Here is a 288,358-nt window from a genome sequence, read left to right as displayed (position 1 = left end):
TCGTGCAAATATGCTCGCACGGTTTTATGCACTGCGGGAAGAAGTCAGACACTTCATGGAGATGAAGGGGAAACCTGTCGTGGAGCTCAGTGATGGCAAGTTCCTCAGTGATCTGGCCTTCATGATGGACATCACCAAGCACCTGTCAGATCTAAACATCAAGCTGCAAGGTCCCAACCAGCTCGTCAACTCTCTGCTTTCCAATGTGAAATCATGTGAAGTGCTGTGGCAAGGACAACTGGAAAGGGGAAACACTGTGCACTTTCCCACCCTGCAAGAACAAAAGCCTGATGTTAGGACTGTATATGCTGGTGAGTGTGCAAAACTCATTCAGGCATTTGATGAGAGGTTTCATGATGTGAAAAATATACAAAAGGAACTGGACATGTTTGCTACGCCATTTAATGTACAACCATCTGATGTGCCAGACAACCTCCAAATGGAAATACTTGAGCTGCAAAACAACAACGAGCTCAAAGCTAAGTACAACAACCTTTCTCTGCTGTATTTTGACAAACTGTACGTACGTGCTGAGGATTTTCCCATCCTGAGGAGACATGCCCTGAAGTTTGCATCCCTGTTTGGGACAACGTTCCGCTGTGAACAGTTCTTTTCAAAAATGACTCTTGCAAAGGCTCACTGAAAAGCCAGCTTGGAGTAGCATCATCATCACTGCCAGCTGACATCAGACACCTCGCCAAAGAGAAACAGTTCCAGCCCTCATATTAGGTGAGTCTGACATGCGTAGAAATGCAGCAATCATGAGGCTTAGTAACACAGTGGTTATAGACTTTTTTTTCATCTTTTTTTGAATCCCTAGGTATGTGTTCATAATAGTATAGCAGGGCTCCATCTGATTGACCTAATATATTGACAGGCAGAGAGTGAAGGCATGGGCGCATGAAACACCATTTATTTGCTGTCTTTTGAGATACGTCTATCACGCATGTTGATATCGCGATGAAGATCGTGCTCACATAACGAGGGCTTAAAAGTACAGTGTGTAGATTTTTGTGATATCAAGTGTTGAAATTGAATATTGCAGCTGAACACCCCTCACCCTCCCCTTCCAAACATGAAAGAGAACCTGTGGTAACCTTCAGTTGTCATAAAAACTCAAAAGGTGTTTAGTTTGTCCAGTCTGGAATAATAATAAAGGGCCTTTTCTAGGGTAAAGAAAACTGCAATTCATAAAATTTAGATGAAACAAACTAGTGAAAACATCATGAGGATTATTCTACATTAAATTTCTGCCAACCGTTCCCTTTCACCTAAATCTTACACACTGGACCTTTAAAATGTATCCTTAACAAAAAATTTCCTGTACGGGCCTTTCGGTATCTGTAAGCATGTATACCAAACAAATGCAGCTTGTTTACATGCATTTGTGTGCATTTTAAATTCCGAGGGACAATTTTAGCGACAGGATGTGTTCTCTTGGTCATGGTGACAGTAGACAAACAGGAGTGCAAAGACCCTCCCTCATCATTTAAGTCTGCTGTGTGGGAACACTAAGGTTTACAGTGATTATAATGATGATGGACAAAGACAAGTGGATCGTATAGAAACCAACATTGCCCAACTGCTATTAGATATTTAGCCAGTAGCACATTGAACATGCCGACTTGTTTGAAATGGCCTTACCACAGTGATTTCCACTAACATTGGAAATAACAAAAACATTAGTGGGACAAGGAAAAAGCGAGTTCCCTGCAAACCCAGCTCCCTGTGGCATTAAAGCAGCTACTTGCAAATAATTCAGACTGTGTCAAAGCAATTACCAGCGTCATAGCTGGTTCTCTAGTAGCAGACAAGCAACCGTTCTCTGTTGTTGACAAAGCAGGGTTCAAACACACACTGAATGTAATCAAGCCCCGTTGTGAAGTTCCCTCTTGTCGGCATTTCAGCCAGCAAGTCACACCAGCCCTTAATAAACCTCTGTCCCTAGAGAGTGTTCTCCACAATGGAGACATTGTTAGTATAGGGCCACCCTCTCTGCAGACAATGTGGTGGTGGTTAATTATTTTGAATTTTAAAAAATGACAATACATATATTTAATAATATAATAATAATACAATACAATAACAGTCCAGTTTAAGGAAAGTACATTTTTTAGATGGTGCACCTTAATGGATATTTATTTTACTTGACTCTTTATTAGTAAAATTTAATTAGTTAAGACACAGCCATAGTTAACCAAGGTATAAAATATAAAAAGTAGTTTTCTTTTCCTTTTTTCTACTGTACCGTAAACGTACAGAACCATGATTTTTGTATACAGTTACACCCCTACTAATCAGACATAAATGGAAGGTTGTGGTCAGACGAAAGGGAAATGTGGATCAGAGAGGGAGAGAATTAAAAAGAGAAAATGTTCACCAAAAAGGGACCAGGTCAGTCAAGTGACACTGTACAGCAGTACAGGACTGCGTTCAAACCAACCTCTGCTTAGAAACACAGGGTCAAACTACTCCATTAATTTCACAGTGCACATTGTTTCTAAGCAAGTTACGAGCATGTTAGAGTGATTTCAAAATTAAAGCAACCTTCCTGTAAATGGGACATCACATATGTCCAGTCTGTGAATGCATGATTTAATGAGGTAACAAATTAGTTAATTGATTAAAATACAGACATTAATACCAGGGGTTCCCACAGCGCTTTATAGTTAAGGCGACAACAACGGCCCCCCGCCTTGACTACGTCCCCCCGAAAATAAATAAATAAATAAATATTCCGCATCCCTGCATGCAGTAGGTTAAGGCCGCATCGCAATGAGGCGGAATAGCGGCATCTGTAGGTTAAATATGTTAAGCCATCTATCATCTGCTGTAACTGCGTGGCAAGGCCAACATTTCTTTTTTATCGGGAAAGAAGCTAAATCCGACAACCGGATAGCATGCCTGTCGTTGTCGTGGGAACTGCAGTGCCACACCCCCTCCACCCCCGATCCAACAGGCACCGGAGCCATGGCAACTTATGGCACTTGGCACTTGACAAAGATGACATCATTGAAAAGATGGCAGAGTGCAGTGGGTTACTGCGCTGCCTACTTGTTTTATGGTCTGGTAACCGTTACATCAACATATAGGGTTAGCCTACAAAATGTGAAAAGGGTGGCCTGGAAAGGAATAGAATTCCCGGCCTGAATTATTTTCCCAGTCCGCCACTGCATGGAAGGACCCACATAAACTTGGTCAATTTGCAAAAGAGACTGGACTTAAAAAGTGTGCAAGCAGCGAGGGCTGTACGCTTAGGAGATGGAAAGCAGGGGTTGGGTGCCAGGCAACAGTGAGAAGGGGCAGGGGGCAAAGTGAGGCTGTGCTCTCATCTGTCATATAATGCTCAAGAAACAATTGTATTGAATTTGAGTGAGAAAACCACCATAAAAAGGTGCTTAACTGCCTTTAAGTGCACTACAGCCCCGATTCTCACATATTGGACTCATGATTACATGAAATGTCTGAACTTCAGTGCATTATGTTACCTCCTTCCACCAAAGGAAAAGAAATCTATACAAAATAATTATTGATTTCTAAAATTAAATTCTCTCTTTATTGAATTGTTTTTATAGAGAAATTTCTCATGGTCCAAAGATTTAAATTACAATTTCTATTAGGGTTCAAAAGCCCTTTTTTCTGTATTTTCTATATTATACATACAACCAAATTGTTGCAAACTGAATTAAAACATAATAAAGATTCAGTCCTCGACCGACAAAATATACGACTATTCAGGTATTAAAATTATTATTATTATTATTATTATTTTTCTGACACTATAACATGTTGAGTTGCTTGAGGTGCCTGGGATTTAAGATTTTCATTGCCAACTTGTACGCTGTATCTGTTGTGCAGATGACAAATAAACCTTTGAACCTTTATTCCGCCTTTTCCACTCTCTTGTTGGTTTTATTTATATCCTCAAAAATTCCCTTCAGTTGCTTACTGTTGACTTTCCTGAAATTCCTCAGTTTGTGTGGTATAAGGTCCAGGCTTGCATGATAAGCTTGTACCCCTGCATCTGTTGGCCCCTCGATGCCCTCCATGGCACTGCTAGGAGGTCTGGTCGTCACTGCATCACTTGTACCACGTCTTGGCATTTTGATGCCCACAATCTTCAATCAAGTTTCCTCCAAATTCAAGTTGTACTGGGCTATTTTAATTTGAATGTCGGAGAGCTCCTTTGCCTGTGCTGCCATCTCAAAGACGCTGTTAAAGCTTCAGTCCCCGCCCAATGAATTTTTAAGGTTGAAATTTGGCTTTGAGAGCAACAAATCTGTTTGTAAAGCAGTTTTCACAATCTGGAGAATTGTGACCAGACTTTTTCCAGAGTTTGCCTTTCATGCATGAACAATGCAGTGGGAGATGCTCAGCTCAGATGCATTAACAACAGTAAGAAATCCTCTATATACTGTATTTGGGGTGAGGGGTGGTGCAGCAGGACATAACTTATTTATTCCTCTGTGGAGATAACATTTCTCTTCATAGCACATCAATACCGGCAATGGTTCTTATTACCACAAATTCTTTTGAATACATGTACATGCACTTTTTCACCCAGATATAGCTGTTTTTGTTTTTCATTTTTAGTCTTTTGCATTTTTAGACATGACATGTCCGGACCCAATTCTCTGGAGAGACATTTGGACATACAATATCACATGACAACTGGGAGCTTTGAAATAATAAGTGAACCATTGCTCTATGACCTACATTAATTAATGGGGTTAAGTGTACTAGAGGCTGCCTTAGTTCATTTTCGTCTGTCCACTTTATTCTTTTTTCAAATTAATTATATCTGCATATCTAATGCTGATTTGACATCCAATGGTAAAACTATCAATTGACTTTCAGTGTTCCAAACTGAATATGTAATGTTATAAATAATTATTGCTGCTTTTCAACTATTTTCTCTTTCTCTAGAAACGATATACACACAGTGAAAACTTATACAGTCTAATAGTAAAGTTTATGAATGATATGCTACAGTGATTTCAAATCCACAACCGGCAAATCTAAAATGTCAAACACAATGGTAAATAACATGTAGACAACGCGTGTCCCCAGAGTAACGTTATAAATAGTTTGTGAATCGTACTAAGTGAGAAACTACTAGCAGCTCAGCTACCAGCTGCAACACGTGACACAATCTGAACACATTTAGTTAGCAGGATCTTTCATGTTTAACTCAATGTATATGAAATTTTACTAATGGTAACTCTACATGGCCACTTACGTAGTCTCGTCAACAACAGCTTGAAGTGAATTCACAATCGGCCAAGCGGCTGTAACTTTACACCCCCACTGCTCCAACACGCACACACAAGGCGGTGACTTTACCAGCCGCTGTTAAACATTCAGTACACAGTCTTTCTGAGCTGCAACTTCTCCTCAAGCCTTGCACTAACCTTCTCAGGAAGTTTGTAGACATTACGCTCCGGATTCCACGGGCTCTTCGTTATAGGCAGTATAAGTTTGAGAAAGACTAAGCTTTAGCAAAGACAAAGCACTGCTGACGGTTCAATAAGTGAGAAAGGTATAGAAAGTACTCTTACAGTTGAAGTCAGAGGGACATGGAGGTAGTTTGGCCCAACTGCTCTCCCACAGACGCCCTGTCAAATCAAGGATCAAGTTACTAAGAAAGCCGCTGGTCCTTCGTAGCCCTACGTGGCAGGGGAAGAGCTGCTGGGAAACAACTGGCAAGTGTACTTTAACGCCACAAAACAGAGTCTTCCGGCCGTCCCCTCCAAAATAAAACCAACCATAACGTCTCTGCAGCCCAACTCTGCAACACCTCAACAACAATAATAATAATTAAGCTGTAAGATGTAGTTTCAAATGTAAACGCTACTACTGGGTTCATAGCATGTCTCAAAGCACCTATCAAAGTTTATCCCCCACCAATATCTGGGTTTGAAAGCCCTGTACTTCCCTTTCCATTTCTTTCCATTTAGACTCATAGTCAGGTCTACACCAACAGGCCAGATGTCTAAGTTGAGCTGCATAAAAATATTCTGTAAGGTTAGGCAAAGCCACCCCCCCTTGCTTTTAGGTAGTTGAAGTGTCGTAAATTTTATTAATTGACACCAGTTTTATATTATTATATGGCATTTAAATGATCAAATCCCGTGTTACATTCTTTAGCCTCCAGACAACTTAAAACTGCACAGACCTGAACATTTGGACAACGTGTGCTAACTGAAAAAGACAAAGAAAAAACATTTAACTCCCAAGTTAGGGTGATTCTTCGACACCCTGAGTCCCCGTTGGTAGGCAGAGGGGAGATCCTCCTCCAGAAGGGCCCCTCAGTAGAGGTGAAACACGCCATTCCACACATCCTAGCACTACAACGTCATCCGATAGCATGTATTTTCTATTCCAAATGAAGTCTTTTGCATTCGTCTGATTTATTTTGGCCCCTTATACCAGCGTAGAAGAAAAAAAAAAAAAAAAAAACTCGTGTTGATTGTCTGTTACTACTCATAATATGAGTGAAATAATCAAATATTAAAGAATGACATGAAGATTTTTTTTTTTTTTTTTTGCCATATATAACAGTATAATTAACTTCTCACCGCTGGTTTAATTAAGGGGCCAAACAAGTTTCACATACCGTGACAAGGTAGAGAATAGAGATTAGTTGCAGGTAATCCGCTCAAACTCCTGTAATCTTTCCTTGCGTGCGCCTTGTCTGTGCCCGAAGAAGCTGCTCCATCTCCCGGCTCGGATCCGTGGCGCTGCTGCTTGGTATTTCCACTGAGTAACCTCTCTTCTTCAGCTCCTGAGCTGCGACTTGTGCGCTCTCGTAGGTACATGTTCCAGAGTCCCAGTGAATGCGCGGAGTCTGGAAACAAATTCCTTTCTCTTTCAGGAGCCTCTTTATCCCCATGTATGCCTTGCACTTCTGGATAACATCTGTGGCATAATTGTGGTCAAACGACAGGCGTCGACCTTCAATCATTATTTTCTTTCCCCAGGCTTTTTTCAATACTGCTTCTTTGGTATTAAACTCCAGAAAATTTACCACTATAGACCTGGGTGGCTGGTTCCGCTCTGGTTTACGAGCTAAAGCTCTGTGTGCGCGCTGAATCCGCAGGCTAATGTCCACTGTCAGTGCAAGTTCACTTTTCAGAAGTTGCTCCACAAAGTCAGGCATGGAGTTGCCTTCTTTCCCTTCGGGTATGCCGTAAATGCGAATGTTATTCCGCCTAGACCGCCACTCCATATCTGTCAACTTTTCCTGCATTGTTTTCTGTCTTTTCATGGACTTAATGAGCGCCTCCTTCATAGCCATGTTAGTCGACTCGGTCTCATTGATCCGTGCTTCTGCTTCCTTCAGCCTGGTTACCAAGTTTCTGGTAGATTTCCTGTTTGAGATCTTTGAGCTCATTTTTCATGTCTTCCTTAAGTTCTTCTTTGAGAGTGTGTAGATCTGCCTTATGCTCAGTCCTGAAGTTGCGTATTTCCGTACTGATACTTTGATACACCAAGCACATGTTTTCCGCAGGGTTGTCGTTAGCACACTGAGTGTCATCCATCTCCGGTGTAGTCTTTCCTTCTTGAATGTCACGTTTCGTTTGACTTCTAGTTGTTACTCCCCTATTCATTCCAAAGTAGAATTGCCATGAATTGCTCAGCAATAGTGAATTTAGGGGGGCTAATCCTGACTTGCTCTCGGGAGCTCAAGCTCATGCAGCCATCTTGTCATCTTGCTCCACCGGAAGTCACAGAAAAATAATCTTGAATTTCACGATATATATATATATACTGTATATAAATATATATATAGTGTTCATATTGGTGTATGTGTGTAGGCATATACAGCTGTTTTAGATTTATGTTTATTATGGAAGCATATGGCTGTTTTATCTTAATAATTGTTTATGCTCTGAGATCGTTGTTCTTGTATCACTGATGCTACAAGAAAATTTGTCCGATTCGACGTCTGTGTCTTCTTACTCCCCCGCTGCAGAAGCCGGAGACTGGATCAGAGGACGAAGTCAGACACAGAACCGAATCCAAATCGAATGCACTTTTCACTTTCGCCACTGGCTGAGCGTGGTGACGTAAGTGGATGTCACTGCAGTACAGCAAGTCTCTGACTCTTCGTAGTGCATAATCTCACTCTGAGTAGCTCATGATTCGTTCCCATGTTGAATCCTGTTCTCATCTCAGCTTTTTGATGATTGATAGTTTGATGTTCTAATATGTACACCTATCTGCTAGCTCCAAACTGTTACCTTCATCACCACTGTCTTCTTTACAGCTCCTGGCACATGGCGAGCCGATTCTGCATTAAAAGGATTTAATTTTGTTTTCATCCTGGATGGATTAGTGAATGTGCGCCACAGTCACATCGCTGTACTGTAGACTGATCCCAGAAACTCCACCCCAGCCCCGGGACAACAACGTTATTTAGGGCCTGGAAATTAGCCCTTCATGTAGAGAAGCTGACAGGAGAAGGTCTCACTTTGGAAGAATAGATGATTTCCAAACCTACCTTAGTTCCAATGGTGGGAAGAGCAACGTGTGTCAAACATAGGCAGATGAATGTGCTGCTGCCTCCTCCCATGTGACGGGCTTTAAATCACACATTGCTAGCAGGAGGGGGTGTCCACCTCATGACGAACATCCAGGGCCACTGACTTTTCTGATAAGGGTGCGGGATATTTTCCATTGAGTCTTTTGATCTATTTATTTATTTACAACAAATGCGGTCTGATTGAGCTGCTCTTTACTGAAGTTATGTGCTCATGATTGGCTCATCGTCATTAGCCTGAGCCCCAATGCTGTTGCATCCAGAAAAATTATTTAGAGCAAGTGGGTCACATGTTTGTTGATTATTATGATAAAGAAGCACATATTCAATATTAAGTGGCTGATCTTGGAATATTTAGACCTCAGATCATTTTTCTATATGTTGTGACAAAGTTTAATTAGTCACAGTGTTGAACCAGGTGTCCATTTGCATTGCTTTCAGAAGCAGACTCTGTGAATGGCTCTTTGCAGCACAGCGGCTACAAATGTTCCAAACTCGATCGCTGCTTACAACGGTGGCTCCTCAGCAGTAGCTGCCCATCACACGCACCACCACCGTCATCACCTGCAGCACCCGGGCTCTGCTGCTGCCAAACACAAGGTCCAGCAACACACATCCACGGTTGCCGCAGTGATGCTCAACAGTAGCCAACCACAGCCCTACTTCCTTTCTCCCGCACCTGGACAAGCGCCTGGGCCAGTGGTGGCCGTCGCCCCTGCCCATGTTCAAGCCACAGCTATTGTCAAAACCCACCACCAACTGCAACAGCAGTTAGACATCGAGCCAGACAGGCCCATCGGCTATGGAGCGTTTGGGGTGGTCTGGTAAGTAGACTGCTCTGCTTTTCCCATGTAGCAAAGCAGATGAGTATTCTTACAGATTTTATTCTGTTTGTTTGGCTACAAATCATGAATACCTCTGCTATATTGTCTTAGCTTTGGACAGAAAAACAATGTTTAATTATATTTCAGAGTATACACTTAAAACTGCTGCTTTGCCTTGTGATGATGTTTACAGATTATTAATTATTATTAATACATTATTATTAATTTAGCCTGATTGAACAGTCCACAGTAATTTACAGGTGATGTTTACTATTGACTGTTTTCATTGTTGGATGGCTCAGGTTAAACCCTTTGAAAAACAAAAATATTCAGAGAATGAAGAACTTGAACCTTCTAACCATCTAAATTTAGAATCTGAAAACAAACACAACTAAATGAATCTTGGAAAATGAGAATTACATAAAGTGCAGCCACCATTTCTAAAAACAAAAAATGTAATACATCACAGCAACAGTGTAAAACAGTGCAACAGCAACTCAAAGCTAAATGAATCTAGGAATAAATAACAATTATTTTTAAAGAAAACTTAACAAAACCATTAATATGCACATCCACAGTTTAATTAAATAAAATACCTTTATTCTGTATCTTTCACAGCAACAATATAAAACAACAGCAAGTTCAAGACACATTTAGGAATACATAACAATTCCTTTATAAACCGTGTGTGCAGCCCCTATTTAGAAAAAGACAACTCTTGCATAGCACAGAAACAGTCTACAAAAGTAGTGTGATATAAACTCGACTCTAACAATTTAACTGTATAAGGATCAGCAGATTAAACAATTAGACCACATGTTGCAATAGCTACTTAGTATTGCTCTCAATTTCAAAGGGAATGTCAGTTTTTTTTTTATGAAGATGAGCATTTGTGCTCTCTGTCCTATGAACCTTTTTCTCGTTCGCTCCACTGAACAGTCTCTCCCCAAAAAGTTATATGTTCTGTATCACTTTGTATTGTGTCTGTTTCCTTTTGCTCTTGAGAAGATGAGGTCATACAAAATAGTATGACCTCAAAATAGTTAACTAACAACTAAAACCCAAGCATTTTTGAGGCTGACATTAATGGCGTAAGCAAAGAGATGCAGGTACCACCTCTTGGACTTCATGGGGGTGCGGTAGAGGTGTGCCAGCATGTCACTTTTTTCAATGCCGCCCATGTTTGCATTATAAGGCTTGATGACAGCTGGACAGCTGGTCTAACAGCTGTACCTGAAGACTGAGGACATCGGCTCCACCCCCATGTCTGTTGACAGCAGGGTGACTGTTTTGTTGTCCTTCAACCTGACAGCCAGTATCCCATCATCACTGGAGACGTAGTCACATGTACCATGAGGGACAGCCCTTTTCTCCATCTCCTTGATGGACTTGAGTGGATTGGCCTGGCTGCTGACTTACTGGGTTTGCTGGGCCTCTTGGCTTGTGGTGCTGGCTGCTCATTATCATCATCATGATCATCATTAATGTAACTGTCGCTGTCACTGTCACTGTCGCTTGGGCCTGGAATGTCCACGTTGTGGTCGGGTGGGACACAGGGTCTGCCACATCGTCATCTTCATCCTCGTCATCATTGCTGATGGCAGGGTGGGCTGGCGTGACAACATTCTCCCTTCTCTTGCCGTAAAACATCTTAGAAGAAATCTAAAACATAAACACATGCAATACAACAACTGTTTTTAAGGTGGGTTAAAATTCTCTCTGAATCACTGTATAGTGTTATAAAAACCTTAGGCAACATTAAAACATACTGTCCTAAGTTGTATTGCCTTATTTGTAAAGAAAATGCGCTAAGTATGGCTTGTTAGATGCATAGGGCATATTTCCAAAACCGGACAGACCAAACTACCTCCAGTTTTTACCAGAAGAGGGCCTATGAACAAATATGGCGGCCGCATTTTTCATGCCGTAATTTCACTAAGATCTCCACAAACAACACTTATGTCATGACTTAGTGCAACTATTCAACCATAAAATGTGTGAGTACCATAGTTAGTTTTGATGTTACGATCGTAAATGTACCGTGAGCTGAGCTGAAAAAGCGTATTTTTCCAACTCCAGAAAAAAGAGGAAGTTGGATGTGTTCCAGGTCTCTGCTGATTGGTCAATGGCCACAATGACATATAGTGTGACATAGAGTGATCTTTGCTGATTGGCTGGGTGAAGACCACGTTTCTGATCTCACTGAGGGGTAGCACAGGGTAAGTGTAACATGTGCGGAAATGACCAAAAACAGTCACTTGCCCTACCATTATTTTTCAAAATGATCTTGGAAATCCTCCTCGATTTCGAAAACGTCCACTGTATGAATACTGCGTTGATTAAATTCATCCCTAAACAAAACAATGATTCAAAGCACTCCCCCATATCTTCTCAATCAACATTGGTGTTAAAATCTAAATCAGAGCGTTATCATCTAGACTGGAATGTGTAATCACATCTCTTGTGCACCCAGATCAGAATAGGGAGATATTCCTCAGAAAACATCAAAACAGGTACAAAGATCCGGCCATTATTCTAATCCTGGGTGAGGAAAAGGGTAGGATAGCCATTTCTATTCACCCCCTTAAATAATTTGATTTCGGCACAAACTGATCTGTAATCACTAATGGAGACATAGAGCAGTGGTTGTCAAACCTTTTACACCATGTACCACCTCAGAAAGGATTAGACTCTCCAAGTACCACTGTTATGACCAACATTAAAATACAGCAGTGTAGGCCTAACCTATTCAGCTACAGACAGCTCACGTAAGAGGAAGGTTTAGTCCCAATAAGAAAATGATTTATTTTTGACTGTTGTCAGACACGCTGTACAAAGGTGTAGAACTAGAACTGGCACTTAAACACTGGTGTATAGATACAGATGCGGCTCTGTCAAATCTTGCAATGCCTCCTCCAACTAAACTCTAGTGTGGAAACTCTACTGTGCCCAGTTTAATTCATCATTATGAACAGTTGATTATATAAAAGAATTGTGAAGCTTATCAATGATCCCAGAACCTGAGGGAAAAGTAACAGCGCACACACCTCGGCGCTGCTCTCTCAGCTGAAGTCTTTGACTCACTACAGTTTAAAAATCGATTTGTTTGTTTCCACAATATCAACACTGATCATCACATAATGATCAATATTGTTATTCATGAGTTATATCTTTATTCAGAGCAGCGCATTCATCAACCACTCACTTGCTCTTTTCCTGTCTCTCTCTCTCTCTCTTCCTTGTTCTCTCTTTCTCACACACACACACACAGAGTGTGATCGGACACGTGTATAAATTCAGTCTGAGTAAAAACAACAGACTTTCTAAACTTAGTAAATGTATGTCAAGCTTGAGGAGATGGTGGCGCTCTCCGTTTGGTTTGACGCAGTGCACAGCATGAATGACAGAAGAGACACGAGAGGATCTAAATTACTGAATGTTTTATTCTTGTTAAATAAGCTTATCTAAAATGCATTTAATAATTGGATTTTATGTTTATTGTATGTAAATTATTTAATAATCTTTTCTAAATTAAATATATAAATTACAAACCAGTTATTTATGAGTTATACATAGTTAATAAAATCCATTGCAAAGTAGGTTCTGGTTAACAAATTATTTATTTCAACATTTATACATGTAAAGAGTTACATATGCACCCATGTGAGTTAAGTTCACAAGAGAAATGGGAAACAGACACAATACAAAGTGATATAGAAAATGTAACTATCTGTTGCAATGCGCAATATTTGAGACAGAAAAAGGTTATCTATTCAACAGATGATCAAACAACACAAGGAATCTATTTAATGACACCACACAAACATGTCTCTTCAAGCTTTTATACTGAAATAAGAAAAAAGATAAACAACCCCTCCACCCAAACTACCTGATCTTTCATGCACTTACTAAGTGTAAAGCATTCACCTGACATTTTGAATCACAAGAGGTTTGTATTACAAAGGCCTACAAATAGCCAGGAGTTTCCTGACTGTTAGTTCATTTTCAGCTTTTGATAGAGTTTGACCTGATGGGGAGTGTGAGTCACTGCTCCCACCTGTGTTTAAAGCACAGTGTCAACAAGTTGAATTTATTTTTAAACTATTCGTATAATAAAATCTTCCTTGGATTTATTTCAGCTTCTGAGAAGTAGACTAGTGTTTTATTAGTTCTTAGCAGGTTGTATAATGTATAGGGTAGTAGTTAAGTAGTTTCTAATCAAATCAAAACTCAGTATTGAATCTGGGGATTGCATCTAAAAGCCTTTAAAATCTTGACTTGAGTTGGGGTTTGCCTTTCATCATTCCTAAGTTGCAAGTTAAACACAACAGTTGAGTGTCGTGGTTCAATAACAGATATGTTAGTTATTCTTGATCCATACAAATGGAGAATGAAATCTAAAATGAAACTGACTCATTTATTTCTCTACTGATTCTTGAGACATGGGACAAAACACGTCCAGCAGTTGAAACTGCTAATGGGTTAAAAATTTGTAGCTGTTATGAGGGATTAATGATAGAATGTAATCAACACAATTATCCCATGCAATAAAATTTAATAATTATTATATCAAATCTATGACACTTAATGTCTTCAAAAACAGCATGTCCACAAAGAAGGGTTCAATCATTAATGTGCAATTAAATTGATACAAATATTTTTGATGATTAAAATGAACTTGTTTTGTAAAAAGACTAATTTTATAATGTAATCTCATATTAGAGCAAAGTTGATTTTATATGGTTACAAAGTTGTGTCACAATTTTCTGTCAACACCGTCTTCCAATTATTTCTGAGGAAATTGTTTGGAATGTTTAGATCATTTTATTCTCCTAAATTAAGTTCTGTTAGCATCTAGGATCAAGGTGAAAAGAAAATGGCTGCTACATGAACTCCATTTGTTTTGTGAGCAAAAAATACCTAATACCTATGTCAACTACTTCAGATTTTCTGTATGATGGTGGTGACTGGCGAATTACGTTTGAGTTGAATTTCAATTGAAAGGCATTATTTTTGTGTCATTTGAGTAAAATAAAATAGATTATTACTTTGTCTAAGAATATATATAAAAACTAAATATATGGCATTTTTTAAATTGCCCTTGTGAATTGATAATCATCAACTCTATCAGGGTTTAGTTGAGGAAAAATTGTGGTACACACACATAATGGTGAAGGTACATAGACACGCTCCTTCTCTAGTACAGGAAAATATGATTAATAATATTGAGAGTGTTCTTTTTTTGTGTTTTAGTCCAGCATGGCGAGGCAACATCTGTTACTGGAGGGACATAGGAGGAGTATAAAAAAGTGGACAGAGGAAATCCAAACACAGCCAGAATTAAAAGAAGAATTTCTAAGAAAGGAGGGACAGATATGTAAACAAAAAGTAAGTGAAGAAAAAATAAAGCAAATAAAGGATTTGACTGAAAGAGAAAAAGATGAAAAGGAGAAAGAATTGGAAGCATAGCCAAAGAAAATAAAGACAGAGGAAAAGAAAGGGGGTCAAAACAAGATATTCTAGAGAAAGGAAAAATATAAAGAGCAAACTCAGAAATAACCAAATTAAGAAAGCAGATATAAAACGGAAACCCAGATGAGCACACCATGTGAATCACCAAGAACCCCCACAGAGTGTTCCAGCTCTTCGTCATTTCAGAAAATATTTCAGTTCCAAAATGTTCGAATGAAAGAATTCAGAGAAGGAAAACATTAGAAAATGCCGGCTGCTAAACAAAATTAGGCAATTTGGTCTGACATATAAAACGCTGAGGCTAAAGGAATCCAAAGTCAAAAGGCCCTCCTACCTTCAAAACAACGTCCAAAACCTCTTTTGTAATTCTTCACGTATGATCAGTGACAAGCTTGAAAGAAGAAAAAATGTGAATAAGATGTTTCTAAACACATTTTTGGGTTGGTTGGTTTGTTTTAATGCTGTAATTGATTGATTCAATGCATTGGAGAGCTAAAATGACTACAAATTCAAGTTTTTTTCATCACCATGACCCACATCACCAGATGTGGCTCAACTCTGTCTGGTCTATGTCACATCTGTCAAATTAAATATTTTGATAATATTTCAGTAAATTTAATATTTTGGGAGAAAGAAAAGAGAAAAGTTGGGAGGTTGTATCAAAGCATAGCTCAGTAGCTTAGTACATGGTTGATTCATACATGTAGTTTAATTTGTCTGAGCTATAGGTTTTATTTTTTCAATATTGGATCCTGTTTAGTCCCACTTCTCAAGAAGCCTTCCTAGGTCAACAAAGTCCTCTGAGGACCTTCATATACAGTGTGTTCAGATAGGTCAATATACTGCAGTCACAGAAAACATGATAGTAACTCCACAAAGCATTTAGAAAAAGAAACGTCACAAGGCAAACTGCCAGTCAAATACAAAACAGCAGTACAATCACAAGTTATTCAATTTGCAATAACATAAAGCCATATTCACATTGTTGCAGAAAAACAGCTTTTGCATCCATCTCAATTGTGCTATTGTGTATATGTTGTGTTGTTTCCAGAGCTATTTAGTTTAGTTGAACTTTGAACCTCAGCTGCAACTTTAAATGCAGTTAATGTGTGAAGGCTGCTGATTTGTGTACAGATGGTGTCTCTCACATAACTCATGATCAAAACCAAACTGAAAATGATTGCTGGATGAAATCCGAACCTTCACGTTCAACCAGTTTCTTTGTCACCTGTCTTCACAAACAATTAATGTGTTAATGTACTTAATTTTCTTGTGCTATATGTGTATATTCAAAATGTTCAATATGTTTTCCTTATTATTAGTGTTAAAGGAATAGTTCACCCAAAAATGAAAATCATGCAGATGGAGGGTTGGGTGAAGTGTTGTCACTTTGGGAGTTTCAGGGGTAAATAGCATTGCAACCAAATTCAATACAATTGAAGTAAATGGCAACCACTTCTTCAAACGTAAAAAATTAACCCTATAAAATACCTCCATACTGCTCCTGTGGTGAGCCCAGACATTCAGACTAGACTCGAAACGGCATCATTTACACCATGTTTTTAGCCTTAATGTTTGCTGTTTCACGTTTGCGCACACACCAAAGTGATAGCTGCAGTTACTGCGTGATTTTGTCTCTCGCCTCTTTATTTAGGCTTGAAACATTGTGTAAATGACACCACAGTAGTTGTATGGAGGCATTTAATTATTTTTTTCAGTTTTGTTTTTTTACGTTTGAAGAAGTGTTTGCCATTTACTGCAATTGTATTGGACTTGGCTGTAATGCTATTTTCCCCTGAGGCTCTTAGTTTGATTTCTGTCATGTATTAGTCTCATGTGAGATCATCACTCTCAGCGACACTAAGTGACACTATTTGGACCATCTCTTAATAAGCACTCCAATGAAGGAGATAACAGAAATGTTTCAGAACCAAAATTTTATATTTCTTAGGAATTAACAAATCTATTAGTGGTAAACACTGTCAGTATCCCTCCACATCACCTCCATCGACTCTTTGTGTACATATATTTGCTTCATATGTTTTATTTTGTGTTGGAATTAAGTACTTGATATTTTACTAATTTTGGAATGTTGCAAAGTAACAACTGACAAAGTTTTGTGTTAGTGACCAACAACAACTCAACAACTACTGGATTATTTGGATTCATATACTTTCCTTATACCATGTTTGTATATTTGATGTTTTAATCATATGCATTGGAATTTGAATAAATGTTTCAGTATATAAAGTACATAAATGTATCTATTGAACTCTGCATTAATGGACTGTAAATCAAAGCTAATGACTAGGTATCAGACAGTTGTCATTTTAGAAAGTGCGAGGCCCAAAATGCTCTTGATGAAAACATTAAATAGGACATTTAAAGAATACCAAACTTTGTCGTCCATATTTTTCTGTCATGATGCAAAAATTAAAGATAACTTCACACAGTACTGCTACAATTCATGAAAACCTCAATTACATTGCTAATAATCCAATAATCATTAAATGATTGAATTAATTGATTTAACCAGACACAGGTACATGTTACAGCTGATCAGATAACAGAGGCCATTAGAAACAATGATTATATATGTTAGACTTCATATATAGAGATGATTTTAAGGTCTTGACATTCTATGTAAAGTGCCTTGAGATAATGTATATTATGATTTGGTGCTATACAAATAAAATTGAATTGAATTGAATATATGTATAAAATAATTTCGCATACAGATTTTCACACAAAATAGTAGTGGTTGTTTATAATTGACTAAAAAAATCTTACTAATGCCTAACCTTGAAGTGCCTAAACATGCCTGAATATGCAATGGTGATTTGTGGCCAACAGCAACTTCTCCTCCTAGTGTCTTGTCTCAGTCTGATGTAAAAGTAGTTTCCTTAAACATGAGATCTCCTTATCTTCCTCTGTCAACTGATGGATTGTCTTATTTGTGTTCTGTTCGTTCCCCTTACAAGAAAGCATCACTTGTTCTCTTTGATGGCTGAAAAACACAAAACAGATAAGTCACAATAACCATCAGTCATGTTGTTCTTGCAGTTGTTGAGGTGCATCAGGGCATTACATTTTGGGAAACAGGATACATCTTACCTGCTATGCTGTACCTGTGTCGTTGATTTTGAGCATAGGTATAAATTATGCATTTATGATTGAAGCTACATTCACATGTCTAAATCGATTTTTACCTCCACAAATTTTTCATACTTGCATACTTGTTGTTTTTCATGCTACTTCTAAATAGCCCTGTATGCTTGGCCTCTGCTGGTTGCAGCTTTCTTTCTGAAACTGCTAAAGTGGCCTGCATTCATTTAGCCACTGCAAGTAAAGGAGTCAGTCCACAGAATCCTTTAGCCGTTGTTGCACAAAAAGCTGTTGACCTGTTCGAAGTTTGGTGACGCTTGACTCAGGACGTACAGCTGAAGACCCAAACTGGAGAATTAGTTGTCGTTGCCATTGTTTTGAATGCGGTGTTGTCATGATCGTCAAACACTCACTTTATTATTCCTTGTCAATAAAAAGTTATCCTCAATCAGTTCTACTATATACAGTCATTTTCTATTGTTTGTGAGCTGGAAGTTGTTTGCACAACTTTTGATAAATAGTCTATGTTGCACAGTGAAAATTAGAAAACTTTGCGTACATCCTACCTGGTTTATCTGCCATTGTGTATTCATGACTTACCAGATTGGATACATTTCACAGTCAATATTGAATGTTGAGTCAATGTTATAGTCAAAAAGACTAATATTGAACCTATCGCACCAAATCAATACTGCACTACCTTGGGCCATTAACAATAGATAGAATAATTTCTAGAATTAGTAGATAGAATGACACAAAAGACATTTGCATCTTACATACACATACTAGGTGTGATATCACAGTATTACAGAGCCCCTGAGAGGACATAGAGGAGAAAAAATAAATTGGTGGTTCCAAAAAAAGTTTTTCATTTATGTCAATGTAATTCCGGGTCAGTTCAGCAACCAACAGATGCTACTCAAGCTAATCATAGATCTCTGGACCGTGAAGTGAAATGCAAGAGCCATGGAGGAGGACTTGGAAACGTTTCTTCATTCGAGGGAGATCCTACAAGTAGACATCATGAAAATGAAAAGAGAAAGTGACTGGAAAGTGATGGAGCCAGCGTTACATTACATGTGCATTAACATTAGCTATTGTAATTGATATATTTATCATGAATTTTTGTGACCAACTTTACTAATATGTCTTTACGCAAATTATTTATCGGTGACTCACCTACTAAAAAGAAATGAATGTACATTGTGACATAAGTAGACATAGCTAAAAGAGCTGACACAGATCTTGGAATATAGCAACGCAACTCTTGCCATATCATATAGGCTACATTATGATTTTAAGGTCTTGACTTTCTATGTAAAGTGCCTTAAGATAATATATATTATGATTTGGCGCTATATAAATTGAATTGAATTGAATTGAATTATGAGCAGTGAACAGAAACTTTAACACAATTCAGTCTCCCCATTTGCAGATTATTTGATTAATGACCTAATGTTTGTAATGCAGAATAAATGAATGTGCAGTCATTTCCAGGGCTGTTCATTTATTATTAAACTGGAAACTACATGGGGCGGCTGTGGCTGAGGGGTAGAGCGGTCATCCTCCAACCAGAAGGTCGGCAGCTCAATCCCCAGTCTTTACATCTGCATGCGGAAGTGTCCTTTGGCAAGATGCTGAACCCCAAATTGCCCCTCATAGAACAAAAAAAGTGCTGCTAATAGATGCACTGTATGAATGTGTGTGTGAATGGCAAACTGTAGTGTAAAGTGCTTTGAGTGGTCATTAAGACTAGAAAAGCACTGTATAAATACAAACCATTTACCATTTACATCTGATTAATTAAAACAAAACCAGATTTCTAAAGAACAGAAATGGATAATATGTACTTTTGTGTACTGTCACACCATTAGCTGGGGATGGCTACCACTGAAACACCCAAAATGTTTTTAAAAAAAAGGAAAGAGTTGGCTTTGAATCTTTGTATGTGTGAACCATTCAAGTTGAAAACAACCATTTAAAGTATTTCTTTATATACTTTATGTTTGCAGGTTGACAAGGCAGTGCTTTCCATCATGACTGATGAACAAATGGCAAAATACATCACTTCATATGGTGACTGAGTAGCTGTCCTTTTTGACAAACCAAAAAGTGCAGCACAGATAAAGAGACTCTTGCACAGAGATTAAGAGCGAAAATAGGAACAAGGAAAATTAAATCAAAGACTAGAGGAAGGCTGTGTGGTGCATCAGGTGTGTTCCAAACGAATGGTGAAGGGATGGCCAGACAAGGAAATAGTGTAGCAGAAAAGACTTCCAGGAAGATTGAAATTGGATGGCTTAATTTTTGCGGTAAGGAATACCATCAAGTAAGGACCAGAAATGGAGGAGGAACAAGACGTGGAAAAAACAACTGCTCGGATTTTGGAAATGGGGAGGAGCTATTTTTCCCAGATGGCCACTCAAAAGAGTTGAAGAATTTACCTTCAGTGTATGTGATTTTAAAAGAAAGCAAATTCACCTTGATTACACTATAGGCTGACTATAGGCTGAGCATACTAAACTGAAGATCCTAAGATTTTACATTTGCACAAAAGAAGCACCTTCAACAAATCAACCTTCAGCTGTGGATAACAATTTTCAAATAACAAATTATAATATTCAACTAATGAAATGGCTCCTACAGGTACGTTTGCGGTAAGGTAGAAATACAATTGCAGCTGTCAACAAAAATAGAGAAAGGTATTACTACTGAAGTTCTATGGAATACATACTGTAGAGTTGGTTAGATATTAATAATCAGTAAGGTTGATTCTATGAATTCAAAAAGTCAAATATGCATTCCTACTTCCTACTGTGGGCAAGCCTATGAAATAACCTGTGCAATGAAACACTTCCTGTTATCTTATTTACCTACCCACTTACTACTTAGTTTACCCCTTCTTTATGTAAAGCTTAATTTTATTGCAGCAATAATTGATTAACATTCAATTACTTATGCTGATTTAGAACCCTCTAATTGCAATAACTCAAACAAGAGCTGATGAAAGTGGAATGTGGTTAATATATCGGATGGCTTTCACAACTTCAAAATTATCCATGTTTATATGTAATTTCTAGAAAACATTTTACCTGAACTATCATTTCTAATGTATTGTGGTTTAGCAAAGTTATGCATGAGTTATATTGAAAATAAATACAAATAGCGTAGCCTAGTATAGCAAGCTACAGAAGTAGTGGAAGTCAGTGGAGTCAAACTCCTATTGACTAGATTTCTGGGATTGTGTAGCAGTTTTAATTACAGTTAAGTTTGACTTTCATGAGTATTCCTGATTTTAAATGGAAGATAGGCTGAGAAGATTCTTGCCGACTATAATTATTAATTAGTCTGTAATCACATCTTAGACTTTAAGGGTCAAAGTGTTTGCAGCAGTGTGCAAACTGGACTGGCATCTTTGCAACACACCCTGAACACAACCTTTAAACCACTATATGATTTTGCATACCGAAATTGTATAGGCTATGGAGGAGCTCTGTGGTGACTATTTTTGTGTGTTTTGTTCTTCTAGCAGGACATTGGACAGAATTGTTTACCAAAAGATTTGCCTTCAAACTCAACCAGCCAACTTTCCCTATCAGCCTCAGCTGCCAGCTCAGTAAATCCAGAGAACATAGGACGTGCATCAATTCACAGGATAAAGGTTGTTGAAGATCTTTAACTATATTTATGGACAGTATAGTCAATTTTACTCTAAAGATGGACTTTGTCAGTGAAAAAGCTATTGATGATGGAGTATCAAGAGAGGTTTACACTGCATCCTTGGAGCAATTTCTTGAACAGTGTGAAGGGGAAACAGAGCGAGTACTATATCATGGTGAAAGCCAGTGAGGCTTTCAAAGGCTTCCATTTTATCCTGCATCCTTGGAATTGACTCAGTTTATGGAGACATCGTGACAACATCGTTTCTCAACTTCCTCCCTCCTGTTGAGAGATCAGCTGTTGAGAAGGCTCTCCAAGGCACAATAGAGGAAAGTGATGAAGAGGACTTGCTCGACCTTTTTACAAGGATGGGTTCCTATTTCCTACCTACAAATGAAAACATGCAGCCTGCCATCAAAACAATGGCTCATAACGCCATTCTCCAAGAGCCAAAGTACATAGTTGATTGATTCTCTACAACATGGCACTTGCACAGCCGAATGTGTCAGACAAAGAAAGTGTGTTATCTCTGTACGAGTCAAAGAAGGCCACTGGGAAAAGAGTGTTGCAACTGTTGGAAACCACAAAGGTGGTGCTGTGTCAGAGAGAACAGACAAACTTTAACTATTTCCAATGTTATGTGAAAAATGCTGACCAAACTGCTTCTTCCATCATATGTGTTGACAAAATTATGGTAAGCTTTTATGCTGAAAATGGACTCACGAGGAGGCCTGTTGCTCATACCTGTGGAGCTACCCTTGAAGTACCATATACTTACAGTTCTTATTCTGAATTTCACACGGAATTTGACAGCATCTTGTCCAGCAACTACTTTGAAATAGACATCCTTTAAACTTGAGGGCAGTCCTTGTTAGGCATAATTCGGACAGGTGTAATTCTTTTAAGGAATATTATATTCAATTTAATATTTGTTTATTTATTTTTATTACTTACATTTTTGTTATTGTTTGTTTTTCCATTGAAACATCTGAGGCACTGAGCCATGTGATGAGCAGTCTGCATTTCTATTTTCTGTTTGTGCAATAATACATCACTATAGATACGCAAGGAAATTACATTTTTTTAGTATCATTTGAAAATGACTGCAGCTTTCACTTCTGTCAGTTTGACATGAACCCAGCTTCGAGGCTAGTGTTAATATTGTGTTGTTGCTAATCGAAAGATTAGAGTTGTTCATCACTGGTAGAATTGTTGATGTTAAGGTTTTAGTTATACTTTTATTTAGGGAATTGATGTTGAAGACACCTATGGGAAATACTGTTTACATTAGAACTAATGTGCCTGAAAAGACTTGCCTCTATCTGTAAGCCATAATATGGTCAATTGGCCTATAGAATGTCATATAAAATATAGAATATTTCCAAAAATATCATTTTCTTAATTGGCCTAACTTAATTGGCAAATTTTGCATTGGTAGATTCAGGGATGCAGGCCTGGATTTCACACACAAATACAGAATACAGAATACTTGTGTGGTTATTTTTTCTCCTTTACATTGCAGGTTTTTTTTAATGCAGACATCTTTACTGTTTACATGTCACTTGATGTTTGCACTACTTGTTTTTGGTAGTGAAGTCCTACTAATTGTCATTTTGTTTCCCAGTTCTTAAGCACACACCATCACATGGTCACAAAAAGGAGAAGGGATGTCGACAATGTATTATTTGAGTAATCTTACGGTTTATAACATCTTAAGGGGACTGGTGCTTACAGAAACTGGTTGGTGGGTATAGAATACAGTACAGTACATTAACAGTACATCGTAATATTATTCAAAGAAAACTTTCAAATGGATGATGATGATGGAAAATATTTTGTGGAAAAAGCTCTTCTCACTGGACACAACTATACATGGGTCCTGATTTACTGGACACTGTACTTTAGATTTAGAGAGATGCACTGATAGCCCCCCTTGGGTGCATATACAAGTTCACAGCCTAATAGGGATCTGTTGGTGGAGTCAGATCGTTTATAAACGTCTTGATGGCATGGTATGGTCTGTCGAAAGACACATTCATTTTGCATGTTCATCTTCAACAGGGGAAAGGAAGTCTCTTGTCTGGTAAAGTTCCAGTAATGCATACATTACATTGGGCCGACCACTGAGGACATTCAGGTTTCTTGATAGCCTGTATGCTGTATGTGTTCCAAACCTGTGCAGTGTCATCCAACTCATCCCGTTAAAAATAATTTACACTTATTTATAGCTGTCACACATTACTACCTCCCTCCTCCCTCCCTCTTCTCTCCATCTCCCTGTCTCTCTCCTCCATCTTTTGTTTGTACCACTCCTCTCTCACGTACACATACACACATACTAAAATATTATAATTCATCGACTAACCTGGATTAGTCTCATGCGACAAAACTGAAGGAGACTTTTGTCCAGAAATCCACCATCAAAGAACTCGTTGTCTCTGAGGTCTGCAAACAAGGATAAGCAGAACTCCGCACATTGTCTCAGAAGAAAACCACCAATATTCAATTCTTTGATTGGCAGTACTGGCTCCCCCCAAGTAACTATCAAGGGTGCCGTCTTGGTTAGTGGGGACAAGGAAATGCTGAAAGCCTCGAACATGGCCATTTTCGGTTTCAAGATCGCCTCTCACAACTCTAGGGCAGCCCCCTAATCACTGCACTGCTTCTATGTAATACCCTCCAATCAACTTTGGGTCACTACTTGTTGTGTATGCATTAAGCCAGACTATTTTCCTTGAAAAACCATTGATACTGCCATTGACACAAATGTCATATGGCTTTAGTTTGTCGTATGAGTCGAGGTGCCAGATGAAGTTTGGTCCTCTGGAAAAGTATGTCCTTCGTCTGAGACATCCTACTTGCCTGCTTGAAATTCCTCCTTTAAAATCAGTCGAACATCCTCGTATACATCCACCCATGAAGCTGCCCAGCTACCCGCCAATTGTAAGTAGTCTTTGTGACGATTATGTCCCCTTGCAAGAAGTACTCTCTTCAGATCCCTCTCACTTATCTCAAAACCATGCTTACTGCCCAGAATTGATCTAATATCATTGTATGTAAGACCAATCTCAAAATAAAAATCTATTAATCTCTCCCACGGGTGTGAACGCTCCATTGTTGTGTTTTCAATTTGCCGACCTGACCCGGAAGTAGATTGACCTAATTATCTGATGTCTTGCAAAAAAAAACACCAATCTATGTCCCTTCCCTGGCTCCGTACAGTATTGACACAACAAAAAATATTTAAAAAATACATTTTATTTATTTATATGGTATTACTAATATGGGCACAGAAAGACTAAAATGTGAATGGGATTCATATAAGTCGAGGACCTTTTTGATTTAGAAAGACATTTTTTAGTCCTTTAAATCTTATCCTTTTTCATGGCATTGCTTTGCTCAGATGGTGTGGTTGACGTCAAGTATCATTCATATTTTGTTTCAGTTCCCAGTGTTATATTTTAGCCTGCTGATTTCGGACAGCAGGCCTTGAAGCTTGGCACTATGAGAGTCTGTTTTTTTACAATTTAGAAATTTAGTAACATTTTGGGATTGCAACCTGTTTGCAAACAAAGCATAACAAGTCTGCCTGTTATGGGTTATATGTGGAAATTTAGGGTAGTAAAGGAATAAAGCTGTTGATTTTCTATTGGCCTTGCTTTGAACACATCCCATGGAAAGACTAAACCAATAATGAATATCTTCTACTAACAAGTTTTGTCTGTGTTCCTCAATCTGGTATCTCTCATTCTTCTGAATTACAGTTGACAAAACAGACAATTCTCCTTTGCCATGGAATAATTTGGATTAACTTAGAAGTACATCTAAATTACCAGCTGTATAAATTTGATGGCTTTCCATATTTTTCTTTGTGTGTTCACTGAGTTTTAGACTTGGATCAGTTATATGTACCTATTTATATATACATAAGTGATGAGGTCTTAATGAACAGCAGGATTATACCTTTGTAGTTACAAGTCTTGAGTGATCTGGCACACAGCCTTTCTCCTCTCTGGTTTGAGCAAGCACTGTGGAATGTGCCAGTTGTCCATTTGTCAGAGGATAATCCCTTTGGTTCTTAGCACAGAGGGAGACAGTCTGCTGCTTTTCATCCTGAAGTGTAGGCCTACATACTTCATGGAACAGAAGTGGAGAAATGCCTAACTGCAGGAGACAGACAGCAGTTAAAGAAAAGTCATAAGACACTATGTGTATGAATCTGTCATGTGTACTTACCTTTCGGTAAAAGTCTCTTCCTTGTATGGATATAGAGGTGAGGTTGACTTCATCACCGCTTTTTCTAATCTTTTGGACAATTTCCTCATGCTCCATAGATTCAACAGGTTCCCCATTTACAGCTAGCAACAGGTTTCCATCCTCCATCCCTGCTTCCTCAGCTGGGCTTCCCACATCTACCTCCCTCAAAACATGAACTGGGTCAAAGCAGATTTGGATAGGAAGGACCACAAGTTACACTAACCTGATTATTACTGAGAGAAAAGTCCATTCATTTTTTAATTTACATGGGTTATTGTGTGTTTCAGCATTTGACTTATTTACTGTGGTTGCTTTCATGCTAGTACCAATTTTATTTATAAAGCACACCTGGTTGACCAAAGTGCTTCATAAAGTAAAACGTACAACAAGAAAATAGCCACACACAATACATCAAAATACCAATAGTAAAAACAAAAAAAAATGTGCTGGGATAAAAAAGTTCTGAACTCGAAAAGAAGGCCAAAGAGAAGAGATATCAAATCAAATCAAATCAAATCAAAGTTTATTGTCACATGCACCAAATAACTTAGCGTCATCAGAGCAGTGAAATTCTTGTGACCTGGCAGGCAACATCTACGCAGTAGACGGGAAATACAAGATAAAATAAAAATTAAAAATTAAAAAAATATATATATAATAACATATGACATATAACATAGTAACATATAACATTTAACATAACACATTTAACATAACATTTAACATTAACCTAGTAAATAACATTTAACATAACATTTAACATATAACCTAGTGACATATAACATTTAACATAACATTTAACATTTAACATACAACATAGTAACAACATATAACTTGTAACATATAACATAGTACAACAGTTTAAATTTGAATTTAAATGAAGGGATAGCAGCAGTTTACAGGGTGAAGGAGTGCGGGATATTAAATTAAGTATAAAATTAAATAATATATGTGTAGTAAGTGTAGTTGTATGAATGAGGGAGCAGAATGTACATGCTGATGCGACTGTTCAGTGGGTCAGTGTTGCTGGTTCAGAAGCCTTACGGCCTGGGGGAAAAAGCTGTTTGTGAGTCTGGTAGTCCGTGCTCGGATGCTCCGGTAACGTCTTCCAGACGGCAGCAGTGTGAGGATTCCATAGCCTGGGTGGCTGTGGTCCTTTATGATGTTCCGTGCTTTTCTCAGGCATCTTGTGTTGTAGATGCCTTGCACGGAAGGGAGATGGCAGCCGATGATACGCTCCGCTGTCTTCACCACCCTCTGCAGGGCCTTACGATCAGCAGCGGAGCAGCTACCATACCAGGCAGTAATGCAGCCTGAGAGGATGCTCTCAATGGTGCATCTGTAGAAGTTTGTTAAAGTTTTGGCAGACATGCCAAACTTCTTGAGTCTCCTCAGGAAGTACAGGCGTTTTTGGGAAGTTTTGACCGCCGAGTCCGCTTGTCTGGACCAGGTAAGGTCTTCCTTGATGAACACACCGAGGAATTTGAAGTCGGAGACTCTCTCCACTACAGCTCCCTCGATGTGTATGGGATCGTGACACCCCCTCTGCAGCTTCCTGAAGTCCACGATCATCTCCTTGGTCTTGCAGACGTTGAGAGACAGGTTGTTGTCTTGGCACCATGTTACCAAGCCCCTTACCTCATCTCTATAAGCGCTCTCATCGTTGTTAGAGATGAGACCCAGGATGGTAGTGTCGTCCGCAAATTTCAGGATGATGTTAGAACTGTGTGTTGCTACACAGTCCTGCGTGTACAGGGAGTACAAGAGGGGACTGAGTACGCAGCCCTGAGGGGCCCCGGTACTCAGGGTCAGTGAAGAGGAGGTGTGGTTGCCCATTCTCACCACCTGGGGTCTGCTCGTCAGGAAGTCCAGGATCCAGTTACACAGGGGGGTTTTAAGACCCAGGCTCCTGAGCTTGGGGACGAGCTTGGCAGGCACAATCGTGTTGAACGCTGAGCTGTAATCCACAAACAGCATCCTCACATAAGTGTTCGCCTTTTCCAGGTGGGAGAGGGTGGTGTGTGTTGTGAGGGCGATAGCATCATCCGTGGACCTGTTTGTACGGTATGCAAACTGCAGGGGGTCAAGGGTGTTCGGAAGGGTCGAGCAGATGTGGGTTTTGACCAGCCGCTCGAAGCACTTCATGATGGTGGAGGTCAGTGCTACAGGGCGATAGTCATTTAAACAGGTGATGGATGGTTTCTTGGGTATGGGGATGATGGTGGCCTGCTTGAAGCAGGTGGGGACTGTTGATAGTTGAAGGGAGAGGTTGAATATGGAGGTGAAGACCTCTGCTAGCTGGTCGGCGCACCCCCTGAGGAAACGGCCTGGAACTCCATCGGGCCCAGTTGATTTACGAGGCTTCACTCTTTGAAGCTCTCGCCTCACGTCAGCCACGGTCAGGGACAGAGTGCAGTCATCGTCTCGGTCCTCGGCCAGTCTCGCGGATGGAAGGATGTCGGTTGTCTCAAACCGTGCGTAGAAGGTGTTGAGGTCATCAGGTAGAGAGGCGGCGGGCTGATCATCACTGCTATTTCTCCCTTTATAGCCTGTGATGTGTCGCAGGCCACCCCACAAGCGTCGGGGGTCAGAGCTGAGGTAGTTGGATTCCAGCTTGTCCCTGTAATCTCTTTTTCCATCTCTGATAGCCCTCCGCAGGTCCCATCTGGACTTCCTCAAGGCCTCGGGGTCACCGGAGTTAAAGGCAGAGGACCATGCTCTGAGCTTAGCACGGACATTACCATTTACCCAGGGCTTTTGGTTAGGGAAAGTCCTGACACTGACCCTAGGGACGACATCATCGATGCATTTGGAGATATATGAAGAGACAGTGTCTGTGTATTCGTTGATGTCCCCATCCGCTGCAACACAGAACATCTGCCAGTCTGTTGTTTCAAAGCAGTCCTGGAGAGTGCTAATGGATTCAGCACTCCAGCGTTGAACTGCCCGAAAAACCGGTTTTTCCTGTTTTAGGCGCTGTCTGTAGGTTGAGATTAGCATAATGGAGGTGTGATCCGACTTTCCAAAAGCGGGGCGGGGGAGGGGTTTGTGGCTGTTCCGTATTTGTGTGTAACAATGGTCAAGAGTCTGGTCACCCCGGGTGGGAAAGTTAATGTGCTGATGATATTTTGGCAAAACTTTCCTCATGTTAGCCCTATTGAAGTCACCAACAACAATAGAGGCTGCCTCAGGGTGTGCATCCTCAAGTCCATTGATAACTCCATATAGATCGTCTAACGCGCACGTTTTGTCCGCCTGCGGAGGAATGTAAACAGCTGTGATGATGACGGAGCTGAATTCACGGGGCAGGTAGAAGGGGCACACTTTTATCGCCAGCAGCTCCAGGTCTGGCGAGCAGCGTGTAGAAAGCACAACAACATCCGAGCCCCAGCGAGAGTTCACCATGAAGCATACCCCTCCACCTCTGCTCTTACCCGACTCGGGGTTCTGTCCTGCCGGTAGATGGAAAAACCGGCCGGAGTAACGGCCGCGTCAGGCACCATGGGATCCAGCCAGGTCTCCATGAGCGCCAGCACACAGCAGTTTGCGATGTCCCGCTGAAAGTTAATCCGTGCGTGTAGTTCGTCCATTTTATTGTCCAGGGATTGAACATTTGCGAGCAGAATGCTCGGCAGCGGGGGATTGCAGCATCTCGTCCGAGATCTGCAGAGGATACCGGCGCGCTTCCCTCTCTTCTTTCTTCTCCGTCGGCGTATTGGTAAACATAGCGGCGGTAGAACAAAGGGGCCGCAGCAAGCACTCCGGTAAGTTGAGAAAAACTCCGTATTTAGCGAAGAGCGTATATCCAAAAGTGCGAGTCGATCATACTGTATGAGCGACAGTGCAGTGTGTACAAAAAAACAAACAAGAGCGAAATAAACATAAAACTGCGTAGTGCGTGCAGAGCCATTGTCAGTGCGACCTTTCTCTACGGCGCACCGAAGATTATGTATGTATTTAATAATTATATGAAGAGAGGGGGCAGATCTAATATAGAGTGGTCAGCTGTTCCAGATGTTTGGAGTGGCTACTGCAAAGGCTCGATCGCCTCTGGTTATGAGTCTAGTTTTAGGCAAGTCCAGGAGCAGCTCAATGGCTGACCTCAGCTCTCTAACTGGAGTGTGAACATGAAGGACTTCAGCCAGGCAAGGCAGTGCCAGTCCATTAAGGGATTTAAAAGTTAACAAGAAAGTTTTACATTGATCCTATGATGAACAGAAGGCCATGTGAATTTAGTCCGGAAGTAGACATTATGTTGTCTCTAAGACCTCTATTTATTATACTAGTGTGATGGTAATCAAAACCCATCTGTTTATCCAAAAATTTAATTATGTCCCATATTGTGTAGCGATATAAAACATTCCCAAGGTTTAGGATTCCCTAAACCAAGATTCCCAACTGAAGCAGAAATGACAGAAAAAGTGATTGGATTTATATTGTGATATATATTGATATCAACTGATGTGAAAAAATGTTTTTTCTTTCCATATCACCCAGCCTTAGCCCTAGTGATTGTGTGTATGTCATGTTTTCATCAGTATCCATCAGTCTTACCTGTCAAATGCATGGCTACAAGCTTTTCTTGTCTCAGCAGGAAGCCATATCCATTGGGTCCTTTAGCTAGGTACATGGTTTTGGCATAGTGGGGGAGGCAATTGCATTTTGCCACTACAGGCAGGATGGGCATCCTCCTCCTCACATAGCAGGCTTCACTCAAACTGTCAGTGACCAGCACTGTCACTGAGTCTCCACTCTTCCTCACCTGAGAACCAAAAACACTGCTGAAGTCACATACCTGTTCAGGCTAAGAGGTAGTAGACAGGGTAGATGTGATTGTAGAGACCCATACAGTTTTGCTGAGAGAGGAGTATGTAAGCGTTGACACAAGGACTCCGTTGATCCAGATCAGTCTGTCTCCAGTGCAGACACCAGCTTTCTCTGCTGGACCATCAGTCATTGTGCTCACAGTGTACTGGCCTTTCTGACCTGGTGGCAAGACCAAACTGTCATGATTATCATGATTATCATCATCATTAGCTGTATGGGGTGGCATTCCATTCTTGTTCTTCATAGCAAGATAAACCAGAGATAACCTAGAATGTGGCTCTTAGCTGTAGTTCAACATTTTGGAAATGACTACTTCTTTCATTCTGAGCGAGATGAGCAGATGGATAACAATCTCTGGGCAGCTTGTTTGTTACTGAGCTGGTCAATACCTCATTAGCCTTGCTAAGCATACAGCTTGGTACTGACTGCAGTTCAAAAAACTCACTAATCAATATCTGTAAAGCTCAGTCATTAACATGCAGTATCTCTTTTGTTTAATCCATAAACGAAAAGAGAAATGGAAACACAACAGTTAGAACTATTAGGAATCTAGGCAACCTGTGCTATAGCTATATAAACAGAAGTGCAAGTCAGATAAAATGTGGTTTGGTACAGTGTGGTCATCAATAACTTCAGCTTCAGGCAGAACACAGTATCAACCTTTGAATCCATATATTTTTATGCTGGGTGTGTCTATTAAAGGGATAGTTCACCAAAAAACCTTGGGCAATAGTGTATGCCATTTGTCCTTGAGAATATGAACGTGCCTCCAAGGAGGACATTAGAGGACATTTAGGCTTAAAACACAGTGTAAATGACGCAGTTTCGATTATATTTTCTTTCTTTAGTTGTATTCGATTAAGCTGCAAATGCTGTTTACTCCTGAGACTTCAGAAGTGTTTAAAGACTCAAACGATTCACCCACCCCTCCATCATCATAGTGGTGAGTAAATAATGAGTGAATTAAAACATTTTGGCGAAATATCCCTTTAGGCAAAGAAATGAGTGCAGGGTTGTGAATTATTATTGGTCAGTGGGTCATCACATCTGCTGGTATAACAACTGATTTGCCAATTTGTAAAATTACACAAACTCACAGATTAGGCGTAAATGAGTAGTCAACACTTTATCTAACAATAACAACAGTGTGTCTGTACCTTCCAGAGGGTTGATGGTCATCCCCAGGCCATACTCTGGATGTCTCCAAATGTGACATAGTCTGGGTCTGGACCAGTGGTCACCTTTGAAGTACTTGGCCAGCATCTTCAGGTCCACACTCATAGATACTGCCTGGAAAAGAGATGCATCATCAGTTATAACAGTGGTGTCAAACTCAATCACAGAGAGGGCCAAAATTAAAAACTGTGACTATGTTGAGGGCCAATCAGGATCAACATTTATAAACAGGATAGACAGGATAATGGATTAAGTGCAAAAAGAAAAAAATTAGGTAGACTAGATTCTTCTTTAATGTACATATGCCAGAGCCAGATGTTTGGTATCTTTTCTTGGCTGCCAATTCATGAAAGTTTGGGGTCAGGTTCTGTGCAGTGGAAACCCTCAAGATGGGTGCATCAGTGAGGGTTTCTCTCAGTAGCGGTCGGTCAATAGAGGGTGCTAGGGCGCCGCCCTCCCTTGTGGAGAGTGTTTTATTTTTTTTATAGAAAAATCTAACATTAGCTATGATAAATTTGTATTTATGTGTTTAAATTTCACAATAATATGTGTTGTATAACATATAAATAAATATGTTCAGAGACGAATAGCCAATAACGGACTGTTGCTGGGTAAGATATGTGTACGGCATAGTACTTTTGGCCAATCAACATCGTCAAGAATAATGCCCGAAGGGCAATTCTGATAGCTGATTTTCTGATTTTCCCGTCACTGGTACAGCAGAAAGGCTTGGCTAGCAGGATGTATAGAGTATGAGTCATAAGATATTGTAACGACCTCAGACACAAATGCTGGTGGACTCAAATGCACGACTCAAAAGAAGGTAGTCTAAAAGTGCACAAACAAAAAGCGCTCTCTTGGAGGATCAAAAAAGTAACAGAACAAAACACTTGCAAAAAATGCGAGTCAAACAAAAGATCATAAACTTGAAAAGGCAAACAAACTTGGCTTGGCGGCGAAACTCTCATAAACTCTCATGGAACGAACAAGACGAACTGGCATAGGACAAAGGGAGACGAGGACTATTTATACATGATGAAGGGGAAAACAGGTGAAACCAATCAGGGGCGGGGAAGACGATCACCAAGGGGGGAAATTCACACAAATGGAGGAAGTCAGGGTCTGAAACGAGAGGGAAAAGGTGAGTACAAAATAAAACAGGAAGTGCGTGACGAGACTAGACATGAGAGAAGTTTAAACTAAACATAGAGTGCTCAAAACACACATAACTAAACATGAACTAAACACAGGCATGACATAACTTTAAACATGAACATGAATAACTTAACATAATTGATGAGACATAACAGATATCCAGCAGCATATGTCACCTCCTTTTATTTTGTCTTAATGGTGTTTGTTAATAGCACTGTATATGTTTCAGGAATGTGTACTTAGTAACCAGGCTCAGTCTGTAGTCTAATGATGCATACTATACTTACTATATGAGCACAAGAGCAACAACTATTAATAATTTACATTATTTATCAATCAGCTAATTATTATTTTTGTATATATAATTTTGATTTAGTTTAGTTCAGTTTAGTTTTTTAAGTTTGTTTGTGCAGTATGCAGTAAACTGTTAGCTATCTGTTTTTGTGTAAAAATGACATGACATGATTATTATTGTTTATTGATTAAATAATTACCTACGATTTCACAAAGAACTGGTATGAGGAACTGGTGAGATGGTTACTGAAAACTGAGTATGGCCGGGCACAGCCCCACCAAGAATACTTTTCAGCAGCCACCAATGCTTTCTGTTCATCTTCATCACAGAGAAAAGCGTGTGGGTGTACTTGACGGGGCAGGCACCGGGATCTCTGGAATACTAGAAAAAGTAATTTAATAACACCAAATACTCGGCAGGTGAGTGGAGAGGAGTGCCCGCTCCATGTGCGTCTTGCCGACATTGCGCACTGTGGGTCAGCCTATGGAGATTTTTTTTCACATAAAAAAAGTGTGCCTCCTTTTTACCAGCGGGCCAGTTAAGCTAGACATATGATATTTTATCACGGGCCAGATATAATTGTACGATAGGCCGGAATTGTCTTGAGTTTGACATGTCTGAGTTATAATAACACACATTTCTGTGCGTAGACAGCGCCCCCTACATCAGAGGGTAAAGACATGAGTCCTTTTCAGGGTTAGTGATGGAAACAATCGATTCATGATAAGACTTCATCTATTAATCACTAAATAATTGTTATCAATAGTTTAAGTGAAGTGCGACAGGCACAAGTAGAGAAACACACACACACATACACACACACACACACACACACACACACACACACACACACAGTGTGTTCTTCCAGCAGATTATGTGTTTAAACTTGTTGCAGAAGATGTGATGTCCCGTTTATTCAGCAACATGAATATGAATTTAGAAGGTTTTTATAAGGGACCAGTTCTAAGTGTGAGTGAAAAGCAGAGGAGAGTCACCTGTTGACTGACAAAGTAATTTGCCAAGTGATGCGCCCCATGGGGGGTTATAAAATAATCATTAATTAATTCAATCGAGTTAAGAGTTTGAAATAATAATGTTATCGATTTGAAGTCATATTGCCCTAGTTTGCCTGTAGTGTCTTTTTCATCCTCATACATACCTGTTCATACTCTGTTCTCCTCAACACTAGCAGAAACAGGTGTAAGCCACATGACTGGATCTTCCTCACCAACTAGTAGGTAACCACATAGAGAGACACAAATGATTCAGATAATGCACACTCTTTCGTCACTAATGCCTATAAGGCCCTGTTCCTTTAATATCAGGTCCATCCCAAATGAAACAAGAATTTTTTTTCATCCATAGGGTTAAACTCAGGTTAAGATGAAGGGAACATGATACATTAATGCCTGCCAAAACCTTTAGAATAGTTAAGAAGAGATTATGACCTTTAGATAAGTTTCATGACATGTTAGCAGATTGAAACTGTTAACGAAACCAGTGAATAGTGGTGGGTAAAGCCTGTTTCTGACCACATAGATTGCATTGATCTTTTAACCTCCATTAAAATGGTAATGGTCTATATTCATACAGGGTATTTCTAATCTTGATTACCACTCACTGCCATTCACAGAGCATATCTATGTGCAGCACTTTCTCTATCACACATCTCTCAGACACTACCACCACAGCTGTCAGGGGTTCATCTGAACACTGAATGGGGGAGAATGGGATTGAACCCCTAACCTTCTGTTTAGTGGATGATGCCCATACAAAATATCATTGTATTACTTCAGTAATGTGTAGTGTTAATCACTGACAACTGAGGTAACTACAAGAAGAGGTCAGAATAATACTGACATATTTCTGTAGTAACATTGGTGCTCTGAGCGTGATTATTGTTTTTTCTTTCTCTCAACATGATCTTTTTATTTCACATCTCATAGACTCTTGACAGTGAGAGGAGGGGAAAAAAGCTGCAACCAAGACACAGTCATTTCCAACAATCTGTTCTGCAGACTGAAGAAATATTTACATCCTACTGGATCAGATCCTTACCCAATGAGATCAGATCAAAACACAGCAAGGAAGCATGTTTGCTTCCTGGCTCATCTAAATAGAACCAAAGTCCATATACTAATCTACAGAGCTTAGTAAAAAAGTGGAGAGTCGAAATTATATAGGAAATTGTTAAATGCCCCAAAATAATATTAAAAATAAAAAATGAATTTTTTAAATGTAACTTTTTATTTCCCATCATGAACCTGATGGCCAGCAAGTGCCTTTCTTTACAGAATTTTTGAGCGTGTTAGCTGCACTTCCAATTATTATGTTTATTGTGGCCCAGAGGAGAAATTGCCATGATGAAGCCTGATGAAAGGTTAGTTTATGTGATGTTAATTCAACTTATCTTGTGGCCATGAAAATGCACAACATATTTTACTCTACATTACTGTGCACAGCAGATAATCAACTGGACACTGACCTTGTACAAGTCCATGTTGCCCACATATTCATCGTTGACCTCCAGCACTCTGTCTCTGTTTTTGAGGCCACTGCACTCTGCAGGACTCCATGGCTCCACATCTCTGATTTCAAATCCACAGTTGCTCCGGTCCATCCGCAGGTAGAAGCCAAAGCTCTGTCCCTCTAGACGCTTCAGCTGGCACAGTCTGGGCACCACATTCTGATCCGCTTCTGCTCACAGGGTTAGATAAAGATTATCAACACTTGAAGGGACACTATTGTCCATGTAAAGGCATGTTACCTGGATCATCAGTGATCACTAGAGCTGGATTATCAATTCCTTCCTTTGGATTGAAAGTAAACCTGAGGGAAGGAGAAATGAGAAATGGACAGAGTCAGTGTGGCAGTGTGTCATAGGCCAACAACTAATGTCTGTCTAAAACTTTTTAAGGACAGCTGGTTCAAAGGTTGTTTTAAATTACTAAACAATGCTGGTATATGTGAATATTTTGACATAGTGACTCTCACTGATACAGTTGGTCATAAGTAATGTAATACAAATCAGTCATACGTAATTCAGCAGTTTACCACTGAGCTTCAGTGCACTCACCGGAGACAGGAAGTGACACATTAACTCAGCTATGGAGATCAAGTGATCATGTTTACAGCACCCCTACAATAATGTCGGCTCTTATCACCATAAACTCTCTCGACATCTTCATCTCTTATGTTCTCTGTTTTTCTTGGTAAGACTTTATAATAGTGTTCAGTCATAATAATTATGAAAGAGTAATTTATAAGCCTTTAGTTAATGATGAACTAATCATTTACAAAACATTAATATACATTTCTAGATGTTTAATACGTGCTATGTTCACGTAATTGCATGTAATTTACAAACTCTTAGTAAATTGTGAAATGATCATGAACAAATTGTTAGTAAATGATTGATAAGTAATGGTTTGACATATTGTGATCACTTGTAAGTCATGTAAAGATTTAGAAATATGCAAGTATCCGTTTCTGGTTGCTCTTTATAATAACTACACACTATTTAGTTAAGTATTAGTAAGTAATGAATTCATCATTTATAAAGCATCGTTACTATATTAACAGACATGTTGTTTGAGACAGAAAAATTTAATATACTGAACAGATGATCACAAGGAATCTATTTAATGACACCACACAAACAGCTTTCTCCCATAGAAAGACTCATACACTGGTTGCAGTTTGTACTTTCTTGTAATGTCATGAATTAATCTATTGCAATTAATATTTGTATATTCTTTATTACTCTTGCAGATTATGTGTTAAGTGTATAATAATAATAATATAATAATATCTGTATTTGTAAAGCACTTATCCAAACAAAGTAACAAAGTGCTTCACTAGATAAATAATTAAAATCCATGGCTAGAAGAAGAAGAAATTATAAAAAAAGGTATTCAATTCAGTTACAATTTTTCGTCCACGGAGCAGTTTAACAATCACATTTGAGCTCTGTAAGATTGGTTGTTGTATTGATCTTCAATTGTACGTTGGTGTCATCAAGGGTTTCAACCTTTTAAATGCAATAATTTTGAGAGAGGCTAAAGGTAAATCTTACTGGCTGTAATGTAATATTTCTGTCTTAATTATTGTGTATTGCAATAAATTGTTATATGTTCTGTTTCACTTTGTATTGTGTCTGTTTCCTTTTGCTCTTGAGAAGATGAGGTCATACAAAATAGTTAACTAACAACTAGTAACCACCTGACTTAATAATAAAAAAACATCTATTAATAAACTCACTAACCTTGGTGCATGTCTAACTTGGTACATATATAAATGCATGTACAAATGTAGAAGTAAATAGTTTGTTAACAATGTACTTATACTTTCTAAAGGATCTTATTAACCATTTACAGCTCCTAAATAACTGGTTTGTAATTGATATTGATATATTTGATTTAGAAAATGTGATTAAACCATAAACAAATTAAGAAATGCATTTTAGATTTAGAATAAAACATTCCCTACTGTGTTAATGAATTACTTACTCATGTCTAATAATGTAGAAACAATGCTTTCTAAATGATGTATTTGTGGCCCTCACAGGTTTTCCACAGAGTTTTGAATAAAGTTCTAGCTTTTTGACAGGCTGTTTAGATTAGCATTGAAGACACTGACACAAAATGCCTCATGTAAACATTCCACCCCCATTTTAAAACCCTAATCACTTAAACAACATGATTATATGTCAATTGATTCCTGTGGCAGTTAGTCAAAACTAAGTTGGTGCAATTGCAGTATGATGGCCACATGAGGGCGCGGGCGCTCTCGAGTGTAGCATCATACAGGTAGTGACTGTTTTTCGGGCACAGAAGAAGTCAGAGGTGAGAGGTTATGACAACCAGTGTGTCGCGAAAGTACTGAACCGTCACTGATATTGTATCTGTATTTCTGCACAGGTATGTATTGTCGGATGAAAGAGTCAATAAGTTGGCTAAAACAGTGTTGTGATGTGAGAGAAAGGGGAAATATTAATGTATGGGGGCGGAGGGAATGAAAGATCGGGGAATGAAAGATCGGCGCTAATGTTAGCATGCTAGCTGCTAACGTCCGCGACTTTAAATGGCCTTCTGTGTAATTGTTGTGCAGTGCTGAGTGCTGGTGTTGAACTCTAGCAGTCTGTGGGGATGTTTTTTGGAGATTCAGTGTGTTATGAAATGAAATGAATGAAAGACACAATACATCGGGTCGGTCAGACAGCCAAGGGAGACCTGTAGTGTTATGTAGATGGTAGGTTTCTGTTGGATTAGGAGGAAATGTTATCTCAGGTCCGTCTATGTTATGTTGTGTGTCATATTCCAGTATTTGAAACACAAGAAGATAGAGGTCAGAGGTTATGACAACCAGTGTGTCGCGAAAGTACTGAACGGTCACTAATGTTGTATCTGTATTTCTGCACAGGATGTCATATGAAGAAACACAATAAATGTGCTGCACCTTGAAGGCGTTGTTCTTTTAAGAAGTGTAACATATTCACTAGTTACTTATACTTAACTAATGCTCATAGTGTGTAGTTATTATAAAGTGCTACCCAGTTTCTCTGTACACATTGGTTAATCATGAACAAATGATTAGTAAATGATCAGTATAGCATTTGTTGATGATTGATCACTTGTAAGTGTGGTACACAACATGGTGCAAAGAATGGGCAATCACATTTGTGTTATTTAATTGTTTGAGCTGAACATTACTTTTTTCAATTTTTTTTTGGGGGGGGGTAGGTCTTTTTCTAACACTTAATAACTTGGGGGACTGTTGTGTAATTTTATTGTTTATGTGTTATGCAAAGGAGCATGGTCATATAAAGCGGCATTCAGATGGAACTTTTGTCACAGGAACAGTTGTGCCTGGTAGGTAGGAAATACTATTATTGTCAAATTTTTCTCTGAAATGATTTGTATTTCTCTGAGTGAATGTTATATTTGAATTAAGTGTGTAAGTACACAGTCTCATCAGACTGAAAGTTTTAAAAATACAGTTGACTATTGCTGTAATTTTCACTTTATTGCTAGAGTGGCCTTGATTCACTTTGTGTAAAAGAGCGTACTAAAATGCTGTGCACTAGAATTTAAATTGTTGGATAAATAGACTTTGGATGCACACAAGTCACAAGCATGGAATGAAACTGGTGCAGGGAAATGTTATGTTTTTTTATGTTGTTGTGAATTAAATGACACGCAACCTGGATTATAAACCTTGTGTCCTCATATAGGTCCCACAACATAAATTAGCCTATTACACTTTAGATTCGGGAATGCAGAAAGGTTTGTAAATGACTTGTATACACTTACACATAATTCATAACAGGTAAGGAAGATCTACAAATGATATATGTAACATAGTTACAGGTAATTAATAGTTTACACTTTAGATTAGGGGATGCAGAAAGGTTTATAAATGATTTTTCCATATGTTTACACATTATTTATAACAGGTGAGGAACACTTTGTGGTTTGTTCTGCAGTGCTTCTATGTGTTGGCTGCTTCTGCATCCTTGGGGAGTGTATAGACAGCTGTCTTCTCTGACACATGGAGCCTTCTAGTCACTTGCAGGAGCAAGATACAGCGTTACAGAGGGAAGACACGCCAACGGACACAGCCCAAGGCTCAATAGATGAAGACAATGACGAAAAAAAGGTCAGAGGAATTCAGTGTTGTGGAGGTATTTGGCTATTAAAGTCCGACAAGATTGATAGTTAACAATCTATTACTATTAGAAAGTAACAAAGTAAATACCAAACAAAAATATTTAAATGTTGAAGTAACATCATTACATAAAATTCATATTCAATAGGGAGCGCTCAACCATTACAATAATAAATGAGCGAAGAGCCAGAAAAAGAAGTTTATACTGTCCCGTCATTGATACTGACCTTTTTATACATTGGTTAAGTAGAGTGTCTTTCACAATGTAGGGGATTTAGTGAAACAACACTGATACATACATGTATAAGGATAGATACATAGCATTTTCTTATGAAGATGATATTGTTGAAAAGAATTTCAATATGAAAGTTGTTTGGATAAAAAGAAATGGTCAAAAAACAGGTGCTCCTTTGCAAATGTCCCCATTGTGGTACTAATAAAGGACTTGTTATTCTTATTCAGATGCAGTAGATTGTGTTTATTAAAGGGTATTAGTCGTAAAGCACTGTGTCTACAGCTGAACTTACTGTTTTAATTCCATGGTAAATCCTTGCAGCCTGTGGGACGACAGAGACACAGTGAAATAAAAAATGAAATGAATCCTTCATGCAGCTGCAGACAGCTGGAGCCTTGCTCTGCTATCATGACTGAGGGAGATCCTCAATCAAAATATGATGATGATTTTTCAGTCAATGACAATGATCAAAGATGAGAATTAACCTTTCAAAAACAGAAAAGTCAGCACCTCTTGTCTCTATAGGAAGAATGGCTGCTGTTTCATGGGCACCCCATAGTCACATTAATTTAAAATGTTTGCATGGTGCTATCCTTATACACCAGTAATCACAAAATAAATAGTCAAGGTCTGGGGTAAACTCTTTATGCCCACATCTACAATGGACCTACAACCAGAAATGGGCACTATTTATGATATTTAAAATACAAATTTGAAATACAAAATAGTGTGTTGTAATTTGTATTTCATGAAAATGGATTCATATTTTGTATCAAAATGCTGAAGCGTTTTGTAGTTTATAAAATAGTGTAAAATACTTTCTCTGAAATGTCTAAGTAATGACATCATAAACTGAAAATCGATGCATGCAGCCTTCGATTGGTGTCTACTCAGCAAGCACAAGATGAGAAATATGTTGGTTGCCAGCTTTCCATAAATTTTTTATATAAATTGCTACAATTCTTTACAGTTCCTGGTTTTGGTGGGGTTTTCTGTCATTAAACACATGTACCCCACATCCCCTCCCAACTTCAAACCTAAGTGCAATGCCTGAGGGAATATCACATTCTTGGAATGGTATAGTAAGGTGCCCCCCCACACTGACTCTTTCTCTTCTCTCCCCTCTTTTCCACCCATCTCTCCTCTCCTCCCCTTTTTCTTTTTGCTCACCCCAACTTGTCAAGGCACATGACCGCCCACATTGAGCCTGGCTCTGCTAGAGGTTTCTCCCTGTTAATGAGGGAGTTTTTCCTCCACAGTCGCCAAAGTGCTGCTCATTGTGGGAACTTTTGGGTTTCTCTATATTAATATGATCTTAAGGTCTTGAGCTTCTATGTAAAGTGCCTTGAGATAGTGTATATTATTGTTTGGCGCTGTACAAATGAAATTGAATTGTAAATTGAATTGAATTGGTTCAGTGTCATTACAAACAGATATATACATTAGAGAGAGAAGCTAAAACTACAAAAGACATTCAATTAGAGAATAATTCGTTCATAAAAATGTATAGTACTAGCAGAGGACAACTAAGGGACCAATGATACACAAAACAAAACCCAAAACAGACTTTAAAGTCGACCTGGAGAGGTCGACGTAGTGCAGAAAACTGCGACCAGAGGGTTAGGGTCCACAATAAGCTCAAGCATTAAAGAAAGAGTTTGGAAAAAAAGACCCTCCAATATTTTCCTTGACTAGGACAAGGGCTTTGGACATGTGGGCCCTGTCTACCTCCTTAAACTGTAGTAGACAGTGACAGCACAGTGGGATGTTGAATTAACCAATTTGAAGCTTGTGTCCCACACATTCTATTGAAGAATTAAGGTCCCATTCTTCTCCCAGGCGGTTTTATTTTGTTGAGAGGAACACTTGTTACGTTTTTCAGCTTGTCGTAAATAACTGAAATATGACCTCTGTGCAATGGGATTAACCTGAGCCACACCTCAGTGGAGTTTGATTTAGGAGCCTCTGGGAAAATTGGTATCTCAGTGTCGAGAAAATGTCTGGTCTGCAGATATCTGAAGAAGTTAGTGTTTGGAGGGCCACATTTTTCAGAAAGTTGCTCGAATGAAGCAAATCTGTTATTAATAAAAAGATAAAAACATGTAATACTTCCTCTACAACAAATTCAACTCCATCTTCACCAAGGATGGGCAGTCAGAAGAATATTTATCTTAATAGAATTAATTCAGCCCACCAAGGTTGTAGATAGGGGCGACCACTACACCAGGCATTGTTTCACGTGGTGTAATAGGGAATGAAAATCTTCCCTAAAAAAACTCTGTTTTCTTGTCACCATAATGCCAAGGTAAGTAAAGCCTTTCTCTGCAATCTTAAAGGGAAGGGTGGTGTAGTCCAATGCAAGAGCCTCTTCATTCACAGGGAAAAGTTAACTTTTGTGCCGATTTAGTTTATATCCTTAAAACTGGCAAAATTTGGGGAGTATTGACAGCATGGTGGTAAATAGGGAACTGGGCTAGATGTGAAAAAAGATTGTCTGCATAGATGGACACTTAATGTTCGACTCCACTCCTCTAAATCCCTGAAATGTCTTAGTTACTGCGGAATGCGATTGCTAGTGGCTCTATGACCAAATGGAAAAGTATGGGCTTTAGGGGCAGCCCTGACGAGTGCCGTGCTAGAGGTTGAAAGGCTGTGACTGATGAGAGTTTGTCAGGATTAAAGCCTTAGGGCTAAGATATAATAGTTCTATCCAGGTGATGAAATTAGAGCCAAAGTTGAAACGACTGAAAACAAGTCTTCTACACCACACGGTCATCCAGGGAGATGACACACTCAGGAATTGCATCAGAGGTTGAGTACAGTACAATATCAAACAGGCAGCATGTATTAAAGTATGAGTAGCAGTTTTTGACATAGCCAGTTTGATCTTCTGATACAATTAATGGTACTACGTTCTCCAATCTGCGAGCCAAAACTTTAGCCAATACCTTGGTATCAACATTTAACAAGGATATGGGCCTATAAGAGGAGCACTCAGTTGGGCCTTTGCCTTTCTTTACAATGAGAATAATAATTGCTTTGTTAAATGATGGTGGAAGTTTACCTTGTTTTAATGGATCTGACAGAATTAACTTAGTTGGAGGGGAAATCACGGAAGAAATAATTTTAAGAATTCTACAGGAAATCCATCGGATTCCTGGGATTTTCCAGATTGCAATGAAGAGATAGCTGCAGCTATTTCACTTTGGGATAAAGGGATAGATAAAATAGGCTGATATATATGGTTTCCAATGTGATTTTCATGCTCATTCGGAAAGGTAATTTTTAGTATGTTCAAAATAAAAAAACAGTAGTTTATTTTGATACATGGCGTGGCTGCTGCTTATTTGATACACTTACAATTAGGGTATTCTGGATTTTGTTTTGAAATAATTTGGATGAATCTTTGCTCATCCCTGCCTACAACTCCAGAGACCATAACCAGAGACAGGAAATGAATGTATGACCTCACTTTAATTAGTCAAAGTGCAACTGAATTTCAAACAGCTCTTCTCCATTTGACCATTAAGACACAGAAATAATCAGATAAGGGTCCTGTGTAAGGGTGCTCTCCTGCCATACCAGCTCTCCCTTCTATGCTTTTTCTATTAGATATTCCATTTGATTTGTCAACAATGTTCATCACCATCTTTATCAAACAAATGGGCAGAAATGGTGTATTTCTTGGGGACATTTTTCAATGGTGGATTAACCTTGATTTGTGGCAGGTGTAGCTCAAGAGATAGTGGGTTATCCAACCCATGTTGGTGGTTGGATCTTACAATCATCCAGTCCTTGGGGAAGTCAAATTGCTCCTGATGGTTAAACCATCTGTGATGAGGGTAAATCATAAGCCATTTTCAGACATGACCTTCGGATGATGTCTGCAGAATAGGGATATCGGGATTAACCGGTTTTACGATAACTGCAGCTTCATAACATCGTAATTAATAAATACTGAAAGCTAATAATCAGGACATGAAGAATGTGGCTTGATCCAGGACGTGTTTAGTTTTTCAAAACTAGTCAAGACTTTGCTCCCATAACAGAACAACTTCCATTGCTGACCCTTCAAAATCAAACTCCCATACAGATACACTGCTTATGACAGGAAGCACAAATTTACTGACCAGCCTTCCACAATAAGGCAACTAAATAAAATAGCCTACATAAATTACTTTTAAATAGATAAACATTACATATAAATCTAACTGGATACAATTGATGATAATAACACATATTTTAGTTCATAAGCTATATTATTAACTATCTATTAGCTATATATTGCTTGTTGTGAGTCTTTTTACCTCTATAGGATTGATAATCGTGAAAACCATGAATCCCTGACAATAATCGTTGCACCAATATTTCATATTGTGACATCCCTACTGCAGAATTTAGTCCAGACTTTCTCCAGAATTTCCTTTTCAGCACAGAAATCTCTGGAGCATTCAGGTTAGGGGTGACGCAACAGGATGAGGCAGGATGTAACACTAATTTTGCTCAGAAAATGAATCAACAACCTCACTCACACATGGTGAATCCTGCAGAGGATCTCTTGCCAATTTCTCACATTGGCACCTTTAGACATTCTGCAGATTATATATTGGGGGCTGGCCAGAGAAACTCTGCAGAAAATCTGGACATTCTCAATCAGACTGTTGCATTCACACATACAGCCTAAATAAACTAAAGTGTGTGGCAAAGGAACATGTAGCCCAGTGCAACAGTGCTACTCGCTAATGTTTTTGGATCACAATGGAGCCATTGGAGACAGCCAAGAAGCTAAATTTCAAAAATAACCACATTCTTTAAATCAAAACGGACTAAATGAACACCACTGGCAGCCCTAATAAGTAGTTCATGTCAGGGTAAATGACATTCTTTGATACCAGTATATGTCTCTTGTAGAGCAAGGATGAGAACAGACAGACAGAACAAAGTCCAAGCGGAATGACTATAACCTCTGCGTCTCAGGCTTCAGTTTTAATTTTTCTATTATAGTTTTTGGAGGAAATAGACTTCCAGAGCCAACAGCTTTTCTGTGAACATTTGCACAAGAATTTTCAAATCAACAAAGGAAGAAACAGAATAAACGAGTTAACTGAGCTCAAGGCTGTTTGTTCTGTGTGAGAGGACAGAGCTCTGCCATGTCTCCACAGGTCTCCACAAGGAACAGGAAATATCCAGTCAAGGACTGTGCTTAACCATTAAGGAAACAAGTAGACTCCATTTGTTTTAAATCCAAAGTATTCATGTTGAGCATGTATAGTATACAACAAACAGTGCAGGAGAGACTCTACCTTCAAACAGAGCAAAAAGATAACAGTGACTTACCACTACAGCAAAGACAACTCCACCACAGGTGACTTAACATTAAACAAGGAATTTACATTTGAATAGTCAAATGACGGAATGTCATGTGTTTGTGAAGCAGGAACTGAAAGAGAGAGCCTACCTGTGAATGATCTCATGGACTCATGGAGTGTGTGATACACTCTGTGGACAAGGTTCACAGCACATAGTCTGTCAGTCAGCAGGTGAGAAAGTAACTCCTTTCTCCACAGCCATCTGGGTTAAACATTTACTCTCTGCGGGAGAGAGGCTGTGTGCTGAGTGTGACACTCGCACAGAGTGTGAGAGAAGACAATACCATCACAATGTACCTTCTAAAGCAGGGGTGGCAAATCATTTTACTCTAAAGGGCAATTAAAAATTTTAAACATCCTTCAAGGGCATACTAAAAATATAAATGCATGTATAACATGAGGGCTCCAGACTAAATTTTAAATTCTGCCGCAGACTAAAGAAACACATCTCTTCCGACTGCACCTTGGTTAAGAAGATGATTTCTAATAAACCACCATCAATGCTGGTGTTTATATTTAAAATAAATAATAAATTCAGTTTAATTGCACTTATATGACACTTACATGTAGCATTTGGATTTTTGATACACTTTATTTTTGTCATCATGAAACCATTTTTCACTGATATACTGATCATGTAATAGCATAATTATGCAAATACACCCTGTTAAACAGCAATGAACTTCATATTTAAGAATATTCAGACTGACATTTGAATTAGAACAAAAAATATTAAAATATCTTAAATAAAAAAAACATCAATAAAATAACCACACACAACTGTACTGTTAAGGGCTTTGAGTGATCATCAAGACTAGAAAGGCATTATATACAGTGAAGATCCCTTGCCAATTTTGCAAGTTTGCCCACTGACAAAGAAATGAACGGTCTATAATTGTAATGGTAGAGAGGCAGTGAATGAATTTCAAAAAAACATCACATTATATGAAAGTTATAAATTGATTTGCATTTGATTGAGTAAAATAAGTATTTGATCCCCTACCAACAAGCATGAATTCTGGCTCCCAGAGACCGGTTTCATTAGTCCTCTCACTCCGACTCTCAACTTGTTATCTGTATAAAAGACATCTGTCCACAGAATAAATCAATCAGATTCCAACCTCTCTACCATGGGCAAGACAAAAGAGCTGCCTAAGGATGTCAGAGACAAGATTGTAGCCCTGCACAAGGCTGGAATGGGCTACAAGACCATCGGCAAGCAGCTTGGTGAGAAGGTGACCACTGTTGGTGTTTTTATTCAGAAATGGAAGAAACACAAAATGGCCATCAATCGCCCTTGGTCTGGGGCTCCACGCAAGATCTCCCCTTGTGGGGTAACGATGATCATGAGAAAGGTGAGGGATCATCCCAGAACTACACGGGAAGAACTTGTTAATGATCTCAGGACAGCTGGGACCACAGTCACCAAGAAAACCATTGGTAACACACTACGCCGTAATGGATTAAAATCCTGCTGTGCCTGCAAGGCATCTGAAATGTGCCAATGAACACATGAATGATTCAGAGACGGCTTGGGAGAAGGTGATGTGGTCAGATGAGACCAAAATTGAGCTCTTTGGCATAAACTCAACTCGCTGTGTTTGGAGGAAGAGAAATGCTGACTATAACCCCAAGAACACCATCGCCACCGTCAAGCATGTACGTGGAAACATTGTGCTCTCGGGATGTTTCTCTGCTAAGGGGACAGGACTACTTCACTGCATCGAGGGTAGGATTGACACGGCCATGTACCATGAAATCTTGGGCAACAACCTCCTTCCCTCAGCCACACTGAAAATGGGTCATTAATGGGTCTTCCAGCACAATGACAATGACCCAAAACATACGGCCAAGGCAACAAAGGAGTGGCTCAAAAAGAAGCACATTAAGGTCATGGATAGGCCTAGCCAGCCTCTGGACCTTAATGCCACAGAAAATCTGTGGAGGGAGCTGAAGCTTCGTAGTACTAAGTACTAAGTCATGTTTTTAAATGGGATCAAATACTTATTTCACACAATCAAATGCAAATCAACTTATAACTTTTATATGATGTGATTTTCTGGATTGTTTTAATATATATTCTGTCTCTCACTGTTACAATAAACCTACCATTACAGTTATAGACCGTTTATTTCTTTGTCAGTGGGCAAACTTACAAAATCGACAAGGGATCCAATAATTATTTCCTTCACTGTATATACAAACCATTTACCAAACCTTTACAACCAAAACAATAAATAAAATTGACTCTCTGGCTGTGTGCTGCTCTTGAATAAAGAGTAAATAACATATAATACAGGATATATTTTACCAGCTTACCAGGTAATCAGGATGGGAGGGTTATGATTTACATGAGCAGGTTTGATTTGTATTAGGTTAGTATTCCAGCATTTCGTCTAGGATTGTGCTTGTGTACGTGTCCCATGAACTCTTGAACGAGCACAAAGTAAACTTCAGTACTGCTCTGGTCCTGATTCTGTAACTTGTGATAAGTGTTGGTGTTAACTGTTAAACAGTAAAGTGAGCGCAGGTCAGCAGGAGCGTGGAGACAGGAGACTCAGACACAGTACAAACCAACTGCTTCTTTTGCTCTGATCCTGAAGCAGCAGCATAAATAATGTATCATTGGCAGTAATTGGAAACCCTGTATTAACACTTTTTGTTGCCACTGTTCTTAAACCAGTTCGACATACTGTATACCACCATTACTGAGCTCTCCTCTCTCATTTCCGCTTCACTGTATGTTGCTGTGTATCAATTCAGGGGCCGTATCCTTCAAAGGACCCAGTCCACTCAGACAACGGCAGCTGCATCCTCCATCAGCTGTGTAGACCGGGTCCTCCAAACTAAATTCAGATGGTCTGGTCTTTTTTATTGGGTGACCAGCTTGTCTTTCCCTGGCAGCCATCGCCTAGCAACAGACCTGCCAAAAAGAAAGTTTGTAGGTTGATTAAAAAGCTGAAACAATGGAGCCAGAGGTTATACTTTTCTTCATTTTATGGTGTAGGAGGAGCTAGAGAGACTACACAGACAGCATCGGCATGTTGTATACCTTAGGCTGAGAGAGAACCATGTGCAGGTAAAATAAACTGTTTAATCAGCAAACCCTGTACATTTAGCCTAGAATAATGCTATAACTTTAACTAGTAAAATACTGTTATTTATTGTGGGGTTAAAATTATTTAAACAACTTCATGTTTAAAATAATAAATGGTGGAATGTATTTAAATACATTCACTCATGTACTATACTAAATATATTAAATATTCAAGTTACTTCTACATTAGTATTTTCCATTTCAATCAACTTTATACTTCTCCTCCATACATCTCAGATACAAATGTTCCTACTCTGCAGCTGAAACGACTTGTTACTTTTCAGATGAAAATTATAAAGACCGACACCGTGTTTACTGAAAACCACATCTTAATAAATGTAACAATTTGATGATGATCTTATAGAATACAATGAATTGATGAAGGTTAAACTACCCAACAGAATATACTGTACTTAAAATTAGCTCAACTTAAAACATCTACAGTAGCAAATTGTAACATTCACATTCATCGGGCCGGTTGTGGCTGAGACTAGAAAAGTGCTATGTAAATACAGATAATTTACATGAACACAGAAGTAATATTAATTATAAAAAAACATATATGATTAAACAATGACAGGAACCATTTTAATACAAAATAAGTACTTTTACTTTTCATATTAGGTACATTTTTCTGATAATACTTTAATTAATTGAATTTGATGCAGAACTTTAACTTGCAGTGGAGGTTTTTACAGTGTAGTGTAAGTTTTACTTAGGCAAAGGGTGTGAATTTGTTTTCCACCACTGAAAACAACCCTTATCTTACTTTGTCATCTGTCGTCTGTTGTTGTCATTAATAAGACATCAATTCTGATAAGATCTCTACAGTTTTTCTTCCCCTTCACTTTCTAAACCAGCACTACAAGGTTAACCTCAGCATGCCTGTGCTGGACAAGTTCTTTAACCAGCAGGATACAGGACCGAATTTTGGACTGAGCAGGGAGGCCCCGTTCTGCTGGACCTTCTTAACCAAGATCGGTGGAATGGATGGGGTGCCACAATTGAGACCTTGGTGTTCTTTTCGTGGCAGGTGAGTGGGGCATGATACAGGGTGGTTTCAAGAGTGTTTGGGATGCCTCACTCCACTGGTCACCACATTGTCCACTGAGTCACTGAGGAGGTGGTGACCATTCAACACAATGTCATCTACAAAGACCCCAGAAGACCTGGATGCACTTCCTTGTATCACTCCCTACAAGAGGCCAGTTCAAGGAGCTGGAGCCCAGCGCTTCAATAATTATAATTCCAGGACACGCGCAATGATAGTGCACGCTTTTGTAATGATGAAAACCAGGTTTCGGTCCATCTTCCTGCAAGTGCTGGAGGTGCACCACACCTTTGTACCTCATGTAAATGTAAAGGAAAAGTAATTTTTAAATATTTTAAAACCAACTGAGTCTATTAATGAATTAAATGTTGAACTAAGACTGTCATTGGCAAAATCTACATGAATGTTGAAATCATATAATGACTGTTCAGAGAATTCTGATACAAATTCTGAGTAAGGGGCAGGTGGACGATACAGTATATGATGGCTGTAACCCCCCTGCTTCTGCCTGTGCTTAGAATAATATGAGATTAAATATGGGTGGGAGGTGTCACCTCATTTAAACCTACATAATTATCTTTTTGCACCCTGTAATAACTGTGGAAACTGAGAGCAATATATACATGTCCACTAGGGGGCAATGATTAGAAGAGTTACCTGTTGGGAATGTTACAGATGTGAAGAAGAAAATAAGTGCTGTGTACTACGAGAGATGATGTGATTGAGACTACACTGTGTTCGTCAGTCTCCCGTGAGTTACCGCAACCCAGGTTTCAGTTAGACACAGTATATCAAACTGATGGTCAGTAATCAGATCATTAATGATCGTTCTAGCAGAAACTGCTATCACATCACTAAGAAAGGCCAGAGAGACTCTTAGTGATGGGTTGTTCATTGCCATGATATTAAAAGGTTTGCCGAAGTCATTTATGCCATTTGCCATCCACATAATGCAAGGCTATGAAAAGATAACTTTTGCAGAGTTCAAAACAAATTTGAAGAGCTACAATAGCATAAAGAAGTTTAATGCCGACTTGAGTGATGATAATGCGATGAAGGCAAATGCAAGTGGCTAAATGAAGAGAGTAAAAAATTGCCCTCCGGGTGAGCCAAAAAGGCCATATAGCACAGGACTGTAGGCCTGCCAGCGAGTGAAGACAGTGGTGTAGTTTGTGAAAAAACTCTTTACACAAAGACGCAAACTGCTGGCAACAAAGAAAAGACAATGTGAAGCTAGGAACTGATCCTGAAGACCACATGGTTGCATTAAATATTAGTGAATGCCAGGACCATAGATTGAAACTGAAGGGGCTGATGTTTGGCACAGAAGCAACGTCACACAAAATTACAGACATTAACAAGTTTCAGAACTTTCATGTGACTTTTTCAACCGAAAGGACATTTTGTTGAGTTGCCTCAAGGAAGAAGGACGAGTTGTGACAGATTGAGATAGACAACAAATATGCAATTGCATTTACTGATGATTACTCTGAACTAATGTTTTTGTATTCCCTTAAAGCAAAAACTGATAATGTCAAAGCTACAGAAAAGTTAATTGCTGACGTCACACTTTATGGGAAAATTAAACACATGAGGTCAGATAATGGTAAAGAGTTCACAACACATAACTTACTTGCTCTGTAAGAATGTGGAGTTACAACAACTTCATTTTAATGTTGATAAGTCAGTGGCGCTATGACCCTGAGTTAATATTGACACATGGAGCTGTTCAGACTGGGACTTTGATCATAGGTCATTGGTGCCGATTGGAAGACGCATAGTGCAGTTATGTCAACTTTGTGTTATTATTATTATCTAATTATAAAAATATAATTATAAATTGGTACAGCAACCGCAACAGAAATTAATTCAGCTTGACAAACAGAAATTTAGGTTCTAAGGATGGAAAGTATAATAAAATGAGTGTTGGATGGGGGGCAAGAATTCAGAAAAAAGGAAAAGGTCAGCGAGGACTGAACTCAAATAAAAGATCATTCGACTGAAGAGAAATTAAGGTCCAAGATCAAATAATATAAAATGCCAACAGAAACTATAAAATTGGTACAGTGACCGCAACAGAAATTAAGTCATCTTGACAAACAAAAAATTAAGGTCTTTAGGACTGAAAGTAAAATACCTTGTGCAACACATACGTTGCAAAGCCTGTATAAGGGTCCAAAGACCATGCAACATCACAAAGACCATGTATACAATAAGTGAGGGGAGTCAGGTGTGAAGTTCAGAAGAAAGTGCATGTTTAAATGAGAGGTTACTTACATTGCTAGCACCACTTTTATACTTTATTTCAAATCCACCACCAGTTATACGCATGACTTACAGAGATAAGGGTTGTAGAGATTTTTGATTCAAAAGGACGGTGTTTCTATCATTATCAGAGTATTGTAATGCCTGGGCATGTGACACGCTGTCATAATAAAAACAACTTTATTGTCTTGTCAAAACCCACAGATGGGGTGGCATCTGTGAATAACTGCAGAGTATCAGAGGAATGCACAATCTTTTTAGAAGAAAGTGATACCATTACAGCATCGAGCCATCGGGACAAGAAACAGGTCGGATCAGCACCCGCAATAAATGATCATGTAAATTTGGGATGGAAGATGCCATGTCCAATAGACGAGACTTGAAGAAGCGCCCTTGAAGGATGATGAGCATAATGAGTTAAGCTGACCTAAGAGGGAGAGCAGCTGACGCTCTTTTGATCGCGAGGGGTGCTTTCATTTCCATGGGGTCCAGTGTGATGCTGAAAATTTCCAGACACGTGTCTGGGCCTATTGTTTTTTCATCTGACAGAGGTACGCCGAGGGATTGAAATCATAGTTTAACTTTGGAGAGGAAAGTGCCTGAGATGTGTTAAGGGGAACCTATCAGGAGGAAATCATCTCAGAATTCAGGCTTACTTGTCTTCCATGAAGTTTCTAAAAGTAGAGTAGGAGCCAGAGCTTTCAGCTATCAAAAGGCTCAATCAAGAAGTTTCTAACATGACATTGCTTACACATACTACTTACCAATATTTTCCACGGCAGAAGCATATCAGAAAAATATCTCAGCAACACTATGAATTTGTAACTGTATATCTTGTCTGAGCTTAACTAGAGAAATATGGAGCTAGCTGAAGAAACAGAGCTGAAGGAACAGGGAAGATGCGCACGGGGATAGAGCAGTGAGAGCAATCACTCTGATGCTATTTCTGAAGACTAAAAAGAGTACAGAGTACTCACACTGATGCCGTTTTCATGCACTAACAGAGAACAGAGCACTTACTTTTTTTTTTACTTCTTAACACACTTTTTAACTAGTCTCTGAAAGTCTCTGAAAGAAGGACTACAATCTTTGAGACTGGCCTTAGAAACACCTTGGCTGTCCCATCCTTCACAATCCACACATCCACCTTGCGGACGTTCTTGTCACTGCTTGACAAAGCCTTAACGACCAGTCCCATTGGCCATTCATTTCTGTGGGCCTGGTTGTCTTTCAGTAGGACAACATTTCCTTCTTTGATATTCGGCTTGGCATTTGTCCACTTCCTGCGGCTCTGTAGAGTAGACAAGTACTCCCACTCCATCTCTTCCGAAATGTGAACCTGCTTTCTGTACAACTGAGCCATGCCAAAGTTTCCAGAAGGGGCTACAACAGCACTAATTTTTTGACTAAGGAGCATTGCTGAGATGAGTATTGCAGGATTATCAGTGTCAGAGTCAGTGGATATGGACATGAGGGACTTCATGTGTGAGACGTTTTGGTCCTGTCTGAAGCAGCATTACATCTAGAAGCATCTTGCGACTCCGATGAGCCTCTCCCAGGATCCACCCATGTGGGAAGCATGAGGAGGATTGAACACCCAAAAGCATCCCTTCTCCTGGAGATACTTCCTGACCGTTGTGTCATCTGTGTTCATATCCAACTCCTTACAATCCCCCACAAAGTTTGTCCCTCTGTCTGACGGCTGAAGTTTTGCTGGACCACGAATAGAGAAAAACCTCCTCAGAGCATTGATAAAACTGTCAGTTGACATGGTTTCGATCAGTTCAATATGCACAGCTCTAGTTAACATGCATGTAAAGAGCACAGCCCAGCGTTTGCTCTACGCACTTCCTCCTCTTGTGTGACGTTTCATAATAGACCATGGTCCAAAGATGTCAAGGCTAACGTTGGTAAACAAAGGTTCAGGAGTAAGTCTGTCTAGCTGACTGGCAGTTCCAGAGCCCCCCTGTGACAAGGTGTTGGGTGTGTGTGGAATGAGTGGGATAGATAAGAGAGGAAAGGTTGCGGTAATGTTGTGAGCGGGTGCCATGCCTATAGTATCTACGGGGAGATATACAGAAAGTATACACATATTGAAATGATACAGGTAACAGAGCACTTTTATACTCAGCCTCCCTTGAAGAGTTCAACGAAAGACTCCTTTGTCTCTATCCTCCGAGTCTTCATCTGACGAGTCTTCACTGACGCTGAAGCTAACGCTTCAAACAAATCCTGGTGTTTAAACACCAGAGTCAATGATGGTTGACTACAGCTGTGCTGAACACACCTGGTAATGGCTGATGGCCCAGCAATAGAAACTCAGCAGAGCTCAACAGCCACAAGGCACTTCTCACCTTATTCAGTGAAAAAGTGAGTTTAACAAAATCTCATAATTCACCAAAAATGGATTAATGACAAAGTCCATTTACCTCACTGGTAGAAATTAAAATAGAACTTAGCCCTTGACAGAACTGAGATAAAATAAAAGCAATTTAACTCTAGCTGGTTCTCTTCAACTCTCAGACACTTGAGTGAAAACAAAATCCTAGCTCATACAATTCAAGGTAAGACAAAACAGTACAAACAAGCAATCTAGTTAACCTAAGACAGTAGATACAGTAGTATTCTCACAGAGAAGCTTATTTAAAGAATATACTCAGCCTAAATCCAAGCAGTTTAGTATTATGAAACCCCCAGAAGTCCAATGCACACTGCATTGATCATGATGTCGGAATGCAGATCCTGTTGGCATCTGATCGTGGAAAGCGGTGGTGGATCAAGATCCAGGTGGCAGCTGATAGTGGATTCTGATTGTGGTGACAGTTGATCATGGACTATTCATTTTAACAAGACTGCTTGACAAACTGTATGCCTACTCTACCATTACTCACAATAGCCCCTTGGATGGAAAGGCTTCTGAAATAAAAAGATCTGAGAATAATAGTCTTTTAAGTGTAATTTATTCATTGCAAGGAAGGTCAGACAATCATACAGTATGCGAAAGCAAGCATTCTGCATAGGTATTCGCTGGTGTGTTCTTTTATGCAGCCTTAGTGATCCTAGCATTCGAAGAGAGTGAAAGGTGAAATCCCAGGATATAAGAAACAGACTGAGGTTCTCTTCAAGGTCTTTGTGGAGGAGACAAGCTCAGTGAGTTCCAGATCTGGTGTTCTGATGTCAGGGACCTTTCAGAGACAGATCCCTGGTGGATCTGCTGTAAGGCAGGTCATCAAGGGTCATCTTGGCAGTTAAAAAGGCAGAAATAGTTAACATGAGCAGAGATAATATATAAAGTAAACTTAATCACAGTACTTGTTGGTTTTTTGGTTCAGGTAAGATTGGTATGAGTGGTGATTGGTTAGTAAGGATAAGTATATCAGAGTAAGTCAATCATAGGCAGTATAGAGTGGGTTATGTCTGTGTTTGTCTTCCTGGGAAAAAATGTCCTCCTTTTTTGGTAGTTTTCCCTTACTCTTGTTGAGGGTTAAGGGCAGAGGATGTCACATCTTGTTAAAGCCCTATGAAACACATTGTGATTTGTGATAATATATGTAATATATGTATAGCCATACAAATAAAATGTGCTTGTTTGAATATGAATGTCAAGGCTTGCAGTCAGTTTGTACATAGGCCTAAATGTAAAATGCTGCTGAGGATTTGTATTGCTCTTTCTTTAAATTATTTTTTGGGTTGAGGTTGAGTGTCCTTCTCTAGCATCTGCAGAGTTTTTCGGACCCCCATCTCCACCCTACGGAAGTGCAACCTCTTCCAGAAGTTCTGCTGCTGCTGACGCCCCCACTCCAGATCCCTGAGGAAGACCTGCACAAAGAGAGACAGGGTACTACCTCACATCAATCAATCAATCAAATCTTATATATTTTATTGTCCCAATGAGGAAATTTTTCTTGGGCCAAAGTGCTACAGCAGTTGCAGAACAGAACATTGTACAACAACAAAAAAACAGTACACATCGACATATTGTGTAAGACCCAGAATAATAATGCAGAATAAAAGTGAGTAGAATATTACACCTGCCCTTAAAAATACCTAAAACAGTAAAAGGATAGAACGTATAAAATGTGAAAATTAAAAATGGCATTGAAACCTAAAAACCAGAGTCTAAAATGTGCCAGACAAAGTGCAAAGGTTATTGAGATACATAGCATTGACATGTTTCATTATTGAGTAGTGTGATGGACGTTTGGATGAATGACAGCTCAAGGCTGTTGTTCTTACACTATCAGGCTCAGTAACTTCTGCCTGAAGGTAACCAGTCAAATTCAGAGAACATAATGTGTGACAGGTCGATAACAATCCTTTGTGCTAGTCTGACCACTGAACCTTAATATGTGGTCTGAAGGAAGGATATTCCTTTTTGCCCATCACCTTCATAGCTGTTTTTACCATGTTCTCCATTTTAGATTTTAGCTGAACGATGAGTGCACAACCACATTTATATAGTGCTTCAGTCTTGATGACCACTCAAAGCACTTTAATTCAATTTTATTTGTATAGCACCAAATCATAATATACATTATCTCAAGACACTTTACAGGACCTTAAAATCGTATTAAATATAGAGAAACCCAACAGTTCCCACAATGAGCAAGCACTTTGGCGACTGTGGAGAGGAAAAACTCCCTCACTAACAGGGAGAAAACTCTAGCAGAACCAGGCTCAATGTGGGCGATCATCTGCCTCGACCGGTTGGGGTGAGCAAAGAAAACGGGGGAAGGAGTTTCCCCGTTTTATATTCACCTATTCACAAACACATTCATACAGTGCATCTATTGGCAACACTTTTTCTAGGGGGCCATTCAGGGCTCAGTATCTGGCCCAAGGACACTTCAGCATGCAGATGGGGAAGACTGGGAATAAATCCACCGACCTTCTGGTTAGAGGATGTTTGAGAAGTGTCTTATTCTGCATGCTTTACAGTTAACACTGTTCTTAATTATGATTTTGTCTGTGGTTGGGCAACACTTTTTCTGACATGTGTTTTTTCTGTTGTGTTACTCTGAACTGGTTTTGCCTAACTGCAGTGTCCAAAACATTATTTTGCATGGGGACACGAAGTACATCTTGATTTCAATATTAAAGGAGGTCATTTAGATTCACAGACGGTCCTACACAATTCTATCACACAGACACAAATAGGACAAAAGTACAAGAGGCTCAACTGGACACAAAAAGACAGTCCAAGTAATCAGGCATAGTTATACATAAAGAAAAAGAGATTATAACTAAAAAGAAAATATATTAAGGAACAAGTTAAAAACATAACACTGTACAGTGCAAAAACACAGAATACTGTCAGGGCTGGAGGTGTGGGGAGGGAATGAACGTGGTAGGAAAAAAGGGAAGGGAAGGACCAAAACGAGAACTAAATATTGTTTAACAAAAAGTGTCTTTTATTTAAATGGTAAAAGTAACAAAAGAAATCTTCAAGAAACAAAAGTCGCACTCAACAAATAGGAGTGGAACAAGTAAGGACAGGAATCTACTTACGGGGAAACGTGACGAGAGGTGACACATGAACATGACTAGAATAGACCACGAACAGGACATGACAAGAATTGCCGAACCAACCATCACATGGGGGGAACACAAAGACTTAAATACACACTTGAACTAATGAGTAACTGGGGACAGGTGGCACAAAACAAACAGGTGAACCTGATGAGGGCAGGAAGTCAAAGGGTGAAAACACACAGGGAGCAAGGACTACAAAATAAAACAGGAAACACTGAACAAACTTAACAACGAGAACAAAATACAATAGCCAAGACAGGGATGAACACGGGAGAGGCACAGGGTGAAACATAGCGAGGGACAAGAAGGGGAACACAGAGAACAACACAGGAGAATCACAGGGTGGAGCACAGAGGAAGGCAGAAGGGAACATGAGAGGAACACAGGAGGGAACATTAGAGGAACGTAGAAAAATACATAACCGTGACAAAATACATAACCGTGACAAAATACACCATAACGTGACAGAATACAATACCAGTGACAGAAAACACCATAACCATGACCAAATAAAACCATAACCGTGACAAATACAGAATATAGTTCACTTAGAAGTAAATTTTTCACTAATAAATTCTTAGTTTTTCAACAGAAAAAGAGTGCCAGGTGCAGTATGAGTTATTACAAGTGGGGGAGAAGTGACTGTACAGAGATTCTTTGTATCTATAAAAATTTAAAAAAATTAATTAATACAGATTCGAACCCCTGGTCACAAAAACAAACACTACTGAATATCTGATATCAAAGGTGAGCTATATGGGGGCGGCATATAGCTCAGCTGGTAGAGCTGCTGCCCCAACGAGGCAGTGCCTCAACCCACAGAGGCCATGGTACAGTTCAGACCCATGGCTATTTGTGCACTGTCCTCCCCCACTCTCTCTCTGACTCCCTTTCACAGTTTGCTCTCCGCCTATCAATTAAAGGCAATAAAAATCCCCAAAAGTCTACTTAAAAAAGGTGAGTTATATGTTATACAGTATAAGTTATACAATTAAGTTAAAGTTCCAGATTTGCAGGTATTCCTTCTAACCAGCAGGTCTGTGCTTCGATCCCAGTCTTCCCCAACTGCATACCGAAGTGTCCTTGGGCAAGATACTGAACCCCAAATTGCCCATAGATGCGCTGTATGAATGTGTGCGTGAACGAGTGAATATCAATTTTTTTTTAACTGTAAAGTGCTTTTAGTGGTCATCAAGACTACCTTTTACAAAGGTAAAACACAATCCTCTCAGTCTCTCCTCTCCAACCCCTACACTAATTGCTCTGAAGCTATTACTCAATTCTGTGTGTTGGTTCAGATTACACAGGGCTGCAGTCTGGAGTTGTGATTGGATTATTGAATGATTGTAGTTGTGACTGTGGAGAACATGAATACATTCTCTGATATTTGGGTGGTGACGTGATCCAACACTGGTCGCTACAGGTGTGATGTGCAATATTTGCCAACTTTAAATACAATAATTAATAACTTTTGTGCCATTCACAGTTTCATGTGTTATAGTGTTGTTTGTGAAAAGAAAAATACATTTTATTACATTAGTAACGTAACGAGAGCTAAACAGGCTGCACTTGCTGCTTTGGCAGTGTGTGGGGTTTTGTAGGAAGAAGTATCACGATTCCAGAAGACGGAACTGTGGTCATTTGGACCGCGATTTTGGTCTAGGGTTGACAATTGTTACAGCCCTATTAAGGGGTTTGATGGGTTCTGTTTGTTACTATGAATGAGTACCTGGAGCTGCTGCTTGACACGTTGGCGGTCCCAGGATGAGGTGTTCTTTCGTATGACGCTGAGGATGGGGTGCCAGTCCTCGGAAATATCCGAGCCTTCAGTGACTGAAGCCAGGACCTTGACTCTCCGGCTACTGCCGCTGTGACTTGGAACACCTCTGACATACAAGGACTGCTTCCCCACATCACTGAGGGAGTTCAGATACACACTACAAAGACAAAGACAAGCATCACATGTGTGATGGCTAATATGCATCGTGAACATTGCAGTCTGTCTTTTAAACAGTATTATTATTAATTATCCATGTGTTGGATTGCCATTGCTAACTGATAACTGTTAAAATTCTATGGGTGACGTCCAGGCTCATAGAAGCCCTGCTCCTAACTATGTTTAGAAAAAACTATGTTTAATATTTGTCTAATATACTGTATATATTATAGCAAAGTTTAATGTTAGCTGCATATACACACAAACTACATTAACATTTACAAAATACATGAATTAATCTAATGTTTATACAAAATGTATCCAAATATAGGATAACAAAGTACAAAGGAGAAAATATGAGGAATTTATGTTCATTTTCACCTGCTTATTAGATTTACTTCTGCAGACATTCCTGCAGGAAAGGCAGTTATACACTCAGATCTACATTTAACTGCAATGTCATAACATTTATCCATCCATCCATCCATGCATGGATGTGGGAGGAAGCTTTTGTACCCAGAAAAAAAAAAACATGCATAAGGGGAGAACATGCACACTCCATCCAGAAAACCTGGCAGAATGAAAGGATGTAAACATATTCAGTGATGTTGTATATTGACAAATCATTCTACAGTCTACCCGGCTGGGAAATGACCAAATATGAGCTAGCAGTACATAGTTCTTGGACTACATATTTTAGTTTTTGTACTAAATATCAAGACTACACCTCTAGACATTGAGAACTGCCTTCAGTAATGTTGGGACAATTCATTTCTATATTGTTAATGCACTGAAAATTTGATTTCTTTTTCTTTGAATACTTGTAATGTCCCAAAATTGTCCTCTGTCTGGGGCACTGCCTTATCAGATAGACAAAGACAACAATATTATGTATTATGTGTATGAAGGGGCATTCACACAAGGGCATTTCATTGAACTTATTAGGTTCATAATGTGAACTTGCTTCCTCTCATTGAACAACCTTCAGAATGTGGTGACATTGACGTTAAGAGCAAGAGACCATGAGTTTGTTTGAGTGAAATGAAATGAATATATACAACTGTGGATTGAGTAAAGAGCTGCTCACTGTAAAGTGTGAATGCTGGGGTGTTCCCTGCAGGCATCAACCAGAGCCAGAGCAGCACTGTCTCCAATGTTGTTATAGGCTACATTTAGCTCCTGGAGCCCCTTATGCTCCTGGAGCCTCTCAGCCAGCTCTAGGGCCCCCTGGTCCCCCAGCCCAGTATGCATCAAGGAAAGGTGTATCAGGGACTGGTTCACTGGTAGGGCCTTCAGCAGAATGCAGGCTCCAGACTCCAGCAGAGGATTGTCACACAGTCTGAAAAAAACATTGTAATAATGAGACATTCCTAGTCAGAACACAGTGTGCATGCCAGTGATGACGTCAAGCTAGGGCCTGATAACACAAACAGACTGGTAGAATTCAAACAAATACTCAGAAAATAGTAGGAATAGGACACTCAGTATTCTGCAATACTGTAAAGTACATACAGCATGCTGAACCTAGGGCAACCTGACCATGGCCGCTTCATAAACTTTGCTAATGTCTAGCAGTCTATGGACACAGACATGTCTGGCATATTTGACTGTTGTGGTTCTAAGAGGTTTTTAAAAGTTTCAGAAAATGTCAATAATGAGAAACCTTGAAGATGTTGAGTGTTGAAAAATGGACAGTAAGGACAGTGATCTTAGCTTACGGAAATTAAATCCCAGAAAAGTGTAAAGGATATAATTTAAGATAAATAAAGGCCTCTAAAAAATATGCTATATGATTTATTAGCTTTGAATTTGTTTGGTTTGATACATACAAGGTGGCTAGTACAGAGAGCAGAGTTGTTGGTTGTAGCTCGCTTGCGAACATTGCTGTGTTGTTTTCTCACTTCAAACAGCTGTAGAGCAACTTTACCCAAAAACTGTGTAGAAATATGGTGATCAATCTCAAAATATTGAGCAGTGGTAAAGTGTGGAGGTGAATGTATGAGTGTCTTTGATTGATAATCTGAAATGTTAAAGTCGGTCGTACTTCAAGTAGGCCTCTGTTTACTCTGCTAGCATCTGCCTCATTGCCAGCTAGCTGATGAGGTAACATACAAAATAAAGTTTTGACAGTGTGACCATGCTGTACATCATTAGAACGGGAAGAAGCTATAGGCTAACCAGACTGGAGCAAAGGACGCTGCTTAAACTAGGCTGGCTGTTTACATACATACACAAGACTGGTTAGCCATGTTAGTAGGGTTGTGTTTGGACATTTTTACAGGCTATTCAGTATCACATTACATAGCGGCTAAAGACATGTTTCTACAATATGGGATGCCATGCAGACCCTCCACAAACCATCTCATCATACAGGCTACCATATCTGCAAAGATGGTATCATGGCACATGGCTGAGAAGCAAAGGTACAATATATTATGTGTATTTGTATTTGACATGCAGTACCTGAAGATGTTTTACAGCACTGAGACTACTACACCAAATAATGTTTTTGACATTTTCTTAAAAACAGCTCACACTTTGAAAAGCTTTTGACTGTAATATAGGGTTTGAGCTGAATTAAAGATGAATAAAAAGTACCTAATATCACTTCATGTATCTTTTGTTATGATGCTAAATAATAATTGATGTAAAAACTGTTGTAATGGGCTCCTTTTCTATTTGTAATGTTTGTCAAGGTTGAATGGCACTGTGCAGAGTACAGAAGTACAGAGTTCAGAACGCCCTGAACATGAAGATAGTCCTCAAGGGTGTTGAGAAGCTGAGCCACCATCAAACAAGAAAAAAAGAGACTCCACATACAGTAAGCTGTACACTTTTTAATTGTTGCTTTTACATACAACATATTCAAATAAATTATTTTGATCATTAGACCCCATATTCCAAAAAAGATAAAGACATGAATTAAAGTGTACTCTTACTGTAGGGATCTAATAGAGCTCTTTGGATCTTGTAGCAGATCTCTCAGAAGGATGCAGGATTCAGGACCCAGGCTGTTAAACTGCAGACTGAGGACAACAGGGACAAGCAGTCACAACACAAAGCATTTTCTTTTCAATGTGCATTGCCGCCATCTACTGTGTCTTCATCTTCTTCTCTGCTCGGCCCACTGGCGGGTTAATACATATACCGCATCTTCCTTCTTTTTCATTTAGTTTATTGGCAGGTGGCAAACTAAGTCAAGGTGCATTACCACCATCCACTGTGTGTTTCAATATCCTACTTCCTCTTCCCCATTCGGTACTGTATCTCTTATTACCCTTGAAATTTGATAGCTTCTCCTTTTTCATTGTTCAGTCTGGTGGTGGATGGCAACCTACTGTGTTGGAGAGTAAATCAGAGTCATCTCGGCCACATTAATTTCTTTTGTCCAATTCTCCCTCGGCTAAGGAGCATACTCCCTATTCCAATGGTAAATACTATTTCCGATGTAAGTTCTTCAACTCCATCCTTTGCAATTTCTCTCTTTAGCTTTTCTACTTCTCTAACATACTGTGCATCTATGGGCAGCACTTTTTTTATGAGGGGCAGAATCATTCTGATCATTTTCATTATAATAACCAGTCTGACAGAGCTTAAATATGATGGTTACACAATTGTTCCTGGTCTCTCTAGCTGTGTCTTAATTTTTGGACTGTATCCTTTGGATGCCATTTGAAGACAGATTCCGTCAGAGCAGCGTGACTAGACTGTGCAAATTTGAAGGCTCTTTGAAACACATCCCACAAATGCATCCTTCCTCCCCTGAGCAACAGAGGCTCCAACTGGATGATCCTTCCTGGCCCAACACATCATGATTCATTGTGCTTCTGTAACAAACACTTTTTCAAAGAGGTAAGAAGCAGCAGCAAGTAAGGCGAAAACATCAGAATTAATTATTAATTAGTATTCAACTGAACAGTAAAACAGAACACATGTTAAAAAATTAAAAAAATTCAGCGATTATAATCAATCAAATAACTTTTTTGTCCATATATCTGTTGCTACGTGACGGCTGTAAGGGCAGCACAAGCTGGTGAAGCAATTAAAGCAACACCCCTTCTCATTTTGGTTGGATAATGAGTGAATTTTTGGTAAACCATCCCTTAAGGCTCAGTGTGTAAGATTTAGGTGAAAAAGATCTATTGGCAGAAATTGAATATATAAAGAGCCTAATGATGGTTAAACTCATTTAAATAAACAAATTACAATTGTCAAAATGAAAATACTCCCACACATTAATCTCCTTTTCTCAATGCTGCCCATCGCACCGACAGATAAATGGTTCAAATCTATTAACCCTCTCATTTCACATTCCTATTGGAAAAATCCAAAATCTGGTTGGAGGATGACCACTCTACCCCTCAGCCACAGCCACCCAACTACAATACCTCACTAAATTGATCAATCAAGGCACAACTGTTCGGCTTTAAAAATACTTCCATCTTAACAACTCTGACAGCCTGGTGGAAAGTCATCAAGATATTTAACTCCACCCCAAAACCATGTAAATACACTTCTATTTGGCACAACCCAGACTTTAAACTCTGCACCACTCCTCTTTACTATCACACATTGGGCCCAAAAAGGCATTACACATCACCATCTTTTCCATAACAAGACCTTACACAGGACTTGGCAGACACCAATTTTTGGAATACGTATATCTGAAATCTATAATTGAAACAAAAATAAATGTATAAACGTATAACCCGCTTGAACATTCAAAAATAATAAATTACATAATTCAATTTACGAATCTATATAAACTAACATCAAAAATATATAGACTATTACTAACCTTAGACAACGTAAAAACATGATGAATGCCACTTGTGCATATTAGAGCAAGCATGGACAAGGGTAGCACATTATTACAACCCAAATAACACTAAATAAGGCTTCGCTTCCTTCATAAAAATTAAATCAAAGATGAAAAAAGCTTAAGGATTCTTAAGGATTTAAGAGGCAGTATACAGCATGAAACCCATTGTGCGAATGCTTGTCTTGTCTGCTTGTTGACCAGAGGTCTCATGTTCAAAATTCTATCCACCACCTACAACACCCTCAACAACCTTGCTCCCCCTACCTCTCCGACCTCCTCCACCAGCACACCCCCATCTGATGCCTCGGATCTGCTGATGCTACCTCCTTCTGGACCCGAGAACCAAGCACTGAACCTGGGGTGACAGGGCGATTTCAGTCGCCACACCCTCTCTGTGGAACTCATTACCACGCCACATCAAAAATGCACCCACACTGCAATCATTCCAAAAAGGCCCTGAAAACCAACCTCTTCATACTTTCCTTCCCCAGCTTAACCCCCCCACCCCATGTTTTTAATCTGTTTTTATTTTCTTATTATACCTTACTAACTTAGTCTTTGAGAACTTTAAAAATATACCGTAAATCACCAAATAATAGCCGGGCCGTTTATTTGTTTCAATCACTTAACAGACCAGGCGTTTATTTCATCTCTGCTGTCACTCAAGGTGGCGTACATTTGTTTAGCCATCGCCCTGATCATTTTGCGGGACACTCTCTCATGGCGTGCCCGTTTGCTGATAACCCATTCCCGCATGTTTATCTAAAGCTCCTCGCTAGCCTTCTTCCTACCTCCACCAGGCACCCTGGCCCTTTTGCTGTCCTCCTCGGACAGACGCTGAAGCTCATTTTTATTTTTTCGCCAATCTCTCACTCTCTTGGGGTCGACAGAGAAACATCTAGCGGCTGCTTCTCCAGAGTTTTCCCCTGCATATTTTACGACAGAAAGTTCCTCGTAGTTTTTATTTTTTTGCTGCACCGGAGCCATGGCGATCATCAGAAAGCAAGCACAATATGTGAAAAAGGCGAAGAAGAAAAACATGCAGTGTCGGTGGTCACGTCTTCTTCTTTGATTTTTAAAAAAATTAATTAGACCCGGCATTTATTTGGAACCAGCAGTTATTTATCAAAATATACACCTGCACCCCGCGTTTAAAGGGGACCCTGCGGTTAATTGAAACCCGGCTGTTATTTGGTAATTTACGGTAAATGCAATGTATTATTATGAGGCAGAGGGTTTAGGCATTACATCAATCCCCTGCATTTTATGGAAATTATCTGAAAATAGCTTACATGGCAGCCATTAACAATTGACAAGTCCAGGCAGCCATCTCTGTGCATGCCTTGTGCAAGACGCATTTTGATTGCACTACTTTCCAACACAAAGGAGTTTTTTGCTCCCTTGGCTATGGCAACATTTAGCAGGTGTGCTAATAAATTTAAAATGATAATTTGAATCGTACAGTTAAACAGAGTAATGGCAACATATTTATGAGTAATGCTTTATACGTGTATTTATAATTGCTTTAAAAATTCAGTGTGTAGAATTTAGTGACATCTAGAGGTGAAGTTGCATGTTGCAGCTGAATACTCCTCATCTCACCCTCCCCTTCCAAACATGAAAGAGAACCTGTGATGAACTTCAGTTGTCATGAAAACTCAAAATGTTTTTAGTTTGTCAAGTTTGGACGACAGTAAAAAACATGGCCGCCTCCACAGAGAGGACCCCCCTCCATATAAATATAATGTTTTTAAATATAAAGGGCCCATTCTATGATTAAGAAAACAACAATTTAGATGAAAACCACGAGTGAAAACATCACTAGGATTATTTTATATTCAATTTCTGCCAAAATTCCCTTTCACCTAAATCTTGCACACTGGATCTTTAAGTAATGAAACATTCAATCCATCAGTAAAAAAGTAAATGCCAGCAAACTAATTTCACATGACTCCTAAAACAGGTCTGGACAACCTGTTAAAACTCAAAATATAAGAAAATTGGCGAAAGTGGAAAGCTCTTAAATTTCTTGCATGCACAACTTAAGAACCAACCTTTTAGTATAAAATGTGATGGGATATTTAAAACATTGAACTTCATATTTGATCAGAGGCAATACATGTGCAATGTTCAGCATATGACATGCTCCTTCATCATTCTAGGAGTAAAGTAAAGCAGTTTTTGTCTCACTTGAGATTGTGTGTGTGTCTGAAGGCAGGCCACAGCATCTGAAGCATGTCTTGAGTCAGTAGACAGGAGGACAGGTCCAGCTCTTCAAGGTGATAACTACAAGAGGACAGCATGACAGGTCTGCTGTAAGACTTTACATACCCATTCCTTGCTTTTCACATACATAGACACTAACCAACTCAAAACTTGCAATAAACAAGTTACAACTACATCATACAATCTCATGTCAATGTTATATGTAGGTGCTGTATGATTGATGAATAATTCATGATAAATTTCAGTTCATTATGGAGAATTTATTTGGATTTCATGGCGGTTTAATAATTTGATTGCATTCAAAAATAAGTTAATTGAAGTCATGATTATTATTATTTAGTTATTATTTGCACATAAACACTCGTAATTCATTGTTTAATGTCATTATTAGTTTCAGTGAAGCAGATAAAAATAAGCACCTGTACCTTTAAGAAAGTAGCTGTTCAACACATAGTGTTTAGGAACAAGTGTGTGGATCACAGGAGAATGACAGGAGCACAGGGTTTTTCTGACCGTGTTGATATTTGTGTTGAAAATCGTGGAAGACGTTGTTTTGGAGTGTGCCTGGACATTTATCATTAGTTACATTGCTCGTGAAGATTTTATGCTTTTTATTTTTTGTACTTTGGCGAATAAACCTGTAAAATCAACCATCGTGGAGGACACACTTTTTGCTTTGTTTTGTTTTGGACACGCGTCAGCCATATGCTCTGGTGGAAACTGATATGTTTGTTGGAAAACCTACATTATATTTTGAAATTCTGACAGCATGCCTACCTAATACTGCCTACTTTTCTTACCCTACCTCAGCCCAAATGCAAACATATATGTATAAAAATCCATGCTTCGTCATTAATAGAAAAATATATATTGGTAAAAAATAATTTACAGACAGATGCTGAATACAAAGAAGTGCTTTTGTGATCGATGTACAGATACAAAGCAAAATGTGGTATATAAAAGTTCCCAAACTGTGTGCAACACTCGCGTTACAGGTGGGGTGGTAATTTAGTACCTGCCATAAAATATCGGTACATATACCTCAAATGCATTCATTTTAAAACTTTAAAACCAATCTGAGCACAGGTGGTTCCATTCCATCCAGGGTCGCAGAAGAGCCTGCACCTTCATCAGGTCTAGTGCAAGAATAAGTGTTTGATCATCAGTGTTTGTCTGTTTGTCAGTTAGCATGATTAAGCAAAAACTATTGAACCAATTTCCATCAATTTTTGTTGTGGGACATGGGGCAATAAAGAACCCATTAAATTAAGGAGTGGATGTTTTTTCCTCATTTTGTTTGCAGTGTTTCCCGCATAATTAATTCAATCTGACTGAGGTCAGATGTTCCTGATGAGTGTTACAAATATTCTCTCAATCTGTATATTTCTAAAGGTAATGTCTTAGTTAGAACTTGTAAAAGTCTTGGGCTGGTAGATTAAATTCCTGCCTAAATTGTTCGAATTACTTCATGGTTTTTCCATCAAACACGTCTGCAATAAATATTAATCCACTGTTTGTCCAATTATTCATGGAGGGTAAAAAATGCTATAATTGTTAGAGCTCCAGCTTCTATCTTATTCCTTGATGCAATGACAGAAATGGTCCAATCTGGTCTGTTCTCGAGACTTCCTGTGTCAGATTCAGATTCTTTTTGCACTTTTTTTTAACATTGCGAGCCATTTTTCAACATTTCCATGATCAGAAATAAATTCATGTATCGTGATGAGAAAATCAGGCATGTTTAGGGGACATGTATTTGTGTGTGCAATTCCCAGAGCTGAATAAAATCAGGATGTAGTGAATGTAAATGTATTTTCATAAGGGGACAGTTGGGCCTTGTTGGAAAAACAAATTCTATTGATTGCAATTCTTGGTTAACCATGCAATACCTGTTAATATCAGTCATCCATCTACTATATCTTTCCAAACCTAAGGCAAGACTGAATATAATGGAACCACCTCCCATCTGAGAAGTATCTATTTGATAGTATTTGACAGTGACAATTGGTTGATTTACAAATCAATTACAAATCGAATTACATATTTCTTATTCCAGAACAGTTAATGTTTACATCATCACTCTGCTGTGGTGGTTGCAGCCTAATTCCAATTTAGCTGATCTAGTTCACAGCTTAATTTTTCACATACATACATTACCTTGCAGGGGTGCATGACATGACAGAGCTCAGTATGAAGCATTTGAGTGATGTCATACGAATGTTGGCGAGGCAGATGGTTCTGATTGAGGCCAGAACCTCTGCTGTCAGTCTGGGGTTTTGAAACTCATACAAAAGAATGAGCAGATCCATCAACTCCTCTGGTGGCTGTGGTTTGCTGAGCGCTGGCATTAAATAAGAAAGAAAGTATAGAACAGCATGTAAATAAGTGCACCCAAAAAACTGAAATTAATTTTTTTTTGATTTGATCTCAAGCAAATAACAAATATCCTGTACAGTCTTGAAGTAATAACTTGTCCTTTAATTGAATATTTATTGGTGACATTATCCTGCAATGGCTAACTACATGACTTTAACATGCTGGGTCTAAATCGATTGAAAGTCTATGAGGTTCCAGCTAATCTAAAGAGTATTTCGAGAAACTTTATGTTTGAAATGCACTCGACTTAAGAGTACAGTACTTAAAATCAAAGCACTATTCTATTCTTAAAAAACAAAAAACAACGCATAGCATAAAATAAAGAGTGAAAAGAACATATATGTTACCCCTCACAAGGTGCTTCCTAAGGGCATTTGTGATTTGGACCACAGTGGTGCTCTGGATACTGCAGCCAAGTTGTTGGAGAAGGACACGGTTACCATAATGCAAAAGTCCACCCATGAAGATGGGGTAGAGTTCAAAAGGCTGGCCTTCACTGTGGTGCTGTGGCTGAGGGCCATGGACTCCTAAAAGACTTTGCTCCATCTGATCCAGGACATCCTCATTGTAGCTATCCTCTGTGCGGAACATCTCAGCTGCCATGGTTCTGGCTATGCTGCCTTTGTTGTGGCTGCTGATTTTCTTGTAAAACTCTGGAAAAAGCTTGAGCAGGTTGAACACAGCAAATAGTCGAAGAGGAATGAATTTAGAAATGATGTTAAAGAGGGTGCTGACATCCTCGCTTGCCTGACCAATGGTCAGAGACATCTGCCTGGTCAGCCTCTCTAGAGCTGATTTGTTTTCTCCTAAAACGACGTAGAGAGCGGCCAGGTACTCCTGCATGGCTGGGACAGCAAATACATACCATTTCTGATCATCTTCACGTAGAGCTTCTGGTAAATGCTTACATCTTTTTATACAAGGAGCCAATAAGAAGTCAAGCACATCAGTACGGAACATGGCCAACTGATGTAGCTCCTCATCCGTCTTGGTCTTCCCTCCTATCCACTGCTCCAGTTCATTCTCTGAGAATGATGTTCGTCTGTACTTCACGCCATCAAATGCCATTTTACCAACGGTACGGACAACATACAACATCAAAGAGATGTGGTGTTCCTGACTGGTCACATTTGTCTTTGTTCCTGTGCCCAGCACCTCACCCCCAAAGATGAGTCTGAGGAAACTGGTGTATATGCCTGTCAGAGTGCGGATTGGTGCTTTGGCGTCTGTAAAATGGAGGAAGTGCAAGGTAGCGCATGTAAGCCAGCAATAGGAGGGCAAGAAGCAGGCTGCAGCCAACTGGCTCTCTCTCTGGAGGTTGAGGTAAAGCAGCTCTATAAGAGCATGGGCCTCATGGACACGTACAGTCTCCCCACTCTGCTGCAGTAGGCGGCTGGTGAAGTATGCCAGCTGACGGTCTGGGTCACTGAAGCCACAAATCTGTGCATACCGACTCACATACTTCTGAGGGATACGGTCCAGGGCAGACAGTCTGGTGGTAGCCAATATGCTGGCCTAGGAAACATAAAACAGACAAGTTCCTAACCACTTATGACAAATATCAAACGCAACACAATTTAAAAACAAACATTGGGCCTTGTGCAAGAACATTTTAATATTCATATCCTAAATTTCGCTTCCAGCTTCAGAAAAGTGTGTAAATGAACTGCATGCTACCTGTGAGTATTTGACCATATATGCACAAGGACAGCAAATTAGCATATATAGCACATTAATGCCTTAATAATAACATATAAGGCTGCACTTCCTGCCCCATATGTCAGAAGTGTTCATTCATGAAAATGGCTTCAAAGAGTAAAAAGGACTTGACTGAAGTCCTGCTTATAGAGATCCATTGCCCACAGGCAATGGGACACCTCTATTCATTGTAATATGCATCAAGCTAAAATAATTGAATTTATAATTATAATAATTACAATTCAAATTGCAAAGTTTAACACAATAATGTCAATATAATTGTGATGTGTAATTGTTCTGACATATGGCATAGACATTGAAAATGTAATAATATTTCCCCAAAACTCTCTTCTGTCTCGAATTTACAATTATTGACTACACTGATTCTGGACAGAAATTATATTATAGTTGGTGTTTATCTAATAATATTATAAACAAATTTAAAGAATTGATTCATCTGACATTAACCTCACAGCCATGTGTCAGTACAATACAGGAAAGTTATCAACTCCCACACTAGTCGATGACTTTGTTAATAGTACAGCAGCCTCATTACAAACAACCCTTGACACTGTCGCCCCACTAAAAAAGAAAAAGAAATTCAGAGAGAGATTAGCTCCATGGTATTAAACACGTGTTCCTCCAACTCTGAGGAGCAATGATTTCATGAGTTTCTTTACAAACAAAATTATAACCATCAGGGATAAAATCCACCACCTCCTCCCAATGAATAGCACAGATACAATGTCTAAAGCAGAAACCATAGAACCATCTGTAGCACCAGATTTATATTTGCACCACTTTTCTTCTATTGATGTTCCTGAACTGACTTTATTAGTTTCATCATCTAAATCAACAACTTGTCTATTAGACTCTGTCCCAACTGGACTTTTTAAGGATGATTTTCCTCTGATTGACAGTTCCATATTAAATCAGATTAATATGTCTTTGTTAACTGGCTACGTACCACAAGCTTTTAAGGTAGCTGTAATTAAACCTCTGCTTAAAAAGCCACTCTTGACCCAGATGTCTTATATCAAACCTCCCAATCACATTTTAAAAAATCCTTGAAAAAGCTGTTGCTAACGAGCTATGTGATAATTTAGATAGTAATGTTTTTTTTGGAAGACTTTCAATCAGGATTTAGAATCCATCACAGCACAGAAACAGCACTATTAAAAGTCACTAATGACCTTTTCATGGCATCAGATGATGGACTTGTCTCTGTACTTGTTCTGTTGGATCTTAGTGCAGCATTTGACACCATAGATCATAAGATCCTGTTACAGAGACTGGGACAACATGTAGGGATCAAAGGAACGGCATTAGACTGGTTTAAATCATATTTATCAGATAAACTTCAATTTGTCAACAATGACGCAAGTTAGTCATGGAGTTCCACAAGGTTCTATCCTTGGACCGATACTATTCACCTTATACAGTATATGCTCCCCTTAAGCAACATCATCAGAAAGCACCACATACTACATTGTTAGGCAGACGACACCCAGCTGTACATTTCTATGAAGAAGATGAATCTAATCACTTAGTTCAACTTCAGGAATGTCTCAAGACATTGTGTTTCCTGTCATAAACTGTGTATCTGTATGGGAGTGTTATTTTGAAGTCGTTCTGTTATGGGAGCGACATTTTGACTAGTTTTAAAAAACTAAACGTGTCCTGGTTTAAGCCACATTCTTCATGTCCTGATTATACTATTAGCTTTCAGTATAGGTGAATTAAATTCTCGGCTACATTTATAATGGTTATTAGGAAGAGAGAGAGAGGGTGTGTGTGTGTGTGTCAAACGCTCCTGATACACACACACAATCTTGCAAGAGATTTAACAACACGGCACATACATAAATTACGTGACTTGCAAGAGGCATGACACCATTGTTAGATATAGTAGTTTTATAAATGTTTACAGTTATGAAATTCTGACGTTATCAAACCGCAGCTATCATTAAACAGGTTAATCCCGACATCCCTACTCCATTGTCTTTTGAATTTCATGTACTGTACTGAAAGCTGTACATTCCTATGAAGCCTGATGACTTTGTTCAACTTCAGGAATGTCTCAAGTACACCAAGGCCTGGATGACCCAAAACTTCTTACCTCTAAACTCAGACAAAACTGAGGTTGTTGTAATTGGCCCTAAACATTTCAGAGAAACACTGTCTGACCAGATAGTCACCTTGGATGGTGTCAGTTTGGCCTCCAGCTCCACTGTGAGGAACCTTGGAGTTATTTTTGACCAGGACATGTCATTTGACCAACATATAAGACAAGTCTCTAGAACAGCTTTCTTCCCACTGTGCAATATTATGAAAATTAGAAGCATCCTATCTCAGAAGGATGCTGAGAAACTAGTCCACACATTTGTTACCTCTAGACTAGATTACTGTAATTCTTTATTATCAGGATGTCACAGAAAGTCTGTGAAAAGCCTCTAGTTGGTCCAAAATACTGCAGCACAATCATATTACTCCTGTCTTAGCTTCTCTACATTAGCTCCCTGTAAAATTTTGAATATAATTTAAAAAAAATTCATATATCAAATAACTCATAACACTGTTTTGCCCCAATAGATCACTTTGTAACAATTCACCTTATTTAAGACAACTCTAAGGGAAGTACAATACGCTAATTTCAAGGAGCGACGGACCAGACTCCAGTTGCTTCCAAATAACTTATCGGGCAACACAAAATGATCAATAACGCTCGAAGAACGCTGAAAACATCCGCGTTAGACACGCATTTACTAAAAAACAAAACAAACATCTACAAAGTGAAAGGTCCGCTGAAAGTTTGTCCAAATTAAGGATAAATAATATTAACAGGGGAAAACAATGGCGGTCCACCCGCTGTTGGAAAACTGCACGGTCTCACCACAGTCCCTTCGTCATCCAGGCTTCGCGATCTGGTAATCCGATGAGAGTTTATTCCAAAACGGTTATAATCTGCCGCCGAATGCAGGATTCCTTCAACGTAGTCTCTCTTTGAAACCCACAGCGACCCCCAAACAAAAGACTGCCTCTTCCCTGTCTCGTTGCGCCTCGCTCGCTTCCTGTTACTTCTTCCCTTACCTTTTTATAACATTTAGTTTGATAAGAAATACCAATACAAAACACATAGTTCGTGTTACACCTCTGGCCGTGTGATGTTATTTCTCAGATATCCTTTTGTACGTTCTTCAAATGCAAAAAAAACAATAACACAAACAATATGATTATTGTAACATTTGTGGTACATTAGGAAAGGCAAGTGATCATTACAACTTTGTTCCCAAAATACAGGCTCTCTTTAGGTTCCAAAAATCTGTAAGGGTAGAACAGGAGGTAGAGCTTTCAGCTACATCTCCTGCGGAACCAGCTCTCACTTTGGGTTCGGGAGGCAGACACCATCTCTACATTTAAAGTTAAACATTAAACGTTCCTTTTTGATAAAGCCTATATTTGGGCTGGATCAGGTGAGTCCTGAACCATCCCTTAGTTATGTTGCTATAGGTCTAGACTGCTAGGAGAACTCTCATCATGCACTGAGCACTTTTCCCCTTCTTTCTGTCTCTTTTCCCCACATTTATTTATTTTACTAAATTTCACTAACTTTGTGTTTTTTCCTTCCCATAGTGTGTGTCTGTGTTTCTGTCTCTCTGGTATCTCCAGAGCTGCTGACAACTATTATTATTACTATTATATGAATTGTTGCTGCTGTCATTAATAACATCTTTACACACTTAATGTTTTCATTATAACTAGTCAGAGCTGAAACCTGATGGTGCACAACTATTCCTGCCCCCCCCCATCTCTCTCTTCTCTCCCCTCTTTTGCACCCATCTGTCAATGTTTTCTCTGTGTGTGGCATTGCTTTTTCATCCTGAGATATGTTTTCTTTTTGTAATTTCTGCACTATTCACGTGTTAGAAACGCCATCAATACTCATCCTCATAATGAATCCTGCAGAGGATTTCCGTTTTGTTGTCTCACATAGGCTCCTCCATACTCTCTGCAGACTTTATCATAATAGTGGGCCAGTGGGAGAAGCCCCGGGAGAAAGTTTCGAGGCTCTTGAATTTAGATCTTGCACCACATCAGACTAAGTATCATAACTAATATTTCGTTTTTTAATTGATGAACATGGGCCCTACCACTGACACAAAACAAATGAATGTGAAACATAAAGTGGTGCTGGTGGGCAAGTTATGTAATTGGTGTGTGCTTGCTACCCTTCCATTATTTATTTTCCTCTTGAACATTTTTTTGTTTTATTGGACTACCAATCTAAATCTGAATTGCCATATTAACAGTTTTGATATTACTATAACTGAGCAACAAATGACAGTCTGCATTGACAGTGTACAAATGACTTTCCCTGACCTCAGGTAGGAGGTACTTCCGCAGTAGGTTCACCACCACTACAGCTGGAGACAGCACCTCATTAGGATCACTGCAGAGCTCTGTGGATCCAATCCGGAAGTCCAAGTTCATCTTCTCTATCCCATTGAAGAGGAAGAGCACATCCTTGGCTTGATTTCCCTCCCCACTAAGCAGGGGGTGTTTTCTCAGGTGGAGGTACTTCCTGCTCACCAAATCCCTTAAGGAAGCAACCCTGAATGGGAGGGGGGTTGTGTGTAATTATTAGGCAAATTAATTATACTCTGAATACAACAAAATACTAATGCCTACCTACCTACCTGCAGAAAAATTATGATCTTGGGGATCAAATGTGGAATCAACTGTCATTTGGAACAAAGGTAACAATTCAGGGTCTTACAATGAACTTATACTGTAGTTATATTTGAAATAATGGGGATCAGTTCTATTATTACAGGGTATGGATATTTCAGGGAAGATAGCTATATTAACATTTTGAAAGTATTTTGTATGGATCATGGCTGAGACTTTTAATTACAAGGATCAGTTTTAGTATTTCTGCTGTGTTACTGATGTGTTGTCAGTATGTGTTTTTGTATTTATATAGTGCTTTTCTAGTCTTGATGCCCACACAAAAGTGCTTTACAGTACAGTTTTTTTTGCCATTAATCCATTCACACACATTCATACAGTGCATCTATGGGCAGTACTTTTTCTAGAATCAGAATCAGAAATACCTTATTAATCCACGGAGGGAAATTCAAACAATGAATGAACTATGAGAATAGAACAGCCATCAGGGGCAATTCGTGGATCAGTATCTTGCCCAAGGACACTTCTGAATTTAAGTGGGGACCGCCGACCTTCTGGTAAGAGGACAACTGCTACCCACTCAGCCACAGCCACCCTATTAATATGATGTACTTTCGTATATTGGTCTATATCTCAAATTTTTCCAGTCTGCTGAAAGTATTCTTGCACAAATTTGACACACAAATGAAAGATGACAGCTCGAAAACTGTGTACACTAAACTTTTTCCCTTGAACAAAATATTTCTACTCGGGCAAAAAATGAAGTGCACTGCAGGAGATGTACAGTTAAAAGTTGTGAAATTATTTGTGAACATCATTTCTCGAACCCTTTTATGATCCCACAGATTTAAGCCTCATAAACCTTAATGAAGAAAAAAGATTAAGACATAAACAAAGAAATAGAGCATCCAAAAGAGTGTGGCACTTAGAATCTACAATTTAAGGGAGAACCAAAGTTACTTGTTGACAATATCACCCAAATGACACTAATGAAGGAAAACTCATAGCTTAAAGGTCCAGTGTGTAAGATTTGGGTGAAAATGATCTATTGGCAGAAACTGAATATAAAATAATCTTAGAGATGTTTTTATTAGTGTGTTTCTTCTAAATTGTACAAATTGTTGTTTTCTTTACCCTAGAATTTTTTATATTTAAATACTTTATATTTACATTGAGGGGACCCTCTCTACAGAGGCCGCCATGTTTTCTACATTAGTCCAGACTAGACCAACTAAACACCTTTTGAGTTTTTATGATGTTTGGAAGGAGAGGGTGAGGTGAGGGGCGTTCAGCTGCAACATGAAATTTCAACACTAGATATAACTAAATTCTACACACTGTACCTTTAATGTAGATATAAAGCATTTTGAGTGTTCATTAGGACTAGAAAAGCACTATATAAATACAAACCATTTACCATAATACACCTGGATCATACCGGCTTTATCAATGGTAGAAATTCTAGCAGTAACTCATGCAGGCTTTTAAATGCAACCTTAGATGCAGAAAAAGCCTTTTCTATTAACACACCAGGATTAGTATTAAACCCAGATTTTCTCTCTCTCTCTCTTTATATTATATTGAATAATTCTCTTCAGGATTATTATTATCTATATTATAAATTTTTTTGTATAACTAATGTTGTAATGATGAGATTAATGTTGTAATGATGAGATTAATGTTGTAATGATAAGATTAATATCATAGTGGACACATTATAAAATTAATAATGAGACCTATTGTTGATATTATTTGTTATTATTATTCTTAGTTATAATTATTATTCTTTATTATTCTTAATAATAATGTTATAATTTATTAAGTGTAATGTTCCATATCTGTATATATATAAATTTACCCACAAAATAACTAATTATTATATCTTACCTTGACAGTTGGCTGAGGTCCTCACAAGAGAAAGGCACCAGTAGTTTGAAGTGGGTTAGGGTAGTCCCTGAGCACCAGTCCAGAACCAGCTTTCGGATCACTGTACTTTTACCTGTTCCCACAGCCCCGTATAGTAGCACGTTGACCCCATTACCATCACTCCAAGCATCAGTGGGCTCAAATAGCTGTTCCACAGTCACAGAGTGACTAGCGATGGTCAGGGTTTGGGGAGGGGAGTTTAGTAGTCCTGCCCTCTCCTCAGCTTTTCTTTCCAGGATCAGTGGATCAACATGCATGGTCTCTGGACTGAAGTACCCTCCAAATTGTTTTTCCTCCTGAGGAAGATGGCTAAACCACAGGAAGAGTTTCCTCTTGTGGATCTGGATGGGGTCTTTGTTAAAAGAGAAAAAAGGAGGCACAGTTACACTATAGTTGTCACAATAAAATATTTTCACGTAATGATTATAGTGGCCAAAACAATTCACAATAGTGATATTATGACTATATCTTTAGAAATCTTGAAACACTCTTTAAACAGTCTTTAACTTTGTTTGTTTTGTATTTTATCTAATACTTCAAAATACTAACAAACTACTGTGGCTCAGGTTGTAGAGCGGGTTGTTGACTAACCAGAGAGTCTGCCTTTCAATCAAAGTGTCCTTGGGCAAGATATAAAACCCCAAATTGTCCCTAACTGCTGTGCCTGCGGTGTTTGTGTGATAGAGAAAGTGCTGCATACTGATCCACTGTGTGAATCTGTGAATGTCAACACTGTACTGTGAAGTGCTTTGAGTGGTCATAAAGAAAAGTAAAGAACAATACACACCATATACTGTTTTTGCCATGAACATGTACAGGGTCCACTCTAAGCATGCCTGTTTGAAACAGGCTTTTTGCTTGCCTGTGGTAATGCAAATAAGATTTGCACTTGTTATGATCTTTCTTTTTTTGGTAATTTAGAAGTCATGACTGGAAAGGATGTGGGGAGTTTCTTTTAAAAAAGGCCTTCTACAGTTTATTAACAGAGCACAGAATTGGGACCAAATTAGTGTTAAAAGCCTTCATCTTTCAGTTTTTTATTCATTTCATTGCCTGGCCAATCTCAAACACAAATATTGGCTCTTCTACAGTGGTTTTATCCTCATCACTTATAGTGCGAAAGTCCATATTTTCAAGAAACCCATAATCGTAAGAGTGTATGGGGGAGAATAAAATGCTTAAATAGATCATTGATAACTGGTAACTGGTGAGAGATAGAGGTGTGGACTCAATTATTAGATGCATCGCGATGCTGACTTGGACGACTCTGCATCAATGCAGCGACAGAACATAGTCGATTACATTCATTGTCTGCTTCCTCCTCACTCCTCTAACCTGCACTCACACTTTAACAATAAACCCCATCACTGATCACAAGCTATTAGGACACGTACAGGACTGACCTGTTTGTTTGAGTCGCTCTAGAGTTAATGAGACACATGTTTAAACAGGCAGATGCGTTCCCCTGCTACACACAACACGAGACGTAGGGTGATGCACAAAGTCAGCGGAACGATCCAGAAACATAATCCAACATCATGGATTAATAACTAAACAGTGAAGAGTAACAAAGACGAGCAGATTGAATGTGTGAACACACACACACACACACACACACACACACACACACACACACACACACACACACACACTGCAGACAGAAGTTGTACCTGCAGATTATGACATGGTGTTTTAACTTCATTGTTGCAGAAGAAGTGATGCCCCGTTTATCCAGGGACATAAATATGAATCCAGAAGGTTTTTATAAATATCAGTTCAAAGTGTGAGTGATTATAAAACAGCTGAGAAGCAGAATCACTTGTTGAGCAGAGTAATGCGCCTTAGGTGCAGCAAGTGTAAACTGAGTGAATGTCAAATCAGTGTTAATTGATGAAAAAGCAGCCATGTGCAGTGATATAGAGAATTGCGGATGTGATACATTGACTTTTTGAATCGTTGACTGCTGAATCTTAATTGAAACAAATAGTGAGGCTAGTGAGGATGCAAACCTCTAGGAAGAGAGCAGCCTACCCACGATCCCTGTGTTCGTAGTGTGTGTCTTAATTTAAAGAACATCTCTGCTTGTCTGAAGATCAAAAACTCAGTCTGCAGTGTGATCATTTTTTGTAGAGGTCCACTGATAGGGAGGCAGTGTCACTTGGTTAGTTCAGCAAGGTGTTTTGATCTGCTCGTATTGAGAAGTTGGATTTTTTAATTTCCATGGGTCTAGATTTAGAGATGGAGTCTGATGGGATTTTGGAACAGTCTAGGGAGGGCATACATAGATGTTAACAACAACAACCAGGTTGTTGTTGTTAAATTAAGATAAAAGCAAAGAAGAGAGAGCTATAGTGAATACTATAATACAATACATATACAGAATATAATACAATACAATGCTAAAAACGATATACATCCAAAGGTGCAGTGTAACATTCGAGGATGCAAATGTAGTGACAACTTTCAACTGTATGGAATATGAATGTAAAGGTTAGTGCATATTTTTCCAGGTGAGTGAAGGAAAAAAAAACTTTTGATTCTCCCAGTTTCAGTTCGGGAGGCAGACACTCTCTCTACATTTAAGAGTAGGCTTAAAACCTTACTTTATGATAAAGCTTATAGTTAGAGTTGGTCCGGGCTTACTTCTGGCACCAGCGCGAGCAGGACGCCTATCCAGTAGCTCCGTACGTGTTGTGTCGTTTTTAGCGTTTAAAGTGTGTTTTTTTCAACTTTTTTTTTAACTACACTTGCTGTGTAGTTTTTATATATCCTATAGATACAATGTCTTTTTATCTGCAACACAGCGGTGGACAACTTGTTTATTCAAGGGAGAAGCTGCTTGCACTCCAAACAATGTGATGAGCCCGGCATTGTTCACCCCATACCTGAGGACTAGGCCGCAGAGCTGGGGCGAAGGTGAAGGCTAGGCTAGCGGCTAAGCGGTGGAAGTACGAGACCTCGGTTCCTTCAATAATCATGGGAAATGGTAACTGTCTGACCAACAAGACGAGCTGGCTGCCCTTGTGAGGACCGACAGGACATTCAGGGAGTGCAGTTTACTGTGTTTAGCTGAAACTTGGCTCACCCAAAACACACCGGACACTAATGTGGATTTACCTGGATTCACGACGGTGAGAGCGGGCTGGGGCTGCAGACGCAGCAGCAAATGCAAAGGTGGGGGACTCGCACTGTTTATTAACATCAGATGGTGCAACCCGGGGCATGTTACGGTGAAGGAGACTGAGTGCAACAGAGACATCGAGTTGCTGGCGGTAGGACTCAGACCGTATTACATGCCCAGAGAGTTTTCCCATGCCATTGTTGTTTGTGTTTACATCCCTCCACGTGCACATGCCGAGACCGAGTGACGTCATCCACTCCACTGTATTAGGGCTACAAACACAGCACCCGCACACCTTCATCGCCATCTCTCAGGCATGAAAACGGGTCAGGGGTGCAAAAGGTAAGAAGGATGCAGCCCCTCTAGGGGGGTCCAGGGGAATGGTCCCCCGTAAGAAAATTTTGGACATTTTATATTTAAAACCATCAAGGTGGTGCAAGGAGGTGCACTTTGAGATAAAAATCAAGCAGAGTTACAGGACAGTATGAATGTATTATAAAGTATCTATACATATTCACATTATGCGTTATAAGAAATAAGGCCGACAACTATGCTGTATAAGAAACGAGACTAGCAACTTCTCCAAAGAAATGTGCTACAGCACAGTTTTAATTCAGGGTACAGTGGCGAAACAAGATAAACAATTAAGATAGTACTCAATGTAATTTCTTCCTCTTTGCCTGGACCTGTGTCTCCATGGCCCGCTTTCTCTGTTTTGCCACATGTCTCAGCCTTGCCCTCTTCTCTTCTTCAGCTGTCTGGCATTTAGTCTGCTGAGCACTGCCAGATACTTGGGAGCCATGCTAGCAGTATCCCCCCCCCCTTGCGCTATTTCGATGCTGTAGCGCAGTGGTCAACAACCTTTTAAAGCACAAGATCACTTTTTAATTCAAAACGTGAGCCGAGATCTACCACCCCGCTATATTGATAAAAAAACACTTCAGGGTCATATTTATAATTCAGTATGAATTCATGCATCTTCAGCTCCTGCAAAAATTTCACAATAAAAAACTCTTGAAACAAAAGAATGGATTTGGTCAACAGAAACGCTGGAGTGCTTTTCTTTTGTGTTTGTGACATAAATTCAACAGATAAACATTCAAACTCAGGTGAAAGATCATTGTATTCTGCAGTGAAACACAAAGTTGATCTGTCTATGTCACAAACATATTTACAACACTTCTTGAACCCGTTTCAAAGTAAATGGACTCCAGCATTTCACTTCTGAATCCATTCATTTGTTCCAACAGGGCTTTGTTGTCGACAGACCAGAAGATGCAGGACTTCATACCGACGGTGAAGACTGTCGAGATTGACCGGTCGATCGTGATCAGCGGGTTGGAGACCACTGCTGCAGCGCTAGTAGGGGAATGTCTTGTTGGATTCAAGGCCCCCTTCAGGCAAGCGCACACGTTCACAGCTCACTATGGCTCCGCGCCGCTCTCGTGTATAAAACCAAAGTCCTAATAAAACTATTTCTGGTATAACTCCATGTCCGATTTTTTTAATCGGATCTACACGATTCACATAGGTCACCTATTTTGGATTCAAAACGGCGAATTTCGCCGAAAGGTGAGTGATTTTCATGCCTGATCTCTGGGGATTTTAACCACGTCACAATGGACTCCACACTACCAGACTTTCAAAAGTTTGTAAGCTGCCCCACCAGGAAGAACAGGACTTTAGACCTCCTGTAAGCCAACGTGAAGGAAGCTTACACTGCCACTCCTCTGCCCCCACTGGGAAAGTCTGACCATAACCTGGTCCTGCTCACACCACACTACAAGGCAAAGATCCAGAGCCAGTCCACAACCACACGCTCCTTCAGGAAATGGCAGTGGAGGCTCTTAGGGACTGCTTTGAATCTACTGACTGGAATGTCCTGCAGGACCCACATGGTGAGGACATCGAGAGCGTCACCCACTGCACTACGGACTACCTGAACTTCTGTATGGATGTTGTGGTCCCCATTTAAACTGTACGCTGCTTCCCTAACAAGCCCTGGATCACCAGTCAAATGCCCGGACAAAGTGTGTCCAAGGATGCTCAAGGTCTACTCTGCTGAACTGGTGGAGCCACTTCAGCATGTCTTCAACCTGAGCCTGCAGCTGGGGAGGGTCCCCTTGTCTCTGGAAGACTTCAAGTCTCATCCCAGTTCCGAAAAACAAAACACCCCAGGGAGCTGGACGACTTCAGACCAGTGGCACTAACATCTCACATCATGAAGACTTTCGAACGGCTGCTGCTCCATCTCCTCAGACCCCAGGTCCACCACGCACAGGACCCACTGCAGTTTGGATACCAGGAGAAGGTGGGCATGGAGGATGCCATCCTCTATCTGTTACACAGGGCTTACTCTCATATGGACAAGGAGAACGGTGCTGTGAGAATCATGTTCTTTGATTTTTCCAGCACCTTCAACACCATCCAGCCCATCCTGCTAAGAGAGAAGCTGACAGAGATGAAGGTGGACTCACACCTGGTGAGATGGATTACAGACTACCTCACAGAGAGACCACAGTACGTTAGACTGAAGGACTGCACGTCAGACACTGTGGTTAGCAGCACCGGAGCACCACAGGGGACCGTGCTCTCTCCTGTCCTCTTCACCTTGTACACATCTGACTTACAGTACAACTCTGGGCTCTGCCACATGCAGAAATACTCAGATGACACTGCGATAGTTGGCTGTATCAAGGATGGACAGGAGGGGGAGTACAGGAGCATAATTAAGAACTTTGTGGGGTGGTGCAGGTCCAACCACCTGCAGCTGAACACCTCCAAGACCAAGAAAATGGTGGTGGACTTCAGAAGGAAGAAACCACATCTCCAACCAGTGTCCATCGAGGGGGGTTAATGTGGAGGTGGTCAGGACTTATAAATATCTGGGGCTGCAGCTGGATGACAGGTCTCTGGTGACAGTGGCAGAGAGAAGGACCCTGGACAAACTGCTGTCCATACTGGACAACGCCCACCACCCTCTGCACAACACCTTCATCAGGCAGAGGAGTGTGTTCAGTGGCAGACTGCTGTCTCAATCCTGCTCCACAAACAGACTTAAGAACTCTTTCATCCCCCTGACCATCATACTGTACAACAGCTCTTAGTGATGGCAGGAAGCACAATAGACAATGGACTAATCTCTTTGCACAACTTCCTGGACTCTCTGTCATTGCCATGTCTGACCACCTCTGCTACATGCTGTGACTGTGACTTTCATTCATTCATTCATTTCATTCATCTGTTTACAGTCCTTTATCCCCATTTCTCCCAATCTTCTACGGTCACTTTATATTTTTAATATAGTTTATAGTTGTATAAAACATTTTTATTTCTACAGTTACCTTCTAGTTTTTACATCATTTTTGTATAGACGATTAGCACACGTTAACTTAACACAGTTCTATATTTATTTTCTATGCACATTTTCTGCAAATGTTTAACTTTAATTCCTCTGTATATATTTAAATCCTATGCAAACTTTACATTTCTCTGTAAAAGTTTAATTTTGCTTCAATTGTTTAATTTAATTTCCTTAATTCCTCTGTACACATTTAAATTTACATTAATCTCAGGCCAATTTCTATGTATGGTTACTGTGTTATAAGCTAACTCCAATGTATATTACTGCCACTGGATGCTTGAATTTCCTTCGGGATCAATAAAGTATCTATCTATCTATCTATCTATCTATCTATCTATCTAGTTATGCTGCTATAGGTTTAGAATGTTGAGGGACACATGACACATGGAGCTTCTCTTTCATCTTCTCCCTCCTTATCACATCAAATAACTTAATGTCATATCAACACACGTTATTGACTTGACTTCTTCCCCTGAGCCCCCTGTGCTTTATTGTTTGCAGATCCAGGGCTGCGGGTGTGGCCACGTCGTGGATTATGATGGTGGATCATGAATCAGAGATCGTGATCATAATGGCAGATCCGGTATCATGCTGGCATCTGATCGTAGTGGTGGATCATGATTAAGGTGGCAGCTGATGGTGGATCATGATGGCTGCAGTGGATCATGATGATAGCCTATAATGGTATCCTGATTGTGGACTATGACTACAACAACCTCCTACAACACAGAGCAATTTTTCTGGGTCCCTGTTTGCCCTCCCCTGTGGTCGCATCAGGTCCAGAGCTCGAGAGCTAGGGCCTGCACAGTGCTGCTCAGATATACTGGATATATTTCATAGGTGCAAGTAGCAGGATATAATGATCTCATTAACGCATGTGTTTTAAAATTCAGTGGGGGAATTGAACGTGACACCTAGATTTTTTGTTGTTGTGTTAATATTGGTGGCCACGAGACCGAGAAATTGAAGTAAATTGCCTGCTAGCTGATCAGGACTGAAGACTATTATTTATGTATTGACTGAATTTAACTGAAGGAAGTTAAAATGGGTGTCATCGGCATAACAATGATAGGATATTCCATTAAGATAACTGATATTTTCTAATGACCGCATGTACAGGGAAAATGAGATGGGACCAAGAATAGAAACTTGTAGCACCCTGCACATCAGTGGAGACAAAGATGAAACATTATTTTCCTAAGGGAACCGAAATGTCTGTCTGAGAGTTGAACCATCCAAGGGCAATTCCGGATAAACCGGCACACTCTGTTAGTCTATTGATGAGAATGTTATGATCAATGGTGTCAAATGCAGCACTGAGGTCAAGGAGCAGTAAGCAATCACCAGCATTGGCACACATAAATAAATCATTTGTTATCTTGGGGAGAGCGGTTTCTGTATGGTGTAGTTTGTGAAAATCATACTGGAATTTATCAAAAATGTATCATTGTCACCTTAGTACCACCTTTTCAAGAATTTTGGTAATAAAATAAAGTGTTTTGAAATGGCCCTAAACTTCTGCGGAAGTAATTGATCAAGATTTGACTTTTTCAGTAAAGGCTTAATTCTGGATTTCTTAAAATAATCAGGGACACAGCCAGAAGAAAGGGAGCAATTCATAATTCGGGTAATTTTTCCCAATTTTTTTTTGTATACATGTAGTGGATGTCAGATCTGAAAGCACTCTCAAAATTGATAACTTGCAGACTTATTCTTATTCTCCTACCCTTCCATCATACTCACTCTGGATTTGAGGTGTCTGTTCTAAAACTAGAAAAACAAAATAGAATTACCGCACTGTGTCAGGAAAGGAGGGGGGGGGGGGAGTGGGACACAGGTGCAGACCCAGGGGTTTCTCTAAGCTATCCCAGGGGGATAACCACAAAAATCGCAATAGCGATAGATTGGAAATGGGGGAAAAACAAAATACCGAAATTGTATAGAGCCACTACAGGCTTCCTTAAAGAAACAATGCACCACAAATGATTAACAAAACCACCACTGCCAAGCAGCTGACTAAAACCTAAAATTGTCCAGGAGACCCAGAAAACTCTAAATGAAAGGCAAAGGCTAGAGTCACAGCAAACTCTTCAGCACCAACTTATTCAGTGGGAAAACTACAGGCAAAATTCTTAGTGGTGTGTTTTCAGACACACTGACAACAGGGAGAACCTCTCACTGCCTCTGAAGGTGAGACAATGAGTCAGCACAGGGCACTGGAGACTCAGGGTATATGAAGGCTCCCCACAACTGGGCTTAATCACAGCCGATCAGTGCCACACACACCTGATTGCAGTGAGTTGATTCTCTCGTCACTCTCAGAGCAAGATTGAGTGACCTCACACACTGGGGTTGTATGCCATCGCCAATCAGTGCAGTTTCTGTGTAAACTTTTACCCTTGACCACTGACATGTAACCACTTCATCTTAAAGTGACAACTGATCAAAAGCTAAACATGTTTTTTGAGGCCAGCGTGACCTTGGCCTTAGACTTTTGACCACCAAATTCCAATCAGGACATGAGTCAAAGTGAACTGTGCCAGATGTAAAGGAATTCCTGACCGGGAGCCTGATATATCACATTCACAGGAATGTGAGGTCACTGTGACCTTAACCTTTGACCTTCAGGTCAGTTCATCTTTAAGTCCAATTGAGCCTTTTTTCACCAAATTTGCTACCAAATCTCTGATCTTATGATATAATGTTCAATAAATGATTCTGTGCTTGTTATGGTTTTGTTGTATGTTTTTGTGTTCTCTTTCCCCCTCCCCTTTCTGTTCTTTCTCCTGCAGGGTACGTGTGTGGCAGGGGCGTGGCTAGCTTCTCTTTCTCTGCAGCAGACAAGTCCAGACCTGCTCTCACTCAACTCATCAACTTCCCCATAAAAGCCTGGTTGTGACTCCACTACTCTGTCAGATAACTCCGTCTAGCTCGGAAGTTGCTCTGCATGTCTGTTCCTTGTGAAATCTTCGGTGTACATTTTTTGTAGAACCTTGCCATTGTTTTTTCTCCCTTTTACTCTGGTTATCCTGTGCCTTGCCGTTGCCTTCACTGTGTCTGCAGTGCTGAGATTTTTACTTCCATGTGCTCTGCACTCATGCTGTCCTTGGGATCCAGCCAGCCTGCTCTCTGCCTCCACTGTCTGCTCTTTGTTGCTTCTTTTTGAGCGAAAAACTATTTTTTATCTACACCTGCATTTCAGTCTCTACTTTGGGGTCCGAACTAAATCAAGACATCACAAGTAAAATGTTAACATACTTTGCGATGCCACCATGACCTTGACCTGTGACCTTTGGCTACAAAAATGTAATTCAAGTTCAAGTAAATATTTGTGCCAAGACGTTCCAGAGATATTGCATTCATAGGGGCTAAAATGGCTTTGTGAGGTCACTCTGCAACACAGACTGTATGTGAAACGCTGTGCACAAAACATCCAGCACACAAACAACAACAAAACTGACAGTAAGTTGTATGACTGTTTGAGGAGGATTCACTAATGACAAGGAATAATTCTGAAGTAGCTAAAGAGAGTTGACATAGGTGAAGAAAGCAGAACATTACAAACAGACAGGTTTAGAACAGACACTGACCTAGTTCAACCAAATACAATTCAATTACATTACTTTTAAAGGTCCAGTGTGTAAGATTTAGGTGAAAGGGAACTATTGGCAGAAATTTAATGTAGAATAATCCTCAAGATGTTTTCACTAGTTTTGTTTCATCTAAATTGTATGAATTGTAGTTTTCTTTACCCCAGAAAAGGCTCTTTATATTTAAATACTTTATATTTACATCGAGGGGACCCTCTCTACGGAGCCCGTCATGTTTTTTACATTAGTCCAGACTGGACCAACTAAACACCTTTTGAGTTTTTATGAGAACTACAGGCTACCACAGTTTATTTTTCATGTTTGGAAGGGGAGGGTGAGGTGAGGGTAGTTCAGCTGCAACATGCAATTTCAACACTAGATATCACAAAATTCTACACACTGTAACTTTAATTGGTTGATTTAGAAACTGAGTCAGCAGAAACTAGTTTACATTGGGCCAAGTAGATTTGGATAGCTTATCTGTTCAATAAATGAAATCATCAAATCGTCATTTTTTATTTTGTTGGGATATCTTTGTCTAATACTAAAAAGACAGTTGACAGTTGGAATTGTATTTAAGAAAGCAGAAAGTTTATGGTGATTGTCAAACAGCTCTAACTTCAAACCAAGCTGTGTACCTGGTTCTGAAGTGGTTGAGCAGAAGGTCCTGAAGTGAAACATAGGGACTGGGCAGAGAGAAAGATCCACCCTCCTTCTCCAGCGCCATACTGCCACCAGCTGACTCAGTTGTCTGGAAGACAGCACATAACACAAACTGGTTCAGTTAGCATTGTTTAGTAAATGGACGCAGTCACATAGTTGTGAGTGACCATTTTGTCACCAACCTGCGTAGTGAGCTCATTGTTTGGTTCTGCTCCGTCAGTCAGGGGCACTCTGTGAAGAACAGTTAGCAAACAGAGTCAAGCAACTAGTACAAACGGGATCTTAAGAGTTGGTTTCAGCATTGGGTCTCTGTTTTGTTTTTGTCTTACGGTTGTATGGGCATGTGTAAGAACACATGGTGAGATAATGCACATGCCATCTAGGGATGTCACGATATGAAATTTTGGTACCATGGTTATTGTCAGTGGAAATATCACGGTTTCACGATATTCTACGACATATTGTTGATACTGTAGAAGGAAAAAGACACACAACTAGGGATGTCACGATATGAAATTTTGGTGCCATGATTGTCCGAGGAAATATCACAGCTTCACAGTTTTCATGATTACCGATACTATAGAAGAAAAAAGACTCCCAACAAGCAATATATAGCTAATTGATAGCTAATAATATAGCTTCTGAACTAAAATATTTATATCATCAACTTTATCCAGTTAGTTTTTTATAGTGTAACGTTTATCTATCTAAGTAATTTATGTAAGCTATTTTATTTAGTTGCCTTATTGTGTTGGTCACTAAATTTGTGTTTCCTGTCATAAGCTTTGTATCTGTATGGGAGTGTTATTTTGAAGGGTCAGCAACAGAAGTTGTTCTGTTATGGGAGCGACATTTTTAATAGTTTTTAAAAACTAAACGTGTCCTGGTTCAAGCCACATTCTTCATATGCTGATTATACTATATGCTTTCGGTACAGGTGAATTAAATACTCAGCTACATTTATAAAAATGGCTTAAAAAACTAGGTTATTGGAAGAGAGAGAGTGTGTGTGTCAGCTGCTCCTGACACACACACACGGTGGGTCACACACACACGATGGGTCACCCACCTGCTCAGAAACCAAAAGTAAACAAGGATTTCTCCTCTCCCTGTGAACTCCTCCGATGGAGTTTTCTGTCCAGCGTTGGTGGCTCACACACACAAAACAGGACTTGCGAGAAATTTCACTGCACGGCGCACGTGACAAGGTTATGCATTGTGAGGAGGTATAACACATCTACGATCTAATGAGTAAGTGTTTGACATTCTCTCCCAATAAAGACTTTAAAACCACAACCCTCAGTCAGCTATACAGAAAAAAACAGTCTTCAAACTTGAAGGGAGCGCACAATGTAAGTCAAAGGTTATATGATTTGCATTTTTATTTGGAATGGGATTTCACTGATATGGAGCTAAAACGGGTGTGTGGGCAGACATTGTTTTAGTTTTGAAATGCCATTTTAAACAAAGTTGTTTAAATCATCAATTAGTTAGAATGTGAATTTTTCCATTTATGTTGATTTTATGTCATTTGTAACATTTGTTTTAGTTTTTACAAAAGGTAAGAATGTAAGCACCTGGAAATGGCAAGTGGTGTAACCACAAAAGTATGATATATAAATATATTTTATACACCTGGAATAAATGTAAATGTACTCCTAAAAATAATCAACATTAAAGGTTTAGTGTGCAGAATTTAGTGACATCTCCTGGTGAAGTGGCATGTTGGATCTGAGTATCTGAGTATTGTGAGTGGTTTTCTTCATCTTTTTAAAACAGGACATGTCTGATATATATATATATATTTTTTTTTTCTGCATCTTTTTAAAACAGGACATGTCTGATATATATTAAAAATTACAACACTACACAGTTAAAGTACTTCATAATATTTCTACAAGTAGTTTAAGGTGTTGAAGTATAAATAAGTAAGATGTAGACAAATCGGCTGAATTTTCTTTGATGATTACTCGAAAACTACACAGTAAAAGTACTTTATACTCTTTGTATACAAGTATAGTTTAAAATATATTAATTTAAAAAATACAAGGTTTTTAAAGTACCCATGGAAGAAAGGGTACTATCAGAGTAGATAATATCAGACTTTTCAAAAGGTCTAGTGAGAGTTTTATTTTATATGACGGGTTTTCTTGGAAAACCGGAAGTAGTCCTTTGCTTATTTTCGCTTCAAATTCGATAAATAGTTCATTGAAATCACGTCGTTTGTGTTCGGGGATCGTAAAGATTACATATCAAGTAGATCTCTGGTCGTGAATCAGATGTCTTTAGAGAGTGAGAAAATGACCTCCACGGTCAGCTGCTCTGAGCCGCGTGTACCATAAAGCTCTGAATATGGGGGCACACCAAATTCAGAGGCGGCTGGTTTGGCCGCAGTTTTCACAAATCACGAGTCGATGTTCATGCAGCGTGTACCAGTGTCAGTATAAACTTAGTGAAAATGTCTTACCTTGCTTTGTCCCCGTGTTAGTCAGGTCCCATGTGTGCTGTCAGCGCTACAGGTCCTAATGTTCTTGGGGAATCCACTGTGAGCGTACCGTGCAGCAGTCAGCCTACTCTTCTGTTATTCTCGCCTGTGCAGAGGAAGGAAACGAAAAGGGGGCGAGGCTTTTAGAATAAAAACGTTTTAAGACATGTCCTAAGAATAGACTGTAGGTCCTGACCATAGACGGACCCTATTTTCCGGACCTTAGTCGGACTTTGCTTTTCACACATGCACAACAACAGCGGGAGGTTCTCTGCACAGACGCGTTCACAACAGCAACAGTGGTGCAACCGACTGCATCGGACCCATACAGGAAGTAACGTAGTCGTCATTCCGCTACAGATATTTTTTTTATCACCTTCTCATTTTCTGTTTCCTGTTTCCCTTATCACTTATCAGCAGGGTTTTGTACAAAGTGATTTTAACTCAGATAATCATATAGTGTCTTGTTCCACTTTATGCCGGACTGTTTCAACCCGTAAAGTGACTTCTCTAGTTTATACACCAAGTTTCTGTTTATGCTTCATTTCACCTCATATCCCTCTGGTTGTCTATTGGGGCGTGTAGGTAAGCAGTTGTGACATCCATCTGATGCAAAATCAGGCTTTTTGCATTAAAGAGCCCATATTGTACACCTTTCTGGGATTTCATTTGAGGTATTGGTACCCCCAAGATGATGGTTTAAAGTCAAAAAAACTGCTGCAGTGTGTATTTCCATGTCCTCTCTTCTGCCTCTCTCTGGTGCTGCAGACAGAACAGGCTGTTTTTGCATGCCTCATGATCCCCTCTTCTGATTGGCTGACTGCACTTGACATGTGACACAGGACCAGTTCCTAATAATGTTCAGTTTGAAAACAAAAGGCTTATTTAGGCTGAGGGGTAGAGCAGTTGTCCTCCAACCAGAAGGTCAGAAGTTCAATTCCCAGTGTTCCCATCTGCATGCTAAAGTGATCTTGGGCAAGGTGCTAAACCCCAAATTGCCCCTCATAGAACAACAATAAAAAAGTGCTCCTCTAGATGCACTGTGTGAATGAATGTCCGGTGAATGGGTGAATGGCAAACTGTAGTGTAAAGCACTTTGAGTGGTCTTCAAGACTAGAAAAGCGCTATATAAATACAGCCATTTACCATTTATATAAGGTTGAAAACATCCCCTCTTCTGATTGGCTGACTGCACTTGACATGTGACACAGGATTTAATTGTGTATAATCATGTGGTTATGTAATTAGCGTTTCAGTAAGTTTTCATGCAGTTATTTCACTAGTAATGTCGCTTTTTCCTCTAAAACTGCTGCAGTGTGTATTTCCATGTCCTCTCTTCTGCCTCTGTCTGGTGCTGCAGACAGAACAGGCTGTTTTGCCTGCCTCATTATCCCCTCTTCTGATTGGCTGACTGCACTTGACACGTGACCAGTTCCTAATAATGTTCGGTTTGAAAACAAAAGGCTTATTTAGAAAACACTGTATTTGATATGATACTAGTTGCTATATAAGATTGAAAACATAAGGCAGATTTCATTGTGTATAATCGTGTATAATCAAGTATTCATGCAGTTATTTCACTAGTAATGTCGCTTTTTCCTCTACAGGTGCAGCTGTGGTAATGGTGCCATGATGATGTGTCAGTACAATACAGGAAAGTTATCAAAACTTTACCCCCACATTAGTTGATAACTTAGATAATAGTACAGCAGCTTCATTAAAAACAATCCTTGATGCTGTCACCCCTTTAAAAAAAAAGAAGAAGGCAAATCAGAGGAGATCAGCTCCGTGGTATAATTCTCAAACACGTGTTCTAAAACAGACATCGCGGAAACTAGAGAGGAAGTGGCGTTCCACCAATAATCATGACTTTCACCTAGCCTGGAAGGATAGCTTGATATGTTACAAGAAAGCACTTAGAAATGCCAGAACTTATTATTATTAATTTTTAATAGAAGAAAATAAGAACAACCCCAGGTTCCTCTTCAGCACTGTAGCCAGGCTGACAGAAAGTCACACCTCTACTGACCCATCTATTCCTCTAACTCTGAGAAGCAATGATTTCATGAGCTTCTTTACAAATAAAATTATAACCATCAGGGATAAAATCCACCACCTCCTTCCGATGAATATCACATACATAGAAACATTGCCTGGTCCTGAAACCTTAGAACCAGATTTATGTTTGAACCAATTTTATTCTATTGACCTTCCTGAACTGACCTCATTAGTTTCATCATGTAAACCAACAACTTGTCAATTAGACTCGGTCCCAACTGGACTTTTTAAGGACATTTTCCCCCTGATTGACAGTTCCATATTAAATCAGATTAACATGTCTTTGTTAACAGGCTATGTACCACAAGCTTTTAAGGTAGCTGTTATTAAACCTCTGCTGAAAAAGCCTACACTTGATCCAGAGGTTTTAGCTAATTATAGACCCATATCTAACCTGCCCTTCATTTCAAAAATCTTAGAAAAAGCAGTTGCTAACCAGCTGTGTGATTACTTAGATAGTAACGGTTTGCTGGACAAATTTCAGTCAGGATTTAGAATCCATCACAGCACAGAAACAGCACTATTGAAAGTCACTAATGACCTTTTCATGGCCTCAGATGATGGACTTGTCTCTGTACTCGTCCTGTTGGATCTTAGTGAGGCATTTGACACCATAGATCACAAGATCCTGTTACAGAGACTAGAACAACATATAGGGATCAAAGGAACTGCACTAGACTGGTTTAAATCATATTTATCAGATAGATTTCAATTTGTTAACGTCAACAATGACCCCTCCATGCACATGCAAGTTAATCATGGAGTTCCACAAGGTTCTGTCCTTGGACCGATACTCTTCACCTTATACATGCTCCCCTTAGGCAACATCATGAGAGAGCACCACATACACTACCATTGTTATACAGTTGACACCCAGCTGTACATTTCTCTGAAGCATGATGAATCTAATCACTTAGTTCAACTTCAGGAATGGCTCCAGAACATCAAGGCCTGGATGACCTAAAACTTCCTACTTCTAAATTCAGACAAAACTGAGGCCGTTGTAATCGGCCCTAAACATCTTAGAGAATCACTGTCTGAACAGATACAGTTACATTGGATGGTGTCAGCTTGGCCTCCAGCTCAACTGTGAGGAACTTTGGAGTTATGTTCGACCAGGACATGTCATTTAACAAACACATAAAACAAGTCTCCAGGACAGCTTTCTTCCACCTGCGCAATATTAACAAAATTAGAAACATCCTGTCTAAGAAGGATGCTGAAAAAGTAGTCCACGCATTCGTTACCTCTAGATTAGATTATTGTAATTCCTTATTATCAGGATGCCCCAGGAAATCGGTAAAAAATCTCCAGTTGGTCCAAAATGCCGCAGCACGAGTGCTGACAGGAACTAGAAGGAGAGATCATATCACTCCTGTCTTAGCTTCTCTACATTGGCTCCCTGTAAAATTCAGAATAGATTTCAAAATCCTGCTCCTCACATATAAAGTCCTTAACAATCAAGCACCTTCATATATCAAAAAGCTGATAACACCATATTATCCAAATAGATCACTTCGTTCACAAAACACAGGCTCTCTTGTGGTTCCAAGAGTCTGTAAGATTAGAACAGGAGGTTGAACATTCAGCTACCAGGCCCCTCTTCTGTGGAACCAACTCCCACTCTGGGTTCGGGAGGCAGACACCATCTCAGCATTTAAAGTTAAACTTAAAACGTTCCTTTTTGATAAAGCCTATAGTTAGTTCTTGATCAGGTGAGTCCTGAACCATCACTTAGTTATGCTGCTATAGGTCTAGACTGTTGGGGGGAACTCCCATCATCCACTGAGCACCTCTCCACTTCTCTCTGTCCCCCCACATTCACTCATTTATTTATTTTAATACATGTCAATGACTATTTCACTTTGTACTCTGATAGTCTCTCTCTCTCTTTTTTCTCTCTCATTTCAGATATCTCTGACCCCGAAACCTCAGGACAACAACTTCTCCTATTACTAATTACAATATCGCAGTAATTCATTATGATATCAAATGTGTCTGTCATCCACAGTAATTAATAGTCTTTACACTGTTGTTCCATTTTTAACTAGTCAGATCTGATACCTGATGGCGCTCAAGTGTCCCCGGTCTTTCTCTCACCTACTTCCCCCTCCCCACTATCCCTCTCTCTTCTCTCCCCTCTTTTCCACCCCTCTCTCATCTCCTTCCCCCGTTTTCTTTGCTCACCCCAACCGGTCGAGGCAGATGATCGCCCACATTGAGCTTGGTTCTGCTAGAGGTTTCTCCCTGTTAATGAAGGAGTTTTTCCTCTCCAAAGTCGCCAAAGTGCTTGCTCATTGTGGAAACGGTTGGGTTTCTTTATATTTTGATTTTAAGGTCCTGACCTTCTATGTAAAGTGCCTTGAGATAATGTATATTATGATTTGGTGCTATACAAATAAAATTGAATTGAATTGAATGACAACAGAGAATGTGCTGCAGGGAAACACACAAGGTAGATTATCACATAATCTTCACTGTAGCCAAAGTCTGTACGTTGTGGTACCAAAGAGTCATTTTTTTCTGCTCATCATATTCTTAGGAGAATGAAGCAACTTCAGTCCACCACAAACTGCATGACAGAGCATCCTGGCCTAAACTGTGTGCTTGACTGTCCTCTCTCTTCAAAATGCATATTTATTGGGCTGACTATGGGCCTTTGAGACTCAGACTATATCAGTAAACTAGTAATGATTTCATAGATAATAATACAACTTAATTTGTATAGAAATTGAAATGCATATTTACAATGAATACATCAACTGGTTATTAGATATGTTTACCTCAATTTATGAAATGAAACATTTGAGGCACTTGTGTTCAGTAGAAAATTACTATTACAGAAAAGAAACTGTAACAGAGCAACTTGCAACAATCACACATCAAAGTTCAAAGGTTCAAAGGTTTTATTTGTCATCTGCACAACAGATATAGCGCACATGTTGGCAATGAAAATCTTAAATCCCAGGCACCTCAAGCAACTCACCATGTAATAGTGTCAGAAAAATAATAAAAATAAGAGTAACTAAAAATACAAATACCAATACACTAGTTCAAATAAACAATAGAGTACAAATGTCATTAACTAGTGCAAAAAATATGATAAAACATTATAAGGTGCCAATAAACATTATAATAAAACATTATAAAGTGCTAATGCTGGTTAACATTTGTGTTGCGGCAGGTCAGTTTGTCCACACTACCAGCCACTGTGGCAGATAATAAACCACCACTTCAAGATCTCGTCCAGTTAGTTGGCAGGGAAAATACTTGAAAGGGAATCTCTGAGAGCAGCAGTCACTTTGGCATTAACACAGCTTCCTGCCTTGTCTGTCACTTTTCGTGCAGATATGAATTATTGCACTCATTATATTTGTATGTAAGCTTAGAAATATGATGAATAGAAAGATGTAACAGAATGAGAATTATTATAAACTAAATAAATAAATATAGTTCTTTGTGTGTATGAATACTATGAACATTGTGCTGTTTAGAAAAGAATATGATCTAAATGTAGAAAATTTTAAGTAATTCACTAAAAAAATTAAAGTGACAAGTCTCTGTGGTCCAGATTTTCAGTCAATACAGTGCTACAACCCTCCTGGTTTTTCAGGTGCACTGGAGCTTCTTCAGCTGCTGCTGGGGCCATCTTGGGAGAAAGGTGAGGTTTGTAATTCCCTCATGTGAAGTCCTTCCCATACGTGAGTAGTTCCCTGATATAGCGGCAGTTACGTTGACTTCAGACTGCCCCTTGACTGAAACGCCTCACACAGCCAGCGATGACCTTTTCTTTTGGTAATCTCTCATACTGAGAGGAAAGCAGCTATTTTATTTATGTACATTTTTATTTACTTTCTAATAAAAATAATTTTTTGTAATCGAAACATTTTGTGTATCTTGCCATATGTTGGCCATGTTTTCACTGGTTAGCTGTGCAGTGCCCCTTCTTTGCCTTCTGATATTTGATTTCATAGATCAGCTTCCCTGAAGAGCTGGTTGCTTTAGGGGATCAGCATTTTCACTGAAGTGCACTGCAGGCAAGTATAACCTGAAAAACAAAGAAATCTGTGTGAATTACCCAAATGAGACTTTGCACATTAGTTCAACCAAACACAGGGCACATGCAGAGCAAATCAACTAATGACAAACAGAATAGGATCTTGCACCTTGTGAATGAAAGGGAAGATGACATTCTTTGAGGCAAACATTGGACAACACTGTGGAATGCCGGGCTCCACTTCTCCACATTCTTCAGGACCCTCTACTTTGAAGTGATGTTGAACCTGATTTTTCAGACAACAAAAGAACAGAACATGATGTTGTTATGAGACAACAGAGAATCGATGACACACATTATGTGTTTTTATTTTATGATGCACAGTTGTGACCCCTATATACTATAGATCCCCCTATACTGATGTAACACAAATATAGTTGGAGCAATGTGAAATATTTACAGTACACACCTGGCTGCAACCACTGTTGGTTTCAGTGGATGTTCTTCATGAGTGTGGACATCTTGGAGGTGGTTCACAAGAGATCAAAGGTGATGTCCCCTGCAGATAAAAAGAAATGTAAGGGACCAGGTGAGGACCATCTTATGTCAACAATGTTAAAGTGGAAAGTTAGAAGGCATGGATTTTTTCTTTATAATATACTGTGAATGTATAAGTGTTTGTATAAGTATTTCCAGCCAGAGAAGAATATACATTTTACCTGAGTAGTTTGAATTGTTGAACAAGATCCTCGTCCAATCTGGCCGAGTGCCAGTCCAGAGGCCAAAAACGGAATCCAAACCAGTATTGGCCAAAGGATGCCAGGCCAGGTCCATATTAAAGATCTGGCCCAGGATTTACGGAGACTCTGGGCCAAAACCAGTACAGAACTGATCCAGATCTGGCCCACCTTTGGGCCAGATGACTAAATATAATCCTCATTCGTTTCACCCTGCAGTGTTTCTTCAGTATCGGAGGCTGGACTGGTACCGTCTGGGTGGGGCTGAGAGACGAGTGCAGAAGTAGCTGACGTCATTCTACCATGGAAGTTTTAAACAAGCCGTTTCAAAGACATATTTCTTGGAAAGGAGTGAAGTAATTTGACAGATATTGCAATTGCAATATGATTCACTATTAGTGGGATGAATAATCTTTGTATTACAATTTTCTTTTTCACTGATAATACTGATATTAAAATCACGCAATTTTGATATTGCACCTGAGCCATGTAAGATTAAGATTAAGATTCCTCTTTATGGTCCAACACACAGCATGCAGCATGCAGAAATGGGGAAATTTGACCTCTGTATTTAACTCATCTGTGTGACCGGAGCACACACGGAACACAATCCACACAGTGCCCACATACGGAACAGTGGGCAGCCATGAAAGTGCCCGGGGAGCAATTGGGGGGTTTGGTGCCTTGCTCAAGGGCACCTCGGCAGTGCCCAGGAGGTGAACTGGCACCTCTCCAACTTCCGTCCATGCTGGACTTGAATAGGCCACCCTCCAGTTCCCAAGCCAAGTCGCTATCGACTGAGCTACTGCCTCCGCAATGTAGCAATTTTGCTTATATTTCCATTAATTATTCAGCCCTATAGAAACAGTCTTTTTTTTCTCCAGTCAAAATGTTTTTGTGTATTTGGCAAATAAACCCTGATTTTCACACTTGGTTTGAAGGTCCTCTCCTTGCTTGTCAGCTACTACCATGATGACTGGTAGTAGGAAGGTGGTGGTTTAGTATCTGGAATCCGTGGAGATCATGAAAGTGACTGCCGCCATCTTGGAGCGAGTGCTCTGCACATTCCTGGACCAAAATTAAATACCTCAAGATGATAATCCAAAAAAGCACTGTCCAACCCAACTAAAATTTACATCGATGGAGATGTTCTCACAGACTCAAGGCGGCAAGCCGTTTAATTGCTAGCTAGCAGCTGTTTAATGATCTGCAAATGGACCAGTGGTGCCAAGATCAGGTAAAAATAAATGAAATGAATGTAAATTTTTCACAAATCTGTTTAATTTCTGTGCAGTTCTACCTTTAAGGTCCAAACCATAATCTGCAAATGGCACCCTCTTTGTTAAATTGTGCTCCTATAGGTATAATTTAGAGCAGTCAGAGAGCATTCAAAAACAGTCATCAATGTTGGGGGTAATGCATTACAAAGTAACACGTTACTGTAGTTCCACAACCTTTGACAGTAACAACACACATAACCATTTATAAGTTAATAATGCAGTTACAATAACTGAAATTTAAATTGTCTCTTCACCTGTTAATTTTGTCATACCTGAAACTGCAATGGAAATGCTGCCTATTTCCAGCTCTATGATCTCTAAGTTCTACGACCGTTCCACATAAAGTTATTTATTAATTACTGTGGTAATGCTCTTTCAACATACTCAGCTTGTCTTCTACTAAATCCTTCTTTTTAAACCATAGACAATAAAGCATAGCTTACAGGCAGGAGCAGTTGTTGCTGCCCTCTGGTGGTCATGAATATTAACTAAACCCAGTCAGAGATCATGGGTACAATGATACATAAAATATGACAGTTGTCACTAAAATAATATAGCTACACTAACATTATATAGCTACAATTTAAAAGTAATGCAAAAGTTACTTTTCCTATTACTTTAATATGCAGTAATTGGTAAAGTAGTACAATTATGTGAGCGATAAATAACTAGTAACTGCTAAATAACTAACTAGTAATTACTAAATTTCACTAACTTTCTAACACTGTCTGTCACACATTTCTCATAAGCATTTTGTGGAGAGTACATGGACTGATACACTGCTCAAAAATTACTTAAGGGAACCAATCAATTTAGAAATTTAGGAAGCACAATTGATAATGAATCTGTTTCACCTGATTTGTTGCAAATTAAAGTGACAACAGGTGCAATGAATAAGCAAAATCAAGACAACCCCCAAACAGGGAATTTTGCATGTGCTGGCCACAGACCACTGCTCTTTATCCTTCCTGACTAATTATTCTTTGGTTTTGTGTTTTGCTAGTATCTTTGTCACTACTGGTAGCATGAGGCGGTATCTGCAGCCCGATCAGGTTGCAAAGGTAGTCCAGCTCCTCCAGGAAGGCACATCCATACGTGCGGTTGCAAGAAGGTTTGTGGTGTGTCCCAGCACAGTCTGAAGAGCATGGAGGAGATACCAGGAGACCGGTAGTTACACAAGGAGAGCTGGACAGGGCAGTAGAAGGGCATCAACCCAGCAGCAGGTCCGGTATCTGCTCCTTTGTGCGAGATGGAAATTACCTGAGCCCTATAAAATCCCCTCCAGCAGGCTAGTGTTGTGCATTTTTCTGACCAAACTGTCAGACACAGACTCCATGAGGGTGGCATGGCCAAACATCCTCTTGTGGGACCTGTGCTCACTACCCAGCACCGAGCAGCTTGATTGGCATTCACCAGAGAACACCAGAATTGGCAGGTCTACCACTGGTAGATAATGAATGAAGCTCTTGGAAAACAGTCATTACTCTGGAGCAATTAAATATCTCAGGAACATTTCACTGGAAATGTCAAAGGTGTGGCAGAAGGAAGAGTGGATTTGGGAGAGATTTGGGACCAATGTGATTATGTCTGATTTTTCACAGTTGGGTTTGAGGAAAATGTTTTGCTCTATGATTCTGTGTAATTCTCACATTGATAATGATATTTTCCACCAGCCTCTCACTGGTATGTACAGTGTCACATATACCATGCATTTTTAATCATATTTGTTAATAAAGACAATCTATTTTTCAAATGCATTAACATTGATTGATGTCAAATTGAAGTCAAATTCATTCGGGAATGAGGAAACTGTCCCTGGTCACCTCTGGGTTTTTTTTAACAGTATGTCAATTGCTTTATCGTAGCGTGTTTAGCAAATGTAGAGCGAGAAATATGGAGTCTCCGGCAGGCTGCGCTGTGGCCGCGCACCCCTGCTCGCGACCCGCTACCGTCATGAGCGCGCAGGAGCTCCAGTAACAGCAGTAGTAGAGCCGAGCCCGCGTAACGCACGGTCCGTCATCAGTGAGCGGTCAGTCCGTGTCTGTGGCGGCTCTGCTGGTGTGGATGGTACTGAGCGGGACGGACCTTTTCACGGGGATATTCAACAGCAGGATCGCGTGAGTCCCGATGGAGAAACGTGCACGAAGTTAGTGCTGCGCAGCAAAACGTGCGGTGTCGACAGTTCCCACAGTCGGTAATGCGTTTTCGTTTTTCCTCCGCAAGACACCGTGGGACAAGGTGGGTGACTTGAGCCATGTAATGTGTGCTGTAATAATCTGCTACAGCGGTCGGTACGCAGCAGCCGCGGGGCTCTGTGCAGTTCTAACCGGGCGGTAGAGAAGAGTGTGGTGTGCAGATGAACAGCGGGCTGTGGGTCTCGAGATTAAGCTGCATGGGACACACGAGACCCCGGTCCCCGCTGCAGCCATTCAACCTGATAGCTGTGCAGTTGACATTGCTTTCTCCTTGCATTGTAAACGATATGCTTCAATATAATCTGGGTCCAGTCAGATGTGCATAAGGAACGTTGTGCTAAATCCACGCAGGCTAGTATATTCTCTATGGAAGCAGGTGTATCTCTGTTATCCTTTACGCACGAGATACAACAACTTTAGTATGTTCTTCTGAGCAAAGAAGGCCTTCCCTGCGCCTTTATGTGAACACTGAAACCTACAGTGCGGCACATTCACTGCCGGAATGCAATGGAAGTGAATGGAAGACATCACAATGAGTGTGTCATTTGATCAGCTGCAGGCCTGGTAACAGTGAAAAAATTCTGCAGAATGTGATGGCAGTGCTAACATGTTAGAGTTAAAAGGTGCATGTATGTTGGACAGACAGTCCAAAGCAAAAATGCGAGCTGGTCTGAAGTGTCCCATGGGTATTCAGTGAATCTCTCTCCCTTTGTGATTGTGTGTGTGTGTGTTCATAGGGAGGCTGCATCATGAAGGTTACTAGCAGTCAGTGAAGGGCTGCTCTGACAGGGTGGAGCTCCATGAACTGACATTTTATAGGAAGGCTTTTGTAACCATCAGCTTGCAGAAGACAGGGATTTTACATTAGACTGAAGAGAACGTTCAGTCTGCGTGCTTTGCTGTGTGTACCACAAGCTTCGAACATGCACATACATCTTCTCTTGTCTATCTGTCTATCTGTGTGTGTGTGTGTGTGTGTGTGTGTGTCTATGCTTCCTCTTCTCACCTTTCAGCTGGCATACGGCCACACAGCCACACAGCTGTCTGTTCACTTGCTGTGCTGGCCTGTGTTACAGGTCCTCTTTCTCCTCCTCACCTCACTCCAACAACTCCTCTTAGTCCTCCTCATCACCTCTCTTCCCTTCATCTCTTTCTCTTCCACCTGTTTTTTACTGGTTGGCCCTATATCCACTGCTGTTTTAGTGTGAATTATGGTGAGTAGCAGCATGGGTTTTTCTTGTGCTGCTCATAGATGCACTGTATGAATGTGTGTGTGAATGGGAAACTGTTCTGAGAAGTGCTTTGAGTTGTCATCAAGACTAGAAAAGCGCTATAAAAATACAAACCAAACCAATAATGCCTGAACTCCAGTAGCCTATTATTAGAGAGATACCAAAGAAAATTAATTTTCAGAAAACAACCATTTAGCCTGTCCTCCTAAATGTTTGCCCTCTAAATTGATAAAAGGGATAGTTTACCCAAAAATGAAAATTCATTCATTATCTGCTCACCACTATGCTGATGGAGGGGTGGGTGAACTGTTTTAAACAGCATTGCCATTCCACTCCTTCAAATGTAAAAAAGTGAGAAAAAAAAACACAAAATGCCCCCATACTGCCCCTGTTGTCCGTAAGCATTAACATTCAAAGTGCACTCGAAAACAGTGTCATTCACACATGTCTTTTTGCCTAAATGTCTAGATATGCGCAGCTAAGTGGGGAAAATGTTCACATAGGCCTGTTGTAATTCTGTGTTGAGACATTGGGATTTTGGCATTTACTAATTGACACTATTTACCATTCATGCTATTTCTACACATAGCTAGAGGCTAACCATCTAGGAATAATTTATAAAATACCTCCAAGGTAGAATAACGCCAGGGACACACCGGAGGCAGAAGTGCTGCAAAGCGCCATGAAATGTTGTCCGCTTCCTTTCAGCACCGCGGCCTGCTCGCGATCTGCAGCGATTTCGGTGTAGCTGCGAGCGATTCGGAAAAACACACTGTAAAATGGATTGTAAATGATATAAATGACTGGCCTAACAGGAGGTTTTCTGTAGGAGTTTTTCATGGTTGGCTTTTTCATATTACTAAAGTTTACTAGAGTTACTAAAATTCCTGTGCTGGACACAGTAGTTTACCTCTCGTCTGACTCAGGGTCACACGACAGACAAATTGGTGAATGTTATTTGTCTTTAAAAGAATGTCATATCAACTTATTCAAGCACTTTCTTTAGGCTTTATGAGGTTGGCACTCAGTGAAATAAACGTTACACAATTTTGGACAATTGTGTTTCCCTTCTCTTGACAAACACATTGCTTTTGGATGAATTTGCTGAGATTTACTGATACAGCTGATACATCTTTGGCTGCACAATATAAGAACCTTGTGTGTTTGCGTTTGTCTGGAGGTAACAGTAAATGACTGTTCACCTTCTTGCCTTTGCAATTAGTCTAGTTGAATTCTGACTGCATCGCTGCAGATAATATGTGCATGAGATTTTGCAGAGGAGCTGCTGCCTGCAGTGGCTGACCTCCTGAGAACACTGACCTCCACATGGAAAAGAAAGGGGTTGAGGGGTTTGAAGCCCTCCCTCTCTTCATTTTGTTCTCCTTCTCCCTGAGTGCCTTGCTCCACAGGCTGCCAGCATGGAAATAAATGGCTTTGTTGCAATCTCTCTTTCTCCTCCTCCACCCTCCCCCTCATCCTTAGGGTCCCAAGGGCTTTGTGAGCGTGTGTTTGTGCCAAATGCCAGCCCTATGCATTCCCCCTCTTTCCTTCTCTCACTGGTTATGAGAGAAAGACGGAGAGAGTAGGGGGATTTCTTTGGTTCCCCTTTTCATTCTGGCTGGGGGTTGCCTGTTGTGTACTAATGTCTCATCCTGACTGTGTTCAAAAATGTGTGTGTGTGTGTGTGTGTGTGTGTGTGTGTGTGTGTGTGTGTGTGTGTGTGCTATTGTTCGCAGTAACTGCTGAAAAACTTTTTGAATGGTGGTGTAGACACTGGTGCCCAGTAGCATTGTCTTTTCATTTGTACAGTTCATTTTTTGCTCACATGTATCGGACAGCCTGGTCTCACTGTCTGCATGTGGACTAGTCAGAACTGTGTTTGTTTGTAAGAAATTTCAAGGTGCTGTATCAGTTAACCATAAATAAATAATTTCAACATTCAATCACAAGATGATTTTCTTGAACAGTGCTGCCAGTGGCCATGGCTTTATTTTTATATGTGCCAACAGTAGCAATACATACTGGTATGCATGTATGTAAAAAAGATTTGAGATGGTTTGCTTATGAACCAGATTTTCTACCTAGATCAGATGCAAGGCTGAAAGGTTCAGTGTGTAGAATTTAGTGACATCTAGAGGTGAAGTTGCATGTTGCAGCTGAATACTCCTCACCTCACCCTCTTCTTCCAAACATGAGAGAGAACCTTTGGTGAACTTCAGTTGTCATAAAAACTCAAAAGGTTTTAGTTTGTCCAGTTTGGACAACAGTAAAAACCATGGCAGCCTCCATGTAAATATAAAGTGCCCATTCTATGGTAAAGAAAACAACAATTCATACAATTTAGATGAAAGACACTAGTGAAAACATTACTAGGATTAATTTATATTCAATTTCTGCCAAAAATCCCTTTCACCTAAATCTTACACACTGAACCTTTAAGGTGACACAAGGTTTGACAGCTTATTTTCTTCATTTGGGATCTATGATGAGTTTTCAAGACCTGAAGATGCAGTATGGCTTGAGTTATAATATTTTTTTTTACAGATTTCTAGTTCAGCATAGGGGTGGGTGATATAGCCTCAAAATTATTTCACGACATTTCGAGGAAATTTGCGATAACGATATGTATGAATGATACTGAACAATGTTTTATCGGTGACTGCAGCTTGCAGGCAGCAGCATTTATTAGACCACTTGACCATCCTTGTGTGTCCGCTGCCGCCTTAAGCAGTGAATGAAGGAAGCCATAATCATTTTTACAACTCGCACTGCTCTGTCAATCCTGGGTCCTTGACACTCCTCTCTGAAGATAAAGAAATATAGTTAGTCTCTCTCTCCCTCTCTCACACACACACACACAGATACATACACACATACACCCCTCTTTCTCTGTCCCTCCCCCTCTTTCACACTCACACACACACACACACACACACATACCAGGGTGACCAGAGGATCTTTTAAGATCTCTTTAGCAGATCAGATTGTCATAAAGCTATAGGTTCTTACAAACACATTTTTAAGATATTCTATCCTTTCACAGTGGTGGCTGCACTTTCAATCATCAGGTTTAAAAAAGGTTAAATCAACAATCTATTATCTACAATAGTCTAATCTGTGCAATAGATCAATGAAAGCACATCAATAACACTCTGTTTTACAAAAAGGAAAGGAAGATTTTTATTTACTAAAGGCAATAGGGCCCATCAACACAATTGTTTTTGGACTGTCGTCTGTTACGAATAGGCATGGGAGTGGGGGTTATAATGGAGAGGATTATGATCTTTGGATCTGTTCTTACCTGATTTATCATAAAAATTGATTAAATTATTAGATTATTTTTTTTAATGCTAAATGAAATTTACCAATAGCAATGTGGTGACAATGGCCAAAGCATGACAGGGTTCCATGGTGTAATGCTAGCACTCTGGACTCTGAATCCAGTGATCCGAGTTCAAATCTCAGTGGGACCTCCTGTTAAAGATGTATCACAGGATGCTGACTTCTCTACGTAGTCAAGGTCAGCACCTGAAAAACACTGTCTCAACATGAACACATTTGCAGCTGTGGTTGAGGGTAGAGCAGTTGTACTTCAACCACAAGGTCAGCGGTTCAGTCTTCCCCATGCCTGCATGCCGAAGTGTCTTTGGGATGTCTAAGATACTGAATCCCTAGCTGGCCCCTCATAGATGTTGAATGCACTGAAAGCATCCGCCAAATGACATGTAATGTAATGACATGGTGGTCCATTTATTGAGGGTAATGACTTTGAAAATATTGGCCCCACTGTCCGTTGTCACACGTTTGTCCTCTTCAGAGTTAAGATACTCCCTTAAACCACTCCCAATATTTCGTCCACTGACGATAGTGTAAATGCTAGTTTGTGGTGGGATGCTTAATACATCATAGGCAAGGATATGTAACCGCATCGGTACTTTCCATCCACTGTTCACTCTTCCTATCATATGGACAGCAACTGGCGTGATAGAACACTTTTTTATCATGTAAAAATGTATACCAGCATTATCATGGACAGTATGATATGGTACAGCTATTATAAAGGAAACCCAACAATTTATTGAGCAATTAATTAAATTGAATAAATAAATTACTATAATGGCATAATAATGGCATATCTTTTGAAATCAATCAAAAATACATCCTTATACTTTATAGGGACTTAAAACAAGCACACTCTAACTAATTGTTTGAGAAACATAAATGGGACCATGAAGGAAACCTGGAAAAAAAAGAGGAATGGGAATTTATGTAGGCTGCAATGGAAAGTTTCAAATTCATCTATAGTGAGTTTTGGTGGAAAACCCTCATTGGGTTCTTAATTACACTACAAAAGACACATTATATAGAGACATTATATATAGTAGGCTAGTTACTCGATGTAGTTTCCTACCATAGCATTCCATAACATACCATTACATTAGCAAGCACCAAGCAAATAAAATGTTTTATGGTGAAATATATTTATTACCTTTTCATTCTTTTTTCATATATCAAAGCCAGTAGAGAGGAAGACATCCATTTTGATTGGTTATTAAATAATGGACAAAAAATAAAAAGTAAAAGCTACTACATTATGTAATAATTTGTTACAAAATGGGGAGAAATTTGTTAAATATTGTGTTCATGCTGTTTATTACAAAATGTGTTAGATTATTACATAATGCGGGTGTAATTACATTATGAAGTGAAAATGTATTACATTTTTAAGTTTTATTACACAATGTGGTGTTACAAGGCTTGATATAGGCCAGTAATTCTCGAAAACCCTTGCCACAGACCACGCTGATGGGTAAAATATCTTTCTCCACCATCAAACAGATTCTTTGCTTTATCTCCTCAGTCCATTGCACATCACATCTTGGTGCATGTGGGTGTTTAGTCTGCAAGTACTATTGCATTCTGCTTGTGCTGCTGCTATTTATCAACACCACACTGTATAATTTACACAAGTATGGTTGTGCACTGTAGTTCGCTGTAGGTGTTGACGTGATTAGTATGTAGCCTATAGCCTTTTTTCTAACTCTATAACCGTTAGCATTAAATAGGTCATAATTATTATTGACAGATAATGGCCGTAACGGTTTTGGTCTTGATATCAGAATAATTACCCCTGTACAATTTCACATTTGTGACCCAAAGTATTTGGATCATCTAGTTCTTGAAAAATAAGGAATATTAAATTAGTGAGGTGTAGCTGTTATTTTCATTTGCCAGATATCAATACTGTAAGATTTTTTGTTAAAGACCCAGTGTGTAAAAAGCTGGTAAAATTGTATCAAACTCGGTGCTCCTCACTCCCCCCTCCCTTCCTGAGCGTGAGGAGAGCTACGGTGGCCCTCATGCGTCAAAACCCCGGATGACCTCACTGAGCGGACTTCTCTGCAGTGATGAGGAGGAGTCTATAGATCAACATATATCTATGTTACCTGGTATGTAAACAGTAGTTAATAATTAACATGAAGAAAATATGTTACCACGCTGTGGTAGTGCTTTATTACTGACGTTAGGTAGATGAATTAGTTGAATGCGGGCTAACAATGCTAATACGGGCTAACATTAGCACACAGACTCATATAGCCTGATAACAGGGAGACAGCAGGAGACATGTGTCTTCTCCGTTTAAACACTGAAACAGCTGAGAGCTGTACTGAGGTGAGCAAGAAAAGAGGGGGAGATCCTGGAGCTGCAGCAGTGAGGAGGAGGAGAGACTCAACCACTGGGAGCAGAATGAAGCTACAGGTTTGTGTTTTTATTATATTACTACATGGTCTGCTTGATATCAACAAGAACAACACAAAGCGTTTTTATACCACAGCTCTGTGTTCACATCTTACTGAGTAATGTTACTGTAACATTAGCTGTGCAGTGCATGTCAGTCACTGACTGTAAAACCTCAGAGACACCACTGAACAATTATTATATGAATACTGTATGTTACAGGAATATTTTTTGTTATTTACATATGTGGGATAAAAAACATTACAGCCTACAACCCCTGATAACTGACATTATCATATAACCAACATAATATGGAGCTAATAATCAAGCCTTATCTGAGTTTCTCCTTTGTTTATGTTTTCAGACACCTACTGAAGAGATGAGTGTGGAGCAGCACAGGAGCTGACAGCTGCAGACATGGTGACCCACCTTCTGCTGTAGTGTCATGGTGTTCCTATGAACTGTATGGACTAGGGATGGGCATGATTGATCGACGAATCGACCCATAAGAATTTCGTCTTTCACGTTATTTTTTAATCGATAAAATGCTCGAATAATGCGCGGAGGTACCTATGCACCCCGGCAACATCAGTCCCCTCAGAGCGGGTGTTTTCGGCGGCTGGACTGATGGTCACCAGGCTGCGGTCGCGTCTCAGGTTGTGTGAGTTTATTAACAGCTTCCTGAGAGCTCGCTCTATGAACTGGAGGTGACTCGACCAGAAAACGTCCCCTGTAATAACTGGTGCTCCCTCAGTGATGTTTAACCAAGAACAAGCCTTTTTGTCACACAGTGCCTGGAAGTCATGAGGATTCTTAAGGTGTGTATGTTACATGTTTTTTCTAATTGAGTATTTTTTAAACCACAGTATCAAATCAGACAGTAAATATAAATGATTTGGGAAAGTGACGCCAGTACAGAAGCTCCTGAAAAGTTATTTCCTCCTCCTGACTTCATAGACTTCATCATCTGCAGCATTTACTCTGTGTCAATAAACTATCGAATAATGCGAATAATGTGCGGAGGTACCTCTGCACCCCGGCAGCGTGAGTCTGAGTGGGTGTTTTCGGCGGCTAGACTGACGGTCACCAGGCTGCGGTCGCGTCTGACCCCTTATTGTTTAACAAGATGTTTTTTTAATTATTATTGTTTTGGAACAAACGAGGGTCAATTGTGTTTAAGAGCGCCGGCTCGCAGCTGCAGGCTCCTCTGCTTTAGAGCACCGCAGCACACATCTTCAAGTCTAACCATTGAATGTCACTTTAACTGCCACAAGAGTTGTTCTTCTTGTAATAAAGATCTCATCCAGGAAAAACGCGCTGTATTTTGTATTTTCATTGCATTTTTAATATATAAAAAGTTAAATAATGTATTTTAATTGATTCCTTTTTTTTTTTTTTTTTACAATTAATCGATAATTGATCGTTAATTCTCCCAACGATCGATTAAGAAAATATAATCGAATGCCCACCCCTAGTAGGGACACACCTTTCAGACAGCCAGAGGAAATGCTGTGGTCAGGATCCTGAAAACTGTGAGTCTACCACCATACTTCTCCCAGTGCTGCCTAGTTTTTTACATATTCACAGGCTGTACCAGGAGGATGTTACAGTGTTAGACAATATTAGAGAGCATGGGGATGACAACACTGTTACCGCAGCATATCAACATTTTATTTATTGGCAACATGGCTCTTTGGGCCAGGAAACCCATCTTGTCATCCCCAGAAGCTTTATTTGTCCCTGTGAAGGCTTCATACAGTACCACACACCTGTATATAGGTGCATAAGGATATAATTAGGGTTATTATTAATACTTCTGTTGTATCTTTTTAATTTAATTGTTTTTCTTGATCTATTTTCACACATTTGCTTTGAAACAGTTTTTTAATGAATGTATTCATATTTCCCACTATAAATATTTGTTCAATTGAGTTTACACTGTAATGAAAAGTGCAATAATAAAAGGGACATTAAACAGATTTGCTGTATTTATTTTGAATACATATTATCTACATAAACTGATTTTTTTATACAGGTTGGTGTGCCTGAAAGGCACCATGATTCAGCTTTGCTTTTCAAGGACAGCTGGTGACCTCCCATCTGGATCAGCCCTGTTGAAAACAGTCATAATACTTATTAATATAATATTTGACATTTATATCTAGTTTTACAAAAGCAATGCTAATATGAGTATGACTTACATGGTTTGTATTCCAAAAGAATGATGCCAAAACAAATACAGAGTGCATATTTTATGCATATAAATGCCTTTTTATATTAAAAAAATATATTTTTATAGTCTTCTGAAGCTGAAATCCTACTTCTCAACCATTCAATATCTGATATACATGTTAACAACTTTGAACATTGACTGTGCATGTGAGTGATCAATTTCAGACACAAGCTGTGAAAACAAACAAATAATATTATAATACTAAAGCATTTCAAACTGTTTTAATTGATATAGTAAAATGGCAGCCAGAATCTAGGATGACTCAACAAGTACTACAATGATCTTAGGCAGGAGTAATTCACAATATGAATCTATCTGTAACAATGTAAATGTCGGTATAACAGCATCAGTTTGAATATACAAAAAAACCTAATCTATCGAACAACTGATTGACATAATATTGATGTTAAAGTCTTTGTCTCTCTGTAGTTTTCCATCCTGGAGACAACAGAGTTAATCCCCGGTTCTGTCTCAGGTCCAACATGGCAATGCTGCTTCTGTGTTTGACCCTCGCCATGGAGATATTACGAATTTATAAGGCTTATTCTATTGAAATACAAACGCTACAATTTTTATTTTAGGCTCACTACAGAGTAAATACAACTTAGATATGAGGATTATATCCGTTTTTTTGCAAAGAGAGCCTTAGAAAACCTCAGACATTTTACACTCTGCTACTTTAAGTCTTGATTTTTCTTCGGACCCCAAAGCCGGGACTGATTAGATAAATAAGAGTTTATTGCTCAAAAAAATCAACAAAGAGCAGGCAGTGGAGACAGAGAGCAGGGTGGCTTGTAGAGCCCCAGGGACAGCACGAGTGTCGAGCACATGGAAGAAAAACTCTGCACTGAAGACACAATGTAGGTGAACAGCAAGGCACACAGGTTTACCTGAGTAAACAGAAAAAAAACCCTGGTGAGATACTTACAAAGATTCATAAGGAGCAAAGGAGCTGCACTATCGAACGAGACAGACTCATCTGGCAGAGTAGTGGAGTGACACACAAAAACACAGTGACACACCACAGAACATAGCGGGAAACCCCACATTTGGAAAATAATTAACCGAATTAACCAACATGAGCAAAATTAGGACAGTTAGAGGTAGGGCTGCACCCATCGATAATCGGTTAATCAAACAATTATTTATTTATCACTCAATTAATATAATAATTAATTTATCTAAGATAAAAACTAATGTCACTTGTATTTATTTAATCATCTCTTAAATAATAATAATAAAATAAATATGATGAAAAAAAAAAAGTTTTCCACAACATAAAAAGAACCCAGTCTGAACTGCTAATCTCCCTTTTATAGTCCCATACACAAAATATCTCCAAAATAAAGTGAAAGCTTGTTCTATTTAAGTAAAAGGAATATATCAATCTACATTAAGTTGTCCAACAACAAAATAAATGAAAATCTGTCTCTGACTAAAAACTACCACACTTTAGATCAGGGGTACTCAATTAAAATTCAAAGAATTTCCTCAAGCAAAGGTCAGTAATCGTATTACGTTGGCACATTGCACCAGCCCTTGTTAGACATTATAAATGTCGGATTCAATATATTTTCGGTTAATTGCCCAACCCTAATACACACACTGAACATTCAGTACAAAACTAAACATGCTGCATGTGGCAAACATTTGTGACCCCTGCCTGCACAAACAACACTTACTGTGGCTCATTTTCTCTCACTTCATTTTCACTTTAATGTTTACTACAGACTCAGCTGTTTGTTAACAAGTGTGAACACATGACAGCATGAGTGACAAATAAATCCATCCACTTACAACACTCACTGACTAGTCACACAATAATGTTTTCACACAGTTAGCTGTACAGTTAGTGTGCAACACTGTGGTGTTGTCCCTGTTCACTACCAATACCTTAATTTATGTCTCATTGATCCATGCTTTTATTGTTTTATGTTGCACATATTTTCACAAGCTGTAGTTTTATAGAATGTAAGAGTAATGCATGCTTCCTTGGTGTTTTAGTGATTCACTTCACAGATTTTGTGCACCTGCAGTATTATCAGTCAACAGAAATAATTGACAGAGAGCTCTGTCATATAAAATCATGTCCCTTGCTGTTCATATGTGTCAAATTTAGCTGACACAGTGCTAGTGCAAGGACTTCCTTTTACATCCATATGCACTGAAAGAAAAATTAACTTGCCAGTGTGTGCTTTACCCAAAGCCACAGTGGCTGCTGTCATTATTGTTGAATTATTGTACTTCTGCTAATATAACTGAAGAATCTTAATTTAGGCAGGCATATGTTTGTAGACTGTTAGGTACCGGCTCTTACAACCAGTTGTATTCTCTTACATGTGGGGTGAGCATACTCCAGTTTCTGTGTTTTTTTGCTAGCTCACTATGCATGTGCAAGAGGGCAGTTGAGAGATTGTGTAACTGGCCTGGGGGTGTTTTATTGGGCTGAGAAGCCAGGTCCAAGTCATGAACGAGCAGGAATGTGAGCAGGAAACTCCACATTTATACAGTATAAAGACAGAGGGGTTCATACTATCACATGCCCATATTGTTCAATAAAATTCAATCATTGCTATTTTCACTTAGACAGACTGCATGCAGCATTTGTCAGTGTGTCCATGGACAGTGCCCCTACACGTTCCTTCATACCTGTTAAATGTGCAGATATTCAGTGCTGCCAGTGGCGATGGTTCTGATCCCGTGTGTGGAGTGTTAGTGTTGGCATGCCTGCTAGATCTGCAGGCGAGAGGTGTCAGTCAGAAACCCTACCCTGTCTTGGGATTTCTACAGAGGGGTACATGTGGTCTCTTGCAGACTATATTTACATTTCTGTAATCCTTGCAGAGATGCAGATCCGGAAAGTAGAAATTTAGCTTCAGGGTGGAATACTGAACCGCAGTACTGTTTTATTCAGAAATGTGTCTAAGTATTGAAATATCATTTAAAGGGATAGTTTACCAAGAAATAAAAATTCACTCATTATGTATTCACCACTATGCTGGTGGAGGGGTGGGGGAAGTGTTTGAGTCCACAGCAGAGGTTGCGCTAGACTTTTTCATTGTCCGTCATTTGGACTGACAGACTGTGCGGCTCCAGTAGCTACATATGAACAGTTCACCTGTGGCCTAAACGCACAGTCTCACACCTTTCTCCTGGTCCGCATGGACTTGAATCATGTGCCCGCTTGCGCGTAATCAAATGTCTCAAGTAGGACTGCTGCAGAGGCTATTGTCATGAGGTTTTGGACTTTTTCCTCGGACAGACGACTTCTCATGGCTGTTTTGATGTTGTCCTGGAGACTGAATCCGCGCTCTGCTGCCACACCGGAAGCTGGAGTTACAAGGGCCACTTCAGCCAAAGTTTTGAAATCAGGTAACATTTCTCCAAGTGAAGTGATCAGAAGTCGGCAAGACTCTCTGAACGAGGGGTTTCCTGATCCTGCAAGCATCCGCTTTAGCGGTAGGAAATCCCGCAGCATGTGCTCCTTCTGCACCAGTGGATCAGCTGCACCGGTCTGTGACCCGTAGTGGTTAACGCGCTGAGGACACACGCTGATGCTCAGATGACGAAAAATATTCGGTTAACGCGACCCCTGGGCCACAGAACACTTTAGGAGTCTCAGGGGTAAACAGTGTTAGAGCAGAATCCAATAGAATTCATGAAATTAGTGACCAAAGCTTCAAATGTAATATAACTGCAGAAAACACACAACATAAATACTCAATACTGATTGTGTGGTGTCATCCAAGTGTCCACAAGCCCCAAAATTTAAAACAACATTAAAAAAAACTTCAAAGGTTTTGTGGGAGAAACAATGCTTTCCGTAAGTTTTGATTATTCTATCAAACCGTATTGTGGTCTTTCACAATAAGGTTGTGCCGTTTATTGTTAAAATCATTGTCGGACAGGCTCTCACCTGAAATACCAAGAGTGTGAAGTGGCCCTGCCCCCACTCACTCACACAGCGACACACAGTCAGATACGAGGAGCAGGAGCAGCTTGTGTACGTTAAGTGGCCGGTAAGTGACTTCGTTGAAGAACAGTGGGAACAAACAGTGAAAACAGAGTTTCTCTCCGGTCCACAGCTGCTCAATGATCAGAAGGTCGGTTTGTTTCGAGCTGGAGTTTTTGTGTCCTCCACTCTAACCTGTTCTCACTATAACTAATAAACACTCATCACTAGTTATCAGGACCTGGTCAGTACATGAAGTAACTCAGTGTCTGTTTGATTGCCGAGTTTATGAAGCTTCATTTAAACATCATGAAAAATGACTCATCAACATTTTGTGCTCAGTACAACATGTGATGAGACACTCACAGACTGGAGCGACATGCAAACATGATCTGACATCATTGAGTAATAACTAACACATGATTACAAGTTTGTCATCTAAATTATCCCAATAAAAAATTAACTATGAACGTGAACTACTTCATTTTCATCTCCATGCACTGAACTTTGATCTCATTCTATTTAAGTGTGTACTGGCCTACCTTAATATTTTTAATAACACACCAAGTTAGAGGTTTCCTTTCACAGTTTACAGCTTTAGTTCTCTGAGAATTTCTTTAATCAAGCAAAATATCCCTAACTGAACCAATATTGAATAGAATCGAGACCCTGTGAATCGTAATCAAATCACTTTGGGAAATGTACTTAAAGTAAAAGTGCAGAATAGCCTAATGTATGACAGGATTCTCGGCACAGAAGAGAACTAAATCTGATGTCAGAGGGTACCGGTATGTGGACACAGTAGAGGACCTAATTAGAATAAATCTTGAGGGAACTAGCTTGAAGGAGGGTGATGCCATAGAGGCTGTACAGATGAGGTTCAGTCAGGGCAAAAGAGCTAGAAGGCCCAACTACAAGGGTTGGCCTTCAGAGGTGCCAGGCCCTAGTGGTCCTCAGGGGGATGTGCTTTAAAGGGAGAGGAGAGGTATTCTGTAAGAGGAAGTTTCTTGTTTACCTGTTTTGTTGTGGTTGTTATTTTGTAAATTATATTTTAATTACCAAAACTTTTACCAGCTAAATATTTAAGACTGGAAAATTAGGAATGTGTTGCGTTGTATGTTGTAAGGGGTATGCCTACATTTTGTGCTAGTGCCCCTAAAACCACTGCTACTAGTGCAAAAAGTCTGGAGTACTGACATTATAATTTCTGTAAGTTGTCTATTTATGGGGATGATGTGAATAGTTGAGTTGCAGATCAATATAAGGTGCGCCCCTAAATTTTCTGGTTGCTAACATTTTCAGTAAGGGGCTACAGTGCTCCTAGTAAAAAAGTTAGTCTGGAGCCCTACAGGAGATTGTCGACTTTATAAAATCACCTGTTTAACTTTTGAAACAGTGTAGTTACATCCCTTTGGCCTAATAGCTTATTGTTATGGAAAAGTTTGAATGATAGCTGCCTGTCTATGTCTAAGTGATGATGTTAGTTTGTCATGAATTTGGTTAAATTTAAAACCTTTTTCCTATCTGAGACAAACAACTCTCCCACAGTGGTACTTAGAGATGGTGAATCACAGCAGCAGGAGAGGGAAGAAGAAAGAGGACAGATACAGACTTATGTCTGTTGTCGCTATCAATATGTTTCTCTGTATAATGCATTTTACATTTGTGGCTCATTTCGTGTCAAATCATGACACTTTTGGGCCAACTGTCACAGTTAATGAAATGTTTGTGCTGATTTGATCACATGAGAAAACTATGGAACCGAAAACAAATTCTATGCGTCTTGGATCCTAATCAATGCAGATATGGGACAACCAAGTTTGAACTTTTTTTGGTGGCTGTGACTTTAACTTCACATATATCCTCTGATATAGGTCATAGAGGAATGATTCGCATAGTGTTTTAAAGCCTCTTACCAGATGAACAGTACATGGCTGTCCATATATATATAGATATTAGGGGTGGAACGGTTCACAAAATCCACGGTTCGGTTTTGTGGTCACAGTTTTCGGTTCGGTATATGTTGATTGTTAGGAAAATCAATTATGTCTTGTATAGTCAGGTTAAAACTGAAAGAATGAAGCAGTCTGACATTTGATACATCATTGTGACAGTCTTAGGTTAAACGTAGGTGAATCTGGCACTGCAAGACAGGAGACATTGCTAGTTCCAACATGTGCTTCATTTATTTGGCAAAAACTCAGTTTTTTCCTCCTGAACTTAAAGTGCAGTGTTTGACATACAATCAAAGAAATAAGGCTGGATTTCTTTTCAAACTTAAAGAGTCACTGTGTTAAATAAAAATAAATTAAAAATAACAAAATATATAATCCAGTAAATAATCATCAATATAAAATGTAGCATAAACCAAACTAAAAAATACTGCTCTGCTCATTCTATTCTCATGTTTTTCTGCAAGAAGATCAGTTTGTCAATATTCTCTGCCTACGGATGTACCTAGGACTGCAAGGTAACGTCGAGCCAATTTAGCAATATGAGTATACTTATGCTCGTTGCTTCTCTTGTCCTGTCAACTCTCTCCGTCTCCTCCTTGCGCTGCCAATTGTCTCACTGGGATGATGTCTCCGCAGGTGAGCTGACATGTTGGTCGTGTTGCTGTTAGCGTAAACAACACGTGTTGAACAATGCTTGCACACTGTCGCACTTTTGTCAACAACTTTTTTACCGCCGTCATCGTAGGTCACTCTAAATGCAAAGTGGTCCCATACAGCAGACCTATAAAGTGCTGCTGGCGCATCTTCTAACTCTGGCTCTTTCCCACTCGCCATACCCACACAATTCTCCACAACAACTGACCCAATACTCTATTTCTATCTGCTACACCCGGCTACGCTGCTTCGCTTCTTCTTGTTGATTACTACTGGTGGTTGACTTTGGGCGCAGTACCGCCACCTTCTGCTCTGGAGTATACATGCTTCGCCTATGAAAAAAAGGAGCAGCGCATAAACCGAACGCAACACACGCGAATTGAACCAAGACAGTCGAACAGAATGGTTCGGACGGTTTTCATAAACCGTTCCATCCCTTATAGATATCTCTCTCTCTCTCTCTCTCTCTCTATATATATATATATATATATATATATATATATAGTTATGGTTTGGTTTATGGAATGCCAAGTGAGAAAGAAATGACACAAAATGGTTTGCAATATTTTTTATATTTTATTTGTCAGGAGAGGATTTAATTGGTTTGTGAGGCCAACAGTAGTGTGCCTGCTAATCCTTGGTTTGAGCCTTATCACAATGAATTGCATAACGAACAGTCTTTTCTTTTTTCTTTGTATTCGTGCATCTAGCCTATGTTTAATTGGGATTATTGTATAGATCAAGATCATAATGTGTTATTATAGATGAACGTGACAGCTGCTGCAGTAAGAGAAATAAGACCCGCCTTAGAGGGGAGGCAAAGCGTTGCACGCATAGGAAATATACAGCTCTTATTTAAACACTCTCAGGCCTGGAGCACACCAACTGCGGTACAGCTGCTGTTCAGTCCTGCTTTTCTCACTGCCTAACAATTCCTGTCCCTTTTCAAAATAAAAGCATTCCTGCGTTTCTGTTGACTGAATACATTCATCTGTTCATCAAATTAGTTTTTTTGTGAAATATTTGCAGGCTTCATACTGTACAGCACTGTTATTTATTTGAGTACACAGAACTACTTTTAAACAAGGAAATACTGTGATTATACCAGAAACTTCAGAAAGGCTGTAGTTATTAAAAGTTAACGCAAGGAACTTTAGGTGATGGGCAGTAGTCTCTCTCTCTCTCTCTCTCTGCAGTGTCCCCGGCATCATTCAATATGGTATAGGTACTAATAGTCAGAGCTGAAACCTGATGGTACACAACTGTTCCTGGTCTCTCTCTCTCTCTTCCCCCATCTCTTTTCTACCCGTCTCTCCTCCCCTCTTTCTTTGCTCACCCCAACCGGTCGAGGCAGATGACCACCCACATTGAGTCGGGTTCTAGAGGTTCTCCCTGTTAATGAGGGAATTTTTCCTCTCCACAGTCGCCAAAGTGCTGCTCATTGTGGGAACTGTTGGGTTTCTCCACGATTTTAAGGTCTTGACCTTCTATGTAAGGTTCCTTGAGATAATTTATATTATGATTAGGTGCTTTTCAAATAAAATGTTATTGAATTTAATCAATACAATATTGTAATGTCACTATTAGGGATAGACCGATGAAGAGAACAAGGAGTTTGCTATCACTAGCAGTGGGATTAACGAAGGAATTTACTTACTTACTTAGAGAGTCGTTCTACTTGCAAATAGACATGGTCAATACAACGTCGATAGAAATCAATTCATCCATGTTTCGACAGACAACACAAACATAATCGATTCATATCTTCATACATTATTTTTGCGGTTTCCCCCCGCTGAATAATTGTAACCCCCACTGCTCCAGGACAGACGAACATTAAAGGTCCGGTCGTCCGTTGTCTCTGTCGGAGTCGGCTTCCTCCTCACCTCTCTGACCTGTGCTCACTTTACACTTTAACAATAAACACCATCACTGATCACAAGTTATTAGGACACGTACAGGACTGATGTTTTCTTTGTTTTTGTTTGATTCGCTCTGGAGTTTTTGAGACACACATTTAAACCTGCTAAACAACACAAGACGTAACGTGACACGCAGAGTCAGGACATCAGAGTGACCGGAGCAATCCAGAGTCTCAATCCGACATCATCGATTAATAACTAAATCAGTTTGTGTGTGAAGAGGGGCAGACACACACACACAGACAGACAGAAGACAAATTCTTCCCACAGATTACGACACTACACAGTGTTTTAACTTCATTGTTGCAGAAGAAGTGACACCCCTGAATTCAGCAGGTTTTTGTAAAGATCAGCTCTAAGTGTGAGTGATTAGAAAATATCAGAGGAGCAGAGTCTCTTGTTGACCTGTGCAGACTAATGCACCTCAGTCCAGTGGCACTGATTTGATTTTGATTTGATATATATCGATATTGACTGATATATTTTTCTATATATCCCAGCCCCACATGCAAAATGGTTTAGGGATTCACACACTAGTCAAGCTATTGCAGTTGTGTTTGATGACAATCTTCACATGTGCAGCATTCCCAAAATTTCTGTTCACGTTGTGCTCTGGGATAACACAAAACATTTGATTAAAACTATGAATGATTCTAGACTCCAGAGTCTGTGCCCCCACACACATGGGCTGTTGCTAAGGGTAGCTCTGAGAAGTATGCAGTGGCAGTTGAACATAAATTAGTTGGACATTTTAAACATTCTGCCTTGGCCTACTCCCGAAGACATTAAGGTGCAGCTCAACTAGCCTACAAAAACATGTAAACAGGACATGCAGACTTGCTGGAACAGCAGGTACTACATGCTACAGTCTCTCATCAAACAGAAACTGCTTCTGGTAATATTTGAATCAGAATATGAGCTCACAGACAATCTCACCACTCTGGACACTTCTGGAAAAGACTTTGTTCTGGCTCAGTTTGAGGTGTTACATAGTTATACATTGCAGGCCAAACTGTTTGACTTGACGCGAACTGATTTTTTTCCTGAGCAGAGCTAGTGGTCCGCGAGCACCACTTTCTACCTTGTTTTAAAAGGTGTTCACCAATATGCCAATCTCTGCAGTGACCAGCTCCCTTCCTGCCTTTGATAGATGTTGTTAAGAGCAAGAGACCTTGTTGGCAGGAAATTGCTGCATTTTGTGTTTAAAGCAGAGAATGGTGGTGTTTTGGGGATTGATAGCTCGTTAGGAGAGCGTTTGTTAAGCTCTGGTGTAGAATGAGGTTCTTTTATTAACTCAGATATTAACTGTGCTGCTCCCTTTGTCTTCACTTCTTCACAAAATTTAGACGGGCATTAATGAAGTGTATGTTTTCTCTTCACCACTGGTATCTAAGTAAGATGACTGGAATTGTATGTTGCTAAATGCTGTGTGTGTTTCTGTATGTGTGCGCGTGTCTGTGTGTGAAGGGCAAGCAACACATGCAACCAATGGCATGCTCAGACCAAATTATAGAAATAAAAATTGCAAAGGCAGCTAATTTAAGTGAGTATTGAGCTTGTTGTGTGTGTGTGTCAGGTAAAGAAAGATTTCTCTGTGAGTATGTGAAGGGTAGTTGGTCTTCTCAGCTCTTGATTGCTACTTTCTGACCAAATGCTCTCAAGGCAACTGGTAGTTAGGTTCCCTGGTCATTAAACTCACGGTCTAAATTTCACTTAAATTTCTACTACTTAGAACACAAAAATAATTCACTGACTGATAGAGATGAAAAAAGAAATGCCTTGGTTTGTAATTTTTGCATATGAGACAAACCTCAAAATACCACACTTGTTTTGTGACTGTTCACTGTTGTTGTGACTGTTGTCTTGTGAAGTGTTCGTAAGCCTAGATATTCAAATTCAACTCAAAACTGCATCCTTTACACCATGCTTTAATGTCTACAGTTACTGCTGCATTAACTGCAGCTATCGCAAGCTCTTGTGATACTCATGAGTTCTCTGCAGTAGTAGTCTGACTTTCTGAGACTAAGCCTTGAGGGATTTTATTCAACTTTTGACTAGTTTCACTTGTTCTCAAAGATTGAATGAATAGATTTTAAGTTCATGGAAAGCTTATATGAATATGGAAATAAAATGCATGTAGAAACTACACAGGTGGAGGCATACAACCACTGTGAGGTTTTTTTTTTTCTTTCATTTAGTTAACTAATTTCTCTTGGCAATATAGACTAGACTTATGGCTAGACAGTTATAATTGGTCCTAGCATCAATAATCATCCTGATAGTTCTCCTGTCATCCATAGGAAACTGTTAATTTGGAACAGGGAGTACGTTTCCTGGCAAACTGACGATGCTCTTATTTTTTATCAACATCCGTATTACTATACAGTAAAAGTGTGGAGTTCCCTGACTGTATGTGAATGTGTGGGTCGTCGTGATACCAGAATTTCAAACTCGATACCGATACCCAGGAAAATACTGAATACCGTTTTCGAAACCGTGGGTGGAAAAAAGGTTAATGTTTATAATAACTGTTTAGTACGGGAGGTTTATTGACTTCTCACAATTCTTCATAGAGACCAGGGTGTCAGTCTTTATGATGCTTCCCCAAGTTTGTTGTGCTACTGGACATTGTCGCCACTACTTTATTGCATTGTTTGCAATGTTGCTGATCAACATCCTTAGCCTTTCCCTGGTTGTTTGCCATGTATGCAAAATATGTCCAAACGACATTCAAGCCTTTTTCATGTTTAACTAAAACTGATCGCGAAGGCCCTTGAGCAGAAGCACTTGCCATGTTACATTAGTTTTAAGCTGGAGACACCAGCTCAGTGTTATTAATGTCAACTAGCATTCATGTGTAAGCTGCTAGTGAGGGGAGGGGCTGTGTGCCTGCCTGTATGCAGGGGTGCTGTGTGAAGTTTTGCGTCAACTGGATGAGGCGAAGATGCACTGTTGGAATCGTTGCAAATGAGTATCTAATCCAATAGCAATCTTTAGGATCGATTAGAATCTGAGGATTTTTTTGACAACCCTAGTGTAGTGGGAATAAATCCTCTCTGAATGCTAATCTCTCCACAATGTCTCTGTTGATGCAGATGATCACAGTCAAATGATGACAAAAAGGCATTAGTAAGTAGTTGAATAGAACATGCAGACATGTACTTGCACATTGTCAGGGACCAAGCAGGCAGACCAGAGAGCCACAGGTAGTTTCTTTTCGAAAATGTATTTTATTTTTACTTTTAGTAACAAAAATGCAAATAAATGTACAAACAAATTTGGGCCAATAAAATGTCAACTAACAAAACTAACCTTAGGTAACGACTGAAGACATGTTAACAGCACCAAAAAACTCCCCTCAACTGACACACAGGGGAAACATATATAGTGGCTGATCAAGCCACTCACACCAAAAGGGGGATAGACTAGGATGTACTGATTTTGAAAAAAAACTAAAGTAACCGCAAAACACACCAGTATAAGGCCATATATTATTAATGAAGGAAAAATAATAAAACATAACTATCAAACAGTAGTCAAGATTAACAACAGAAACAATGTCCCTCCACATAATTACAGGGAACATGGTGCAGTCCAATTAGTGATTAAGGCCATTTAAGGTTGCAGCTGGACTTCAGCAGCAACCACCCAGGAACTGGTAACTAATTAAATAATTCTCACAAAAAAAGATATAAATAAATTGAAGTAAATTGAAAAATCTATGTGCCCAGTTATTTATCTATGATGTGTGTGTGTGTGTGTGTGTGTGTGTGTGTGTGTGTGTGTGTGTGTGTGTGTGTGTGTGTGTGCCTGTGTGTGTGTGTGTGTGTGTGTGTGTGTGTTTGGTCTTGTTTGCTGGTGGCTGGTGTGGCCGTCAAACACAGACACACTTTAACACAGAGATTCAAATGCATCAATTTACGTGCAGAAATGGAAGTAAAAAGTGCTTGATGTCAAATGGCCACAATTACTCAGTGGCCCATCAGTGTTGTGTCATCTTCTCTCTCTGTTTCTCTGCTCAAATGAAGCTGCTTCTTCTCAAGTAACAATGCTGCACTCTCTTCCTCGTCTCTCAGTAATTTGCCCCACTCCTCTTCCAACTTAACGCATATTCACACTCCCCGTGTTTTGTTCAGACTCCTCTCCTGTTTTTCCAACTGGTCAATCTTTTCCCCCCTTGATTGATTGATTTTTATTTATGGATTAGCAGACAAGAACAGAAAAAAAATCCTTAGGATAACATGTTGAAGGTCCCGTGTCTAAGATTTAGGTGAAAGGGATCTACTGGCAGAAATTGAATATAAAATAATCCTATTTAGCTCGGGAGCAGGTCCTCTCTATGGAGGCCAACATGTTTTTTACAGTAGCCCAGACTGGACAAACTATACTCCTTTTGTCTTATATGCCAATTGAAGGCTATCACTCTGTGTGACATGAAACTTCAACAATATATGTCACTAAATTCTACACACTGAACCTTTAAAGTAAAAAAACACTTATTTCCAACATGGTCCCAGGATGTCAAGACAAAAACAAATGTAAAAAAGACACACTAACATTTAACAACTATTTTAAAATCCTAATAGGAACCATTAAATCCTAGAAGAAAAAAGGCCGGAGTAAAGGCCGAAATAAAAATGTGATGCATATTACAACAGATTTTAAACAATAGATAAAATAACAAGCTGTTAAAGCATGTTAAAGACTAAAGCAGTGGTTTTGAAAGAATGTTCGCCTCTGAAAAATAAATTTTGTTATTTCAAATGTAAAAAGCTTTTTCCCTCTGAAGTTTTCAAATGCTTTAGTGATCCAGTACCTCACCACAAATTAAAAAAACAAGCTCTATATCTAACAAATAATAAATAACTGTTTATAATGTATTTTACTGTAGCTTCACTTGCTGTTTACACAGCTGATCTAATGATGTCATAAGGCTTGATAAAATAATTGAATAATTGGTCAAACGAGTACTTTTACTTATTAAACTAGCCTGTATATGACGGTGTTACATTTAAATATTTCAGCTTAGGAAGATCAGAAAAATGGTATAAAAGTATTGGGAGATTAAATGTGTTCCCTAAAGCATTAATCATGTGACCAGCTACACACACTGGACCAACATCACAAACTTTGGTTCTTTCTGTAAGATAAGAAGTAAAACAATTCACAATTCCGTGATTACACTAGACCTTACGCTGGCACTATAAATTCAGCTGGAATAAGATCCAAGCTTCATCAACCCTTCATCCTCATCTCTACCCGCAACTCTTCATCCTCTTCCCCTTTCATTCAAGTCAATGCATACTAGGGCTGCGTGATATAACGAAAATATATTGTCATCACAATATCAACATGGATGATATACATATCATGTATTCCATGTGCCATGCCTTCACACTCTTGATGTCGATATATTTGGAGCCCTACTGTCCTAGATCAGTGTGGGATTTAGTGAATGGTCTTAATTTATAGTGCGTATTTCTGGTCTTGATGACCACTCAAAGCACTTTATAGTACAGTTTTGCCATCCACCCATTCACACACATGCATAGAGTGCATCTATGGGCAGCACTTTTTTGTATGAGGGGCCATTCTGGGTTCAGTATCTTGCCCAAGGACACTTCCGCATACAGATGAGGAAGACTGGGATCGAACTTCCGACCTGAATGTAATCAGTGATACAATTTACAGGGTACATTTGATCTTGCCAACATTATATGTCTGTCAAGCTCATTCAATATAATCTGTTGGAATGGAAAGAGCAGCACCACTGTACAGTTTACTTAGAAGAAGTCTCTCTGCTGACACCAAATCACTGTGCTTCATATAAATCATATCAGCTGTGTCACTGCGTGACAAAGTCCCAAACATGTGTCCTCCCAAATTACTGGCAAACTCAGCACCATATTCACATGTCTATGGCATAGTAAACTGTTGACTCTGTTGAAATTGCCCTATAATTTGGACTTCAATTGTCCTATTGTTATTAAACTTTCTCAGTATTCCATTAAAAATGCTCAAATGAAAAACATCATTTTACATGACATTTTATTTCTTTTATCCAAATCGACTTACAATAAGTGCTTTAACTATGAGGGTACAAACCCAGAACAGCAAGAATCATGAAAGTACATTATCTTAAAGAATAAACTGCTCCTCAGTCACATACTCTGATAAGAATCTACAGCATTCCTCATCAACCAAAAGTGTAGTGAGCTCTCCCGTTCTTTATGCTGAAACAATTGCCACCAATAATACGATCTTAAGAGAATGCCATTTCAGCTCCACTGATTCCATGGGCTCCAATGGCTCATGCTATAAGGCTGACACCACCTCTGAATCTCATGGGGGACAGCTGGCCTTCTGTTGTAGGGATTAACCCTATGGGCACCCTTAAGAAACTGGGAGATGAGGTTGTAACAATTGTCTGCCAGGTTGCCTTTATGGCTGCCACCATTCCCCAAAGTTGAGGGAAACTTGCCCACCGCCAACGTTTCCTGAAGGAACTGGAGAATATCCTGTGAGTGAGCACAACCCAGTTGTCCAGATGATTGAGGATGCAAGGACATTCCCGAGGCAAGGGTCCCAGGACTGCGTCCATGCAGCTTCGAAATGTGCAAGGGGCCTGTAATATGCCAAACACAGAACTCCAAGGCTCTACCATTGAAAGCTAACCTGAGGTAACATCTGTTTCCCTCCCATATTAAGAACTGAAAATATGCATCCATGCTGGCCTGTTGAATCCTTGGCACAGTCAACATCTTGCAATTTAGGTGTCTCAAGAACTTGTTAAGCCCTCTCAAATCCATTTTTTTTAGTAATGAGGACTTAAATAGAACCCAGCTTCTGATGCTGATCATTCTGCATCACCTCTCTGATGGACTTTTTGTCCAGGAGAGTGTGTGTCTCTGCCGCCAGAACCCCCCTGCGCTGAGGCTCTGCCACCACTGACCAGTCAGTCTGCTGAGCATAGCATCCATCATCTGAGCGCAAGTCCGCTTCCTAAGACTGACTTGTTGGGGGACAGCAGGGCCCTCTCCTGACCCAGTGATGTTGCTAGGTACACGCCCTGTGTCCCTGATGCATTACAATCTGAAATGACGCAGTAAACTCACTATCCATGTGTCCCAGGGATGCACCTCACTTTTCTCATGAAGAACAATACATTCTGAACAAAATTTGATTGATTCTTTAAGTGGCTAAGAACTCATGTAGTTACAGATGTTTAAAATTGTGTTCAATATGTCTGTGGGAGTTGCTGAGTTCTCTCCAGCAGCTGTTGTTAATACTGTCTCGTACCTTTGACTTCTTACAAAGAAGCAGAGTGTGGCCATCAAAGAGCAGGAATGTTCATTCTAATGAAGTTCATGTCCAAATGCTGGAAATCCTCAAAACAAAAATGTATACTACTGATTGCTGTACGAGCCACTACACTTCACTTGGTCATTATTATAAGAGTGACTGGGTGATGAACTGATTTTTCTGTCAAAATTATCTCTAAAAGATTGCAATGTGTAGTGTTAGCAAATATATGCCCTGCCTTTGTTGTGGTTACTTTTTCTGTTGGTACTGTTCCTATAAAAGACAAGGGGGCAAGACATAAAAGTGAATGAACCTGAAGCAGCCTTCCATAGGGGGATTCTCAAAGACATAGAGCTCACAAACCAACAATGAGGAACAATTTCATAGGTGAACACTACATCTGGCATAACAAAATGTAATTGCAAGAAGGGTTAGGGTTAGTTAAAGTCTGAGACCAGAGGAGAAATTAGAGAGCACATGTTTAATGCACGCACTGCAGTAGCATGGGCTCGAGAAGTGCTGAAGCTGGAGCACAAAAAAAATGCAGGTGCAAGCAAGTGCAATTTGAGTGCAAGTGCAGGGTTTTGCATGAAATGATGGCAAAATCTGAGCATGAAATCATTTAGTCCTACTCTCAAACTAAAAGACCACGCTATGGAATAAATATAGCATGTGTTTTTTTTTGTTGTACATGTAAGAAGTGCATACACACACAGCACTGAGCTGCGGGGTCATCTGTGTCCATTTATATTCAAATTTTTGTGTTTGACCCCTGAAGTTCCTACAGATCAACCCCACTTCCCACACCCTTCTCTCCATCTTTGTCTGAATTAATTCATGAGGCTGGAAGCCATTTGTTGACATCCCACTGCCCTTATTAACATTTCACTGCTCCCCTCTCTCTCCCTCCCGTTTCTTTTAGCAAAAGTACACACAGTCTGACGGAAATGGGCTCTGTTGCAGATGCAAAAAGGAAGGAATGCAGGTTGACTTTTGTCTTTGTTATTTATGACAATAATAAGACAATTTGAGGAACTAAATATATTAAAGACATAAAAGGACATAGTGATGAAGGACAACTTAACTGAAGTGATTTGTGGTTTATTCACTGAGTGCTTTGAAGAAACTAAATTTAAGGTTCCAAAGGGAAATGTAGTCTATAGGTCATCTACAACAAATGAAAATAGATATCAAGTCTAACAAGTACGTCACCAGGAATAACATGAAAATGGAGGGCCATTTTAAGCAAAAAACAGTTTTTATTCTTTTGGAAGGTCTAACATGTAGAATAGAATCACACTGTGCGTTGATTTGTGCCTACTTTGTCAGTACTGACAAATGCATTTTCCAGTTCACTCACAAATACCAGACAATATTAATATGTAAAACTAATTTACAATTGCACACATCACATCCCCAAGGCTTTTCATAAGGATATTCAGTTCAGTTCAATATAATTTTAATTGGAGAGTTCCAAATCACAACATACATTATGTCAAGGCACTTTACATTGTGGGTCAATACCTTAAAATAAAATAAAGGAACCCAACAGTCTTGTGGGACTGAACGAAGAGGGAATATCCCCTATGAAATCATGAAGTTATTATCATAGAACATCTGAACATTATCAGTGCCACATTTTATTCTCAAAGAGTGAAGCAGAGCAAAGTAAGAGAGGTTTTAGTATGGGCTGAGAAAAGAAGAATAACAGTGGGGGGCAGTATGCACCTTGCAGTTGTTTCAAAGTGACAGAGATATTGGATTGGCAGCTTTTCCGCCGTTAAGGACTAAAACAAATCTTACAGTGATAAAACATCAGAGGTGAAACATAACTTATGTATGTCACTCTTTGATGTGAACTTCGACAACTAGTTCGGTGGGTGTGGTAGAAAGATAAGAAAGATACTGAATCTTTGGCGTCTTAGCTTGTGTTGATAGAAGTATCATGATTGTTAGAAACTGACCTTGTGGATATGTATATTCTGTGTATTTTGTCAACATGCTGATTTACTGTAGTTGCCTGGTGTGAGTTGTGTTTGGTTTAGGTTAAAATGTTGTTATGGTCATCTAGCTAAGCTTCTACACGATCTATCAGGTATATTATGGCCATATTATGGAGGGGAGGCAGTAGCTCAGTAGGGGAGGCACTAGCTCAGTCCATAGAGACTTGGCTTGGGAACCGGAGGGTGGCCAGTTCAAGTCCAGCATGGACTGAAGTTGGAGAGGTGCCCTTGAGCAAGGCACTGAACCCCCCAATTGCTCCCCGGCTGGCATGGCTGCCCACTGTTCTGTGTGGTCACTGTGTGGATTGTGTTCCATGTGTTCCGTGTGTGCTGTGTTCACACGGATGGGGTCAAATTTGCCCATGTTTGCATGTTGCGTGCTGTGTGTGGGACTATAAAGAGGAATCTCAATCTTATTGACAAAATGATGTCAGCAAGGTTTCAAGACCCTGAAGAAGCAAAAACTTGTACATAAATTGTGAACTATGAACATGAACTCCGTAATTTTAATCTTAATTAACTGAACTTTGTGGTAGATTTTTTAAGTGTGAACTTGCACAACACTGATATTAAAGGTACAGTGTGTAGAATTTAGTGACCATAAGAGGTGAAGTTGCATGTTGCAGCTGGATACCCCTCATCTCACCCTCCCTTTCCAAACATGGAAAAGAACCTGTGGTTAACTTCAGTTGTCAGAAAAACTCAAAAGGTTTTAGTTTGTCCAGTTTGGACGACAGTAAAAAAAACATGGCGGCCTCCACAGAGAGGACCCCCCTCCATGTAAATATATAAGTTTTTTAAATATTAAGAGCCCATTCTATGGTAAAGAAAACAACAATTCATACAATTTAGACAAAACATACCAGTGAAAACATTATTACGATTATTTTATATACACACACATATATATATGTGTGTGTAAAAGATTTCAGGGGGCAGAGGTTCTGCCCCCTGAAAGTTGATGATACAAAATAAGCAGTTCAATACCCCTTAGTTGACTGATATTACTCAAGTCAAGCATTATTTGGTTTGTATTTTGATTTACCCTTTGTCGGCCCAATTGGTTGAAGTAAATACCTTAACCTGACTGAAATTAGTGAGAAACATCATGACAAATCTCTCTTAACAATTATCAATTATCAAACTTGGCGTGTGGTAATGTACATCATCAGTGAGTCATCCGCAAACAGTTCCACAATATACTGTAACTTCTTTTTTGTTTGTGTGCTGGAAGTTGTGTAAAGAGGTTTGTAAATACAGCCATGGTGCAGAATGAAACAAACAGCAAGTGATTCCGTTAAATGTTGCTGTCATGACAAAAGGCAGCACCCACTGCACCCCTGACTGTCTTTGTCTGTTTCAGTCTGATATGGTGACACACACTGACTGCTACAGAGTGCTGGTCAGTCATTTTTTTTAAAATATTGAATGTATCGTGTGCCCAAATCACACCAACTCAGCGTTGCACTTCCCATTACCACTGATAATAGACATGCTAAGTGTCAAGTCGTTTAGATGACGGGTTCGCCAGATCTATCTATCTATCTCTCCATCTATCAACCAATCCATCTATCTATCAATCTATCTATTGATTATTAGCAGTACATACAGACTAGCAGCACCATTCATTCACTCTATATTGATGGTAGCAGATGAGGATAATAACACTTTTTTATATGTCACCTGTCCTATGTTGGGACTGGCATCATGTTGTTTCTATAAAGTACAGTAACCTGTAGTACCTGAAGACAAAGTTATTCTCAGCACAGTAAGAGCAGCTGAAAACAAAGGAAGCATACACAAAGAATGCGACCTTCAGTTCACCCAGAGCCAACTACACCGAAACTTAAGAAGTGCTCATCGTTCAGCAGAGATCAGGGCACAGAGGCTATTCAGAGGCAAGCTCTGTTGTTGTGAATAAGTGACTGAATCAAGCCAAGCAGTGGGCTTTGATCTAAATCAACACTTTGCTGCCATGCCACAGCCACGAGTGTAGCCATGCATACTAAACACAGCAGAGAACAGCTCTTTACCCTGTTTCGCTTTCATCTGTCACCGTTGACTGCAAACCATAAGAATGCCACCTTTTCTTCAGAAGCTTGCAGGCTATACTTAGGACCACTACTTTGGTAAGGACATATCTGCAGATAAATTTGAAAATGCAATGTTCTATTGTTCTTCCTGTTTGTTGGTGTTCCATCACAATTCACGCAATCGTCATTCAATATAGAGGCTTAAGTTTCACAATATCACTTTACCAACATCTCAGGGCTTCCCTGACATATTTTAAGGTGGATCAAATGAAAAAGCTATGCGTAGCATGTCAAAGTATAAAACATTGTACTTCCTGTCACAGCTGGGGGACGCTGTGACTATTAAAGTATATTGTCATATAGAACTCGTCAGACCAGGTTCCTTATCACACAAATACAGTTTGACAGGGAAAACATGGAAGTTACAGCTACTTGAATGTTCTTTGTGAATCCCTCCCCCGATGAAGACTCACAAGTTTGATACTATGGCATCAACCACTCCTTTAGGCTTTCTTTACCAAATTTAACAAGAATAGGCTGAACGGGCTAGCTGCAGGACACTTAAATGTAAAACATGACATTTCCTATTACAGGTAGGGGGCGCTATGACTAATATTGAATATTATCATATGGACTTGTTGAGGATGGGACTTTTGTTGTACATTTTAGGCAGATTGAACAAAATACATGGAAGTTATGAGCACTTATTGTTTTCTGGTAAATCATCAAAATTCGCCGCCATGCCACGGCCACGCCCCCTGATGAAAATTCACAGTTTATGTAACTTTTAATCAGAAAGTCGCTAATATGAGCAAATATGAAGTCGATCGCAGGAAATCTGTAGGAGAAGTACTAATATGAAATATGTGTGAAAATTCCAAAAATCACGCCAAATATAATCCAAAATGCCTGACTTTCTGTTGGGTGTGGCCAAGAGTGTCACAAGGATTTGTTGTATGTCTGGGCATGTTTTCATTACTCTAGGCGAAAGTAAATGAATAAGAAAAATTTGTAGGGGGCGCTTTTGAGCCAACGTTCCCGATAGGGCTGTCAACGAATATTCTAAATTCGAATATATATTCGAATATTTAAAAAAAAACAAATATTCGATTGTGAAAATTAATATTCGACTGTGGAAAAAAAACACATCAGCGGCTGCTTTGCAAGTGGGCGCACTGCATGACAGGTCAGGCCACAGGAGTTGCACTTGCACAGCGTCACTCACTGCTGAAAGTGAGATGGACCACGGTTGCCAGGCAGGTGGATAAAAAATAAAAAAAGATCCTTCTTCCTGCGACCCTCTGTTCAGCAGGCAGCAGTCTCACTCACTCATTCACTCACATACACACTCACATACACATTTACTACAGCCCTGGCTGACGTGCCCCCAAAACTCGCAACATACACTCCCACTACCTTCAGCGCACATCACCCACAGAGACCTGATATTACCAACCGTTGTTGACAAATTGTTTATTTAAATCAGTATGCGCATCGCGCAGAGAGAGAGGGGCGAGCGATGGAGCAGTCTTTTTTTTACGGTCTAAGTTTTACGGTTAGTTCATTTACTTATTTTGTAATGTGTAGGTATGTTTTATGTTAAAACTGAAATAAAAATACCTATACAAGTAGTTATGTCTCGTTGTATTAGTTTGTCCTCCTGTTATTGACATAATGCGCATGCGCATATATTCGAATGGTTCGAACCTGTGTTTTTTTAGAGCGAATATTCGAACGTAATTTTGGAGCAATTTTGACAGCCCTAGTTCCCGACCACATTAAAATATGTATATTTTCACCAGACCTGACCCTCCTGCACAATTTGGTGAGTTTTCGAGTATGTTAAGGCACCCAAAAAGCATTTCAATATGAGAAAAAGAGTGAAGAATAATTCTAGCAAAAACAATAGGTCCTTGCACTGTCGTGCTCGGGACCTAATAATAATTGCACTTAGTTATATTACTGTCATATTGCTCTGTTTTGGGATGTCCCTGCCCTTCCACATATGTGGAAAGTCTGAGGCAGGGTAAACAGCAGCCACCCCCAAATAACCATGCCAGACAAACCTCCCTTGGCCTTCCATGTGCTGTGTAATTGGCAGCAAAAGGAATATGCTGCATAAATTAATAGACTGATTCCAATCCTCATGTGGATGAATAAGATATCTACCAAGATTAATGTTGTGGCACTTACGGTTGAGTGGGTAACCTGCAATGACTGATTCTGTAACATAAAAGGTATAAAAAATATAAAATAGCTCACATCTAACCAATAACCAAGGGCACTTATTATACGAGCCAGTGAGTTGGACTGGTATATATATATATATATATATATATATATACACTGAACAAAAATTAAGGGAACACTTATTGTCACAGTATAAAGTTGAAATTCAGGGATATCAATCTATCCATTTTGGAAGCACAAGTGATTGACCTGCTTTGATGCAAATTAAAGTGACAGCAGGTGCTATGGAGAGGCAAAAGCAAGACAACCCCCAAAAGGGGAATGGTTTTGCATGGGCTGTCCACCGAGAGAAGCTCTCTCCTGACTAATTCTTCTCTAGTTATGTGTTGTGATAGTGTTCTTGTCACTACACATGAGGTATCTGCAGCCTAATCAGGTTGCCAGCTCCTTTAGAATGGCACATCAATACGTGCGGTTGCAAGCAGGTTTGCTGTGTCTCCCAGCAAAGTCTGAAGAGCATGGAGGAGATACCAGGAGCCCGGCCGTTAAACAAGAAGAGCTGGACAGGGCCGTAGAGGGGCATCAACCCAGCCGCAGGACCATTATCTGCTGATTTGTGCAAAGAGGAACAGGAGAAGCACTGCCAGAGCACTACAAAATGACCTCCAGAGGGCTATTGGTGTGCATGTTTCTGATGAAAACTGTCTGATTCCATGAGGGTGGTATTAGGGCCTGACATCTACTAGTGGTACCTGTGCTCACAGCCCAGCACCGTGTGGCTCAATTAGCATTCACCAAAGAACACCAGAATTAGTAGGTCCGAGACTGGCACCCCGTTCTCTTCACAGATGAGTATCCAACGCCGCTGCCAAGTACCGCCCCAGACTGTCCAGGAGCTCAGTGATGTCCTGTTCTAGGTCTGGGAGGAGATCCCCTAGGCCACCATCTGCTGAGTTATCAGGAGCATGCCCAGACATTGTCGGGAGTGCATACAGGCACACAGAGGCCGTACACAACAATGCAAATCAGTAAAGATTTTCAACTTGAATAACTTGTTCATTTCATTTTCTTTTGAGCAGTATATTTAATGTGAAGTGGTTCTGAAGTAGAAATGTGTCCATGGGTTCCACTAGATCTCCTAGATCTTCCCTATTATTGTCTTGTAGTTTTTGTGTAGAACCTCTGAGCAGAGTAGAAGCAAAAAAAGCATAATGTTTAAACTTTTTCAACTTCCTTGTGCCATGCGGCCTTTTGTTTCAACAGTAGGTGTGGGCAGGTTCAGTTAACCAGTTGGCATCATGTTATGAACAGGGTGTGACGATCCTAAAAAATTTGCTCTTACAGCAAACATTCTCTGAGGTGTTTTCTACAAAACATTTCAATACTTTCCTATGCATCCCTATTACAGTTCTTTACATTGAATAACTTTATGATCAATCTTTCCATTAAAAAATGGTTCAGGCTCATGGCTCAGATGTCCTGTCTTTAGTAAATAATCCCTCTCAAGGGATCATGTCAACCCTGTCTCAGATAAATTGTACTTTGTTATGACTGAACAATTCTTTGTAGTAAAAAACAAATAAATATTGGAGGACCACCACTTAATATGTTAATAAAAACCTGATCTGAAACATATTTGCTGTTATAGTTTGATGAGGCATTGAGGTCAAATGAGAGAGCTGTGACATTATTTTGTACATTCAGTTTTTGGTTGATGCTGTACTAGTAGGGTTTTCCTCGGTGTATAATAGAGGGTCTTCAGTAAAGCATATAACTGGTTAATGAGCAGGTCAAGCATAACAAGAAACTGCAAAGAACAAATGTCTGCAGAGAGAAAGGGCAGCAATACCAGCTCAAACAGGGTTTACATAAGTGGTGTGTATTAGTCGATTACATTATGAGAGCACTCCATTCTTGTCAGCACTATGTGATTTGGGGAAATAATCACCATCTGGCTCTGAGTGTAAGGCCTTACTGGATAAACTAAGGTATGGAAAATGTCATAATGACTTAGCATAATGTGCTGATGTACACTGCAGGTCTCTATTTCTGCTTAGCCCCAACAAGACAACTAGAAGGTATCCATAGCACAAACATGACAGCTTCATGTTTTCCATCAAACATGCTGTAAAGGAGCCACCTTTTACTAGTCTTCCTATGTTTAAGATACCTTTATGAGCCTCAGTGGTATGAAAGCTGAGCCCGGCCGTGAAAGCCAGCCACAGGAAATCTGTTTTAGTCATGATGGGGCTTTTAAAGAACACATTGTAATGTATAATCTGCAGCAGCTGTAACATGTTTGAATGATACAGGTTCACTTTTAATCATTTTGGAAACCTGAAAGATTTATACCATCCACTGTAAGTTATACACTGAATATTGTCATGTTGACTTTTTTCCTTCTTATATTAGGATTCAATAAAAATGGGTGGTAAACATTAGTGTATTTTCCAGATGGCTGTAGTGTTGTATGGTTGTGTTCTCTGTGGCTTCAGACAGCCATTGTATTCAGTTTGTTTCACAACACTATGAAAACGACCTTGCTCAAACTTGTAACTTTATGACCACAAATTATTTTCCTCTAAATGACTCACCTATCTCACAGTAGCACAACATCTTGCATAGGTCGTTTGGAAGTCAATGGGATTGTGGTTGTAAAACACTGATATAGTTCTTTATGGAAGAGAAACTGCAGCAGGCCTGTTGTTTTTCGGGGTCGCCACCTGCTTTATGTCACTCAGCTCTGTTAACAATGAGATGCCTGAATTCAATGTGGAATCAGGATCAGCTAAGTCTGCATATGTATTAACATGTAGCTACAAATCTAGCCACAGTGTTAAATAGCAATAAAGTCTAGAAAAAAATAGCTTAGTTTGTTCGACAGATGATTTTTAGAGTTTTTTTTTATTTCATTACTTTTCCTGCCTCCCTTTCCTTTGCTAACTACTGCCTGGTAAAGCTTCTTCTGTCACAGTCAGTCTCCCATCCTTCCACCTCTCAGTACTTTTCCATGGACTCTGCCTCTGCTTCATCTGCCAGCCAAGCCACACCCTCTCACCAACCCAACACAGCTGCTCCTCATCACCTGCAATCAGCCCAGTATATATTCACCAGCTCCACTCTCAGTCAGTTGCCAGATTGTTCAATGCCTTCATGCAAGACTTTCCAGCATTCATCTCCGGACTGATTCTTTGTTGCTGACCCTGCCTGTCTCTGACTAACCTGCCTCGTCTGAAACCTGGTAATCACCTCTGCCTTCCGTCCCTGACCAAGTCTTCTGCCTTTTGCTGTTTGTATTGCCTGCCACCTGATCTGCTGTGAGCTACGCTGAGAATAAAGACTGTTACCAACTGTCCATGCTTGTTGTGCTGCATTTGGGTCCCAACCATTCCCGTTACAGTACAATCTGGCCACAACATGGACCCAGCGCACACAGCGTCCCCACAGTCACGCCGGAGAGTGTGGAGAACATTCTTCAGCAGCATGAGGCTCTGCTCAATTCCACTGCAGCAGGGATACATCAAGCTGTCACCACCCAGAAGCAAGCAGCTTCTAGCCAGGAGCAGACACTAGCTTTGTTAGCCGCACAAGTACAGCAACTCACCGCTGCCCTTTCACAGATGACAACTCCAGCCCCTACTACAGCATCCTCCTCTGCTACACCTCCGCCAGCGCCCCCTGGGCCATTCTCTGAGCCACGTTTGGGGGGTCCCCGGAACGCTATGCGGGGGATCCTGAGAACTGTAATCCTTTCCTCACGTACTGTTCGATCCTGTTGGCCCTGCAGCCGCACACCTTTGCTTCTGAGGAGGCCAGGGTGGCTTTGACCATCAACCACCTCACTGGGAGGGCTCGCCTGTGGGGAACCGCTGAGTGGGAGCGTCGGACTCCAGCCTGCATCTCCGTCCAAGCCTTCGCCACCGAGCTCCGCAAGGTATTTGGGGAGTACTCCCGGGGTCCGGATTCCACTGGGGGTCTCCTGAGTCTACATCAGGGGGGTCAGACCGTGGCCGACTACTCCATAGACTTTCACACTCTGGCCCGTCAGAGCGGTTGGAATAAAGAAGCCCAGTGTGATGCTTACCTTCTGGGCCCTCAAGGACGAGCTGGTCTCCTATGATCTCCCCACTTCATTGGATGGGCTCATCGAACTGACGACACAGCTGGATCGACGTATCCAGGTCCGATGTGGGGAGAGGCAACGAGGACCCAGGCTCGTTCTTCTCCAAAGAGCCCAACTTCCATGACTGCTCCACAGAGAGGGGAGCCTGAATCCATACAGGTTGGCAGAACCAGACTCTCATCCAAGGAACACCAGCGCTGCCGCCAGGGGAAACTCCGCTTGTACTGTGGCCAAGCCGGTCACTTCATCTCCTGTTGTCCGGTAAAAGCCCGGACTCACTGGTAGCGGGTAAATACTGGTGTTGCAGTAGACCATGCCAGGGGGTTCCCACCATGACAGCCAGAGACGAACCAGTCCAACCATTGGGTGCTCAGCAACATCTTTTTATTTAATGCAAACAGAACTGACAAAGCACTTAACTTAAAGGGTCCAGCACTTTCTGCTGGACCTTTAGCTTCACCCAGTCTCCTCCCCAGTGTCTGTTCCCCTGAGGCAGCTCTGCTGCTGCCTTTTCAAGCATGAGGATCAATCAGCTAACAGCTCTCACCTGTGCTGACTGATCCTCTGTGGTGCAGGTGAAGGGGCTCTCCCAGCCCCTTCACCTCCACAACTGGTGAGTCCAAACTCTGAACTGTTCCCCAAAAGGCGCCCTCTCTGCCATGCCCGCTTACTGCTGGCAGGGGGCACACACACCCTGACTTTATTCATTGACTCTGGGTCAGATGTCTCCCTCATTGATGACGCACAGCAGCTTGACATCGACAAGGTTCCACAGCCCCTGCCAGCCCCTGCCCGTGCCCTGGACGGTCATGTTCTGGGGACCGACACCCACCAGACTAGACCCGTGTGGATGCTCCTCTCAAGGAACCATTATGAGACTATCAGTTTCCATATCCTGAAGTCAACTCACATCCCTCTTATTCTGGGGTACCCCTGGCTCCGCCGTCATAACCCCCACATCAACTGGACGAAGGGGTCCATCCTAGGTTGGAGTCCCGGGTGCCATCAAGTCTGCCTGCCTCTGCCCCGCAGCCCCGGTATAGTACCATCCCATCTCCTGACCTCTCCGGGGTTCCGCCAGAGTACCATGACTTCCGAGAGGTCTTCAGTAAGGCCAAGGCCACCTCTCTGCCCCCTCACCGTCCCTATGACTGCGCCATTGACCTACAGCCTGGCACCAGTCCACCTCGAGGTCGTCTGTACTCCTTGTCTGCACCTGAAAGAAAGGCCTTGGAGGCATACATCAATGACTCCCTGGCAGCAGGCATCATCCTCCCGTCCTCATCCCCTGCTGGTGCAGGGTTTTTCTTCATAGAGAAGAAGGACAAGACCTTAAGGCCCTGCATCGACTATCGGGGCCTGAATGACATCACGGTGAAGAACCGATACCCTCTCCCTCTCAGAGCATCAGCTTTCAAGCTCCTGGAGGGGGCCACCATCTTCACTAAACTAGACCTCCGCAACGCCTACTACCTGGTCCGCATCCGTGAGGGGGACGAGTGGAAGACGGCCTTCAACACTCCAACCGGGCATTATGAATATCTGGTCATGCCCTTTGGCCTTACCAACACCCCTGCCGGCTTCCAGGCCCTCGTAAACGATGTGCTCCATGACATGCTCAACAAATATGTCTTTGTCTACCTGGATGACATTCTCACCTTCTCCAGAACCAAGGAGGATCACGTCCACCAAGTCCAGACGGTCTGCCAACGACTTCTGCAGAACTCCCTCTTCGTAAAAGCTGAGAGGTGCGAGTTCCATGCCTCCTCGGTCGCCTTCCTCTGGTCCGTCATCAGCCAGGGGAGCATCCAGATGGATCCCAGCAAGGTCTCCGCTGTCACCGCCTGGCCCATCCCTGAGTCCAGGAACCAGCTACAGAGGTTCCTTGGCTTTGCCAATTTCTACCGCCACTTCATCCGTGGGTACAGCACGATGGCAGCCCCTCTCACTGCCCTTACCTCCTCCAAGATCCCCTTCAGCTGGTCTTCTCCTGCCGCTGCAGCCTTCAAAGCCCTCAAAGCCCGCTTCACCTCTGCCCCCATCCTTTGCATGCCAGACCCTGACAGACAGTTTGTGGTGGAGGTGGATGCTTCTGACGTTGGGGTAGGGGCGGTCCTCTAACAGCGGACAGCCAATGACCAGAAGCTCCATCCCTGCGCCTTCTTCTCTCTGCGACTCTCTCCAGCAGAGATGAATTATGACATTGGTAACCACAAGCTACTAGCGGTTAAGCTGGCACTAGAGGAATGGCGCCATTGGTTGGAGGGGGCCAAGCAACTGCCCTCCCGACCGGCTCTTCGTCCCGGGTGCTCTGTGTCTGAGGTTCTGCAGTGGGCCCACAGCACTCACCTAACCTGCCACCCGGGGATCCACCGGACCAAGGAGGTACTGCAGCGGAGGTTCTGGTGGGCCTCTCTGGACCAGGACACACGGGAATTTGTCAAGGCTTTCCCGGTCTGCAGCCAACACAAACCCTCCCATCAGGCCCCTGCTGGATTCCTGCAACCTCTTCCTGTGCCCCATCACCCTTGGTCCCACATCTTTCTAGACTTTGTCACAGGTCTACCACCTTCTCAGGGCCATATCACCATCCTGACTGTTGTGGACCGGTTCAGCAAAATGGCTCACGGCCTTCCTGTCGACGTGGTGTCTGATTGAGGACCCCAGTTCTCATCTGTGTTCTGGAGAGAATTCTGCACCCTCATTGGGGCCTCGGCTAGCCTGTCCTCCGGATTCCTCGCCTTGTTGATGGAGGTCCTGTCTGCACTGTGCGACGTCTGATCCGTTCCCGACGACGTGGGAGGAGCATCCAGTATCTGGTCGACTGGGAGGGGTACAGGTCAGAAGATAGGTCATGGGTTCCTGCCCGTTACATCCTGGGACCCCATCTCATTGCTGACTTCCATCAGCAACACCCAGAACAGCCCACTAAGGCAGTTGTCTCGTCCAGGGTGCCTCGTCATAGTGCTTCCGCTGGGTCCACGCCCTCTGCTCCAGATGTGGAAGACTCCCTCTGCTCTTCAGGGGATTCCTCATCTGACGACCCCACCAGCTCCACTCTCAGTCAGTTGCCAGATTGTTCAATGCCTTCATGCAAGACTTTCCAGCATTCATCTCCGGACTGATTCTTTGTTACCGACCCTGCCTGTCTCTGACTAACCTGCCTTGTCTGAAACCTGGTAATCACCTCTGCCTTCCGTCCCTGACCAAGTCTTCTGCCTTTTGCTGTTTGTATTGCCTGCCACCTGATCTGCTGTGAGCTACGCTGAGAATAAAGACTGTTACCAACTGTCCATGCTTGTTGTGCTGCATTTTGGTCCAAACCATACCCGTTATAGCTTCATGGCTTATACAACTTAGAGATGGCAGTTAAAAAGGACTGTTGGTTATTAGTGCTTAGGCGTGGATCTGTTTGTCAGTGCCCAGATTTGTGAATAGATTTTACATACACATAGCCCAGACTTCTATTGGCTTGTGAAGAGGGTGTGGGATGGTGATCTCAATTCTAAACCGTTATGTTTGTTACTAACTGTTATTGCAGTTGCCAAGAGGAGTAGTGTTAGTGTTAAAATGTAGGAATGCTAGGCAATAGGCACTGCCAGAGCCAGAGTCACTGGCATTCAGTGCCATGGCAACCCCAGCACCCAGCCCCCACCCACCAGACCTCAATTTATAACTGTATATAGAGGAGAAAGGGAGAAAGAAAAAACAAAAGACTGATGGACAAACTGAATAACTGATAGAGACAGAGGTAACGTTCAGTTTGTTAGTCCCTCCCATACATGAACTGAGGCAGAAGTGTGTGTGTGTGTCTGTGCAGGTTCTCTGGGAAATGCATGCAAGTGTGAAACTGTGCAGTAGTCCTAAATCTTGGCCAGTCTTTGTTTGTAACAGATTATAAGGTGCCAGAACTAACGAGTTTTAGACCTGAGCTCACTCTAGCAGAGATGGGGAAAGTGAAGTCAGGGAAGAGGAGGGGAGAATGACAAAGTAAAAAGCAAAGAAATTAAATGACAGTAACTGGTTGGGATTGAGAGTCAGAGGGAGGTGGTGGAGAGATGTGTCATCTGGGCTCTGCAGCACGACACACAAGATTCTGCAGGTCAGTGAGCTGTTTGTTTGTTTGTTTACAATCAGAGTGAGACAGTAAAGTTGGTGAAATGGCTTCCTGACACCCACATTAATAATGGTGAAATCTCATTTTATCTCATTTAAGTCAGTGAATCTGCTCACAGAGGAGTAACTTCATACAGCACTTTCTAGTTGATCAGCGTTGGCATTGATTATATATTGTCTATAACAATGCAAGCAAGCTCTTGCAAAGGTGCTCCCTGGCCAGACTGATAGGATAGGTCAACCATGTTGTGTGTTCTCCTGACCACCCCACCTTGCCCCTGTGAGCCCAGACTTCCAGTGAAGAAAAGGAATGAAAAAATTTTTCTATGCAACTAAACTGCAAGAGCAAATATGTCTTGTTGGAAGTGCATTATGAACAAAAGAAATGTATTTTCCAAATGAATGACAAATTACATCTACTACAGGAGAAGTATCATCAGGGGGTGGTCGATGTGGCAGACAAAGTACAAAGTGCATAGCCATCAGAGCAGGGTTGAGATCCAAGCGATCTGTGGTTTAGCCCTGGGGTTCCCAAACTTTTCCATACCATAGCCCCCCAAACAGCATTAGCTTCTGGCTGGGGACCCCCTTTGCAAACCCACAGACAATGCTACAAAATATGTTAAGAAACATCAACTTTTAGAATGTTTTTCTTACTTTTATTCACTGTTCAATAATTATTACATTTGTTTAGCATAAGAATATTATTAACTAACATGTTTTCAACACTGTATTATATTCCCACTGAATTACAAACTTTTCAACAAACTGTTGATGATAAGAACAGAACAAAAGAAATCAAACCTCTCTCAAGTGTGTGTGTGTGTGTGTGTGTGTGTGTGTGTCTGGAAGTGACAGACAGAGATTACACTAGTGAGAGGGATGGGCTTGGTGGCTCCTATACAGTTTTTCAAGCCTGGGCTTAATGTCTGTCAGTGCCATACGCATGTCATTGACGAGCTCTATGTTTTGTTTTGAATACCTTTAAAGTTGAAAAGCCAGACTCACTCAAGTAGGTTGTTGCAAAAGGGAGAAGGCATTTCAGTGCCTTGTCAGCCAGGGTGGGATAGTCCTTTCTTACATGTAGCCAGTAGTTAGACAGGGGAAGAGCCTCAAAGTTCAGTTTTAAATCCCCTGAGTTTGTCATCTCAATCAGATCCTCCGCAAAGCAGCTTGATAAAGGGCGCAAACCACCAGGTCTACACACGACGTCATGAAGTCATGAATGATGTTTTGACAGGCAGGCAATCATGAGCATGGAAAACATTTTGATATTATATATTATTATACATTATATTTTATAATAATGATTAAAAAATAATAAATAAATTCTATTTTATGATAAATGATTAAAAAAAAAATTAGATTAAATTTTTTTATTTTTGCATATTATTATTTAGGCCCCAACTTGGAAAAACACTGGTTTAGGCAATAACAGCACTTTGAAGAATGATGCCGCTTAATGTTATTTGTATTCTTTGTCCTCAAAAAGTGGGATTTATGTTTATTTTATGACACAGATTTTTACTTCCTGTAATTAGCAACACTGGGTTGACTGCTGCTTCACATTATTTCACATTGTAGCACCTTGTTTGTATGAGTCCGATCAAATTGTGGCGTATTGATTATTACCTACCACCCTTATTTATCAATGAGAGACAACTCATATTTATACCCCTGAAGAGGATGCAGTGTGCGTCGAAAAGTCACTTATTTGCACCGTAAATTCATTAAGTGAATTGTGTGTTCCAGGATCGTATGCGGGTTCAGTTCTTGATAAGTGGCTCACTGAATGTTTCCATAAGGTTGTCCTTTCATTAACACACCAAGCTCAGTTTGTGGAGGGGATGAAGCAGGAGAAGAAGAGTCTGCTTTAATAACAGCACTTTGGTTAAGTTCAGTGAACGTTTGTAGCTTTGGTTAAATAAACATGTGTCTGAAACCATTGTGAACTTTATTGTATTGAGCCAGACCTGGATCTTTCTCTAACCTTAACCAAGAGCTGTTAGTCCAAACAGAGCCATAAAATAGTTTTAAGATACTGGAATCACTACAGGTAGATACTGTAACGTAAGTTTAGATATTTTTGTGAAAAACTAATACGTTGTTTTAACATTTTACATATTTGGTCAGTGTCAAAGTATTTGTGACTTGCCAAATATGTTAATTGACAGTTGGATAATTGATTATGGGGAATAATTTGATATTTGAACTCAGGATCAAAACAAAAACATCCCTCCCTTCAATGGACCATCATAAGCACCACCCCCACATTCCTGAACAGGCATTGCCAAGGGTAACCACTAATTTCTAAAAAGTTAGAATTAGCTTCCACATACATTAGCAAAAAGGACAACACAATACTGACCAAACGTGAGCAAAAGAAAAGAAGAAAAGTGTTAACGTCCTGTCAAGCAGAAACAGAAAAACTTGATCTCTTTCAACCCCAGAGCTCTCTCCACTGTTGAATTATTTTCTTTGGGTAAACTGTACTCTGTGTAACACATACACACAGAACATACAGTTAGCAGTCAGTGAGGAGATATTTGCAGACATTTACAAAATATCTTTTGATTATACGTCGCTAACCTAACCTTTAACAATATACCAATATAATATATTATCGAGTCAAATTTCCTGTTTTACTTTAGTTTATACACATCATTCTATGGGAAAAGGGTTTTCAGTGATGCTGTCAGTGCTCCTCTGCATGAATACTCACCAATCAGGATACCCCACATTGTGCAGTGCTGTAAGTAAGTAGGTTTCACCCAGGTGGCAACAAAATAAACAATTTGCTTCTATTTAGTTTAATATAAATTATCAGATAAAATAAACATAGAACCTGACCTTTGTAATACGATTGTTGCGGGTTGATTTTTTTCCTCTACTTCCATCTGCTGTTTCTTTTCAGTCCTACTAAACTGGAAACCCTTTGTCACATGGTTTCAGAAAATTGTGATAGGTATTTTGGACTTTTCTGACATTTTATATTTCCAAGAATTAATTCAATAAATTATAAGAAGGATATAATGATTGATTAATGAATACTTTATTAAGGATTCAGAATAGGATTAGCTATTTAACTAGATTTTTAAGTTGCCTGTTTGGGATTTATAAAAAATAAAAAAGTTTAGGTTATGAGCTATGGATGGATGAGCCATGTTAGTATACTAGCTGTAAGCAATGTAACAAAGCAAGGGTCAAAACTGCAAAGCCAATTACCTCTAATGAGTTCAATGGCACAAAGTTCTAACATCCACTCCTCTGCCACTCATCCTTGCAGATGCCTTTCAGCTTGGTTCTATTGACTCTCCTCTGAAAAGCAGAAACAAGGCTGGAAATGACCCCCCAGAACCCATAGTCAACCTTGGAGGGTGACTCTGGTTGCTAGTCATGAAAGCATGATAGATTACCTGATTCAAAGATTAATTAATATTCATGCACAAATATTGAGGACAGATAATAGCCTTGTCTGCTTTGAAGAAGGCCACCTAACATGTGAAGCAAGTATGTGTCTTTTAGGAAAATGATTGTAATGCACAGTTAGTAAGAGTAGAAATGTGATCTAAGTTGCTGTCTTCACATTGCCCTGAGTTACTCTCCAGGTCTCTTCACTTTTCCCTAGTTGTTCTATGTAGTGTTCATGACATTACATGTGGAGGTTTTTCATAGCTTTGAATTTATGAGTTTTTGCGTACAGTGTTGTTTTTAATATATAAAGAAGCTCATTGCAATCAAGTGGCAACCTAGCATGATGTTGTGAACTGCCATTTTGAAGCTGTGAGTTTCGAAATTGTTCAACGCCATCTTGGCGGTTTTTAGCCAGACTGAGCCAGACGTTACCATATCTGGACAAAAAGGAGGAGCTGCGTCTGACCTCTGACCTCTCAACCCGAGCCCATCAAATTTATGGGACAGTGTGTTGACACTAACAATGAGTGTTTCGTTATTGTGCAGTTCACATCTTAGAGGCACTGAGCAATGCTCCTACTGTGATGCATGTTCTTCCACTTTTCTTTGGAGGTGTTGATTGTGCATCGGATTTCAAAACTGAAGTTTTAGTCCCTGAGTCTACAAGAAACAATACAGGTTTTCCTGAATTTAACAAAATGAACTGTGGAAACTTTCTATATCCTTCATTATTAGTGTACATTGTGAAATCAAATACTTCTGGTGAATCATCATGTGTTTGCGTTCATCTGGGGAGTGGCATGCTGTCTCCAGGGTCTGCCCTCCACCTCTTCCTCCACACCCACGACCTCTCCCTTTGCCAAACTTGACTCTTCCACCTTTCCTCTTATGCTCAGAAAGACAAGGATACAATGTGTTAGTAGATTGCTCTGTTTGTATCTGTACTTGTTAAGTATCTTGTGTTCTCTGTTTTTACCTTTTCTCTCCTTCCTTTACATACATACTGTAAGCTTTCCAGTCTGTTTGAAATGGTTTACATTTCTTCTGTTTCATTTTGGACAGAGTTGCAATCCGCTCTCTCTTTTTTCCAATTTCTCTTTGAACTGTTTGAGTTGTCTTAGACTGAGATTTAGGAATCCCATTTAATCCACTTGACTGCCTGGATAGGATTCATTCATTTGTTTCAATAAATCTGGCAGAATTTGGGTCGTGCTGTCAGCGCTCTACTTCTCTTACTCTGCTGCATACATCAATACTAAACAACACGACAAAAAACAACTATGACACACTGCCAAACTGTGAATAGGAAATGGACTGTATAACTCTTTTACTATCATTTTTACCACTCAGAACTATTTACAGTACAAGTTGCATTCACAGAGTTATACAAGACTACAAGTATACTTGCTTTTTTCTATCACACACCATTCCACTGTGTGCACAGCTGTCTGGGGCAATTTGGGGTTCTTTATCTTGCCTAAGGTCACTTTGAAATCCAGACAAATGATCCAGGAATCTAACAAATAGACTTCTGGTTAGTGGACAACTCTAACTCCCAAGCCAAGTAAAAATGGATCAATAGGTCCTTACAGTAACAGTACAGAAGTATTGTCAGTATTGTAGTAAATTTAAATTTCTCTCACCGCATGGTTTCTCTATCCTTTCACATCTGGATTGGATCGGCGAACCTGACTCCGTTGGATGACAGCTTCTCATCCGTAGGGAGGAATCAGATGTTCAGCCTTCTGTCTTTCCCTCGAGGTCCAGGTCATGCGTCCAATTCCATCCTCATCGGCAAGTTAGTGGTGGAAAGTTTTTGGTGAGAGAAATAAAATAAAGAGCCTTAAGAGAAAAATTGTCTTTGACATTTTACTTAAGTAGGAAATACAACAGGGAAACATGACAGAGTCCATATTTAGCTGAATAAGACAGAGTTCTTAACACCGTAGCGTGGTTTAGAAGTCTGACCAAGAGGAACTCCCTTCTTTGGATATTTATGGTACTCCAGTTTACACAGTTGTAGTAGTGGGAACATCCACAGCTGTCGTCAGATGGTGGAAAACATCTTGCAGTGTTTTAGCACAATCAGCACTAGCTCAAATAAGCTCTGAGGGTCGCATTTGCTTATCATACCAGAATATTCTGTGCACAGGGTAAAGGAACTTTCAACTTACAGAGTAGATGGTCACTGAGTATATTTTTCCATTACATATAAGCAAGCTAATTTATAAATTTGCACTTACAACTGTGGCTCAGGTCTCCCCCATTCTGTGTGCTGAAGTGTCCTTGGCTACGATAATGAATGATCCAAATTGCCCCTTACGGCTATGCTGGCAGTGTGTGAGTGATGTGTGTGTGTGTGTGTTTGTGTGTGTGTGTGTGTGTGTGTGTGTGTGTGTGTGTGTGTAAATAAATACAGACTTTTTACAATTTATTCTTCATCTTCTGTTTTCCTCTAATCCAACCTGCTTGCTGACTGCTTAATAGAAAATGGTTAAACCATAGGACTTTATTTTGTTGTTTTCAAGGTTAAGCAATAGAGGATTACAGATAATCCATGTGTATGTATGTAAGTGCCATGGGCTACTGCTCATCAGCGAAAGCGGGTTGTCCACCAACCAGTTGGTTCGATCCCAGTCTCACCCATTCAGCATGCCAAAGTGTACTGAACCCCAAAATTGCTCCTGATGGCTGTGTGGGTAGTGTGTGGAATAGAAAGTGCTGCAGATGTATGAATATGTGTGTGAATGAGTGATATAAAGATATATACAAATACATACAAACCATTTACAAATTTAAGCCTTTGTGATATGTTGTAATGAGTGGTTGCATTATGCAATTGTTTTTTGTGAGTGTAATTCCAATGTCTCCAGACTGCAAATCACAAAGTTTAGAGAACTCAGAAAGTCAGTTTTTCAATAGGTCTGTATTTATGTACTATTTTTCTAGTCTTAATGACCACTCATAGTACTTTACAGTTCAGTTTTACATTCACCCATTTATACAATGCTGTACTTTTTTTGCATCAGTTTTTACTTGCAGTTAAGTCCCAGTTGGGCTCCATACATCTTGTCTCACCTTAACACATTGTGGCTGATATGGCTGCAGGCTTCTCCTCTACACAAAGCATCCTAGTGACGAATCCAACAAACAATCAAGACTAAAATAGTCATGTAATTGTTATGCACTCTTAGACCTCATACTGTGGAGGCTGGCTTGCTGCAATTCCGAAGTAGAATCGGAAAATGACAAGTCTTAACCCAAAGTCTGTGTACTATAACTCTGCCTCCAGTTAACTTAGTGTTCAACCTTTTAGAAACATTGTGAGGTAGCATAAAAATTAGCGAAGAAGCTTTTTGTTTGTCTGGGGACTCAGACAGTCAAAAGACAGTGTTTCATGTTCTTCTTTATTTGCACTTTTTTTACTCTTGTACCTGATGGACCACAGGAGCCAAACTGAACACTGGAGAACAGTTGTTGGATTAACAAAGTGTTTTTATTGGAGGAAGCAGTTAAAAAAATCTAACAAGCTGCATTGGGCCACCCACATGGATTCTGTGTGTGTAACAGAACTTTACTATGGTGCAGCCTCTCAAAAAATGATAGAGACAAAATGAGATGAAGGGTAAAAAAAAAAGTATGATTCAGGGGGTTTACATCATCAGATTAATGTATTCATATCATGTGAAATTACAAATGTTAATTATTGTTATCTTAGAACAAGCCCTTTATATCAACATAGTCTGCCATGTTGAACCACCATGTTTCTACACTAGTCAAGAAAGAAAAAAACACTGACTCAAGAGAGGGCTTTTCATATTTGTATGTTACCTGAAGGCCACTGTAGGTTCTACATGCATGGAAGGGGAGGGTGAGGTGAGGTGTCACTTGTTCTGCTGCTTCACTGCTACTGTATATATGTGTGTGTGAATGGTTGAATGGCTGCTTGTTACCGTCACACTGTATGTTGCTTCATATTTAGCATGCTCTTATAATATGTGAATTAAAGAATCCACTTGAGCTTAAAGGTTCAGTGTGTAGAATTTCTAGAGGGGATCTAGAGGGGAAGTTGCATTTTGCAGCTGAGTACCCCTCACCTCACCCTCCCCTTCCAAACGTGAAAGCAAACCTGTGGTCGACGTCTGTTGTCATAAAAACTCAAATGTTGTTTAGTTTGTCCATGCCTCCATAGAGAGGACCCCCTCCATGTAAATATAAAGTATTAAGGCCCATTCTAGGGTAAAGAAAACAACAATTCATACAATTTAGATGAAACACTAGTGAAAACATTACTAGGATTATCTTATATTCAATTTCTGCCAATAGATCCCTTTTATCTAAATCTTACATACTGGACCTTTAAGATCTATACTAAGGAAGAGTCAATTTTTAAATACTCAATAATAGATGGAATATTCAAGAGCTAAATAATTGATAGCTGAAGCCCTAAATTAAATAATGCAAAGATACAAATTGACCCACGGAACAATGAATCCACTACGACTTTTAGAAAAAGATAGAATGGAATGACTATCAGACTTGTGAGGCATTCTTTGGAGAAACAACATATCAGATTGTGGGTATACAGATAAAGTTTTTTATTATTATTGTAAACGTATGTATTATTTTCCTTTATTATTTGCCTGTGGGAAACCGATTGGTTCCTATAGTTGATGCAAATATTTAGAGTTACAATGAACTTATAGTCCACCTAAAACAGCTGGTCTGAATAGTACTCATCAACGTTTGTGCAGCAGAACAGTGTGGGACTGTGTCTAAACTACAATGTGTTTGTGTTCATGATGATGAAGAAAAATGTCACCCAGTGCAACATTGTGACTCACTGATGTGCTTTTACGTTGATGTGGTTTTTGGACAACTGGCACAGAGGAAAAGAACTGCACTGCAATGCTTATGATATTTAAAGTCAGTTAGGTTCTATTGCTCAGGCATTGTGATGGTACATGAATCACATTCCTCAGTGTTGGATTGTTTTGCCCCCCACGAGCTCACTCAGCAGTAAATGATCTAATCTATATCAAGATTCAAGCTGCTCATGTGACTTAAAAAAGATGTACATTCAAACACAATGATCTTTCAACTAATTAGAAAGAGGAAAGTGTGTGTTAAGTAGTTTTGATATGAAAAACTGTGCAACATTTATTTTATTAATCGTGGTGGTGTGAGTCTGACAGCAGTGGGAATGAAGGAAAGCGAAAGTGTTCTTTCCTATGCTGCTTATGGTCCCCACAGTGCATCGTAGGGGGTGAGAGGTGTTGTCTATGATGCATTTCAGCTTTGCTACCACCCTATTCTCATTATCTTCCTCAGTGGAGTCCAGAGCATAGTCCAAGACCTAGCTGGCCCTCTTAACCAGTTTGAGTCTTTCCCTGTCCCTCTCAATGCATCTACACCACCACCTGCAGACAAAGGCCATAAAAAATCCTTCATATTGTTCTGTACACTCCTCAACAGATGGAGATAACTCTGGACCTTGTTGTACAAAGCATCTGTGTTATAATTCCACAAATGTTGCATGCAAATACCTGAAAAAGACAAAAAATATCAAAAGGTGGCATGAGGCTGGAAAATTAAATTATCCTCTGTGTTTTGTGGGTGGCCTGTTTCACATCAACAGCTGCTTCTACCTATAGTAGCTCTGCTAATCATTCATCAGTCCAGTCCGTTTGCTGGACACTTTGTTTGACATTCTCAATGTTTTCTTACATTCGGCCTAATTGTGTCAAGCTGATTCACCATGTGGAATTATCCATCAGCGCTTAGAAAGTTTGGACAACACACACACAGGGGCCAAAATGTCCTCACTTCCAAAATATGTCCCCACTCTCTAAGGTCTATGCTCAAAATGGTCCTCACAAATATACGACATATAAAAGTACAAGTACACACACACACACAGAGACATGAATTCAGACCAGTTTATGCAGGTGTCTGTCACGATTTAATAAGTTTGCTGCCATTTTAGAATGTCAGCAAGAAGAATTTATTGCTAATTAGTTTGGAGCTGAACCTTTGACCTATTTCTTTCACTGTGTGTTGATCCAGCCTTGATAGGTGGCTGGTGCTAAAAGTTACTGTTCAATGTGGGTCAGCGTTAATGTGATTTCTGTGAATATGTGAATATTCTGAAATATGCCACTTCAGTACAGGACATGAATGTTAATCTAAACTTAAAAGTACATTGTTAAATTCCATATTATATAACATTACAGGGTGGTAGAGTATGGGGTCGGGGTTTAGGTGAACTGAAGCTACAGTAACATACAGTTATAGTTGTAGTTACAGATACACTAACATTTATACAATAGCTATAGTATAAAGTATACTATACATAGCTTTGGTGTACTGTATATTATTTTCTATTATATATATATATAATGGAATATTTTTATACATATTATTATTATTGTACTTATTGTTACTTTTACTTAAGTTTACTTGTTCCACCACAACATCCGGCCATGTTGAGTTGTATGATGATGTGAGCGCTCATAAGCAATAAGTACTGGAATCTTTGCCACCATTTACATGATGTGAACCTTCAAACTGAGACTGTTGACTACATTCCGCTGGAACTCTAGTGGCGCCAGCATATATCCATTTGAGGAACTACATAACTTCACTTCTCAATCATTTACTTTTTTTTGTTCTGGCCTAAACGATTTATCAGACACCAATCTTCCTCCTCCTCCTCCTCCTCCTCCTCCTCCTCCTCCTCCTCCTCCTCCTCCTCCTCCTCATGTTTCCTCTTCACATCCTCCCCATATTGTATTCTGCCTCTACAGCTCAATACCTCTGGGGACTCTGGGAGGGAGATGGTGAGGGTAGTGTTACATGGTAAGGTTAGGAATAATGAACACCACACACGCACACACATGCACACACACACACACACACACACTCACAAGCTTTAAATGGATCACAGCTTCCAGAGCAGAACAAATGGGCCGAGTAGGAACAGAAGCAGGACATTGCTACAGCTCTCATACTTATACAGCTCTGCATGGGTACACTGCCTCGCTTACTTTCACTTACACACACACACACACACATACACACATACACACACACACACACACACACACACAAACATCTTCAAGCTGTCCCCGTCTTTCTTTAGAGCCTCTAAAGTAAATAGGGTGTCGAAGTCAGTCTTATGCAATTATTTCTACTACTCTGCAATGCACCCACTCTGGTGTGTGTGTGGGTGTGTGAGATAAAGGGTATATCTTCTTGAATCACAGCAGCACCCACGCCTCTCTGGTGAAAAACGAGTGCTTTCTGCATCTCTGAAACAAGGCAAGTGGGAACCATCCCATGCACACTAAAAGCCTGATCTACTAAAGGTTTGTGCATGTAAAAACGTATGCGAACTTGATTACGGCGGCAAAAAAATATGCAAGCTGATATATGGTGCGCACTGAGGATTACGTGCAGAATTACAACCGCGGTCTATTTAGTACGTTTGCCCTAATGAATATGTAATATCGGGCATTTCTACCCGAGTGCACAAAATATTGTAAGTAGATGTAGATACTTTCATTTAGCATAAGCATTGTGATTTACAAAGCCTGAAAATAATTGCGGTGGTTGTGACTGTGTCTATATTTATTACGTTTGAAAGGTTGATGATAATTGGCACAATGTTGCACACAGATGTCTGCAGTTATTGTGGTGAGGAGGAGACGGCATGGAAGAAGACGGAGAGAACGAGTTTGTTCTGCTCATGTTAGCATGTTTGGATTCGCAGAAGCAAAAATAATCCCTCTCTTGCCAGGGCACTGATGGCCATCGTCACACCAGTTACAGCGCTGACCAGCTGCTTGGTGTGCGCTCTGTGTGGGCTACAATGGATCGAATATCGCACCTGAGCGCTAATGCCAGAGGACACATCTCTTGCCTCCTGCGCAATATTGGTCCGAGGCATCTCTTCCACCAGCCCCCCACATATTTTATTTGCCAAGGTTTTATTATGAGCTAGTTTCTGCCATCCTCTCTTAATTCCATTGGTTGTTCTTTTTGTTTTACCCACAGCATTTACTTGCTCGCAGATACTCTCCCGTTTCTTTGAGTTATATTAATATTTATTTGCTGTAGCTCAACAACATGTTTGTTTGCCTCTTCCACTAACAACTTCAGTTCCATGACATTAAAATTTGCTTTGCACTTGCGGTCACTCTGCTCTCCATAATGCTCCATGGTGTAAACCAGAAATGCATGCAAATCACTAATTTAAATACTACTGCCTCTACCATATATGCACCTGTTATCATTTACGAACTTATTTTAATAAATCACCCACAAAACACCCACCAACCAAATGTGCAATCTGTTATAATGCACACGCAATTTAGCACTCTTTATTTGGGATGTTAGTAGATCAGGCCCCTAGAGTAGTAAAGCCAGTCTTAGTTAAAGGGAGCTGCAAATCATGAATATTTATGATTCTGAGCCACATTCTCTTTTTTATTCAACTCATATGGATCTGAAAATTGCCTGAATGAATGTGGAACGCTGCTTATCCAGCTGCCAGATGACCGTGACTAGAGATAGTATTTCTTTAGGCAGCTTCAAGGTCAAAGCTGCTTTTTCACTTTGTGTGTGTCTTTGTTCATCTCTGTGTGTATTTTTGTATCAGACCTTTAAAAAGTGTGTGTATGCCACTCATCTTTATTAAAGTACTGCAGAGAGTAGCAGTCGTCCTTGGTGCTTGAGTTTCTTCTTTCATAGAGTCAAGACTTGGAGATACAGATATGGCTGCTCACTTGGATTCATTATCTCTGTGTGTTTGTGTGTGCACTTGTATGGCTAACATTTTGAAAAAAACGTTTGGGTGTTGAACCTCCCTTTTTGATACACCTTCAAAGCGCTTTTTGGGCTCATGGTTAGAATTAGTTTATAACTTTTTAATGTTGCAGGACATTAAAGGTTCAGTGTGTAGAATTTAGTGTCTGGTGGTGAAGTTGCCAGTTGTAGCTGAATACCAATCACCTCACCCTCCCCTTCCAAACAATAAAGAGAACCTTAAGTAGCCTTCAGTTGTTTTAAAAACTCAAAAGGTGGTTAGTTTATCCAGTTTGGACCACAGTAACATGGCGGCCTCCATAGAGAGGACCTGCTCTTGATGTGTAAATATAATGTATTTAAACATAAAGGGCCCATTCTATGATATTATTATTATGTTGGCAGTTCGATCCAAGTCTCTCCCCCATACTGCATGCCTAAGTGTCCTTGGGCAAGATACTGAACCCTCTTTTCATAGAGAAAGTGCTGCACATATGCATGAATGTGTGTGAATAGGTGAATGGCAAAAACTGTTTTGTAAAATATATATTATAACAGCATAACTAAGGGATGGTTCAGGACTCACCTGATCCAGCGCTAACTATAGGCTTTATCAAAATGGAACATTTTTAGTTTAACCTTAAATATAGAGATGGTTTCTGCCTCCCAAACCCAGAGTTGGAGCTGGTTCCACAGGAGAGGTAGCTGAGGGCTCTGCCTCCCATTCTACCCTTACAGATTTCTGGGAGCACAAGACAGCCTGTATTTTGGGAACAAAGTGATCTATTGGGACAAAACAGTGTTATCAGCTCTTTGATATATTATTTTTTTATTGATTGTTAAAAGCTTTAAATCTGTGGAGCAGAATCTTGAATTCTATTCTGAATTTTACAAGCTAAGACAGGAGTAATGCGATCTCTCCTAGTTCCTGTCAGCACTTGTGCTGCAGTATTTTGGACGAACTGGAGACTTTTTACAGTCTTCCTGGGACATCCTGATAATAAAGAGTTACAGTAATCTAGTCTAGAGGTTTCAAATGCGTGGACTAGTTTCTCAGCATCCTTCTGAGACAAGGTGTTTCTAATGATCTTAATATTGTGCAGATGGAAGAAAGCTGTCCTAGAGACTTGTTTTATATGTTGGTCAAATGACATGTCCTGGTCAAACATAACTCCAAGGTTCCTCACAGTGGAACTGGAGGCCAAACTGACACCATCCAAGGTGACTATCTGTTCAGACAGTGATTTTCTAAGATGTTTAGGATCAATTACGACCTCAGTTTGTCTGAATTTAGAAGTAAGAAGTTTTGGGTAATCACTCAGAGATACACTGTGTGACCAGATAGTCACCATATACAGTGTATGTATGGTGCAGAGTAAAGTTAGAACATTTTGCACTTATCATACCTGGTTTTAAAGTAAAAAAAAAATCAAATAATGAAACTTAATTTTCTTAACTACTGTTGGTGTGTGTTTTTTATATAAGTTTGAATGATTTGCTTGATCAAACGTCAGCTATTTCAGAGGTTGACAATTGACACACTCTTCTGACCCAAGTTCACCCGCTACATTTAACATCACGAGGCACAAAGTATCAAGTAAAGTTTCATCAATATGGATATGCTATACATTGTGACACCTGAGCCATGCTGGCTGCATGTGCGGCACATGATGGCTCTGTCGCACAGGTGTTTGTTGTTCAGACAGGGTACGTTTCTGCTGTGTGCCTGCATCAGAGCTGCCACATGGGCTTCTTGTATGACTACTGCATTTCCTCAAATAAAAGAAGACTATATACTCAACAAAATCCTAGGACTTTGCACTATGAAAGCGTTCACCTTCCAGTCCTACATTAAGAATAAAAACCTTGTTAAAACAAATTACTGGATTCAGTCAGCATAATCGCTGAAGTGTTGCAAATCATTGAACTTGAAACTCACAAACCTGACACCCCTGAGATGTGGTGCTCATGCAGGCAGTGTTGCTGCTCTACCCGGATAACCAAAAAGCAAGACATTCAGCAACGCAACATTGCCGCTCATACAGCCAGTGTCACCCACAACAACCATTTTCACCGAAATGAAACACAACACACGAACTGTTCATGTCCTGAGGCTGGCAATGATGATCATGCTAAAACACGAGCAAAAGCCCAGACAGACAGACAGACAGACAGACAGACAGAGATTTCCTGGAATTAGTAGATGGATGAACCCATGTTCAGTACAGTGTGTTTGCTCTTAACATGTTACCAAAGAGGACCGACCCACACATTTCCCTCCCTTCTCCATCCTGTTGTAGCGTTGAGCTGCAGGTCAAGTAATTGATATTACAGACCTGAACTCTGTCTTTACCTTCTCTCTTCTCCCAAAGCATTTAAACTGCAATCCTCCACTGCCCAATATTTCTCTCCTCTTCCTCTTTCAGAGTGCTAAACTGGGTAAACATGGGGGCTCTCATATTCTCCAGTAGCTGAGTGAAGTTGGGGGAGGGGAATTCACAATGTGTGAAACACTGCTTCATTTTCTGCAGCCATTTTGTCCTTGTGGCTGCATTATTTGATTAACATAGGTTGTGTATGTCTGTGTGTGTGTGTGTGCGTGTGCCTGTGCGTGTGTGAGAAAGAGTAAGAGAAATTCCCCACATAATGCAATTGGTCGGTTTGTGACTCCAGGCCTGACCGACAAACCTCACATAAACCTCCACTCTCTAGTTGTGGTTAAACTAAACATTGCTTGAAGCAAAGACTCTAACCACACGAACCCCAGGTATTTTTAAAACAGAAGATCATATTCCCATTTCTCCCTTGGTTTTCTTCAGTAAGTGGCTGTCTTGCACTTACAGAAATGGTTATCAGGGCAATTAAATGTTCTACCCCACTTCATGTTCTAGAACATATTACAACAGCTTTTCCTGTGTATGATTGTGCAAGATGTTGTCTTTTAGAGAACATTGAGAATTTAGTTAATTCCATTTTATTATTTTAGTCTATTGAATACATGTCCTCATATATTATTTGACCTGTCTTATCAATTGTTTTCATTAGAACAGTGTTTTTCAGTTTTTGGTATTTGGCCTTTAGATTATTAGAAAAATCACAGTATGCCTGACTGTCACAAAGATGTAGAGTGATTGTTCGATCACTTTTAGTTGATAAACAAGTGGTTGTACCACTTTGTAACTTAGTCCATCAGCTTTCTCTCTTTGAGCTTGCAGTCGAAAACTTTCCTAAACCTCTTCATCAGCTCTTCCACCTTTTGTCACTCAGTTCAGATGCAGGTCAATGTCCTTATTCTGGCCACCAATGTGGGTTCATTAGAAAGCATTCAACAGGAAAGTGCTTCTTTAATTGTGTGCTTTTGTTTTGAGCTTTTTGTAGGAGAGTTTTTGGATGTGTCTCTATCTGTAAAATCTCTGGCAGGGCCTATGTGCCAATAAAGACTTCATGCAATGACTTTGAAGGAAATACATTTGTTCCCAAATTTCATTAGCTGGGTGAGTGGGTAAAGGAGGGAGGGAGAATTATGAAAGTCAATGGAGAATATGAGAAAAGTCAAACAGATGACAAGGAAAAAGAGAGGTGGTTGGGTTTAAGGTAAGGCAGGAGAAGAGGTAGGAGACAAGTAAGAGGAGGGGGTGGATGGATGGGAAATAGAAAAAGGAAGAGGGAGAATCATGAAGGGGTGAAGAAGAGAATTGGGAGCAGAGAATGAGACAGAGGAAAACAGAGAAAGGATTGATGTGTTGGGAGGAAAAGATGGATAAAAGGAAGGACAAAACAAGTAAAATCTGGACCTGACTATTGTCTGAAGCGACTTTAGTTATGTCAGCTAGAGAGAAAATTAAGGGAAAATGGAAAACGGGAAGGAAGAGCAGAGGGAAGAGGAAATCATTTTAAAGCGAGGCAGGAAGGAGGTGGAACTTTGTGGAAGAAGAGATAGGAGGGAAGATCGAGGAAGAGAAGAGAAACAGGGAGAAGAGATGTGACAATACACAAGAACATCACCACTACAAAAGTCTGTGTGTGTGCTGTCAGAGGGAATTCTTATTTGCTTCACAGCTCCTCTGTGTGTAGGAGATGGCTGAAACGTCTTATTGGCCAACTCAGTCTTGATCTCTTTTACTCAGCACAGTGTATGCAGGCTGAATGGAGCAGCATCATTATATATGGTGTCTGGTTGATATTTTCATATTGTGCGCGTTGCCAACTATTTCCCCTATTGCCTGCAGTAAAATCTTCCAGTATACCAGCAATGAAAAATGGAAATCGGGAAACAGACTGCTTAACTTTGAATATATTAGACTCAGTGAGATTGCTGTCATGGAATCTACAAGATTTCAAATATAGATCTCTGACTTTTAAAGTAAATGGGGTGTAAGAAATGAAAGCACTATCTCTATTGTATGTGAGTAGAAAGTGTTTGAGTGTGTGTTTGAGTGTGTGTGTTGCTTTGTCAGCAATAGAGCTGGTAACTAAGGTGGGATGATGAACGCGCACACGTCGGCACTGGCAACAAGACTCAGATCGAGGGATATAAATACTGATGCAGATGTTAAAATAAATATTGCCTCTGTGTATTCTTCACAAGAGCTTCACCAGCTGGTCTGTCATTTACTCCTGAACATATAGCTGTGTATTAGCAGGGTCAGAGATGGTGGTGGCAGCTGTGTGTCAGGGCTGTGGAGGCTGTTGGCTACTCTTTGCCACACAATTCAAAGCCAATTAGCCTGTACTGAAAAGCTAATGAGAGGTAGTGTAGAGCTGACAGTAAATGGGGCTTCTCTGTGGAGAATGATTGTTTCTGCATCTGTGTGTGTGTGTGGATGTGACATTTAGCAGACACAGGCTTGTGGGATTTCCTTGTATAGAAGCAACCTGTTGTGTGTCCATCATCACACACTCATGTGACACATCCAAGCATTGCTTGATCAAACAGAAAATTATTTTGAGTTCTTGTAAACATCTAAAAGTTTCTCTATGTGTCAGTTTGACATAATTACCAAAATTCATGATCTCAGGAAAAGCCTTAGTCTAATCGAAAATGTGAAGTGAACAGCTGCTCACTGTCAGTGCTGGTGCATGGGGCACACTGGTACTAAACTCAGGTGATAATTTCTCCAATGTCAGAGTGCAGACTCATTTCTGGGCACAGTGGCCTCAGCAAAGGAATCATCAAGTTGCTATTATTTTGATACTACCATGATCTGTGTCAGCACCCTTACGTAAAAGATGTTTCAGGGCTTTCACCGAGGGGATCACATCTCCAGACGTTGCCTCTGATTAGCAAAATTGTTCTTGTCAGTTCAAACAAAGAGAGAAGTAGGATAAAGTTTTCAACTAATGCCTACTGGTGCACAATGAGAGTTGCAAAGATCGCAGTCTGCAGCATATGTAGCAAATTCACGCTTTTGTTCCAGAAGAGTCTCCAGCATGTCAAATGTACAATTGCACCAAGTGTCAACATCATGCTGTAGCCTTTTTGGTTTCATCCCCAACTGGATCTGCCCATCTGGCAGGTGTGAGTAGGCAAGGGTAAAGTACTCAAAGCATCCAATTATCTTTTGGCCTATTACAACCACATTCAAGATCCTGCCCTGGCTCAGAACGCCATTGTGGACAGCATGCTACAGGGTGTTGCCATGCAGTCAAAACTAGCCAGACTATCACTATCCATCATATATTTTTGCCACATTTTTCAATATCTCTCACCAATGAATATACTTTGGATTTGTTTATCATGTTTTAAACATCTTCTCAAATGTCTCTGCAATAGCAGATGTGTAGAGGGAAACTTTGCACTCCTGGCAGTGTAAAACTACTTTTATCATGTTAAAGTTTTTGTCAATCCATTGTTCACAGATTTCAGTATCTTCACACTGGGTAAATAACTGGGTAAATTAACACTTTTTTAATTTCATGTGTGAATCAGGTAAATAATCTCATTGTGGCAGATTGTTTTCTTTCTTTCAAGAATTACTTTTCAGTAGGGCTGGTATTTTTCAGTGAACTACAAACCATACATACTGATTGTTCCTCTTGACTGTATACCTATATAAATTCTGTACAAATTTTGCATAACATGCTTTTTAAAAACGTAGGTAACCAACCACACAGTAACGTTTTTATTGCTGTCAAACTTGTCTTTGTATTACTGTAAAGCATGTTGCAAATGTTACTGCACGGGACACCAAAGTTGCATAGTGCAAGTCCAGATGTTCTGGGAGCACTGTGGCAATGGCAGGGATGCTATGTTCCCTATTATAAGTTTGTGAACCAGAACAAGCGGTGTGTTTACAGCTGCACTTCTTATCCTGCCGATGGCTTCTGTTTCTGGTAGATCGTCCGTGGTGGAAGCTGTTGTCACGAATTCCAGCAGTATTATCCCAAGGGGAGACCAGAGCAGTATATTAGGTATATATGCTTAATGTCAGTTTGGTGAACACTCCCCACCGTGTGTGTTTGCGTGCTGTGTGTATGTGTGTGTGTGTGTGTGTGTGTTTGTGATATCAAACATAGCACACTCTACCCAGATGTCTGTTAATAGTTCTTCCAAATCTGGCTGCCTCTCGGTATTGTGGGATAGTAACATGTGAGAATAACAGCAGGCAAAATTTTGTCATTGCTTACATAAATAGGTTGATTTGCACCATTTGCACCTAGTCAAAATACAGATTCACCCAAAGAGTAAGCTGAAGCGGAAAAAATTGCCCACGATCATCTAAAGCATAGGTCACCAATGGGGGTTTATTATTTATTATAGATTTTTGACAGAGCTTTTCTATTGTAACCTGCTCAACTTTTCTGGCATTTACAGTAGTAAATCCTGGCAGCACACAGTAGAGTTTCTCTCACTGAACAAGAGAAAGTGGGAACAAAGAGTAAAGGAGTGTTAAAACTGTTTAGTTGTTAATATTTGTTGAGATTGTTCATATGTGAAATGTAGTGTAAGAAAGTAAGAAAAGGGAAAACTCTACTATTCTACATCTTTTTCTTCTTCTAAAATTAAGCACTTTATTTTAAGATGATTTTTTCAAAAGCTCTTTATTTTGTTTTTAAATGCAAATCCTATTTTATTTGAAACAAGAAAAGAACATTAATTGTATTTATTATTTGAGTACCCTCCAGTTCAATGTGAAAATTAATAATAAACATTGTTGAAATACTAGTGAATTTTACTTTATTGATTTTATTTGAGTCGTGAGTTTATGACTTCAAACCGACATTGATAAAACAAAATATGGCACAGAATCATAACGCATGTTAGACATTAGATGTTTTGTACCTTTGCTTTGGGAAATTTTATTTTTTATTAATTCATTATTTTATTAATTTGAGTAATAAAAAATAATCCTTAGATTCATCGGTACAATTTTCCACACACATGCCATTCTTTCAGCATACACATAATCATAAACACCATAAGAAATTTTTTTATTTTAACTTACTCATTGATTGTGATTTAAGCAGCCACGAGTTCAGTGCTTGCTTCTAAAATATTTTGAAAGGTAGTGAAAAAGACTAGCTGTTGGTGTAACAAAGCCCTGAAGTCTTGGTTTACTTTCTTAAACTATTGTGGCATACTTGTAAGCATCATTGTGTGGTGCTCTGTACCCTATGCATACTTAAAGGACAAAGGGTTATCAAGCCTAAGAACCAGACACAAATTGCATCTAAAATCACAATTATAATTGAGTCATATTATAACTGTAGTCAGTTAGACTTACTAATGTGACGAATAATCTCCATTAATGAAAAGCACTATGCAAGTTGACTTTGCTTTCAGACCCTGTTTTAAATCCTTAAGTTTAGAGATTTTCAACAGGCAAAGGAGATACAGTACATTGCAAACAAGGATTGGGAGTATCTAATGCAGCATGACCTTACATTGAGTAGATTTGCCAAAATGTCATAATGTACGTAGTTGGTTAAAAGCTGTGTCAAAATTTCACCTGCAGCTAATTGAACGACTGTTGTTGAAATACACTTCCTTTTTTTTACCTTACCTAATAGATCCCATGATTGTCTGACATACTCAGGTAAAGAACTGCATACTGACATGTAGCCCTATATTTCAAATGAGCAGTATTAAATAGCACAGTACTTGTGATTGGTAATTGAAGGACGTAAAGTAGGAATTACTGACCTAAATCATGGTTTATCATGATCATATTTACCTAAATAGAAAGAGAACCTGAATACAAATAATAAGAGAATCAAAAAGGGTTCATGATTTTTAGCAGAGCTCAGAATGCCCCTCAACAGGGTTCTTATGTTCCCTTGGACACTGGCACTCATACCATTCACATACATATTTTCACATTGTGAATTTACAGTGTTGATATACAGGCAGAAAACCCAGACCAATGTGGTAAAATATCACTTGCATGCCACATGATGAGCATTATGAATACACTGAGGTTAGAGTTGTAGCATCTCTGGCATAGGTCAATAAGTAAAGAGTGAAATATGCTCAATAACAGCCTGGATCCAAAGGGTTAACACAGTGTTCTGCATCCTACTTTGCCTCCCAGCTGGCAGCAGTTTTTTCAAAGGCAAGATGTACTGACCAAGTAAAGCTGATGAGACTGCTCTGAGACACTTCTAGTGTTGCTGATTTATGGGATTTATCCTTTCAATCCTGGGTGGCTGCTGTATTGCATTTAAATGCTGGCTTGAGCATTGACTCAATTGTTTTGGCTAAAGTTAGACTAACAAAGTTAAATGTTTTTTCTTTTTGTCAGAAGGTAAGACTCTAGTTTTAAATTAAAAAAATATATTTTTATGGTCTTTATTTTTTGTTATTCTTTTCTTGTTGACCACTCAAATTGCTTTACAGTACATTTTTTTCCATTCTCCCATTCACACAGATTTATACAGTGCAGGACTTTTTCTCTGGGATTCACTATCAAGGACACTTAGGCATGTGGAATGGGGAAGACAGGAATTGAGCTTTGAACCTTCTGGTTGGAGGACAACTGCTCTACCCCTGAGCCACAGCCACCCATCCCTCTTGTGGGAACTGTGTGCATGTGTATATAATTATGTGTTATGCTGAGAATTAATAGATTTTGCTGTGCTTTTGGTAGTGTGTTATTATCAGTGTGCTCGGACATGGATTGTCGTTTCCTGCCTCATCTCTCCATCCCTTGTGGTGGAAAGTGGTGACTCATCAAAATGTAGACCTCTGTTGCACTCCCATCGCAACAACATGGCTTTTAGCGGATCAGGCTTTACCCCAAGAGCCTAGATTGGCACATATTTGTGGCTTCTTACTTTCAGAACACTTTATTTTCTGAAAAAGAGAACAAAAACACAGCATTGACTTGTCTAACAATTTCATAACCATATCTGGTTTGCCTCTGGATTATATTACATGGTTTGGAGACACAGGGCTGCAGTTGTCATGTATTTCAGGAAAAGGGTTATGATAGGGTCATGGTGCAGTAGCCCATAATTTTGTTCTCTGCTCTTTTTTCTTTAGTGTTTGTTTTGTTGTTGCTCAACTGCTCTTCCTAGCTATACAATTATTTTGTTCCCTCTGAAATCACTTCTGTTTTTTCAGAAACTTGCAATTGAAAATCAGTGTCCAGAGACCACACAAAGATGATGTCAGCCTTCATTTTGGTTGCCTGGTAACTTTGGACACCTCCTCCCCTCTCTACTCCAATCAGTCTCTGTAGTCCAATGGATAATTAGTCTCCTGTCACGCCAGGGAGTTGAAAGGTCAAGTCGTGGATTTGTTGAATGCCTTTTGTTGCTGGGACTCCCTCCCCCTGTTGCTAACTATTTTTTCTATTTCTCTGTCTCTTTCTATTTCAGGATTGAGTGATGATGGGATGGATGTGAAGATGTGCCCGTGGGCAGGCATGCCAGCCCCTATCCTCGGCCTGGCCCTGCTGCTGCTTTTCAAACTACCACTCTCCTGCAGCCAGAGCACACAGGGGGCTCCTCATGATGGACCTAACTTTGGCTTCACTCACACTGTCTACCATGCTACAGTTTATGAAAACTCAGCTGCACGCACCTTTGCCAACAGTAAAGTTAAAATGGGCATCCACCTGGCTCAGCGCTCCTGGGAGGTCCGCTACAGAATCACTTTAGGTGATGATGAAGGGCTTTTCAAAGCAGAGGAGTTTGTGCTTGGTGATTTCTGCTTCTTGCGCATAAGGACTAAAGGTGGCAATGCAGCCATCTTAAACCGAGAGATTCAGGATAATTATGTATTGACAGTGAAAGCCTCTGTCAAGGGAGAACCTTTCCTTGAGACCTGGACTAAAGTCAGCATCCAAGTCTTGGATATGAATGACCTACGACCCTTGTTCTCACCCACCACTTATTCCGTTACCATAGCGGAGAGCACACCTCTCAGGACGAGCATAGCACAAGTTACTGCCACAGATGCAGATATTGGTTCCAATGGGGAGTTTTACTACTTTTTCAAGGAGATAATGGAATTGTTTGTAGTACACCCAACCAGTGGAGTGGTTTCTCTCAGTGGAAAGCTTAATGTTGATGAGCAAAATCGGTACGACTTAGAAATCCTTGCAGTTGATCGCGGAATGAAGCTGTATGGAAATAATGGGGTCAGCAGCACAGCCAAGCTTTTTGTTCATGTAGAGCGTGTGAATGAGCATGCCCCAGTGATGAATGTGGTCACCCACAGTCCCTCATTGCCTGATAAAAACCCTGTGTATGCCATGGTCACTGCTGAAGACCTAGATGAAGGTATAAATGGAGAAATAGACTCAGTGGATATTGTAGGAGGAGACCCCTCAGAGCAGTTTTTCATAGAAAGATCTGGGGAAGGAGAGTTTGCAATAAAGGCCTCTGAGTTAGTACAATGGAAGATATATCCTTATGGCTCTAACCTCACTTTGCAAGCTAAAGACAGGGGAACCCCACAGAAGTTCTCTGCGGTCAAGGTTGTCCACATTATCCTCAAGAAACAGCAGACGGGGGAAGCTATGTTTGAGCGGGAGTTGTATGAAGTTTGTCTGAATGAAATTTCACCACCAGGCACAATTGTAGAAGTTGTTAAAATAAAACCAGAGCCTGATGATGCAGAATATATCCTGGCACCTTCTGCAAATTCAGCTTTCTTTCAAATGAACACCCTAACAGGTGTCATATCCACCACTACCTGGCTCACTCAGGGGACCCAGGATGTTATTAATCTTGAGGTATTGGAAAAAGGTAGTGAGCTCAAAGTTAAAGTGCGTGTGACAATTGAGGATGCCAATGATAACACACCAACATTTGCTCAGTCTTCTTATGAGATTTTTGTGAATGAAAGTGTACAAGTTGGGACCAATGTATTAACTGTTTTTGCAGTAGATGAGGATAAAGGAGAAAATGGATACATTACTTACAGCATTTCCAGCCTTCTTCCATTACCTTTCAAAATCAATCAATTTTCTGGTATCATCACAACCACTAAAGAGCTGGACTTTGAATCTTCACCAGAGAGCTTTGTGTTTGTTGTTAGAGCATCTGACTGGGGCTCGCCCTATAGGCGAGAGAGTGAAGTCAATGTAACAATCCACCTGGAAAATGTTAACGATAACCAGCCATTGTTTGAGAATGTAGCATGCCAGGGGGTGATCTCGAGGGATTTTCCAGTGGAGGAGGTGATCACCACAATGTCAGCGATTGATATAGATGAGTTAGAGCTAGTGAAATATAAAATAATTTCAGGGAACGAATGGGGTTACTTTGACCTGAACCCAGATTCAGGGGTTCTTGCACTGCGACGTCCCCTTGTGACAGCTAGTCCAAAGAACAGCGTCTTCAGTCTAAAAATAACAGCCACAGATGGTGAGAACTTTTCTGATCCTATGTTTGTTAACATTTCAGTTGTTCAAGGGAAATTTCCTCCTAGAGGTTTTAACTGTAAAGAGACAAGGGTAGCCCAAAAGTTAGCTGAAAAGTTACTTAAAAAGTCCAAAGCTAGCACCAAGCCCAAAATTGAAGAAGGTTTCATTGACCTTTTCTCTGTCAACCGCCAAACACCCCAATTTGATAAAGCTTTTCCTACAGATATAGCTGTGAGAGAAGACCTAAAGATGGGCTCGAGTGTTTTCAAGGTGAATGCCTACGATGGTGACACAGGTTTCAATGGTCAGATTCTTTACTCTATTTCAGATGGAAACACTGACAGCTGTTTTACCATTGACATGGAGACAGGCCTCATCAGTGTCTTTCTGCCCATAGATAGAGAAAAGAGAGATCGCTATCTCCTCAACCTAACAATCTTTGACCTTGGCCTGCCACAGAAAACTGCCTGGCGATTGCTTAGTGTTTTCATAGAAGATGCTAATGATAATGCACCCAAGTTTTTGCAAGAAGAAGGCTATAGAATTGTCATACCTGAAAATACTGCCATAGGTACAGAAGTCATCCAGGTTGAGGCCACTGACAAAGATCTTGGACCCAATGGGGAAATTGTATACTCTATTTTGACCATCACTACCCAATTTAGTATCAACACCACTAATGGGATAGTATATGTTGCTGGCCAACTAGACAGGGAGTTTATTCCTACTTTTAACCTGAAAATTGAGGCTCGGGATATGGCAGATAAAGGGAGTCAGAGGTCATCTGTCACAAGTTTAAAGATCATATTGGAGGATGTGAATGACTGTCCCCCACTATTTATCCCCAACCTGTACAAAGCAAAGGCTCTGGAGGATCTTCCAGTCGGTACAATTGTGGCATGGTTAGAAACCCTGGATCCAGATCTGGGGTTGGGAGGCCAGGTCAGATACTCTCTAGCTAATGACTACAATGGATGGTTTGAGGTAGACAGGGCCAGCGGGGCGATTCGGCTGACAAAAGAGCTTGACTATGAGACCCAACAGTTCTACAACCTCACTGTGAAGGCCAAAGACAAGGGAAGGCCGGTTTCTCTTCTCTCTGTCACATTTGTTGAGGTGGAAGTGGTAGATGTCAATGAAAACCTCTACGCTCCGTACTTTTCCCACTTTGCCTTGACAGCATTAGTTAAAGAGAATGTCCGCATTGGAACTACCCTACTCAGAGTAACCGCAAATGATGATGACACTGGAAGAGATGGAGAAATCCAGTATTCTATTCGTGATGGGAGTGGTCTTGGACGATTCGCCATTGATGAAGAGACAGGTGAGTTTCATTTGAAAATTGTCCAATATGTATTATGCTTGTAATCAGTATTGTGAGTGTGTGCGAGTTTTTGTAGACCAACCTTGTGGGATTGTATGTGGGGAGTTTGATTTACGATGTGATAATACTGCTTCAATATTCCTTCTTTAAAGTTAATATAACAAGTTGTATTGTCTCTGTCTGAGCTACCTTGACGTGCTGAGAGAAAAAAAGAAGATCGTTGTGTTTAAGCTATTGTAAACCATTGAGAAATCTGGTTTTAGTATGCAAAGTTAATTTAATCAACAAAGAGCATGAAATCTAAAGGATCTCCAGCGAGCAATAACTTACAAGCCTTATCATGGCTTTCTCTAAGGTGGTGTCTTGATATCCATTTAGAGCTGTGTGCCAGGCATGACAATGATCCATCAGCATTCCTTCCGCTCTGTTGGATGGTGGATGTCCTCAGCATAGCATTGGTAGAAGAGTTGCCATGGTTTCCAGGTTCAAGATGACATGAACCACTTGCAGCGACCCTGAAGCATGAAAATAATCAAATTCATTCAAAGATGCACAAGCAGGACAAATATTTGTGTCAGACGTAAACAAACTGCAAACAGATGAATTGCATTGATTCCTCTGTTTTCCCTACTAGTTTTTAAGTGTTAATTAATTAATTCCTTTTGTGGAGAGCAAGATAATGCTGGAGAGAGGAAATCTTAGCCTTATATGTTGATATAGATGTATTGTAGTATAGTAGCTGCTGTATCTACTTCATGTTGAATTTCTGCCTTTAGTTACTACACACACACATACACACACACACACACACACATACATTGGAAGCCAAACATCTCCATTTCTTTTTGCGGCAAGAGGCTCTTCACATCCAGATAAATTTTAATCACAGGGTCAGTCCACCCTTGGAGCTGAGAAACTGAAAGGAAAGAGGAGGGGGTAAAAGAGAATTTGTGGCTCTCAATTCAACAATGATTAGTTACTACAGGGAGGCCTGCAGCTTTGTTTCCCAACAAAACCAGCATTTTGGAAAGCTTTGAATGTGGAGCCAGAAAGTTACACAGAGGCTATGAAAATACATGCTACCACTCACACACTCACATTTACACAGACCTATTACAGGTGGACATTTATGAAAAGCTTACAAGACTGATTATCTTGCAGTGTTCCAGTGCTCCCATTAAACTTGTGGAATTTATTCTTCTGCTTTGAATTTATGTTTGTCTATATAATCAGCTGAGTCATGTTATTGAGCAAAGATCACTAATAGACCATTGCATTGCATTGTAAATCATCTTTAAATACAATTCAGCCAATCAAATCTGTAATTTCCAATGAGCATTCAGACTGAGAAGTGAATCATAGAAAAGTAACTCAGTAGTTGACTAGACACAAACAGGATACATCTAATATTTCAATATATAGCACTGAATGATGTTGTGAACCTATTCAATTCATTAATGTTGCATTGTTTCTGTTTATTGATAGTGAGGAAGCTGCTGTACAGGAATTTTTAATTATAATCTTAATATGATTTACTCACTATGGGCCTTTTAAAGTAGTAGCACCATTCTCTTTCATTCTCTTTCCCAAAACACAACATTACTTAATACTTCATTATGAATAATAAAGAGCCCATGTGTTTCTAATGTCCTTGCTAATAGGTATGATGAACTAATGGTGAATTATATGAAGTGTGACAACTTCTTCCACTGAGTCAAGTTATCCCAGATGGTTTCAGCTTGTGTATGGTTAAAACAGAAGCTACTTTAATATGATGGATCATGACCTTGCATATTTGAAGAAATATAGGGTGAAAGAAAGCGCTAACATGTTGGCAGCTAACTCAGTGGCTCCATGTCAATGGGTTTAGGTGACACACAATTGGATGGCTTGTCTTATTTTAATTTGTGTTAAGTGACCCTATAATGGATGTGTAATGGATGTGGACAAATGTTGATCATGTCTCACATGAGCTAGATGTGACCTCTACAGTCTAATTCACACTCCCTTTTACAGCCCTCTGCTGTTGTCTTAAAGGAGCACACAGCAACATGTTTGACCATCAGCACACACTAATCATACATTCTGATCATTACACAGTGCCCCTTTATACTTCTATAACCATAATTTGTGCATTTGTGCGCAATGTATCATAATTAGTGGCTAAGAAGGTATATGAGTGTCTTGTTGTGCATGTGTGTACATGTGTATGTGAATGCGTAGAGGTAACAGCAGGGAATGACAATGAATTAATGAGGTAGTATGCTTTATTGCTATTATATCTGGCAGATTTTAATATTTTTATACCAATTTTCTTTAATTTTACATTTAATACTTTCAAGGAAAGAGAAAAAAATAGTGTCCGTGATTGTCTTAAAAACATCCTCAAGAGAATATTAAAGAAAACGTTGCCACAGCACCAGCCACTGCTTGATTTGCAATTGAAAACCATACAAAATTGTGCCTTCACATATTCAATTTCCCCCTCTTATGTAATGGTAAATGGTTTGTATTTATAAAGCACTTTTCTAGTCTTGATGTCCACTCAAAGTGCTTTACAGTGCAGTCTTTGCCATTCACACACACAATGAGGGGCAGTTTGGGGTTCAGTGTCCATTGATCCATTACATTACAGTTTCATAATGAACCTAAATTAATGTAATGACTGTATTTATAAACTTCTAGGTGTCCATACATATTTGTTTTTGGCCACCGCACTGACAACTACAAATTGATTTCTATTTTTTTTTTCAAATGGGTAAAATCTTTCTTCATAATCAATCAACCCTTCCTGACTATCATGAATATTTCTCTCATGCACAGACACACACAGAAACACTCACAAACATTGTTATCGGACACATCTGCATTATTTGGTCTTCATGAACACAAATGACCTACGTGTATACCTTTTATATGTACATCAAGGATGTGAGATCTAGACTCAAGTGGTCACAGTAGATACATTCAGGCATGTATGATATGTTAATACCAGGTCTGAGCAGGGCCAGATTTGTGTACAAACAATGGTATGGCCATCTGGTTCTCACCACCTTCTGCACTGTTCTCTTCTGGACTCATTATCTTGTTAACATATTTTCTTTTCTACTTTTCTCTCACTCTGTCTATTTTCACTGATGGTTTCCTGCTACTCTGCATCACATGTCAGTGATTGAGGGAGAAAGTAGGAGCACTTGTTTTGATGCAACTGAAGTCCCCAATTAAAATGCAGCATATTGTCGTTTAGAAATTAGATTGCATATTTGCATTAATTGAGATCACGATTTTATATACAATTAATTGTGCAGCCTTAATTGAAAAGTCTGGGTGTACCAGCCGATAGACCCAAATCACCTCCATAAACCAAACTGGAACAGAGCACTTGTGGTAAGTAGGGTAGACCATCGTCAGTCGCTGGCGGCTAATGGCTGTCATCATTTTGAGTCCAACATTATAGTCATGTTTCACCATGTCTTTCTCTGTTGGATTTGTTGGAGCTGCAGAAACAGTGTTGTTACAGAGTGATGGTTCCTCTCTCACAAACTATCTTTGAAGAGACAAGTCATTTAGTTATGACTCCTCCAAAGCAACAGCCTCATATTTGTTGTTTTAATGGTGACAGCAATGTTCAGCAGCAGGTAAAGATAAGATGCTGTTGCAGGGTGTTTTGACACTGCATTGCTAATGCTATATTATTAGTGTCTGAGTTTTGGAAACTTGTAAACATGCACCCATCCTTTTTCATAGTTTCTGTCCCACAGTAGTTAAGTTATTATTCAGATCTGGTATAGCTCAGCAGTTCCTGATGGGCATCTCCCTCTTCAGTTCTCTCTCGCTCTTTGTGTGTTAATTTGGCAAACATTTTTTTCACAAGATCGTGGTGTTTTTGCAACTTCATACTGAAGACTGTTGTGTTTATTTCAACTTCAGCTTTACTTGGCTGGGGCTGAGGGGGCAGAGTAGTCGTCCTCTAAGCCGATCCCAGTCTCCCCCATCTGAATATCGAAGTGTCCTTGGGTTAGATACTGACCCCTGAATTGCCCATAATAAAAAAAGTGCACTGTATGAATGTGTGTGTGAATAGGTGAATGGCAATAAACTGCACTGTAAAGCACTTTCAATCGTCATCAAGACTAGAAAAGGACAACATAAATACAGACCATTTACCATTTACTTCCAACACGCAGCTCCACTCACTCAGTTGCTGTGAGTGGGACATTGCTCAAGATATCAGAGTTTCCAATAATAAGTAAAATGCTGAATATTGGATGTGATAATCAGTCGACCCATATATATATATATATATCGTTAACCAGGAAGTGGTTTCATATCCTTCACCGATGTTTTATGCGTTTCTTGCATCTTTTGCCTTTTCTTGGCTGAGGTAGACAAGATTGTGGCTTGGTCATGTGGAGAACATAGGCAGGCCTCTGGCTGCACTCACCCACTCGTAGGGGTGGAGCTCGATTTCTTGCACTGAGAAAAAGAAAATTGGTTATGTTAGCCTTGGGTTGCCCTTACTGTGGGGTCTGCCACCACACATACGCACACACACATATACACATGCACATGTGTAGTGGTAGTGTGTAATTTCAGTGACAAAGCAGTGCGGCTTGGAAAGCAGATAGGATTAAACCTGTGTGAACAGCCTAAAGACCTCATGCGCATGACTAAAGACGCACACACATACACACTGGGTAAAGTAAGTGTCCTTACTTCACCTAAAGGACAAACGTTCTCCAATAAACAAAGACACAACACATTGTACTGCTGTGTTCCTGTTATACAGACCAAACCTGCAGGTAATGTGAATTTCTGATACAGTTATGGTTAATATGAAATATACAGACTGTGTGTGTGTGTGTGTGGGTGCCCAAGTTTGTTGTTGCATATATAAAAAAGTCCCTGTTGTACTTGCTGGAGATTTGGGCTGATTATTAGTGAGATTTGATGCAGTGACAGAAATTCTTCTTTGACTCAACATGCACAATTCACATTTAAAATACATTTAAAACACACACACACAACGTGGCGAGAGGTGACGAGACACATGAACATGACTTGGGCATTCAAAGACGACGGACCAACAAATACATGGGGGAACACAAAGACTTAAATACACACTGAACTGATGACTTACTCGAGACAAGTGGCACAGGACAAGCAGGTGAGCCTGACGAGGGCAGGAAGTCTAGTGGGGAAAACACACCAGGAGCAGGGACTACAAAATAAAACAGGAAACAGAGGAACACTGAGATGAACATGGGGTGAAGCACAGGGTGGAACATAGAGAGGAACACAGAGATGAACACAGGAGAAGCACAGGGTGGAACACAGAGATGAACACAGCGAGGGACAAAGAGGGGAACACAGGAGAGGGACACAGAGAGGGCGCAAAGAGTGAGACACAGAGTGGGACACAGAAAGGAGCAGAGTGGAACACAAGCGAGGGACACAGAGGGGATGACAGGAGAGGGACACAAAGAGGGACGCAGAGATTGATACACAGAAAGGACCAGAGTGGGACACAAGTGAGGGACACAGAGGGGACATAGAGCAAACTTAAAACATGAATTCAAAACGTAACAAAAACACAGTTTAAACTTGAACTGAAAACTCTTTTTATCGATTTTTCCTAATATTTTGTAATAAAAAGTTGTTAATTGGGGTTAAGATGGAAAATATAGATGACAAGAAAAGAATATTGCTGAATATAACTTTCATGTAATTAAATTCACTTGAATGGGCCATCTCAGCATGCAGTATTCCAGACTTTCTTACATTGCTGCCAATATGAGAGCTGATTTTCATAGAGATTTAAGATATATTTTCATTAAGCAGAGTTGGTATTATATGATCATGTTTTCTTGAACTAGTGATAATCCTACCAGAAGCATTTTGGAAGAAAACAATGCAGGTAAGCCTAAGTGAGTATTACAGAAATAAAATTGTGAAAAAAAACATGAAGATCGGATGATCCCGGTTAAGTCCTCAAATAATACGAATGTTTTCATCTTACAAAAGCAGGACAGACCAAACTTTACTTATCAAAACAAAGGCCAGAATCAAATACAACAACCAGATTTCTTTCATCCGGCCGGTCTGACTGAAGGTTCAGTGTGTAAGATTTAGGTGAAAAGGATTTTTTGCAGAAATTAAATATAAAATAATCCTAGTAATGTTTTCACTGGTGTGATTCATCTAAATTGTATGAATTGTTGTTTTCTTAACCATAGAATGGGCCCTTTATATTTAAAAACTTTATATTTACACAGAGGGGGATCCTCTCTGTGGAGGCCGCCATGTTTTTTACTGTTGTCCAAACTGGACAAACTAAAACCTTTTGAGTTTTTATTACAACTGAAGTTTACCAAGGGTTCTCCTTCATGTTTAGAAGGGGAGGGTGAGGTGAGGGGTACTCAGCTGCAACATGCAACTTCACCTCTAGATGTCACTACATTCTACACACTGTACCTTTAAAGAATTTGGTTTGTTTTATTTGATTTTGTCATAATTAGGTTTGAAGAGGTTCTCAGAAGTACAAAAGTTTAAATCAGTGGAACAGAGAAACTGAACAAATAACTGTGTGAAAAATAATGAGGAGAACAATAATGGATGCAAAATTGACCCCTGTGGAGTCACAAGCCGGAAATAGGAAACTGATAGTGAGTTGCTGACAACCGTGAAAGTTGTATTTGGGTGATAAGACCATAATAAATTGAGAGCAGGTTGTTTTCCACCAACCTAAGTTTCAAGAAACTGTAGCAGGATGGAGGAGGCTTCAGTGTCAAAGGCTACAGTCAAGCCTAGCAAACCAAGAATTAATCTCTCACCATGCAGCAATAAATATATCGTTTGTTATCACTTCACAGTGTAATTTAAGGTTCTGAAGATGGAGTGAAAATCATTAAAAGTATTATATAATCAGCTGAGAAGCAACATCTTTCTCCAAAGTTATTGGAATTAGACACATTTTCAGTCAAAGAGGTCGCCAGCACAGTGCACCTCTACCACCTGAAATGTTGTACTGCACATTTAAAAACAGGTTGTGCAAGGCTTTTGCAGGCAGTTCCTGTCATCTAGAAACATTAATAAGACTGATTCTAAATAATTTGAACTTGAATTCTGCAATCATATGTCACATATCAAAAATGTTCACTTTAATTTGGCATTTTTACAATATTTCTCCTTCAGTTGTTACAGTCAGGAGATAAACAATAGTATCCACTGTAGCATGACAGCATGAAAACAGCTTAAGAAGTGTATAGTGCTGTTTTGGGTGTCATGCTGCTGTATACGTCAGTATATGTCAGTACACACACAGTGTATAAGACTGCAAGCTCCAGCATCTGGAAGTTGTTTGAACATTACCTGCTTGTGTGGAGGTTTGGCCAGTGTTTGGATTTCCACTGTCCAAACTTAAGTGGAGTTTAAGTGAGCTTAATAGACTTTTCTGGATTGGTGCGATAAACCACACCTCACAGTAACTCCCCATAAAGATGGGTGAATGTACTTCAACAGCAATATAAGTCACCTCTCGATGTCACTCACTACGTCTCTCTTAAATGCTGTCTTGTAGCTTTCCATTTCTATTAGTTTTAACACACTAACTATAGGCACATTCTTACTACAGGCCCTCTATTATCATCAACACTGAACTTTTCTTTTGTGTCAAACATGGCCTCCCTCCTGTCTGTGGGCCTGTGTCTATATGTCTGTCCTTAGGGTTTTTCAGTATTGTGGGAAAACAGTAATTAGAAAGCAGCTAACAGTGTAAACAGGCCCCAGAGGGGGGCTGATTAGACAGATGTAGGATTAGTGGAGGTTATCTGTGCTGCAGTCAGGTGGAGTTAGAGGGTGGAATCAGTTGCAGGGCATTTATTTCCAGCAGTTGTCAAAGTAACCACAGTAGGGATGTTGCGATTAACTGATTTTTCGATATCCGCGGTTTCATAACGTCACCATTTCTCTAACTATGGTGTCCTGCCCCTCACGAGTCACATAATTTGTGTGTGCGAGCCACTGAAACATTAGTTGAGAAGAGGGAACTGACTTAATGGCCTTTTTTATACCAAATCCATTCATTCCATCCATCTGTAGCACAGCCATCATGTGGCGCTTAGGCATCCAGTGTGGCCCGGGTGTTATATGAAGGGAGTAAATCTTTGTAGAATGCTGTTCCAAAGAAAAGTTCAAAATGTAAATATCGATAACTCTCACCATTAAAGTCACATTCTGGTTTCTTTCAACTTTATTGGTAGATAAACTTTCTAAACAGCAAAACATTTTACAAATCTACAGTAAAGCCATTTGTGTTACCCCCCTGTGCTTACTTGCATAAGCTATGTGTTTATATGTATTGAACTTTTGTTATATTGATGTTATATCAGGATAATTATTGTTATCAAGCACCACCGACACAGTTCCATTCACCTTTATTCATTGGAGTACTGTCTCGGTAGGTGGTGCATCCATACAACTTCCTATTTCTATTCTTCAGTAGATATGTTGTTCCTGGTACCCAGAGTTGGGTATTGGCTGTATACCTTTTTATATGCACAACGCTAGGCCTCCTCCTCCAAAGTGTTAGGTTGGAGGTAGACAATATTACACACAGATAACTAAAAAACTAAACATATAAAAACAGCTTCAGCTGTAACTTGGTTGATCATCATGCAAACATTACTAGATCAAGCCCAGCACAGGCACCTTTCCCCAGCTCCTTTTTTGAGTTGATTGTGTTCCCCTCATTGCCCCCTCTGAAGGCTCCCTACATTTTTCTACAGTATCATAAGGTAAAGAGATCTTCTTTTATTCATGTGCTAACCTTTAGCTTCCCCTACCTACAGAGGGGAGAGGAGCAGCCTCACATTGTGGCACAGCACTTTATCGCTGTGATGCAAGCTGGCTAATAAGGGTTTTACCTGAGGGGTCTCAGGTGCTAATCTCTGCTCACAGCAGAGGGACTAGCTGAGTATTCATTATAACCCTATGAGAAAGGCTTCCTGCTCCTCATTTTTCACTAATAGCCTCCTAACTATCTGACATGATGGACCAGCTGACCTCTCACACCTACGTCCTCCCTTTCTATGCAGTCACTGCTGACTCATAAATTACCTTGCCAAACTCGACAGACGGATGTGGCTATTTTACTGATACAGATTCTTCAGTGTTTTTTTTAAAGTTTAATGGCGAAGCAGCAGCTCTCACTTTGTCAGCTACTCTCCTCTCTTACTTTCCTTTCTATATTCTCAGCTTCCACCCCTCCTCTTACATTTCCTGAATGTTAAATGAGGTGTGGTGCCGAGAGATATTCTCTCTGGCTTGTTCACACCAGGTGTTAACATCCATCTCTGATGACCCAAGCACAAGTGGATGGCTTTAAGTACGGATGAAACCACAATCCAGGACACATTGAGCTGATTTATCCAGGGAAACACTGAAAGAATACCTAATCAGCTTATGTACTCTGTGTGTGTACTCGTTAGCAAACATTACAAATAATGAACTTAGCTTTATCCACAACCTCAGACAATGACAAAAGTCCCTACAGAGCAATATTCATCTCGTATGATTTTCTTTGCCAGGAACACGTCAAGTTGAGTACAGTCTGTATTGTTTTAATTTTGTCTACTTTTAATTTCTTGCTGACTAGGCAGAGACATTGTATTGCTGCCTCCTGTCAATTAAAAGCAACAATATTTTTGATCTTTTTGAAAAGAAATAGTAGGTATGCACAGGATCACTGAAAGGCCACAGTCCAGATTTGGACTCAAATGTTGTTAGATGTTAAAACCGATAAATCATTGAGTGTTTCTGTTTTAACCGACGCAGCTTTACTAGCCATTAGCTTGGTTGGGTGGCCCAGAAAATGTACGTACCAAGTGCATGCAGTGTGTTTTTTAAATATGATTTATTTATGGCATTGTCAGCAAGAGATAAGATCAAACATAAACCCTCAAACATATATATACATTTATAAGTTACAAGTAACCGTAGGCCTTTTGTGAGATGAGATAAATGCTGGCAGTGGTGGAGTTGGCATTAAGTCAAGAGGACAACATCAACCATATATAAATATACACTAATAATAATAATCATAATAATAACAATAATAAAATAAATACATAATTAAGAATACAAAAATTACAAGACACTTGTAACTCCTCCTGAGTGCTATTTTACCCTAGCCAGTGGAGCTAGCATGTAGGGACCTGATTGGATACATATATCCAATGGGTATGGGAGGGGGCTCATCTCGCGTAACAATGTGAGAAAAGCTTGAAAAAATAGGATGGAAGTGAATGAGCAGTGGGCAGGACACTGAACAGTACAACTTACTTTGAGGGGATGTTGTTGGCTGATGTGATGGCTGAGAGTGAGTCAAATACAAGTTTCCAAAACCGAGAAAGGGTGGAGAGGTCATGCAAGATAGATGTAAACTAGTTTGCTTTTAGACCAGTGCACTCTGTGAACTACTTCACACTGTAAGACCCCATGCTGGGTGCAAATAGATGAGGAATAGACCTGGTTCATTGTGGACTGCCAGACCTCAGGCTCTGTCTCTATGTTAAGGTCCTCGGACCAAATGGTGCAAAATTGATCAGGGGTCAAGGATTGAAATCTCAGGAAAATGTTGTATCACTCAGAGATGGTACCTCTCTGCGGAAAGGATTCATGTTAAAAATTGTGTCAATCCAAGGAGAAATAGCAGGGAAATTGGGAAAGCAATTATGAATGAAGTCTCAGATGTGTAAGTATCTGAAGAAGTGGGTTCTCTGCATATTAAATGCATGAATTTACTGTTTAAAGGATGCAAATGTTCCATCAATGTAAAGATGCTTTACAGACACAATTCCATGGTCTACCCAGGTTACAAAAGCCCTGTTTGTTATAGAGGTAGGAAACAGAGGGCTGGAGTATACAGGGGAACAAAGAGGTATTGCCTGGAAACTGGAGTCAAGATCCTGAGACTATAGTGTTACCTGAGTACGTTAATGGTAATGTCAGAGGGAGGCACAAAAGGAACATCATAGAGGAAGAATAGCATGAAGTAACCTCAATCTGCAGGCATGGTGAGGATTGGTTGCTAGGGCAGCACCAGTGCATAAGGATCAAACATTAGCAGCCCAATAGTAGAAGTTAGGTAGTGCTAGACCACCTATTTCTTTGGGTTTTTGTAGAATTTCTTCACAAATTCTGTTTTATTTTTGTCCCATATGAACTGAGAAATAAAGCTACTGAAGCTGGCAGGAGGCATTTCTTGTCCCTATTAGGCATGATGATGCATAGCTTGGCTGGGAATAGTAGAGCCAGCTTTCCCGTGCTGATACAGTTCAGCCATGGGGCTTTTGTACTCGGTGCACTACATTAACACATCGGAACAGTGGTCTTCAGAAAACCGGATCTTATGGCCTTTCTAGACTAGAAAAATGATATGTTTGTGCACCTCACTGATCACCTCTGTCCATCACACGAAACACTAAGGATAGGTTGTGAATGGTCAGGGCCTTCCATGTCTCCTGTAAAATTATGGATGTATTTTATGACTAATTTAATGCAAAGTATTGTGTACAACAATACTTGAACTCTCCATTAACATCAGGACAGCAGAAAGTCCACACATCTTCTGCCACAGGCTAAAAACTGCTAAAAACCTACTTTATCAGAATAAAATGATCTAAACTTCCTAAACAATTAACTCATAATTGGAAGACCGTGTGGACATATCATGGTTTTGATACAGAAAATATTAACATTAGGATTTAAAATACTCTAAAACTCTAAAACTTATTTGACTCCGGTCTGCCATGGATGCACTCTGGTATCTGAAAATAGATCCTTCAGATCCTACTGTTCCCCTCTAATATTGACTGATTGAATCACATTTTAATGAATCACACAACTTTAAAACCTTGAGAAATATGCATGTGTCATTGAAAATCAACTTTGCTCTGATATGAGATATTATTCCGTTTTTATTTCCATGAAACAAGCTCTTTGTAATCATTAAAAATATTTTAATCCATTTTATTGCACATTAATGATTGAACCCTCCTCTGTGGACATGCTGTTTTAGATGTAGTGGGAAGACAGTTAGTGTCATAAATTTGACATAATAATTATTATATAAATTGAAGGGGATTATTGTTTTGAATACATTCTATTTATATATATATTATTATATTTCTACTTTTTTGAATTACAAATATTTCTGCATGTCAACATGCAAAGCTATGATACTGAGCATGGTAAACGTTATACATACTTGTTACATATTACAATGTTGGCATTGTCATTTGTCATGTGCTCATCAGAGAGCTGTAGCCTCAGTCATGTTCTGCAGATGAAGTGAAGTCTGTTTCTTCCATGGACAACCCTACTGTCTGAAGCTGACTTTGTCTTTATGTTCATAGAAGTTTCAGTTTGTACATTCTTCATTCTGCAACCTTAGTTGTGTTTTTGTTGGGACCATAACTGTCTCTGATATTTGTATGTTTCTCTGCCTCACAGTTTCTTAGTCTGTGGCACTGATATCCGATTTCAGTCAACGCCATGTTAATGACCTGCTGCACTGTCCATATGCTACTTTTAATCACTCTTTTCATTGTCCAACCACACTACAGATTGCTTTTTTCCTTTCCAATGTTTAGTTTGACCCAGGTCACTCAGGGTAGCAAGGAAAGAAAAATTATCCAGTGAAAGCAATAATCTTAAAACTCAGCTGAATTATGTTTGAGTTTTTACAAGGTGAGACCAAGGATGAATGATCAGCTGCATAAAGTAGTACCTGTACCAGTAGCTCAGTCCATAGAGACTTGGCTTGGGAACCAGAAGATCGAGGGTCATTTCTCCTCTAAAGACCCACAGAGCATGTGAAGGGGCATTAACTGCATCACAGACTACAAGATCAAAGATGCACAGTGACCCCAGGACCCCTCTCTGCCAGATGCTCTCAACAGGTTCTACGCCCGTTTCGAGGATTTCAGATCCACCACAAGCACCAGCCCCACCCCAACATCGGGAGAAGTGCCCCTCAGCATAACCACAGCAGAGGTCATGTCAGTCCTCACCTCCTTCTACAGATGTGTGGTGGAAAGCATCCTGTGCTCTTGCATCACCGTGTGGCACAGCAGCAGCTCTGCGGCAGAGAAGAGGGCCCTGCAGAGAGTGGTGAAAGCTGCACAGAGAACTTTGGGCAGCAGCCTTCCCACCACCACAGACATCTACACTTCTAGATGCAGGAAAAGGGCCTCCTGCATCATGAAAGACCCCACTCACCCCGCACACACACTGTTTGCCCCCCTCCCCTCAGGCAGGAGGCTGCAGAGCATCAAGAGCAGGGTCACGAGGCTGAGGAACAGCTAACCTGAAGCTGTCAGACTGCTGAACTCCTTGTAGCTCTATAGCCTGCTGCCACCTTTCCACCTTATGTCACCCAACCCTTAATTGTAGTTTTGTAGTTTAGTTAAATCTCATTTAGTTTAGTCTAGTTGGTTTATTGTACAGTTTTTCAGTCACATTCCAAGCACTTTAACCGTGATTTTAATTAGTATTTTTGTTCTGGCTTACCAGGACGTGAGATTGTAATTTCGCTGTTAGAAAACAATAAAATACAGTGACTGTCTGCTTAGTGGGACTTAATTTCCCCCTAATTACCGATTAAGCCTGAGACTTCTGCCTGAAACATCTTCTGGCTTGTTCAAATGCACTTCCCCAGATACACAGTGGCCCTCAGCAGGCCTGTCAGACACAAGAGCCTCATACTTCACTGTAGCTACAGTTGCATCAGTGACAAAAAAAGTCTGAGCTCTTTGACTTCAGGCTTTCATCATATTTATCTAACTTAGGGGTCTTAATGTACTGCTACTGTCAATGAACTGCTCTTATTAGAAGACATTTTGAATACAATTTTCAGATAATGTGACCAGGTAAATGAAACTGTCCCTCATGATGGAATAATAATGTCCCATTTTCTTTTGAGCGCCCTCTTATTTCTTGAATAAACAAACCTTGTCTTTGGCCTAAACATACTAGGAGTCTAACCAGCTGGTCAAATTCAAACACGAGCCCTCGACAATACCCATAAGCAAAAATTACTGCCTCTTAGACGCGTATAAGATTAATTCAAAACACCCCTACCAAAGTGTCATTTCTTTTTCTGAAGTCAGTATTTTGACAGTCTGCATTACACTGCACTTTGTAGTCACACTTCTAACATATGGATAAACTTGGCATGAATGAGGTGCTCTAGGCAAGTTGTGATCTTGATGTTAAGTAAAGTGATGCAGCTGTGGCTTGGGTCAGCTGTGGTAGATTTTAAGTCATTGTGTTTCACATAAGATTGCAACTAAACACTGTGTATTTAATCTATAGACCCCCTAAATCCATTTTAAGCTTTCCCAAACAATTCTCTGTACTCCTCTTTATGGTGATGCCAAGTTATGACAGATTTCTAATTTTAGGATATATTAACATATACATCTGCTGTCCATTTAACCTTTTAGCTTGAGAATTTATTAATATTGTTGGTTCTTTGAACTTTACCAGGGCTGTCACAGGACCTACTCACAACAAGGGCCACACCCTTGATATTGTGATCTCACAGGGGATTTTAGTTGACCACCGGTAACAGACTGCACATCAGGAGCTCCAGGACATTTCCCTTTCTTTTTGGCCTGCCTTGAACTGATAACTTGACCAGCAAAAATGTAGCAATCAGGAATGAGTTGAAGGACCTTTCAAATCCACTTACCTGGCAACCGATGTAATGATAGCTAAATGATATTTCAGCTCTGCTATCTGAAATTGTTGTAGCAACCGTGCACCTGCTTCTGAAAGCATTGTGACAAGTTGCTGACGAAATGGAAAATCTTTGCCAGAAGAAAATGAAAGGTGGAGCTGAGAGGGAGATAATTAAGAAAAAAAAAGCTCTTTTAATACTGTTAAATAAGTGACATGTTCTCCAGGAAGGGACCAGGTCAGTCAAGTGACGCTACAGTAGTAGGACTGCGGTAAAATAAGCTTCCATTCTGAAACGCACGGTCAAACTAGTCCCCATTCATTTCAAAGTGGGCATTGTTTCTATGCACTAGGTAAGGAGCATTTAGAGTGATTTCAAAATAAAATGGACCTTCCTGAAAAGGGGATGTTACATATATTCAGTGAGTAAATGTATGAATGAATAAGTGAGGTAACAAATTAATTAATTAAAATACACAAAATTAATTGAACTAAATGAATCAATGATAAATGATAAATAAACTGAATGATAAAAAATGGTGTGAAAAAATTTCAGAGAGAATTTAGACTTACATTTTTTTAATTACTGCTGTGTGAATAAGAACTACTTAAATTCAAGCAAAATAAACTCTGTGTTTCCACTAACTAATTTCACTTTACAATGACAGTTCACCACCTCACAGTCTCACTCTGATAATATGAGGACATGTAGAATTTCAAAGTAAAAGCCCTTGGAAATGTCATGTGTTCACTGTTTTCCCTCTAAATTCATATTGATATTTATAATAAACTACCATTTCCACAGGCTAATTTAAAAAGCCCTTGTAAATTTTTATGATTTCACAGTTTTGGTTGTGGCAAAAGAGAAGGAGATTCATATTGCACTTGAGAATAATGAAAAGATGGCAGAGTGCAGTGAGCACCATCTACTTGTTTACTAGTCTGTTAAACATCAACAAAAGCATTAGCCTTCAAAATTAGAGGTCATTCAATTTTCTACACAAAATAGGCTCAACTGCAAATTTTAGTAGGTGAATGAATTTCACTCAGGATGACACTTCTCAGAACTTGCATCTTAAGCACCTCATCCTGTGAGCAATAAATGGGAGCGGTGCATTCCTCAACCCATATTTATGCAATAGGTGGGGATCCTTCTAAGCCTTTGAATGGACAGCAGAGAGGGGAATTATACTGCACCAGTGGTTTGTAGTGGTGTTCAGTACTGATTAACCAATTTTATACAACTCTCTTAGGTCTTACAAAAAATTATCTTGTATATCTAAGTGTCTAAGAACTTTTTACCATGTCTACAGAATTCTCTCAACATCATCAGCAGAACTTGTAGAAGCAAATACACCTTATAGCAGCAACTCATAACAATTCAGTCAGGAACACTTTGTCATACCCATTTATTGCACAATGGGAATACAGTTATGATTGGCACTGACAGCTCCATTCTTTGGATGTTCACTGCATTAGCCAAGCAGCATGCAAAGATAAAACAGGGAACATGTACAGAACCCCCAAAACAATGGAAACCTAACGCCAAGTTAGAATAATGATATCTTTATGTAGCAGAAAGCATGCTGCAGATCTGAAATTGTTGGCTAAGGAATATAAGCATGCATCCTCTGAAACGGTATACTACTATTATGTGACATGAGTAAGTATAGCAGCAAGAATGCTGTCGACCTCTAAAATGATAGATTAAGGAATGCGGTTATGCATTCTGCAAGAGAACGTACTACCGTTATGTGAAATATCTATGTGTAGTGTCAAGCATGCTGCTGACCTCTAAAAATTATATACTAAAGAATGTGGGCATGCATTCTACGGAAGAACATACTATTGTTATGTGATTTATCTATGTGAGCATGCTGCAGACTTCTAAAGTTATGACTAAAGAATGCAGGCATGCATTTTGCGAGACTTCATACAACAATTATGTGAAATATCTAGGTTAGATATTAGTACTCATGGTTAGGGATGTCACGATATGAAATTTTGGTGCCATGATTATTGTCAGAGGAAATATCACTGTTTAACGATTTACACGATAATTGAAAAAAACACACAACAAACAATATATAGTGAATATACAGTGTATAATATAGCTAATGAATGGAAATATTTATTTTTGTCATTAACAATATCCAGTTAGTTCTTATGGTGTAACGTTTAGCTATTTAAAAATAATTTATGTAAGCTATTTTATTTAGTTGCCTTATTGTGGAAGGTTGGTCAGTGAATTTGTGTTTCCTGTCATCATAAGCAGTGTATCTGTGTGGGACTTTTATTATGAAGGGTCGCCGACAAAAGTTGTTCTGTTTTGGGAGCAAGGTGTTGACTAGTTGTGTAAAAGTAAAAAGGTATACTGTCCTGGTTCAAGACACATTCTTTATGTCCTTATTATATTATTACTACCTCCAGTATAGTTGAATTAAACTCCTGGCTACATTAAAAATGGTTAATAGGAAGAGAAAAAGAGAGCGACAGAGAGAGAGAGGTGTGAGTGTATCAGCTGCTCCGTAGGAGCTGGTCAGTAAACAAGGATTTTTCCTCTCACTGTGAACTCCTCCGATGGAGTTTTTCGAACAGCATTGGTGGAAATAAGGCTGTAACATCAGTTCCGTCTTTTCGACTAACTTTTGAGTGACTCACACACACAAACTATATGACTCGCAAGAGGCAGGACACCATACTTAGATATCGTAGTTTTTACAATTCTTACGGTTATGAAATCGTGACATTATGAAACTGCAGATATTGTATTGTATATATTGTAAAATCTTTTAATCGTGACATCCCTACTCATGGTCTTTTGAGCTGAGATGATATATTCTAAGCCCGGGTGAACTTAATGTTGGATGGCTGCTGAATACCACAACCTGGAGGATTCAGAGACCAGGTCAGTAGCGGTGGTAGCACTGATGTGAGAGGGGTGTGAGGTGTACTGCTGGGACAGGAGTTTGCATCATTTGAAGAGTAGGCGAAGGCAAGATCCTGACGTGGCCTTTCCTTTGTCAGTGGGTAACAAGGGCTCATCTTGCCTCACACGAAGATGCAATTGGAGATGTCGGGCTATAGAAGATAGGAGACCGAGAGCAGTTTTGGGATATGACGTTCCATAACGTTGAACCTTTTCCCTCTCTATCAGATTTTGAGTGCTTAAGGTGGATTTAGAACATTCAAGTGTTGAGGGAGTAGTGAATTTGCCGCACCTGAGGAACCCTTGAATGCATCCATGAATATGGCTTCTAATAAAGCATCTTCATATGACCAAAACCCAGAACCTTAAGTGGATCACCAGCTTGTGCACTATAGGCAAAGAGAGGGGAAGGCGCTAATCATTGCTTCCTGGATGTTGCCCGAGAGAACGTGTGCAACGACAACAGGATATAATTCTAATAGAGCAGTGGATTAACATAAGAGGCAAGAGCAAGCACTCCTTTAAGCCAAACCCCTCATTATTGTAGATCCTCCAAAACCAGAGAGAACAGCATATGTATAGAACCTGAGGGCAAGTGATGTCTCTACTTTGTTGTTGTAGAGAAAATTAATAAATATAAATGTCAATCAATCAATCAATCAAATGTATTTATATAGCACGGTATCACAACAAACAGTTGTCTCATGGTGCTGCACAAAAGTCCACGATCTTAAGAAACACAAAATCCAACTTGTTCCACACTGAGCAAGCATGAGCAACAGTGGGAAGGAAAAACTCCCAGGTTGAAGAAACCTCCGGCAGAACCAGGCTCGATGTGGACGGCCTCTGCCAGGACTGGTTGGGGTGATGGACAAAGAACAAGTAATACAGGGGAAAAAAAGGAAATGAAGGGGGGGGGGGGGGGGGGGGGGGGGTGGAGTCAGTGTCAGGTCAGGGGCTTGAATCCAGCCCGGGAATCTCCACATGGACGTTTGCATGGTCTTCCAAGGGCGCGTTGGTCCCCCCGGGCACTCCTGCCTCCCTCATGGTTCACGTGCGCAGTAATAGGACCGATGGCTCAAGGTGGGAGGTCCTCAGGTGGGAGTGCTGGTGATTTCGTGAGCCCTCACATCAGCCCTGCGAAAGACCAGCGACCTCACTAGGTCCATCCCTCACCAGGACCTGAGCCAGGATGGGCTCCGGAGAGCCGCACAGTATGGACCAAGGAGGGGAGGAGAAGACCCAAGGAGTAAGAGATATGTAATAAGATATCACAAAATAAACCAGGCAGAGAGTGAAGAAGAGAGAGGAAGATAGAAGGTGCTGGTGCCTGATGGGTGATCCCCCAGCAGTGTAGGCCTATAGCAGCATAGCTATGGATGACTATGGTTCAGGGTAGAGCTAAAAGCTTTATCAAAAAGGAAGGTTTTAAGTCTAGCCTTAAATGTAGAGACTGTGTCTGCCTCCCTCACTGAGAGTGGGAGCTGGTTCCAAAGGAGAGGAGCTTGGTAACTGAAAGTTCTACCACCCATTCTACTCTTAGTAACTCTAGGCACTACAAGGAGTCCCGAGTTTAGGGAGCAAAGTGGTTAAAAAATGGTTAAGAGCTCTTTAATATATGATGGGGCCTGATTGTTGAGGGCCTTATAAGTCAGAAGGAGGATTTTGAACTCTATCCTCTGTTTAACAGGGAGCCAGTGAAGTCAAGCTAGGACAGCAGTAATGTGATCCCGTCTTCTGGTTCCTGTCAGTACTCGTGCAGCAGCATTCTGCATCAGCTGAAGGGTGTTTAAGGATTTGCTGGGACACCCTGATAATAGGGATTTGCAGTAGTCTAGCCTAGACATAATAAAGGCATGAATCAGTTTTTCAGAATCCTGTTTTGACAGGATGTGTCTGATTGTCTTTATATTACGCAGATGAAAGAAAGCTGTTCTGGAAGTTTGACTAATGTGTTGGGTAAGTGACAGATCTTCATCAATGATAACTGCTAGGTTCTTCACAGTGGAGTTTGGAACCAGGCGAATATCATCTAGGTTAACCGACTGGTTAGACAGAGTTTCTCTGAGATGCCTAGGACCCAGGATTATGACCTCAGTTTTGTCTGTGTTTAACAATAAGAAATTCTGGGTCATCCAGGCCTTGATGTCTTTAAGACAGTTTTGAAGTCGAATTAAATGGTTCAGTTTGTCTGGCTTCATAGATAAATATAACTGTGTGTCATCTGCATAGCAGTGAAAAAGAATGTTATGGTTTCTAATAATATTGCCTAATGGTAACATGTATAAATTAAAGAGTATTGGGCCAAGAACCGAACCTTGTGGGACTCCATGATTAACTTTAGTGTATGATGAGTATTCATCATTAACACTAACAAAGTGGAATCTATTTGATAAATAAGACCTAAACCAGCTTAATGCTGTCCCTCCAATCCCAACCTCCTGCTCTAATCTTTGAAGGAGAATGTTTTGGTCAATGGTGTCGAATGCAGCACTGAGATCTAACATGACCAGCATGGAGACAAGACCCTGGTCAGAGGCTAGGAGAATATCATTTGAGACTTTTAGAAGTGCTGACTCTGTGCTATCGTGCATTCTAAATCCAGACTGATAGCCCTCCTGCAGGTAATTTCTCTGGAAGTGATCGAGCAGCTGATTTACAACAGCTCTTTCTAAAAGTTTAGAAGTAAATGGGAGGTTTGATATAGGCCTGTAATTTGCTAAGATACCTGCATCTAAGCTAGGCTTCTTTAGGAGAGGCTTAATTACTGCTAGTTTAAAAGCCTGTGGTACATAGCCAGTTAATAAAGAGCTATTTATAAAATTCAATACAGTGCTGTCGACTTCTAAGAACGCCTCTTTAAAGAGCTGAGTAGGGATGGGGTCCAGCAAGCAGGTTGAAGTTTTAGAGGATGAGACTAAAGAAGATAGCTGTGAAAGGGTGATCTGGGAGAACTGATCTAACCGTGACTCTAGGTCTACACTTTTTTCATAGTTGACAGTTTGTGACTGAGTTTTTGGGGAGTAAAGGTGAATTTTCTCTCTGATAGTTTCAATTTTATCAGTGAAGAAGTGAATAAAATCATTGCTGCTCAAAATCCTGTTGAATTTTTGGTTCAATAGAGCTGTGGCTCTTGGTCAGCCTGGCCACAGTGCTGAAAAGAAACCTGGGGTTGTTCTTATTGTCCTCTATTAGTCTAGGGTAATATGAGGTTCTGGCACGTTGAAGAGCTTTTTTATACACTTCAAGGCAGCTCCTCCAGGAAGTAAAATTAACTTCAGAATGGGCGGAGTGCAACTTCCTCTCTAACCTCCGTGTTGCCTGTTTTAGGGTCCGAGTTTCAGAAGTAAACCACGGAGTGAACCTCCTCTGATGAATTAACTTCTTTTTCAGAGGAGCAATACTATCAAGGACAGTTTGAAGTCCTGAGGTTGTACTATCCACTAAGTTATCGAGTTCTGCAGGAGCGAGGTTGAAAAGATTATCACACGTTTCATTTACGCATGGCTGCAGAATAGAGGGAATTATCTCCTTGAATTTATCAATTTTGTTATCGGACAGTAACCGACTATGGGAGAATTTTTGACTCGACTGAGTACAGTTGCTAGTCATAAATTCAAATGAGAGAAGGAAATGATCTGACAATAAAGGGTTGGAATCACACACTACTACATTCTCAACATCAATGCCATGTGTCAGTATAAGGTCTAAGGTGTGGTTTAAGTTATGAGTTGGTTTATCTACGTGCTGACTGAAACCAAATGAATCTATCAGAGAGTTAAACGCACCTCTAAGGCTATCATTGGCTTCATCAACATGAATGTTAAAGTCACCCATGATGATGATTTTATCTGCACTAAGGACTAGTTCTGACAGAAATTCTGCAAATTAATTTAGAAACTCTGTATAAGCAGCAGGTGGGCGATAAAGGATGGTTAAATAAACAGGTTTATGTTGTTTAAGGGTTGGTTGGGAAAGACAAAGGGTGAGGCTTTCAAACGATGTAAAATGTTTTCTTTTCGAGGGGTGATTGTAAGGTAAGAGTTATATATTGCTGCTACCCCTCCACCTCTACCTGTACTTCGGGGAATATGTGTATTACTGTGGGTTGGAGGTGTAGCTTCATTTATGATCACAAATTTGTCCTGTTGGAGCCAGGATTCTGTTATACAGAATAAATCAAATTTGCGATCACTAATCAGGTCATTGATCAGTAGAGATTTAGACCTGAGTGATCTGACGTTTAATAAGCCACATTTAATTTGACTATGTTTAGATTCTGTGGCATGGGTTGTGTCGATTTTTACCAGGTTACTGTGGACTGCTCCTCTCGTTCCTATCTGTCTAATGGGGACAGTATGAGTTTTGGAGGCAGACACAGTCTTTATCATAGATGTAGGTGACTGATCCAGGAGCGCAGAGAAGTGTGTAGGACTGCAACTCTGCTGCCTGGTCTCCACTCTGAGTTGTCAAGTTAAATAAGTTATAATATTTCTAGCCATAAGAGAGGCTCCATCCAAAGTGGGGTGGATGCCATCTCTCCTCATGAGACCAGGCTTTCCCCAGAATTTTGGCCAATAATTTATATAGCCCAGATTATTGTCCGGGCACCACCTCGACAACCAGCTGTTAAATTGATGCATGCGACTAAACATGTCATCACTACTTATATTTGGCAGGGGGCCAGAGAAGATTACGGTGTCGAACATAGTTTTGGCGTATGTACACACTGATTTAACATTAGTTTTAGTGACCTCCGACTGACGCAGACGAGTGTCGTTACTGCCGACGTGAACAATAATCTTATTAAATTTACTGTTACGTTTAGCCAGCAGTTTAAGATTTGACTCTATGTCTCCAGCTCTGGCCCCGGGGATACACTTAACTAAGGTCGCTGGTGACGTAAACTTCACGTCGTACTACGGAGTCTCCAATGACCAGAGTCGTGTCCTCAGCTGATGCGTTGCTGAGAGGGGAAAATTTATTGGAAACACGAAAATGTGTATAGAGAAAATTAATAAATATAAATGTGTATACTACCATATTATACACATAGTATATCACTATATATAAGCTGTTCTGCTTTTTACGCAGCAGTGACCAGAAATTTTGATCAGATCTACATTCTTCTTAGGAAATTTAAATGACCCAAAAAAGACAGGAGTTCCAGTTTGGTAAAAGACACTGCATCCAGCACACTTTTCATGGCTTCTCTAATTCTAGCTTTTGTAGGGGTAGTGATGCTTGCATAAGGTTGCTGTCTAATACAATGCCTAAGAACTCTATCTTTTTAAAGCCCTGAGTTTTCTCTTCTGAGTGCGGGACACTTCACAGCTTACAAACACGTTCATCATATTAATGCATCTATTTGGTTGAGGATAATTGATTACTCAGTGTAGCACGCTCCTGCCACCGCGGGTTCCTCGTCACAGATGATGTCGGACAGGGTTCAGTTCTTTTATTTTACCACACACACACGTACATAAGCATATATCAGTCCGTTTTTCGTGTGTCGTCCAGCGCTTCTCTTCTTGTCGCCTCCTTTGTCCCAGCACGCTACTGCTGATAAGAGGGGGGGAGAGATTCATTAGAAAACACAGTACACCTGTACACAATCAGACTCTCTCCCTGGCACCAATCCCTGAGCCACCTGCCTACTCTCCCCCTCTTGCAACCGACACTGACCATCCCCCACTATTACACTTAGAAATAATCGGTAGGTGAAAAACAAATGCAAGTTTCAATATAAGATAAGAGAATATTGAAAACAGTTGCATAGTCTAAGAACTGCGCGAGAGGTATGGGCTGTTAATGCTGGAAGCATCATAGTCAATAAAACTGTTGAACCAGCCAGAAAAACTTTTGAATAAAACAGTCAAGTTAGATAATTTACAAAACAAAGATTTGGGTTCGTCTTTAGAGCTTTGCCAAGCTCTGATGCATTAGTCACCTATCTTTTAAGAGTGTGCAGCGAGGGCACGCAGCTCTGGGGTGGCTGTCCCCGCAATAACTGCAAGAATTAGATTGCGAAGCTTAGGAGATGGCGTGGGAAGAATGGGACTCCTGGTGAAGTTGTAGGAACACAAAATCACAAAATTCTGTGCGGCTTGATGTAGAATGGCAGCACGCTACTTACCGTGCTCACGGTGGAAACAGCAGATGGCCCTGGAGGCGGTGTTGAGGTTTGTGGAGAGTTTTCTCGGTTCCCCCTGATATGTGTTGTGAAAACTCAGTTTCAATCTTGGTCCAAAAATTCAGTCGAATGAAAAACAGGAGAAGTCAACTCAAAGGCAACAGAGTTTATTGTCGACAAAAAACCAGAGAGCATTCAGTAGTGAGCCTAAGCAGCACCAGAGAAGAACTCTGCTTAACAGTGGTGTGGCTCCTTCTTATAAACCCTTAGAGGCCACACCTGTCAGCATTTCATTGGTCTAACATTACATTGTGGCCTAAGCCCATATGTTACTGTTGGGACTTCCCACTTGAAGTCCTTGACACCATTATCTTTTATTTTTTTAAAAGACCTTGTGATTACTCTTGACACCATTATGTTCTGTTCAAACCGTTCACTATTTTTTCAAACACATTGTGATTACTTTTGACACCATTATGTTTCAGTTTTGTCAGATTGACCTTTTTAAAAAGATTATTATTACTTCACACAAGGTATACATAAACATCATACTGTTTGATACAAACGGAGTATATTGTTCGATTCATTGTGTTACACCTGCTGTAATCATTAGCAAATTATGTTTTAACACACATAAGATTGTAGTGCAGATTAAAGGTATATAGTGACATTCATATTTGACATAGTATAGTTCGCTTAGCGAGGATGCTAGCCTAAGGGCAAGAACAACTGCTGATATTGTAGCTCTCTTCTGCTCTTCCTTCCGACCTTTCCTCATCATCCTGAGTTGTAAGATGCAGTTTTCATCGATGAGGGATCCTTCGTCTCTCCTGAGATGAGGCATGATGAGCGTGGAGCAGATGAGTAGAGCGATGAGCCAAACTACACTTTTAGCGATCATAACCGTGCTTCACGAGTTTGCAAGGTGCCGGCAGCAGGGCATCAGTGGCAGAGCAGCTGAGCAGGAATCAGTGAGGATGAGGTCATATTTAAAGGGACTGCTTTGGTGAGAGAATGGGCTGTGATTGGTGGGTGACTGATCAGTAGCTGACAGCTTATGACAGCTGAGCACATGACTCCATGTCTTGTGACTAATTGATCTGTTAATAATTTGTTGCAACTCTATATAGCTGCTGTATAGGGAAGAGTTGGACAATTGTCTACTGTATGTGGATGATAGACTATTTCTTACAGGGTTCTGGTTCTGGTGAGTAATAGGTGGAGATAGGGTTGCATTGGCATTTAGTAAACAAGTGCAGTGTCCGTTGTAAATCCGTCAGTTTGGAATGGGCTATTTGCCTAAACTGTTGTAAGGCTGATTTTTAATTCAATTCAATTTTGTTTTTTTTCACTGGTTACCTTGTGTACCGTACTGTGAATGGATCGGTTCCAGTCTACATCCAGAGCATGGTTAAAGCTTACACCCCAGCTCGGCTTGCTGATACCTCACCATGAGCTAGCCACTCAACAAAATAATGACTGTTTGCTGTCCTGGCTCCTAAATGGTGGAACAAGCCCCCCATTGACACCAGGAGAGCTGAAAGTCTTCATATCTTCCACCGCAGATGATGTCTAATAACCATCATCAACTCTGGTGTTTATATGAAAAAAATATAATAATAATGATTAAGTTTAGTTGCACTTAAATATGGCACTTACATGTAGCACTTGTAGTTTGGCTTTTTTGCCGCTAATGTACTTAAATGATTCTTGTTGTTCTGGGTTTGTACCCTCATGGTTGAATGCACTTATTGTAAGTCGCTCTGGAAAAAGGCGTCAGCTAAATGATTTGTAATTTAATTTGAGAGGAAATAGAAAAATGAATAATAAAAATTAAATAATAATAATGCAGAGTTATTGACATAAATAAATGTGGAGGGGGGTAGAGAGACAGAGAGAGGGAGAGAGGAGTGGTCAGTGCATGATGGGAGTTTATAGAAGCATAACTAAAGGATGGTTCAGGGCTCTCCTGATATTTGTCAATGTACTCTTTCCATTCCCTTCATCCATTGTTCTACTTCATCCCTCCCTCTGCTCATCCCTACCCACATATCCTTATCCTCCTCCCTACCTATATCCCTTAATCATCCTTCCCTTATCTGTACCCTCATTCTTTCATCTTCTATTCCATCCGTCCCTCATCCCTACCCTGATCCCTTCATCCTCCTTTCCGTCTCTTCATCATCCTTTCTTTTTCAGTTTGGTGCATACATGTAATCAGCTCAAGTCGAATGATGTGTAAGACGGAAGACCCAAACTGAGTCTCGTTCTGCCTGGTCACCAGTGCATCCTCCTGGCAAGCCAAGCATACACATGTCACTTTGGTGACAAGGTTCTTGCTAGTGATGGTGGGTTACTGGGGCCAGGACATAGTAAAAGGTCCTGTAATGCTCCGGTGTGTCCTCCTTCTAGAGTTGTCCTGAAAACAGCAGCAGTGACACTCACTCTATACATCTCTGGAGATTCTCCAATGAAGCACAGGAGCAAATGGAGTGGCTAAGAGCTTTACACTACCATGCCAAAAATACTCTAGTCTGTGTTTGAGTGTGTGCATGCATGTGTGTTTGCTTCTAGCCAGCAGCACTTGTCAAAGCCCTAGAGCAGTCCACATAGCGATGCTTTAAGAAGAAAGTAGTCAGCCTTTTCAACAGTATGCCTAATAAATACTGCTGTCAAAGACAGACACACACACACACACCTCGCAGACACAAGCTGGTGTAGACAAAGCATAGTTTTCATGCCACATACAGTGACACACACAAGGCACAAGAAAGCAGAACCACACACACAGACACGCTGAGGTTAGATGATTTTTGAGTAGACTTTCCACTGGCAAGGCAGCATGGGATTAGATCATATGTTTAACAGATTGTCTTTGGCCTTGATATCCCCCCACCCACACATCCCTGTTTCACATTTTTTCACAGGCCTATCTAAAAGCCTGTGGTCGGGCAGCTGTTTACTCATCCTTTCTGCATTTAGATGAAAGGAACAAAGTGCTTTATTAGAACATGGGGTGGGCTGTCAAGAGCTCTAATGAGGCAGCTCATTGCTGTGTGCACGTGAGTGCATGTGTGTGTGGGTGGGGGGGAGATGTGTACTGTACCTTTAGAGTCTCAGAGGATGACATTGCTCCAAAATGAGGCCTCCTAGTTTCGAGTATTTTTTAGCTTTGAAAGTCAAAATATTTAAGAATAATATCACGTCTTACTGAGACATTTATCTACAGCTACAAGTTTATATGCCACATCGAACCAAACTGCTGTGAGGCATCTGTGATAGTCAAAGCTGTTTGACTCCACTATTACTTATTTTTCTGAGAGCTGATGGAATACAAGTACTTGTTGAAACTTGATCAGGTAAGAGAAACTATTATAAGGTCAACATGTAATTTCTCCATCCTGTTTTGCCATCCCATACTTACTACATGTCAAAATAAAGTTATTCTTCATGGAACTACATCACATCCACAAGATAAAGTTGTGTTTACATAAGTCACATACGCCATTTTCATGACCTGGAGGTAAAATCCGGAGAATTGGCTACGGAGTTTACCAGCAGTTAGCCTTTCATATATGCACAACACAGCGGGAGGTTCTCTGCACAGATACATTCACAACAGCAACAAGTCCTCTGCATTATTCAGGTGAGAGGTGGAGCAGCCGGGTGCAGCAGACAGACCCAGGACATAACGTATTAAATCCGGTGCGGTGATCATGTGATTTTCTTGACAACACACAGACATTCAACTTTTATCAACACAAACTCTCTTCATATCTTTGTCTGTGACTTCTACATGTGACTTCTACTTCTCCTGGAGTTCTACTGACATTATACAAGGAGGCCAGGCAGAGAAAGGCTGCAGAAACTGTGGAGTTTGGTGCATGTTTGAAAGCATCTCTAAATTTTTGCAATGTGTCCAGGTTGTGTGATGTAAGAAGAATTTAGTGGTTACCCTGGATAGTCCTTGCTTTTTTCGTCCAAGGCAGTAGGAACCCGTTGACACTATGTTCTTTGGGTATTTCAAGGACCTACATTCAGGTCAATGTGGGAAACTCTTAAGCATGTTAAATAATATTGTGTTAATAAGTGCCAACTGGAGATGGGTTGGTGTGCTATGGTAGCTGTGTGTTTGTGTTTGTTACATGCTCTCCACCCCTTTCACTCTTTTACTTTTTGTGTTGAGGACTCCTGCTATTAGGAAAGGAAAGGAAAGTGAAAGTTTTTGGCTCAGCCATTGCAGTAATAACAGTCTTGATGTTACTTTGTATACATTATAATTATCCTCCTTTTCAAGACATTCACCACAGTCCTCTCTTCACTCAAAAATACATCTGTATAATGAGAACAAAAAGGGTAAAGGCATTAAAAGATATAAATAAACAGAAAGTGTATGCTCTCTATTTCTCCTCCCCCATCAGGAATGATCTACACCACTGATATGCTGGACCGAGAGACCAAGGATTCGTATTGGCTAACTGTGTATGCCAGTGACCATGGTGTGATTCCCCAGTTCACTACTATCGAGGTGTTCGTCCAAGTGGAGGATATTAATGACAATGCCCCATTGACCTCAGAGCCACTGTACAGACCCTCAGTGCCTGAGAACTCTCCACGTGATGTTTCTGTAATCAAGATTCAAGCCCAGGACCCTGATACTGTGCCCCCTGCTGCTGCTGACAGGCTCAACTACCGCATAATCAGTGGAAATCCACAGAACTTCTTCATCATCAACAGCCGCACCGGTGAGTAAAGTTGTGTGTGTGTGTGTGTGTTTGTGTGTTTTTCTGTGTATTTGTGTCTGAAATCTATCTTATGAGTAGTTTCCAGGCAGAAACATCATGAATTGTCCTTCCAACATCTCAAACTGTTTTGTAGTGCTTGCTTGACAGACCTCTAAATTAAAAGAAAGGAAAATAATTAACAGCAGTAATGTTAATAATTCAAACGTGTATATAAGCCACACACGAAAAGTAATAAAGCAAAATCAGTCCTCCTGAAACAGGGCTCATTATTGCCATGGAATAATTCTTGAGTAGTTACATCTCCCACACACATGAATATATAATGCTGCACAAAACCTAGACACAATGTCACATCTGTGGCTCTGTTTGTTTTTGACTGCATTAAACAATTTGAGGACAATCAAGCAGTTCACTAAGCATGCTTTAATAGTATGTCACAAATTCCGGGGGGCTTTTTTTATATATTCACGTCTTGATTTAGTCTTTGATTATGTCCTGGCCCGCCATGTACTGGCTTAGAAAAAAGTTGGTCGGCATACTTACTTGCAGACATCTGCTGTAAATGAATCTTCTCTGTAAATCCTCCTCTGTATGTTCACTCAATGAATATTACTGCATTGGTGTCAGCTGACAGTAACATAAACACCGGCTGGATTAAGAATGATGTCCAAGAAAGATAACGTGATATAACACATTTTTATACCTCCATGCCAAAATGTTCAATTGGAAGCAAAGATAAAACAATTTTGGTGGCCGAAGGTCACAAATCAAGGTCACAGTGACCTCATGTTCTTGGGAACTCTTGTGTGTCTGGTCAAAAAAATTTATGTCAAGAGTTGATTGAACCTGCACCGGTTGTCTGATGCATACAACTACAAGGCATTTATCCTATTTTTATAAAGAGTTTCAATCATCCCTTTATTGAAGTGCCAGATTCTTGGATGTGGTTTAGGGGGATTTTCAGGTTGACATTGACGTTCAAGTTATATAGTAAACAAGCCACGGTAACCGAGCTGATGCATGCTAACTACACTGAAGTGTATAAGAAATGTTACACAACTTTATTGCCAACTCTTAATATGAAGTAAAAGCTAAAAACTATGTTGTATTAAGTTGCTGTAAATTCATCACTTCTAAGCAGAAGGCAGAAGGTAACATTTTCTCTGAACCTGACTGGGCACTCTGTGTCCAGGTCTGCAGCTGCTTGTACCTGACATCTTTACTTAGTGGACAGGATGACTTGAACATGTATTTACCACAAGTGAATATTCTACTGCATAATTATTATGACATTGGGCCTCATTCACCCAGAATTTTCTTAAATTTGATCTTGGAGAAGTTTTCTAAGAAAACTTTATGTCAGATTCATGACACCATCTTAAACTGCAAAATTGTTCTCACCTGTGTGGGACGGAGGGTTTTATCTTTCTTATCCATGAGGAAGAACCCCGCCCCTGCAGTAGATGATGAAGGTCTGAGGATTCAAGCAGCTAATGAGGCATCGATGTATTCTCACCTGGCCTTGGTGTCAGGGGCAGACAATGAATACCGTTGGCCCTTGGGTGGTGCTGTTCCAGGGAGAAGCTCAATAGCGCAGTCATAGGGCTGGTGAGGTGGTAGTGATGTGGCCCACGCCTTAAAGAACACCTTCCAGAGATTGTGGTAACAAGCTGGAACAGTGGAAAGATGAGGAGTCTCCCTTTCCACAGGGACAGTTGTGAGAAAGGAGTCAGAAGGGCTGTTCTGAGGGGGAAAACAACTCCTCACATACCTCTGGCCCCACCTGAAGATCTCTCCAGTGGACCAGTCTATATGACGATTGTGCTTGCAGAGCCAAGGGAAACCCAGGATGAGAGGGTGCAGGTGTGTAGAAAACAGGTGGAAGCTGATTATCTCGGTGTGGTGGTCGGGGGGAACTGGACCTGCACCAGTTGGGTGTGTTGATGAACCTTGCACAGGAGACGACCATCCAATGTGCTGGCCTCCAGGGGAGATAACAATGGTGGGATCAGGTGCGCCAGTTTCTCAGCTAGCTGAAATTAGTGTCCACCAGCGCAGGTAGGCTGAGAAAGAGAGAGGAGGAGGTCAGGATAATGGAAAGGTGAGCTTGGGAAGGACAGTAAGGGAACTTGGTATGACTCAACAGAGTCCTCTGTCTCCCTGAAATCTTCTCTCTCGCTGAACAGATAGCCAGGAATTGTCAAATGTCAAAGATCCAGGGGAACTAAGGGATCTTTGAGAGAGGCTGTTGAACAGAGTGGCCTGATTCCATCCGCTCACTGCCGCTAGGGTCCGGAACTCGATGGCATAGTTGGCCGCTCTTCTCTTTCACTGCCGGAGCTGGTCGATCGCTTGGGCTGCCTCTCGCCCTGGAGCAAACATCATGAGAACCTTTAATGAAGCTTTGCACTGATATGATATGAAATGGTGTTATCTGAGGAAATATGATATAGTGAAAGTATAAAGTGATAGATGAAAACAGGGACACAAACAAAATCTAGAATAAGAAGCTGTAGAAACAGTAGAAATAATATCCAAATATAAAAGTGAGGCTAAGGGTATAACATAATTATGTTTTTATTACATACTGATATATACTGATCTGTTCGTCACAAAACAGACAAGCTCCGCAGTATAGGTTACCATGGTGATCTACATTTGTTACCATGGAGATTAAACCCAGTTAAGAGTGAGCCAACTGTATGGTATAAGAAAACCTGAGTTTAAGCCAAACATGCCAGAATAAGTCTCCATTCAAACAATGGAAATGGGCTAACACCACTTTCTTTGAGAGTTGAATGTTAGTTGTTGGTTGTTAATGTTATTATGCCCACATCATATGTGATAATATATGTCATCATACAGTATTAAACAGTTATCATAAACGTTACCCTGGCTGATGGCAAATGTTAATGTTAGCTGTTTAACAATTAGCATTTACCCGCCTGTTAAGTTATCATTAAGCTAGCAGCTAATGGCTATGGCTAATAATAAAACAAATGACATTAATGTGGGAGCTAGACAACAAACATTATAAGTCCTACCCATCTGTAAAGGTTAATAGACTGTATATTTAACAGGATAACACAATTCTTTGTCTGAAAAGTGTCATGTTTTTTTAACTGAGAAAAGTCGACCTGCAACTGGACATAAACAGTGATTTGGTATTTAGTTGACATTTACCGTTTTTATCTTAAATGCCATTCACATGGGCGATGATAGCACTACAGTGCACACTGTACATCTAATTGGAGAAAGCTGGTGCAGTTCATGTGCTGAGGGAAATAATGAAGAAAGGAGAAGAAGTTAGAAAAAAGAGAAGAAACAACAACTACAGCAGCTGTAGCATCGTCTGTAAACATGAACAAACATACATACACACACACACACACATCCCCTCTACATGCTGCCTCACACAGTTTGGTCTGCAGATAAGGCTTGTGGTGGAGAGTGGGGGAGATATAACTGGCTGCTGCTATATTTGTCCTTTCTGTCAAGATCCCTTTGCTTTGAACTTGAACATTTTCTACCAATTCATCTGGAGCTATTCCTCCCTCTTCATTTGTGCCTTTATTTTAGGGATTTTGCCACTTTGTATTTTGTATAGTTACCTTATATCACCTCTTTTCTCTGCATTATCCTGTCATAAACTTTTACACGCAACATGTGCCCTCAGACAATCTCCTTTGTTCTTCTAATCATTGTTAGCCATGTGTCTCAGTCTCGATTGTGGATGTAGAATATTTGTTTCTGTTTTTATGAAACACTGATGAGGGTCCATAACTCATCCGTAAACCCACAGCCCCTCTGACATTTTTTCCCGTGTTCATTTCTTTTGTCCATCTACTGACACTTTGTCTCAGTGCATGAGGCTCAGCCCAGTCCATTTGTTATTGTTTTATGCTTCTGTGCTGGCAACAACTAGTGGCTGGAGGTCTACGGAATTTCTGCAAATTTAGTTCAAATATACAGTTCAACTGAAGGATTAATTTATTTAATTTTGGTGGTAAAAGCTCAAAGGTCTCATGAACACCTGCAGGGTATCTTTTCAGATTTATGAATGTTTACTTGGGCTCACAGATGAAGAGATTACAATTTGAGAGTGAAAGGTCAAGATCATTGTGACACAACAAAACATGATTTTGGTCTTATGAATGCAATATCTCAGCAAATAAACAATGTCTGTCCTATTTTTAATAGCTGTCAGTTGGACTCAAAGATAAACTGATTAGATTTCAGTAATAAAGGTTGATCTCATATGAGTTGGTGCAATTTGGACATGTGATATGTCCAATATTTAAAATATTTTATTACACAGATAGCCAGCACACTGTAGCAGTAGTGGCAGGGCATTGCCTTCAGTGTATGGAAGGGTCACTGGAACCCTAGTAACATTCATATATTTCAAACAGGAAAATACAAAACATTACAGACAGTGTCAGCTTGCAAAGTGCACAGTGTAGAGTGTGATTAGTGTCAGTTGTGCTATATCACTTTGTTTCACTGACCTCGATGCTCCCTGAGAGGGATTGTGAAATCCTTAAAGCCCCATTGATCACACAAGGTCCTGTAATAAATTTCTTTCTGTCTTCTTCATGTGCTTCAACTCTTCTCTGTCCTCTCTTCTTCCCACTACTGTCAAAACATTTTGGTTGTGTTGTGAGCAGATCACAGCACTCAACAGTTTTAACTCTTTCACAAAGGTCATGTTTTTATCTGATTGTTCGTGACATACTGAAACCTTTGACCCTGTTACCTGTGTGCACCACATAATCAGAACAGTGTCACTGTGGATCCACCCAGATATTACTGTAGATATATTAATTCAGAGACTGCAGAACTGCAGCAGTGCAACTGCACCTAACCCAACACGATTAGAACCAAATATATTTTGGACCTGATCAATCAACAATTGGGTCTTGGATAGTGGAGAGTATTTCCCATGAAGAGATGAAAAGAAAACTTGCCAACTGTTAAACATGGGGTTGGAAATATTCTGCTTTGAGTTTTTGTGGCAGCCAGTGATTTTGTAATGTTTATTGCAGGAAAGCTGCAGTTGTCTTTACTTCCTTATTTTACTTTCCTTTATTTCACTCTCAGCTTTCAATATGAGCATAATTACCATCAAATGGTATCATTAGATTTATATAATGTTTATGTCTTTATTTAAACTTGAAATTCATTGAGGGGGAAAGGCTTGCATATATAGTGACAATGCTTACTAAATGCTTACTTGCCTTTTAGCGATTGTATTATGAAACATGCTGCGGATGCAAAATAATTCTTAAACCAGTAAGCCTTTAGTTCCAGGAGTTTAAGAGGAAAGGTGTGTGCTTTAAACCCACCAAACACAGTAAGTCCATTATTTCAGAGCAGGTGATGAGGCTGGCCTGAGATCAGCAAAAGGCATCTTCAACACCTCTCTGAGCCAAGCTGTTGTCCCCACCTGCTTCAAGAGCACCACCATCGTCCTTGTTCCAAAGAAGGCATCTCCATCGTGCTTCAACGACTACCACCCTGTGGCACTGACCCCTCATTATGAAGTGCTTCGAGCGGTTAGTCATGCAGCACATCAAATCCATCCTCCCTCCCTCCCTGGACCCCTACCAGTTTGCATATTTGGCCAACCGGTCCACCTATGATGCAATCTCCTCCACCCTCCACTCAGCTCTCACTCACCTGGCCACTAAGGACTCTTACATGAGGATGCTGTTCTTAGACTTTAGTTCAGCTTTCAACACTATCATCCCCCAGCAGCTGATACAGAAACTTGACTGTCTAGGACACGTCACTCTGCAACTGGTTGCTGGACTTCCTGACCGGAAGACCACAGGCAGTCCAGGTCAGCAGCAATGCATCCAGCACCATCACAATGAACACAGGGGCCCCCCACGGATGCGTGCTCAGCCCCTTACTCTTCACCCTGCTGACCCACGACTGCATACCAACACACAACAGCAACCTCTTCATCAAGTTTGCGGACGACACTACTGTGGTGGGACTCATCAACAGCAACGATGAGTCAAACTACAGGGACGAGGTGAGCCAACTGGCCGCGTGGTGCAGAGGCAAAAATCTCTCTCTTAATGTGGAGAAGATGAAGGAAATTGTTGTCGACTTCCGGAGAGCCTCCACCCAGCACCCTCCACTGACCATCAACGGTGCTGCTGTGGAGAGAGTGAGCAGCACCAAGTTCCTGGGTGTGCACATCAGTGATGACCTTTCCTGGAGCAGCAACACCACATCACTGGCCAGAAAAGCTCAGCAGCGCCTCTACTTTCTCCGCAGACTGAGAAGAGCCAGAGCAACAGTCCCCATCATGCACACCTTCTACTGTGGAACCACCGAAAGCATCGTGATCAGCTGCATCACTGTGTGGTACGGCAGCTGCACCGCATCCTGCCGGAAGACCTTGCAGCACATAGTGAGAGCAGCTGAGAGGATCATCGGTGCCCCCCTCCCCTCCCTTCAACACCTCTACAACACAACACACGCCTGGCCCGAAAAGCACTCAGCATTGTGGGCGTCTCCACCCATCCCAACCACCCCTTCTTCAAGGAGAATGAGGAGCCTCCAGGCGAGAACCAGCAGACTGAGAGACAACTTCATCCACCAAGCCATCAGGATGCTGAACTCCCTCCTAGCACCCCCCCCCCCCCCCCCCCCCCTTCTTTCTCTGCCCTCGGCCCCCATAAACACTGGACACTGACACCCCCCCTCCCAGCACCCCCCCTTCCTTCCCTGCCCTCTGCCCCCACAAACACTGGACACTGGACAGAGGGTGTCACTACCTGTACAGATTGTAAAGCCCTCTGAGGCAAAATGTGTTTTGTGAATTTGGGCTATACAAATACAATTTGATTTGATTTGATTTGTATGTCCTGCACATATGGCATTATTGATAATAAAGTTGACTTGACTTGACTATTCATTTAATAGGACCTGACATGTTAATCCCACTACTTGTAATGCATGTGATGGAAAGGTCACTACCACAACTTCACATATATATGTTGAAATTGTGAAGTTGACATTTTATGTAATATAACTACCTGTTTGTCTCTCTATTTCAAATGAAACCTTCCAGATTGTCTAAATGATTGACATAAGAAGCTCAGGAAAATATCTTCTATAGAGTTCTTATTCACTTCTTCACTTCACAGAGCTTTCAACTGCATCTAATAGTACATGTGTTATGTTGCCTGACTTTGAGCAAAGACCCAGAATTTGCTGACAATCTTTTGTCATTTTAAGATGGAAGATACATTTTAATAGTCTCAACAGTATTAAATTGTGTTTATTGTAGTGTATGTTCCCTGCATTGTGAATATGTTTCTTGGATTTATTTTGGTTTTTCATAACTGTTAATTGTAGTAGTCATCTATTCCAGTACATGTGTAACTTGAAAGTACAAGACAGATGTTGGGAACAACATCAACAAGCCATTTCTTCCCTGGGTCTCCTAATCTGTTTCTCATTCCCAGTCTTACAACAGCAATTAAACTCTTGTCTGCAAGGGTGTTTGAGCTAATGTTGCATAATCACATTGCCAATAGGTTCCTGCTTCATTCATAAGACTGCTACATACCAGGAGGAAAAGAGAGACCAGTATACAGAAGTGTGTGTGTGTGCAGTGCTGTCACACTCGCTTCTTTGTCTATTCTAATAATGTGGCATGCAGGGGCTGAATTTAGCTGCTGCAGGCTTGTTAGCATGTCAGCCTGCCTGGCAAATAAAGCAAAACCCAGCAGTTGTGTCCTCATTAATCAGTAGCTTTTCTCTGATTGTTAAACTTACATTTATGACAGTAACAGTCCACAGCTAAGTGCTACGTACAGAGGTCTAACCTGTAGAGAAATATTTCAATTAAATTTTATTTGTGACCACCAAATCATAGTCTAAATTATGTCTAGGCACTAGGTTGTCGATCTCGACATGTGTGTGAAATGAGTGACTGGTCCGCACTTTAAATCTACTAGGTGGCTTTATTGAATACTCCAGCAACCATACAGAACATGTACAAAACCCGGGGGGAGCTAGTACGTAACACTGAGCGGTAACATACTGCACATGCGCGTGTCTGACGAGGTTCATACAGAACACCAGTATGGGTTACATCCTCCCCTTTTAGTTAGTGCTTCTATAAGGAAACAAACACATGTGGTTACACATTAACATACAAATGATGGCTAACATGGCTGCTTTAACTGGACACAAAGTCAACCAGCCAACTTATACTTTCATATCGTAGAATGTTCACTTCCTGTATGAATAACATGAAAACAAACATAAAGTGGATCAATGGTAGCTGTGAACATTTCAATTAGAGAATGATGGAGTGCAAAACTCTTTTCCAAAGTTGTTGTTTAGAACAGAACCTTTACAACAAACTGCAACTAAGTCTCTCCCTCTCTTTGTTTTCTTACATGAACACAACAGTCTAATGTACTCCTCTGTCTCTCTTTAGAAGACAATCTCTGGTCTGTGGGCTTTTAATACCCTGAGTTTATTGTCCATACTTTGGGTTTGGCTTACAAATTCGACCTGCATGTGTCACATATGGTGTGCTAGTGTGTGTTACCTTGGCAGAAGAGCAAGCTGCAGGTCTCTGCTACTCCCTGGTAGAGTGCTGAAGAATCACGTGAGATGGTTGCAGTGTCTGCAGCATCTGCAGTGTGGAAGGGGAAATGTCTGGCATAGCTGGGTGAGCTGCCTGGCGAGCAGAGTCTGCAGTGTCGACCTGTGGTGGTGGCTCAATAACCAGAAGGATGTGGCGGCGATTTATCCTGTAGATACCCCCATCAGATTGGATGATGTAGAAGCGTGGTTCTTTGCACACTTCCTTCACGATGCCCAGGCAGTCGTGCCCCTTGGTTGTCTGCATCCCGATGACCTGTCCTTCTGCCAGTGGCTGTAGCGGGCAACTTGAGGAGTAGTAGTACTGCTTTTGGATGAGTCTTTTCTTTTGGAGCTGGGCAGTGACCTGCTTTGTGTTGTTTGGGGCTGGCGCTAGTAGTCTGTTGCTGACAGGAAGAGCTGAACGTGTCTGTCGTGACATCAGATGCTCCGCAGGTGAGCCCAGTGTTTTGTCGCAGGGGATGTTCCTGATATTCAGCAGGTTAAGGAAAACATCAGTCCCATCTCAATGAGACCGCTCCATCAGTTGTTTGGCGCAGCGGACTGCCCGTTCAGGTAGTCCAATTGACTGTGGGTACTCGGGGCTGCTGGTGACATGAACAAAGTCCCACTGCTCGGCAAACTCCTTGAAGTGCTGGCTTGTGTAATATCTTGCATTATCAGTGATAAGGGTGTGAGGTGACCCATGAACAGAGAAGTGTCGCTGGAGCTTTGTGATCACAGCTGCTGAAGATGCATTGCAAAGGAGGTCGATTTCAAACCACCCTGAGTATGAATCTACCAGCACAATATATTGTTGTCCATGCCACTCAGTAGCAACTGTGGAACTGGGTGTGGCTGTAGGGCTTCTTTCTGTTGGTGTGCTCGGGTGATATTGCAGACTGTGCATGATAGGAGCTTCTCTGTGATGTCATTGTTGGCCAAAAGACTGTCATCCTAGCCCTGCACTTGGTTGACTCCAAGCATGGGTGAGCTCTGTGCATGATATTGATGTATTCTCGTTGCAGGGAGTGTGGAATGACAGTTCTGTGACCCTTAATGACAATGCCATCTTCCATTGCTAGCTCATCTCTGTAGTGGAAGAAAGGAAAAATAGGGACGGGAAGCTGGCGCTCTTTGTCAGGCCAACCATGTTGAATGACAGTGCTGAGAGTCTGTAAGACTTGGTCTTGTGCTGTGTGGGCCCATAGCTCCTCTGGCCTGGCAGTTGAAATGTAGCTGACAGACATTACGTCAAGTGTGTCATTTGTAACTGATGCTTGGGAAGTACTCACGTGTGGGGACCATGAAAGGGTAGATACATGTGCTTACCCTTCTTGTAGACCAGTGTGATCTCATAGGCTTGTAACTGCAGCAGCATTATTTGCAGGCGGGCAGGAGCTGTGTGGATCGGCTTCTTTAAGATTGTGACGAGAGGTTGGTGGTCAGTTTTGACGACCGTTTCCTTCCCATAGATATAGTCTCTGAACTTGGTGCATGCAAACACTACCGCAAACAGCTCCTTCTCAATCTGAGCATAACGTGTTTCTTTGTCTGTGAGCATGCAAGACGCATAAGCTACCGGCCTCTCATCCTGTAGACATGCAGCTCCGAAGCCATAACGTGATGCATCACAGGTCAGTGTGACTGCTTTTCTCACATCGTAGTAGGATAAAACAGGAGAGCTGGATAAGCATGATTTGAGGTGGTCAAACGCTTGCTGGTGTCGTGGAAGCCAACTCCATGCTGTGTCTCTGTGTGTGAGCTGTCTCAGAGGTGCTGCAAGCTCACTGAGTTTTGGGATAAACTTCCCAAGATAGTTCGCCATGCCGAGGAATCGCTGTATGGTGGGGACATCCTCAGGGACTCTCATTTTTGTATAGTCTGAGTCTTATCTCTCGTGCTCGGTCTAGCACCTTTTTTACATTAGCATCATGCTCTGCACACTACAACCCCGACGATGATGTAATCTACTATGATGGCGCATGGATATCCTGCAAACAGCTGCTCCATTGAGCATTGGGAGACTTCACTTGCTGAACTTATGCCAAATGGCATGCGGAGGAATCGGTAGTGACCAAAGGGTGTGCTGAATGTGGTTAGCATGGATGACTCGTGATTGAGCTTTATCTGCCAGAATGAGCTCTTTGCATCAAGCACTGAGAACAGTGCTGCACCTGTCATATGGGTGGAAACTTCTACGCTACGCATCAGGTAGTTGGGTCTCTTTAAGGCAGTGTTCAGATCTGTAGGGTTAATGCACAACCTTATTTCCTGTTTGTCCTTTTTGTGTGCTACGACCATGGATGAAACCCAGTCTGTAGGCTCGGACACTGTGGTCATGACACCTTTGTGTGTCATGCTGTCAAGCTCTGCTTTGACTCGTGCTTGCATCGCCAAGGGGATGCGGTGTGCTAGACGGATGACAGGCTGTACAGCTGGTTGAAGGGTCATGGAGTATGTGATCGGGAGTTCTCCAAGTTCGTCACTGAACACATCTTTATACTGGTCAAAAAAGTATTTGGTAAAGGTCAACATTGGTTTCTGTGCTGATCTGGTGAACGTGTGTTCGCAATGTTACAAGTCCCAGGTGCACACATGCACGAGATCCCAGCAGTGGTACCACATCACGCTCCACTAGAAAAAAAGGAAGCATGTGTTGCTGTCCATCTAGACAACAAGGCAGTGTGACTAAACCAGCAGTCTGTATTCTGCTGCCTCCACAAGCCACTAGATTGGTGGTTTTGCTGCATTTCACAATTTGCCCCTTGAGAGTTGACCGAGAGTGTCTTCTGATATTACATTGTATTTTGCTCCCTTACATACTTTGCCTGTATTGGTTTCTCTTTACATAGCTATTCATTTCATTGGTGACTGACTGTTGCTTGGCTAGGGCCTTAGTGTTCTCCTCAGTCATCTCATATATTCGGCAGATTGAATTGGCTTTAGATAAGGTTAAGTCATTGTCACGTAGCAAGGTCTTTCTTATACTGTCATTATTGATCCCACACACTATCCTGTCACAAACCAGTTCATCTGTCAAGTCTCCAAAATTACAATTCTTTGCCTTAATCTTCAAGTCACTGATGAAAGATTCTATTGTCTCACCTTGCTTCTGGTTTCGTGAGTGGAACTTGTGTCTCTCCAAGGTTTTGTTGTTTTGAGGGTTGCATATGTTTTGAGGGTTGAATTTCCTTTTCAAGCACTCTGTGTCCTCTCTGGACTCAGCTGGACTGAGGACGGCTCCGCCGTTACTTGGCGCTTGTACTTCTGCTGCATAAACAAATGAATGCTCCGTTTCAATGGCCTCCACTCCTGCGAGATTGAGGAGGATATATGCCTATGTTTTAGCAGGCTTGTTTGAGTGAGCCTTCTCTATGAAGATACCGTACTCTTGTTCAAAAACCCACCAATTTTCGGCGTTGTTCCCGTCAAAAACGAGAGGGTTGGGTCTGCAGAATCCCTCCTCCTTCAGGTCTCTCCGCACATTAGCTGAGGGCAGCGTTATCTTCTTCCCTGCTCAAGAGGAAAGAGGGAAAAGAATTCATGGGAAACTCATAGGCGATGGATCCGTGACAACTTCTGACACCATGTCGACGAGTGTGTGTGTGAAATGAGTGGCCTCTCTTTAAATCTATGAGGTGGCTTTATTGAATACTCCAGCAACCACACAAAACATGTACAAAAACCTGGGGGGCTAGTACACTGAGCGGTAACATACTGTGCATGCTCGTTTCTGCAGAGGTTCATACAGAACACCAGAATGGGCTACAGTCGAGAACTGAGAAATTATGGAGAAACCCAACAGTTTCCACAATGAGCAAACACATGGTGACTGTGGGGAGAAAATACAAATTAACTGGAAGAAACATAATTATAATATTAATAATAATAATAATTGTTGTCATCTTAAATCCTGCAGCTCTGGAGTCAGAGATATCTGAAGAATATAAGAGAGAGACAGAAAGAGAGACAAAGGGAGAGAAAAAACATGAGTTAGTGACATGCAATTGAATGAGGGGGTAGAGACACAGAGATAGGGAGAGAGAAAAGTGATCAGTGCATGATGGGCGTTCCTCCAGCAGCATAATTTATGGTTGGTTAAGGGCTCACCTGAGGAGGAGCCTGTAGCTGAAGGCTCGACCTCTGTTCTACTCTTACAAAGTGATCTATTTGGTCATGTTATGAGCTCTTTGATATATGAAGGGGCTTGATTGTTAAGGGCTTTATATGTGAGGAGCAGGATCTTGAAATCTATTCAGAATTTTGCAGGGAGCCAATTAAGAGAGGCTAAGACAGGAGTGTGGAGGTGAGGGGACTGGGAGAGCACCTTCACCTGCACCACAGAGGATCAATCAGCGCAGGAGAGATCTGTTAGCTGATTGATCCTCAGGTTGAAAAGGCAGCAGCATGTCACAGTTTTGTATTTTCAGTGTTCCTCTCATGTTCCCTTCTGCCTTCCTCTGTGCTCCACCCTGTGATTCTCCTGTGTTGTTCTCTGTGTCCCTCTCCTGAGTTCCCCTCCTTGTCCCTCTGTGCTCCACCCTGTGATTCTCCTGTGTTGTTCTCTGTGTCCCTCTCCTGTGTTCCCCTCCTTGTCCCTCGCTATGTTTCACCCTGTGCCTCTCCTGTGTTCATCCCTGTCTTGGTTATTGTATTTTGTTTTCGTTGATAAGTTTGTTCAGTGCTTCCTGTTTTATTTTGTAGTCCTTGCTCCCTGTGTGTTTTCACCTGTTTACTTCCTGCCCTCATCAGGTTCACCTGTTTGTCTTTTGCCACCTGTCTTCACCCGTTTACTTCCTGCCCTCATCAGGTTCACCTGTTTGTCTTGTGCCACCTGTCCCCAGTTACTCATTAGTTCCAGTCTGTATATAAGTCTTTGTGTTTCCTCCATGTGGTGGTTGGTTCGTACTGTCAACGTTCAAGTGGAAGGAGACGTAAGAAGGGGAGGACCAAAACACAGAAACTAAATAAGGTTTAACAAAAAGTGTATTTATTTAACAAGAATTCTACAGGAAAACAAAAGTCGCACTCAAAAAGAGGAGTGGAACACAGAACAGGGCAGGATACAAACTTACGGAGTAACGTGACGAGAGCTGACGGGACACATGAACAGAACCAGAATTGACGATGACGGACAGGACCAGACCAGAAATGACGATGATGAACCAACCACCACATGGGGGAAACACAAAGACTTATATACAGACTGGAACTAATGAGTAACTGGGGACAGGTGGCACAAGACAAACAGGTGAACCTGATGAGGGCAGGAAGTAAACGGGTGAAAACACACAGGGAGCAAGGACTACAAAATAAAACAGGAAGCACTGAACAAACTTATCAACGAAAACAAAATACAATAACCAAGACAGGGATGAACACAGGAGAGGCACAGGGTGAAACATAGCGAGGGACAAGGAGGGGAACACAGGAGAGGGACACAGAGAACAACACAGGAGAATCACAGGGTGGAGCACAGAGGGACAAGGAGGGGAACTCAGGAGAGGGACACAGAGAACAACACAGGAGAATCACAGGGTGGAGCACAGAGGAAGGCAGAAGGGAACATGAGAGGAACACTGAAAATACAAAACTGTGACACAGCAGAGCTGCCTTGAGAGAAAGAGACAGACACTCAGAACAGAGACACACACTCAGGACTGAGGCGCACAGAGGACTGAGACAGCTGGACCCTTTAAGTTGTATTTTGGAGAGTTTTGTTTAAAAAGTTTAAAATAAAGGTGCTTAAACCTGAATGGTTCATCTCTGGTTGCTGTGGTGAGAGCCCGTTGGCATGGTCAACTGCCACAAGGAGTAATAAGATCTCTCCTTCTAGATCCTGTCAGCACTCGTGCTGCAGCATTTTGTAGCAACTAGAGGCTTTTCACAGACTTCCTGTGACACCCTGATAATAAAGAATTACAGTAATCCAGTCTAGAGATAACAAATGCATGAACTAGTTTCTCAGCATCCTTCTGAGACAGGATGTTATTAATTTTCATGATATTGCACAGGTCGAAGAAGGCTGTCCAAGAGACGTGTTTTCTCTGTGAGTCAAATGACATTTTCTGGTCAAACAAAAAATTTGCTTGCAGTAATAGCTCATCTGAAGCACCGCACCATCAATCCACTTAAAATGATTAATGCTGACAGTAGACTACATTGACGAAGCAAAATAAATGAAAGTATCACATCATTGATGCAAAATGTCTATTGAGGCTCTGTAATTCAGGGTCTATGGGCTGATGTATGAAATCTAACACAAACCTTTGTCAAAACACTACTGATGTGGCCTTTACACTGGGAGAAATGTTTTGAGAGTTGCCAGATTAATCTGGAGCTGAGGCTTCATATTCACTGATTGACTGTGCTTATCTTTCTCAATGTGCATCTATAAGTCCTTCCTTTTCTTGTCCAGTACAAGTAGGCACCAGACTAAATATCTGACATTAGCTACATCTGTAGTAGTCTGCAACCAACAGCCAATATATTTTGTTTTTTAATGTGGTGAACATTCCTCCTTTCCTCTCATCCTCGTATTTTCTCGCTATTCTTGGTATCTTTTACTATCCTGCTATCCTCCTGTCAAGTTCCTCAAGTTCAAAGTTTTTATTATTCTGAAGAGGCTCTGTCAGTTAAGTTAGAGAAATACTTTGCTCTCCCCAGAGGACAAAATATGAGTAGCTGTCAAATACATTTACCACAGTTGTGATAAAAGGCTTTATGCAGTGTTGTATTGTAAAGCTCATTTTACATGTTATGAGGAACCTCTCTGAAAGGGTCTCTGCAAGACAAAAATCATATACAACATATATAAATGCTCTTCATGGTTTTCTTTGTAAAGTTGAAAATACTTGATGTTTCTCTGATTTTATATGAGAGAATATTTTTGTTTAATTTCTTCATCACTGCAATCTTCATGCACTTTTAATCATTTAGTGTGAGATGAGGTGTAGATTTAATAAAACAAAACACATACACAGTTCACCGTGTTATTCGAGGACCCAAATGCAAACACAACTCTAGAGACAGAGGATACTTAATCAAGGATTTATTCCAAGGGTCCCAAACTTCTAGCATGCTATGTCTTGGGTTCAGAGGAGGCTGGGAAATTGGCAAATGAAAATTCACTGATTATCTATTCACCAGCTATTGCACTTTTCCACTGTCCATCCTGGGAGAGGGATCCCCTCTGAGGTTACTATGTTCTTTCCCCCCTGCTAATAGGGTCTTTTTGGTAGATTTTCTTTACTGTTATAGATGGATTAAGGACAGAGGATGTCACACTTTATTAAGCCCTATGAGACAAATTGTGATATGTGAATATAGGCTATACATATTAAATCTGATTGATTGAAATGATTCACCCCTCTATTGGCATGGTGGATAATGTAGATAATGAGTGAAATTTCATTTTTGGGTGAACTATCATTTTAAGGTGTGGTGAGCAGGTGGATTCAAATGCAGGAGACAAGTCTAGGTGAAAAACAAAAAAATGTCTTAATTCAATTGTGGTTGCTACCTTTGACGTTCTCTGTGATGTTAGAGCAGTCAGGCAGTCACAATAATTCCTTAGCCAGCTTACAGCTTCTGGAGTCTCACCCAAAAAATTTGATTCAAATGCAGAACAGACAGAAGTAAATAGCTCAGACAGTTAAGATGAGAAAGTAGTGGAGGCTTTAGTTACTGATTGATAAGGACAACCTGGAGCAGTGAAGATCTTGCCAATGTGATGGCGATGTGCTCAAATGATTCTGTGACAACTGGAAGTTCCGCAACCAGGATGTTGGTCTTGGTATATGACAGCCTGGGGGTGAGGTGTGATTGAGTGTCATGAAGTCCTGGTGGTTAAGACATGTCTCAGTGGGGCAGAGAGGGTCAAGTTTGTTTTCAGTGATGAAGCCGTGGGTGAGTAGTGTCTTTCTATTCAAGAAAACAGTATTCAGCAGCATGAACTGTTCAGTTTTGTTTGCAGATGCTGATGCATGCGATGTGGGAAGAACAGCACTGTTAACAGAGACCAGGGACCGCAGTTTGCTAAATTAGATTCGATTAGATGAACTTTATTTATTTTATTATTGAGGGGACCCTCTCTACGGAGGCCGCCATTTTTTTTTTTTATTAGTCCAGATTGGACAAACTAAACAACTTTTGGTCCGCATTGTTGTGTCACAGTAGCAGGTCAACATTCACGAAGAGTAAGAACACAAAGAGACAAGGTGCAAAATGACTAAAATAATAAATATGACTATATGTAGTAAAATGAGTATGAATATGAGAAAAGTAAATTAATAAATTGACAGTTATTCCAGCAGTAATTACTTGTAAGTAAATAGATGAATGAATGAATGAAAGTGACAGTCACAGCATGTAGCAGAGGTAGTCAGACATGGCAATGACAGAGAGTCCAGGAAGTTGTGCAAAGAGATTAGTCCATTGTCTATTGTGCCTCCTGCCATCACTGAGAGCTGTTGTAGAGTCTGATTGCCAGGGGGACGTAAGAGTTCTTAAGTCTGTTTGTGGAGCAGGATTGAGACAGCAGTCTGCCACTGAACACACTCCTCTACCTGATGATGGTCTTGTGCAGAGGGTGGTGGGCATTGTCCAGTATGGACAGCATTTTGTCCAGGGTCCTTCTCTCTGCTACTGTCACCAGAGAGTCCAGCTCTGTGCCCACCACTGAGCCAGCTCTCCTCACCAGTCTGTCCAGTCGGGCAGAGTCCCTGTCCTTGCTGCTTCCTCCCTAGCAAACCACAGCATAGCAGAGGATGCTGGCCACCACAGACTGGTAAAACATCTGCAGCAGTTTTTTGCAGATGTTTAAGGACCCCAGCCGTCTCAGGAAGTACAGACGGCTCTGTCCTTTCCTGTGGAGTGTCCATGTTTGCTGTCCAGTCCAACCTGTCATCCAGTTGCAGCCCCAGATATTTTTTCAAATCCTGACCACCTCCACATCGACCCTGTGGTGGCAATTTCTGTGAAACAAGCACAAAGTCAAACACTTCTTTCTGAAAGTTTAATTCAGCATCTGCAGATGGACTCATCAGTACACATCACCTGAATGACATGCACAAATGAGCAAAGAACATAGGAGAATCTGTGTTCTTATAACTCTCAGCCCCCTCCCACTAAGCATGCAAAGGTATTTATTACCCTCCTGTAGTTTCACTCAGTTGAGGAGACATCCTGTCCTTTTGTTTACATGTTCTGTGGATGACCCCCCCCCTGTGAGATCCCAGTTGTTTGATCCCAATCAGAGATACCATGAGAAGCAATAAAGATTTGGTTTCTCGAGGCCATACAACTCAACTCTCTTAAGCCACCATCGTAAACCTTAAGGTTGCCCTTAAGGTTGCCCTTGATGGACACAGGTTGGAGATGTGGTTTCTTCCTTCTGAAGTCCACCACCATCTCCTTGGTCTTGGAGGTGTTCAGCTGCAGGTGGTTGGACCTGCACCACCCCACAAAGTCCTCAATTATGCTCCTGTACTCCCCCTCCTGTCCATCCTTGATACAGCCAACTATCGCAGTGTCATCTGAGTATTTCTGCATGTGGCAGAGCCCAGAGTTGTACTGTAAGTCAGATGTGTACAAGGTGAAGAGGACGGGAGAGAGCACGGTCCCCTGTGGTGCTCCAGTGCTGCTAACCACTGTGTCTGAAGTGCAGTCCTTCAGTCTGACATACTGTAGTCTCTCTGTGAGGTAGACTCTAATCCATCTCACCAGGTGTGAGTCCACCCTCATCTCTGTCAGCTTGTCTCCCAGCAGGAGGGGCTGGATGGTGTTGAAGGCGCTGGAAAAATCAAAGATCAGGATTCTCACAGCACTGCTCTCCTTGTCCATATGAGAATAAGCCCTGTGTAACAGATAGAGGATGGCATCCTCCACGCCCACCTTCTCCTGGTATCCAAACTGCAGTGGGTCCTGTGTGTGGTGGACCTGGGGTCTGAGGAGATAGAGCAGCAGCCGTTCAAAAGTCTTCATGATGTGGGATGTTAGTGCAACTGGTCTGAAGTCACCCGGCTCCCTGGGGTGTTTTGTTTTCGGAACATGAAATCTTCCAGAGCATGGGGACCCTCCCCAGCTGCAGTCTCAGGTTGAAGACATGCTGAAGTGGCTCCCCCAGTTCAGCAGAACAGACCTTGAGCATCCTTGGACACACTTTGTCCGGGCCCACTGCTTTCCTTGGGCGCACCCTCCTCAGCTCTCTGATCACCTGTGTGATGGTGAAGGGGAGGGGGGTTGAACTGTCCGTGATGATAGTGGGGAGGGGGGTTAAAATGTCCGTGGTGGTGGGGAGGGGGGTTGAACTGTCCGTGGGTGTGTCGGGTGGGGGGGCTCTGCAGTCGGAGGTGATGATGGACGTGGTGGGGGTGTGAGGGTGTGAAGTGGGCAGTCACTGGCTGTGGGAGCTGGAGTATCAAACCTGTTAAAAAACAGGTTTAGCTGGTTTGCTCTCCCAGCATCCCCCTCTTCTGTGCTGCTGCCCTTCTTCTTGTAGCCTGTGATGGTTTTCATGCCATCCCAGACCTCCCTCATGTTATTCCGCTGCAGCTTGTGTTCCCTCTGTACTCCTCCTTTGCCTCTTTCTCAGCTGGACCTTGAGTTCCTCCTGTATGCACTTCAATTCAATTTTCAATTCAATTTTATTTATATAGCGCCAATTCATAATTTACATTATCTCAAGGCACTTTACATTTAAAGGTCAAGAACTTACAACAATATTAACGTAGAGAAACCCAACAGTTCCCACAATGAGCAAGCACTTTGGCGACTGTGGAGAGGAAAAATTCCCTCATTAACAGGGAGAAACCTCTGGCAGAACCAGGCTCAATGTGGGCGGTCATCTGCCTCGACCGGTTGGGGTGAGGAAAGAAAAGTAAGGGGGGAGGAAAGGAGAGATGGGTGGAAAGCGGGGGTGAGAAGAGAGAGATGAGGTGGAGAGAGAGAGACCGGGAACAATTGGGCACCGATCACTATCAGGGCTGACTATAACAATAACAATGTAGTGATCTACAACAGGATTATATATATTAATGAATTACTGAGTTATTGTAATTAATGTTAACAATGGTGATGGTAGTCGTTGTTGTCCTGCAGTCCCGGTGCCGGAGTTATCTGAAACGAGATAGAGAGAAGAGCCAGAGGGACTATGGGAGGACAAAGTGACACTTTGACATGATGACATGTTAAAATAAATAAATGAGTAAATAAACAGGTGTGGGGGGGCAGAGAGACAGAGGGAAGTGATGAAGTGCTCAGTGCATGATGGGAATTCCCCCAGCAGTCTAAACCTATAGCAGCACAACTAAGGGATGGTTCAGGACTCACCTGATCCAGCCCTAACTATAGGCTTTGTTAAAGAGGAAGGTTTTTAGTTTTACTTTAAATGCTGGGACAGTGTCTGCCTCCCGAACCCAGAGTGGGAGCTGGTTCCACAGGAGAGGAGCCTTGTAGCTGAATGCTCTACCTCCTGCTCTACTCTTACAGACTCTTGGAACCACTAGAGAGCCTGTGTTTTGGGAACGAAGTGATCTACTTGGATAATAAGGTGTTATCAGCTCTTTGATATATGAGGGGGCTTGATTGTTGAGGGCTTTAAATGTGAGGAGCAGGATCTTGAATTCTATTCTAAATTTTACAGGGAGCCAATGTAAGGAAGCTAAGACAGGAGTGATATGATCTCTCCTTCTAGTTCCTGTCAGCAATCTTGCTGCAGCATTTTGGACCAACTGGAGACTTTTAACAGTCTTCATGGAGCATCCTGCTAATAGGGAGTTACAGTAATCTAATCTAGAGGTTACAAACGCGTGGACTAGTTTTTCAGCATCCTGCTTAGACAGGATGTTTCTAATTTTGTTAATATTGCGCAGATGGAAGAAAGCCGTCCCAGACACTAGTTTAATATGGGGGTCAAATGACATGTCTTGGTCGAACAACACTCCAAGGTTCCTCACAGTGGAGCTGGAATCCAGACTGACACCATCCAAAGTGACTATCAGGTCAGACAGTGTTTCTCTGAGATGTTTAGGGCCAATAACAACAACATCACTTTTGTCTGAGTTTAAAAGTAGAACATTTTGGGTCATCCAGGCCTTGATATCTTTGAGACATTCCTGAAGTTGAACTAGGCGATTAGATTCATCATGCTTCATGGAAATATACAATTGGGTGTCGTCTGCATAGCAGTGGAATTGTATGTGGTGCTGTCTGATAATGTTGCCTAAGGGGAGCATATATAAGGTGAAGAGTATTGGTCCAAGGACAGAACCTTGTGGAACTCCATGATTAACTTGCATGTGCACAGAGGAGTCATTGTTAACGTTAACAAATTGGAATCTATCTGATAAATATGACTTAAACCAGTGTAGTGCTGTTCCTTTAATTCCTATATGTTGTTCTAATCTCTGTAGCAGAATCTTATGATCTATTGTGTCAAAGGCTGCACTAAGGTCCAACAAGACGAGGACAGAGACAAGTCCATCATCTGATGCCATAAGAAGGTCATTAGTGACTTTCAATAGTGCTGTTTCTGTGCTGTGATGGGTTCTAAATCCTGACTGAAATTTTAACCGTTTCTATCACTTCAGCTCGTCTCTGTCACCGTCCTTAAACGCTCCCTTCTTCCTGTTAAGGATGTGCTTGACATCCCTGGTGATGCAGGGCTTGTTGTTAGGGAAGCAGCGTAGAGTTTTAATGGGGACCACAACATACATACAGAAGTTCAGGTAGTCCGTGGTGCAGTGGCTGACCCCCTCGATGTCCTCACCATGTGGGTCCTGCAGGACGCTCCAGTCAGTAGATTCAAAGCAGTCCCTCAGAGCCTCCGCTGCCTCAGGAGACCATTTCCTGAAGGACTGTGTGGTTGTGGACTGTCTCTGGATCCTTGTCGTGTGGTGTAAGCAGGACCAGGTTATGGTCAGACTTTCCCAATGGGGGCAGAGGAATGGCAGTGTAAGCTTCCTTCACGTTGGCGTACAGGAGGTCTAAAGTCCTGTTCTTCCTGGTGGGGCAGCTTACAAACTGGTGAAAGTCTGCCAGTGTGGAGTCCAGTGTGACGTGGATTTTAATCCCCAGAGATGGCGATGAAGGCGTCTGGGTGCTGTGTTTGCAGCCTCAATACGGTGGAGTGGAGTAAACACAAACAACAATGGCATGGGAAAACTCTCTAGGCATGTAATACAGTCTGAGTCCTACCACCAGCAACTCAATGTCTCTGTTGCACTCAGTCTCCTTCATCCACTCCCAGACGGGCAGAGATGATTTCACTTGTGGTCTGAGGTGGGCCAGGACCAGCCTCTCCAGAGCTTTCATCACATTAAATGTGAGGGCAACTGGTCGGTAGTCATTGAGGCCAGATGGAGTTGTCTTCTTGGGAACTGGAACCAGGCAGGACGTTTTCCACAGCAACGGTATCTTCTCCTGATGCAGGCTCAGATTGAAGAGATGCTGGAGAATACAAGCTAGCTGGTTGGCACAGTCAACCGTCTGGTCCCGGGCCTTGCTTTGATGAACCCTCTCCAGCTGTTTCCTCACCTGGCCCGTTGTCACAGACAGGCGGGGGAGGTGGAAGGTGTAATCCCTTCAGTTGAGGAGCAGCACTTTGAAGGTGGGGGGTTATGTCCAATGAGCACTACAGGGGGGGAACAGTGTGGGGGGGCAGAAGCTTTGGAAGCAGTGAGGGTGTTTGGAAGTCTGAGAGTGTGGTGGGGAGGACAGATGAGGGCTGTGTACTGAACCTTTTGAAGAACAAATTTAGTTAATTTGCCCTTGCAGGCTGCCTCCTGTCTGCTTTTTGCCTTAAACCCAGTTATTTCCCTCTTTCCAGACCACACATCCCTCAAATTGTTCTGCTGGAGTTTTCACTTCCTCAGCTTTCCCCTCATGTTGTATGACCTTCTGTTCGTGTCTGTCCCCAGACCTGAAGGCTTTCTTCTTCTTGTTGAGAAGAGCTTTCAGTTCAGTGGTGATCCAGGCCTTGTTATTCGGAAAGTAGTGCACAGTCCAGGCTGGCAAGGTGGTTTTATGTATTCTGTTATGCAGTCCAACATGCTGTTGATGTCCTCCCCATGTAGCTCACAGAGTGGATTCGAAGCAGTCCTGCAGTGCCTCAGTGGCCCCCTGAGTCCACCTCCTCACATTCCTTGTGGATGCAGGCTGTCGCTGGACAAGAGTTACATATTTCGTCAGAGTATGGGGAGGGCAGTGGCACTGTATGCATCCAGAGCATTTGCATATAGAAGGTCCAGTGTTTTACTGTCTCTTGTGGGGCAGTTAACATACGAATGAAGTGATATATATAAAAGCTTTGGGATGATGAGTTTGAAGCCTTGTAGTGTAGTGAATGGTGTCTCTAGCTACAGTGGCATCAGCTGATGGAGGAATGTAAACAGCGACAGCGATGGCCGACATAAACTCCATCGGCAAATAATATGGGTGCATTCCTACTGCTAGCAGTTCAATGTCCAGGCTACAGAGACACTCCTTCTGATTAATATGTCCGGGATTACACCATTTTTTACTCACATATAGTGCAATCCCTCCTCCCTTCTTCTTACTGCTCTGTATAACGTCCATCCGAACAGCCGCACTGTAGTCCAAGAAATCCAAGTGCAACCATGTCTCGGTGAAACACAACAAGCTGCATGGTATTCCCTCTGGTTCTTAGTCATTGGCTGAGCTCGTCCATCATATTCCCCAAGGATCTCACGTTTCCCATGGTGACCGCAGGAACTGAAGGTTTATGTTTCCTCCCCTTCAGTCTGGGCTTAGTTCCAGCTCTGCATCCCTGGCGTCTCCTCTGTAGCTCCTTCGGAATTTCAGGTTTCTCGCTGGGCAGCATCACAGGTTTACTCAGCACAATCAGCTGGTCGCATGAGTAAACAACGCTCAAATTGAACAAATTGACAAAAGTAACAAAAGTCGGGAGCTGCTGTAACAGGCTGCCACCTAGCACGCCAACTAGTCGCACGCAGTTGGCATTATGGCATTGTTACAAATAGGTGAAGAGCTTATAAGACAGTAAGTGCACAGAAATCTGCTGCTGTCAGCTGACATAATGTTATAATGGTTGAGCTTGATTTCGTTAGCTGCCTGAACTAATGTGTGGCAAGGGATGTTGCAACTGGGGGTCTCCCAACAAAGCCAGACACAAACCACTCAGGTTTCAGAGTGGCAGCTCTTCTGCTGCCTTTATATTCAGGGAAGCCAACATCTATCAGCTGTGTTGATTACCCCCCTGGTACTGTTGGAGCCACTTCCTTGACCACATAATGCGATGCTCAATTTCCCTTCTTAGTTTCCCACCAGTTTTATGTCTCAATCTCTCTTTTAACAGCTTTAAAATCATCACCAAAAATCATCAGGGATGATTCTACCAAAGTCAGAAATTAGGGCTCTACATTAATCCATAATGACATGATTGGATAACTAATGATTATGACAACCAACCAACCATGACCAAACTGACTGAATACTTGTGAACATGCGTTATGAGTATAAGGCACGCTAATGATATTAATATGTTCCCAGACTCTGAGTTTTTTTTTTAATGTACCAACAGTCTTTAAATGTCCTGTTGAGTGGAATAAGATTACAAATTACTAAAAATATATCCTTTGAAAACATTTTTCCATTTGGAAGGTGAGGGGTATGAAACTTTTGTATCCCCCTTTGACTGACACTGACGACAGTTACTTCTAACCTACAGTATTTATTGCATATCTGGCCAATGATTACTTTCTTTTTTAGACAGTAATTTTAACCACAGAGTTTCTTATTTATTTGAAGCATCAGAAACTTTTCTTGGACACTTCCTTTGGCCACTCCATAATACTAGTAGCAGTTGGCTTTGTCATCTCCTTTGTTACAGTTACTCCCCTCTGCATGTAATTAGAGTATGTCAGTCATCATCTCTGACATCCACATATAATTACCATGTCACTCTGCTTATTTAGCTTAGTGGCACAGCAGTGTCTTTGTGTGTGTGCATGCATGTGTGGAGTGTGTTAATGTGTGTGTTGTCTATTTTCTAATAGTTTTCTCTGCTGTTTTCTGTCTCAGGTCTTATCACCACAACCTCAAGGAAACTGGACCGTGAACAACAAACAGAGCATGTTTTGGAGGTTTGTGTGTTTGTGTGTGTGAGAATACTCACCACACATATCCAGTTCACAGAACTTGAGGAGACACATTCAGGCACCAACATGCAGAAACTAAAATAACTTAATAAACATGTATGTCATTTATTTTCACGAAGACCAAATTATGTTGTTTTTAGCCAGTCTGAGTTCACCACACAAAGTGCTTTACAGTAGAGTGGTTCCATTCACCCATTCACATACATATTCATACACTGCCTCTATGTGAAGCACTTTCACACATCAATCACATATAGCTGTCAGGGGCAATTTGGTATTCAGAATCTTGGACAAGCTCGCAGAATGAGGGGAGACTGGGATCGAACCACAGACCTTCTGGTAGGTAAATGACCCACTGTATCTCCTGAGTCAAAGCCGATCTCATTTGAAAAACAAAAATATTATGTGGTGATCAGATTTGAAATCGTGGAGGTTACCACAAACAAATCAACGTCTGTGCACTGAGACATGTAAAAAATACCAGTAGCAGATCCTTCATATATGGCCCACATTTGTCTTCACACAGCTAAAAGAACTACCTCTGAATCGCGTCTCAGTGATCAGATTGAAATGCCAAGTCTGAACTGATCATTGAATTTGTATTGAGTCTCTCACTCTGTTCCACCCGTTCAGGTGATGGTGTCAGATGGGGGTCCTAGTCCCAAACAAACTATAGTGTGGGTGATGGTTCAGGTCCTGGATGAAAATGACAACAAGCCCACGTTTCCAGAGAAGGTCTACCAGATCAAACTTCCAGAGAGAGAGCGGAAGAAAAAGGGTGAGCCCATCTATCGGGTGTTTGCCTACGACCGTGACGAGGGGCCAAACAGCGACCTTTCCTACAGTATTGTGGATGGCAATGAGGATGGGAAGTTCTTCATCGACCCCAAGACAGCAGTGGTATCTTCACGCAAGGCTTTCACTGCGGGGAGCTACGACATCCTAACTGTGCGCAAACTAATCATTAATGAAGCATGTCTGCTAGCCTGTTTTAGGAGATTTTAGTTGAATATATTATGACCACATATTATGACAATATTACCCAAAAAAATTTGTGACATTGGACTAACTTCTATGCGGTTTTGCTTCAGATCAAAGCAACAGACAATGGGCGTCCTCAGAAGTCCTCTACAGCTCGCCTGCACATTGAGTGGGTCCGTCGACCTCCTCCCTCAACTCTCCCACTGCTCTTTGATGAGCAATTCTACAACTTCACAGTCATGGAAAATGATAAGGTGGCTGAGATCGTGGGCGTGGTGTCTCTGCAGCGGAGCTCTGCCCACTTATGGTTTGACATCACAGGTAAAATGCACCTGTGAGGATGATGTCTGTCAGCGAGTGCAGGTCTTTGTGTACTGTGAGCAATTGTGTGCCCAGGCTCGGTGCATGGTGTGAGTGGGGCTGACAGTGTTGGTGTTTGTTTATGTATATGAGGTGCAGCTCACGTATTGTGGCCCCGCGGCATGATCTGTTGTGCTCTGCCCATCCCACTCACCATGGCAACTGCTTGTCCAGCTGACAGGTCTGTATATTGTGTGGGAGATGAAGCAATTAGAACTGTTCGTTTTCATAGAGAACTAAAATACAAGATACATAAAAGTTTATTTGTGTTTGTTATCCTGAGACTGCTTTTTTCACTTTAGGAGATTTAGTTTTATTCTTGTTAATAGGATTAATTTATTTAGTTTCTTATATCTCTGCTCAGAGAAGCCACAGACTTGCTCTACATGAAGAACACTGTCAGTCTGTAAAGCTAGTGTGTTCCCCTGTAAAGAGGAAATCAACATGGTAGACTTAAATCCCTTTGATCCGTCCAAATTCACTTTTGCCCACTTGAAAGGCTTAACCAGATTATGATATGCCCAGCGAACTAAGTCTAATTTTCATGCATTATGTATAGTGGTTCTGGTAAAAAGGATAATTCTAATAATGTGTATATTTGATTCTAATTTCTATTAGATTAGATTTCAATGCCATAAAGCACAACATATACACTTGATAGTCCCCTTGCTGAGATGTAAGCACTGTGGGCCCCAGGTCAGGCCAAACTAGATGGAAAACAGCAACAAGGTTCCAACAATGCACCATCCATCTTTCCTTTTATTGTCACTGAGCAGTGACAGTCATTGTGTATCCAGCTGGAGATACCTTCTTGGCTTGTGCTTTTGGCTAACTATAGCATCGCCCGTCTCCTCTATCTTTCTCTTTGTGTCTGGGCCCATTTCTCTCTCTGTCTGTTCACACTCTCCTATTTCTCTGTGTTAACAGCCTCTCTCAATCTCAAACATTAAATATTTTCTTCAACTATACATTAATGTCTATTAACGAGAGAATCATCATCATGATCATTATTGTCACCATCATTAAACTTTAGATCTTTAAACAATTTAGCATTACTGCAGTATAAGAGTATATATACAACCCCAAATCAGAAGAAGTTGGAGCGGCATGTTACATTTCAAAAACTGAGAACAGTGATTTATCAATGATCTTTGTGAACTGTATTACAGTGAAAACAATACAAAAGCACATTATTTGATTTCTGCGTTTTGATGTGTGCCACACATTATCTTTTGTGGCCAAGTCAGGATCGCACGCAGGCCAGTCCAGCACCCACACCCTCTTCTTCCGCAGCCATGCCTTTGTAATGTGTGCAGAATGTGGTCATGCATTGTCTTGTTGAATTATGCATAGATGTCTCTGGAAAAGATGTCGTCTTGAAGGCAGCATGTGCTGCTCCAAAATCTCTAAGTACTTTTCGGCAGTAATGCTGCTTTTACAGAAATGTAAGTTACCTGTGTGTGTGTGTATCATCAGCAGGCTAATCCGGCGGAAATTCAAAAATACTGGGGTTATTTAAACATCAATTTCTTTCATTGGCAGAACGAGAGAAACATACTCGCCATTGTCGCGCTGTGCTTGATTTAAGGGCCTTACAGACCATCTAGACTCATTCTATTTAATTACTAGCCCTTAATTGCCTGGATGGCAGACATTTATGTATATTTACAAATAAAATGAAGCTGAGCAGACAAAACATAAAATATATTATGTTCATACTGTCTGCAATGAAATACAATTCAAATTAAATTTAGAAATCACTGCTGTAATTTTTTTATTTGTATTTTCCATACAGTCCCAACTTTTTCTGAGTTGGGGTTGTGTATATATATGTGTGGGTGTATGTGTATGTGTGTGTGTGTGCGAAGGCTTTACAAAAAAAGCTTTACCACAACAGTTGAAATAATGGCCCTAAATAATGAAAATTATTTTTTTATGTTAAAGTGCAAAAAGGTTATCTGTTAGAAACAAATATCAGTATCAGTGTGAAAACCCATGACCCAGTGTAGCATCACAAAACCAAGACCACTAACAATTTCCCTCTGGCAAAATCACTAGTGTTCAATAAAGTGACACTCGGTAGACTGCACTCATCAGAGGCAGCTGTGTCTCTACCTGTCTTGTCTTGTCAGTCTGTAAACCTCATTTCCTTGCACATCATGTCATCTTCCTGATGTCCTTCTCGAGCCTGTCAGTCCCTCCTGTCTCACCTTCTTTCTCCTCTCTCTCCTCAATGCTTCTTGCCTGGAAGGTCCCAGGTCTTTCCGTGAGATGTTCTATATTCTGCAGAGCGCTTGTGGCAGGAACTGTTCCTCAGAAGGTATCTCGCTTTCAACTTCCACTATTCCTCTTTGCTATCTTTTTTCCACTGCCTTTTTTCCCCTTATTTTCTTTTCCCTTATCTCTTCTGTTGGTGCTCATCTTCCAACCCTTTGCTGATTATCCATGCTGCTGATATATTCCTATGATCAGTTGGTTGGATGGGTGGATCAGATCCCACAAATGCTCAACCTGAGCAGATGTCAGTCTGTGTGGTTATCCCATATGTGTGTGTGTGTGTGTGTGTGTGTGTGTGTGTGTGTGTGTGTGTGTGTGAGTGTGTGTGAGTGAGTGTGTTTCACTTTAATGGACTACATTGCCGCTGAGGTTAACTGACGAGATGAAGCTTTAGTAAAAAGGTTTCACAACCTTTTAATCTACTCCCATGTGAACAAACCCAAGGTTACCTGGGTGACAGCCTATCTAATGACCTGCTGTTTGCACATTCCTAATGGAATTTATGCATTCCTTCATGCAGCACAATATTAAGGCAGGTTCACACATGCACAGAAATGTTCCACTACTCATTGACCCATTAGCTACTCTAATGGATCTATTCGACTGTTGGGCAACTAGTTTGGGACTGAATAAGCATAACATAACTTGTATCACCCTATGTCCAGCAAAAACACCATACCCCAAGCCCCCAGTGCCCAAATCATTCCTTCAAAGCCAGCAGACAGCATTAAGCATCCAGCTTGTCAATTAAGTCCCTCACAAAATGTAAACAGTGTGAATATAAAAAGGCAAGTGAGACATGGGAGAGCAGGGAAAGAGACAAGCAAAAGAGAAAACAAGCAATGAAACTGTATGAGGAGTTTTGGACTTGTATCTTGTATGTTGAAGAAGCAAAGAAAGGCTGGCATGTAACCCTAAACTCGTGTGATTTGTTGTCAGCAGTGCATAATGCTGAGCTATCCATTCATTTTAATGCATACCAACTTAAAAAATGTGTAAAGCTGGATACAACTACAGAGGGTGAATTGTGAGGTGTGTCTTTCGGAGGTGGTGGAGAGAGGGGCTCAGCAGTCTACCTTAGAAACAAAAAACATTGTAAAAGGATGAGTAGAGAAGCTGGAGCCGCTGTATAATAGAAAAGAGTAATTTCTAAACCCCTCACCCACACGCTACATTGCAGAATACACACAGACCATATGCATGCTCACACCACATCCTCTAAACACACACCAGTGATCCATTTATAGCTGAAGCTGCTTGTGCCCCACCCAGCAGACTGAGCTAGACAGACACACACACACATTTACAGAGAGGGTACATCTGACTGAATCACACAGCCTCAGTCTGGTCAACATAATCTATACACACCCACATGCTGCAACTAAAATATACAGTGTATATACCCACATAGACCTCAACACAAATTGTATGTGCACATTATTAAGTCTTTATATAACCATGGAACACAGGGTTAATTCAAATTGTATATTTGGACATTTTAACAGTTGTGGCTGTGGGTCAAACCATTCTTATATGGCTGTAGGTCAGAGTCATCCACAAACCAGAAGGTCAGTGGTTTGATGCCTGGCACCACCAGTCTGCATTCCAAAGTTTCCTTGGGAAAGATACTCAATCCCAAATTGCCCTCAAAAGACCAAAGAAAGAAATATAGAATGAGAGATTGAATTTAGATTCAGATGACAGTTTTTTCACATGTGCAAAAAAAACTTTTCTTTGTCTCTCTGCTTCCTGTTACTAATGTTCTACTGCAATGTTAGGTGAGGCATCAGTGTGTTCTTTAGTGAGACAGATGTAGAAAACAATTTGAAAAAAGAGCAGTTTTTTTTTGTCTCCCCTACTTTGTGGGTTTTCTTTCTCTGTAATTTGGCATCAGCAGACCAGAGGCTTTTTCCAGCCTCAGCAGGCTTTTGCACATCAGCTAAACTTCACCAAATATAATAATTCATAGATGAAATTAGAAATGCCTGACTATTCACATTAAGTTTGAGGGAGATTAAGCAAATAAATTATTATAAGAAAAAAAACGCACAGCATTAAAGAAAGATGGAATCAACATTAAGCAATGATATCTGAAAAAAGATGAAAGACCTGGGTACACCCAATGTTGACAAATATAGTGAGGGAGTTTCAACGGGTTAAATGTTTAAACTGTACCACAGCAGCTTTAAGAAAATTGCATTATTTCCATTCAAAAATGTGAAGAACTGTTTGCACCTAGCTCATTTTAGTATTCAGTATTTAATTTAAAGAAGGTTATGTTTGTTATTAAACAGTCCCAGCTGTTTGCATTTAGTTCATTAATTTTCTTCAACAGGAGCTGGGTTGCCTGTTGCTTGATTCTATTAGGCTAAATCATATTAATATATGTCATAAATCAAAAAATAAACATCATATCAGAGTGGATAGAGGATGAAGGTGTTTTTCTTCTATTACTCCTGCTTCAGCCTGTGACGTCATCAACAACAAACATTCTCTCAGCAGTTTGAGTCTGCTACACACACAAACACACACACATTTTAAATGGTCTGTATTTATTTAAATAGCACTTTTCTATTCCTGATGACCACTCAAATCAACTGTACATTTTTTACATTCACCCATTCACACACACACACACATACTGTGCATCTATGTGCAGCACTTTCTCTATGAGAAGGGGGCAATTTGGCGTTCAGTATCTTGCCCAAGGACACTTCGGGAAAGGGCAGGACTAGGATCGAACCGCCGACCTACCTGTAATAGGACAACCTGAGCCACAGCCGCCCATGTGGCCCAATGACATCATCAATTCTATAGTAAATTATACAGCTAGAGGTCTTGAACCTATGATTTCTATATGCTTCTAATCAAATCAGCATGTATGCAGTGCAGACAGTAAATGGAACACACACATAAAAATGTTGCGTTGTTAGTGTGCTTGCATGGCCTGTGCTTCACTGTTTCCATGGTCTTTTCAGTGTTGGTTTGCAGGAGTGTCTCTGTCTGTATGTGTGTAACCATCATATTTTATTCTGCAGGTCTGGATTCAGAGATGCCTGCAGAATATGAGAGAGAAGAGAGAGAAAGAGATATAGAGAACAACATGACTGGTGGGGGTGGGGGGTGGGGGGGATTCACAGGGAGCCACCTGTATATGGCATACTTACAAAATATCTGGGTGTTTCAGGACATGACTGTAAACAATTGGTCCATAAAAAACGGTCTGGTGTGAAAATGTATTAACATATTCATCATAACTGTTGTGTGTTGAGTGCATCTATATGATTGACACTATGGTGACAATTTGCCTCCCCCTCCTCTTGTTTTACCTTCCTTTTGTGGAGCAGGTGGGAACAGTGACAGTGTATTTGACGTAGAGAAGTCTGTGGGCACTATTGTCATCGCCAAGCCTCTGGATGCTGAGCAGCGCTCCTTCTTCAACCTGACAGTGCAAGCCACAGATGGCACCAACATTGCATACACACAGGTACCACATTACCGCTACTTACCAGCCGTTCATTGTTTGGTGTGTATATACTTGTACCCCACAACTGTACACGCCTTGGGGGAGAGGTGGGGTACATACTACACAGTTTACCAGTCAGTCATAGGACTGCCACTCAGGGACAGAAAACCAATCATTCTACACATTCACACCTATTGACAATTTAGATTTGTAAATTAACCATTGCTCTGTGGAAAGAAACAGAAGTGCGTAAAGAAAACCACCCACCCAGAGAAGAGGAGAACATGCAAACTCCACACAAAAAAGCCAGTTGAGACCCACAGCCTATATCAATTAATGAATCAAATTTTATTTGTCTAGCCCATATTCACAAAACACAATTTGTCTCACAGGGCTTTACAAGCTGTGACTTCCTCTGCCCTTAACCCTCATCAAGAGTAAGGAAAAACTCCCAAAAAAACGTTTTAACAGGGGAAAAAGAACGTAGAAACCTCAGAGAGAGCCACATGTGAGGGATCCCTTCCCCCCGGACGGACAGTGGTGCAATAGATGCCATGTGTAATGGAGAATGTCAGAAATATAAGAGTAATTACAGTGTATGTTGTAACTGTGCTGCCACATCATATTTTTGATATTTATGTTTTTTTGACTCAGTTTAGCCATTCCAATTTATGGTCTGATCTAGTCCCATTTATTCAAAAATGAATAAGGGGAAGCATAATGACTGGATCACATTAGATACAGGGGGGACTCCCTGAACAGATGATGTAGAAAGATATGAGCATGGAAAAGTTAATTACAAAAAAATTATCAGTAAAGGTTCATCTTCAGGGATGAGACCACTTAGAGGTTTGATTTGAGGAAGAATTACTGTCTTTACAAATCATGCATGTCTTCAAAGGTAAGGATGTGTTTGAGCAAGTGATTTTTTACTAAAACCAGCTGGGAGTAGTATCATCATCCTCCTCCTCCTCCTTATCATCATCAGTACCATCTGACATCAGATTATCCCACTGACGAACACTCTTTTTCAGACATGAAATCCGGCTAATGTCTGCACAATTGAGTCTGGACTTTGTCCGGGGATTGCCTTTCAAACAAGGGGTGGCTAAAAATGCAGGAGGCAGGACATGATGTATAAATTCTGCTGTGGAGATCACATATTTTTGTTTAAACCTCAATGACACAGACAATCTCAAATCTCATTGTCTTTCCAATTTGACATCTGTGTCTTTGAGGGTGTATAGCACCTCTCTTTTGTTCTGAGATATTTTTAAATGTAATTGTGCGTCCCAGAACTAACGCGCCCAGTTGCTTGTGTTGAATCCTTCGAAAATGTTCCTGCTGTCTTCTTACATGGGCTCATTCGGACATTTTATGAAGGGGGCTGGCATGAAAAACTCTGGAGATAGCCCGCAGCAACTGACTTGGACATTTTTCTTCTGACATACAGCACCTCTGGATATGGAGTACAGTGCATGTCTGAAAACAGCTTCTGTCTCGTCTGGCTCTTTCTCTCCCTCTCTCAAACACACACACACACACACACACACACACACACACACACACACACACACACACACACACACACACACACACACACACACACACACACACACACACACACACACACACACACACACACACACACACACACACACACACTATCTCATGCCATTTTAAAGGATAGACTGTTTTCTAAAATAAAATATACTGAACAGGGACAATGACAGGGTCATTCATGCAGTCTATATCCAGTCACATTTGGAATATTATCCCTTATAACATGGATTCATCACATCCTCACTCATCTCTCTGTCAAGATGGATCCCACTCTCCTGTCTAGCACATGCTGTCAGTAGTACAGCTAGTACTACTAGTAGTAGGAGCAGTAACAGTAGTAGTTGCAGTATGTTAATATAAGGGTTTGACTACAAAAATATGTCAAGCAAAACATTCTTGTTAAAAACATTATTCACTAATAATAGCTACACTTGCACATTCCAGTCCTGTTTAAGTGTTGACTAAATCCCACCATATAAAGCCTGTTAAATGTCAAATGTGTTTTTTCATACTCACTATTAACACACGCATGCTAAGGTCTGGAGACACACAGCTGTAAATTGGGACTTCCAGATGGGGCGTCAGCATGGTGTCATGCTGCCAGAGAAAGTCGCTGCACTTGAACAACAGAAGGCTGGCTGCTGCAGCAGAGTTTAAAATTAGACTTACTGCCTGGCAGTACCCAACTCCTGTCTCACTTTCCCTTCAGGATAGGAGTCAGTACAACAATGTACCACATCGGCACAGTGGCTGTCACCTCACAGTTAGAAGGTCCTGGGTTTGAATAAGCCTTGATATTTTATCTTCTCTAAGAACTTGGAGCTGTATTTCTGTAGGTTTCCTCGCACACTTAAGCAGTGGTCACCAACCTTTCAAGCCCAAGTTCACTTTTTAATTCTAAGCGTAAGCTGAGATCTACCGCACTGATATGTTAGGAGGGTCATATCTATTGGTTTTGTAGGTTCTGTTAATGGCTGAATATTTTTTTTAGCTTCAGTTCAATATGTTCTGCAGAGAATCTGCTACTGCAGCACAATGTTTTTACACAGGCTTTGCCTTGAATATGGCCATAAATATGACTATTTCCTTGTATAATATATATTGTGTACTCAAATAAATACTGGCACTATAAAGTATAAAGTCTTCAGCACCTGCAAATATTTTACAATCAAACACCCTTTTTAAACAATGAATGGATTTGTTCAACAGAAACACTGGAGTGCTTTTATTTTGAAAATCTTACAGAAAGTGCTGCAAACATTTGTGACATAAATTCATCAGATAAACATTAAAATGCAGGTTAAAGATAATTTTTTCTCTTTAATCTTCTGTGAACCACAATGTTTATCTGTCTATGACACGAACATATTTCGAACCCCGAACCTGTTTCAAAGTAAAGTACTCCAGCGTTTCACTTTCTAAATCCATTCATTTGTTCTAACAGGGCTTTGATTGTTGTTGACAGACCGGAAGATGCAAGTCTTCATACAATAGAGTCCTGACATTTAGTTTTGTACATAATGTACTTGTATTCAAGGAAATGCAGGGGATAAACTAGCATTGGACTTTCCACCTCCATGTACAGAGATAATCTAGATGTCATAAATTTCATCTTCTGGCCATGGCGTTTGCCCAGACATCTTGGCAGATGCTGTGAGCAGCCTCCAATTTAGGGCCACAGGGACTATATGTGCTGCAGAAATACAGTGTAGTGTAAGCAAAACTACATATGCATCCACTGTCTGCCCTGCTGTCCTCAGCAAGAGGTCCTATGAATCAGGTCATAAAATGTGCTTTGGAGCTGTGTCTAAAGGGCAAAGCATTCCTTCCTGCCTCGCAAATTTAGTGTTGATTTTCAATGAACTGAAAGGAATTCAGATCTCCTCAAACACATTAATCATGTTATATGTGGTTGTTCACTTGAAAATTGATAGAGGTAGTAGTACCGTTTTAAGGTTGAACTGACCCCTTTGTTACACACAAAGAGATAGTCTGACTTGCTATGTTATGGGTGAACTGGCCTGGGTGTAGGACTCCCACTTCTCCCAGATACTAAAATTCTAATACCCAAAACTTTTGAGACATGCAAGATTTACTTTTTACCAGGACGAAGGAAAAGGGAGAGGGTAGGACAAAACGCAGAACAAAAGGAATCTTCAATAAATCAAAAGTTACACTCAAGCAAAACAGTGGAGTAGCACAGGGAAAGACATGAAAAACTTACGGAGAATGTGGCAAGAGTTGTCAAGACACATGAACATGACTAGGGTAAATGACGACAAACCAACAAAGACATGGGGGAACACAAAGACCTAAATACACACTGAACTGATGAGTAACTGGAGACAGGTGGCACAGGACAAACAGGTGAGCCTGACGAGGGCAGGAAGTCTAGTAGGGAAAACACATCAGGAGCAGGGACTACAAAATAAAACAGGAAACAGAGGAATACTGAGAAGAACATGGGGTGAAGCACAGGGTGGAACATAGAGAGGAACACAGAGATGAACACAGGGTGGAACATAGAGAGGAACACAGAGATTAACACAGAGATGAACACAGCAAGGCACACAGGAGAAACACGCAGAAGGGAACACGAGAGGAACACAGGGTGAAACATAGAAAGAGAAACACAGAGATGAACACACGGTGAAGCACAGGGAGGAACATAGAGAGGAACACAGAGATGAACACAGGAGAAGCATTTGAAACAGAGGGGAACACAGCGATGAACACAGCAATGAACACAGGAGAAACACAGTATGGAACACAGAGGAACGCAGAAGGGAACACAAGAGGAACACAGGGTGGAACATAAAGAGGAACACAGAGATGAACACAGGGTGGAGCACAGAGGAACACAGAAAGGAACACGAGAGGAACACAGAGAAGAACACAGCAAGGGACAAAGAGGCGAACACAAGAGAGGGACCCAGAGAGGGATGCAGAGAGTGATACACAGAAAGGAGCAGAGTGGGACACAAGCGAGGGACACAGAGAGGACATAGAGCAAACTTAAAACGTGAATTCAAAACGTAACAAAAACACAGTTTAAACTTGAACTGAAAACACTCTTTATAAAAGAGGACAAAAATACAACGAGAAAATCTCTCCTGCCGAGACATTTTGAATGGGTGCCTTTTGGATGCCGCTCCGCACAGAGAGACACATATTATCCAGGTTCACATGAAATCCAATTTCAGAGAGACATTTAGTATAAGAGGAAGGAGATAGACCCTGAGAGAGAGAGAGAGACGGTGAGAGTGAAAGACATTTCCAAAAGCTGCTTGATTTTATAATCATGCATGATCCAGGTCAGTGACAGAGAGACTTGACCAATTTCAGAGAGACATAGAGAAACCATGTTGTAAGGTCTTATCACCATCAAAACAAAACAAAATCCGAATGCTGAGCTAAAATAAAAAACCACGCTGTACATTTTATGTTGGAAATTCTCTCTATATGTCATCCCTGTCTATCCTGCTTACAGCGGTCTGCCCATCAGCCTCATCTTCTTCCTGGGGGTACAATTTCTATTACCAGCAAGACTGCACAAAATCCTGACCTCTTTTCCACATGCTTAGCTCCTCACCATAGCAGCAGCTTGTATCCTGATGCCCCTGGCTTCCTGCCCTGGCATCTTATTTGAACCAGGGTTGACATCCTGCCATACTTGCCCTGATACCAAAGAGTTTTTTATCATTAAGCTGGTATTCTGCTAAAGTCAGTCACTGATCAGATTTCATGTTTTCTATTTTCTCTGTGTAGCATCACAGTGCCACAGTCTACTGAATATTGCAACATTAAAAGGGAACTGTTGGGTTTCTCTAAAATGTTAAACTTGAACTTCTATGTAAAGTGCCTTTATAATGTTTATTAAGATATGACGCTATACAAATAAAATTGAATTTATCTGAATTAAATCTACACTTACATTTTCTGATTTCCTGCCTCACTACCTGTCTATCTCTGTCTTTCCTCCTGTGTCCTGACTAATGCTGGGATTCTTCACCAGTCATCTGTGACTCAGGAACTTTCCATGAGTCATGAAGAACACCACGTCCAAAACCCTGCATGACTTCACTGCAATGGGCCCTAAGACATGCATTCAGTCTTGTTAATTTTTTTAACTTACAGTCTGTGACACAATTCCAGTAACACAAAAGTTTGCCAATTACAGTGATATGAACAGTAAAGTTGAACATAAAAGCACGAAAATGTCCTTTGTATTAATGAGTGTATAGACCAGTTTTCAAAGTGGAAAAATTAGTGACTGTAGTGATGAAATGCCTGAGCCCTCAAGGGTGCAGATAAAGCCAGGAGTTGGTCAAACTGGGCTTTTGTGACAGCAGTGATTAAACAAAAGCAGAAATCAAAGAAAGAAGCTCAATCCTGTTGTCTTCTGCTACATCATTGTTCTGTAGTTACACTTAGTGTATCATGTCTTCATTCATTCTTCTGTTCTCCTTTCTTTATCAATGCCCCTCATATTCTAGGTTCACATCATTGTCATGGACAACAATGACAATGCTCCCATCTTCTCCCAATCAACCTATGACGTGAATATTTCTGAAGATACACCACCAGACTCTGAGGTGGTCCAGGTTTTGGCATCTGACCGTGATGAGCATCACCGGCTGACCTACTCACTACAGAGCTCTATCGACCCCAACAGCTTGCGTCTGTTCCGCATCCACCCTACAGTGGGCACCATCTACACTGCTCAGAGGCTGGATCATGAGGCCTGTGCCCAGCACATCCTCACTGTCGTTGTAAGACTTGCTTTGGTCCAGTATGCACCACTAATTGTTTTAAATTTAAGTCAGTGTCTGCCAATGACTTAAATATGATATTTAGGATCTTGAGCCAACAGCTGTGACTCTTTCACTGCCTCAGTTTACATTGAAAGGGTCCAGTCTTGCCTATATTGTCGTCCCAATAGAGTTACAGTGTTGTACTGAGGTCATTCATTTTGTCTTTCTCTGTTATAACTCATTATGTCACTTTTAGATTTTGCAATTGAATGATCATCTTATTATACTGATGACCATGAAGGATTGCTTTTTTATTGTTGTATTTTGTGTTCCACAGGTAAAGGACCAAGAGTTCCCCTACAGAAAGAACCTGGCTCGTGTGCTTATAGAGGTGGAAGATATAAATGACCATGTACCCATCTTTACTAGTGCTTTATATGAAGGCCAAGTCTATGAGTCAGCGGCAGTGGGATCAGGTGTGGTCCAGGTCACTGCTCTTGACAAAGACAAAGGAGAGAACGCAGAGCTACACTACTCCATTGAAGCAGGTGGGCACCTCTGACAACTAAATAGCCTACCTGTTCTTATAAGTTGCAGGTGTTCTTTAGGTAACTAATCTCTGTTATTTATTTTCCCACAGGGAACACTGGAAATGCATTCAATATTGAGTCAGTTTTGGGTATCATCACTGTTGCACATGACCTGGATTTGTCCAGCATAGGCCATTATGTTCTCACTGTCAGAGTCACTGACAATGGCTCCCCTCCCCTGTCCACCACAACTATTGTGCGTATTGCTGTCACCCTCTCTGACAATGCTGGCCCAAAGTTCCCTCAGCCTGAGTACCAAGCTGAAATCACAGAGACAGCAGTGATTGGGACCTCTGTTACCACAGTCAGTGCTGTAAGCCAGTCCACCCTAACCTATGACATCAAGCAAGGTAACAAAGACCGTGTTTTTCAGATTAATCAATACAGTGGAGTGATTACTACCCGAAGACCTCTAGACTTTGAGACTACAGCATCGTATACTCTGATAGTCCGGGCTACCAACATGGCTGGCATGGCTTCCAATGCTACTCTGTTGATTCAGGTCGTGGATGAAAATGACAACCCGCCAGTGTTCCAGCTGCTCCATTATCATGGTAGCATCAGCGAGGCAGCACCAGTCAACAGTGTGGTCTGGGACTCAGATGACTCACCTCTAGTAATCAAGGCCACCGATGCTGACCGCAACCAAAATGCTTTGTTAGTCTTCCAGATTGTTGAGGATACAGCAAAAATGTTCTTCACAGTAGACTCAGGGACTGGCTCCATTAGAACCATTGCTAATCTAGACCACGAGACATTTTCCAATTTTCACTTCCATGTTCATGTGAGGGACAACGGTAGGCCACAGTTGACAGCAGACAGTCCAACTGAAGTCATAATACAAGTGATTGACACAAATGATTCACCACCTCGTTTCACCCAGAATGCCTATGAAACAGTCCTGCTACTTCCCACCTATGTGGGAGTAGAAGCTTTGCAGGTTTCAGCTGTTGACCCTGATAAAGATGTTCTCACAGAGCTTACCTACTCTCTGACTGATGAAGTACTGGAGTACTTTGCCATCAAACCTTCTAGTGGAGTCATCATTGTCAAAAACAATAACTTCACTAAAGAACATTTTCGCTTCAGTGTCAAAGTTTCAGATGATAAATTCTCCAGCATGTCTATGGTGACCATTCTTGTCCAAGAAGCTCTGGATTCTGGCCTCAGCTTCACCCATAGTCTTTACTCTTCATTTATTCAAGAGAATGTGTCAAATATCACCCAAGTAGCTGTGGTTAATGCTGTGGGAAACCGTCTAAATGAACCTTTGAAGTACACCTTATTGAATGCTGGTACACGCTTTAGAATTCGTCCAACTTCTGGTGTGATCCAAACTACAGGAATACCCTTTGACCGTGAAGAGCAAGAGTTTTATGAACTGATTGTTGAGGCAAGAAGGGAATATGACCATCTGCATGTGGCTAGAGTTATGGTTAGAGTCCAAGTTGAGGACATAAATGATAATACTCCTGTGTTTGTTGGACTTCCTTATTATGCAGCTGTTCAGGTTGAAGCTAAGGCAGGATCACCTGTTTTCAGGGTCATGGCAGTAGACGGTGACAAAGGAATTAATGGAGAGATATCTTACTATCTTCAGGATGACCATGGTCACTTTGAGATCAACCGACAGACAGGTGGTCTCAGCCTTAAGAGAGCCTTTGAATCTGACCTGTCTATTGTGGAATACCAGATGGTGATATATGCCAGAGATGGTGGTTATCCACCTCTCTCATCTACCATAGAGTTCCCCATCACTGTTGTCAACAAGGCAATGCCCGTCTTTGACAGATCATTTTATTCTGTTTCCGTTAATGAGGATGTAGCTGTGCACACACCTATCATGGGCATCAATGCCACTAGTCCTGAAGGTCAAAACATCATCTACACTATTGTTGATGGAGACCCATCTCTTCAGTTCGACATTGGTTTTGACACTGGCATCATAAGTGTCATCCACTGTTTGGACTATGAATCAGCAGCATCTTACCACCTGACCATCAGAGCCACAGACTATCTAACTGGTGCCCGTGCTGAAGTCGATGTTGATGTGAGTGTCCAGGATGTTAATGATAATCCGCCTATCTTCCAGAAAATGTCGTACAGGGTAGTTTTGCCTGAAACAGCCATGATTGGAACCCCAGCCCTTCAAGTTATTGCCACTGATAAAGACTCACAGAAGAACAATGTTGTCCGCTACCAGATCTTCTCAGATGCACATAACAGCACAGATTACTTTCACATTGATAGTAGCAGTGGATTAATTCTCACAGCACGTATGCTAGATCATGAACTCCTCCAGAAGTATGATTTCATTGTCAGGGCCACTGATAATGGCTTTCCACCACTAAGTAGTGAAGTATTTGTCACAGTTATAGTGAATGACATGAATGATAATCCTCCACTTTTCAATCAGCTACTCTATGAGGCATATGTGAATGAGTTAGCACCGAAGGGCCATTTTGTAGCCTGTGTCCAGGCCTCAGACGCTGACAGCTCAGATTGGGAAAAACTGGATTACAGCATTTTATCAGGAAATGAAAGAATGAATTTTGTGATGGACAAAAAGACAGGAATCCTCACGTTGTCTAGTCACCGGAAGCAAAGAATGGAACCTGCATACAGCCTCAATGTTTCAGTGTCTGATAGGGTATTCACAAGCACTGCACAGGTTCATATTAAGATGTTGGGAGCCAACCTGTACAGTCCAGTGTTTGGACAAAATGTGTATGAGGCTGAGTTAAGAGAGAATGCTGCAATAGGAACCAAAGTTATACAGGTAAGTGCTGTTGGAATTCATTTTAGTTTTTTTTCATTCTTATGTTTTTGTTTCAGGAGAACTGAAATGATAAATTACTCTTAATTACTTTAATTCCAGGTTAAAGCAACAGATGCAGATCCCGGAGTGTTTGGTCACTTCACTTATTCCTTCATTAATGATGTGGGAAAGGACCAGTTCAGCATTGATGCAAATGGGCAGATCACCACTGCAGAAAAGCTTGATCGTGAGGACCCAGCCAATAAGAACATAATTTTGACATTGGCAGCCCGGGACTCTGGTGGACGTGACTCCTATTGTACAGTACAAGTCACTCTTTTGGATGATAATGATAATGCACCTCACTTCCATGCCACTGAGTACAGAGCTTCAGTCAAATCTGATGTGGCTACAGGATTTTTGGTGACACAGATTCAGGCCTATGACCCTGATGATGGCTCTAACGCCAAAGTTACATACTCACTTTACAGTGAGGCACATGTCCCAGTGGTAGACATTTTGGAAATAGACCCAGACAATGGTTGGATGGTGACTAAAGGCAGCTTCAGTCACTTGAGGAACTCTGTATTATCTTTTTTTGTGAAAGCTGTGGATGGTGGAAATCCAGTCAGACACTCTTTAGTGTCTGTCTACATCCATGTTCTTTCTCCAGATTCTTTAATTCCTTACTTTAGCCAACATCAATATTCATTTGGCGTGCCAGAGGATACTCCAATAAGTTCAACCATAGGGATGGTGCAACTCAATACTCCTCCCGGATATGCTTTGCTCTCTGCTACTTTTGCCCTGGTTAATGGAGAGACTGGAGAAAACAACCAAGATGGAGTATTCGTGGTGGATAAGGACACTGGTGTGATCAAGCTCGATAAGCCTTTGGACTATGAGGTAATCAAAGGATACCACTTCAAAATCACTACCACTGTACAACAGGCTAAGCTGGATTCTGTGACTTCCGTTGATGTTGAAATCAAAGTATTTGATCTAAATGACAACAAACCAGCCTTTGAAGCTAACTCATATGAGGCCACAGTTATGGAGGGAATGTCAGTTGGAACCAAAATCATTCAAGTGCAAACAGTAGACCCAGACTCAGGGGCCAATGGCCAGGTAACATACAGTCTTGGGGAATTAATCCAGTCAGAAGGAGATTCAGATACACTGGTTGACACTTTTAGTATTGACAGCAACACAGGCTGGATCTCAACATGCAAAGACCTGGACCATGAGATCAATCCATCCTACACATTCACAGTTGTGGCCTCAGACCTTGGGGAAACTTTGTCTCTTTCCAGTACTACTACTGTGACAGTAGCAGTGGCAGACATCAATGACAACCCACCCAGGTTTCTGGAGCAGCACTACTTTGGCTCAGTTTTGGAGAGTGACCCACCAGGAGAGGTGGTAGCTGTGCTGAACACTAGAGATGATGACAGCTCTGCTCTTAACCGGCAAGTCAGCTACCACATCACTGGTAAGTACCATTGTAAATGTCAATGTTTAGTTCCTGTTTTCCTTATCTGGCCTATCAGGATGGCAACTTTGATATAGTAAAGCCGAAGGTTTTTGTGACAGGTAAACAAACTATCATGGTTATGGTTACTATGGTTGCCATAGCAACTAAATCAATTGGTTGAGGTTATAGAAAAACAACATCAAAACAACAATAAGACAATCTTTGACAGGATCCCTTGTGTTCTACATGACAGTCAGATACTGTACATGAACATCCTCTACCCTGAACTGCAAAACTTTAGTTTCCACTTCACTTCATAGAAGGAATACAATTTTCTGCAATGTCACTGAATTTGAGTGTTTGACATAAATTGAGCAGAAAAAATACTAAATCCTGGGCTGTGTATTTTCATCCTTGTGCGTGCAAACATTGATTACGGAGAACCATTGTGTGTGTCTAGTTCTGTCTTGGTGCCAGATTTTACCCAAGATACAGTTATCACCTGACTGGTTACTGTTTTGCATCAGCTTACATAATGTAATAGTCATTTAGGAGAAAAACTGTACACTAAATTAAAGCTACAATACAGTACAAAACACATTGATTTTCAATGGTTGTTTTCAAAAAAATTGTGCATGCATTCCAGTTTTCCAAGTCAGAGTGAGAAACAGGTATTGAAATTAGATAATATGTCATGGCAGATAAGTATTCAACAGCCTATAACATTTACACAGTTACACATCTCAAGGTGCCAAAGAAGTTGTTAAATCGTTGTATGGAAATCAAGTGAAGAAGAAAAACAGTTTGAGTTGTTATAGGCAAAGGTGCAGGGATATTAGTTTTAACAGAGCAAAATTAATAATAGAGGAGAGGAAAGCCAGGTGAATGCTGAAACTGTATTAATGAAAGTGAAGTACTTACTTTGCTGAATTGCTGTCTGCTTATTAATGCAGCAGAAGATAATGATGAAGTTAGGACACCCCAAGAGACTGTTGCAGAAGACTAAAGTGCCAACAGGAGATACACTGAGGGTAGAAAAAAAGGAAATTCTTCCCCCAATCGTATATTTAATGAGTATAAGCTAAACAACTGGAGTGAACGGCAGTTTATGACCACAATTGATTGTTGCAGACCGATACTGGTCGCCAGTATCTATCTGTATCTGTATTTTTGTCTGTCTGTCTGTATGTGGTTTGCGTATCTAGAAAATAGTTGGCATGTGTATTTTTAAGGGCCTAAGAAAGTGCACTGTCAAGTTTGGTTTAATTTTGACACAAGATTCAATACCAATAAAATCTGAATAAACAGACGGTCTGTAGTCGGTTGGTAAATCATGACAAGCGCGTGTTTACAATGGACATGGTCTTAACAGCGATGACAAATGTTTCTCCAGTTTGAGGTTCTGAGTACTGAGTCGAGGTTCACTGAACTTTGAATTAACGGATGAACAGCTCTTTGTTGTGCGGCTACAAGGTTCTTTGGCCTGACTCCCACAGCTGGTCTTTACTTGCCAAGGCTCAATTATTGCAGGTCAGTTTTACAGTTTAAGAAATAAAGCTGCCATCAAAATTACCAAAGGCCAAGCAAACAGCCCATTCCAAACTGTTAGAATGGGTACTGCTATAAAATATCTTGACTCAGAGACACAACCATTATCTAATGCTACAGTATGTCTTTTAAAAAACAGTGACGTCCTGACAACAGTTTGAATGTTAGATTCAATTCCATCAATGTCCACATTGCCACCCTAATAGTAATGCTAGACAATTGCAATAGAGTTTTCAAAATGTGAAAAAATTATGGAGCATGCATCCACACAAAAACATTGAACATAAATAAATAATGTCTGTTCATGTCAGTAGGCTTAGTACATGTTTTACATACATGCTTTGTGTGATGTCAAAAACTTCTACTTACAGTGGAAATAAAATTCAAGAAATACTCATTATTTGCCAGTTTAGGTCTATATCCTAATCCTACATTACGACAACATTATATTTCCATTAATTATACTTTGCAACTGTAATGTCCTCTGAAGTCATGGAGACACAGCTGTGTGTTTGTGTGTTTGTCCCATTATTTACATTGTAGTGATTTATTGTCATGTGCTGTTTATGCTACTGGCTGTTTCTTCCTCCAGCCTTCACTCTGATGGACAGGGCTGCCTCAAGATGGAGGGCTGGAGGACTTTGCTTCTTTGATCGACAGTTCAGTTCAGCCAGTCTCGCAGCTCTCTCATGAATACACAATATTATGGTCCAACTTTTTCCCATTCTGCTGCAACATTGACTTCCCCACAATGGTTACACCTTTGTCTTCTGTCTTGTGTTTTTTTTTGTAACTCTCATTAATGCAGTGGTCCAAGAAACTATGGGGTATAATTTCCAAAAGTGGAGTGTTTTTAATCATGCTCAGTTTTTAAATATGTAGCATTGCCAAATGTAAAAAAATGTACCTCAATTTTCAACTGTTACTTTTTCTAAAACAGAAATTTATTTCAAATTATTCAATGCATATTCCAAGAGCAAATGTTCTGCAGTAAAGTAGAATCATAAAATAATATTTGGTGTAAATGTAAGTGTTAGAGGTAAATGTTAAATATAATTTTCAAATACCCACTGCTCAGAAATATTAAGGGAACACTTAATTGTCACAATATAACACCAAGTAAGTAAAATTCAGGGATATCAATCTGTCCATTTAGGAATCACAAGTGATTGTGAATCAATTTCACCTGCTTTGGTGCAAATGAACAGGTTCGATGGAGAGGCAAAAGCAAGACAACCCCCAAAAGGGGAACAGCTTTGCATGTGCTGGCCATAGACAGCTGCTCTCTCCTTATTCTTCCTGACTGAATCTTCTCTAGTTATGTTTTCTGATAGTGTTCTTGTCACTACTGGTAGCATGAGGCTGTACCTGCAGCCCTATCAGGTTGCACAGCTCCTCCAGGATGATACATCCATATGTGCGGATGCAAGAAGGTTTGCTGTGTCTCCCAGCACAGTCTTAAGAGCATGGAGGATATACCAGGAGACCAGCTGTTTCATGAGGAGAGCTGGACAGCGCTCTTGAAGAACTTACAACCCAGCAGCAGGACTGGTATCTGTTCCTTTGAGCGAGATAGAACAGGAGGAGCACTGCCAGAGCCCTACAAAATGGCCTCCAGCGGGCTACTGGTGTGCATGTTTCTGGATCAGGGCATCACTGAGCTCCTGCATAGTCTGTGGCGGTACTTGGTGTTGAATACATCGAAACATAATGTCCCATACGTGCTCAGTTGGATATAGGTCAGGGGAACATGAGGGTTAGTCAGTCTCATCCCAGTACCTAACAGCAGTCAGGGTACTGTTGGCTATGATATGGATATCTGTGCAACCCTCCAAGGATATGCCTCCTCAGTCCATCACCGACCCACCGCCAAACCTATCATGAGCGACGATGATACAGCAGCATAACGTTCACCACACTACATCAATGGAGCCTGTCGTAGCAGCTCCGTGTATTACTGTCGGTCTTTCGTGTTTTTATTACGTTTGCTGTTTGTTTTTTATATTTATTTTTGCACTGCTCTGTGCATCTTCGTACTGCACAATGACGAGATGCTTTTGCAACTGATTTGACACTTTTTATTACTTTTAACCGCACTTCGGTCTCTTCGGATCACTGGAAGCATGCCTGCAACACACGCCGGCATTGTTTACACCCGCGACCAGCTGATGGCCCTGAGGCACACCACCCTCTTGGCCGGAGAGAGACCCACCATCCCGGAGGAGCTAAAGAAGAGACGGCGGGGCTGTAGAGCGGGGCTTAAACGGAGGATGGTGAAGAGGAAGTTTAAGCCCTTCATCCCTGCAGTCATCACTGGAAACGTGAGGTCGCTGGCAAATAAAGTGGACGAACTGGAAGCGCTCATCAGAACACAGAGGGAGTACAGGGAGTCCAGTATTGTGTGTCTCACAGAAACGTGGCTGCACGAGCAGATACCGGACTCCAACGTCACCATTCCCGGCTTCCAGACGGTTCGAGCCGACAGAGACACCACCGCGACCGGCAAGAAGAAAGTAGGGGGTCTCGCCGTGCTCGTGAACAACAGGTGGTGTCACCCCGGGTACGTCACCGTTAAACAGCGTCTATGCAACCCGGACATTGAGCTCGTCGCAGTCGGACTTCGTCCATATTATTTGCCGAGGGAGTTTACCAGTGTTTTCGCCATCACTGTTTATATTCCTCCATCTGGGAACGCAGAAGCAGCGTGTGACGTCATCCACACTGTGACTGCAGGATTACAGACACAACACCCCGGGGCCTTCATCGTCATCACAGGTGACTTTAACCATGCTTCCCTCTCATCCACACTCCCAACATTCTTCCAGTTTGTAAAATGTGCCACCCGTGACAATAAGACTTTGGACCTGCTGTATGCAAATGTTAAGGATGCATACAGCTCCACTGCCCTGCCACCACTGGGCAGATCAGACCACAACCTAGTCCTGCCCATCATACAAGCCTGTGGTTCAGCGGCACCCAGTCAAAGTGAGGACAGTGAGGAAATGGACTCCTGAGGCCATGGACACACTGCGTGGAGCGCTGGAGGCCACAGACTGGGATGCTCTGTATGAGCCACATGGTGAGGACATTGATGGCATGACTGACTGTGTCTCTGAGTACATTGGGTTCTGCATAGACAACACCATACCCACTAAAGAGGTCCGCTGTTACCCAAATAACAAACCGTGGGTAACAAGCGACCTGAAAGCCCTTCTCAACGAGAAGAAGAGGGCCTTTAGATCACGGGACAGAGCAGAACTCAAATGGGTACAAAGGGAGCTAAAGCACAGCATCAGGGAGAGCAAGGACAACTTCAGAAGAAAACTGGAGCACAAACTGGAGGACAACAATAGCAGAGACGTCTGGAGTGGGATGAAGGAGATCACCGGCTTTCAGAGGAGAGGTGAGGGAGCAGCTGGGAATGAACGACGTGCGAACGAGCTGAACACGTTCTTCAATAGGTTCAACAACAACCCCCCCACCCCCAGCGGACCCTCCACTGCCTCTACGACTGCCTCTACTGCTTCTCAGAGCAACAACCCCCCACCTCCCCCCATCATCCTCTGCCCCACACCACACCCGTCACCATCTCCCCCCACCCCTCCGCTGGCTTTCACCACAGACTTTTTCACACCTCCCACCCCCAGGACATCCTCACATCACCCACAGTCCCCCACCACCACCACCTCCTGCAACACACACCTCTTTGCACCACCCTCAAACCCACCACTGACATCCCCTACCCTCCAGTCTGGACTACACATCACAGCCAGCCAGGTGAGGAGAGAGCTGGAGAGGCTCAAACAGAGGAAAGCTGCTGGACCGGACCGCATCAGCCCTCGTGTGCTGAAGGCATGTTCCAGCCAGCTCTGTGGAGTTCTCCAGCACCTCTTCAACCTGAGCCTACACCTTCAGAGAGTGCCAGTGCTCTGGAAAACATCCTGCCTGGTCCCAGTGCCCAAAAAAGGACATCCTGCTGCACTGGAGGACTACAGGCCGGTGGCACTGACCTCTCACATCATGAAGGTCAAGGAGAGACTGGTATTGGCACACCTCAGACCGCTGGTATGCCCATCACAAGACCCCCTGCAGTTTGCATATCAGCCCCATGTTGGGGTTGATGATGCAATCATCTACCTGCTGCAGAAGGCCTACTCCTCCCTGGACAGACCCAACACCTCAGTCCGGATCATGTTTTTTGATTTCTCCAGCGCCTTCAACACCATCCAGCCCAGACTGCTGAAGGCCAAACTGGAGGGCACGCGGGTGAGTGCTCCCCTCATCACTTGGGTCGATGACTATCTGACGGGCAGACTGCAGTTTGTGAGATTACAGAATTGTGTGTCTGATCGTCTGATCAGTAACATCGGGGCCCCCCAGGGAACTGTACTGTCCCCCTTCCTCTTCACCACATACACTGCTGATTTTAAGCAGTGCACTGAGTCGTGTCATCTGCAGAAGTTCTCTGATGACACGGCCATTGTGGGGTGTATTGAGGGCGGGGGGAGGCTGAGTACAGGGACCTGGTCGACCGCTTTGTGAAGTGGTGTGGGGAGAACCGCCTGCAGCTCAACGTGGAGAAGACGAAGGAGATGGTGGTGGATTTCAGGAGGAACAAGCCCCTGCCCTCTCCTGTCTGCATCGGTGGGACGGATGTGGAGGTGGTACCTGCATACAAGTACCTTGGTATCACATTGGACAATAAACTGGACTGGTCCACCCACACAGAGGCCGTCTACAAGAAGGGCCTGAGCCGGCTTTACTTCCTGAGGAGGCTCGGGTCCTTGAATGTCTGCAACAAGATGCTGCAGATGTTCTATCAGTCTGTTGTGGCGAGCACCATCTTCTTTGCTGTGGTGTCCTGGGGTGCGGGCATCAGGACAAAGGACGCCAACAGACTGAACAAAATCATAAGGAAAGCAGAGTCTGTGGTTGGCTCTAAGCTTGTCAGCATGGAGGAGGTGGTGGAGAACAGGATGCTGGCAAAACTGCTGGCAATCATGGACAATCCCTCTCACCCCCTCCACAAAACACTGGACAAGCTAAAGAGCAGCTTCAGCCACAGGCTCATCCAACCCCGCTGCTCTAAGGAGCGATACAGGAAATCGTTCATTCCAACCGCAATAAGACTCTATAACTCATCGACCTCTGTCAGAACCACCATCACAGAACTGCACTAATATACCTGTCACCCTTGCACCATGTACCCTGTACTACACTACGCCCCATATACTGGAACATTTACTTCTGTGATATGTGTTAATTTAAACCATTTTGATATTACAGATCATTTTATACAATAATATTGTCTTTTGCACACCCAGTCTACATATTCTTACACTGATAGTATATTGTATAGTCAAGTACTTATATTTATACCCTATATCATATTATATCATACTCTGTATATTCTCTGTATATTCTTCGTATATATAAGTCTATATACACATATTTATACATGTGTACATGTTATTATTATTATATTATTACTACTAGTATTACTATTATTATTATATATACTGTTGCTGCCATTATTACTATATACTGCCATTATATTGGTATAATTACTATCTATATAAATATATATTATGTTATATTGTATACTATATATATATATACTGTCTAACAATAACATTACCATCATATCATCATTACTATTACCATCATATTGCCACTGCACTACTTGTCTGCCTATTCATCTTGTGTTTCTGTTTTTGTTCTTTTTACCTCAATGTTTTGTTTTGTTCTATTGCATTGTGTTCTGTTGTGTTCTGATACACGAGCTGCTATGACGACTTAATTTCCCTCCGGGGATGAATAAAGTAATTTATCTATCTATCTACACTAGATGTCCCTACATTCTACATACTGAACCTTTAATTTGAAAAATTGGTTCATCAAGGTCTGAAATGTGATTTAATTGTTCCCTTAATTTTTTTGAGCAATGTAAAATGTTCAATGTAAATTTATGACTTGGTAATTCGACACGCCCCAAGTAGGCATCACCCATAACCGTTTTTTCCCCCATATGCTACATTTCGTATTTGGAAGTTGGAAATGTCTGACTTGCAATTTCCCGATTGCGTTTCAGACAAACAAAAGTCGAGATTTCCAAGCTGCTACTATAAAAAGTACAATGGAACGCCACTCAAAGTGGGACTTCATCTACCCTGACTTTAAAGTCAGATCTAAAGTACGAGATGTCTTGTGGTGTGATGTGATGTGACATTTAAACTGTTTTTGTGCTACAAATCGTTATCACTTACAAACTCCATGTTAGCTTACATGTCTAAAAATATTTTTTTGACCTGGATATCTGTCTTTGTTTTAAGGTGGGAACTATCGGGGTGTGTTCGCGCTGGGCTTGGTTCAGGGTGAATGGAAGATGTATGTGAAGGGGTTGCTAGACAGGGAGGAGCGCAACCTCTACATCATCAATGTCACTGCAAGCGATGGACTTTTTGTTTCCCAAGCAACCTTGGAAATTACAGTGATAGACACCAATGACAACAACCCCATCTGTGACCAGGTGAGAAATAAAACCATATGATAATGGTTTAAGTCTATTGCAAACGGCAGATATTTGTGGATACGTTGTTTGTGATTTTATTAACTGTAAATTCATCTACTGGCAACGCTTCAGAAAATTCAGCGACATTTTATTCCATAGAGTGCCTCTCTTTTTTTCTTTGCTGTGTATGAATGTGTATGTCTGGATGTGTGTGTGTGTGTATGTGTGTGCGCATGTCTAGGTTGTGTACACTGCTTCAATTCCAGAGGACCTCCCAGTCAACAGTGTGCTGCTGAGGGTTGGAGCTACAGATGCGGATGTGGGCGTCAGTGCCTGGATCCAGTACTCCTTACATGGTCCTGGCTTCCAGGATTTCAGCATGGACCCAGACACTGGTATTTTACTAAACTTTCATAATTTGTTACAATGATCAGTCCCGTATAGAGTGAGATGCAGGAGAGGAACAATACCAGGTCTCCATCTTATCACTCTGCTTACACAGTTAAAGATACATTTATTTATGTGGCTACTTAAAAACTTGTGTGACACATTGTCATGTCCAACTCTTTCCTTCCATCTCTCAATGCTTCACATGCCATTTCTCATCTGACCAGGTGAGGTCAAGTCATCTGTGACTCTGGACCGTGAGATGACAGCCAGCTATCACCTGGTTGCCCAGGCAACTGATGGTGGTGGGAAATGGTGTCGTTCTGAGGTGCAGCTGGTAGTCACTGATGTGAACGACAACCCCCCAATCTTCACCCTGTCACATTACACTGCCAGCATCTATGAAGACACTGCCACCAAAGCCCTGCTCACCCGTATCCAGGCTATTGACCCTGATGAAGGTGATGCAACTATTACTATTGTTGCAATTACTGGCATTGTCACCACTCTTTCAGGTCATGATTGAAAGGATACACTATTTTATTTTTAAGAAACCTTTAATACAGTAAATGCAATCTACAAATACAATCGCAAATCTCCACCAAAGCCCAACAGTCTAGTTATGAAACCACATTTAAGTTCTAAAGATGAGACTGTGGAAGTCCTCAAACGTCCTGCCTGCTCTTCACACAACTGACCAATTTCTGAAAATAAGATGTGATTGTGAAACTATTCAAAAAATTTGTCAGAAACCATTATTGGGAGACAGAGGTCAATGACAATGCCTTTAAACCTCTGCTGTTTTTCCTGTGGCTGTGCAGCAGGTCCAGGCCGGATGGTGGCCTATTCTCTGGCTGACTCTGCTGGAGGCTCATTCTCCATCGATAAATCCTCTGGCATCGTTGTCCTGGAACGTGTTCTTGACCGCGAGGTCCAGTCGGCTTATCAGATAACAGTCCTTGCTTCAGACCAGGGTTCACCACTGCCTCTCTCTTCATTGGTCAATGTGACGATCACTGTGCTTGACATCAATGACAACCCGCCTGTTTTTGAGCGCCGAGACCAGATGGCAACAGTGCCAGAAGATGTGGGAGTGGGCACCGAAGTTCTGAGAGTTCATGCTGCAAGCAAGGACATCGGAACCAATGCTGAGATCACCTACAGTATCCGATCAGGAAACGAGCATGGGAAGTTCCACATCCACCCACTGACCGGTGAGAGTGCTAAGCACATTTCTTCACTTGTCAACATTTTATTCACACTTCATTTACATTTTAACAAGTTCCAGTTGTATTGTTGCGCACATGAACACTCCAAGCTGTACAGTGGGGAATGAAATATGTTGCCCACTGACTAATGAGCTCCATTGACACAGGTATCTCATGGTTAAAAGAACTGGTTAGCCATACTCGGCATGGAACATCAGTAATAGTTATAGAACTATTACTGATCCCAACCCCTTAGTCACTTTCACTATGATGCTGTGTTAATCTCAATTTCTGTCCTATCTAATACTACAACGAGTTGCAAAAATATACTAACTTCAAAGTAGTACTAATTAGCATATTTTTATAACAAATTAAATGACTCTTAGAGCCAAATATTTTTCTCAGGTCCTAGTGGAGCCCAAATCAGATGTAATATGACTTAATGTCAATGTCAGTTTTATTCATATAGCACATTTAAAACAAAGTGGTAGTATTAGGTACAGCAGGAGGACAGCAACATGCAATACATCAGAATACCAGTAATAAAAATAAAATAATAATTTAAATTTAGATAAAATATACAATAAAATATAATCTGCTGGGATAAAAACATTCTCAGATGTGTTCTTAACAATGATTTGAAGTGTGCTAGAGCATGGGCAGATCTAATATTGAGTGGTAAGCTCATCCACAAGTTTGGGTACTGCAAAGGCTCGATCACCTCTGGTTAGGCAAGTCCAGGAGCAGCTGAGTGGCTGATGTCAGCTCTCTAACTTAGTGTGAAAACGGGACAACAGGACTGAGTGATCGACACTGTTGAAAGCACAAGGACAGCAGAGTCGCCTGAATCAACATTTTAATCAGATCATTAAACACTCTTAAAAGAGCTGTTTCAGTGCTATGTCAGTGCCTGACACTCTTTCACACTCCACCTCTGCTTCCATATGTCACATTGACACTGCATTCTCTACTCTATGCGTTACATTAACGCTCAGCTATATACTTATATTGGAAATACTCTGCATACTGTGAACACTATACTTACTCAGCTGTACTGCTCTTCTTATTTCTCATTTTTTACCTTCAAAAAACATACTGTTACTATTTTTATATTTATATTTTTAAATTTTAACACTTGATTTTTTGTATCTTGTTATATTTAGAGATGTCTGACATGCACCTACAACATCAAAACAAATTCCATGTATGTGCAAATTTACTTGGCAATAAAAGCTTTTCTGATTCTGATTCTGATGACGAGGTTTAAAACCAGACTGGAACTTTTCATATACATTATTGCTGACTGGAATGCTTTTATACCTCTCCTTGCTTATAAGAAAGAGATTTGTTGCTAAACTCAGTGTCTGAACTAGCACTTGCACTACTATGCCCAAATATTTGTCATAATCACACATATCACATCAGTAAGCAAAAATAGAATGCAATTCTAACCTAAATGACCTTGACCAATTATGCACTGGTGATCATCAGTAATAGCAACAAACAAGAGTTGGGTGGGATTTCTATTCGACAGTACAACTTTACAAAACATTTTTTTTACCACCACCAATTTAAACTGTACTCTTTACATATAATCAAATGTATATTTCTATTTCCCCTTACTCCTCATTTTCCTCAGGTGCCATTCTAATTGCCCAAACTCTGGATTATGAGACGTGCAGGGACTACTTCCTGACTGTGGAAGCTCGTGATGGTGGCAGACCACCACTCAGTGCAATTTCTACAGTGAACATAAACCTGACGGATGTCAACGATAATGCACCCATGTTTAGCCATGACGTCTACAGTGCAGTGGTGTCAGAGGATGCCAACATTGGACAATCTGTATTCCAGGTAAGCACAGCAACAGAGTAAAAATTTCCCTGCTTGTATGGAAGACCTGAGGCTGAAAGTGTTCCAGATGTGTTGCACAACATTAAATCAAAATAGGAAGACGATAGGAAACAAAAAATAAAACAAGCAACAAAATAAGAAAAACCTAGAGCAATTCATTTCAAAAACACTCATCTAATTATGTAAGTCTCTCCAGTACAATACAAGTGTCATCTCCTTCACTCATTATCTACTCACCACTATGCAGATAGAGGGATGGGGGAAGTGGTAAACAGTGTTGCAGCCAAATCCAGTACAATTGAAGTTAATGGCAAACAACTTCTTCAAATGTACAAAAACAACATGAAAAAAAAAAACATGGAATGCCTCTATACTGCTTCTGTGGTGTCATCCAAGTGTCCATTAGCCCTGACATTCAAATTTGTTGTAACATCGTGTTTTACACCATTTATTTAGCCTAATTGTCCGCTGTGATCTCACGAGAACTCGCGATAGATGCAGTTACCACAGCAGTAACTAGGAGGAGGCATTTTATGGTTTTCTTATGTTTTTTTTTGTTCGACTGAAACATTTCACCCACCCCTCCACCAGCATAGTACTGAGTAGATAATAAGTGAATTAAAATTTTGGGATGAACTACCCCTTTATATGTCCTCTCAAATGATAATTCTCAATGCCTCAAGCCTACCAATGGTTGCCTCCTTATTATGACATCAAAACTGCCTCCACTAAAGACATTTGACCATGTTGCCACACATGTCCACCTCTCTTTGCCCAGAGTTTTTGCCGGAGAGAAGCAAGAATTGTGATCTTTGATATACTGATATGTTTTATACTGAATGTCAATACTATTTTTTGAGGAAAGGATTTTCTGTCATTTTTTGTTTGTTTTGATTTTGGGTATTTTGAGTATAGATACAGCTTTGCTCCTGTAATTTTATGAAATCGATAAACTTCTTCCACATAGCCATTTTGACATTCAAGAATATAATGAGTAATTTTCTTGTAATTTCTTGTTAAATTCAATCGGTAAGACGTCAGGACATGGTACTTTACATTGGCAATAATTTTGATAGCCTGCATCCCATAATAAACCTCTATCTAATCTCCTGTGCATCTTCTGTCAGGGTCTGGGATTGAAGGGTCCCTTCTGAGGATTTAAATAATATTTTAATATCTTTTATATTTGTTACATTTATGCTTGCAAAGAACACACAACATCAAATTCCTTATTTGTGTAAACCTTCAAATTTCAAAATTCAAATTTTTTTTCTATAGCCAATATTCACAAAATGAAGCATCGCGTTAGTTCATGCAGGACACGGAGTCATGTGCTCAGCTGTCAGCTACCGATATGTTACGGGTGCTCGTCAGCCACCCACCACAGTCTATTCTCTCACCAAAGCGGTCCCTTTAAATCTGACCTCATCCTCACTGATCCCTGCTCAGCTACACTGCCACCCACGCCTGCTCCAAGACAACTCTCCATAAACTTCAACACCGCATCCAGGGCGTCTGTTGTTTTTGCCGTGAGCATGGCCGGTAGCGCACTCCTAATCAACGTCACGCCGCAAATAATTCTGGGAACTGCAGTTCCTACAACTTCATCGGGAGTCTCATTCTTCCCACCTGCTGCTGCAGTGTCTCTTCAGTTTTGTATTCAAACGCGTGCAGTATTGCGGAGACAGCTTCTCCAGGCTGCGTGCCATCGCGCACATTCTCAAAATATAAGTGTGTAATGTATCAGAGCTTGGTAAAGCTCTAAAAAGCCCTCAAACCACATTTTGTAATTATTTAATGACTGGTTCGGTCCAAGGTTTTTGGCAGTTCAAGCATTCTGCCAAAAGTATTACACGCCCATAATAATCAGCTATAAAAATAAATAAAATCGACAAGTTACTGTCTAAGCAGATGGAGAAGGGCCATAATCGGCACTGCAACACAGAAATACTCAGGTTAAAGTAAAATGTATAAATAAATAAATTAAAAAGATTATATATCTGTCAGCCCCCATCATTCACCTACCCAACTATTTCCTAGTATTTGATTATCCTCAGTCCCAGCCAAATAGATGCATTAACGCAATAACAAAATGTTTTTAAGCTGTTAAGTGTCCCATTCTCAGAAAAGAAAACTCAAGGCTCTTTAAAAAAGATAGTCTTAGGCTCAGGTATTAAGACAGCGACCTTATGCAAGCATCACTACCTCTACAAAACCCAATGTGAATTAGAGAAGCCACGAAAAGTGTGCCGGATACAGCATCCATTACCAAAATGGAAATTTGTTTTAATTGGCTAATTTCAATTTCGCCATGCATATCATTCCCCAAGTTAGATCACTTATCTCTAGATTATTGGACCTCCGACAAATCATGGATAAACTGCATAATTTTGTAGAAGAACGTAGATTTGATCCAGAATAAATCAAATTTTCACTGCCGTGTGTAAAGCAGAACAGCATATATATGTACAAATAACTTACATTTTTATGTATATATATATATAAATATATATTTCTCTCTTCAACAACGACATCAGTTGCCATCAGATTCTTTACTGATGCTGCTCCCTCCATCAGTTTTGGGGGATCTACAATAATGAGCGATTTTGGCCAAAGAACTGCTTGATCCTCCCTCTTACGTCAACCCACTGCTCGTTAGAATTGTATCCTATTATCGTTGCTCGCATCTCTGAGGCAAATCTGGTCAAAGAAACAAATTAGTTCTGTGAAAACAAAGCAACCTTGCTTAATGTTCTCTGTTCAAATCTCAGCTAAAATGACCATGAGTGCTAATAACTGAACAGCAAATCTTTCACACACGGATATTCCACATAACCGTAGTACAACTTCTCGAAGAACGCATGCCTGCATTCTTTAATAATAATTTTAGATGTCTGCAGCATGCGCTGCTATACTTAGCTAACTCATATAATGGTAGTATGTTCTCTCACAGAATGCATACCCACATTCCTTGATTGATAATTTTAGAGGTCTGCAGCATGTTTGCTGCTACACATAGTTATTTCACATAACAGTAGTATGTTCTCTTACAGAACGCATGCCTACATTCTTTAGTCAATAGTTTTAGAGGTTTGAAGGATGCTTGCTGCTACACATAGTTATTTCACATAACAGTAGTATAGTCTCTCGTGGAATGCACGCCTGCATTCTTTCTTAAGTAAATTTAGAGGTCTGCAGCATGCATGCTGCACACAGAAGTTTTACTTATCATCAGTATGACCTCTCGTAGAATACATGCCTGCATTCTTTTGATCATTTCAGAGCACCTACTTTCGTCATTTATTAGTAGTATACCCTTTCACAGGGTGCATGCCTGCATTCCTTAGACAACAATTTCAGATTTGCTTTATGCTTGTTGCTACACAGACATCATCATTCTAGCTTGATGTTGGTGTTGGGGTTTCATTGTTTTGGTGTTCTGCACATGTTCGCTGTTTTATCTTAGCACGCTGCTTGTGTAATCCAGGGAACATCCAAGGAAAGGAGCCTTCAGTGCCAATCACAATTGTATCCCTATTTGCAACAAATGGGTAAATCATGACATAGTGTTCCTGACTGAATTACAATTAGTGTCATAGGGCTTAACAGGGTGTGACATCTTCTGTCCTTAACCGTCAACAAGAGTAAGAAAAAACTACCCAAAAACCCTAAAAAAAAACCTAGAAACTGCCACATTTGATGGATCCCTCTCCCAGGATGGATAGAAGTGCAATAGATGCCACATGTAACTGAACAAAATAAGAAGAAACAGTTTGAAACATGATTTATAAGTGTGTGTTTGAAGTATTTATACATAAGAAAACATCTGATAAAGATGAATGGAGCAGCAATAATAGCTACCACCACAGTCCAGTTCAGGATCCAACCTATTTGGCAATAAACACAGTTTCTGATTCATAAAACTCTCTAAAACTTTTATTTCTTTCTAAAGTTAGATTTCCTTAAGAGGTTTAATTAGATAACATTACAAAAGAAGTTGTCATGCTTGAGATCTATTTCTACTTTTCCATGTAACTTTTGTTTGATCCTGGCAATTGTTTGACAGAAAGCTTTGAATGCTTCACCAGGCATTAGATGGTTCTGTATTAAAAAAAAAAATAACTGTCAAGTTTACATACATATAGCAATGTTTGGGTTCTGTAACCAATTGTAGCAACTGAAACAATTTCTCTATATTAATACTCAATAGTTCTAGATCGCTAATCACTATCAGAAACTAATCAATACATGAATGAGATTTGCCTTTACTTGGATGACAAGAGAATTCTATTTTGCCAGGATTCTGTTCCCTCCACACTTGAATCAAGTTAATATCCAAAATGTATTGTGTGTATTTCCTAGATAGAAAAGACTCATAGGATGGATACAGTAACAAAAAGTTCTTCAAAAATTGTTCTCATTCATGCCATACTCACTTCATTTGAGGATAATTTCTTAATATTTTGTATGATGTGGCTTTTTCTGTCGCTTCATCATTGATCGAGAATCCCCTTGATTTGAACTTTTCAAATGGCTGTTAAATTTGCTCTAAAAATGCACAATCCGAAGAGGATCGATCATGATCACATTTACTGGCAGGTGTAAATGTTTCCTTTTGTATTATATCAAATACTTTATTCATGATTCTGAATATGTTTCTTGTTAATAACAGAACCATAGTTAATAATCAGTCTCATAGTATAGTTTATCATGATGGCCAGTGTTAGGTGAAACTAGATAATAAAGTATGATGAAGTATCTTCAACTTACTTTATATGATACCCTTTTCATGGCAGATATTTTATCAGGGAAAGCACAGATGTAAATAATGACATAAATATCTGTGCCATTCCATTAACTTTCGAAGTAAACCATGTCAGCATCTGAGAACGCATAATGTCATAGCCCTGGGTCTGGCTCAGCTTAATGGAATGCAGCCATCAGTCATAGTATTCATTCCACAAGTGTGTTTTTTGCTTTAACAAGTCAAAATGTCTGCTATAAAAACAGTCCATGGGCAGTGAAATATACCTTTATATCTGTGAAAGGCATTTAGTTAATAAAACCGTCTTCATTTCCAAGAGTGTTCTATATTTATAAAGCAACAAGTGAAGCATTACATGTTTTCTCTGGGGCCTTGATAGTGTCCTTGCATTATTTTCAAATGCCTGAACCTTTTCAGTTTTATTTAAAACAGTGTTGCCTTTGCATGGCTAAAACTATTACATTCATTGCCAGAGTATATTGTAGCCTGAGTTCACAGACTATTCTGATTGCCACAGAAGTTTCAGAAGTTTGGATTAAGTCAAACCTGATCTTTACAAAGGAGATGGTTTTGTAAATAGTAAAACGATATGGATGAAAAATGCTTCATCATAGAATGTTTTGTATTTAATATAGGAAAGGAACAAGTGGTATGACTGCTATATATTCACTCATGCTACTGTGTTGCTGTGTTTGTAGCTATTAGCAGAGGATTTGGACAGTCAGCTGAATGGAGCAATCCTCTACTCCATTGTCAGTGGAGACCGAGACAACCACTTCTTCATTGACCCACTCAGTGGGGTCATCAAGGTCAACAAGCAACTGGACCATGAGACAGTAAGGACAGACACACATGCACACTCTTTCAAAAACAGATCCAAAAGATGTTTTGAACACAGACAATGGCTATACAGAGTGAACGAAGATCAAAGACTTGTTAGCTTGTAGCTTTGTGAATTGTCATGATATACTGAAGTTTTCTGGAAGCTGGTGAAAGGGAACTCAGGCAGCAGCTGATGTCTTATGCAGAAGATTTTAATATAGACTTGATAATTTCGACTTGATGCATCAAGGAGACCCGAAGTTGGTGCCTCTCTGTCTGGGGCATCTGAAAGTATAGATAACATAGATATGAAAGTCCCTAAGCATAGACACTGCAATGCACGGTTGGTCGGTCCTTTATAACCTGACCTTGTGTACTGTTTAGAGAAGGAAGGGAGTATCTGTGGAATTTCAGGAACTCTTCTCTTAATGGTGTACAGATACAATGTAATATTCACCATACATACATAATACAGTATATAGTGGCATACAGTAATGTGTGAGGATAATTTCAAAAAATTCCTCAACATACTGTATATCAATCTGCAAGCTGCATTGTTATAATCTGCAAGGTCATAACGGTCACTAAAATCTAATCTAATTTTTTATTTTTTTGTAGGTTATTGCCTCATATATCATGATTATGTTTCCAATACTGACATATCATCAAGTGAACAATAGAATTAGTTGACCCCTGCATACACGAACAGCCATAGTATGAAAAGAGCTGCTGTAGCGCTCAGCCTTAGTGGATACCTGCAGAGTGTGAGCTGTCATAGTCGCCCATCTCTGATGTGAAGAACTCATTAGGAGCTTGCTTGTTGCGTTTGGAAAGTATGGACACTGACTTGATGGCAACTTATCACACTTGAACAGATAAACATAAACACAAAGCAGCTCTGCATTTTAGGTTATTTGCAGCAGGCCTGAACCAGTCTCTCTCGTCTAGATAGTTTTCTCACTCCTCATCTTCATCATCTGCTTCTTCCTCATATCCTTCTTCGCAGTGCTTGAAAACAGAAATGTTCATATTCCTATCATAAAGTATTCATGAGAACAGCCGATGAGCTGTCTGAGCGTGCTCAGAAAGAGAGTGCAGGGGCGTGTGGGGGATCAAAGCTTTTCACTGATGAAAGTGTGTTTGGGGTTATCACACACAGAGCAGCAGCTTTCTTTTCTCTCACACCTCCTGTGCTGTGTCTGTGTGTGTTTACACGTTTCATCCACTCATTTCTATACATCTTTCTCTATTTCCTCTGCCCCTCTCCCTCTCTGGTATGCAGGTCATAGTTTTTAATTACTGACAGACATTTTTTCATACATCTCTGGCAGCAGAATACTGTTTTGTTGCTGCTGTGAAGGGAAACAGAAAAATATCCTGCAGCAGGTTTTTGGAAGACGGAGGAGCATGCCAGAACTGTGTGTGTTTGTGTGTGTGAGTGTGTATTCGCGTGTGTGGTCAAAGGGCCAAATATTTCAACCATTCATCAGGCTTTTTATCTGCTACTTAGAGCTTTTTTGTTTGACATGACAGAGTCATACTTCATTAGCATCTGCTGCTATTTTTTATTATTATTATGGCAGGTCCAAGATTATTACAAATTCCTACCTATTAAAAGGATATATGGCAAAGTTAAATTATGGATTTGATGGTGTTTTCAACATGGACCCAACCCCTGAGATACTGACAACCTGTGTGCTGTCTATTCCTGTGATGATTGATTTCTCAGTTTCTTCGAATCCAAACGTTGTCCTTCTTACAGCCCCCAATCTTAATTGGTATTGGGCGTGTTCATGTGGTTCCATGACAAGTGGCAGTCACTGCTGACATAAAACACAGGTTTCATTGTTTCTTGGTATGAGAAGATCACAGAAAACTACTTGCGCTACCTTTGGTATACCAACATGGAGTACCCTATAGTGGAGTACCGCATGAGGGTTCATGTTTTTCAGGAACAGCCCATACCTGCTGTGGCAATATATGGGCTCAGGAGAGCATCCTAACAACAAGAGGATGATGACAAGATGCTATGTGAAGCAACATTTTTATGTCAATGATGGTCTTACTTCATTTGCTACTGAAGATAAGGCAATTTCCATTCTCAAGAAAGCCCAAGAAACGCTAACTGTGTCCAATTTAAGGCTGCACAAGACAAGATCGCCTCTAATAGCATCAAGGTGATCAAAGCATTTCCCAAAGAGGACTTGGCAAAGGGCCTAAAGGACCTTGACCTCGGAGCGATTTCCCATCCCTGCAATGAAGTCTGGGAATAAGTTGGGATGTTGCCATAGATGAGTTCACCTTTCAGGTGTCTGCCAAGGAGAAGCCATACACTGGCAGAGGGGTATTGTCTACAATAATAGTCTGTATGATCCACTATGCTAAGCAGCCCCAGTCAGCATTCGAGGCAGGGCCTTACTAAGAGAGCTTACTACAGGGGCCTGTGAGTGGGATGACCCCGCCCTTAAAAGAAACTAGAAGAATCTGTCTGCTTAACTGTGCGCATGTCTAACAGTGAGGGCAGAGCAGGTGTGAATGTGAGTGTGAATGGTTGTTTGTCTCTATAGCTTTTTTCAGACATGATTTCCAGAGGAAGTGGGTCCAGACTTTCTCCAAAGTTTTACATTCACACATTAGTAATGCAGCAGGAAACTCTCGCTTTCAACAACAAATGGGGGAGATGGGGGAGTGCATCAGGCAAAGGCAGGATGTACTGTATTATGTATTAACGCCACTTTGGAAAGCCCACATGTACAGCCCATTGAAACCGGTGTTGGCTGTTATCATCGAAAACTCTCTAGACATCTTCGTCAGTATCTTCTATGTGTATGACACAGCTTTTTCATCCTGGGATATTTATATAATTTTTTTATTTAATTTTTGTGTCTGGTGTGTGTTAGAAACATCATGAACTCCCCCACTTGCTTGCAGTGAATCCTGCAAAGGATATCTTATTGTATTCTCACATTCGCTCCTCTGAACTTTCTGCATACTAGGGGGCCAGACAGAGAAAGTCCACAGAGGCTCTCATTCTGACACGTTCACACATACAGCCCCTGCAGAGAGTTCAATGCACGTTTGAAAGCAGCTTCAGTCTCTGCTCTGTGATACGCTGGTGACCTGGGTGTGCCCCAACTCTTGCCCAATGTCAGCTGGGATTGGCTCCAGCTCCCCCTATGACCCTCAAAGGATAACTGGTATGATAATAGATGGATGGGTGGGTGGACAGCTATTACAGCTTCATTTGAATTAATCTATCATTTTTATTTTTCATTATAACTGAATTTGCCTACTGGTATAAACATTTTTATAATTTTACTATAGTCACAGTTCTTTAGTACCTTTAATTAATGATTTCTCTACATGAACACACTCATAGCAGGATAAGGAAACCCAGAGTTAACAGAGCCAGCCAATAACCATCTTTATATAACAGAGTAAGATTGAACCAGAACAATAAAGAAGAAGTTCAGCTGATAACTCTAGGTTTATCAGTTTAAGCTGAAGTTTTTCACATTTCTAATGTACCTGATAATCCATGTGTTAAAATAAGTGTTACTTTTGGCCACTCAGGGCTCTTGACATTCTGAGTGTGGTTCTGCCCTCAGACCTCTCAAGTCAGGTGCAGTTTCAGAACAATGATAACTCAGCTGCTTATTACTCTTTTTGTCATACATTTATCAAGAAAAATCAGCAATTATGTTGCAGTCAGGCGATCAGACAGCTTGGAAATAAAATCATCAGCTTAGACAAACTTCTAACATGAGAAAATGAAGGTAAACAGTAAACATATAAACAAAGTTTATTTTATGAATATTTATCTCAATTATAGACTTGTTTTTGTGCAGTGTTCCATACAGGTTCCACACAGAAAATACCAAAGCAGGGAGGTGCAGTGAAGATCAATGAATATGATCTCAATAGACCTAGAGAGGATCTGACTGGCAGAGAGACAGGGAAAAACAGCAGAAACACAAGCACAAGGGAACTCCAGGGAACAGAACAGCAACATTACCTGGCACTTATGGGGCGGCTGTGGCTCTGGAGGTAGAGTGGGTTGGGCACTAACCAGTTGGTCAGCGTGCTGAAATATGTACTGAGTATGACAGAGTGCTGCGCACAAATGCACTGTATGAAAGTGTGTGTAAATGGGTGAAAACAGTACTGTAATGTGCTTTGAGTGGTCATCAGGATTACAAAAGCTCGATAATTCAGACCATTTAGCATAAGAAAGGCAGTCTTTAGAAAAATGATGTAATTTAGATGTAAGATTTAGAAATAGAAAAATAAACAGACTGTTTACCATTTACTGGAAAGCTGAGCCAAGAAGACAATACATAGAGACTAAATACACAAGTGAGGTATATAAAAATAAGAGTCAGATAAACTTGAAATATCCTGTAAAAGAGTAAATACTCAATTTTGACGAGTCCATTGCTCAGGATTCATTCTAGAAGGATGAGATCATTAACACCTTCATACTCCTCCAGAGATAGTAGCTAAGTCCATAGAGACTTGGCTTGGGAACTGGAAGGTGGCTGGTTCAAGTCCAGTATGGACCAAAGTCAACTAGTAGCTGGTGAGGTGCCAGATCACCTCCTCCTTGAGCAAGGCACCAAATCCCCCAATTGCTCTGGGGGGCTGCCCATCTCTCTCCCATTGTGTTTTCGGGTTAATAATTAATAAAGTATCTCTTCTTCTTAACTACTGTCTGGCACCAACACCTCACACACTCATCTCCACAAACTTAACACATACATGTGATCTCAGCCACATGGTCTCACCACTCCCAGGGGCCTTTTGTCTTCATAGTGACCAGCCGCCATTTTTAATCTCAGTCACACACACACATGCATACTCACATATACATCTGTATATAGTAAGTACACCTTTTGTTAGTTTGTGTGTTTATACTTTTATTATTCTCAAAATAAATGTTTTTCTTCAAAACACGTCTTCATTAATGTTGCATAAGTGTGAATTTTGCCAACCTCTACACTGTCAAGAACTCCATATCCTTCAACTTTGCTAGCTATTGATGTGGTAATTTTGGTTATAGTTATTTATTTAATTATTAATCAGAGTTCCAAATTTATAGTCAGTAATTTCATGAGACTTATTCAATAAATTGGCTATCTTTTCCTTCCTTTGAAGGGTGGTGCCCTGATTTAGTTATTATTGAATATTTATATTTTTAATATGAATATTAAATAATATTTTTTTCTGATAGCTACATTTATTGAATGCCCAAAAGCACACCATTTAATGATGCCACATTTAATTTGGTATAATCACAACAATATCTTATTGTTTATTCTGCACTGCCACCCGGAGGACACACTACATTTTCACCTCAAGGAAAGGCTCTAATAATAGTGAACTCATTACTGGGTTTGTATGTCCAGCAGTCTTTAACATGTTGGATGAAATGAACATGAGGGTATCGAGGATAAACTGTTCCTCCAACTTCAGGTCAACACCAATCACTTTGATCCAATCTCAATTTTCTACCTTTACAAATTGCTATGATGACAAAACTCAAAGTGACCAGTCCTGCTTTCAGAAAACTACTTAGTGACTGTGATATCACAGACTCTATGACGATGAGGTTTTTTTTTTTAAATCCATAGTGTGGATGTTTTTCATGAACCTTCCATTGTATTTATCCTGTAGGTTCCCAGCTATTCATTGGCTATCCGAGCCCTGGATAGTGGAATCCCACCCATGTCCTCCAACGTGATGGTCAACATAGACATCTCTGACATCAATGACAACCCTCCCACCTTCTCCCCGGCCAACCTCTCTACTGTAATACAGGTAAATCTGACATGATTCTCACTTACAACACAGAGAAGACAAGAGACTATCATTTATTCAAATTTTAAAGTTAGTAAAGTCAACATTCAGTAATAAGCAGAGTTTCAACAATTACTGTGTCTGGCTTTCATGACAGGTCGGGTCATTTAGCCAACAGTAATGATTTACTTATAATGCTAACAATTTATAATTAACTCCAGCCTTTTTGAGGGCCCCAAAACTACAATATAAATTAAACAGTTAATTGTGGACATTGTAGGGACATTTAAGTGTCTCCTGGGTATTACTGTATTACAGTGCAAACTGGTTAAGTGATCATGTTTATACCGGGCCAAAGTGATCACTATAAGCAGTTGATTACTATAAACGAATTACATAGGTGCTGTTTGATAGTGGTGAAGGGAAAGGTAACATTGCGCATACACACAGACACATGCAGTAACTCAGCTGATGTCTCTGACCCGCCACAGTTTAAGCGATAATTTGTTTGAAATTACATCATAATATCAACACTGATCATCACATAATGTCTGATACTTTTTTTTAATTAGTTAAATCTTTCTTCATAACTGAGCACACATTCATCAGCTTGTCCTGTTCTCTTCCTTTTTCTCTTACACAAACACACACTCACAAACACTCTCACACACACACACACACACACATACACAGAGTACAGGAATACTTAATTACTATAACCAGATTGTTTAAACATGATTTGTATCAGCAGGATTCTGTCCCAAGCTTTTGGATCTATATAAACATTTCATCACGATGCATGTAATCACTATATGTGGTTTCCACTGTACTACCCTATTTTCCATAGCTATTACTCAGTAGGTAGCAAGCTGTAGAGATTACATTTTTCCCAATTTCTTTTATACTCTGAATTACACCTGCTGCAAGGAAATATGCTGTATCCCCAACCTTTAAGGTTCAGTTTAGGGGAATATTGGGAATATTGTACTGTGTTTTTGTCAGGTGCTGGTGTGACAATAATATATGGGACAAGATCTCAGTTTGAGTAAGAGTTTTTTAAATTGGTCTTAATATAACAATTAGATTCCCATCAGTACATAGATTTTAGCTGGCTAAATGTATTTACCCTCTCCATTCTCGCTGAGAGATTTCTTCTTCCATTTCAATGAAAATAATGAAATACAAATTCCACTGCCATCATACTGCTTAAAATGTATTCCAAAGTTTGTTGTAAGCTAATATGAGGGCTCAGAAGTTAGATTTAGACAAAACCACCATTCAAAAAAAAGAGGCTGTGTTTAGTTGCTGAGAAGCAGCAGAGGAATATTAACAGACATTTCTAGGGCTGACCACAATTTCAACCACAATAGTTTGGTTGAATTTGCATTATGCAGTTTGCAAGCTTGCCCTCAGAATTTCTGGGACTGAGTAAAATTACATATTTCCAAATGGAGGATCAGGGTTAGTTATCAATGAATTAACTATATGATAGAGTTCTACAATTTCTGGTTTGCTGGAGGTATTTAGTTATGTGCTGCAAGCGATCTGTGGTTGTTAATTAAAGGAAATATGGTGTTAATCAGAATTGTAATGCAAAACAAAATTGTTTGAGCAGCGTTATACTTTATATACATTATACTTTCAGAGTCAGTGCAAAAAAACTAATAGCTCTTCCCTGGGTGATCAGTCAAGTGAGTGTCAATAATGTCCAAATACATTTTTATGAAAGAATAAACCTGAACTTTGGTAGAACAAGCAAGAAAGACTTGGCTATCATAAACTGACTGAAGAAAGTATACCGTTGGGTACTTGCAGGGAAGACAAACTAGCTGATCACCATGTCTGTCAAACCACAGTGACTTCACGGAAAATTAACAGAAAATCAAAGCACACCACTAAAGAAACAACCCTTAGGAAATTAGCTCCATTTAGTGACTGCACCACAGAACTGCATCACCTTTCAATTGAATATCAGGCCCTATTCACATCTCGTTATTTCATCTGTCCTTAGTAATCCGATCAATCAATTCAATTTTATTTGTATAGCCCATATTCACAACAAAAAAAAAGCATTGAAACCTCAGAGAGAGCCACATGTGAGGGATCCCTCTCCCAGAAAGGACAGAAGTGCAATATATGCCGTGTGTAACTGAGAACATCAGCAAAATAACAATATTTACAACACGACATTGATTAGAAGAAACATAATAATAATAATGGAAAAGTATGTCAATGTTTAAACTATTTATACATAAGAAAATGTCTTAGAGATGAAGGGAGCAGCAATGACAAATGAATTGAGGAGTTATTGTCATTAATGGTGAGTTAGTGAGTAGGCGTAATGTATGTCAAACAGTTGTTGTAATCAATGATTTGCTGCCACCATGATCCACAATCCACCATCATGATACACCACTACTATCAGGATCCACCATCATGATTCATGACCAGCCGCCAACACGATCACGATCCATGATCTGCCACCAGGACCTCTTATTCTCAATCTCTGATTTGCAAACTCTGAATTGCTATTACAAATGGAAATGGAAAGCAATTAGTATGTGGGCACAATATTACACTGATATGATGTCTTTTTTTCAAATATGTGTAATCTTTCTTTATAGCAGAGCTGCGTGCAGCTTCACTCCGCTCTCTCTCTTTTTCTCTACCTCCGTCTCACTCGCTAGCTCATGCTGATACAAAGACAGACACATCTGTATGCACAAACTGGGCAAAAAGAACATAATTTGGCTTAGTGAACTGAAACGACTTAAGTGTGTATTTGTATGTAGAGTGGGCGAGTGAGATGCAATCACAAGTGGTCACAGACGTGATCGGATCTCTCAGGACAGATGTTAAGAACAGGTGTGAGCAGGACCTGGGACATGTGTGGCCACATTCTTTTCTAAGTGTAGATGCAAATGTGTTGCGGTCACAATAAAGCAACACCAAAACCTTGAATTTGAGTATATCTACAATTCTTTGTGTTTCACCGACATCTATTTATCTGTGGCCATTAACAATTAAATCTTATTTTGCTATAAATGCTGTGTAGTGCATTTAGCCCCTCCTTGCCTCACTATCGTTCTCTCCCTCTCGCTCTCACTCAGACACACATGGACAGAGAGAGAGAGACAGGCAGACAGAGACATTGGGTCTTGCAAATAGCAATTAAGTAGCTCTTTATTTGTGAGTAGAACAAGAACACAACACAGCAATCATAAGTGGTCACTGTAGACACGTTGACAAGTGTGACATGACAAACTTTCACCATAGATTGGTTATAATACAGGTATGAACAGGGCCTTCGACTTGCTTTGACTTTGCCTCTGTTGTAAGACAGCAGAGTTAATGTGTCACTTCCTGCCTCTGTCTGCTGCACCCGGCTGCTCCACCTCTTGCCTGAATAATGTGGAGGATTTGTTGCTGTTGTGAATGCATCTCTGCATGCAGACAACCTCCCGCTGTGTTGTGCATGTGTTAAGGGCAAACTCTGGGTAAACTCCATATTTTATCTGGAGGTCATGTTTGAAAATAGCTTTTGAGACATGCACTTTACTCCAGAGAATCTTTGGACATTCACTGGAGTAGCTGCCTGTCTGAGTGAGAGAAAATGTGTGAGTGACATCCTCCAGATATTCTCCAGCGTTTCTCCTGCCAACCCCCTAGTAAAAATTTTGGATAATGTCCAAAGGAGCCAATGTGAGAACATAGCAGGAGATTCCCCACAGGGTTCATTCACCACGAGTAAGTGAGTGTGTTGATGGCATTTCTATCATGCGACTGATGCAAATATAATTGAGTAAATAAAAAAATACAAATAACTCAGGTAGTGGTACCATACACGTAGATGAGTTTTTGGTACTGAGGGCTGACACCAATGTCAGTGTGCTGTAAACAAAAACATGATCTCAGCAGAATTAATACATTACATCCTGTCTCTGCATGCTGTGCCAACCCTCGCCTGAACGCTCCAGAGATTTCTGCCGCATTTTTCATGTGTGAATGGCAAACTTGGGAGAAGTCTGGACTCAATTATGCAGACATCCTCCAAAGTTCATGTCTAAAAACATCTTTTGTCTCTGTTTTTTACATTTTAATTCCTTTGAAAAGGTTGTCTTTCTTATTATTTACATTTTATTATTTTTATTGCATTTAGCCCTTTGATGCCACTTGATATATGCATGTGTGTCTTATCCCTCAGGAAAACAAGCCAATCGGCACCACCATCCTACAGTTATCTGTAATTGATCAGGACTCCTCCCACAATGGCCCACCCTTTGACTTCCGCATCCTGTCAGGAAATGAAGGCAGAGAGTTTGTGCTCGAGAAGGATGGAACACTGGTGACCAATCAAGTTTTCAGAAGAGACCTGGCAACTGAATATGTTATTCAGATACAGGTAGAGTCAAACTGCGGTTTCTCCTACAGAGCTGGTGATGTTATTTTCTAATATTAATAGTGTTGTGAGTTACATTTATAGATTGTAGAGTCCAGACAAATGGAAGATATCTCTGTAAATAAGGTTTGATTGTTTTGTTCATATTTGAATGGAATTGACTGTGAAAAATACCTTATTTTAGAAAAAGCACAGCAGTAGTGGTGGCACTCCATTGTCCAAAGTCAAAATGCATTCCAAAGTTTGGCTGGAGCCAAAATGAGAACGTTTTTTTTGTATTTGTATTTACGTAGTCTTAAATGTCTTTGTAAAAAATAAAAAAATATATACAGTATATATATATATAATGCAGTGAAGCATTGATTGATTGATGAAATGAGCTGTTGAAGTTCTTAAAAATATTTCACTTAAGAAGCCTTTCAGGACATGAGATTTCTATAAAAACAAAACTGACAGAAGTCTTATTTCTCTCATCGAGCACCTGAGAAAATTCAAAACTTATTCTTTATCAAGCATCATTTCGAGATGATCTTGGTTTGTTAACACATTGAGAGTCGCAAATGATAGAGTGGGTTAAAGGAGAAGTTCAGTTTTTTTCAACCTGGTCCTTATTTCCAGCATATGGTATGTAGATCTACTCACCCATAAAGGTGTGGAGTAACTTGGAGTCCTTCGGACGTTTTAAGATCCACATGCGATCGGCGTATATCCATACAATGCAAGGGATTGGGGCATCCACAATACAGCCTCTAAATAACACATTATCTGCTGCAAAACTCTTTATTTACTACGAATCGCTGGCACTAGTCCCCTGTGAGTCTAAGTTGCTTTGTTTACATCCCGGGCTGTCACTGGGGTGATGTCACCGAGGCGCACAGCCACAGATCAGCTGACGTTCAGCTGTGCTTGTTTACACAGAGTTTGCTGCTGCTAGTTTTGCGCAACATGGCAGAATACTTATCAGGTGCTTTACTGTACAGTATTCTTTTAAAGCAGCTGTGTCCTGGTGCTCGGGCGTATTCACCCGTTTAAAGGTTAGCTAACTTCAGCATGCTAACGAGCAGCCTCGGAGCTAGTGTTAGCTTAGCGAACCGATTTGTTGATTAAACAGGGAGACAACTCGCTCTCGGTTCGCTAAGCTCACGCTAGCTCTGAGGCTGGCGAGACTCACAGGGGACTAGTGCTGGCGATTCATAGTAAATAAAGAGTTTTGCAGCAGATAATGCGTTATTTAGAGGCTGTATTGTGGATGCCCAGAACCCTTGCGTTTTATGGATATACACTGATCGCGTGTGGATCTAAAAGTGTCTGAAGGACTCCAAGGTACTCCAAACCTTTATGGGTGAGTAGATCTACATACCATATGCTGGAAATAAGGACCAGGTTGAAAAAAGACGAACTTCTCCTTTCAATAACAGCAATTGTAAGGCTATGATAATATTAAAGTAATTCAATTAAAGTTTTAAGTAAAGCTCATCTGTCTTTTCTTCACTCTCAACGTTCTCCTTCCTCCTCCCAGGTGAAGGACTCTGGGAAACCTCGCTTGTCCTCCTCCTCCATGCTAACGGTCAGGGTAATTGAGGAGAGTCTTCACCGCCCTGTGGCATTACCACTTGAGATTCATATTATCACTATGGAAGACGAGTTTCCTGGTGGTGTAATTGGTCAGCTGCATGCCACTGATGCTGACCCTTATGATGCACTGACCTTTGGCCATGCACCCCCGGCCCAGCGCAGTCTCTTCAAGATCAGTCCTCGGGATGGGAAAATCATTGCCCTGGGTGGGTTGGATGCAGGCAGGTACTACCTTAATGCAAGTGTTAGTGATGGCCGCTTTGCTGTGCCTGTTCCTGTGAGTGTGCACGTGGAACAGGCGACACCGGAGATGTTGCGTGAGGCAGTGACAGTGCGTTTTGAAAGTGTGGCACCACAAGACTTTGTGGCATTGCACCTGAAGAGCGTGTTGCAGGTGCTTCAACGGGCGGCTGCATCACAGCAGCAAGACATGCTGCACCTTCTCAGTCTGCAACCAGTTGGTGGGACGCAACAATTGGACTTGCTTCTCGCCGTGGAAACAGTGGCGGGTGGCTACTACAAGGCAGCCTACCTCACCCAGAAACTGAGTGCATCGAGGCGGCAGCTGGAGGAGGTCCTCAGAGTGTCAGCAATCCTTGATAAGAATTGCTCAGGGCTGGAGTGTCGCGGGGCACAGTGTGAACAGAACATCATCCTGGACTCACACAACCTTGCTACATATAGCACGCCACGGGTCAGCTTTGTCTCACCACGCTTTCAACGGACCTCACGTTGCACATGCAGTGGTGAGTGACCAAATCTGTGCAGGTGATCAGGGCTTAGAGGTCTGAAGTCTCCATCTGTCTTCATATGCGTAGTGTAAGATCAGGCTGAAATGTATAGTCATCCTTAAAAGTAAAACTCCAGCCTTGGAGCAGATCCTCTTAATGAGTTATGCAGCTCACTTTATGACTATATGTCATTATGTCCATATATGTCTACATATGTCTACAAATGAATTGGCTCAGTAGGAAGGTTGATTCTCATCTCGCAAGCCAATGTTACCCTGGGCAATATACTGAGCCCCAAACGGCCCCTGAAGGCTGCTCAAGCAGTGTGTGATTGATGTTTGCACATAGATGCACTTTATGAATGTGTGTGTAAATAGCAAAACAGTACTAGAAAAGCTCAATAATACAGAACATTTTGCATAAGAGGTAGTCTTTAGAAAAACTATGCATTTTAGATGCCCTTGATGAACACATACACTGATGTAGTCAGTAGTATATATGTGTGTGTTATACCGCAGGGCAGGGTGGGTGTGAAGCCAGGAGTGTCATGATCCATGTCATGCACCATCATTGTCACTTGGAATTCGTTTGGTCTGACAAGCTGAAGAAAATTTATGAAACAGATCTGATCACACTGACAATATCACTACAATTGACTATGTATTGGCTTGATCAAATGCACTTAAATGTAATTTGGCTGAGGTTGTGCATCAATGCAAACTTGGAATCAGATTGCAATATGTGTAATGGAAGCAGTTGCTTACCAATAATCATGAAATTGTGTTTTGTGCATTAATGGAAAGTGTTACATCTATGACGTGATTTCATACATATTGTAAATGAAGTCACAAAGATGCATGAATGGTAAATAGTTTGTGGGGTTCAGTATCTTGCCCAAGGACACTTGAGGTTGAGGTGAGGTTCAACTATTGTAGTTATAAAACATTTATTCCACAATTTAAATGTAGTAATTCATCATGTAATTAAGAGTAATTTCCCCTTTCATGTGTTCATAATGCGTTGTGGCAAAAGAAACAACATTATGGACTAACACTGCTTATATGACAGTGTTACTCAAACTTAAAATCAGTACGTGGCTCTAGATCATTCATGGCCCAGAGAGCCCCATAAAGATAATTTGAAAGAAAAATTCGGCAGAACCTTTAAACAGCATACCAGATACCAGAAGTCTTCACGCCATGAAATAATCCCCCTGGAGTTATAATAACTGTGTCTTTTCTCTCTCCATGTTTGTGTTCAGATGCCACCTGTGCTGTGCTGACAGAACAATGTGAGGACCAGCCTTGTCCAGCAGACATGCAATGTGTTTCTGTTGAGGCCACCAGAGGGCGATATGCGTGCCAGTGTCCACCAGGCAAACTGGGAGAGTGTGCAGGTGTGTGAGTGTGTGTGTCAAGGAGAAAACAAACAAACATGCAGCCTGTATACAGATCTGTAATGTATGAAAATAGGACATGCAGCAGATGATGTCTTTACAGTGGCATGTTAACATACGTTATACCTGCTGACTTGCTGTTCGTTTGACAACACTGTGGGTTAGGGTTAGGGGTAAGTTCAATATCATAACTATCAGGTGTACTGTAATTTTTGTGTTGTGTGTCCTATTGTTCCTATATAGTTCTATCTTATGTTGTGTTATGTACATGTGATTTTTCTGGGTGTAGGTCATTCGTCTCTGAGCTTCTCAGGTAACAGCTACATCAAGTATAGACTGTCTGACCGGCTGCAGACAGAGTTGAAGCTTAGCCTGAGGATCAGAACACTGCAGAGCCGAGGAATCATCATGTACTCACACACGGAGCCCTGCACTGTGCTGAAGGTATACACGCACGCACACATGCACACACACACTCAAGACTCTTAGGCAAATCAGTGCTCGAAAGGACATGCTGCTGTTTCCTGAATTCTTCAAAGAACAAACAAGCTGAAGGACTTCAACTTGTCAACTCTCTTGCTGAAGTCATGAGAGATTTACTGACAGAGCTGACAAACCCTGAACTGTTATTATGGTAACACTTTATATTAGGGAACACACAAAGTGAACATATCCAAGCACTTGATTGTAATTCATGTACAACAACTTCCTTACTTACCAATAAGCAGTAATTAGGAGATTATTAAGGGAAAACTGTTAATCAATGGAGTAGTTGCAGAATAAGGTCATTAAGAATAAGGTATTAATAAGTGTTTTATAATGACTAATAAAGAGCCAATTTGCCTCTAATATCCATGCTAATAAGCAACTAGTTAATGGTTGATATGTGTTCCCCAATATAAAGTGTTACCGTTATTATACTATATTATTGTGTAAATGAACTCAATCCAACTTGCAATTTGTTGAAATTTTTAGGTTTTCTATCGAATATTGAGAATAAAGTCATACTTTACAACCAAAAAGTCATAATATCACGAGAATAAAGTCATAATATTATGAAAATATACTCGTACTTTTAGGCTACATGTTATTTCAGAAAGGCAGCCTGCGCCAGTGTTAAAATTAATGGAGAATCTTATGAAACTACTTCAGCATAGGGTACACAAATAACGAAATACTTTTGGCACATCAGCACCACATTATCTAAGGATTCCACATCCTTTATTATGACTTTATACCCTTAATATTAAGATTCTATTCTTTTAAATCACAATTTTATCATTTGATATTATGACTTTATTCATGCTATATTACTACTTTATTCACGTAATATTACCACTTTATTTTGCAAGGCTACAGTAGCATCCCGAGTGTGTCCTTTTTAGGCACAACAAGAAAACACTAAATACAATCTTTCCAGACAAGGGATTAAAACATTTGTATGTACATTTGATAGAAGACATGAAGTAAAAAAGACGATTTTCCGTTGCTGATTAGATATAATCTGTGGACGTGTGTGCATGTTCGTGTGCTTGTGTGAGCAGTTGGAGGAGGGGAAGCTTTGGTTCCAGCTGGCCTGTGGCCTTGGCAGTGATGGAGGTGGAGGTGGTGACAGTCCCAATATGTTGCGGATCTCTGGCCGCCGTATCAGCGACGGCAGCTGGCACACTGTGGTACTGGAGCTAAACCGTAACTTCAGCAGCCTGGCACTGGATGACAGCTATGTTGAGCAACGCCGGGTACCACCGTTCATACAACCACTCTCTCCAGATAGAACCATCTACTTTGGAGCACTGGTCAGTCCACAAGTATTTGTAGCTACACTTTATAGGTTTTATATTAGATGCCACTGCCATTCATGTTAGGGCAGCTCACCTTTGGGGAATTCAGAGACACTTTCAGGTTTTATAAAATTATATTTAAGTACACCTAGTACCTAGAATATGGTAGAAGTGTAGTTGAATGCTGAATGTAAGTTTCTTTTAATCATTATATTGATGTGTGATCAATGTCTGTGTGCATTGCAATACAAGACACTATTTGCAGTTAAAATTCTCCTAACAGGCACAGCTCTTTGTTTCAATGACACAAATACAACATGATATGGCAATATCTGTCTCATCCACTATCATCTGTGTGCATGTATATTTATGATGGTTTCAAACTTAAAGATTAATAAACTGCTTCATAAGGAAGGAACATTTTAGAGTACATTTTATCCAGATTTCCAATTTTAATGGGTGTTTGTTTAATCTATACATTTCTCATCTCTTTCACAGGTGCAGCACCCCAACTCTCGCAGTCTCATGGACTCCCAGAAGGACCCTCGGGTGCTGGAGGGTTTCCAGGGTTGCCTGGACTCAGTCATGCTGAACAACAATGAGCTGCCGCTGCAGAACAAGCGATCTCGCCACGCAGAGGTGGTGGGACTGACGGAGCTGAAGCTGGGCTGCATCCTTTACCCCGACGCCTGCCTGCAGCAGCCCTGTCGCAATGGAGCCACTTGTACCAGCCTGCCCTCTGGGGGTGAGTAACAGGAAATGCAGCAGCTTTAATCGGCATTAGGCTTATTGATGCAACACTTATGTATTTACTGTTAAAAAATTCAATATGTTAGTTTTTCAACATGCCAATTATGTCAAGATAATTTTACATAGTGGCCCAAGAATAAAATTGGTTTAACTACAAAGGTGCTTCTCTTTAATTACATCCAAATAGAATTATGAGACATTATCTTCTTTCCTTTCAAGTGTGATCAGCAACTGATCGTTACACCCTACACTGAGTGGGTAAAGTGAATATAGCAGCCGCAGTAATAACACACAGCAGAGGTGTGTTTTTGTTAGCTATACTAGCCTACCTGCAGGTATACTGCTGTAAGATTTCCCACATTCCACATATTTCTTATTTACACTGTAATGAGAAAATCATCATGGAAATTGTTGCAGCCCACAGTTGTCATTTACACAGTGCTAGAAAGGTTGTGACTCTGATTACATGTCTGAGCCATTCCTTGTATATGTGCGTGTGTGCATACGTGAAGGTGTGTGTGTATGTATGTGTGTGTTCATTATGCTGTGTAGATGATTTCCCAAAGGTGTGATTCGTGCTTTGGCCAAGCATTAAAGTAAACAGTGCTCTGACCGCTCTCAATTTTTAATGAAGCTTTTGTCCTTGTCCTCCTCCTCCCTTTCTGACTACCAGGATTCTCATGCAGTTGTAACCCCCTGTACACCGGAGGGCACTGTGAGATGGAGATAACGGCCTGTGTTCCCAACCCATGTCAGAACAGTGGAGTGTGTAAACCCATTGGCAATGCTTTCCTCTGCAGCTGCAGAAGAGGCTTCAAGGGCTTAACGTGAGTTCCAGTCCAAACAGATAAATTATCTGTCTGAGATATCTGTCTCCACTGCCATAAATCAGAGACAATGCAATACAGAATAATCCTTTGGAAAATATACGTGCCTAATACTGTCTAAAAAGGTGGAGTTTCAGCTCTGTAGCCATATTTTGCTAAATCTGGGGCTCTCACTTTTTATACAGGACTTCTAGAGTCACTAGATGTGATAGAACTGAATAATGATAAATAATTGTTAGATAATAAAAAATAATTATATTATACACACAATCAATATATGGTAGCAAGAAAGAAAATACTACTTTTTAAAAATAAAAGATTCCTAAATTGTTAAGAAAGAATAATTTGATTCCTGTAAACATTTAGCAATAACTATGTGGCAAATTATCCTTACAGGATTTCTTGGATATCCAGTGACAATTTCTATCCAGTACTAAACAAGAAATTGTTGAGGCTGAGAGTAAACATAATCACTAACTGATGTAAGCAATGATGGTGTAGAGTTATAGGATCTAGCAAGAACCATTATAGTGAACACAACTTATTCACATTAATTTTTTCAAGAAAATCCATGACATGTAGGTATGAGGAGGGTGGTATGAAATTAATGTAATTTTTTTCTAATAATTTATCCAAATCTAAGTTGTTTCAATAAACAGCATACAATGTTATTTCATTGTAGATAAAGTAAATAGAGCTCAGTATTTTATTATTATTATTTAAATATTGTATTATTTATATTAGTTACAAAAGTCTTAGTCTTAGTGAACTTTATCGTCAACCAAACAATGCAAAAGGTAGTTACACAGAGGATTGAAATTGCGTTTCCCATACTCCAAATGTGCAAATAATACATAACACACAACTTATAACATACAACAAATAGTGCAAACAAACAATGACAATGGACACAACATATACAGACAGACAATGGACCTATAAGTTGTATAAGAAAAAAAAAAGAAAAATTCACAGTGTGCCAGAGTGTAGTCAGATTTTGAGGTATGTTATCGAGGTGCTATAATGAAGATGCAATATGGAAAAGTGCAAGTGCAGAGCAGCATGGAGATGCAATTATAAACATGTATGATATTGTGCATATAAAGAGAATAGTGCAAACAATTAGTTATTTTAAGTTATTTTGACAGTGTGTAATGATCATGATATTTTCTTGAGTGAGTTTAGTAGTCTAATGGCCTGGGGAAAAAAGCTGTTTTTGAGTCTGGTGGATTTGCTGCGCATCCTGCGGTAGCGCTTTCCAGATGGAATGAGGGTGAACATTTTGTGTGCTGGGTGGGTGATGTCTTTGATGATAATGGTTGCTCTCTTGTGACAGTGGGATGATGGTGGTGGCTTTGAAGCATGCTGGTATGATAGCTTGGCTCAGAGAGGTGTTATAGATGTCCATGAGAACATCTGCGAGTTGGTCAGCAGTGTCTCTGAGCACACGCCCCGGTATGTTGTCAGGATCAGCCACTTTTCTGAGGTTCACCTTGAGCAGGGTCCTCCGCACATCAGCTGGGTCCAGGTGAAGTGTTTCGAGGTCCAGGCAGAGAGGAGCTTTTGTTGGAGTGGTGGTGTTGTCTTCCTCAAAGAATGTGTTCAGTGTGTTGAGGAAGCCTGTGTCTTCTTCGCACAGTGGGAGTGTTGGCCTGTAGTCTGTGACAGACTGGATGCCTTGCCACAGGCGCTTGGGGTCCATAGTGTCAGTGAAGTGTGCCTGAATTTTCTGTCCATAGGCACGCTTGGCTGTTCTCACGCCCCAGTTCAAGTTGGCCCTAGCAGTTCTAAGGGCGTCCTTGTCCCCAGACTTGAAAGCTGCATTACGTGCTCTCAGGAGCTCACGCACTTCCTTGTTGAACCAGGGTTTGTCATTGGCCCTCGTGGTGATGTTTTTGATGACGGTCACATCTTCCATGCATTTAGATATGTATCCAGTCACAGATTCAGTGTAATCCGTCAAGTTGACATGCTGGTTGGTAGTGGCAGCCTCCTTAAAAACAGACCAGTCAGTGCAGTCGAAACAGTCTATGAGAGCTGGGGTAACTCCCTCTGGCCATGCTCTGATCTGCCTCACAGACTGCTTGTTCCTGGTCAATAGAGGTCTGTAGGATGAAATTAGCAGACTAGAGAGGTGGTCTGAGTTCCCCAAATGGGGGCGAGGAGCAGCTCTGTATGCTTGTTTGATGTTTTTGTAGACTTGGTCGAGTATGTTATTTCCCCTGGTTGCAAAGTTCACATGTTTGTAATAATGTGGTAGTACTTTCTTCAGTTTGGCCTGATTGAAATCACCAGCAATTTTGTAGACAGAGTTAGCGGGTTAGCGTTCTGCATCGAGCTAATACAATGTAGACAGTGCGTCCTTTGTGTTCGCGCTGGGTGGAATGGATACAGCTGTGATGTTGATGGTTGTAAATTCACTTGGCATGTAGAATGGTCGGCATTTAATGGACAGAAATTCTATATCCTCAGAGTAGTGGCTTGAGATAATTTTTGTGTTTGTGCACTAGTTTTTATTGATGAAAATGCATACACCACCTCCTCGAGATTATCCTCTGAGAGCATGACTCCTGTCCACCCGGAATGTTATTAGTCCGTCCAGCTGAATGGCGTTGTCCGAGACAGAGTTATTGAGCCACGTCTCTGTGAGGATGATGGCGTTGCAGTCTCTGACCTTTTTTTGTGAAGTTAACTCCAGTCGAAGGTAGTCCATTTTGTTTTCCAGTGAACGAACGTTGGATAGCAGAATGGAAGGAAGTGCCGGTCTGTAGGGGTTAGCTTTTAGCCTGGCGCTGGCACCCAATCGGCTGCCTCGCTTGCTAGTTCTAGCACAATGCTTGCACTGCATGCTAGGTCTCTCACACTGCCTACGCCGCCTCCAGTGCCGGCCGGTGATGGTAGGGGAGTCCGCTGCCTTGCAGGCCGCTGGGTCTTGCAGGCCGCTGGGTCTTGCAGGCCACTGGGTCTTGCTGGTGTAGGATGCCTAGCTCGCAGAGTGCTTCGGGTTCCAAAGCCAGTGTAACTCCGGAAAGGTTCACTGAAAAGTGAGTTTCTTAGTCCAAGTAGTGTAGTTCTGTCATAGACTATTCTTGCACACGGTAAAGCGACGGTAAAGACAACATATTATTCATAAAACGCATATCGCTATCGAGAGCTGGAGTGGCCGGTGCCATACAGGGTACTGCCATCTTTTTTAAAATTATTATTATTATTTTATTTTTTTTGTGTATTCATCCATCCAGCCGTACATGGGGGCAAGAGCCAGCATATCAAAGGGTTGATATCTAGAAACAAAGGACCATTCACACTGACATTAGCACCTTTGAGCACTTTAGAGTGTTTAATGAACCTACGTGACTACAAAAGTATAGTTCAGATTGACTGTAGGAGGAAGTCAGGGGACTTGGAGAAAACCAGGTAGAACATGCAAACTCCACACAGAAATGGCACTGCTGGGTGTCAGGTTGTTTAGAACCCAGAATCTTCTTGTTGTGAGGTGATGGTGCTAACCACAGGTTTGCTGTGCTACCCCACATACTGAACATTTTTTGTTAAAGATTTAATGCACTGCAAATTCTATACAAGACTGTTTGGAGGCAGTGATACATTATAGTTTAGTATATTTTTCTGCTGCTTGCCAGCTTCCTCAAACACCTCAAATGTGTCACATTTCCCAGGTGCTGGGAGAATTCCTTCACTAACCCTTCAACACTCAAATCATGACATTAAAACAGTTTAGAATATATTTAAAAGAAATAATGATAATGAAGCTTTGTGTAATCACTGATACATTAGTGTTTTAATTATGTTAAAAACTGGATTGGTAAAAAGATATGAACAATAAACTTCATCAACATTATAAGTGTTTTCTCTCTAGCCTCCACTAGTGCCATTTAAACTTTTTGATATTCCATGTACATTATCTTACTTAAATACAAGATTCACAGAGATTTTTTTTCTGCATCTTCAGTGCATGTCATTTTACTCTCTTGATCTGTGGCCTTTGGAATGTGATCTATCTGGAAGCAAGTTATTCATCTTTCTTCTATTCCTTCTACAGCTGTGAGGAAGATGTGAACGAATGCGACCGCAGCAATCCAGAGGGAGAGTGTGAGAATGGTGGCATCTGCGTCAACACTCATGGTTCTTTCTACTGTAACTGCACGGCAGGCTTCGTGGGCCAGCGCTGTGGACTGCGCCCTGTCGTTGTGCCCAATATGCAGGCTGGTCCGGCTGTGGTCGGTAAAGAGGAGCTGATTGGCATCGCTGTTGTGCTTTTTGTCATCATCACCCTCATCATCCTCTTCATCGCTTTCCGAAAGAAGGTTTTCCAGAAGAACTACTCGAGAAACAACCTGTCTCTGGTCCAGGATCCGGCCACGGCAGCACTCCTCAACAAAGCTAATGGTGTTCAGTTTAAGACCCTACACTGCACACCCGGAGACCCGCTCAACCTGTACTCAGAGCCAGGGCTGGGGTCCACCGTGATGGGAGGGGGTGGGATGATTGGACCCCCACAGGTGCCTGTGAGACCTATGGCATACACGCCATGTTTCGTAGGAGACCCACGCTCAACACTGGAGAAGATGGTGGATGGGTGTTGTGTGGAGCATACAGAGATGAGCACTTTTCACCCAGAATCACCAAGGATCCTGTCAGGAACCACCAGGAGGGGGGTGATTGTGTGCAGTGTGGCCCCCAACCTTCCGCCAGTGTCACCCTGTCGCTCAGACTGTGACTCCATACACAAGAGCCCGTGGGACAGTGATGAGGGTAAGTGTGTATGCACGTGCTGATACCTGCCAGTAGAACTTGCAGTGAGTTTAAGTGATACTCAATGAAAGAATACTCAATTCAATTCAATTTTATTTGTATAGCGCCAAATCATAATATACATTGTCTCAAGGCACTTTACATAGAACAGGGCTCGGCAACCTTTATTATCAAAAGAGCCATTTGGCCCCCTCTTCCCCCAAATAAAATTTGTCTGGAGCGGCAAAACATATTTGAGAACACAGCTTGTAAAGTTTCATATATAGTTATACTACATATATAGTTATACTACATATATATATATATATATATATATATATATATATATATAAACTCTAGTTTGTTGCATTTATGAAATTATAGAACGACAATTAAAAAAACTTTTATTGCTGGTTTTATTGCTATTTTTACCTGTTACAACAAAGGAAAACACCAAACTCTTATGAAGAGGAGAACAGAATACACTGGCATGTGTAGGCCTACTTTGAAATAAATTAAACACAGAACTATGCAGGCCTATTTGAGTCCTCCTCATATTTGTGGGAAATGTATAAAATTAAACTTAAAAAGAAGCCCACTTTGAAACAAATAACATAATAACATATAGCTGCAGCCTAATAGCTTAAAAAGAGTAAATATAAAAAATAGGCCAGTTTGTATTCAATTATGACTACAGTCCATTTCAGTGTGTGGCAGTAGACCATGCCACGGGGTTCCCACCACGACAGCCAGAGACGAACCAGTCCAACCATTGGGTGCTCAGCAACATCTTTTTATTGAATGCCAACAGAACTGACAAAACATTGAACTTAAAGGGTCCAGCACTTTCTGCTGGACCATTAGCTTCACCCAGTCTCTTCCCCAGTGTGTGTTCCCCCGAGGCAGCGCTGCTGCTGCCTTTTCAAGCATGAGGATCAATCAGCTAACAGCTCTCACTGATCCTCTGTGGTGCAGGTGAAGGTGCTCTCTCCGCAACTTCACCTCCACACAATGTGGGCGGTCATCTACCTCTACTCAAAAATCAATGTGATGGTTATAACATGTTTTCGTACAAATGTCTAATTGGATAAAATTATAAACTAAATACATTTTATATCCAAAAGGTCAAAGTTGAACTTTGCTTGCCATCAAAATGTTGTGCAAAGAAATCTTGCCGTTGTTTAACACCCTGTAACACCGCATTATGTAATACAACTTAAAAATGTAATACATTTCCACTTCATTATGTTAATACATTTGCATTATGTAATAATCTTACACATTTTGTAATAAACAGCATGAAAGCAATATTTAATACATTTCTCAGCATTTTGTAATAAATTATTACTTTTTATTATTATTTATTGCATTCTACCATGAATCGTAGTGACTATTTGTTCAGTAGATTAGTATTACACACACACACACACACACACACACTCCATTAAGCCACTATGCAATCAGGGTTTTGCAAAGTTTGTACAGAAAATGGTTGCACAAAAAAAAAACAATATGGAAAGGTACATCATTTCAAATTCTTTATTTATTCAACTTCCAATATAATACTGCTTTTCAACAACATGGATGAACATTTTTGAACAACAGTATTTTCTTTTATTACTTCAAACGGGCTATGGCTTACATACTAGAAATAGCCAAAGAGGTTCTATTTGTAGAAAAAAGTAGTAAGCTTAATTGAATATACCTGGTAACTACTGTGAGCTATTCCAAGATGTGGTTTAAATAGAGTGAGTGAAAACACTATTTCTTGTCAGAAACCTTAGAAAACCAAGCTAGGTTAGCTAGTGCAGTGGCTGTTAGCATAAACGTTTGAGCTTTAATATTAATCTCCTAACTTTTTATATTAGTTGAGAAGCTAGCTTTCTCTATAGTGAACTCTAAATTAGAAAACATATAAATCCTGCTTTGAAGATGTATAACATTTTATTCACATACCTTACAACATGATTCATTCCATCTAGCGACTTCTGCAAACTGCAACCAAAAGGTGTTCTATACAGACAGATGATGCTGCAGGTAAACTTCCTGTATATAAGTGGGTGTGGTTGCCAGTTTGCGTTGGTTCAGGGGACTCGCTGAACTCCCTAGTGTATTTGTAGTATAAATATATATATATATATATTTATATATAGTAGGCTAGTTACTTGATGTAGTTTCCTACCATAGCCTCCATACCAGCTCACTAGCAAGCACCATGTAAGAAAACATAAGATGATCAAATAAAATGTTTTATGGTGAAATATATTTATTACCTTTTGATTTTTTTTTCAAATGTCAAAGCCAGTAGAGAAGAAGAGATCCGTTTTCGTCCATTACATAATGGACCATATTATTACATTTCCATAAAAAAGTGCAACCCATGCAATTTGTAATAGCTACTGCATTATGTAAGAATTTATGACAAAATGCGGAAAAAAATTATTGCATATTGTTACATAATGCAGGTGTATTTACAAAAATTTATTACTTCTATTTAAGTACATAATGTGTTGTTATTACATAATGTGGTGTTACACACCCTAAGGAGCAGAAAGGAACAGGGACTGGGGATAAGACTGCAAGGGTGTAATTGTAATCTACTCTCTGACCCACCTGAATCCCTGATCTTTATGCACAGGTAAAATGGTTGACATGGCTGAAGAAGTAACGTGTTTCTCAGGGAGCAACAAAGGCAGTAACTCAGAGGTCCAATCACTGAGCTCCTTCCAGTCTGACTCCTGTGATGACAATGGTAAGACACATTTTCTCACAACGAGATTGATTCAGGATCACATGGCCATAGTGTCCTCACTTTGATTGAAGTCGAGGATATTTGTTGTATGTACACATGTACATGTCTCTCTGCCATGTTGCCATGTTATCCTGACCATAGAGTTCACAAACTTTTTCTCACAACTGTACATAGTCCTTATAATGATTTCTCAGCAGCATAATTTTAAGCTTCACAAAGAGACCGAGCGGATTTGACAGCTTTACAGTGGTGTTGGTGGTCATGGTCTTTGTTCTGGAACCATGTATTTTGTTTTGTGAGTCATTTTCACTGCATTGTGCTGGTCTCACCTCTTTTCTTTTTTTGCAACCCATGGAAAACTTTTGAGAATGGTTATTATTCAACAATAATCATTAACTGATTGAAAATGCTGCAATTGTCATTCCTGTGCTTGCTTAAGTCAGACTGGTGTCATCAGATGCTTAAGTGTCAGCACTGAAAATAAGCAGTAGTAATGTTTGAGTGGCTTTATACTTCATATTGTTTTGTTCTCACATGTCTTTTTTCGCATTCATGAACTAAATTTTCTTTGTTTAGTAATGTAAACTATATCTGAGTTCTGCACATTAACAGTATTGTGTGTAAATTGCCCCCAATTTAAAAAATCTGAAGACTTGACTGTGTATGAGGCACACCAGGCAGTCATCTCTGCAGACATGTGTCAACCATAAGTAATGCTATAGGTGTGAGGGTACACACCTGAAAACACCATGATGAGCAGTTTTCATTTTGAATGACTGTATTTCAAAACTTGTCTCCTCCTTTTTTCCTTCCACAAGCCTCCATAGTGACTGTCATTCGACTGGTCAATGATGCAGTCGACACAATCGAAAGTGAAGGTACCATGTTTCAATCCCCCTTGTGTCTATCCTCTCATTATTCCACTGTTCTCTTATCTCAGTCTTGTTATTACAGTGTCTCTTCTGAAAGAGGTTTCTTCAGTAATATAACCAAGTTAGATACTCTAAGAGAACCCTTTGTGTACAATCAATCAATCAAATTTTAGTCAGGGTTACAAATTATTTTTTTATTATCCCAGTCAGAGAGTTTCTTCAACCTATTCCCTGTTTTCTAATGAGTATTTTCAGAATCTTTTTTTAAAAGACCAGTGATTGCAAACAATGTTCCACCAATAGCCAACCATCTGCTGGTTTCCATTGCAATTGATCATCATTATAGATGGTTTAATTTTTCAGTCCCTGCCTTCTACTTTACTTGTTGAACAGTAGAATAATTGTTGGATCTTGGTTGTAATAAAAACCTGCAGGCCGTTGGGTCTTTGTGGCCAATCAGCTTTTACACTTCACAGTTCCTGTAAAAAAGCAGTGGGATCAGATCCGCTGCCCTCTCAATCAGGACCTAGAGTTTTAGAAAACCCTCCTTCAATAGCAACAATTTCACACTGGTATTATAGCAAGTAAATTAATGAGTGCCCAGAGCCCTCTCCACCGTACATCTTATGCATACTACATTAACAATTGTGGACACACTCAGAATCCAAAGTTAAAAACCTCTATGTTATGTTGTTCTTCCATCTGACAGTGTCAGTCATGGACCAAGGTCAAACCTACAACAGAGGTGAAAACCAGCCCCTCTTCCTCTATCTATCTATCTATCTATCTATCTATCTATCTATCTATCTATCTATCTATCTATCTGTCTGTCTGTCTGTCTGTCTGCAGTGAGTAGACAAAATAAAGTTCATTCAAATATTGCAAAAAAAGGTTGGCTATATTAGGCTGTATCTCAATCAGAAACATTTTTCAACTTGGAACCTCTCTAGAGCTGATGTAGGTGTTACTCAATAAATGAATCCATAGACTGTATTAAATACTTGAAGTGCTGATTACCACACATGTTTTTTAACCTCCACTAAAAAGCAAGTGGATTGTTCGAGCCATTTTAAAAATACACCAGAATGGTAACAACAAACTGTAGTAGTAAGGCTAGTGGAGAGGACACATAACTGTCTTGTTTCCAATCAAAAAGAGTGTCAGTCAACTAAGGTGTCTGTTAATGAACAAATCATTGATACCGAACATTCATGCAAACAATGAGAAATTTAGTAATGAACCATTAGATAGTATGAAAAAAGTAGTTGATCCTCTGTCAAGCCCATAATCACCAAAGCTAGGCTATTGACATTTTTTGTCTACCCCTGTATCTTTCTACCTCTGTGCTTTCATACTTCCAGTCTTTATTACTGATCATTTTTCTCCTCATTTGCTCTCCTAGTCAGAGCTGTGTGTATATGTGCCCTCCCCCCACCCCACCCCACCCCATCCCACACTCCCAACGGTCAGATTGTTTTATCCAGCCAAGTGATGGTATTGTACCGGTTGTTGCTTGATGAGGTTTTCACAGCTTCAGTCTTCAGATTGTTTGCATTCTGCTTTGATGCATGGATATCTTTGTTTGTTTTGTCATTGCTTTTGTTTTAACTTCACTCACCATGTGCTCTTAAATGGCATCTGCCTTCAGTTAAATAACTCTAAAGAGCTCTTGGTACATTGTCTTCTTGGTCAGCCAAAACTTGTGATGAGATTCATCATTCATGCTGTGTTAGCAGACTGTTGGCTCCAGTGCTTAGTGCTTCAGTAAGTCACTTCTCAGATTGATTGTATGGAGGCTTATTCATTATATTCCCACTGTATTTAAGTATTTGCCAGTGGCAACATGGTGCATCTGAGCTAGCAACCTATTAACCACACATAGAGTAGATGTACTTTATCACTTTGCTACGCTGACCAATTGGACAATCTACCAGCTATTTGTTGTATCCTTCTAACATCCAGAATCAAATATTGCTGTTTTTTCTTCTACATGGCTTGGTTGCTGCAGTTTTTCATGATGATCGCAGCATGCTGTGACACCTGTGACCCTGACCCTAAAAGGCTCCTATTGTGCATGTCACATACCTCCATAGACTTAAAATGTTTTCTGTACAGATTGTGCCATGTCATATACTTGACCTTCAACACCTATGTGTAATGTTGATGTGAGTGTGCTGAGTTCACTGTGCCTGGTGCATACTCAGGGCATGTTTCTACATTGTTGAAACCAGTTTGTTGGCTCAGCCACATCGGGGGCTGTTCATTTTTAAAGTGCTGATTGTTAGTAACCATCTGCCCTTCTACTGTCCAGCATATCACTGGGACACATCGGACTGGATGCCAAGCACCAGGCTGTCAGACATTGAAGAGGTGCCGATCTACGAGACAGGTCCTGGCAGTGAAGTAGCATGCTCAGTGCCCCGACATGGAGGAAGCACACGTGAACTGGAGTCAGACTACTACCTGGGGGGCTACGACATTGACAGTGACTACCCTCCTCCTCACGAAGAGGAGTTCTTGAGCCAGGACCAGTTGCCGCCTCCGCTGCCCACAGGTGAGGACTATCCAGAGCCCGACTCACCACTGCCCACCAATCCACCAGCCTCCAAGGAGAGCACCCTGAGCTCTGGCAGCACTGGGCCTCAGCATTCCAGGCCACACTTCCACCCCAGTCAGTACCTACCTCCTCACCAGCTACCCCTTGGGGAGACACCTCATGGGGACTTAAGCACTTGTGGCATAACCCCAGGAAATGGGGACACTGATGACTCTGTTTCACTAAATATGCGACTGTCTGTTGGAGCATCATCAGCCTCAGACATGTCAGCTCCCTGTGGGCTGGATGATTCTGAACATGGCAGTGACTTTGATAGTATGGACGAGCTTCGTCGAGGGGTGACCATCATCACTGACTCACAGCAACAGACTGAGGTGTGATTGATTGAATGGGTCAGAAGGAGCATAAGATTAGTGCAGATGTAAGGAGATGCACAAGTGGATGTTATCACAGGTGAAGAAATGCTTTTTCAGCAACACTAGGGACTGCTACAACCACATACTGGAAGAGCAACATTGATATCAGAAACTTAAAACCGCATTTCACTTGTTCATGCAACCCTTTTTCGCAGATGTGAATGTTGTACGATACCATGAACGACCTACTAACCATGTGTCAGACTTGCAGACTGCAGGGCAAACACAATCCTTTTCCATTTGGGAGTCAATTGTAATGTGAGAAAAATGGTATTGAGAAAGTGAATGAGAAAGACAAATCCAAAAGAGGTAGAGAAACATTGAAAGAAGAGAAAGGACAATCATAAAGTGAAAGGGTTTTTTAGGTTCCTGCTCCTTCACAGAAGCCCATCAGACCATTTCTTTTGAAAAAACAAACAAACAGACAAAAAACAAATTCCGTTTTCCCTCTTGGATTTGTAACCTTTGTGGTGCTCCAAGCTTGTACAGACTTCGTAAAATAGTTTGCCCTTACATGTGAATAAGTATGAAACAATGTTCTGGCCACATATCAAAAAAACATTTTTTTGTTTAAATGTGGAATGTGCTTGCTCCTTTTCCAGAAGTATCAAAGCTTCCATCATGTCACAACATTTCATTGATCTCATTTAATTGGCACAAAATGTCCATTGTGTCATGAATCTTTCAATTTCCTTATTTTTTGTGATGAAGCTAATAGCTGATGCAGTTTCTAATGTATTTCAAGGCCTGTTGTCTCAAGATCACAAATCAGTCTAATTTATCTCCAGATTATTTATATTTTAGTCTTTAAAGACTAGGAAAAATATTTAGCCCAGCATTGTCCTAGGTTAATCAAGATTTTTGAATCATTGTGAAGGATAAATAGCTAACCAGCTATTACACATGCAATGCCGTTGCACTGTTTGGAATAGTAACAACAATGCCTAATGCTGCTCTATTTCACTGGACTTTTAATTGTAATGGACTATGTTTATACTGAATAGTCTAAATAATTTCCACAAATAAATGCAGACATCACAAAAACATAGTATGTTGTGTTTAAATACTTTATCTTTGCATAACCACATCGTTAAGTAGTATCGCTGAGACAGAAATCCTCTGAAATATAGATTAGTAGCTACTCTAAGCTTCAGTCATTTTGTGTTGCTTTATCTATGTTGCACTTGTCATGGTGTTTTTGATGAAATATAGTGGTGCCATGTTCAGAAATCCTGCAGGTGGTGGTAGGCCACTATAATTGTTCTTTTCAAAGCAGTGAAAAGACATTGTAAAGGTGAAAGTGTCACTTCAGAGTTGAAAACCTTTGGAAAAAAGCACCAGCTGGATTATGCTGTTAAAGTTGAGACAAATTATTTCCAGACATCCACGTGGAGTAGATACATTGCTAAACTATTGATTTTCTGTGTTTTCTGATACTTACTCCTCACCTGATTTTCAGACAGAAGTTAGTCACTAATGGCTTAGTTTCCATTCTGAGTCCAGTACAGACAGCACATCCGAGTGCTTCAGATTTTCACTGTATTGCTCTATACTGTAGAACTGCCTGATCCACTTGGACATGCAGCTCCCTTTCTCTTTGTAAAAGATGTATGTTTGTGTTTAAACCTCTGTACAGTGTACATAACTAGGATGTTAAATTGCAGATTTTGTAGATAAGGAATCCTGAGCTGCAATTGAGCTTATCTTTGATTGTCTGATGTGAATGTGGACATTAAGAGACTGTGGAATATCAAATATTTTCTCATCATTCTTCTTCTGCCACTGATTTGCTCAAAATTGTTACTCTTGTAGTATTGCTTTTTAATTCCACAAGAAAGACATTTCTATTATAAATGAGTTTTGCACAGTAGTGAATTCAGACATTACATCCCAGAAGACGTTTTGCATTTTGTTATCGTAAGTAGGGAACCTTTTTGTTTAATTCTTTCATGTTGCTGGATGTTTTGATGAATTTCTAATGCTCTTGTCCAAAATATGTCCCCTGTCTGCAGAAACTGAGTGTATAAAATTATCTTGTTTTTTTAAAAAACTTTTTTTTAAATTCAGTGCAGAAAATAAAACGGTTCTTGCTCGTCATGACAACTGTTCTCAATTCTGAGATGATTCTCCTTCGACATATTATCGTAGCCGTTTACTGGCTGTCATGTTAAATATATGTGATAATACTTTGCATTGCGAAGTCACACACATCTGACATGTTGTGCTAAATACGAAATCACAGCTGATTCACCCATAAACACTTGTGGTGAATGGAGAGATTCTTGGAGCTGGGAAGACAATTGTTTCTTATTGTATAGTAATTGTGGTTATTTTTTAAAACAAGCTGCAGCAGAACAGTGATAGCCTGAAAAGTACAAGAAAGCACTCAGAAATGCCAGAACCTCTTATTATTAATTATTATTAATAGAAGAAGATAAGAACTACCCCAGGTTCCCCTTCAGCACTGTATCCAGGCTGACAGAAAGTCACAGGTCTACTGACCCATCCATACCCATAACCCTTTTCGCAAGAAAAACTATAACCATCAGGGATAAAATCCACCACCTCCTCCCCATGAATAGCACAGATACATTGTCTTTTCCTTAAACCGTAGAACCACCTGTAGCACCAGATTTATATTTGAACCATTTCTCTTCTATTGATCTTCCTGAACTGACCTCATTAGTTTCATCATCTAAACCAACTAAATGTGTGAAATTGACGGACCTGATTGGTCACCACCCCAGCAGCAGCAGGTGCTGCTGTGCCGTGAGACGGGCGAGGAGGACTCGACGATGATGAGTGAGTGGAGGCAGACATGGTGAGTAACATTAGCCCGGGGCTGGCTAGGCTACATTTTTGAGACATGTCCAAAACAAAGTAGAAAACGTTTTTACATTGAATGTGATGTGACCTGACTAACTGCATACTAGTGAATGCAGCTGCCGCTAATGCTAACATAGCTCCTCAGGGATTGAAGCCGTTATTTTTCTAACTTTGACAATCTAACATGTGATAACAAATTAGCCCAGAGATGAAGGGCTGTGACTGTTGGTAGTCGTGGTGGATTTTGTTTAAATATGCCGAATTTTTATATTACTGGTTATTATTGTTCAGATGATATAGCTGAGCTAGCTAACGGCTGCTAACGGCAGCAGTCTCTGGTTGCCATAGCAACAGTAAACATTCATGTGGACTAATGAGCTGTAAATAGAGATGCAGAATCAAACTCCTTATATGCGGGCCGGGTCAAGAAGAGGGCTAGATCCATCGCCACGGACCCCAGCCACCCAGGCCACAGACGTTTTTTTCCGCTTCCATCAGGCAAGCAGTATAGACACATAAGGACTACGAACAACAGACTGAGGGACAGCTTCTTCTCCAGAGCTGTCAGAGCCATCACCCCCTGCAGCCTCTCACACACATCTCACCATCCCGCAGTCACCCACATGCATTCACACACACCCCATTCACACACACCCCTTCCCCTGCAGCCACACGCACACACTCACACCCCCCTGCACACAACCCTGCAGCCGCACACACACTCCCCCATCTGCAGCCACATGCAAGCAGTCCCACTTACAACAATGGGAGACTGAAAATGACTACTGACACTGCAATCATGCACTCCACACTTCGGCCACTACATTTTACATACTGTATTTATTGTATATATTCTGTGTCATTACATGTTGTTTTCTTGTGTTTTTATGTTGTACCACGGGGCGTAGCAATCCAAATTTCGTTGAATCATGATCTATGACAATAAAGGCAATCTGATCTGAATCTGAATACTTTGAATTTTAGCACAAAATACAAATCAAATCAAATGTATTTATATAGCACGGTATCACAACAAACAGGGTGTCTCAGGGTGCTCTACAAAAGTCCAAGATCTCAAGAAAGACAACTCTAACTTGTTCCACATTGAGCAAGCATGAGCAACAGTGGGGAGGAAAAACTCCCAGGTGGAAGAAACCTCCGGCAGAACCAGGCTCGTTGAGGACGGCCTCTGCCAGGACCGGTGGGGGTGAGTGGAGAAAGAACAAATAATATAGGGGAAGAAAAGGAAATAAAGGGGGGGGGGTGGAGTCACACTCTCAGGTCAGGAATCTTCACGTGGATGTTGGCATGGTCTTCCAAGGGTGCTTGGTTCCCCCTGGGCACTCCTGCCTCCCTCATGGTCCAACACGTGCAGTAGGTGGACCCATGGCTCCAAAGGTAAGAGGTCCTCAGGTGAGAGTGCTGGTGGTTGCGTGACCCTACAGCACAAGTAAACCTATTAGAAATAATTAGTTTAATTTGCAATATTTGCCATTGAATTTATTGTAATCTTTCAATTAATTTATTTTTTACTGAGGTGATAACTATTTAATAGGTATAATTTGTGTGTAACTTTAGTTTTCAAATGGCTGTGTATAGTGCTGCCTTTTCAGGTATTGTCACAAAGACACACACACTTTCATTGATATGAATACTTGCTTTTGAGGAATGACCTCCATTTTGAGCATGTGACATGCTTTTGCAGGTTATCAACAAAGTTTTGCAGTTTGTACTGCTTTTTTTGAGAAATGCACCAACTGTTGTGCAAATGTTAGTGGCTTTGGAGCATTTTCTCACATCACTACTGAGAAAAACTGTTTAAAAAAAACATTGGGTCATATTGGACCCTGAGCACTATAGAAGGCTTTGTTGTGGAGCAAAGAAAAAAACATGAATGCAGTGTACTTATTTTTTCTGAGAATTTCTCGTACATTATTCTGTGGTTTTGAGTTATTTCCCCATCCAATGATAAATACTTTCCCTATGTCCAGCCCAGACAGGTTCAGGGCAAGTCCAACTGGTCAATTCAGGGAAAGCCCAAAGACCGCACCACCTGAGACCGCACCACCTGAGAGGGAAAAGGCTGTAGAGAGTGAGGAGTATGTCAGCCCAAGACAGGATCACATGAGAGGGAAACAGCTGTAGAGAGTGAAGAGTTTGCCAGCCCAAAGACAGGATCACTTGAGAGGGAAACAGCTGTTGAGAGCCATGAGTGTGCCAGTCAAATAACAGATTTTTTTCACAACCTGATCAGAAAAATCTCCAGTCATTTTTAAATTACCATCCTCAGCAAAAAAGTAGCAATCCAGTGGTGCAGAAAGTGTTCTGTAGCAGAGGTGGCACCAGTAGAAAGTGGCTGACATACTGTCCAGAGCGTCGCATGCTGTATTGTTTCATCTGCATGGCATTCGGTAAGAGAACTGATAGCAGTCTGTTCATCAGTGGAATGTCAGATTGGAGGCATATACACCAGCGCACAGAGGAGCATGAGGGAAGTAGTGCACACAGAAATTGTGCTGAAGCTTATCTCTTGAAATCCGCCAGTGCTTATATCAGCAGTGTGTTTGGTAGCAGTCAGATGTTGGCACACAGAGAGCAGGTCAGAAAGAGACGGCAGGTTTTGGAGCGCATCATAGATGTCATCAAGGTTCTTCGGAAGAGGGGGCTTGCATATAGGAGGTCAGAAAATGAGGCAGCATATACTCTGGAAGACCACACAGTTGATCATGGTAATTTCTTGTCCAGACCGAGGGGCAGTGACAGGAACTGGAGAGCTGCCCGCAGAAACCCCCAGCTGAGGGG

At 40.7% G+C, this 288,358-nt stretch overlaps 2 protein-coding genes, 1 long non-coding RNA gene and 1 other non-coding gene across 16 annotated transcripts; 3 read left to right on the top strand and 1 right to left on the bottom strand.

The window, feature by feature from the left end:
• The first annotated feature begins 38,154 nt into the window (after window positions 1-38,154).
• On the top strand, window positions 38,155-39,938 carry LOC138412049 (uncharacterized). Its single transcript, XR_011244572.1, has 3 exons — window positions 38,155-38,232; window positions 39,123-39,183; window positions 39,798-39,938. It is a non-coding gene; the product is annotated as an uncharacterized lncRNA (long non-coding RNA).
• Window positions 39,939-54,939: 15,001 nt separating this feature from the next.
• nlrx1 (NLR family member X1) lies at window positions 54,940-90,765 on the bottom strand. 5 transcript variants are annotated; one of them, XM_069534063.1, is made up of 13 exons: window positions 90,646-90,765; window positions 90,407-90,530; window positions 88,122-88,170; window positions 87,915-88,027; window positions 77,163-77,553; window positions 74,967-75,198; window positions 69,236-70,403; window positions 68,670-68,853; window positions 66,477-66,572; window positions 62,404-62,490; window positions 60,552-60,803; window positions 59,258-59,465; window positions 54,940-55,815 (listed from the first exon to the last, which is right to left on the bottom strand). In XM_069534063.1, exons 3-13 carry the CDS (start codon window positions 88,136-88,138, stop codon window positions 55,675-55,677), a joined length of 2,889 nt encoding a protein of 962 aa, XP_069390164.1. In that variant the 5' UTR covers window positions 88,139-88,170; window positions 90,407-90,530; window positions 90,646-90,765; the 3' UTR covers window positions 54,940-55,674. The 5 variants fall into 5 exon arrangements, with proteins under 5 accessions (XP_069390164.1, XP_069390165.1, XP_069390166.1 ...); XM_069534064.1 differs by having other exon boundaries at window positions 90,632-90,764; XM_069534065.1 differs by having other exon boundaries at window positions 90,621-90,737.
• Window positions 90,766-100,455: 9,690 nt separating this feature from the next.
• fat3a (FAT atypical cadherin 3a) lies at window positions 100,456-284,833 on the top strand. 9 transcript variants are annotated; one of them, XM_069534009.1, is made up of 31 exons: window positions 100,460-100,734; window positions 162,184-165,501; window positions 193,727-194,050; window positions 218,732-218,793; window positions 219,442-219,756; window positions 219,900-220,110; window positions 222,401-222,469; window positions 225,774-225,913; window positions 231,952-232,227; window positions 232,547-232,757; window positions 232,850-235,578; window positions 235,678-237,049; window positions 244,912-245,108; window positions 245,332-245,485; window positions 245,705-245,938; window positions 246,302-246,691; window positions 248,325-248,539; window positions 254,003-254,140; window positions 259,800-259,943; window positions 264,127-264,324; window positions 265,841-266,642; window positions 267,889-268,023; window positions 268,313-268,467; window positions 269,568-269,819; window positions 270,303-270,549; window positions 271,228-271,381; window positions 275,442-276,154; window positions 278,772-278,885; window positions 279,704-279,763; window positions 280,467-280,502; window positions 282,069-284,833. In XM_069534009.1, the coding sequence occupies exons 2-31, from the start codon at window positions 162,201-162,203 to the stop codon at window positions 282,692-282,694; spliced, it is 13,974 nt and encodes a 4,657-aa protein (XP_069390110.1). In that variant the 5' UTR covers window positions 100,460-100,734; window positions 162,184-162,200; the 3' UTR covers window positions 282,695-284,833. The 9 variants fall into 9 exon arrangements, with proteins under 9 accessions (XP_069390116.1, XP_069390110.1, XP_069390108.1 ...); XM_069534007.1 differs by having other exon boundaries at window positions 246,299-246,691; XM_069534008.1 differs by lacking the exon at window positions 100,460-100,734 and adding an exon at window positions 139,945-140,131 and having other exon boundaries at window positions 246,299-246,691.
• Window positions 105,326-105,396, top strand: trnaq-cug (transfer RNA glutamine (anticodon CUG)). Its single transcript has one exon. It is a non-coding gene; the product is annotated as a tRNA-Gln (tRNA).
• Window positions 284,834-288,358: the final 3,525 nt, after the last annotated feature.

The sequence above is a fragment of the Paralichthys olivaceus genome, chromosome 11 (genome assembly GCF_024713975.1).
Source record: "Paralichthys olivaceus isolate ysfri-2021 chromosome 11, ASM2471397v2, whole genome shotgun sequence".
In the NCBI taxonomy this organism is placed as follows: Eukaryota; Metazoa; Chordata; class Actinopteri; order Pleuronectiformes; family Paralichthyidae; genus Paralichthys; species Paralichthys olivaceus.
The sequence above is the reverse complement of the archived record's forward strand: the minus strand, read 5'-3'. Positions and strand labels throughout refer to the sequence as shown.

Coding starts and splice junctions, on each gene's coding strand:
- nlrx1 (XM_069534063.1), bottom strand. Junction 77,554..87,914: donor CTCAACCACTTCAGAACCAG/GTACACAGCTTG, acceptor CTTTTAACAAAG/ACCCCATCCAGATCCACAAG. Junction 59,466..60,551: donor CCCAGCATTCACACTTTACA/GTGAGCAGCTCT, acceptor TTGTCTTTGTAG/TGTGTATCTGAACTCCCTCA.
- fat3a (XM_069534007.1), top strand. CDS start 162,201: ATGGATGTGAAGATGTGCCCGTGGGCAGGCATGCCAGCCCCTATCCTC. Junction 222,470..225,773: donor CAGGAACTGTTCCTCAGAAG/GTATCTCGCTTT, acceptor TTTGTGGAGCAG/GTGGGAACAGTGACAGTGTA. Junction 268,024..268,312: donor CAAACTGGGAGAGTGTGCAG/GTGTGTGAGTGT, acceptor TTCTGGGTGTAG/GTCATTCGTCTCTGAGCTTC.